The sequence below is a fragment of the Chiloscyllium plagiosum genome, unplaced genomic scaffold, assembly GCF_037043375.1.
Source record: "Chiloscyllium plagiosum isolate Xiang-an unplaced genomic scaffold, Cpla_swu_hap1 HiC_scaffold_7, whole genome shotgun sequence".
Classification (NCBI taxonomy): Eukaryota; Metazoa; Chordata; class Chondrichthyes; order Orectolobiformes; family Hemiscylliidae; genus Chiloscyllium; species Chiloscyllium plagiosum.
This window is the reverse complement of record NW_028270145.1, coordinates 36186914-36475271: the sequence shown is the minus strand read 5'-3', so window position 1 is coordinate 36475271 and position 288358 is coordinate 36186914. Positions and strand designations below refer to the sequence as shown.

The following is a 288358-nucleotide window of genomic DNA, read 5'->3' as shown; positions in this document are numbered from 1 at the left end:
ATTCAAAAGGATATTGAACTCATGCTCCAAGATGACATAATCAAAGTGAGTTACAGTGACTGGAGCTCACCCATCTTAAAGGTACCAAAACCAGATAGTACACAATGGTTATTCAGTTACAAAGACTGATGCATATTTGATTCTGCGTTTGGAAGACTATATTGAGAAGGTGGGAGCAGCAAGTCATACTTCTAAGTTGGACTTGCTCAGAGGATATTGGCAGGTACCTTTGTCCGAAAGAGCGAAAACAATTTTGGGCTTTCGTAATACTGAATGGACTGTGTCAGTTTTAATGCATGCTGTTTGGTATGGAAAATGCGCCAGCCACATTTCAGAGACTAACCAATAAGACCATTGCTGGATTACACAATTGACCTGGTGTTGACCTGGTGATGTTTAGTCACACATGGAAGGAACATTTGTGACATTTATCAGACTGGTTTGAACATCTTCGGAAGGCAGGCTTGGTGATAAACCTAGCCAAAGTCCAAGTCATCTTCCTGATCCATGTTATTGGATGTGGACAAATTGCCCATGGGATGCAAAAATAAAGATAATTGGGGAGTTTCCATACCATCGACAAAAAGAGCAGTACTACAGTTCCTGGGATTGAGTGGATTTTATCGAAAATTTGTACGAAATTTTGGCAGTGTAGCTGTTCCACTAAACTGAATTGCTAAAGAAAGGCAAAACATTTCAGTGGATATTGGACTGTGAGAAGGCATTTGACAGCCTACAAGCAGTGTAAACCATTGCCCTAGCATTAACCACACCTAATTACTCAAAGCCATTCAAGGTGGCTATCAATGCAAGTGATGTGGGCATCGTTGCTGCGCTGTTGCAGGAAGATGACGAGAAGACAGAAAGACCTATCAGATATTTCTCCAGGAAATTGAACATTCATCAGCAGAAGTATTCAACAGTTGAGAAGGAGACTTCGAGCTTGCTGTTGGCATGACAGCATTTTGATGTTTACGCAACCAGTAATGTATCTCAGACAATCATATACACTGATCATAACCAAGGACAAAAATTCCAGATTGTTGAGATGGAGCTTGTTGTTATAGTCAATCAATTTGAAAATTGCACATGTGGCAAGACGAGAAAATGTGATTGCTGACGTATTGTCGAGACTTGAATGAAACACAGAGGCATTTGGTGGCAGGAGTAAAACAGACTGGAAGAAAATGTAGTAGTGCATGTTTGCATAATTATTGTCTATGTAATGTATATGTGTGTTGTAGAGTACAGAGGAACCTCATTTATCCAAATTTCAGATTATATGAAGATGATCTCAAGGTCCTGTAAAATCCTTACATCAAATAGGGAAGTAAATTCAGATTACCTGTACTGAAGAACACGTGAAAATGCTGGAAAAATCAAAGAAACAGAAGCACCTCAAGCAACAATGCCTGGATATTCTTTACTTGAGGGTTAGTTACACAGCCCTTTGCAAAAGTAAGTGCTTTAATTCCTGTCACTTTACCGGGCTGTTCGTTAAAAAAATGGCAGAGAAAGTAAACACATGTGCAAGGTGGTGCTTTTGCCTTTCTATATCGAGACTGAGTTCACAGAAACTGACAAATGCTCTTGTGATTGTAGAAGCTGTTCGGGACCTTGCTTAATGTTGGGATTTCATATATCAGTATGATGGCAAGGGCTTAGTCCTTCTCAGTTTAACCTGCAATTTGCAGAATGCAAAGATTAGTTTGTTTAAATAGCAGAATTATAGATTTAAACAAACTCTCCGGTAGAGCACAGGGTTAGATCAGTATGGCTTCCCTTGTTTAAGGTCAAATCAGTTATCCAAATATTTAATTATCTGAATGAAATTAGATTCATTCTGCCCATCTTGTTCGGATAATCAAGGTTCCTCTGCACTAACAATTTAAGATTAAGAGGTTTCAAAACAAAGCCATCTTTGGATATTGATGTTCCTTTTACTGTAAGGGGAGAGGTGTGATGATGCTGCTCCTTTAACAAGGTTACATTATTGATGGTTCCTATTCAGGAGGCTGTAAAAAGACAGTTTCTGAAAAGTCTGAACTTGGATGGGTTTTAGGACGAGTTTGATTACAGCTAATAGATACTGCATCAGGAAAAAGGCTTTCAAGTTTTACAAAAACTTGTACAATGAAAGGGGAGTGGCCTGTTCTCTCAGCTCAGCTTTTATCTGGTTTGATTTGATATTTGACAATCTGGCTATTCACTAAAAGCAGTCAGGCAGTTGAAAAGGCTGCTGGACCCAAAGAAGCAGGTCAATGCTGATCCTTCTCTTTCTTAGACATCTCTCCTATAAAAGCCTGTGTTTGATTTTACCATTTGTGCCAAGGGGTGTTTATGGGGATTGCTGCAAGTATTGAAACAGCATCATTAAATTGGAATAATCTGTTGGGTTTTCGGACAGGTTAAGTTATTCTGTATTCTGTTCTCTTTTGTTTGTGTTTCATTCGGAAATCTTGTAAATAAATTCTGTTCTGTTTAAAACTAAGTAGTTTGACCATTTGCATCCCTTTTGGAATGCCCGCATTACACCCTGCTTAAAACAACTGGCAAGTAGGCTCTGTGCTACTTTCTTGAAATGTTTTGAGATGGCCTGACTGGTCCTTATCAGTAAAGTGAGGATGCTTTTATTTCTGCTTAAAATCTAGGTTCTGGAAAGTGAGAAGACCTGTCTCTCTTTAAAAAAAAGACAAACTGCTTTTAGATTTAAAAATATAAGAAATTAAAGATTTCTTACAGCTTAAATATATAGCCCTCCAGTGCTTCTAAAACACTTGGAAATGGTTTTCTAAACTCAGAAAGCTTACCTATGTGCAGAGCTCAGTTGGTTCCACTATCTTGTTTCTCCACTTCAGCATCGGAGTAGAGTTCTTCCTGTGTGCTAGCATCATTCCTATTCTGTAACAGAGATGGTTTACTGCATCAACCCAAAAGCCATCCGGCTTTTCTTCACATTTGCAAAGCATGTGGCACCAAGGTATGGAGGGCACCCAGGTGCAGAAAATCTGGTCTCAAGAGTCAAGCTAGATCCCAGGTCAAATCACAGGTGACCAGCAAGATGGTTAACACCACAATCATGGCAGCAAACAAATTGTTAAGAACTTACACAAATGCAAACACATCACAAAGTTCCAGAACCCAAACAAGTGAAAGGCAGAACTCAGAAAACATGAAGTTTTCTACATTGTTAATCTCAAACACTATTCCCAGAGTGTTTATGTCCATTTGCATTGCTTTAAAGTCAGTTTATCAATGGAGTAAATGATGTGCCATCATTTAAGAAGGGCTATAAAGGAAAGCCTGGGAACTATAGACCAGTAAACTTAACATCTGTGGTGAGTAAGTTACTTGAGAAGATTTTGAGAGACAAGGTATACATGCATTTGGAAAGATAGGGTTTGATTAGGAGTAGTCAGCATGGCTTTGTGAGTAGGAAATCATGCTTCAAATATTTGTCAGAGTTCTTTGATGAAGTGACCAGGAAGGTTGGCGAGGGCAGGGCAGCAAACGTAGTTTATGTGGATTTCAGTAAGGCCTTTGATAAGATTCCACATGATAAGCTGCTGTGGAAGGTTAGATTGCATGAAATCCACACCGAGCTGGCAAACTGGATACAAAATCGGCTTGATGGTGGGAAATAGAGGGTAATAGTGGAAGGATGCTTGTCAGATTGGAGGCCTATGACCAGTGTAGTGCCTTAGGGGTCAGTGCTGGGCACATTACTGTTTGTTATCTACATCAATGATTAAGATGAGAATGTCCAAGGTATGATTAGCAAGTTTGCTGATGACATTAAAATAGGCAGTATCATGGACAGTGAGGAAGGTTTTCAGAAACTGCAGCAGGATCTTGATCAGCTGGAGAAGTGGGCTAAGAAATGGCAAAAGGAATTTAATATAGATATGTGTGAGGTCTTACATTTTGGAAAGTCAAGGGAGGAGTTTCATGTGGGGCCTTATGGAGTGTAGTGGAACAGAGACACCTTGGAGTTCAGGTTCATAGTTCTCTGAAAGTGGAGTCACAGGTAGACAGAACAGTGAAGAAGGCTGGGTGTCCAGGGCACAATTTCAATTTGCAGATGACACGAGACTTGGGAGGATTGCGAACTGTCAAAGGAAGATATTGATTAATTTCAAAAACCCACCAAGATTGGTGGAATTAGAGTCACATGGTAAATGTAATAGTCCCAAAAAATATTAAACCTTGGGCAGCAAAAGTTTGTTAGGTAGTTGCAGAAAACATGGGAAGTGTTAGTGCAACAGCTTGTGAGCCAACGTTTGTGTGTACAGCTACTTGAGTGTGGACTGTAAGAATTAAATTTGATATAAAAACCAAAATTAATAGCTTTACCAAATTTAACACACAGAGAAAAGAGTGCGATGAGAAAAATTATTTTCTTTTACAAAAAAAAGACAACTTATAGAGCTATTAGTAAGTTTGTGAAAGAAGACAATGCTATCAGAAAGAAAAACAAAAAAAAAGTCATGTTATTCAAGAGGTGGTATCTGTATCTGAAATGAAGATGCAGATAGAGTCATGGAGTCATACAGTATAGAAAGTGACCCTTCGGTCCAAATCGTCCAATTTGACCAAGTTTCCCAAGTTAAACTAGTTCCACTTATTTGCATTTGGTCCATATCCCTCTAATTTTTTCTTATTCATGTACCTGTCCAAATGTCTTTTAAATGTTGTAGCTCCAGCACTTTGCTTTTGTTTCAGATTTCCAACATCCACAGTTCTTTGTTCTGTCCTCCTGAACTAAATGCCGCCATGTAACTACCTCACCATCCTCATTGCTGAAGTGCTTTGCAAATATCCACTAGATTGAGAACCATGATATGGAATACATTGAAGAATGCATGATTAAGCTATAGCAAATAGACTGCTTTGTCATGGATGGTGTTCAGCTTCTTGAGTATTCTTGAGGTTGTACCTATCCAGGCAAGTGGGGAATATTCTATCACATTCATGACTGTGCCTAGTAAACAGTGGACAAGCATTGGACAGGCAATGAAATAAGTTATTAACCATAGAATTCCTTGCTTCTGACTTACACTTGTAGCTACAGTATTCCTATGGCTGGTTCTGTTCAATTTCTGATCAATGGTTGCCCCCAAAACATTGGGAGAGGAAAACTCAGCAATGGTAATACCACTGGATGTAAAGGGCTAATGGTTATCTGGGCCAATGTTTGTTGAATGAATATGGTTATTAGTACTATATGTGTGCCATGTAATGTCACCTGCATGTTGCCCAGGTGCTGCTGTATATGGATGCATATTGCTTGAAGATATGAGGAGACATGAATAGCGCTGAACACTCTGTAATCATCAGGGAGCATTTCCAATTCTGAGCAATGGAAGCAAAGAAATTGATGAAGCAGAGCTGAAGATTGTTGGGCCTCGGGCAATAGCTGAAGAACTGATAGGGCTTTTGTCGTGTAGTAGTAGTGTTGCTACCTTTGCGCTAGAAAGCCCAGGTTCAAGTCTTATCTGCTCCAGAGATGTGTAATAATGTCCCTCAAGCGATTGATGAGAAAAATATATCTGGGCTCTTGTGGTGCACATGTCCCTACTTCTGGACTAGGAGATCTTGGTTAAACACTTACCTGTTCCTGAATGTGTAGTAACAGGTTAACTAGAAAATATTGCTTCTGAGAATCTTCTGCAGTGATTTCCTGGACTGAGATGATTGATCCCCAATAGCTACAATCACCAGTGGAGAATTATCCTCCCGATTCGCATTGACTCTCATTTTACAAAACCTTGTTAATGTCAGATGCTGCCGAATGTTCCCTTGATGTCAAGTGTAGCCACTCTCAGCTTTTCTCTGGAATTCAGCTTTTTTTTCCTCTGGACAAAGGCTAAAATGAGGCCAGGACCTGAATGATCTTGACTGAACCCAAATACAGCATCAATGAGCAGGTTATTGTAATTGTTGAGTAATTGCAACTTGATAGCACTGTTGACCACTCATTCCATTACTTTGCTGATGAAGAGTAAACCAATAGTGTGAATATTGACCAGGTTGGATTTGTCCTGTTTTTTGTGGACACAACATACCTGAGCAACTTTCCACATTGTTGGGTAGATGCAACTATTGTAGCTCTATTTGCATAACATAGCTACAGGTGCAAATAGTTCTGGAATACAAGACTTTAGTATTAAAGCTAGAATGTTGTCAGTGTCCACAGTCTTTAAAGTATCCAACATCTTCGGTTGTTTATTGATATCACATGGAGTGAATTAAATTGCCCAAGGACTCATGTTGGGGATGCAGAAGGCCAAGATGTAGCATCAACTCAACAATTCTAACTGTAGGCGTGAATACTTTGGTTCAGAGTGGTGCTGGAAAAGCACAGCAGGTCAGGCAGCGTCCGAGGAGCACGAAAATCGATGTTTCAGGCAAAAGCCCTTTATCAGATGTCATCTTTTGCATTGATGTGCTGGACCCCTGCCTGAAACTTAACCCTCCGCTAATGGCTTGCAGTAATTGACAGAACAATTTCAAATTGTGAGATTTAAACAAAGAGCAATACAGTACAGGGACAGTTCCTTTAGCCCTCCAAACCTGCACAAACACGTTTCCCTTCCATACTAAAACTGCCTTCACCACCAGGATTCCTATTCCTCTACTCCCTTCCTGTTCATATCTTCGTCCAGGTGCTTCTTCAATGCTGCTATTGTGTCTGTTTCCACCACCTCCTCCAGCAGCACATTTCAGGCACTCACCACTCTTTGAATGAAAAACATGCCTCGCATATCTCTTTAAAACTTCTCCTGCTCCACTCCCCTCTCTGAACCACGTTACACACCGTGAACCTGTGTTCCCTAGTAATTGACTCCTCCACCCTGAGAAACAAAATCCTTATCCACTCTATTCATGCCATTCACAATCTTATAAACACTATCAAGTCACCCCTCAACCTTCTGCATTCCAGTGAAAACAAACCTAGTTTATCCAACCTTTATTCATAGCTAGAACCCTTCATTCCAGGCAACATCCTGGTAACCCTTTTCTGTACCCTTGTCAAGGCATCTACATCTTCTGGTAATGTGGTGACCAGAACTGTACACAATATTCCAAGTGTGGCCTAACTAAAGTTCTATAAACTGCAGCATAACCTGCCTACCCTTATATTCAATGTCCTTTCCAATGAAGGCAAAAACATCATTAGCCTCTTTTACTATCTTATCTACCTGTGCCAACACCTTCATTGATCTGTGGACCTCCATACCCAAAACCCTCTGCATATCAATACTTCTAAGGTTTCTGTCACTGTACAATTTTCACCTGTATTTGACCTTCCAAAATGCATCACCTCACAGTTGACCAGATTAAAATCCATCTGCCATTTTTCTGCCTATGCCTCCAACTGATCTAAATCTTGCTGTATCGTGACAATCATCCTCACTATCTGCAACTACACCAATCTTTATATTGTCCACAAACTTATGAATTAGACCAGCCACATTTTCCTGGTCTAATTTATGCAGGAAATTTATGCAGACCACAAACAGTAGAGGTCACAACACTGATCCCTGTGGAACACCGCTAGTCACAACCTTCCACCACTACCCTCTGTCTCCTATGACTAAGCCAATTCTTTATCCAACTTGCAGCTCACCTGATACTATGTGACTTCACCTTTTGCACTAGTCTGCCATGAGGGACCTTGTCAAGGCTTCACAGAAGTCAATATAGACAACATCAACTGTTTTTCCCTCAACAAACATCTTCATCACCTCCTCAAAAAACTCGATCAAGTTAGTGAGACACAACCTCCCCTGCACAAAACCGTGTTGTCTATCACTAAGTCTATTTGCTTCTAAAATGCATATAGATCTTGCCTTGGAGAATATTTTCCAATAATTTCCTGACCACTGACTTAAGGCTCACAGGCTAGTAATTTCCTGGATTATCCCTACTACTCTTCTTAAACAATTGGTTATTCTCCAGTCCTTTGAGACCTCAGCTTGTGGCCAAAGAAGGTACAAAGATGTCGGTCAATGCTCAAGCAATTTGCTCTCTTGCCTCCCTCAATATTCTGGGATTGATCTCATCAGGACCCAGGGAGTTAGCTACCTTAATACTTTTTAACTATCATGTGGTTCAAGGTCTTTCCCATTCAATACTGTGGTAGGCATTCATAATGAGGGCATCAGACAAAATGGATACATCTATTCACCCTGATTTGTTGACCCAATTGAGAGATGCAATTTCATTATGAATGCATGTCTGAGCTCCAAGCACCAGTAATAGAGTTAGAGTATCTCAGCATGAGATACTGACAGAGCTGAGGGGATTGTGCTTTGTTTGATAGTCTTAGAGCTGATGAGAACAGTATATCTTTGAATTGATGTTTGAACACAGTTTGTTTATTTTGAAAGATAAGGGGTACTTCAGATGACCTTTTTAGGGAGAATTTCAACGGTTGAGTTTGATTGATTGACAATTCTAAGGGATTCTAACAGGGTGATTATTTTAAGAGGAACTTGAATGCCTGCTGGTTATTTTTAACCCCCAAACATTACAAAGACTTTATGTATGATCTGTATGTGCTGGCATCTGGGTTAATGGGCATGGATAAATGGTGCAGATATGGGAGAATGGAGGGACTATGAGGCAGGTGGGACATGCAGGATATGATGAGGTGCAGAGCTTTAAAAACCATTAACTTGATTAGAAGTGGAACTATGTCCCAGCCTTCTAACCTGCTGGCCTTGGCATCCACCTACCTCTGTTCCAAAATGATTTTAATTGGGAGGTGGTAGCCCCACATTCAGATCATACACAACTCTTGAAGACTAAAATTCCACATGAAAGTGCTGCCATTCTGAAGTCAGGAACATATCATCAAGTGGTCAACTCACTTCTCAAACTAAAGGTAGAAATTAATTTCTGTGCCTCAATAAAACACATGATCCTACAGGCCTTTAAAGTTATTTTTCCAATCCACCCTGCCACTATCAATTAGTTCTACAAATACATATTGGCTTTCCTCATTCTTCCCACCAACATACAACACCTTACTGATAGTGTTAAAAATCACAATACCAGGTTACAGTCCGACACCTTTATTTGGAAGCACTAGCTTTTGAAGCGCTGCTTTTTCATCAGGTGATTGTCACAACCATAAACAACTATAACCTGGTGTTGTGTGACTTTTTAAACTTTGTCCACCCCAGTCCAACACTGGCTCCTCCATACCTTATTGATGAAAGCGATTATTTCATTGTTGCAATTATAAAAGTTGCAAATTACATTTTCAAGTAGAAGCAGAGGGATTTTGGTCAATTCTGAAATAACTTTTTTTTTGAAAAAGATCAGAAAGTCTTGTGGGCAGTGATTTAAATATATCATTGTGAGGATAACATGGGACTCCAATTAAGGGCCTGAGAGACCACTATACAGAGGAACCTCAATTATCTGAATATCAATTATCCGAGTATTGGATTATCTGAAGGGGATCTCAAGGTCCCGATAGAAACATTATGTCAAAGAACTGTTTCAACTCTGATCCCATCTTTTGTTTACAGGTACAATCATTAAAATGATTAAAAATGAACTTGGCTCACTGAAATGCTGCAGAGAACAGTCCTGGAAATTCCAGTCACCTCCCGCCCCACCTCTCTCTCTCTCCCCCCACACTTTCTCTGGAGTTCTACATAGGGGTGAACCCTTAACCCCTCTTCCCCAGATAATCTCTCCAACATTGTCCTATACAGAGCAGAGGTGGAACCAGTCAAAACGTTGTATCTCTGTGTGCGCGCACTATTTGGAGACTTACCCCACAATGGCAGCAGCAGTCTAACTGTTGGTGTATACAGTCTGGCTGCGCCGGAGCGGGGGGTCGGGGCTAGATAGGGGTGCATGGCTGGGGGTGAGCGGATGGATGTGGGTGGTATTTGGAGTGGGATGGGAGCGGATGGGTTTGGGGGTGGGGTCTCATGTGCAGTGTGCTGCTGCCTAGTCTCCTGAACGGGGAGCAGACCTCACGGAAAATTCCGAGCCCCAGAGGAAATCAATTAACTGAATAATCAATTATCCCAACGAAATAAAGCCCACCCATCTCATTCAGATAATTGAGGTTCTGCTGTATAGTGTTGAGTTAGTGACAGGTGCAGAAAACTGGTGGGCAGTGTTGGATTGGGGTGGACAAAGTTAAAAATCACACACCAGGTTATAGTCCAACAGGTTTATATTGTTGAGTTACTGACAGGTGGAGAAAAGGGGGGGGGGGGGAACATTAGATTTGCTTTTACTTTAGAATAAATGAATTAACTCATTCAGTTCAGGAGAAACAAGAGTTTAGTTCACTTAAGGGAAACCATTCATCGCAGCAGTGATTTTTCTCAGCTGTGGAGTTTCCAAACCTGCAAAGTTGCACAAAAGTCTTTAATATGTCAGAAATGAGGACATTTAAGGTTTCAGCATTGCGAAAAGTTTATGCTCACTGAATGCAAGGAATTATAAATCGGTCCAGGAGATATAAACTTGAAAGTTTAGGGGAAGTGATGGTATAATCACTGTACTGTTAATCTAGAGGCCAAGGACTTGTTCTGAGGACCAGGTTTGAATCCCACCATAGCAAATGATGAAATTTGAATTCATTAAAAATCTGCACCCTGAAACCATTGAATATTCTGGTTCACTAACATCCTTTAGGGGAGAAAACCGCAATCCTTACCTGAATCTGACTATACGTGATTCCAGACCCACAGTAATGTGGTTGACTCTCAACTCTCTTTTGCAATGGGCAATAAATGCCTGGCTTTCCAGCAAAGCCCTCACGAATGAAGAAAGAAAAAAAGTCAGTCAACTAAAAATGTAACTGTGCGATGGGAGAATTTTTCTGTGGACTTGACTCTTTAATGAACTTTTGGCAAATATGAAATTTTGTTTCACTGTTTATATTAAGATCTTTGAAATTATCTTCTATATTTATATCACATTATTTACTCTTTGAAATGCATTCCATTGAGGCTAACCACTATGTTATTGACCTGAAAGAAGAAAACTATCCAGCTGTTTTTCATTCTGGGATCTAACTTGGGAAGTTGTGGCTCACGGAGGTACCAGCAATATAGGTAGAAAGAGAAAATAGTTTCTGCTGAAGGAATATGAGCATCTAAGGGTTAACAAGTTATGGTAAGATTTGCAACTCAGGTTGAGGTTCTGGATATACGTTTGCTCGCTGAGCTGGAAGGTTCGGTTTTAGACATACTCATCACCATACTCGGTAACATCATCAGTGAGCCTCCAGATGAAGCACTGGTCGTATGGCTCACTTTTTAAATGTGTTTCCATTTCCTAGGGTTGGTGACATAATTTCTAGTGGTGATTTCATTTCCTGTTCATTTTCTCAGGGGGTGGTAAATGGGATCCGTCAATATGCTTGTTGATAGAGCTCCGGTTGGAATGCCATGCTTCTTGGAATTCTTGTACATCTTTGTTTGGGTTGTTCTAGGATGGATGTGCTGTCTCAGTCGAAGTGTATATAAAGACACTAGTGAGAGTGGGTCATATCTTTTTGTGGCTAGTTGTTGTTCATGAATCCTGGTGGCTAGTTTACTGCCTGTTTGTCCAATCTAGTGTTTGTTACAGTTCTTGCAAAGTATTTTGTAAATGACATTAGTTTTGTCCTCTGTATGGGGTCCTTCAAGTTCATTAGCCGCTGTTTTAGTGTGTTGGTGGGCTACCCTGATGCCAAGAGGTCTGAATAGTCTGGCGTCATTTCTGAGATGTCTTTGATGTAGGGGAGAGTAGCTTGGGTTTCTGGAAAAGTTCTGTCTGCTTGTTTGGGTTTGTTGCTGACAACCTCTCTCCCAACTGCCAGACTATTCAGACCTCTTGGCATTCCAACCGGAACGCTATCTCGCTGAGAAAAGGAACAGGAAATGACATCACTTCAGGAAATGACATCACCAACCCAAGGGAACCTAAACACAAATAAAAAACAGGCCATACCACCTGTGCTTCAGCTGGAGGCTCACTGATGATGTTATCTAGTATGGTGATGAAAAGTCTGAAATTGAACCTTCCAGCAAACCTGCATCCAAATCGAAGGGTTAAATTAAAAGAGCAGAACAGAAGTTAATAATCTGCAGATTAAACCATGAGCAAATTGGCCCAGGTTTCAAATTCAGACATTGGCACCCATACTGGGGAAGGATAGAGCTGTTCTCATGGCATTGGCTCCACCTGAATCATATAGAGATGAGAGTCCTGGTAAATCACATAGCCAGGACTGTGGATAGGACTTTCAACTAAACAGGGGAAGGAGGCTTCAAAATTGCATGGAAAGTTGTGGAAAAGTCAAGGGAGAAGGGTCTCGTTCAAGGTTTTTAAAGTTTCCAAAACAAGTCATAGGACTGAGAGTTTGAAAAGGGCCATAGATCTAACTTCAGCCACAGCAGATGAGAATAATGTACACAACATATGAAACAAGACAAATAAACTTGTAGAACAGATTGAAATTGCCAGGTATGATGCTGTGATCATACATAGATAATCACAAAGATGTGATTATAACAGGATCAGGGTTGGGAAATAAATATCCAAAGATATGCATCCTGTCAAAAGGACAAGCAGATAGGAAGAGGAAGATGGGGTTGTCTTGAAGAAAGACCTTTCAATGGTAAGAATAGCATTAAATACAGGAAATGATAGAGTTGAGAAACTACAACAGAAAAAAAGACAGTGGTGAGAGCTCTGTACAGGCCTCCTAGCATTAGTTAGGATGTGGGGAAGAAAATAAATCAGATGATAGAAAAGGCATGTAAAGGAAGGCACTACAATAATCATGGGAAATTTCAATGTGCGTGTGGACTTGAGACAAGGAATTCATGGAATGTCTAGAAGATGGGTTTTTGGAGGAACTTATGGTACAGCCCACCATGGATCAGGCAATTCTGGAGTTGGCGATTTGTAATGAGGCAGAGTTAATTAGGAGCATAAAAGGGAAAGAACCACAATGAGGCATAATATAATTCACCTGCAGTTTAAGGGGCAGAAGTTGGAATTAGACGTCAAGGTATTATAATTGCGTAATGCTCAAAGACTTCGGGGCTATGCAGAGTTGATTAGAAGGGGAGCCCCTCCCCTTAGAGGAAAGACAATGGAGCAGCAATGGGAGTTTCTGGGGGCAATTCGAGAGGCACAGCAGGAATTCATCCCAAGGAAGAAACATAGTAAAGGGAGGACAAGGCAATTGTGGCCGATAAGGGAAGTCAGGGACAGCATAATAGCAAAAGGAAAAGCATGCAATGTGATGAAGATTAGTGTGAAGCCAGAGGATTTTGAAAATCAGCCAAAGATAGCTTTAAAAAAAAAGAGGCAGACGATGAACTGACAGTAAGCTATCGAGTAATATAAAAGATTATAAGTTTTTTTTGGTATCTAAAAGATGAGAGAGACAACAGTAGGCATTTCACCACTGGAAAAAGCAGCAGGAATGGGAAACAAAGAAATGGTAGAGGAACTAAATAGGTGCATTGCCTCAGTCTTCACAGTGGAAGACACCAGCAGCATACCATGACTTCAACAGATTCAGGAGGTAAAAGTGAATGTAGTGGCCATCACTAAGGTGGTGCTGGGGAAGCTGAAAGGTCTGAAGCTGGATAAATCAATTGAACTGGGTGGACTACACCCTAGAGTTCTGAAGGTGCCTGAGGAGACTGGTGGTGATCCTTCAGGAATCACGGGAGTGGGGGGGGAGGGGTCGCAAGACAGTTTGAAAATGACTAAAGTAACACCCCTCTTTAATGAAGGGAGGCAGATGACAGGAAACTATAGGCCAGTTAGCTGTACCTTGGTCAGATTTTAGACTCCATTATTAAGGAGTACTTGCAAATGCTTGGTAAAATATGGCTGAGTCAGCATGGCTTCCTCATGGAATAACACGCTTGACAAATCTGTTTGAATTCTTTGAAGAGGTAACAAATAAGCTGGAGAAAGGAGAGAGCCAGTGATCTATTTGGATTTTCAGAACATCTTTGACAAGGTGCCACACAGGAGGCTACTAAATGAAATATGAGCCCATGGTGTTAGTCACATGGTACTGGTTGACTGACAGAAGTCAGACAGTAGGGATAAAGAGATCTTTCTCCAATGGCAGCTGGTGACTAGTGGAGTTCACAGGGGTCAGTGTTGTGACAATATTAACAATCTAGGTGAAGCAACTGAGGACATTGTTGCTACGTTTGCAGATGACATGACAGATAGAGGGACAGTTAGTGTTGAGTAAGCAGGAAGGATGCAGAAGGACTTATACAGGCTTGGGCAGTGAGCAAAGAAGTGGCAAATGGAATATTATGTGGCAAAGTGAGAGGTTATGGCATGTTGGTAAGAAACAATAGTAATAGACTATTTTCTAAATAGGGAAAAACACAAAATCTCGAGCACTAAGGTATTTGGGAGTCCTAGTTCCAGATTCTGTTGAGGTTAACATGTAGGTGCAGTTAGGTAAGGTTGACATGTAGATGCATCCTGCTCGTCGGATGCTGCCTGACCCTCTGTGTTTTTCCAGACTCATGTAGGTGCAGGTGGCAGTTACAAAGGCAAATGCAATCTTAGCATTCATTTAAAGAACGTTAGAATATAAAAGCAGAAACATACTGCTGAGGCTATACAAAGCTCTGGTCAGACCACATTTGTAATATGGTGTGTGTTTTCGGGTCCCATATCTAAAGAAGGATGTGCTGACATTGGTTGGAGTTCAGATGAAGTTTACAAGAATAATCCTGGGGATGAAGGGCTTGTAATATGAGGAGTGGTTGAAGACTCTGGGTCCGTACTCAATGTTGAGAAGGACAAAGGTGAGATCTCATTGAAACTTACAGATCTTCAACAGACCTGCATACAGTAGATATAGAGATGTTTCCACTAATAGCACAGTCTCAGAGTGAAGGATGCACCTTTACAAGTGAGGTGAAATAGAGTTGCTTCAAGCAGAGGTGGTGAATCTGTGGAACTCTGCTGCAGAAAGCTGTGGAGGTCAAGTCAGAGTGTATTTAAAACAGAGAAAGCTTATTGAGTGGTAAGTGGATCAAGGATTATGGCAAGAAGGCAGGAGAATGGCAATGAGAAACATATCAGCCATGATCGAATGGCAGAACAGACTCATGGGCTGAATGACCTAATTCTGCTCCGATGTCTTTTGGTCTTTTTTCGTCTTCTGGTACCATTCTCGAGATCTAAGGGGGATTGGAAGATTATTGGGGTGGCACAGTGGTTAGCACTGCAGCCTCACAGCACCAGCGACCTGGGTTTGATTCCAATCTCAGGTGACTGTGTGGTGTTTGCACATTTTCCCTGTGCCTGCATGGGTTTCCTCTGGGTGCTCCGGTTTCCTCCCACAATCCAAATGTGTGCAGGGTAGGTGAACTGGCCATGCTAAATTGCCCATAGTATTCAGGGATATATAGATTAAGTGCATTAGTCAGGGGTAAACATAGGATAATTGGGTAGGGGAATGGATCTGGGTGCGTTACTCTTCGGAGGGTCAGTGTGGACTCGTTGGGCTGAAGGGTCTGTTTCCACACTGCAGGGATTCTATGGATTATGACCAGTACTTCTCCCATTTTCCTCTTACAGTCCTCAGAAATCTTCCAGGAATTGAACCTGACCCCTGATGACTTATCAATGTTAAATACAACCAGCCTTTCTAATGTGACTATTTTAACAATTTTTAATCCCTTGCAATACTCTACTCTCTCTATGATTTGACAGTATTTTCTCATTGGCAAAGGAAGGTGCACAACACACATTTCGTATCTCAGTATTTACCTCTGAATCAATACACAGATCCCTTTTTGGTCCTTAATTAGTTCCAACCCTCCTTTTATTATCTTTAAATAATCATCTTCTATTTTCTCATGTAGGGTCACTGTACTTGAAATGTTAACTGTTTTCTCTCCATAGATGTTGCCAGAACTGTTAAGTTTCTCCGGTAATTTCATTTTGTTCTCTTCAGATCACCAGCATCCACAGTTTATTTTATTCCTCAATACTTTATATAAAACATGTTTATTAAAGGAAGTCATAACAATATTCCAATAGTGCCATTTTAAACTCCCTAACATTCCAATAAAACAAATACTATTGACCAGAAATGTAATACTCATGCATTCTTAACCCAGCAGATCATTATTCCAGGAACATTTACTATTTCATCCAAATAACATTTTGAGATTGAGAAGTACACACCTCCAAGATCTTTGTGTACACTTAAATTTTGTGCTTTGTAGGAGTAATAAATTTAAACACCCTACAGAATGGGCTTCTATCAAAAATGGAAAGATCGAAGAAAACTGACAGCTCTGAAGACAGAGCATGATGAACAGCTCTGCAAAAAAACCCATAAAAGCTATGGGCAAGGTGACTAATTTAGAGTATTTGCATCATGGAAACAGATTATTCAGCATAACAGGGTTATGCTCCAGATAAGCTTCCTCTCACTTTTTTTCATCTCACGCTGTCAATATACCTCGTTCTCATATTTTTGTCTAACTTCTCCTTGAAGTGCATCTATGCTATTCACCTCACGTACTCCAAGTACTAAGTTCAATTTGGGGAGGATGATGACCTAGCATTTCTTTCCAATAATTTTTTGTCCAATTACAATGTTAGCAACTGTACAGTGACCTGGTTCACTAGTATCTACGCAATAATTAAGTTATTACGTTTTCCCATTATACTAGGCTATGATTAATATAGCTATGCATATAAAAGATTAACACAAACTACTGAAGGTATTCTGTTACATTTATTTAATTGTTCACCACACTATCCACTTCACCTCAGCATCCTACGGTCCTGAAGGCATTGATCCTTGTTGAGATAGTTTATTAGACGTCAAGCATACATAGTGTAGTATCTTAGACAAGCACCATTCTTCATGCAAAAATATTTATGCTACTGAGGATCAACTAGTTTGATGTACTTACAAATTCACATTTTTGAATGCAAGTTAAAACATACAATATCACTGCCTTCCCAATTCATATATTTCAGCAGACCTGAGAGAGGAAAGGCTTCTCATCAATTTATTTAATTTTTTCACAAAACAGAAGCTCAAAGTTTAACAAATGCAATGAATTGGCAGGTTGAAAGTGCCCTGTGTAATAAATGCAGCATTGCAGCAACAGACGTTCTTGTCCATTACTCAATAAGTAACAGATTTACTGCAAAATGAAATGAAATAAGCAAATATCTCATGCTTGAAAGAAGTCTGGAATGGGTTTCCAAAAACATTTCTGTAGGTTGTCCTCTTCTCCAAATACTGAAAAACAGATCAAAATAGACATTCAAGTACCACTAACTTTTATCCAAATGCATTACTAACATTTCATTTCTCATAAAAATTAACAATGTAACAGAGTTCTCCTTGCAACCTACGGGACTGTAGTAACTGGAAAGGATGGATATTTATTCAGTAAACTTCCAAATAAATTCTTAATGTGTCATGAACTAACTGACCTTAGTCAGGAACTTGTAATGGACCTGGGCACACCTGGACTAGTTGAGGAAACATGCATGGTGACTGCGAGAAAGGACATGATCAAAAATGGTTTGGATATTTTCTCTGCAGGCTGATTCATATAGAACAGCACATAGGGATAGGAATGGAGAGCACTCATTATATGTAGTGCTTATATGTATTAAGAATAACTAACATATTACCTTAAAAGGTAGCTGGGAGGAAAACTGGCAAACAAAACATATGCAACATAAGAATAATAAACAGCTTATCCAACTTAGCTGAAATTGCAGTAGCTACTGGAAAGTACATAATAGATAAAATCATTCATTTTTATTATTTCTTGGTTAAGAAACTATTACTCTATCAAATGTGGAATAAACTGCTCATCCCCAGTGAGGTTTCTTCTTAAACCACTGCACTGTATGGAGAAAATACTTCTACAGTTACTAAATCAAAATTCTACAATTTTAAATGAGTACCAGGAAAAGGTGGCCAAATTAAAATGATGCGCAATTTGGAACGGAATTTGGGAGGACATGGTGGTGAGGTCACACTTAAGGAATTAAAGATCCCTTGTAGATAGAACACAGACTAAGGATGGGACAGTGATGGAGACAGTGAATCTTTGATCTGGTTGACAGGTTGCCAATGAAGTGGACTGCTTTATCTTGGATAGTACTGAACTAAAAATATTTTTGCAGCTGCAATCATTCAGGAAAAGGAGAGCATTCCGTTACAAACATAACCAATGGAGCTTGCACTGGTGGTGAAGTTTTCATGATACAAGATGTGAGCTACTCAATGTTGAATATTAAAGTTGGCTAGTTCCATTGATTTTCTGGTCACTGATGACCTGAGAATGTTGAGATTCTGTGAAGGCAATATCATTAATTGTCATGGATATGGTTGGAGCTATTACTTGACATTTTGATACATGAATCATACTTGGTACTTACAGTCCCAAATCAGAATATTGACTAGATCTTGCTGTATGTTTTAGTACCTGAGGAATTGTGAATGGAGCTGAGCACAGGCATTCAACTAACAGTCACACTTGAGATTATAAGTGAGGGAACGTCATCAAATAACTAGCTTACTGTGTGGAGTTTGCACGTTCTCCCCGTGTCTGCGTGGGTTTCCTCCGGGTGCTCCGGTTTCCTCCCACAGTCCAAAGATGTGCAGGTCAGGTGAATTGGCCATGCTAAATTGCCCGTAGTGTTAGGTAAGGGGTAAATGTAGGGCTATGGGTGGGTTGCGCTTCGGCGGGTCGGTGTGGACTTGTTGGGCCGAAGGGCCTGTTTCCACACTGTAAGTAATCTAATCTAATCTAATCTTACTACAGTTCAGCCTAGGACACTTCCCATAATGGTCATGCAGCATACTAATTTCCGTTGCCAGCCTCAGCTGTGTAGTCACTCCCCTGGTAAATGTTACATACACTGCCCTTAATAACAATTGGATGCAATTTTTCTCATTGACAGTATTACACGAGTGCAGTCTCTTCCCCTCATCAACTGTATGCAGGTGAAGTCCCTAATCTCGTCTGTGGCATGCGGTCATCCTTTTTTTATTGTAACTCCAATGGAAATGATTCATTTGTCCATTATATGCCAATGCTGTCTAATCCTGTTCAGTCTCACCTTATTAACCTAAAATTTGTACTGCCATTTCTACCCTGCAAAAAAGACTCAGACTATCCACGTCTCTCATAATTTTGTCAACTTCTATCAGGTCACCCCCTCAGCCTTCAACGTTCAAGTTAAAACAAACCAAGTTTGTCAAGTCTTTCCTCATTAGTAGACATGCAGGAGGCTGGAAGGACATTGCATCAGGAGGTGGAGAAGTTGACATTTCAGGTATAACCCGTCTTAAGGACTGGGTATAGGTGTCGGTGGAGCTGCAGATAAAGTGGGAGGTGGGGGCAGGGAGTTGGTAAATGGGAAGAATTAATCTGGTTGGTGGCAGGGTGCAGTTGGGGAGCTGGGAAGGGAAGTGTTTTGAAACTGGAGAACTCAATGTTGAATTGTCCGGGCTGTAGGGTGCCCAGGTGAAAGATGAGGTGTTGTTCCCCCAATTTGCATTGTGGTTCGTTGTGGCAATGGAAAAGGCCAAGGAGGTCACGTCGGAAAGGGAGTGAGAAGGGGAATTAAAATAGGCAGTGACTGGGAGGTCCGGTCGGCTGCTGCGGGCCTGGCTGTGATGCTCAGCGAACTGTTCCTTAAGTTTATGTTTGGTCTCCCCATCGGGAGCACGTGATGCAGTAAACTAGGTTGGAAGAGAGGTAAGTGAATCTCTATCTCACCTGGAAGAACTGTTTGGGGCCCTGGATAGAGATGAAGGGAGTGATGTACCAGCTGGTTTTGCACCTTTTCCGGTTGCAGGGGAAGGCACCTGTGTGTTCGGGGCAGTCAGTGGGGAGAGTGGAGTAAACCAAGGACCGAAGGTACTGGTTCTTGCAGAAGACAGAGAGGGGTGGGGAGGGGAAGATGTTCTTGGTGGTGGGTTCTAGTTGGAGTTGGCAGAAGTGTTTAAGGATGATGTGTTGGATGCGGAGACTGGTGGGGTGTTAAGTGAAGACAAGGGGGATTTCTCCCTCCAAACCAGGAAGCATCCTGGTAAACTTTTTCTATACCAGCTCCAAAGCCTCCAATACCCTTCTGATATTGTGGCAAACAGAAATGTGCGGAATATTCCAAATGCAGCCGAACTAAAGTTCTATACAACTGCAACGCAACTTGCCAATTTTTATATTCTTTGCTCTGACTGAAGGCATGCGGTCATCCTTTTTTTATTGTAACTCCAATGGAAATGATTCATTTGTCCATATATGCCAATGCATGAAGGCAAGCATGCCATGTGCCTTCTTGACCACCTTACCTTATAACACACAATTATTTTTTTTACACACATTCCCCCAGACACTGATCCATTCAGTCCTCCACATTTTTCAGCATCAATTTCAGCAATACATGCTCCCTAATTGGATTGAGATTATACTGGTCAAGAAAATTTCCTGAACAATTTGCACCTTATCCTTTCCCTTTACTTTAGCGATATCCTAGTTGATACTTAGGTGAGTAAAGTCCATTAAAATCACCACTCTATCATTCCTGAGCATATCTTCATGCTCCTTAATTGCAATCTATTTTAATTTATTCCCATCTAATGTATTACTATTTCCTGTCTTTAGTACCATCAAACTTTCATTCCTTTAGCAACTTATTAACCTTTCCTGCTTCTTTGCACTGACACCCAGCCATCGAAAGAGTTGAAATCACTCCTTAATCTTCCATACTAGAAGTAGTGTAAAATGGTCACTGCAACCTAGTTTCATAATAAATACTTAGCCGAACTATCCTGACTGTGAATCAGTGTCGTACACTCTCCCAAGCCAATCTTTGTTGCTGTGATGTGGTGCTTGAGAACTTGCTACATCTCGAGCCAAGCTGTTCCAATATAGCTATCACACCAGCACACAACAATATGTAAAAGTGGCCATAAATAGAAAGGCAAATTCAAATCAGCAGATTACCATCCTATCAATCTACTCTCTCAATCAGAAAAGCAGTAGATGTTACTGATAGTATGGACAAATTACACTTACTCATCCATAACCAGCTCACTGATCCCCAATTGGGTTCCATCAGGATCACAACTACAGACAGTGTGGCATCAAACTACCCTAGTAAAACTGAAGTCAACAGGAATCTCAACAAAACTCACGAGTTGGCTGGAGTCATGAGCACAAAGAAGTTGTAGTCAAATCATCTCAGTCCTAAAACATCACTCTAGGAGATACTTAGGGCAGCAGAAAGGCCCAAACAATTTCAACTGTTCATCAATGATTTTTCTTCTATCAAAATCCAATATTCACTGATGATTATAATGTTTGGCTCCATTCACAACATCACAGACAATGCAGCAAGACCTAGACAATGTTCAGGTTTGGGATAATTAATGTTGATAGCAATCAAGAGCCAACAATGACCATCCTAACAAAAGAGAATCCAATCATCATTTCTTGACAATTAATGACATTGCCATAATTGATTCTCTTACCAGCATTATCATGAAGATTAACTACCAATCACAAAATTACTTAGACAAGGTACAATAAAAATATTTTGAACAGCAAGTCAGAGACCAGGCATTCTGTGGCGCACACACTCATTTTCTGAATTCCAACAGCCTGTCCACTATCTACAAATCATACATGATGAATGAAGTAGAAAACTCCCCCCATTTACCAGGATGAGTGCAGCTCTATTAACACTGAAGGTAGCCAATGCCATCAAAGGCAAAACAGACCTGCTAATTGGCACCAATGCACAATGTTAAGTATTCATTCCCTCATCCACTGGAGCACCATGTGTAGTAATAACTCTTAACCTATCTACATCCTAGGGTGCTACCACCGAACAGAAACAAAACCGGGCTTGTGATTAAAACATACTGCCACAAAAGCAGGACAGGGGAAAGGAACTTTGCATTGAGTAACTCATCTCCTGACTCCTCAAAGTCTACCCACCATCCACAAGGCGCAAGTCATAGAGTCATAGGGATGTACAGCATGGAAAAAGACCTTCGGTCCAACTTGTCCATGCCGACCAGATATCCTAACCAAATCTAATTCAGTTTGCCAGCACTTGGCCCATATCCCTCAAGTCAGCACTGTGTCAGAACTTTCTCCAATTGATTGGATGACAACAGCTCCAATAATACTGAAACAGCTTGTCAGCATCCACGACAAAACAGTTTGTTTGATTGGCATCAAAGCCACAAACTTTTACCAATGCTCAGTAGCAGCAGTGTGTACCATTTACAAGCGCTGCAGAAATTTACTATGGGCTCCTCAGGCTTCGACCAAAAGTATGACTACTATTTCTAGAAAAGACAAATGCATCAGATACATGGAATCATAACCCCTTGCAAGTTCCCCTCCAAATAATTCACCATTTTTGACTTGGAAATATATTGCGGTTTCTTCAATGTCACTGGGTAAAATCCTGGGTTATCCTTTCAAAAGATCTTATGGAATGCTGGAGAATTCAGTATGTCCGGCAACATCTATGGAGAGAAACAGAGTTAATGTTTTGAGTCTGGTCTGGCTCTTCAGAACTGAAAAGTTTTTTTATACTTTTGAGAGAGGCAAAAAAACCCTATTTTACAACATCTTTCAGTTCTGAATAACAGTCAAACAATTCTCAGAAAATTAACTATTTCTTTTTACAGATGATGTCAAATCTGCTGAGTTTCTCCAGCATTTTGTTTGTTTCATATTTTCAGCATCCACAATAATTTGCGTTTATAGGCATAGTGAGTCTACCTACACCAATTGGTTTACAGTAGTTCAAGAAGGTAGTTCATTCCCATTTTCTCAAGGGCAACTGGAGATGGGTAATAAATACTGGCCCTGCTTTCAATTCCTCATTCTACAAATGAATAAAGAAATGCACTCCAGAAAGTTGCAAAATTTTCTTCAGCAGCACATTCTAAACTTATGATCTCTAGCACTACGACGAACAAAGGTAGTAGGGAACATCATTATTTACAAGTCATGCATTATGTTGACTCAGAAATATATGGCCAAGCCTTCATTGCTGGGTCAAAATCTTGGAACGCTAATTAACAGCTCCTCCGATGTACCAACATTACAAAGATTGCAGCTATTCAACTTTCTCAAGGGGCAATAAATGCTGGCCTATCAGAGATGCTTACAGCTCATGTACAAAATAAAGAAAATATAACAGGTTACCAGTTAAAAATTAAACTTATCTTTCAATACAATCTGTTCTTGTATAATTCGATAGTTCCGTTCCCGTGTGACCCTGCTTTACAAAATAATCGTGCAAAAACAGCACTGTGTAAACCAATAGGACCGGAATCGTGCTATAGTCAATACAGATAAGGAAAGTTTGTATTGTACAAATGGTGGTTTAATTTCTTCAATTGATTTATGGCCAATTCACATTGAAGAAACAAGTGTTATAGCAGAATTGACCGCAGATTAAATTAGTAGGGCAACAGTACTAAAATCGCTTGCGGCGATTAGGTTTGTACAAACTACCTTAAGCAGGAAAAAGTAATTTGGACAATTCAGTATTAACTTCGCCTTATTCACATTTGTCTATAGTTTGGATTAGTGGCACAGACGTAATGGCTGCACAACTCTTATGTTACATAATTCTGTGACTGATTTGATTTGATTTAATTTATTGTTGTCACATGCACCTTAGTACAGTGAAAAGTTTTGTTTTGAGAGCAGTACAGGTCAATCCTAACATACAAGGTCGTACAGATCATAGGGTGTTTAGTCAGAGCGAGACATACTGGGTTACAGCTGTAAGAAGATGCATGAAAGCAAGTTCAACATTAGATTTCAAATTATTATTTGAGATTAACAGGGCTCGGGGCCAAGAGAGTCTGGTTATATTCTGTTTCTTGAAGTCAAAATGAACAATACAACAAGAAAGTTCATGTCCACAGTAAGCTGGATCTAACAATGGCTATTAGAAATTAGATTTGGCCTAAAATGGGAATTAAGATAGTGGTGGTTAGATTTCTGGGATAGAATCTGATCAAAAAGGAAGTAGACAGTGTGAATATTTCAGTTTTGTTATTTGTCACAGTAACGAGAAAAACTATTCTGGAATTTCTGTAATTGTTCAGTCACGAGAATTTGCTAAACTGATTTGTAACTGGTTTTACTTTGCCAGAGCTCTCAGTACCTACAGTAGTCAATGACTTGAGAAGCTCGAGACATAAACTCATATGACAAGAGAAAGATACCTTATTAAATCCCTTGTCTTACACTACTCTGTAAGTGTAGGTACTGGCAGATAATTTAATGATAGCTTCATGCAGTCTCGGACACAATCCATCAGCTGGACAGCTACGACCAGAATGCCTGACTCTGGATACTCGTTACTCTGGAGAAGCAACTTCCATTCAACAATTATTGGAGAAAGCCAAGTCAATGTCTTCTTCCCAGAGGTCAAGGAGGTGATTCGGTTTTGGTAAATAGAAGAGGCTTTTAAAGCACCAAACCACATTTGGATCACTGATCAGTGCTAAAACATGTAGACAGTTAACGTAATTATATATGACAAACAGGGATGAAATGAATCTACACCAACAGTGTAAAATGGGATCATGACAGCAGCCTGTTTTACACTACAATTCACTTTTCATTGAAGGTCTCCAGTAAGTCCATTTTGCACTTGACATAAATAGGTTTCACACCAACCTCAGGATTAAAGGCATAACATATGTATATAATATATTCAATGTATCTTATATTATTTCAATTTAACATCAATGGTAAGATACAATGATAACATACTCTTTATTCTTTGTTATTTGCAGACAAGTGCCTTTTCAAGATAGCAGAAGCCAGTTGTACAATTGTGTTTAGAGCCAGGCCACTCAGAAATCCCTTGTTATTTGATTTCACTTCCTTCAGTGCTTGAACAATATCATTCCTAAACACAATTCAAAACACAAATTATAACAATGAAATAACATGAAAATACTCAATTAAACTATAATCTCAGATGAATGCACTGTTGAAATAATGTACTACATTCCATCCTAATAAAGTATGATGTGGAGGTGCTGGTGTTGGAAAGATGAAGGGGTTGCTCTCCGAAAGCTTGTGTGATTTCAAATAAACCTGTTGGACTATAACCTAGTGTTGTGTGACTTCTGACTTTGACCCTATAATATAGGCTGCATTTTGTTTCCCTTAAACGTTCAAGTACTAAGGTCAATGTGCGCTTAAGGCATTCAAATCAGAAGGTTACAGGCCAATGTGTGCTGTGTTGGCTCACCTCAGCTATAACCTAAGAGTACAATGTACTAGAGGAGGGGAAAATTAAGCCAGGGATCCCATTTCTGGACACCAGACTGTGATTCACCTGGGCATCAAACAAGAACTGAACTAGATGTGGCAGTGATGACACCAAAGTTAAACAGCCTGACCAAACTATGCCTTTTAGGCTCACCTGATAAGTTTGATGATCCTAAGCGCACTGTCATTCCTGTACAGTGGAACCACTGAAAACTAGTAACTTCAAGGGGGATGGGGGAATTTGGAATGTTTTGTCTTATCATTTTTAAATTAAAACCAGTGCTAAGAACATTGAAGAACCCAGTTTTTTTTTTGCATGGAAATATTAAACATAAAGCAGGACACCAAATAATTCTATCACATATCTATACAAATTAAGCATAATTCATTAATGAAATAACATGTTCAAAGTACCACTTAAAAGTATAACTGAGGGTAATTTTTTATGAAATAATATGAGCCCTGCAAAGGAGAATCACTTCAGATGAGCAGATTTTGTAGGTATTTATGAATGCACTGCAGACAACTTGCTCCTGATTAGATATTTAATTACAAGAAAAACTTATTCATTTTTTTCTGACCTGTTTGCTTCAGGATGCATTTCCAAGAGAGTCTTCATCAGTTTGTTAAAGCTACTTAAATTAGCAGAATTTGCAGGAATGAATGTCCCTATTGCTGAGGGAATGTCCTGTACACACTGCATCTGTTTGTATTTCCTTCTGTTAATCTGGTAACACACGCAAAGTAGATTAGGGATTTTCTACGACAGCTAAGTAATATGCTATTATGAAAATGACATATCCTGAGGTAATATTTTTCTTTTGACATTTTGGTATGCTTTTGGCATGTCTAGCAAAACTGGATGATCTAAGGGATACTTAGCATTTAAAGATATGCTTGGTTGTGATATACCAAAGGATTAAAACACAATACTAAAAAGGAACACATATTATCTGATATATTAAGGACTAGAATTATAGAGATCTACAACGCAGCAAAAGGCCCTTCAGGCCACCTCATCAATGGCAGTCCAAAATAGCCACTAACTTTCCAATCCCATTGTCCAGCCTTGAATAAAGACTCAAAATTGCAATGACAACACACATGCCCTTAAGGATTCTAGGGTCATTAATTACTAGTAGTCTGATCCCTCTCCGTGCCCATCTTTTAAATACTTAGATTTGCTCCCAGAGGTGTTGGAATCCTAGGTCAGGGTGACCAACTCTCGGAGAGAAAATTAGGGCCGCTTCTCCATGAGAGGTTTGGGCGGGGAGTTGTTGCCAAACTGTTGGAGGAAAGGGGACAGTCCTCCTCATGTCTTCCTGGGATTCATGCTATTGGCAATCCAAATAAGGAGGTCAATGCAAAAAGAAATTCCACAGGCCATCTCGTGGATATGACCTAAATGGTTAAAGCAGCTTTGCATCCACCTGTTAAAAAAATATTTGTTCAGATGGTTATGAGCCTTTGATGGATCTGTGCAGTCTGAAGTCACAATTTGATACTTCAGCTTGCCTTACTATCCAAGCTTATAATTATTTCCCTAGATTGCTCCATTATTTAAACATGATTACTAAATTAAAGGTTTGTTGTCCAGTAGCATTCTTTCCAATGTTCACATGCCCTTCACCATGAAAGTGTACATGCACAGATATAAAACTGAATTCACTTAATCTTTAACATGGTTATCTATTATAGCATAACAGCAAATTTCTGCTTTCAATACCTTATGAGAGGCTGCGTTAAGAACTCTTGTTGATAATGGAGGAGTACAAGGCTCAGACTGACTTTTTCCTTTGATGTTGGTGTCCTTTATAACATGGTCTTTTAGTGTGCGCACATTTAACGATGGTTGTGAATGATTTTTAAGTACAGATAACATATGATCTCCTGAGATTTTTGCCAGATGGACTTTAATTGGCTTCCCATGATATTCTTTTCCATTCATTTCATCCACTGCCAGCTTGGCATAATTGGGAGATGCAACTCTTAGAACTCCGCACCTAGCAAAGCAGAATTACAACTTGTAAGTTCAGAAATGGTTTGAATTAAAACAAATAATGCTAACAAAAGGACACAAGTAAAATATATTCAAAAGGCATTAATTATGTTAGCTCTTGCACCTTGTCAGCTCAAAACATACGTGCCCACTAAATTGCTTTGGCTTAAAATGGGACAAGCAAGAAAATTGAGACCTGACTGAACATAGCAACCAAGAGGGTGGAAAATTGATAATGGAGTATAAGGAAATGGCAGATAACTTAAACCAATATTTTGCATCATCCTTCATGTTGGAAGACACTACAAACATTTTGGTGGTAACAGATAAGCAAGGTGCTAATGGGAGGAAAGATCTTGAAATAGTCTCTGTCACAACAATAAATTATTTTACAAATCAACAGGATAAAAGGCAGACAACATACATGACCCCAAGGCATTGTCTTTAAAGGAAATGGCTGCAGAAATAGTAGAGGTATTGGTCGAAACATTCCAGACCTAACTGGATACCTTGAGGGTTCCAGTGGATTAGAGAACAGAACACGTGATGCCCTTGTTCAATAGGAGGAGACAGGGAGCAGACACCTACAGGCCTGTTAGCCTAACATGTCATAGGAATAGTGTTAGGAGTCTTATCAAAGAAAAACACAGCAAGATATTTAGCAAAGCTTAATGCAACTGAACATAAACATTTTGTTATGGGAATTCTTGTTTGACAAAGTGCTAGAGTTCTATGAGGATAGGACAAGCAGGATGATAAAGGGGAATTGTAAATGTATTGTGTTTGGATTTCCAAAGGGAACTGGATAAGGTGCCACATGACAGTGGTACAAGGTAGATGCTCATGGCATTGGGGGTAATGTATTAGCATGGATGACGACTGGTTAATGTACAGAAGGCAGAGTTTGGATTAATGGGCCTTTTTCAGGTTGGAGAGGTGGAACTTACGGAATGCCACAAAGATCAGTCCTAGGGCTTACTATCTATAGAGTCTTGGAGGAAAGGGCACAATATTCAAATTTGCTGGTGATATAAAATAGGTGGGAGGACATGTTGCAATATGGAAATCTGCAAGGGGATAAAATAAGTTGAGAGTGGGTAAAATCTTGGCAGAGGGAGTTTAATGTAGAAATGCAAATAAAGGGATTTGGAAGATCTTATGCACGAAGCACAAAGGGTTACTGTGCAGGTGTAACAAGTAATTAAGAAAGAAAAAGGAATTTATTACTAGGGCATGTGTATTTTGTACTCATGAAGTCTTGTTACAATTGTATAGGGTGTTGTTAGGCCATAATTGGTGTTTTCTGTGTGGTGTTGATTCTGCATTTAAAAAAAAGGATTTACTAACATTGGAGACTGTTCAAGAGAGATGTACTGAGCTAATTCCTGGGATGAAACGGTGAGCTTATCAATAATGGCTAAACACATCTTTATTCATTAGGTATCTGGAAGAATGAGGGGTGATCTTAATGAAAAATTCAAGATTCTGAGGAGGTTTGACCGGGTAGATGTTGAGAAGATGTTTCCATTAAACAGGAAATCTCAAAATAATGACAGAATAAGGGGACTCTCATTTAAAACCAAGATATTAAGGTACATCTTCTCCCATAAGGTAGTGAATGTGGAGTTGTGGAGTCTTTAAAGAGGACGTAGGTAGATTTTGAAACATCAGGGTGTTGACAGCTATGCTGAGCTGGTCTGAAAGGGTAGGTGAGACAGGGCACAGATAAGCCACGATCCTGTTGAATGGTTTGGCAGGCTTGTCATATTTGACCTGGATTATCTTCCAATTACAGATCTCGCTAACACCAAGACCACCTTTGCAAAATCTCCTGTTTTTGCACTTAACTCAGCTTGTGCTTCTGAAACCCTTGTACATTCCATGGTACACCTTCTATAGCTCGAGGCCAATCAAATCTCTGCTGCTGCTTCCTAACTTTCAGTAAATCATCTTCATTCATCTTTAATATACTGTACTCACTGTTCTTTTGTGACTTCTGCTTTGTTGAATGTTTAGAGTCTATTTCTATTTAGTCTCTCAAAGTAGTTTTCTTAGATTCCACAAACTCCAAGGCAAGAAGTCTGAATTTACAGCTCAACTGATATACATTCTCTTCACACTAGGTTAGAACTTTTGTATTTTTCCAATGCAACTCAGACATTATCATTGTAAATCATACATACGCCATGATATTAATCCTACCACTTTACGTTTCACCACAGCTTTTTATTCATCCCTTATGTAGAGATTTTGGACATTCTTGTCCCTCAGCACAGCCAATCCCTCACATTTGCTGTGGTCCTGTTTGATTCTTGCCCTTCAATGCTCTACATATCAGTTTTCTTATTCTTTTTCTCCCCCTTGTTTCCCTCTCTTCTGTCCCAATCTCCCTGCCCTCTGGTTTAAACCTCCCTAACTACTCTAGTAAGTTCCCACCTCCAGGACATCAATTTCAGTCCTGTCAGGTGTAACTCATTCAACTTATTTTGATCCCACCTCACCCAGAACCATTCCCAAAGTTCCAGGAATCTGGAACCATCGCTCTTACCCTCTCTCTTTAGCCATCTATTCATCTGATATATCCTGCTATTTCTACTCTGACCAGCATGTGGTACTAGCAGTAATCTTGAGACTACTACCTTCGATGTTTTACTTTTCAACTGACTACCTACCTATCTCCCTAAATGCTGCTTTCATGACTCCATCCTTTTTAAAAAAACCTATATTATTGGTACTGATTAGTACAACAATCAATGATTGTTCACCCTCCCTCTCCAAATGTCCTGTAGCTGGCTCCTGGTATTCTTGACCCTAGCATCAGGGAGCAACAAATCATCTTGAAGTCTTGTTTGCTGCCACAGAAACACCTATCTATTCCCCTTCCTATTGAATCCACTATAATTACTGTATTCACACACTTTCTATCAAGCTTGAAGGGGTTCAAAAAAGATTTACCAGGAATGTAAAGTTTCAGTTACAGGGAGAGGTTGGGACTTTTTTCACTGGAGCTTGGGAGATTGACTGGTGACTTTATGGCACGGTGGCACAGTGGTTAGCACAGCTGCCTCACAGAGCCAGAGACCCGGGTTCAATTCCCGCCTCAGGCGACTGTCTGTGTGGAGTTTGCACATTCTCCCAGTGTCTCCGTGGGTTTCCTCCGGGTGCTTCGGTTTCCTCCCACAGTCCAAAAATGTGCAGGTTAGGTGAATTCGCCATACTAAATTGCCTGTAGTGTTAGGGGCAGAGGTAAATGTAGGGGGATGGGTCTGGGTGGGTTACGCTTCGGCGGGTCAGTATTGGGCTGAAGGGCCGGTTTCCACACTGTAAGTAATCTAATCTAAACAGTATTCAAAGCAGTACAGAGGAACCTCGATTATTTGAAGGAGATCTTGAGGTCCTGACAGAAACATTACATCAAAAACATATTTACAACACCAATTGCGTCTTCTGTTTACAGTGATTAAAAGTGAACTTGGCTTACTGAAATGCTGCTGAGAACAGTCCTGGACAGCCCTAGGCACTGTCTCCAAATGACTGACCTCCAGCCCTCTCTACCCACATTCTCTCCAACATTGCCCTGTACAGGGCAAAGGTGGAACTTGTCAAAATGTTGCAGTAAAAGGTGTGCGTGCGTGTACTATGGAGCAGCAGCAGCAGCCTTGTTAGTGTCCAGTCTGGCTGTACCAGAGAGAGGGCGGCAGCACACGGGTAGGGGCAGATGGGGGGTGGTGTTGAATGGTTTTGGGTGGGTGGGGGGGGTGAACTGGTTTGGCTACTGGGGGTGGACGGGGAAAGCGCTGTTAGATGGGTTTGGGGGCGGAGTTGGACAGGGCAGGCAGGGGTGGTGTTGGACAGGTTTGTGGGGGGGGGGGCGGTGTTGGACGGGTTTTGGGGGGGCGGTGTTGGACGGGTTTGGAGGGCAGTGTTGGACTGGGTTGACGGGGCAGGTCAGGGAAGGTGGTGTTGGACAGGGTAGGGTTGGGGGGGGGGGGGGGGCTCGTGCGGTGTGCTGCTGCCTCATCTCCTGAACAGGGAGCGGACTTAACAGAAAACTCTGAGCCCCAGAGGTAAGGCACTGAACCAATTAAACGAATAATCGATTATTCAAACGAAATACTGCCCACCCATCTCGTTCAGATAATAGAGGTTCCTCTGTATATCTGTTTTTCAAGTGAATGGCCACAGATGACTCCATTCCCTTTCTGCTTGTGAAGTTTTACATTACAGAGTGACCATTCTGTATATGCTATCTACAATACTCAGCCTCATAGAGCCTCCAGTGTAACTCCGCTGCTGCTCCAATTCCAAAACTCATCTCCAGGAGTTGCAGCTGGAGACACCTACACATATTCTGGCACTGAAACTTTGTCCATCTTCCCAAACAGAGCAGGAATAGTATATCACAGCCTTGAGCTTTTGTTCAGTGACTTACTCCTTCAAATTAAACGCTTGGATTGCCCTTAAAATTAAATACTAATATTAATTATATTAGGGCCCTTCCTCTTTTGACCTCTGTACAAATGCCCTTACAAATTATCATTTCTCTACTAACACAGAATTGCCTTTCACTAAATCCAGTGTGCCCCATCGCTTATGATATGTTATTTGTGCCTTCCTTTGTGAAGACTGAAACAAAGTAGGAGTTTAGTTTGTTGGCCATTTCTTTGTTCCCCATTATAAATTACCCCATTTCTGACCGTTAGAATTTTCACCATACCTTTTTCTCCTCCATATTTATAGAAGCTTCTCCAGTTCAGTTCTTTTGTTCCCCACAATATAACACTCATTTTATTTTTTTCCCTTCTTAAACAATCCCTAGGTCCTCCTTTGGTGACTTCGACACTGTTAACAATTCTCAGGTGTTTTTTGTATTTGCCAAATTCTATGCCTTTTTTTGCACCTAATATCAGTTTTATCAGACTTGAAATATTAACTTTGTTTCCCTCTCTAAAGTTTGTCAAACTTGAAGGAGGTTGGTGGAGGGTGGAGATTGCTTAGGCCTCCTTTGAAGAAAGCAAATATCCTTCAGCCCATCCTGATCGGAAAATGGACACGCAGAGGGATTGTAAATCCACAGTAAAGATATGCTATTGGGGTCAGAAAACTGGAAATTGTGAAATTAGTGCAAAGCATTAGAACAATCACTAATGTAAGAGGGAAGAAACTGGACGAGTGGAGAAAAAAAGTGTCAAGATAGGAGAAATACATTCAGTATACATTTAGAAACTGGCTGAAACAATGAGTCTGCCAGGACAGTTCTATTTGTGGATTTTGGGAACAAGACAGAAATGGCGACAGTGTTGTGGTACTACGAGGTTGAAAGCTGTGGAGGAGATATATTCAAAGAGAAGATATTCAGAAGGAGGAAAGTCAGTGACATTGCTGAAAACAACAACTTAATCCTCTGTGTTGGAATCATAGTTCATACAGAGATAGTGTTTGAGTGTTAAAAGCTGGCATGCTAGACAACAGAATTTGTTATCAAAACTGCTAACGAAGATAAGAGTTATGCAAAGTCAGGGTGTTTTCTCTTTTCCTGTATTTTTAAATTGTAAACCAAAATGGAAAAAGAACTTTGAAAAATCTGAGGATTACTGAACCTCTTTAAAGCAAATAACCTGATACTCATTATAAGTGTTGCCTACTTATTATTCAAGCAGTAGCAGTATTTGCAGAGGAACTAGAGCCAAGGGATATGAACAAATGGTACTCTGGCTGGCCACAGGTGGCTGATGGGTTACTGGACTAGTGGCCTATTATCAAAACACCTCCTGCTTGCCAACAACTGAGAGATTGGCTTTTGGTAACTGAACAGCTTGAGGGTGTCAATGAGACAGCCCAAAGCAACTGGATCTCCGCAAAAGCAGGATTTATCTCTGTTCTCTGCAGTAAAGAGCATCTCAAGACTGAAGACAGCCAGTTGCTTCTTAATTGATAACTCAAAGACCTTTATAAGTGGGTGTCGGTAACACTGTGCACATTTGCTCAAGGAAGATCCAGAAGCAGTGTTCTGATCAGTAAAATAATCATTTCAGCAAATCCTGCCTTCCCAGTCTGTCTTTCCATCCACAAATACCCACATTTTATCTGTGTCTGCCTCTGGGTGTAGGTAGAGAGAAGGTTAAAAGGGGTTAGAGATTTAACTAGTAGAGTTATACGGCAATGAGTCAGAATTTTTTATCCACAGTTAGAATTTATTTATATTTCATGAATTATCACTATCACCAACACATCTCCTGCCCTACCAGACGACTGAACACTCTGGACCACTGCTACACAATCAAAGACTTCATTCCCTGCCCACACTTTGGAAAATCAGATCACAGCACTGTGTTCATCCTACCAGCTTACAAGCAGAAGCTGAAATGGGAGGACCCTTTACAAAAGAAAGTACAATGCTGTACCAAGGCTGTGGAAGACTGTCTCCAGGTCTGCTTGGAATTGGCGGGCTGTATTGTGTTCAAGTACTCAGTGGAAAACCTAGATGAGTATGCCACCACCGTCATGGACTTCATTAGCAGATGTGTGGAGGACTGTATACCAAAGATGTCAATCCGTGTGTTCCCCAACTGTAAACCTTGAATGAACGAGGAGATCCACTCATTACTGAAGACCAGACGTACAGCATTCAAGCTGGATGACCCAGACCAATACGGGAAATCCAAATAGGACTTCTGCAAACCCATCGAGAATGCCAAGAGGCAGGATCAGACCAAGTTAGAAGCCCAAACCCACCAAGCAGACTCCCGTCACCTATGGCAAGCCTAAACAACATTACGGGATACAAAATCAAGTACAGCAACAATACATCCCTCCCTGATATGCTCAATGCTATCTATACTCTATTTGAGCAGAATGCCAGCGACGCGGAGACACCTGCCCTGACAGCCTCAGACAAATCTGTTCCCTCGGTCACTGCTGCAGATGTCAGACTGGTCTTCCTGGGAGTCATCCTAAGGAAAGCGACAGGCCCAGGCCATGTTCCCGGTCGAGCACTCAGATCCTGTGTAGACCAGCTGGCGGAGATATTCATTGACATCTTCAGCATCTCCCTCCTACAAACCAAAGTCGCCACCTGCTTCAAGACCACCATCATGCCTGTATCTAAGGAAGCACATGCAATGTGCCTTAGTGAGGGGTGCCCAGTGGCTCTGACCTCAATAATCATTAAGTGCTTCAAAAGGCTGGTCATGGCCTACATCAACTCCAGTCTCCCAGCTTGCCTCGATCCCCTACAATTTGCTTACCAATGTCCACAGTGAATGCCATATCCCCAGCACTGCACTCATTCTTGGAATATCTGGACAACAAGGACACCTATGTCAGACTCCTGCTCATTGACTATAGCCATTATCCTCTCTAGACTGATCTCAAAACTCAATGACCTTGGTCTCTCCTCCATCCTCTGTGACTGGATCCTCAGCTTTCTGACTCACAGACTGCGATCAGTAAAGGCAGGTAAGTGCACCTCCTCTACAGTAACACATTCAACACTAGAGAACCTCCTCCACCAAGGATGTGTCCCATACTTACTCCCTGTACACCCATGACTGTCACCAAAATCCAAACGAACACTATCTACAAGTTCACTGATGACACCACAGCAATAGGATAGATATCTTAACAATGACAAGTCAAAATACAAGAGAGAGATAGAGAGGCTTGGTGACATGGTGCAATGAGAACAACCTCTCTATTAACATCGGCAAAACTAAAGAACTGATCACTGACTTCAGAAAGAAAGGAGGAGAACAGAGCCCCATCTACAGCAAAGGGACAGAGATTAAGAGGGTGGACAGCGTCAAGTTCATTGGAGCAATGATAACCGACAACCTGTCCTGGACTTCACATGTAGATATGGTGGTCAAGAAGGCACAAGAATGCCTCTTCTTGCTCAGGCAGCTCAGGAAATTTGGCATGTCCATAACGACTCTCATCAATGTCTACAGATGCACCACTGAAAACATATTGTCCATGTGTGCAACTGCTCTGCCCAACACTGTAAGAAACCAGAGAAGGTGGTGTGCACAGTGCAGACCATCAAGGAAGTCAATCTTCCATCCGTGGACTCCATTTACACAGCTCGCTGCCATGGAAATGCTGCTATCATCATCAGAAATGCATCACACCCTGGTAACATCTCCTACAACCTTTTGGTGCACCATATTTGTAAGGAAGTCAAGGGGAATACATTCCATGATTATTCTGTGCCAATTCGAAAGTCCAGGGGGCCCTCAGCCACACAGTTTACCAAAATATTTTTCCTTGCACAGAAAGAAATAATCTCTTCCCGTGCATATCCAAAGAGGGTAAGTTCAAAAATCCCAAAAGGAGAGATACAGGATCCACTCAAATTTCCATTCCTAAGATTTCTGTCAGAGCACTTGCAACTTTAGTCCAATATCGACGGATCTTATGACAGGTCCATAAGCAACGTACAACAGTGTCCACCTCTATTTTACATTTGGGACACATTGGAGATGCTCCTGCCTTAAATTTTGCCAAGTGGTCCGGTGCTGTATGGGCCCTATGAAGTACCTTCAACTGAATGGCCTGAGTTCTGTTGCAAACGGAGATTCTTCTGGCATTTTCCAAATGTCATTCCACATTTCTATAGAGATTTCCAGTCCCAAATCGTGATCCCATGTTTTAAGCAGATTGTCCATATCTCCCGATACTTCATCATGTAATAAATGATAAACAGTGCTGACCAAAGATACTCCCATTGGCCATAACACTCTACGTTCTCTATCTGATTTATAAAGACTATCTAATAGCGTAGTCTTCTTCTGTATGTAATCTCGAATTTGGAAGTATCGAAAGAGGTCTCCATTAGGTAATCCAAATTTCTGATGCAGCTGTTCAAAAGACATCAGGACCCCTTCTTTAAACAGATGTCCTAAACGGGAGATACCCCTGGATCTCCAGAGTTTGAAAGTGGCATCTGTAAGCCCCGGTTGAAATCCCCATGCTCCCACTATCGGAGCATAGGGGGATGTTTTATGTGAGTTGCCCTCATTTTGCTGCATTATATTCCAAGCTTTAACTGTATTTAGTATAATGGGGTTTTTACATTGATCCGTGATGATTTTCCTCTTGGCTGAAAACAAGAGGTTAATAAGTGGGCATTTTACTTGAGAAGCCTCGATGTCCAACCAGATTGATTGCGGGTCAGACAAGACCCAATCGGCTATGTAGCTTAATAGGGAACTTAACTGATATTTCCAATCTTCCCCTTGCCTGTGGAAGCTGTAGCTTCTTCAGCTTAATGAGGGGCTGTCTTTGATTCCAGATAAAGGAACCCAACCAGCCATATAATTTACGTAGTGCTAGCCTCGGCAGCATCACCGGAAGCATTCTCATAGGGTATAGGAGACGGGGCAGGACATTCATTTTAATTAGTGCTATTCTACCTAACCAGGAAATTGGAAGGTCTCCCCATCGCTGGAGGTCCTGCCTTATCCTTTCCAGTAAATGCAATAAGTTAGCCTTGTATAACTGACCAAATACTGGGGTGATAAAAATGCCTAAATATAAGAAACCCTCCAGGGACCACCGAAAGGGAAAGTAGGATCCGTCCAATAAATGGGATATACTAGCAAGGCCGCCCATTGGCATAGTCTCCGAATTTGAAAAATTAATTTTATAGCCTGAAAATACAGTAAATGTATTAATAACTTGGATTAAGCGAGGCACGGACGTCAGAGGATTACTGAGAAATAGAAGAACATCGTCTGCATAAAGGGTAGTTTTATGTTTACATGTACCAATCCTCGGGGCCGTTATATTAGGGTCAGCCCGTATAGCTTCTGCTAATGGCTCAATTATTAGCGTAAATAGCAATGGCGAAAGAGGACTTCCCTGACGGCAGCCCCTATCCACACTGAAGCTATCCGAGCCTAATCCATTGGTAATCACAACTGCTTTGGGATCATTATACAGTGTTGAGACCCATTTGGTAAACACCTTTCCAATGCCAAACCTTTCCAATGTGTAAAACAAATATGACCATTCAACCCTGTCGAATGCCTTTTCCTCGTCAAATGAGACTACTACTCCTGGTATCTTTTCCTGATGGCAGGCTTGAATCATATTCAAAACCCTAACATTATTGGATGATCTATGGCCCTTAATAAACCCCGTCTGATCCTCCTTTATGATAGGTGGCAATACCCTTTCTAGCCTCAATGCTAACGTTTTAGAAAGGATTTTAAAATCTACATTTAGCAAGGATATTGGTCTGTATGACACGCAATCTTCTGGGTCCTTTCCTTTTTTGAGAATAAGAGAGATATTCACTTCTTTCAGTGAAGGCGGGAGACAGCCCTGATTGTAAGAGTAGTTATACATGTCCATTAGTGGACCAGCCAATATTCCTTTACATTATTTATAGAATTCAGCTTGAAAGCCATCTGGGCCAGGTGCCTTATCATTCTGAAGTTGCCTGATTGCGTCAAGTATTTCTTGGCTTGTTAAAGGAACATTCAGGACTGATATATGTTCCGGAATTAGGTCAGGTTTTTAAAAAATGACTGCATCCTCCGAGTTCTGTCTTTGCAATCCTGTGATTTATATAAATCAGAATAAAATTTTCTAAACATTGCGTTAGTCCTTTTATGATCATGAGTCAGAATACCTGTACTTCCCTTGATAGACGTGATAGTTTGAGGGGCCTTGTTTTTCTTTGCGAGAAATGCTAAGTATCTACCAGGTTTATTGCCAAATTCGTATAACCTTTGTTTTGCAAATTATATTTCCCTCTTAGCCGTTTGGGTAAGCATGGTGTTTAGAGCTGTCCTAAGGGCCGTAATCCTTTGTAATTTGATAATAGAAGGTCTGTCAGCGTTTGCTGTTTCAGTTGCTTTTAAGCGAGTTTCGAGCAGACGCTGTTGTTCTCCCTTTAATTTTTTCTGAGTCGCTGAGTATGAGATGATCAAACCTCGCGCATAAGCTTTGATGGTCTCCCACATCATTGATGGGATGCTAGCTATACTTGAGTTAATTTCTAAAAAAGTTTTAAATTCTTGAGAGAAGTACTTTACAAATCTACTATCTTTCATCAGGAAGGGGTCCATACGCCAATGCTCATTGTTCTTCGCCTTGATTTCCATATACACAGCAGCATGATCAGAAATTGCTATACTGCCTATTTACAGGATGATATGGAATTTAAAAAAATTGAGGGGGCAAAAAACATATCAATTCTGGCATGACATTTATGTGGATTGGAGTAAAAAGAAAAATCTCTGCCCTGTGGGTGAAGGCATCTCCATACATCTACTAGTCCTAATTCTTTGTTCAAATCCACCAATTGTCTAGATCTGGGAGATACTCCTGCAGTACTCTTGGGAATCCTATTTATTTCCAGATCCATAATACATTTAAAATCTCCCCCTATAATTGTATGACGAGCACCGAGAGCCATCAATTTTGAGAAGGCTTCTGTTATAAATTTAAAAGGCTGTGCCGGGGTGCAATACAGATTTAAAATCTCATATCCCTCTCCATTTATAAGGGCTTTAATCAGAATATATCGTCCAGATTTGTCTTTTATCTGATTTAGGATTTTGAAAGGAAAATTCTTCCGAATAAGAATAACAATTCCCCTAATTTTTGAGCTGAAGGAAGAAAAGAAGGCCTGATCAAATCCACCCTGTTGTAATTTCAAGAGTTCTTTATCCAATAAGTGTGTCTCCTGTAGGAGAGCTGTATCAACCCTTTCTTTCTTGAGGTTTGATAATATTTTCTTCCTTTTGACTGGTGAATTACTCCCCATGACATTCCAGGTGTACCATTTAACCAACTGATTAACCACAATCGTCCGGGCAAGTCCGAGACCCCTCGGGAGGGGAAACCCTATCCAGGGCATCCCGAGCATGGAGTATATAAAATTCACAAAAATAAAGGCTCTTTAATACACTCACATCAATATAATAAAAAACTATTTCTAAATTAAAAAAAATATAAAATGTATTTAAATTGAGATTTCCCCCCTTGTTCCCAGGGGGTATCACTTCCTTTCCAAAAGTCCATCGTATCCTCTCCCAACCAGTGCCCCAACCTTGATCCAGGCACCCCACGATAGGATGAAGAAAATTCAAATATACTACAGAGCTAGAGTTAACAGTGAGCACCCTACCCCCGCGCCCCCCGCCCCCCATTCCACCCTTACCTGGCCTGATCCAGCCTCCAGATTTAAAAGCTGTGGAAGCCACTGTTCGAGAAACGCTGTAAGCTGGCCTTCCTCTTCCCATTCGGGAAGGCCCAGCAAGCTAATATTTTTTCGACGACCTCGAGAATCGAGGTCGTCGATGTGATTCTCTAAGGTCCGGACTCGCTGTTCAAGAGTCTCGGTCGTGCTTTTGTAGTGAGGCCGAGAGTGAATCCCATCGGCTCCGCGACTCTTCGATGAAGTCGATTATTATTTGGAGATTATTTCCACGAGGCTCACCACCGTAGTTAAGTCCCCCGGAGCAGCTGCGGATGCCTCAGCTGCAGCTGGGAGGGTGGGGGAGGGGTTCCTGCCTGCTGAGAACTGCTCCCTTCCCTTTTAGTCATTTTTACAGGAGATTAGATTGTTTAAATTCAGTACTGAGCAACTAACTGCAGTAAGTAAAAACTATTTGAAATGATTTGGTGAGTGTGGTGGAGGCGGGTGGCCCACTTTGCCCAAGTCTTGGGAGGAGCACTATAGACTCAGACTTGCTGGGTCGCTGCCATCTTGGATCCCCGCAGAGTTTCTTCTTAAGGCATTGAATGAGAATGGAACTGGGAATCAGGACAGCTTACAGATCCTGAGTGTCAGTGCTGATGGAGAGAGCTCCATAAGACATAGCAGCAGAAGTGGGCCATTCAGCCAGAGTCTGCTCAGCTATTCAATGAGATCATGGCTAATCTGACACTCCACTTTCCTGTCTTTACTCCGAAACCCTTGATTCTCTTACTGATTAAGAATCTGTCTATCTCAACCTTGAATTTACTTAATAACCCAGCCTCAACAGTCCTCTATGGCACAGAATTCCACAGACTTCCTACCCTCAGGAGAAATTCCTTATCTGACTTAAATTTGTGATCTCTTATTTAATGATTATACTCTTTGGCTCTCATTCACAAGGGGAAACAAAGCATATGGATATGCATGGCACTGAGTACCCTTCACAGAATGCAGAGGAGACAGTTGTCTGAACAGCACTGTTGGCTATTACATACATATAATCTTGGTAGATTCGGAACATGAAGAATGGAATTTCAACTGAAATTCACATGGTAAATCCAAGCTAAAGACAGTCACTGAAGGAGGAGGTATGGCTGTGCAAATGTGTCTTGGCAAATTCCTTATCAAACACTAAGTTCTTATCCTGGTTTCATTTGGAGGTCTAGAATGTTCTCACGTCACTTTGTCATGAGTGCTTAGATTAGATTAGATTACTTACAGTGTGGAAACAGGCCCTTCGGCCCAACAAGTCCACACCGACCCGCCGAGGCACATCCCACCCAGACCCATTCCCCTACATTTACCCCTGCACCTAACACTACGGGCAATTTAGCATGGCCAATTCACCTGACCTGCACATTTTTGGACTGTGGGAGGAAACCGGAGCACCCAGAGGAAACCCACGCAGACACGGGGAGAATGTGCAAACTCCACACAGTCAGTCGCCTGAGGTGGGAATTGAACCCGGGTCTCTGGTGCTGAGGCAACAGTGCTAACCACTGTGCCACCGTGCCGCCCAGTGGAGGGCTGGAAACTGGAGGGCTCATGCAATATGGGTAGAGCTCAAAAATAAGATGGGTGCAACCACTCTGATGGATTAAACTATAGACTCCCCAACAGCTATCAAGATATTGAGGAACAAATATGAAGGCAGATTATAGAAAGGTGCAATATAACAGAGGCTAATCCCAAACTAAAACTAGTCCCATCTGCCCACTGCAGGCCCATTTTGCTCCAAACCTTTCCTATTCTTGTACTCATCTAAGTGTCTTTTAAACATCTTTTAAATTGTGCCCACATCCATCACTTCCTTACAGCAAGAAGCTTAGGTGGGGCAGAAGTGGTTGGATGCATTCAACAGGGTTTCTTGAAACAGTGTGTGGACAGTCCAACTAGAGAAGGGACCATACTGAACCTTGTATAGGCTAATGAGCCTGGTCAAATGGGAGAGCATTTTGGGAACAGTGATCACAAATCCTTAGGTTTTAAGACAGCTATGATAAAGGACAAGTCAGATCTTGCAGCAAAGTACTAAAATGGGGGAGAGCACTTTACATCAGAATTAGGCATGACCAGCGGTTATTGGGCAAGTCCATATTTGATATGTAGGAGTTGTTGAAAGATCTACTGATCAGAGTTCAGGACAGGCATGTTCCAGTATGGAGGAAGGACAAGGATGGCAAGATCAGGGACTCTTGGATAATGAGGGAGACTGTCAATTTAGTCAAAAGAAGAAGAAAAGTATATGTAAGGTTTAGGAAGCTAAAATCGTACAGGGCCGGTGAGGAATATACAGAAAGCAGGTAAGACCTCAAGCAGGGAATTAGGAGAGCAAGCTGGAGCCATGAAATAACCTTGCAAATAGGGTTAAAGAGAATTCCAAGGCATTCTATACAGACTCAGAACGGAAACCGATCTTTTGGTCCAACCAGTCCATGCCAAACAGAATCCCAAGCTAAACTAGTCCTAACCGCAAGCTCCTGGTCCATATCCCTTCAAGCTTCTCTTCATGTACTTATCCAAATGTCTTTTAAAAATTGTAGTTGTACCCACATCCACCATTTCGTTTGGAGGTTCATTCCACACATCAATCACCCTTTAAAATATTTTCTCATGTCTTTTTTAAAATCTATCTCGTCTCATCTTAAAAATGCGCCCCCTAATCTTGAAACTCTCCCATCCGAGAGAAAAGGCAACTACCATTACCTCGATCTATACCCCTCATTATTTTATATACATCCGTAAGATCATCTCTCAACCTACAAGAGGAAAACTAGAGAAGAGAAAGGACCATTCAAGGATAAAGGAGTGAATTTGCGCTTAGAGGCAGAGAATATAGGCAAGATCCTAACTGGGTACTCTGCATTGGTATTCACCCAAGAGAAGGTCATGGAGGATATTGAGCTTAATGTGGAGCATGCTAGTATCCTAGGGCGGCTTGAGATCAAGAAAGAACTGGTGTTGGAGCATCAAGATGGGAAGTCCACAGGGTCCGATTGCATCTACTCCAGGTTATTTTAGAGAGACAAGAGAAGAGATTGATAAGATCTTGACCAAGGTCTTTTTATCCTCACTAGCCACCAGAGAGGTCCTGCAGGACTGGAAAGTAGCTAATATCGTTCCTCTGTTCAAGGAGGGAAATAATGATAATCTACTATACTACTGACCCGTGAGTCTCACATCCATGGTAGGGAAGCTATTCGAGAGAATTCGGAGGGATAATATTTACTTGCATTTGGAAAAGCATGGTCTAATTCGGGACAATCAGCATGGCTGTGTGTATGGCAGGTCATGTCTGACTAACTTGACTAAATGTTTTGAGATGGTGATAAAGGTGATCCATGAGTGTAGAGCAGTGGATGTTGTCTGTACGGATTTTAATAAGGTTTTTGACAAGGTCCCCAATGGTGGGCTCATTCAAAAGATTAAGATCCATGGGATCCATGATGATGTGGCCACTAGGATACAGAATAGGCTTGCCCATGGAAGGCAGAAGATAGTAGTGGATATTTTGGATGAAAATGAAGATGGGTAGGTTAGTAAGTTTGCAAACAGCACAAAGATTGGAGGAGTTGTGCATAGTATGGAAGGCTTTCAAAGCACAGAGTGGGATATAGATCAGGAGGAAATTGAGGACTGCAGATGCTGGAGATCAGAGTCAGAAAGTGTGGAGATGGAAAAGCACAACCAGTCGGGCAGCATCCGAGGAGCAGGAGAATCGATGTTTCGAGCATAAGTTTTTCTTCAAGAATGGGCTCTCCCTGACGAAGAACTTATGGTTTCAAACGGCGACTCTCCTGCTCCTTGGATGCTGCCTGACTGGCTGCACTTTTCCAGCACCACACTTTTTGATTGGGATATCGATCAATTGCAGATATTAGTGAAGAAATGGCAGATGGAGTTTGATCCAGGCAAGTGTGAGGTGTTGCACTTTAAGAGATCAAATGTTAAGGAAAAGTCTAGTTAATGGAAGGACCTTGAAAAGCACTGATGTACAGAGGGAATTTGGGGTTCAAGTCCCTACTAGCTTCCCCAAATGTGGCCGCATAAGTAGATAGGATGGTAAAGAAGGCGTATGGCATACTGGCCATTATTGGTAAGTGCAATGAGTACAAGAGTCAGAATGTCATGTTGCAGCTTTATATGACTTTGGTTAGGCCACACAAAGAACAATACAGCACAGGAACAGACCCTTCAGCTTTCCAAGTCCGCGCCGACTGGGATGGGACCATTTGCCATAGCAGATTCGCCGCCGACGATTAGCCACTGCCCTTTGACTGCCGAGGACACTTTGTCACCGCCCACTGAAGGCGATTCACTACCGCAAGTAAGTTGTATATTTTGAAGCACTTGCAGATTTTTGCCTCGAGAACTACAACCAATACTAGATTGGTGTGAATTTAATTATATTGGACTCTACAATACACGTGGCAGTAGCCGAAGGGCACCTTTGTTTCCCCATGATATGTGGTCAGTCGATGAGACAACAATAAACGAAGATCGCACAAATAATCACGCTGAAGCTGCTCATAGGAGAATTGCTTCTGTACTCAGAGCTCACCACTCAATGATATGGAAATTTATTGGAATGTTAATGAAAGTGCAAAAAGGGCAAGATTTATATCTGGAACAGCTGATAGCGGGTTACCCACCACTAATAAAGCTAAAAAAAATCGAGACGCAGACGATAGAATAAAAAAAAATTGTTCTTGAATACGGTGAAAAAGATTGTTTGGAATATCTTAGATAAATAGTACATAACTTACAAATGACCTGAAATTTCATTGTTTAATATTAATGAGAGATTTTACTGCCATTATAAAGATTTTTAAAATATATTTCCTTTTTCTGGTTAAAGTTTGTAACTCATTTTTATATATAAACCAATTAAATGACATTTATTTTACCTTTTTTTTTAATCAATATGTTGTATGTAGTTGTATAAATAAAAGGGACTGAGAAGTATGAAAGAACAGGTGGGAGGGAAAACAATCAGTACATATATATATTTCTGATGGCGAATAGTCTCCAGAGGTCAAACGACCCCAGTGGAGAAACGCTGGTGGAGAACTGGCAGTGGCTAATCATCAGCAATGAATCTGCCGTGGCGAATCGTCACCAACCTGTGTCGACACATTTTGCCCTTCCACACTAAAGCTGTCTTCATTTACAGGATTTCTATCTCATTATTCCCTTCATAGTCACGTATTCATCCAGGTCCTTCTTGGATGCTGCTATGGGCACAGTGGTTAGCACTGCTGCCTCACAGCGCCAGAGACTCGGGTTCAATTCCCGCCTCAGGCGACTGACTGTGTGGAGTTTGCACGTTCTCCCCGAGTCTGTGTGGGTTTCCTCCGGGTGCTCTGGTTTCCTCCCACAGTCCAAAGATGTGCAGGTCAGGTGAATTGGCCATGCTAAATTGCCCGTAGTGTTAGGTAAGGGGTAAGTGTAGGGGTATGGATGGGTTGCGCTTCGGCGGAGCGGTGTGGACTTGTTGGGCCGAAGGGCCTGTTTCCACACTGTAAGTAATCTAATCTAATCTATCATGTCAGCTTCCATTACCTCCGTTGGCAATGCATTCCAGGCACTCACCATTCTTTGTGTGAAAAACCTGCCTTGCACATCTCTTTTAAACCCTCCCACCCCACCACCTTGAACTTGCATCCCCTAGTAATTCAATCGATATATAACTGATCTATATGCTGCTGCATCCTCCGACAATCTTCCTTACTATGCGCAACTCCACCAATCTTTGTATCATCCACAAACTTAATTAGCCCAGCTATATTTTCCTCCAAAACATTTATGTAGATCACGAACAGCTGAGGTCACACCACTGATCCCTGTGGGACACCATCAGTCACAACCCTCCTTTCCAAAAAGCATCATTCCACCACTATCCTCTGACTCTTATGTCTAAGCCAGTTTTGCAATAATCTTGCGAGTTCATCCTGATAGCACATGACTTCATCTTTTATACCAGTCAGCTATGAGGGATCTTGTCAAAGGCTTTACTGAAATCCATGTAGACAACATCAACCACTTCTCCCTCAATCATCTTGGTCACCTCCTCAAAAAACTCGATCAAGTTAGTGAGGCACGAACTCCCTCGCTCAAAACACGCTGTCCATCGCTAATAAGTCCACTTATTTCTAAATGCTTATAGATTTCATAGAATCTGTACAGAGTGAAACAGACCATTTGAACCACACCAACTCTCCAAACAGCATCTCACCCAGACCCGGTCTGTTACCCTATCCCTGTAACCTTGCATTTCCCATGGTTAATCCATCTAGCTGGCACATCCCCAGAGACTATGGGCAATTTAGCATAGCCAATCCACGTAACTTGCATATCTCTGGACTGTGGGAGGAAACTGAAGCACCCGGTGGAAACCCACAGGTAGAATGTGCAAACAAACCATAGATAGTTGCCCAAGGGCGGAATCGAACTCCGGTTGCTGTGCTGTGAGGCAGTGGTGCTAACCACCGTGCCACCATGCCACAGTGATCCTGTCCCTGAAAATGTTTTCCAATAATATCCCTACCACTGATGTTAGGCTCACAGGCCTGATTTCCTGGTTTATCCCTGCTACCCTTCTTATGGGAAAACATTGGCTTTTCTCCAGTCCTCTGAGAACTCACCTGTGGCCAAAGAGGATACAAATACGTTGGTCAATGCTCCAGCAATTGGCTCTCTTATCTCCCTCAATATTTTGGGATAGATCCCATCTGGACCTGGGGTCTTATCTACCTTACTACTTTTTAAAACACACAACACCTCTTCCTTTTCAATAGTAACCTGACTTAGAAATTCAACACACTCTTCCCTGAGACCATTCTCCACCAATTCCTTTTTTTTGGGTGAATACCATGTGGAAATAAAATTTGACACACTTTATATGGCAACCACTTTGTCACAAAACTAGTCTCTCAATTGTTGATATGTTATTTCGGAGAATTGCTGCCATACCTGTTTTGTTAAAATAACCTTTCAATTGCCAAAGATTTCGCGCTTCCCCCCCAGATGCCAGTTTATTCTGCTTTCACAATTATATAAATTCAATCACATTATGATCACTGGCTTCTAAGGGTTCCTTCACCTTAAGCTTCCTTATCAAGTCTGCCTCATCACACAACACTAAAACCAGTATTGCCTGTTTCCTAGTGGGTTCCACCACAAGGTGCTCCAAAAATTCCACAAATTCCATTCCACTACCAACCTGATTTTCCTAGTCTACCTGCATATTGAAATCCCTCATGGTCACTGTAACTTTGCCTTTCTTACACACCTTTTCTATTTCCTGGTGTATCTTGTGCCACAGTTCCTGAATACTGTTTGGAAGCTTGTACAGAACTCCTATTATGAGTTTTTAAACTTTTGCGGTTCCTCAATTCAACCCACACAGATTCCACACCATCTGATCCTTCTTTGTATCTTACTATTGATTTAATTTAATTTTTTATTAATAAAGCAACCGCACCCTCTGTCCATCTGCCTATCTTTATTCAGCTCCCAATCCTGATGTCCTTGCAGCACCATCTGTGATGCCCACCAAGTCATACCTGCCAATTTCTATGTGCACCACAAGTTCACTTACTTTATTTCTTATTCAGTGTGCATTCAGCTTAATACCTTCAGCCTCGTTTTAAGAATTCCTCTTCTCATGTTCATTCACTTTGCCAGTGCATGTGAAGTTTGATCACTAACCCTTTCTAATATCCCAAAAGTGGCCCAACAAGGGTTTTATACAGCTGCAACATGGTTTGCCAACTCTTGTACTCCATGCACCAGCTGACATATGCTTTCTTAAATGACCTCTGCCACCTGTGTTGTCACATTTAGGGAAGTGTGGACCTGCACGCCCAGATCCATCTATATAGAGTCATAGAGATGTACAGCATGGAAACAGACCCTTCGGTCCAACCCGTCCATGCCGACCAGATATCCCAAACCCAATCTAGTCCCACCTGCCAGCACCCGGCCCATATCCCTCCAAACCCTTCCTATTCATATACCCGTCCAAATGCCTCTTAAATGTTGCAATTGTACCAACCTCCACCACTTCTCTGGCAGCTCATTCCATACACATACCACCCTCTGTGTGAAAAGGTTGCCCCGAGGTCTCTTTTATATCTTTCCCCTCTCACCCTAAACCTATGCCCTCTCGTTCTGGACTCCCCCACCCCAGGGAAAAGACTTTGCCGATTTACCCTATCCATGCGTCTCATAATTTTGTAAATCTCTGGAAGGTCACCCCTCAGCCTCCGACGCTCCAGGGAAAACAGCCCCAGCCTGTTCAGCCTCTCCCTATAGCTCAAATCCTCCAACCCTGGAAACATCCTTGTAAATTTTCTCTGAACCCTTTCAAGTTTCACAACATCTTTCCGACAGGAAGGAGACCAGAACTGCACGCAATATTCTAACAGTGGCCTACCCAATGTCCTGTACAGCCGCAACATGACCTCCCAACTCCTGTACTCAATACTCTGACCAATAAAGGAAAGCATACCAAACACCCTCTTCACTATCCTATCTAACTGCGACTCTACTTTTAAGGAGCTATGAACCTGCACTCTAAAGTCTCTTTGTTCAACAACACTCCCTAGGGCCTTACCATTAAGTGTATAAATCCTGCTAGGATTTGCTTTCCCAAAATGTAGCATCTCGCATTTATCTGAATTAAACTGCCATCTGCCACTTCTCAGCCCATTGGCCAATCTGGTTCAGATCCTGTTGTAATCTGAGGTCGCTAATCTCTTCGCTGTCCACTACACCTCCAATTTTGGTGTCATCTACAAACTTACTAACTGTACCTCTTATGCTCACATACAAATCATTTATATAAATGACAAAAAGTAGAGGACGCAGCACCGATCCTTGTGGCAATCCACTGGTCACAAGCCTCCAGTCTGAAAAACAACCCTCCACCACCACCCTCTGTCTTCTACCTTTGAGCCAGTTCTGTATCCAAATGGCTAGTTCTCCCTGTAATTCCATGAGATCTAACCTTGCTAATCAGTCTCCCATGGGGAACCTTGTCGAATGCCTTACTGAAGTCCATATAGATCACATCTACTGCTCTGCCCTCATCAATCTTCTTTGTTACTTCTTCAAAAAACTCAATCAAGTTTGTGAGACATGATTTCCCACGCACAAAGCCATGTTGACTATCCCAAATCAGTCCTTGCCTTTCCAAATACACGTACATCCTGTCCCTCAGGATTCCCTCCAACAACTTGCCCATCACCGAGGTCAGGCTCACCGGTCTATAGTTCCCTGGTTTGTCTTTACCATCCTTCTTAAACAGTGGCAACATGTTAGCCAACTTTCAGTCTTCTGGCACCTCACCTGTGACTATCGATGATACAAATATCTCAGCAAGAGGCCCAGCAATCACTTCTCTAGCTTCCCATAGATTTCGAGGGTACACCTGATCAGGTCGTGGGGATTTATCCACCTTTACCCGTTTCAAGACATCCAGCACTTACTCCTCTGTAATCTGGACATTTTGCATGGACGAGTTGAACAAAAGTATCTGTTTTACTGGTGTACATCTCGATGACTTTAAAGCTAATCACAGACAGTGAAGTAACTTTGAAGAGTAGTCATTTTTACAACATTTGCTGCCAATGTGTAAAGAATAAGGTCCTGAAAACAGCAGGTAAACAATCAGCTACGTTGTTAAAACTGGTTCTTTATCAGAGTGTGATTGTGACACTAACTAATAGCATCACATCCCAAAAGAATCACTCACTACCAACTGGGTCAATACATAGTAATATTCACAAGCTTCTTATATGGTTGGGGAATAAGAATAGCTCTCCATTTCTGGCCCTTTCACAGTCAAGATTAAATAAGAAATGAGTTAACTAAAATTACAGAGTTAAACACCAGGCAACTTTAAGTGGAATTCATGATTTGGATAAATCAAGTCATGAGGAAATAGAAAAAATCCAAACTTCTCACTGGTCAACTGGAAACAATAGGAGAAAAGTTTTAAAAATGCTACTGGAATTGCGTGCATTCCAGTCTTAAACAAAGAAGTCTGGCCCCTTTAATATACAACAAATGTACAGCTTTAACTGCAAAAGTGAAAAGAAAACTCCTTCATGTAACCTGAACTTGGGGAATCCCAATTTTAAGTGTACCTCAGCTGTGGTGATTCATGACCTAAAGCATAGGTCTGGTTAATACATTATTGTTCTGCAGACCACCACCATCTTGCCTTAAGATTCAACAAAATGCAGTGATGAAGCAAAGCTTTCAGATAGTTTCAGATTACCTGTATTCACCATGCAAAGTGCAAAGCCAAATTCCAGACACCTGGTACTTCTGAAAAAGGTTTCTTAATTCAATCTAGGAAGGTTAGAAAAAAAATCCTGTTACATGAATACTATGATCACCCACATAACAGAAATGACATCAGCAATGTTTTCTTGAGAGTGTTCAATATATCCAGATTACTCCACAATCTTTAATGTACACTTATTTTACTTCACATGGATTAATATCTAAATTGAAACTGCACAGAAGAACTTGGCATGGATGTGCTAAATTCTATTAACAAAACCATCATTTCTAGCTGTTAATCTTAAAAGATGAAAGATATTAAACTGTAATTAAAATTAAAATCACTAAGATATGCAGCACCTCTGTTACTGTTCCAGGTAACCCATCCATGTAAATATAACATGTTTGAGCAGTCTCCTTGTCAATATGTGTAACTGAGAAAAGAAAGGAAAAGAACTTATTAAAACATTTCTCAAAGACACAGGACTAGTTTTCACCTCACAGATCAGTGTAGCATTACAATAAGTCATCTGAATTCAGCATAGTATGCAATGATATTGACTATCAAACCTAAACATCACAGTTGCTGAAAAAGTGTCTTTTTTTTAAGCAACACCCACCCACACTGAAAACCATCATTAGGAAGCAAGTTGAAAAAGAAGTGGAACAGAAAAAGAATGGCGAGGAATGCAGGATAACAGCTGTAGCATTATGAACACATCTTTCAACTGTACAGCATTAATGCAATAACAAGGCTATTAGATATCCCAGTCCAACTAACTTAAGAAAGCCTCATATTGAGGAGGTTAAAAGCACCCAACTGAACATATCTTCAAGCTCACGCCAATATTCAAATACTCTCATCACACTTTATTCAACAAACCATTTCAGAATCATGTGCAACTCTTTCCTTACTATTTAAGCTTTATATCTTTAATCAAATAATTGGAGTGTGTGCTCCATACTGAGAAGAACCTGGACTAACACTAGCAAAAAATCTGCTTGATTAGTTGAAGGACGGATGGGCATCAGATTACGAAAGGTAGCTATAACTTCTCAGGAAATAATAATGACTTGTTTGAACAGTTGACAGGGTTAAGTCTACAGGTTATTTTCTATATCAATTCTAAAAAGGTATTTTTAGTCTTGACATTTTCTCTTACATGCATCATTGCTTGTTCTATCGTCTTCAGTTGTCGTGGTTCCACCTTTGTTAGCTTTCATTCCCATGACATTGAAGCCAATAGCAGTGAAATTCTCTTCTGCATCAAACCAATCATCAGTCACTTCAGGATCCTTTGCTACATAAACAAAACGATTAGCAATATTTTTCCAGAGGCTAAGCATATAAAGAGCATAAATGCTAAATTATCAAACAAATAAGATGTTCATTACTGTGGTGAAAAAATGATTCTAAGTAGATTGATATAAGGGAGCAAATGACTGCAGATACTGGAATCTGTACTGCAAATAAAAAACGCTGGACATCACAGCGGGTCAGGCAGCATCTTTAGAGAGAGAGCAAGTTAACACCTCAAGTCTAGAGGACTCTTCATCAGAGCTCTGGAGGTGATATAAGAAAGGGAGTTTTGCACCACAGTGAAGAGTACAATCAGTGTGAAGGAATGAGACAAAGTATGAATGAGTGAAATGGGAATTTTGGATTGAAGTGGAATTTAATGTAAAGGGTCAAATGTGCTTTAACTAAGGTTGACTGGAAGAAGTAAATGCTCTGAAGCAAGCAGTGAATGAGACAACTCAGGAGGCTCAGATTGAAATCAGCAGCAGAGAGAAGTTACAAACCCTAGCATGATGCGAGTGCAGAAAAAGCATAAGACATAAGACATAGGAGTGGAAGTAAGGCCATTCGGCCCATCGAGCAGCCTCATTGGTGACTAGGACAAGGGAATATTTCTAGGCATTAAAGTAAAAATAACGGGTTGAGTTTGTTTTTAGATCTCGTGTATTTTTTCTCTCTTTCTTCAAAAGTGGCTGGTTAAGTATAAGATTGATATGACTTTTGTTTTCAACAAAGTAAAACTACAGAAAAGTACAATGAGCAGGGAATCTGGGAGCAATAAATTAAATACAATAGCAAAAGGAATGATGTTTTGCTGGATGGACACAAAGGTTATCCAGAGCGAATACATCTGCAGTAAATGTTTGCAACTTGAAGAACTTCAGATTCAAGTTGAAGAGCTGGATTCTGAGTTGCAGCCATTGCATTACATCAGGGATGGGAATTACCTGATCTTTTCACCAGGCAGCAGTCACACACCTCAAAGTAATGCAGGGAAATTAAGTAGGTTAAACCTGTACTCACTAGAGTTTAGAAGAACAAAAGGTGATCTTATTGTTGATTGTGGTCATGGGTTTGGAAGGTGCTGTCTAAGCAGTCTTTGGTACACACCATATCTACTGAGCATTTGTGTTGAAGGGAATGAATGTTCAATAATGGGGAACCAATCAAGGGGGCTGCTTTGTCTTGGAAGGTATCAAGTTTCTTCATTGAAGCTGCACTGATTCAAGTAAGAGAGTATTTCATCACATTCCCGACTTGTGTTTTCATGATGAACAGATCTTAGGATGTCAGAATGTGAATTACTTGTTGCAAGATTCCTAATGTCTGACGAACTCTCATATCCAGTTCAATTTCTGGTCATTGGTAACCTCCAGAACGTAGGTATCGGGAGATTCTGAGATGGTGACGCCATTGATGCTGGGGGCGATTATTGGATTCTATGTTGTTGGAGATGGTCTTTGCCTGACAAAAATGTGGTGTGAATGGAACCTGTCAGTCCAAGCCTGTAAATTTTTGCTATAAAGTCTGTGTGTTAAGATTGAGCCCTCCACTACCACCTGATGAAGGAGCGATTCTCCGAAAGCTAGTGTGCTTCCAATTAAACCTGTTGGACTATAACCTGGTGTTGTGAGATTTTAACTTTGTACACCCCAGTCCAACACCAGCATCTACAAATCAGTCTAAGCCTGGATATTATCCAGGTTCTCCTTGATATGCTGTTTTTTTTTCAGGTTTCTTTTCAGTATCTGCAGTATTTTACTTTTAACACATTGGGATGTCTTGAAGATGCGAACGTGTGACGATACCTTGGCTTTAAAAGGTGTATTTTGTCCTGGTATTTTTTTTTAAATTAAAAAAAGGTTGAGACAAAGGACAAAGTCTGTTCAAAACCAATGATTAAATAGCTGGTTTTGTTCTTTTTAATTTTGAAAAATAGAAGCAGCCTGAAGGGTGGGGTCAAGCTCAAGGTTTTAGTTTTCTGCAGTTGCTGGTGTCTTGGAGCTGGATGCGGAAGCTTTTATCCCTGTTACAGCTGAAAGCTGGGGATTTCCTGTTCCTAGTCTCGCATGCAAATCTATCTGTTTTATTGAATTTGCCTTTGTCAAGAATGTGTTTATGGAAAGTTATTTTATTGGAATAGTTAATTAACCATAGTTAGTATATTTTATTATTTTGTTAAGCTTTTCAATAGAGTTACAAGTAAGCTAATTCTTTTCTTTTTATTTTGTCTATGTTTTAAGGTTAGTTCTTATGGAATACAGGGAGAACTAGCCATTTAGATACACAACTGGCTCAAAGGTAGAAGACAGAGGGTGGTGGTGGAGGGTCCTTTTTCAGACTGCGGCCTGTGACCAACGGAGTGCCACAAGGATCGGTGCTGGGTCCACTACTTTTCATCATTTATATAAATGATTTGTATGTGAACATAAGAGGTACAGTTAGTAAGTTTGCTGATGACACCAAAACTGCAGGTGTAGTGGACAGCGAAGAAAGTTACCTCAGATTACAACAGGATCTTGATCAGATGGGCCAATGGGCTGAGGAATGGCAGATGGAGTTTAATTTAGATAAACGTGAGGTGCTGCATTTTGGGAAAGCAAATCTTAGCCGGACTTATACACTTAATGGTAGGGTCCTTGGTAGTATTCTTTGAGGAGAAAGTGAGGTCTGCAGATGCTGGAGATCAGAGTTGGAAATGTGTTGTTGGAAAAGGGCAGCAGGTCAGGCAGCATCCAGGGAACAGGAGAATCGACGTTTCGGGCATAAGCCCTTCTTCAGGAAGGGCTTGGTAGTATTGCTGAACAAAGAGACTTTGGAGTGCAGGTTCATAGCTCCTTGAAAGTAGAATCACAGGTAGGATAGTGAAGGCGGCGTTTGGTAAGCTTTTCTTTATTGGTCAGAGTACGGAGTATAGGAGTTTTGGGGGGGGGGGGGGGGGGGGGGCGGTCATGTTGTGGCTGTACAAGACATTGGTTAGGTCACTTTTGGAATATTGCATACAATCATGGTCTCCTTCCTATCAGGAGGGTGTTATGAAACTTGAAAGGGTTCAGAAAAGATTTACAAAGATGTTCCCAGGGTTGTAAGATTTGAGCATGGGAGAGGTTGAATAGGTTGGTGCTGTTTTTCCTGGAGCGTTGGAGGCTGAGGGGTGACCTTTATAGAGGTTTATAAAATCATGAAGGGCATGTATAGGATAAACAGACAAGGTTTTTTTTTCTTGGGGTGGGGAGTCCAGAACTAGAGGGCATCGATTTTGGGTGAGAGGGGAAAGATATAAAAGGGACCTAAGGGGTAACCTTTTCACACAGAGGGTGGTGTGTGTATGGAATGACCTGCCAGAGGAAGTGGTGGAAACTGGTACAATTGCAACATTTAAAAGGTATCTGGATGGGTATATGAATACGAAGGAATTAGTGGGATATGGGCCTATTGCTGGCAAATGGGACTAGATTGGGTTTGGATATTTGGTCGGCCTGGAGAAGTTGGACCGAAGAGTCTGTTTCTGTGCAGTACATCTCTATGACTTGCTGCAGTTGAACATGGATTTCTTCAGTATCTGAGAGGTTGTGAATAATGCTGAATAGTGTGCAGTTATCAATAAACCTCAGGATTGAATTAAGATTGTTGAAACAGCTAAAGATGAATAGGCCAAGAACATCACCATGAAAATCACCTGCAGAAATGTCCTGGAGCTGAGATGAACCATTTCAACCATCTTCCTTTGCACATATATGACTCCAACCAAACTGACTGAAGACTGACATTTAATATGCTGGCACTCTTGAGGACAGCAAGATTCAGACACACTGGCTGAAGAATGTCAGGTTTATCATTTGCACTGATGTTCTGGGTTCCACTGGAGATATTGTTGGAACATACTCCACCAGTGCGTTGTTTAAGTGCCCACTACCATTCATTACAAGATGTGACAGGATTGCAGAGCTTAGATTTGATCAATTGGTTGTAGAGTTACTTAGGTTTGTCCATTACTTTCTACTTGTTATTTAGAATACAATTAGTCCTGTTATATTGCTTCATCAGGCTGTTCCATCTCCTCTAGATATGACTGGTACTCCAGGCATCCCTTATGCATTCTGCATTGAACGGAGGTTGATCTGCTGGGTTGATGGTTGGATTGGGGTTGGGGTGGGGGGTATATGCTGGGCCATGAGGCTGCAGATTGCCTTGGGTCGACAGTTTAGCTGCTAGACAGCCAACAGTGTCGCATGGAAGCCCAATCGAGTTGTTAGATCTGTGCGAAGTCTATTGCATTTAGCATGATGATAGTGCCACACAACAGGATGGAGGTTATTCTCAATGAGAACATTAGATTTTACCTCCATAAGGACTGTGTAGTGGCTATTTTTACAGATAGCGTAATGGACAAATGCAGCTGCAGCAGGAAGAGTAGTGGGAATGGAGGGTCAAGTATGTTTTTAATTGTGCAGGCTGAATGCATTGAAGACAGACAGTTAAGATAAGGTGGGATTATTTTTCAGGACAGCAACCTGGTATGCTCCAGAGACTAGTTCTAGAGTCACAGTTGCTGACAATATATGTTTATACCTTGGATGAGAGAAGTGAATGTACTATGGCCAAATTTGTAGGTAACAAAATAATAGGTGGAAAGGCAAGAGGGTGAGGATGACACAAAGTCTGCAGATGGATATAGACAGGCTAAGTTAGTGTACAAAACCCTGGCAGATGGGATATAATGTGAGAGAATGAGGGGACATGGAGTTGGTGGGAAGAACAGAGGAGTTGAAAATTATTTAAATACTGAAAGACTGCACAAAGTTGAAGCACAGAGGGTTGAGTGTCCTTATACATAAATCACAAAGGGCAAGCATCCAAGCAGAAGATAATAGCTTAAGCAAATGAAATTTTGGCTTTTATTTCAAAGTGTATGCAATATAAAAGTAGAGAAATACTGCTAAAACTACACAAGGTAGTATTTAGACTACAGCTGGAATACTTTGAGCAGTTTTGGTCTCCCTATCTAAGGAAAGATATATTGGCATTTGAAGCAGCCCAGAAAAGGATCATTACCTTGATTTCAGGTATGGACGAATTGTTTTATGAGGAGAGAGATTGAGTATGTTGGAGTTATACCCATTGGAGTTTAGAAAGAAGAACTGAAACAAAATCAATTGACAGATTAGACACTGAGGGGTTATGAGGACATAATCTCAGACGAGCAGGATAGTCAACATGGCTTTGTGCGTGGGAAATCATGTCTCGCAAATTTGATTGAGTTTTATTTTGAAGAAGTAACAAAGAGGACTAATGAGGGCAGAGTGGTAGATGTGATCTATATGGAAATCAGTAAGGTGTTTGACAAGGTTCACCATGGGAGACTGGTTATCAAGGTTAAATCTTACGGAACACTGAGAACTAGTCATTTAGATACAGAACTGGCTCAAAGATAGAAGACAGAGGGTTTGGTGGAGTGTTGTTTTTCCGACTGGAGGCCTGTGACCAGTGGAGTGCACAGGATCGGTGCTGGATCCTCTACTTTTCGTCATTTACAAAAATTATTTGGATGCGAGCATAAAAGGTATAGTTAGTAAGTTTGCAGATGACACCAAAATTGGTGGTGTAGTGGACAGAGAAGGTTATCTCAGATTACAACAGGATCTTGATCAGATGGGTAAATGTGCTGAGAAGTAGCAGATAGGAGTTTAATTCAGATAAATGCGAGGTGCTGCATTTTGGGAAAGCAAATCTTAGCAGGACTTATACACTTAATGGGTAAAAACAATGACTGCAGATGCTGGAAACCAGATTCTGGATTAGTGGTGCTGGAAGAGCACAGCAGTTCAGGGCAGCATCCGAGGAGCAGTAAAATCGACGTTTCGGGCAAAAGCCCTTCATCAGGAATACAGGCAGAGAGCCTGAAGGGTTGAGAGATAAGTGACAGGAAGGTGGGGTGGGGAGAAAGTATAATAGGTGAGTGGGGGAGGGGATGAAGGTGTTAGGTTGTGGGGGGGGGGGGGGGGGGAGGGTGGAGTGAATTGGTGGAAAAGAAGATAGGCAGGTAGGACAAGTCATGGGGACAGTGCTGAGCTGGAAGTTTGGAACTGGTGTGAGGTGGAAATGAGGAAATGAGGAAACTGTTGAAGTCCACATTGATGCCCTGGAGTTGAAGTGTTCCGAGGCGGAAGATGAGGCGATTTTCCTCCAGGCGTCTGGTGGTGAGGGAGCGGCGGTGAAGGAGGCAGAGTGGAAGGGAGAGTTGAAATGTTGGGCCACAGGGCAGTGTGGTTGATTGGTGCGGGTGTCCCGGAGATGTTCCCTAAAGCGCTCTGCCAGAAGGCGTCCAGTCTCCCCAATGTAGAGGAGACCGCATCGGGAGCAATGGATACAATAAATGATATTGGTGGATGTGCAGGTAAAACTTTGATGGATGTGGAAGGTTCCTTTAGGGCCTTGGATGGAGGTGAGGGAGGAGGTGTGGGCGCAGGTTTTGTAATTCCTGCGGTGGCAGAGGAAGGTGCCAGGATGGGAGGGTGGGTTGAAGGGGGGGGGGGTGGCGTGGACCTGACCAGGTAGTCACGGAGGGAACGGTCTTTGCGGAAGGCGGAAAGGGATGGGGAGGGAAATATATCCCTGGTGGTGGGGCCCGTTTGGAGGTGGCGGAAATGTCGGCGGATGATTTGGTTTGTGCGAAGGGTGGTAGGGTGGAAGGTGAGCACCGGGGCGGTCCTTGTTACGGTTGGAGGAGTGGGGTCTGAGGGCGGAGGTGCGGGATGTGGACGAGATGCATTGGAGGGCATCTTTAACCACGTGGGAAGGGAAATTGCGGTCTCTAAAGAAGGAGGCCATCTGGTGTGTTCTGTGGTGGAATTGGTCCTCCTAGGAGCAGATACGGCGGAGCTGGAGGAATTGGGAATATGGGATGGCATTTTTAAGGCCCTTGGGAGTGTTGTTGAATAAAGAGACCTTGGAGAGCAAGATCATAGCTCCTTGAAAGTGGAGTCTCGGGTAGATAGGATAGTGAAGGTGGCGTTTGGTTTGCTTTCCTTTATTGGTCAGAGTTGGAAGGTCATGTTGCGGCCGTATAGGATATTGATTAGGCCACTGTTGGAATACTGCATGCAATTTTGGTCTCCTTCCTATCGGAAAGATGCTGTGAAACTTGAAAGGGTTCAGAAAAGATTTACAAGGATGTTTCCAGGGTTGGAGGATTTGAGCTATAAGGAGAGGCTGAACAGACTGGGGCTGTTTTTCGCTGGAGCGTCGGAGGCTGAGGGGTGACCTTATAGAGGTTTGCAAAATTATAATGGGCATGGATAGGATAAACAGACAAAGTCTTTCCCCTGGTTTGGCAGAGTCCAGAACTAGAGGCCATAGATTTAAGGTGAGAGGGGAAAGACATAAAAAGGACCTAAGGGGCAACTTTTTCACGCAGAGGTACGTGTATGGAATGAGCTGCCAGAGGAAGTGGTAGGGGCTGACACAATTGCAACATTTAAAAAGCATTTGGATGGGTATATGAATAGGAAGGGTTTGGAGGGATATGGGCAGGGTGCTGGCAGGTGGGATGAGATTGGGTTGGGATAACTGGTCGGCACGGACGGGTTTGACCGAAGGGTCTGTTTCCATGCTGTACATCTCTATGACTCCAAAAAAAGTACAGCATAAAAGATATTTGTGTGTTATTTTGCACGAAACATAAAAAGCACTAGATGGAGCAAGTAACTAAGGTGGCAAGTGTAATTTTGACCTTTATTGCTGAGGGTTGAAATTTAAAAATAGTGAGGCCTTGTTACAACTTTGTCTGTCATTGTGAAAGTAGCACAGCTTATATCTTAATTAACTTTAGTTCACACTACTCGATCAACCTTTATCAGTCGATGCCAAACTGGTGCCTTGGACACCATTTGGACAGGGTTAGTTTTCTATGCCGTCAACTGGTTGATACAGCTGAGGAACGGGTCACTTAACTTTACAAGTTGTGGAGGCTTGACGAGAATGAAGCCAGCTCAGATATTCAGGCACATGTGTATGGTGATCCAGCTAGAAGTGGAGATCCAAGTGAAACAAATAACCCCACAGTTAAAAGGGAGGTTTGTTCAGTAAATAGTCCAGAGGCCAAAGCCTGCATTAGAAGTGTGAAGAAGTTAATCTGATTTCCATGAGGTTGGTGCTGTGTAAGGTCTGAATGTTGTTAATCACCTGCAGTCTTTAGCTATTTGTCAGACGTGCTATTAAAAGCTGTTAACTTACAAGTTATCAAGATTAGTTACAAAACAGTCTCACCAATCTACATCCTCACTTCAGTCATACAGGTTTTAAGTAACTGTTCATTCATGATTTGCTACTCAAACTAATAATCTGGGAGCTCCAGATTTTGACTGCAAGACAATGAATGAAAGGTGATTTAGTTTGAAATTTACTAAATTCCCCCAACAAAATAAGCTAAGGATTTCCAATGTTCATATTTTAATGACTGATAGAACTGGATAAATCATGACAAGCCTTGGTTAGCTGCTGATATGGACTGTGGCCTCACGACTCACTCCAGGAGCTGAATAGATAATCTAAGCTAACCATTTAATGTGGTACTACAAAATTGGAAAGCCTTAGCAATTTTAGCTGGGGGAGAAAAGAATAAATTATGACAATTGCTTCAGCCGGTATTACATTTGATGGCGACAGCCTGTTTCACACATAAGACAGTGACAAGAGGGAAATAAGGCTAGAGTATACAAAAATCTGTAGGATCAAAGATAATAGCTTTTCCATGGTCCAGGTGGATATTAAAAATTCTTCATCACAATTTTGAGGACTGCTATTAACATTAATGCAAGCTTAGGTAATTTATGAAATTACCATTAGTTGAATCCAGGCAGAATGACTGCTAGCATAACAAATTGCAATTAAACAACACAAGTGTATGAAGCACTTTATTGCAGGAGGATGCAAAAACAGCCTGAGATCAATCAACACCTCAAATTAGCATTATCACTAAATTTATATCAAGATTACCCGGTTCTAATTTTCAGCCCAAATATCTAATTTTGGTACAGTCACAATGGGTTGAATGGTTATGTCATTGAAGGTAGCCATTCTAAGCTAAAGTGGCAAACTGCTGAAAATTACATGGAAGTCTGCAAGTCAGGAACTTTATTCTGCTGCAGCACACGTATACAAACATATAACTTCTAAATAAAAAACAATGCAACTTGTATTTAACCATGATCATTTGATGGAATAATGACATAATTGCATTCGCTTTCTATCCATTCTCCCTCACCTTCACTCTTGATGGCATTAACTCCATTCTACAAAATGCTCACCATTTCACCTATTAGTCCCTCTTCACATGTGACAAATTAAGCCTTTTGTCAAGAGTTTCAGCAGTAGTTCGTATATAAAAAAATACGATTCTGTGGAGTCACCTCTGGTCATCAAGTAGCATAGTACTTTCTTTAAAAGGGATGCAGAGTTCACAGAAGGAGCAGGTTTGATTGAAAATGTTCTCTCATGTTTTATCTTCTAGATTTTACCTTTCTAGATTTCACATGCTTTCATACGTATCAAAGGTATATACAACTTACCCTGTTTTACAATATTTTCACAATCGGTTTCTCCTTTAACGCTATGGCCAACATTCCGATAATGACTGTTCTGTAGCTGTAACAAAATCAGAGCTTTTTTTTAAAAAAAAACTTTTTGAATTTGGTGCCTTGTTTTCAAATATGTAGCACCAATGGAAAAAATATTCATTTCTTTCTGTTGGGTATAGATTTTTCAAATAAGTCAGAGAGAGGACCAGATCCAGTTACCTATTTCTCTCTCCACTGATGTTGGAAAAACTCAGCAGGTCTGACAACAATTTCTGTTTTTATTTCAGATTTCCAGCATCTACAGTATTTTACTTTTATTTTAATTGTGGCTAGCTGTTTTTTGCAAGTTGGAGAAAATTTACATTACAGTCCAAAAGTAGTAAAGGAAACGATTAAGTTTTAAATTAATGATCTGAAGCAATGTCAGAGATGGAGGAAGAAGTAGACACTATGTAATTAGAAGCATATTTCAGGGTAAAACAAGACTCAGGATTGCAAATGGTCTGGGTCAACCTCAGAAAGTGACCAGTGACAGCAATGCAGCCAGTAGTTGGTAACATGATTTGTCGTAGGGAGCAAAGGTGATAGCTTCCCTCTTATCAATATTCGAATTGGTGAAAGTTTCTGCTTTTACAACTCTATATCACATATTCATTCATGTTCCTGGCAAGATAAGTTTTTATGATCCTGCCTAATTTCTCTTAAGATGGCCTTGGTAAACTAATGCCTTAAGCCACTTTTTTTTTGTGGTGAAGGTGCCATATCAGAATCATTTTCTTTGTTGCACTTGGTGCCTTCAGCCATTTCTTGAAGCCATGAGAAGTAAATTAAATTGATTTGATCAAAAAGACACATAACCACCAGAATCTCCAGTCTCTCAATTTAAAGAGGGCCTTACTGCTGATGAAGAGGCACTGCAACTGCAGCCCTCAAAATGGATTACAAATCCTTCACCCTCCCTATTCTAAACATCAAATATTCAAAACATCCTACAAAATACAATATATTGACAAGATAACAGTAAATCTCTGCACAAGTAAACAGAAAACAGGTTAGCAAGTTGATGTCCAACCCTCTAAATATTTCTAAAGGAGAGCTCCCGTGCTGCTGAATGCTTATCCAGGAAATAGACCCTTCGGTCCAACTCATCTATTGCTGACCAGACATCCTAAACTAATCTAGTCACATTTACCAGCATTTGGCCAATATTCCTTGAAACCCTTCCATCCAAATGCCTTTTAAATGTTGTAAGGTTTTAACACTTCCTCTGGCAGCTCAATCTGTACACACACCACCCTGTGTGAAAAAGTTGACTCTTGGTCTCTTTAAAGTCTTTCCCCTCTCACCTGAAACTTATGCCCTCGGGTTTTGGACTTGCCTACCTCAGGGAAAAGACCTCAGCTACTCACCCTATCCATGCCCTCATGATTTTATAAACCTCTATAAAAGTTACTCCTCAGCTTCCGACACTCCAGGGAAAATAACTCCAGGCTATTCAGCCTCTCCCTACAGCTCAAACCAACCAACCCTAGCAGCATCCTTGTAAATCTTTTCTGAATCCTTTTAGGTTTCACAACATCCTTTCTGTAGCAGGGAGACCAGATTGGCACGCAGTATTCCAAAAGTGGCCTAACAAATGTCCTGTACAGCCGCAACATGACCTCCCAACTCCTATACTCAATGCACTGACCAATAAAGACAAACATACCAAATGTCTTTATCACTATCCTGTCTACTTGTGACTCCACTTTCAAGGAGCTATGAACCTGTATTTCAAGGTCTCTTTGTTCAACAATATTCCCCAGGATCTTACCATTAGGTGTAAAAGTTCTGCCCTCATTTGCCTTTCCAAAATGCTGGACCTCACACTTATCCAAATTAAACTCAATCTGCCACTCCTTGGCCCATATGATCAAGGTCCCATTGTACTCTGATGTCCCATTGTCCCCAACACCTCCAATTTTGGTATCATCTGCAAACTTACAAGCCATACCTCTCATGTTCACATCCAAATCATTTATGTAAATGACAAAAGGCAGTGGACCCAGTACCGATCCTTGTGGAATACTGCTGGTCACAGGCCTCCAGTCTGAAAAGCAACCCTCCACCAACAACCCTCCGTCTTCTACCTACAAGCCAGTTCTGTATCCAAATGGCTAGCTAATCCCAACACACTCTGGAGTTATTCTGCCATTGCCTTGACTCCACATTTTCTGGATGCAGTCATGGTCAACCATGCAGGACTTTATCAAAGGCTTTTGGAAATCCAATACAGGGTGACCCCGTATCCATTGGTCCTGTTTCTGCGGTTGTAGTTACTAGTAGTTTACTGCGGCCCAAACGTATTGGAGGGAACATTCCAGAACTAGGTACCAGGAGGCTGCTGGGAAGGTACGTTTCCCATTCAAATGAATGGGTTTGCACATATCCACAGTTTGGGGCTTCCACGGCAGGTCTTGGAACGTATCCCCCGCAGGTACGGGGCGACTAGTGTACATAACTATCGACCATATATTGTTACACATGTATATTTTTTCTGCTACAAAGAAACCAACAGTGGTTAAATCTATACCTTGATTTTGGAATGTGACTTCAATGTATTTTCAGTTTCTACAGTTTTTAATGAACGATCTTGAGTCAAATTCCATTTTGTTTTGGATTATTTAGGTACATAATTTGCTGGGATTGTTCTAGCTTAGGAATTGCTTTAGTACAATATTTAATTTTTATTATTTAGCTGTATATTTACCTCACCACTTGGAACATCAGTTTCATCTTGATCTCCAACAGGAATTTCTTGAGATGGTTCCTTTTCCAATGCAAACCATTCTCTAGACAGAACAAGAAGATCCACTTGAATTTCTATGGCCAAGCCAAATTATCAAACAGTATGTGTAAAACTCATATTTCACTTTTTTTTTGAAAAACAAATGTTGTCATTTTGTTATGAATGATTAACAAACAATGCATGTTACAAAATAAAACGAGGTAGCCTTCCTAATCTATTTCTCAGCTCATGTTTTTGTGTTACTAAACAGTGAGAAAGAGAGAACATTGGAAAAATGCCTGTATGAATTTTCATACATTCTGTAAATGGGGTTCTTGTTTTCTTTAATTTATATAACAATCAAAAGAATTCACCTAAGCTGTTTATTCTAACGTTTGTGGAAATCTCCCCCGATCCATACTTTCCTCCTTGTGCATACTGGCCAAAGCAATAGTCACAATAACAGCAATATGGTACAAGTTCAAGGGTCTTGGTGCTAAGTTCTTTGCCTAGCATCCATCCTGTATATTTTACAGAAAATGTCAACGACCAGTGATCAAAACACGAGTTCTGACCAATTATTTCCTTCCTAACTGAGGAAGTGCTAAGGTTGTCTATATTCATGGATTTTTGACAATTGCTAATTCAATAGTAAACTTGGGACCTTCTATTCAATCAGCATGTAAGTTCACAACCAACAATGAAACCTTAACTTTTTTTTATATTCATTAGTGGGACCTGGGCATCACTGGCTGGCCAGCATTGATAGCTCATCCCTATTTGCCCTTGAGAAGGTGGTGGTGAGCTGCCTTCTTGAATCACTGCAGTCCACATGCTGTGAGTTGATCCACAATGCCAGCAGGGAGGGAATTCCAGGATTTTGACCCAATGACTGTGAAGGATTGGCAGTATATTTCCAAGTCAGGGTGGTGGGAGGCTTGGAGGGAAACTTGCAGGTGGTGGTGTTCCCATGCATCTGCAGCCCTTGTCCTTCCAGATGGAATTGATCGTCACGTGTACCAAGGCACAGTGAAAAGCTTTGTCTTGCGAGCAAGACAGGCAGATCACAAAGTTAAGTAGAATAATAGTAAATAATAGGTAAACAGCAGCAAAAACAAAAACACAGATACAGGAGAATGTTAAGAGTTTGAGTGTCCACTCAGTATTCTAACAACAGTAGGGTAGAAACTGTTGCAAAACTAGCTGGTGCATGTGTTCAGGCTTCTGTACCTTCTCCCTGATAGTAGAGGTTGTAGAAAAACATTGCCAGGGTAGGATGGATCTTTAAGAATGCTGGCGGCCTTTCCTTGACAGCAGGCCTAGTAGATGGATTCTATAGATGGGAGGTTGGCCTTTGTGATTGTCCGGGCCGTCTCCGATCTTGAATGATAGTTGCTATACCAGGTACTGATGCATCCAGCCAGAATGCTCTCGATGGCGCACCTATAACAGTTGGCCATGCCAAATTTTCTCAGCTACCTGAGGAAGAAGAGATGTTGTTGGGCCTTTGTAACTAGTGCATCCACATGAAGAGTCCAAGAAAGCTTGCTGTGGATGACTCCTCCTAGGAGCTTGACACTTTCCACCCGTTCCACCTCTGCTGTTAATGTGAAGAGGGGCTTAAGTAACATCCCGCCAAAAGTCCATAAGTTCTTGGTTTTGCTGGCATTGAGAGCTACTTTGTTCTCAGTGCACTATTTTTCCAGGGCTTCTACCTCCCATCTGTAGTGTTTCATCGTCATCTGAGATTCGACCGACTATGGTGTCATCAGCGAACTTGTAAATGGCATTAGTCTGATATTTGGCCATGCAGTCATGGGTATACAGTGAGTATAGTAGGGAGCTGAGTACATACCCCTGTGGGGCTCCAGTGTTGAGTGTTAGTGACAATGAAATATTGCCCCCAGTCTTCACTGATTGAGGCCTATGGGTCAGGAAACGGAGGATCCAGTTGCAGAGAGTGGGGCTTAGTCCGAGATCACCAAGTTTAGTAATCAGTCTCGAGGGGATAACAGTGTTGAAGGCTGAACTGTAGTCAATGTGTAGGATTCTTATGTAGCTGCTCTTGGTGTCAAGATGTACTAGGGAGGAGTGAAGGGCAAGTGATATGGCATCTGACATGGATCTGTTGGTCTGATAGACAAATTGGAGTGGGTCAAGAGTAGTGGGGAGGCTGGAGTTGATTAATGCCAATGACCAGCCTTTCAAAGCACTTCATGATCACCAAAGTTAGGGCCACTGGGCGGTAGTCATTGAGACATGCTGCATGAGCCTTCTTAGGCACAGGGACAATGTTGGCCCTCTTGAACAGGCAGGGAGAGGGAGAGGATGAAGACCTCTGCCAGTTGATCTGCGCATGCTCTGAGTGCACAGCCTGGTACTCCGTCTCGTCCCATTGCTTTCCTTGGATTCACACGAAGGAAAACTGATCTGACCTCTGATGCAGTGACTGTTGGGATAGGTTCGTCAGAATAGATGTTACCTCTCTGCCAAAATTCTGCTCAAAGCGAGCATAGAAGACATTGAGACAATCTGGGAGGAATATGTCATCGTCTGTTCTCTTGCATTGTCTCTTTTTAGAACCTGTGATGTCATTCAGTCCTTGCCATAGTCGCTAGGTGTCTGTCTAGGCCTCTAGTTTGGATTGGTATTGATCCTTGGCCGTCTTAATGGCTCAGCAAAGGTCATACTTGGATTCCTTATATTTGAGTGGGTCTCCTGATCTGAAGGCCTCATACCTGGTTTTTAGCTGGTTCTGTATGTCCTGATTCATCCAGGATTTCCTGTTGGGGAACACCCGGATCGACTTCCTCGATATGCAGCCCTCCACACACTTGCTGATAAATCTGTGACGGTAGTGGCGTACTCGTCCAAGATATCTGCGGATTGTTTGAACATAGCCCAATCAGCCGATTCCAGACAGTACCAGAGTTGATCCTCTGCCTCCTCTGACCAGCACTGGACCTGTATTTGCGAGGGGGTCTCCTGCTTGAGTTTTTGCCTGTAAGCCGGGAGAAGCAGCACAGCATTGTGGTTGGAATTCCTGAAATGAGAGCAGGGGATGGAGCAGTAAGGCATCCTTCACAGTGGTGTCGCAGTGGTCTAAAATGTTCGGGCCTCTGGTGGGGCAGGTAATGTTCTGGTGGTACTTGGGCAACACCTTCCTCAGATTGAAGTTGCCAGTCACAATAAACAGGGCCTCGGGGTGTTCCGTCTCCAGGGTATTAGTGGTGGAGTACAGCACACCCAGAGCTTCCTCAGCCTTTGCTTGTGGAGGTATGTACTTAGAAGTTAGTATAGCAGCGGTAAATTCCCGTGGTAGATAGAAGGGGCAGCATTTGATGGTGAGGAGTTCAAGGTTTGGGGAACAATGGCTGCCCAGGGTCGCAAAGTCCATACATCACAAGTTGTTGATTAAAAAGCAAACCCCTCCACCCTTTGTCTTACTTGAGGATGCTATGCGGTCCATACGATGGATAGAATAACCATCAGCCTGAAGTGCGCAGTTGGAAATGGATGGGTTGAGCCAGGCCTTTGTGAAGCAGAGCACACAGCAGTCCCGCAGTTCACACCGGAAGCTGAGCCGTGATCTGAGTTCGTCCATCTTGTTCTCCAGAGATTGTACATTTGCTCGGAGTAAGCTAGGAAGGGGGTTCTTGAAACCACGCAGTCTCAGTCTTACTAGCAGGCCGGCACACTTATCCCGCTTTCTCATTGGTTTCTTACATTTGAATGGTCCAGTGGTCGGGTGGAGTGGATTTTGACTGCTTCCAGTTAAGTGATCCATCCTAGGACCCTGTGGAGCAGGTTGGTTGCAGTTTGGTGTATTTTTGCAGAGGGTCTGCTTAGGAGCCAGTGTAGCAGGTAGCTTACTGAGTTTTTTTTTAAACCGGAGGGAGTGTGCTTAGGACCCAGTAGAGAAGGTAAGTTCTCGTAGGTTGTAGTCTTGGGTTTGGAAGGTGCTGTCTAAGAATCTTTGGTGAATTTCTGTAGTGCACCTTGTGGATAGTACACCCTATTGTTACTGAGTGCCGGTGGTGGAGGGATTGAATGTCTGTATATGTGGTGCCAATCAAATGGGTTGTTTGTACTGGATGGTGTCAAGCTTCTTGAGTATTGTTGGAGCTGCACCCATTCAGGCAAATGGGGAGTATTCTATCACACTCCTGACTTCTGTGTGTTAAATCCTACAGTATCTCCAATTTTTAGGAGAAATTTGTCAAAGAGAGCAGATTTCCAAATTGGGGAAGGTAGACAAGCAAACAATGAATTAAAACAGAAACTTTCTGCTACAAGTAGTAGTGCCCTAACACACTTTTCTCCTGTGGTGTGTGACCCACAATACTTTCAGTTTTCCCAGTTAAAAATCACACAACACCAGGTTATAGTCCAACAGGTTTAACTGGAAGCACATTAGCCGTCGCTCCGAAAGCTAGTGTGCTTCCTATTAAACCTGTTGGACTATAACCTGGTATTGTGTGATTTTTAACTTTGTACACCCCAGTCCAACACCGGCATCTCCAAATCATTCAGTTTTCCCTGTAGTGACATCTCTACATCAATCACTATTTATATATTAAATTTTGTTAATGTTTTGTCCAATTTGAATACCCTCGAATTGTGTTTTCTTCAGTCAAAGTCATACGTACAGTACAGATACAGATCCTTCGCCCCAACTCGTTTAGGTTTCCTAAACTGAACTAGTCCCACTTGCCTGCATTTGGCCCAAATCCCTCTATTGTCTAGATCCACCTCAAATATGTTAAAAAAACTCCAAAGAGAATGTAATGAGTGAATTTGCCCAAGTATCCCTCAATATCAAAGCAGTCAAATCGCTACAAAAACAAGCCGGAACCAATGCAAAACAGTCCCATCAGAACATCATTTGGAACAATGAACATGTTGTTGTAGTTGCACTTCAACAAGCTAAAGAGATCTTTTCCAAGAACACATAGAACTTAAACTAAATAACTCAACAAGCTACCTGGTGAGAAAACTGCTACTTATTAATGATTGACAATTTGTGATCCAGAGAGACAACAAAAGGGGTCACCAACAAAATTGAACTCAGAAGAAAAGATCCATCCTGGCAGAAGGACACTTCAATTGTGGATGTCTCCAGATCATCAGAACTGGAAAGAAACTGGAAGCTGTTTTAGCAGTCTCAAAGTGGTGAGTCCATCTGTGTATCTCAGTCAGAAACATGAAAAATTAAAAAACAGGGTTACTGTACAGAAAGCTGCCACAAGGGAATGTTCATGGCCTCGTTAGTTCAGTAAAAAATTATAAAATAAAGATAGTAGCGAAATTTCACTTGGTTTGTGTGTTCATCAGACCCTAATAATGAAATGTCACTAATGTCACAACAGCTAATGTTAACTGACTGGATCTATAGTCTCTTGGCTTCTCCCTCCATTCTGCAATAAATAATGGAAAGATATTTATAGTTTTCCAATTCAAAAGATACAATTCCCAAAACTAGATAGCTTTGGAAGATTATGATAAATGCATTTAAATTTCACCATCTTTTTCTTTTAATATCCTAAGGTGGAATCTGTCAGGTCCTAGATATTTGATTTAATTGCCATTATTTTCTCCATGCTTTGGTCTGTAAATACTAATATTAAATCCACTCAGCTTGCAAAAGGTTCTGCTGTATCAGTATCTTTTGTATTTTTCATCTTCTTGTTATCCATTATAGCCTCATTTGCATTTTAACAGGCTCAGATTCCCTTCACAATTTTTATCTGCATAAGAGAAAAATAATTCATCTGAAGTGCTTGTACTGACTCAGTTCTTAAGTCTGAAGCTGTACTGAGTTGGTGGACCTCAAATAAGATAGCAATATGCATAAATGTTCTAAATATAGTCTTATCGCTACTTAGTAAATCCTGTAACATGGTTGGAATCTGGGTTGAGATCTATTTGGTTTAGTTTTGCTATTTTAAAATTCCTGATATCTAACATGATACATGAAAAATGACTGCCAGAGAGCAAAAAGTGTCCTTGTAACTGAATAAATGTCTTCTGAAGAAAACAGAAGGTAATTAGTACAGAGAATACATAAAAGAAAAAGGTTAAATTCAGTCAAAGGTGCTTATATTTTGAAGAACTAGCCAAACAACATTTTAAAAACATTTTTGGTAGTAATTTCTTACCTATAATTTGAAGTTTTCTGATATTGAGACATTGGTTGTTGATCACCCAACTGAAATAGGAAAAAAGGAAAAAAAAATTGTTCTGGCAACCAACTAAAACAAATGCAAAGTGTTAACATTTATCAGTTTTTCTTTAAAATTAATACTGCAGCTTTATCCGTACTTTAAAGTGACTCATACTCAAGAATTAGAGATGCTCAATTTGAATTCCACTTGGAGATGACTTCTGTCCTCACTCCAGCAATGGTGAAAACATGGACAGAAAAGCTGAATTCCAATGGTGACATGATACTGATTGCCACTGACATTAAAGCAGCATGGTATAAAGGAACTTTAGTAAAAGTGAATCACACCCAGCACAAAGGAAGCTGGATATCGCTTCGGAGGCCAATCACTGATTCCAATGGCCATTAATACATGATTTCATCTGGACAATGAAGCATCTTCAGCTTCTTTATCAATGACCTTTCCTCCCAGGTAAAAAGTGCAGTGTTCAATGCCATTTACAACTGTCTGATTACTAAAGCATTCCCTACCAACATGCAACCAGACCTGGCCAAATTCAGACTTGTGTACCATATTGCAAATAACACTTGCATCACTTATTATGAGGCAATGGCCATCTAATCATCCGCCTATGATATGGAAAAGCATTATCATTGTTGAAATCCCTACTATCATTAACATGGGAGTTATCATTGAATGGAATTTTAGCTGGACTAAAAACAAAAATACTGTGGTTACAAAATCAGTTTTGATGCTGTTAATTCTGTGTCAAGTACCTCATCTCATTTCCCATGCCTGTTCACCATCAACAAGGCACAGATTAGCAACATGATAGAATACTCCCCAGTAGCTTGGATGATTACAGTTCCAAAACCAGTTGGAAAGCATATCACCACTAGGAACAAAACAGCCAATTTAACTGCCACTAGATCAGTCACCTCAAACATTCAGTGATTACCAATGAAGCTGTGTTTGTACTGTGCGCCCATAAAACTGCAACTACCTGACTTGGCTATTTCAAATCTACTTTATTTCTCAAATCCAATACCTTACCGCCAAGTTGAACAAGGGTAGCAGACAAATGGACACACCAGCAGGAAGGTTACATGTGAGTTACATAGCATCTTGTATCAGAAGTGATCTATGGTTGCACCTAAATTTCATAGACTATAACAGTTCAGCAAGACAGCTCATTATCAATTCTCAAGGTTAATTAAGAATGGAAAGTAAGTGTTGATCTTGCCATTAATACCCATATACACAAATACTGTATATACTCATTATAGATCAATCTCATGAATAAGTAGACCTCTTGTTTTGGCCAAAAAATCTGGTATTTTTCACATACCTTGCATATAAGTCGACCATAGTTTTTCAGGGTCTCTTTTGTTGTTTATTACTTTATATAGAGATCTGGTTTTTGTTTGTCCATTTTTTGACTCATGCCAAGCATGAATTTCATCTCCTCAAAAACAATACCTCATGTATAAGTCGATACCCTAATTTCAGCTTAAAAAAAAAGTCTTCAAAACTTGACCTATACACAAGTATACCCAGTAACAACACTGCTTTAAGCCAGCATGCAGCATAGTTGTAATTAATGAAGTTCTGATAAAAAAAAACTGAGCACACATTTGGTGATCGTGAAGTATGGGCCTTCCAGTATGCACTCCAAACCTATGAACTGAAATGGAATACAATCCTAAAGGAATGTGTATATCAAGCAAAGAGAATTTCCACATATACACATTGATCAGGAGAATTTTAAAGATGGTTATACTTTTCAGTCATTATAGAGATCAGGCTAATCTAAAAGGAAAATTATTTAGAGAATATGGACATGATCCTGGCTAATATCAAATATACAAGTAATTATTCAAGCATACCATAGCAGGAACAAATGGAGAATATGACAGTCCTTGTAGCTCAACAGACAATGAAGGGAGATTGTCCAAAGTCATTCCTTCCAGCACTTTCTGCATTGTACTCTGATAGTTTATTTTAAGCTCCTGTAAAGCAGATGATATAGCTATGCCATACTCAGTGCCAACTTCCAAACATGACAACCTATTCAAGAGAAAGAAATATTAATACTCAAACAGGACAGTTGGACACAAATGGATCAAACAAAAAAAAAACGTAAATATCAGGCACCTGAAATATAACAATGTCATGTTTTAATATGGAGAAAGATTATTTTGGACAAGACTATTCACCAAATTCTCTCTGATGAAGGATCTCATCAATAAGTTATGACAGAGAACATCTGAACAATTAGTGGTACACCCTGCTGAAGACCAACATTTTCAAATGAAAATTTTGCACTAATCTACTGATTTAATATCACAGCCTAATCAATGTGTGTTTAACTATTAGGCTTGAAAAATAGGGTCAATTTCTGTTCCAAAAATAGTTAAGAAACAATATATCAAAATATTTCAAAAGCCCATGCAATTATAATAATGCCAAGATTATTTAATATGAATGATAAACTGCTGATGATATAATCAAAGTAATAATATGACAGATGTGATACCAGGTGAACATGCTGAAAATGTGGAGTCTCAACGGTAGCTTACAGAATTGGAGGAGAGTTTCTCTGCATGCATAAAAGAACAAGAGAAATGGAAGTAAAATATTTAGTCCCTTGTACGTGCTATTCAATAAAATTACATCTTGCCATAATCTATGATTGTTATGGCATGTCTGCTTAATCTGTTGGGTTACTTTGTGGAGAGTGAAGATTGCAGAAACTATAATGTTGCTACACACAGTGAATTCCAAATTAGATCTTCATCCACGAAATTGGCAGTTAGGAAACTTGCATTTCAATAATAGGTGCTAGAATTATAATGGGTGCTAAAATTATAACAGGCATATTTTGAGGAAGTAGTATGTTTATTTCTCAAACAATATTGAGGCAATCTGGCACAACATTTGTATTTTCAATTTGTGGGAAAACAGTTCCACAAGACCAGATCTTTGTCAAAAATTGTATTTTTACTTCTCAGACACTTTTACACACCTGCCTGTAATTTTACATGGGACAGGTGATGCCTATGGTGACTCACTCATCTATATCCCAACAGGCCAATTATCCGTCCATGCAAAGATCACTTCCTGCCTTGCTCCATTTCAAGGCTGGTGAGAGGAGTTGAATGATGGGGCAAGACTGGAATCCACACTGCTCAGGTCTTAAACAGGAAGGGCTACATGAGAGAAGTGGGAGAACTGCCTTTAAGGCCAACACAAAGCTCAGATCCCATAAATGTTTCCTTCCCCCAGCCATTCCAGGAGGTTTATCATGATCATCCTCTCCTTCTAATGTCCCAATCCTCACCTCTAATCCACATAGTGAGATCCTCTGCATGCATCTGTTCCTTGACTCTGAGGATGGCTGATGTCCAGTCCTTCTTTTCATTGATGTCACTGACACTGAAAGGACTGCACAGCTCCCAACTATCAGATTGAGGGACAAAAATCCAGTTTTTGGCAAATTGGCACTCCTCAATATGGGCGACCTTTAATCAGCAGAGGGACTATCACGATTGGCATAGGCATGGCATGAAACCCCAATATTAGTGTTACGATCCACTCGGGAAGGTGCACTGCTTCTCAACATACAGTACTCCCACAGTCACTACAAAATGTTATGAGCTAATCAAAGTTTGCAAAGATTTATGTCTGTTGGAATCAAGTCAACAGAAAACACTGACAAGGTTCCTGCACTTAAGAAACAAATATTCTTTTAAAATAATTAATTTTTAGCTATGAATTATTAACACAGATCTCGAAGAGTTAAAACTCTAACCCAGTTTTAAAACCCCTGCATACATACACTGATAGATTGATAAATAAAACACTGGCGTTTATGGTTTAGGCAAAATAAAACTGGAACCACCGTTCAATTGCATTAGTCCATTGGGTTCATTGAGTTGACCTTTTTACTTTTCAATTTTCTTTCTCCAGATTGTTTTGACTATTCTGCAGAAAACACATGGTGATTGGTATACTGTACTAAATACAAAGACTTTTTGTTATTTGGTAAAGGCCTAGTTCACAGCACCTGATGAGAAAAAAGATTAATTCCTTCAGGCTCTTTAATGAGCGAGGGAGCAGACAGTGAGTGAGTGAGTGAGTGAGAGAGAGAGAGAGAGAGCAAGAGAGAAATCGCACAAGAGAGAGGTAGAGCGACATAGAGATCGCACATGCAAGCTGCTCCACTGCCAAGGAACCATCCTCAACTGTCTCAATTAGAGTCATAGAGATGTACAGTATGGAAATAGACACTTTGGTCCAGTCCGACCATGCTGACCAGATTGGACCAAAGGGTCTGTTCCCATGCTGTACATCTCTATGACACTATAACTCTAAATGAGACCAGTTGAGGATGGTTCCTCGGCAGTGGAGCAGCTTGCATGTGTGATCTCTATTTCTCTCTACCTCTCTCGTGCGCTCTCTCTCTCTCTCACTGTCAGCTCCCTTGCTCGTTAAACAGCCTGAAGGGATTACCAATCAGTTACTTGTTGCCAGCCAAATCTCTGTACATATTTCCTGCTGTGTACAATCTAAAAACAGGTTCTCTCAATGCCTGAACAAAGCAGAAATCTAAACATCACATACAAGTTTCAGTAACTTGTTTATAAAACAGTAACATTTTTAAAATGGTCCTCTGTCGCCCCCATCCTCTGTAAGCAACAATCAAAACTTCAGAAAATAACATTTTACATCTGAAAATCCCAGCCCCTACTGCTTCGAATGGATTACTGTTCATTCTTCTAAACCTTAAGGCAACTAGACTGAATCTAATAAATCAATGAATCAGGTAAATCTTTATTGCGCTCCTTCTAGTTCAAGAGTATCCTTCCTTTAGGAAGGAGGTCAAAACTGTATGCAATCCTCTAGGTGTCCTCTCATTAATGCTATGTACAATGATGATAAAATGTCTTCACCATTATATGCCAACAGCTTTGTAATAAAGGTTAACTTGTGATTTGTTTTGCTAATTGATTCCTAATTGTACCTTTATGATAGTGTTGTGGTACAAGGATACCCAGAACCCTCCAACTGCCACCATTTCTCAATCTCACCATTTAAAATATTTTCCACTTTTCTATTTTTCCTACCCGAGAGTAGATTGCTTCAAATCTTCCTATGTAGCACTCTATTTCCAACATGCATGTTTACTCATTTAGCCTGCATAAATCCCTTTGCATTTTCTCTCTCTCTCTCTATCTTCCTCACAGCTTACATCTTCACTTAACTTTGCAATATTAGTAAACTGGTATATTCTTTTCTCATGCTTGGTATATCCTCTTCAATACAGAAAACAAAGCAAATGCACAGTACTCCAAGTGTGGTGTCAGCAATGCTCTATAAAATTGTAGCAAAATATTCCCACTTCTACACTCCACTCCCCTTCCAACAAACATCACTTCATTTGTCTACTTTATCATTTGCACTATCTGCTTATTAACTTTTGATTGATGTCCAAGGACACCCAGATCCTTCTGCATGTCAAAGGTCTGCAATCTGTTTAAATAATATGCTGCTTTCTATTCTTCCTGCCAAAGTGGACAAGGTCATACTTTAGGTTATATTTGAACTGACACGTTTGTCCATTTGTATAACCTATTGTTATCTCTTTGTAGATTTATGTCCTCTTCTCAACATATTTTTCTACCGAACATCTGGTCTACCACTATTTTTTGCAGCATTGTACACATTTTCTTTCAATTTAATAGTATTCTTAACTTCCTTAGTTGACCACAAATGGTGCTTCCACCTCAATATACCAAATATCTCATTAAATGTCTGCTCTTGCATCTTACCTTTTAAGATATTTTCCCAAAATACTGTAGCCAACTGTTTTCACAATTTTGTAATTTTCTTTATTCGAAGACAGGATTTCAAACTTAGGTTCTTCACCCTAAAACTGAATGTGATGGTAGGATCACTCTTTGCCCATAGGAACCTTTGCTTGTACAGTCTTTATTGCATGACTCTCCAAGACACTGGTACCAGCAAAATTCAATTTTTAAAATGATTACTCATGGGGGGTGGACAACGTTGGCTAGACCAACATTTTATTACTACTTCCTAATTGCCCAGACAGCAGTTAAGGGTCAACCATATTACTGAGACTGTGTCTCAACTGAATAATGAGCGGGCGAGATAAGGATAGTAGACTCTCTTAAAAGACACCTTAAAGGGAAATCAGGAGGGCAAAAAGGGGACATGAGATAGCTTTGGTAAATAAGGTTGAGGAGAATCCATAGAGATTCTACAACTATATTAGGGGCAAAAGAGCAAATGAGAGAGAATAGGGACCCTTAAAGATTAACAAGGCCATTTAAGTGTGGAACTACAGCAGATGGGTGAGATACTAAATGAAAATTTCAGCTCAGTATTTATTGTAAAATACATGGAAGCTAGGGAAACTGAAAAATAGATATCAATGTCTTGACAATAGGTCATACAACGCATATAGGTCATACGTTCCTAAAAATCAGGTGGAACCCAGAACTTTGTGGGAAGCTAGGGAAGAGACTGCAGGGCCTCTTTCAGAGGTAATTGTATCATCGACAACCACAAGTGAGGTTCTGGAACATTGGAGCATTGTGTAAGAAAGGCTGCAAGGAATTATAGATTGGAGAGTCTGACATCAATGGGGGGTAAGTTGTTGAAGGGGATTCTGAGAGATAGGATTTGCATGTATTTGGAAAGACAAGGACCAATTAAGGATAGCCAGCATAGCTTTGTGAGTGGGAAATTATGTCTTATGAATTTCATTGAGTCTTTTTTAAAAGAGATCACCAAGACAGATTAAGGCAGAGCAACATATGTTGTCAATATGGATTTTAACAAGGCCTTCAACAGGTTCCACATGGTAGAGTATTTAGTAAAATTAGATCACACAGGATCCAATTGGATACAAAATTGTCTTGAAGAGACAGATGTGAGCGGTAGAGGGTTGCTTTTTGGACTGGAGGCCTGTGACCAGCAGTGTGCAGTAAGGATTGATGTTGGGTCCACTGTTGTTCATCATTTATATTAATGATTTGGATGAGAATATAGGATGTTTCATTAGTAAATTTGCAGATGACACCAAAATTGGTAATATAGTGTACAGTGAATAAGGTTATCTAAAAAACACAATAATATCTTGATCAGGTCAGCCAATGGGTCAAGACGTGTCAGAATAAGTTTAATTTAGATAAGTGTGAAGTGTTGCATTTTGATAAGGCAAACCAGAGTAGGACATACACAGCTAATGGTAGGGCCCTGGGTAGTGTTGCTGAAGGACTATGGGTGCAGGTTCATAGTTCCTTGAAAGTGATGTTGCAGGTAGACAGGGTGATGGTAAAGGTGTTAGGCACACTTGCCTTCATTGATCAGAGTACTGAATATAGGTTGGGACATCATGTTGCAGCTGTACAAGACATCAGTGAGGCCACTTTTCGAATACTGTATACAATTCTGGTCGCCCTGCTATATGAAGGGAGTTGTTCGATTAGAAAGGATACAGAAAAAAAAATTATAAGGAAAATACTGGAACTGGAGGGTTTGTGTTATAAGGAGGAGTTGGATAAGCTGGCACCACTTTTCCCCAAAGTATCACAGGTTGAGGGATGACTTTATAGGAGGTTTATGTTGAAGAGTTAAATCTTTGTTAATTGATGTTATAAAAAGTGAGGACCAGTTCAGTCTTGTTGTATACTTAGTAGGGATTGTCATTAAATTTTTTTTCTTGTTATTCTTCTAAGTTTTGTTTAAACTTTGTCCAGAGCGGTGGTGACATCAGTGGAGGGCCATAGCAGAACTGGCTGGAGGCCTGAGTGGAATGGAGATGGCCAGCATTCCCTGAGCAGAGTGGGGACGTCTAGCACACTGGTGGCCCAAACCGAATGGAGATGGCCAGCGGACTGGATGCCTGAGCAGAGTGGGGATGACCAGCGGAATGGAGTAGGGATGGTTGTTGGACTGGGGACCAGAGCGAGCAGTCAGCAGCTTGCAAGCCCAGTCAGACCACGTGTGGAAGCCCCCTGCACTGATCTGGGCCCTTTATGAAAGAACTGTAATGATTACCTTTTTTAATTTTAGTTCTTTTTTTTCTTAATTATACTATGAATAACTAAGGTAATGTAATCTTGCTTTTGGGGCAGCAGGGTGGCTCAGTGGTTAGCATTGCTATCTCAGTCACAGGGACCCATGTTTGATTCCAGCTTCGGGTGACCGTCTGTGTGAAGTTTGCACATTCTCCCAGTGTCTGCGTGGGTTTCCTCCGGGTGCTCCGGTTTCCTCCCACAGTCCAAAGATGTGCAGGTCAGGTGAATTTGCCACCCTAAATTGCCCATAGCATTAGGTGCATTAGTCAGAATGAAATGGGTCTGGACAGGTTACTCTTCGGAGGGTCAGTGTGAAGTTTTGGGGCCGAAGGGCCTGTTTCCACACTGTAGGGAATCCAATCGAATCTTTCTTTATCTCTCTATTTTATATCTAAGATTTGAACCTAGGTACTTTGTTTCGAAGGTACTGCCATGTGGGGCGACACTGCAAACTTTTCACTGTACTCCACGACACACAACAATAAACCTAATTCTGATTCTAAAATCATGAGGAGCACGGACAGGATGAATAACCAAGATCTTTTTTCAAGGGAAGGGGAGTCTAAAACTGGATGGCATGGGTTTAAGATGAGAGGGGAAAGATTTAAAACGGTCTGAAGGGCAGCTTTTTTATGCAGAGGGTGGTGCATGTATGGAATGAGCTGTTACGTTGCAGATGTGGGTTCAATTACAACACTAAAAAGACTTTCGGACAAGTACATGAATAGGAAAGGTTTAGAGGGATATGGGCCAAATAGAGGCAAAAGGGACTAGTTCAGTCAAAGGTACCTGGTTGGCATGTATGAATCTGACCGAAGGATCTGTTTTTGTGCTGTACGACTCTTATCACTCTGAGTAAACCACAAGACTTTTACGACAATCAACAGTGGTTATGTGGTTGCCAGTAGATTAGATATTTATTCCAGACTTTTACTGAATTCTGGTTTCATCATCACCATAATGGGAATTGCACAAAAACTAGGAGCAGGAGTCGACCATTTGGCCCTTTGAGCACACTCCACCATTCAATAAGATCATGACTGATCTTACAGTGACCTCAACTCCACTTACCTGCCCTCTCACCATAACCCTTAATTCCTTTATGGTCCAAAAATAATCTTAGCTTTAAAAACTTTCTGAGGAATCACAACCCTCTGGGTGAAGAAGTTCCTTCTCAATTCAGTCCTAAATCTGCTTCCCCTAATTTTGAGGATATGCCCTCTTATCCTAGTTTTAACCGCCAGTGGAAATATTCTCTCTACTTCATTCCATCTATTCCCTCCATAATTTTATATTTTTCTATAAGATTCCCCTTCAATCTTCTAAATTCCAATGAATATAATCCCAATCTATACAGACTCTCTCATAAGCCAACCCCTCTCAACTCTGCAATTAACCTAGTGAACCTCCTCTGCATCCCTTCTAATGCCAGCACATCCTTTCTCCAGTAAGGAGACCACAACTGCACGCAGTACTCAAGTTGTGGCCTCACCAACACCCTATACAACTAAAGCATAACCTCTCTGTTTTTAAACTGAACCCCTTCAGCAATGGAGAACAAAATTCAATTTGCCTTCAATTCAACTACCTGTTGCACCTGCAGACCAAAGCTCTGTGATTCATGCCAGGTTCCTCTGCACAGCAGCATGCTGCAATTTTTTACTATTCAACTAATAGTCCTTTCTACTGTTATTCCTACCAAAATGGATGACTTTACATTTATTAACATTGTACTCCCTCTTGCAGACCTTTGCCCGCTCACTTAAACTATCGATGACCCTTTGCAAAGTTTCATAGTCCTCTGCACACTTTGCTATACCACTCATCTTAGTGTCATGTGCAAACTATGACACACTATACATGGTCTCCCTCTCCAAATCACCCATGTAAATTGTGGATAATTGCACACTGATCCCTGAGGCACATCACTAGTTACTGATCGCAAACCAGAAAAGCACTCTTTTATCCCCACTCTTTGCTTCCTGTTAGTTAACCAATCTTCTATCCATGCTAATATATTGCCTTTAACTGTTTGCTTCTTTATCTGATGCAGCAGCCTTTTGTGCGGTACCTTGTCGAACACCTTTTGAAAATCTAGACACACTACATCCACTGGGTCCCTACTGTCCAACGTACTCATAATGTCTTCACAGAATTCCAGTAATTAGTTAAGCATGACCCACCCTTCATGAACCATGCTGCAGGACAATTTCTAACTAAATGACTTCCTATTTCTTCCTTGATAATTGACTCAAGCATTTTCTCTATTACAGAAGTTAAGCTAACCGGTCTATAATTCTCCATCTTTTGTCTACCTTTTTTAAAGTTTGGAATCATATTTGCTGTTTTCCAATCTGCTGGAACTGCCCCAGAGTCCAGTGAATTTTGGAAATTTACCACAAGTACATTTGCTATTTCTCCCAAAATTTCTTTTAGTACCCTGGGATGCATTCCATCCATTTGAACCCATTTCTTCAGAATATTAGGTTGGGACTCTGGATTACTGGTCCAGTGGCATTACACCATGCTACTGCTGCCTCCAATGAAGTGATCACAATAACAGAATTCCCAAAACAGGTGCGTGTGGTTCTCAAATTGAAAGTTACCTCACCTACATCAATCTTGGAGCCACATATCCAGCTGTCTGTTCTCAGGCACCTTATGCAAATGTTCTATCATTTAGTTATTCATATCGAAATTACCATCTTTATTATTATCTTGCTTTTTAATGCAGGTTTTCACTACCGGCTCATATCCCCACAGAAAAAACATCTTTCTTAGCCCTTTTGTTATCAGCACCAACGTGGACAATGACAACTGGTCCTTCATTAACTCCTCACCGCCCAAACAAATCCTCAAGACCAGATACCAAACAAACAGTCAACAAAGCCTTTGTAATTTCTGGTCATGGCCATAGAGAACACTATCTATCTTCCTGACTAGACTATATTATACTGCTACCGTACTCTTTTTCACTTCCTCCTTGAATGGCTTCCCATACCATGGCACCACAGACAATTTATCCATCTAACTTGTAGGCTATTCCTCATCTACTCAGGTAGCAAAAATCAAAGACTTCTTCCAGCACTGCACTTAGGATCTACTTACTTACCTAAGTCATAGTCACATCCTCCAGTTCTTGAAAATTAACTCGATCTATATCACAATCTAGCCTAAGGGAGAATACGCATCCTAATTCAAAATCTCCAGGTAACTCCTTCCTCCCTGATGCTCTACAATTTTTGTATGTCAGACCCCACTTCAACAAGAGAGTTGAAGCTCTTCCTAATGGAAAAATATTTAATCTGCTCCTTAACTTAATGCCTTTAAGAGAGTTTTGTTTTCTCGTTTTGACTATTTCCTCAATTTTACACATTTCTTTAGATGACACAGTTCAAAGTTATATAATCAAAATTTGAGTAAAGCTGGGTAAAGGATGAAAAAGCAGAAAAGGTAAATAAAATTTAAGCAACATATTAAAGATCATACTCAGGGACTTCAAGAATTTCTGCTTGGAAAGTAAAATGTGTCAAGGATGCCAAGGTGCTTTCCACAGATGAAGAGATGATCATACTCAAAAACAAATGGGTCACGAGGTGGCGTAGTGAACAGCTGCTGGTGTGCATGCAAACATGCCCCAATAGAAGATGTTGCTCTTGGGAGGTAAAGGTTCTTTTGACTGTTCTCTTAAATCAAATAATTCTGAGTATACCATCATTTTAATCTTTCACCTAAAGTTCCCTTGGTGCCTTTGGAACACCTTGCATATTGATGCAGCTAGTTTCCAGCATAATTACAGAAACTGAAATTTGTAATGGAAAAAAGTGTGAAATAACAAAGTAGTCAGCAATAAATTTTTGAATGGATAATGTTATTTCAAGAGTTCAATGTTCAGTCCTGTGAACCTACATGAATAGTTTTTTTTTTAAACCGGCATGGACATGATGGACTTTTCTGTGCTATAGGTTTCTGACTTTATTCAGAACCCATCATATGCTGCACTCAGAAGTTTAAACTTTTTAGTTTTCTTTCATGGAGACTTTGAAGCAACAATTCAAATTAAATTGGTTTGCTTCTACCCATTTCCCATACTACAAATTTAGAAGATGGATTCAGACCTGTCAAGATCAAGGAAATATTAGGAGTGAGATTTATGATCAAAAAGCTGCAAATCTATGGCAAGTCATTTACTTTGGAAATCATTAGATAGCACATTTCAACCAAACTGCCTGAGACTGCACCAATGCAATACATACTTAAAACAGAGCATAGACATTTTACATAATCAGCATAATACACTTACCCCAGGTCTATAAAGCCTCTTTCCTCGACAGCCATGTTGTAAACTCTCCAACAATGCTGTTGACACATCCAATATTGCATTTTCAAAAGCTGTAACTCTGCCTTTATAGCTCTCTGCTTCATACTGCTGCAACAATCTGATGAATGATTTCCATCTTCAGTGACAGACAGGTAAAGAGAATTCTGCTGTTGCAGTTCTGTACTTTAAATAAATTGTAAAAAAAAATGTTTAGGAGCACATTTCATATTTGCTCCTAAAGACACCAATGGCTTTATAGTCAATTGATATACTTTTTGTGTGCACAGTATTTACTGTCATTGCATAAACCTAGAGAGCAGAATTTTCCTTATGAAGTCTACTGTGGACTCTTGTAAATATAAACCTGAAATTACATATGCATGCGCAAGGAGAACAAAAAGCTTGTGTGGCGGGTAAAATGGAAGTTCTCAATTCAGCTACTGCTACTATACAGGCTCATTGGCCCAGCTATCATATTTAATGGGGTAGCTGGACAGCCATTCATTTATTGCATGCCAAGAGGTTCAGTCAGCCCATGCTGGTTGTGCCAATACCTCCACCTAGAGATGTCACAAACTAGCAAGAGGCTCCATCGTTCAGTGATACCTTCCTGCATGTTCTCCTATAGGTTGCCCATGAAAAATCCTCGGCCCTGAGCTCCAGTAATGGTAAAAATAGGCTCTCGCATTTGATTTGATTTATTTATTGTCACATGTACTTTGTTCCAAAATACAGTGAAGAGAGTGAATAGTTGCCATTCTCTGGCCCCATTTTAAAGCAGAGAAAAATAAACCAGAACATAGAATATAAAGGCAGAAAAGTGAACAAATAAAGAAATTGTTCAACTTTACAATCCTTCTAGTTAAGTGTTTTATCATAGGCCATGGGCCTTTGCCGCACCATTGAATAAAGATCGCCACTCTTTTAAACCACCTTGCCTCCACAGACACTCTCACCTCTATGAGTACTCTATGGACCTTGCCAATGCAGACACTACCGATACTGCTGGGTACTGCACCGGCCCAAACTCAACTCTGCTGCCGCCTCGGGCCTACTTTGGGCTCATCTTGCCAATGCAACTGCTGCTGATGCTACGATAAATCCCATCTGGCCCAGGGGACTTACCTATTTTCACATTTTCCAGAATTGTTAACACCTCCTCCTCGTGAACCTCAATCCCATCTAGTCTAGTAGCCTGTATCTCAGTAATCTCTCCGACAACATTGCCTTTTTCCTGTGTGAATACTGATGAAAAATATTCATTTAGCGCTTCCCCTATCTCCTTGGACTCAATGCACAACTTCCCATTACTACCCTTGATTGGCACTAATTTTTATCTTGTCATTCTTTTATTCCTGATATACCTATAGAAGGCTTTAGGGCTTTCCTTGATCCTACCTGCCAACGACTACTCATGACCCCTCCTGGCTCTTCTTAGCTCTGTCTTCATGTCTTTCCTGGTTAACTTTTAACTCTCAAACACCCTAACAGAGCCTTCACATCTCACCGTAACATAATTTGGAGATGCCGGTGTTAAGACTGGGGTGTACAAAGTTAAAAATCACACAACACAATTGGAAGCACACTCGCTTTCGGAGCACTATCTAACATAAGCCTTCTTCTTCCTCATGACAAGAGATTTAACTTCTTTAGTAAACCACAGCTCCCTCACTTAACCATTTCCTCCCTACCTGACAGGTACATACTTATCAAGGACACACAGTAGCTGTTCCTTGGATAAGCTCCATATTTCAATTGTGCCCCTCCCCTGCAGTTTCCTTCCCCATCCTATGAATCCTAAATCCGGCCTAATCACATCATAATTGCCTTTCCCCCAGCAATAACTCTTGCACTGCAGTATATACCTATCCCTTTCCATCGCTAAAATAAACATAACTGAATTGTGGTCGCTATCAACAAATTGCTTACCCACCTCCAAATCTAACATCCGGCCAGGTTCATTATCCAGTACCAAATCGTCTCATTGGCATGTCTGCATATTGTGTCAGGAAACCATCCTGCACACATTGGACAAATACTAACAAGTATTTCCAGTCAATATTTGGAAAGTTAAAGTCTCCCATAACAACTACCCTGTTATTCTCACTCCTATCCAGAATTATCTTTGCTAGCCTTACTTCTAAATCTCTGGAACTATTTGGAGGCCTATAGAAAAGTCCCAAACAGGGTGACCTCTCCTCTCCTGTTTCTCACCTCAGCCCATACTAGCTCAGTAGACGAGTCCTCAAACGTCCTTTCTGCCACTGTAATATTGTCCTTGACTAACAATGCTATACCTTCCCCTCTTTTACCATCTGATCTGTTCTTACTGATACATGTATATCCCGGAACCTGCAACAACCATTCCTGTCCCTATTCTATCCATGTCTCTGAAATGGTCACAACATCGAAGTCCCAGGTACCAACCCACGCTGCAAGTTCATCCACCTTACTCTGGATGCCCCTGGCGTTGAAGTAGACACATTTTCTGCTTGTTGGTGAACTCTTGCGACCTCACTACTCTCAACCTTCTGGACACTGGAACTACAATTTAGGTTCCCATCCCCCTGCTCAATTATTTTAAACCCTCCTGAAGAACATTAGCAAATATCCCCCCCCAGGATATTGGTACCCCTCTGTTTCAGGTGTAGACCATCCTGTTTGTCGAGGTCCCACCTACCCCAGAATGAGTGCCAATTATCCAGGAATCCGAAACCCTCCCTCTTGCACCATTCCTGCAACCATGTGTTCAACGCCTCTCTCTCCCTATTCCTCATCTTGCTAGCATGTGGCCCCGGCAACAAACCAGAGATAATACTCCGTTTGTTCTACCATTAAGCTTCCACCCTAGACCTGAATGTCTGCTTTAAATCCCCATCCCTTTTCCTACCTATGTCATTAGTACCTATGTGGATCATAATTTGGGGCAGCTTCCCCTCCCCTCAAGGATTCCGAAAACATGATCCGAGACATCACGATCCCTGGCACCTGGGAGGCAACACACCAAGCGTGAGTCTCTCTCGTTCTTGCAGAACCTCCTATTTGTCCCCCTAATTATGGAGTCCCAATGACTAATGCTCTATTCATCTCCCCCCCCTTCCCTTCCAAGCAACAAGGACAGATTCTGCGCCAGAGACCTGTACTCCATGGCTTACCCCTGATAAGTCATCCCTTCCAACATTATCCAAAACGGTATTCTTCTTATGGAGGGAAGCGGCCACAGGGGATTCCTGCACTGTCTGCCTGTTCCCTTTCCGTCCCTTGACAGTAATCCATCTGCTTCTTTCTTGCACCCGAGGTGTGACTACTTGTTCCTCGACCAACAAAGACAAGCATGCTATACGCCTTCTTCACCACTCTAGTGGCCCTGCAAGCAAATTTCAGGGAGCTATGGACTTGAACCCCCAAGATCTTGAGGTGACAAGAGTGCACCCATGCTGCAGTAAGATAGTACTTGTGCTTGTCTGATTAGGCCCATAACTATTATTCCATCCAGGATCTTGAGAGCAAGGGACTAGAGTGTTGTGCTGGTATGTAGTGTGCAATAGGCACAAAGGCTAGGCCTTTGCAAACTGACTTGTGTATGCAAGGGATCATACTATGAACAGAGCCAATGTAAAACAGGGTGTTTTCTTTGAGGGAGTAAAGACTAATGTAAATGAACTCAATGATGTTCGTTCCAAATAGAAAATGGTGGGCATTCCAGCCAGCAATATTTTAAAATTTTATAAAATTCAAATATAATTAGATCACTTAGCCTGGAAACTATAGAGTTGCCAAAGTTTTGTCTGCCTCTTTTCACTATTGCCCTGAGTTCTTCCTGTCCACCTACAATAGCCTGCAATTTCAAATCTCCCACCACCCCAATCAGCACCACTGCCTGTTTTCACTGAAGGGGACATCTCAGTCTTTCACCACTTCCTTTCCGAGGACTTTTTCCATCCCTCCTGCCTTTTGAATTAAGTTTGTGGAAGACATAATCTGTCACGATGATACAGGACACTTTATGGGAAATAGTCAAATGCTCTGCATCAGCAGTCCAAACACCTGAATTTAATGTTCAGCAAGCCCATTGTGTGTTTAGTGGTAGCCTTACAGAAGCATATATGGCTTTCCTTACTGATATGTCAGCTAAGTCTTCTGGAAATCTCAGTCTCGGGAACAACACAGTATAAAGATATCTATGTACTCTGATTTCTCCACCATTATTGTTCATGATTCTGCTGTTAATATTTTGTACAATCTTCAAACCCAGCATTACTTTTAAGATAATTATGCACTTCTAGCCCCCTGCCCAATATGAGACTATCTTTAACTTCCTCAGTTAGCAATGGATGCTAAGACCATAAGACATGGGAACAGAAGGAGATCATTCATCCTACTGAGTAGTAGGAGAGATATTGCTGATCAGGAAGTCCCCAACTCCACTTTCCTGTCTTTATTCCCTTGCTGAATAAAAACCTGCCATTGTAGCCTTAATATTCTAAAAGGACACAGCTTCAATAGCTCTGTGCAGTGAATAATTCCACATATTTAATGTACTCTGGGAGAAGAAATTTCTCTTCTCAGTCTTAAATGAATGATCCCTTACTTGGAGATTTGCTTTTTACTCCTAAAATCTCTTGAGATTCAAGGAAAACAGCCTCTCAATATTTACTCTGCCCCCTACGTGTCAAGTATTTCAATAAGGTTGCCACATTCTTCTAAACTCCAAGGTGTAGAAGGTCAAACTACTCATCTCCTAAGAAAATCCCTCCATATTGGGGTCAACCTACTGAATCGTCTCTGGACTGCCAGTATGTCTTTCCTTCTGTAAAGGAACCAAAATATTTCCAGTACGCTAGATGTAGTCTGATTAGTGCCTTGTCTAGTTTTAGCAAAACCACTTTTCGCTTTGAAATAAAGCCCATCATTCCACAAACCTTCCACATTCCCTACAAAATTTGTAGTTTTGTGATTCATGCACAAGAACCTCCAAATCCCTCTGTATTGCAGCTAGTATACAAATGGGTGCTTTCTCATGAGAGAGACAACTGCTGATCATTTAACAGGAGGGTCATTGGGGAGGGGAGAGGTTGAGGTAATCTTTATGGTAACCTCAGCTAGTGCAGGAATTGAAAGAAACCAAACTGTTGGCATTACTCTATCATAAACCTGATGTTCAACTATCTGCAGGTCTTTCAGCATTTAAACAAAAGTGAGTAGCTCGATTCTTCCTGGCAAATTGCATAAGTTCACATTTTTCCACATTATAATCTAGAGGCAGGTTTCTGCCCACTCACCAAACTTGTCAAGACTTTCTATTCATCAGCCTCCTTTCTCTATTTTCTTTTCACTTCTTGAGGCACAAGGTCTTCAGTACACTAATTACAAAGTCGTTTAGTTATTGATTAAAGACCACAGCTTAGAGCAATTGGTGGGAGAAACACCTGACTTTCTTCAGGCTTCAGATATTTTTACTGCAGGGGGGGGCACATCACATGCCCTTCTAGCAGTCTGAATACTTCTCATTCAATCATTCATACCTTAAAGCTGTTCAGCTGCCTAGGAACCAAACAGTTGTCATGAAGCTGATGATCTTTAGAATCCACATCAAGTCACAACTGCACAGCCTACTTTCCCATTGGCTTGATAGCTTGCTGCTCCAACAAAATGCCCTGAAAACACTTTGAACTCATCTTCTTGGCTACCTTTGCCAATTTTACATATCCAATTTGTCTGTAGGTTACAATCATTCATGATTTTTGTAGCAGTTTTCTTACAGCACCCATTACTTCTTCCTATATTTGCCACCCTGCAGTGCGGTTACTGTCAGATAGCCTATTACCTACTATCAAAAAGGAGTCCTTACTTTCACTATTTCTTACTTTTACCTGAACTGATTATACATTTTGATCTTCAGAACTAAGCCCCTGAATGTTCCACCCTCTCTCAACTTGTAGCAATGTTACACTACAACTATCAAATCATACATATTTGAGTTTTCAAGTCATCTATTTTGTTACGAATGCTAGAGAATCAGAAGCAGAGACTTAAGCTCTGTCTTTTTACTATTTTCACAACCTCTAACCTTATTTGTTGGTACACTAAGGTTTCAATGTTCTGCCTCTGTCACACTCTGACTGTTGTGTCCCGTATTGCTATCTTGCTTTCTTGTCTCTCTTGAACTGATCAAATTTTCCTTCACTTGATTCCACATCTACATTATTTAGTTTAAAACCATCTCAACCACCCAATTTGTACAACTCTTCAAGACACTGGTACCAGCATGGTGCAGGTGAAAACTATCCCAAAAGTGCAGGTGACACTTCTCACAATATTGGTGTCAGTGCCCCATGAATTGAAATCAATTTCTCATCCACCAATTATTAGGCCACACATTTGACTCTTTAATCTTATTTACCCTTCATAAATCTGCATGTTACATTTGCCTTTAAAATAAGAAAAAGTTAGGGTCCAGGCTACCTTCTTAAAACATCAGTATCCACACCATTTTTTGGAATTAAATGGAGACATCATGTGAAACTAGAATAATACTAAGGTTTGATTAAGAGGATATTTGCAAAGATTTGTAATTAAATGGGATAAAATCTCAAAACGGTAGCTGCTCAATGTGTGCTAAATGATTCAAATAATTCACCAGCAAAGAAAATTTGCAAAATCCAAGGCGTTGATGCCACTGAATACTGGGCTGGTAGGGATGAAGTATTATAGGGGTGAGCTTGATTAGTGAATGAGCTCTTCCTAATCTTTGAAAATTTTCTCCTTGTTCTTGCGTACATGGAGGGAGAATACAAGCAAAGAATAAGGCCACTGTCTAGTCTTCTCACTTGAAATGATTTTTCTCCCCCACTCAAGCTAACAATGTTGTTAACATCTGTTTCTTTGTATTCAGCTATACCACTAGACACTCCCAAGTTATATAAACAATCAAATTCTTTTCTATACACGCAGCAAAGTACTTAAGTCTAAAAATACAAGAATAGAAATACATTTCTATTTATGCCATCGTGCACAAACCAATTGCTTAATGCCATATCTTGTGGAAAACTCATCAATTAAAAAAAACAACAATCTTTTCTAAATTCATTTTTGGGCATAGGATGCGGTCTGGCCAGTATTTTATTGCTAGGCCCTAGACCTTCCAAGTCAGGATGGCAAGCAGCTTGAAGCGATGGAGCTCCCCTGTATAGTGTTTACTTTGCATTTCCCTGCCCTCGTCTTTCTTGACACAACTGGCTGCAGAATTGGAAGGTGCTGATAAGGATCTTTGGATGATATAAGCAGAGTATTTTGTAGATAAAACACACTGCTGCTACTGAGTATTGGTGGTAGAGGGAATGGATGTTTGTGAATGTGGTAACAATCAAGTGAACTGCTTTGTCCTAGAAGGTGTCAAGCTTCTTGTTGTTAGGGCTACACTCATTAGGCAAGTGGAGAGTATTTCATCACACTCCTAACTTGTACTTTGTAGATATGTAATAGAGTTCAGGGAGTCAGGTGGTGAGTTACTTGCTGCAGTTGAGTTAGATTGCTGCACTTCATGCAATCTAGTCTACTGCATTCGCTGCTGGTAATGTGGTCTCCTATACATTATTTCCTCAATGATTTGGAGGTTCTGATGTTGGACTGGGATGGATGAAGTTAAAATCACACAACACCAGGTTATAGTCCAACAGGTTTATTTGGAAGCACTAGCTTTCGAGGTGCTGCCTCTTCATCAGGTGTTGTGTGATTTTTAACTTTGAGGAAACAAAGCATAGACTGGGTGACCACTTCACAGAACACCTACATTCTGTCAGCAAAAAAAAGACTCTAGCTTCCAGATGCCTACACTTTAACACAGCACCCTGTTCCTTGGCCAATGTCTATCTCAGGAGAAAGCAAGGACTGCAGGTGCTAGGGATCAGAGTTGAGCGTGGTGCTGGAAAAACACAGCAAGTCAGACAGCATCCAAGGAGCAGGAGAATCAACGTTTCCTGATGAAGGGCTTATGCCCGAAATGTCCATTCACTATTTGCCTCTAACCGTGTCCATTAATAGCTATTCACACAGCCCACTATTTGCCACTAACAGTCTCCATTAATAGTCATCCACTTTTTTTTCTGCCTAATTGTTCTTCACTCTCTTTAGGCTCTATCCCACTTATGATTTACCCACACTCTACCTTCTGCATATAAACTGACATTTTCCGAGCTACCATCAATTCTGAGTAAGGGTCACTTGACCCAAAATGTTAACTAATTTCTCTCCACTAATGCTGCCAGGCCTGCTAAATTTTTCCGTCAACTTTTACTTTTGTTTCAAATTAGATTGTTATTGGAGAAGATGACTGCCTGGCACTTTTGTGGCATGAATGTTACTTGCCTACTTTAGCCCAGGTCTTGTTGCATTTGAACATGGACTGCTTCAGTATCTTCTGATCTTATGACAAAGGAAAGGTAAATTTATCAAATACTTCTCAGTTATATTTTTTATAGCCACAGCTGAAGGTATTTCACCTCATTAACTTTTGATTTCATTTATTTATTGTCACGCATGTTTGTTACATAATACAGTAAAAAGTATTGCATTTAAAATATCAATTCATTTATAGATTTCTAATTACAGTTAGCAATACCTTTTACACTTTTTCTTCAGCTCTTCAAGTTCATCAAGAACTTTCCTCAATTTGGTTTTGCACTGGTTGGGACCCATTTCCTGCATGTAGCAATAAAGCATAGTTAATCAATTTTATTTTAGGTACAGTGAGAATTCCTCATAGCAACTGGCAGGCATTGCTTAACGTAGATAAATCTATACAGGGACCTTAAGAAAGGGCATTAAGCAATGGAAGCATAAACTGAATGATGAAATACTACTAACATTCACACAAGGGACAAATTGTCTTTAACAAAACTGTGCAAGAATTCTGAAATCAGAAGTCTCATCCCTGAATCTAGCATCCACCGTTTTTTGCCAGGATGGGTTGTACTTTACACACTCATGGTTCACAAAGGCTGCTGCACATATAAAACTGCATTTGCCTTCAAACAGATACAATTTTCATTTGTGAGACACCCAAAACACAACTTCTGAGCTTTAGACACTTGAGCCAAGGGTCAAAATTTGCAGGAGTTATTTGGAGAGATGTGTAACCCTTTTGGAGAGATCCAGGTGTCCCTTTCAGATAGGCAGCAGGCCTCCTGGGAGAAGTTTGATGTTGTTTAAAATTATTAAAGGTGGACATGAATGCATACTATAGAATGGGGTTTTGCCAGCATTGGCTGATTGGGTAGAGTTTGCATACTGCTTGCTGCGAACTCTGAAGGGGCCATTTAATATGCTCCGCTTGTTTTTGGAGTGAATGATCTACAGGGTAGTCACTACCTTGCAGATTCTTTTTCTGCATCAAGCTTACATATTAGAAAATGTCTTGGGTCTTAATTATAAAATTGTTGACTAGGTCAATCTTATAACATGCAGAACAGTAGGAATCCTAATGTATACCAAGAAAGGTGGGCACACAGTAGATGGTAGAGGATTCTTGGCTGATTTGGGTACTAAGATGCCAAACAAAGGATCTCATTTAACTGCTTCATTTCAAAGGTGCATTTGAATGCAGGATGAATTCATTGAGACATACAAAGAAACATACATGAAGTTGTGGGTTAAATTCGAGCAAATCTATCATCCACATCTTGGAAATATGCAAAGGGTAGGAGTCAAGGTGCTATTCCGTTGAAGACAAGTGGAATCCAACAAAGATGTTTTTAACAACTGAACATACAGGGGATTCCATGGCAGCATTATCCGTGGCACATATGGTGTCAATATAACTGAGATCAATTGGCACAACAATGGCAGGTTTAATTGCTATGGCATTGTGCTGCAGACAAAATGTCAATGGCTTCCTGGAATGGCACATTGATGAATAGGTTAAGCAATGTCAAGTACGGACAAAGGGATGCTACTGCCATCAATTAGCAAACATGGCATGGTCTTCCCAAATGTGAAGGGATCTTTCACTGTCTATATGGAAAATTAGATGGATGCCCTTGTCTTATCAAAACATCTATGTTAACAAGTGCAGTCCACCCAAAAGGGTGGATGGAGACTTGATTTAATGTCTCATCCAGAAGTCAGTACCAGCAGTGCAAGTTCTCCAAAATACTTCATCAAAAGGTTCCCAGTTTTGGATAAGACATTAAAACAGACTCAAATACTAAACTCTTTTTGCAATCAATAGCCTTGTTATTGATTTTAGTCATTTGAAGTTGATTACTACTGGTTCTTCAATTCTGTTTATGGACAAAATAAATTAAGCTTAAATCTGAAAGCTGCAAATTCAGATCAGATGGTCGTGCATAATACTCTTTGTAAAAACATGATGCAAAGTACGTGGCTTCACATCAATACTACAGTTACAGCATTAAGATCAGACCTTAAATAAGCTCAACCTAATTTTAGACTGAAACAGGAAGCAGCATGCATAAGGTTTAGCTCCACTTGAATCAGGCTTGAATGCCAGCTTCACATAAAATTGAGAGATTAGTTAACACCAACAGTAAATTTGATGTATAATTGGATCCGAGGAAACACAAGATGTTACAACACTGATGACAGTGTTCCTTATTGGTTGTAGAGTGCTTTGAAATTGACTAAGGTTGCTAAAGATATTGTAAAAACATAAGCTTGTTGATTCTTTCTTACATGCTTTTCTTGGTGAAAATTCTGAAATGGGATATATGTTTCAATTTCAAGAGCACCATCTTAACCTGTGCAGTGCAAACCAAAAGCAAATATCCAATTGATAAAAATAAGAATCGTACCTTTGCAGCTGAATTAAAATCTGTTGTCTGTAAGACTGTATTGATGGATTTCTCCTCTGTGGGGATCTTAGCTGTCTGTGTGCTTTGTTGTTTCACAGTAGATTCAATAGCAGTCCACTTTGAATTACATACAATATTTCCATACTTTGTTTGTCCCAGCGTTGGTCTATTTTTGCTCATCAAAGTTATGTCTGTGTTGTCAGCTCGGTCAATAACAGGGATGACAACTGTAGTGTCTTTATCCATGGTGTAATCAGTCCTGAAATCAGTGCAGGCATCAATATATTGATCTATCTTCATAATTAAACCTTTTGAGCCCTTGTTGAAACAGTTGTCACATTTCACCTGGTTTTGAGCACAAGTTCCTTCAAGCAAAGTACAACCTCCAGGAGCAGTCAAGTCTGATGTCTGTGTGACACAGTTGATAAATTGATTGCCTTCAGTTATCTCTACATCATTCACTTGGCTCACACCACAGTAATGGTCTTCCACTGCTACATTTGCAATAATGCTATCCCCAGCAGCTGACACGAACGAATCATCATAAAACTTCTGTTCATCTAAATCTGCTGACATTTCAGAACTAACTGCAGTTGGTTCACAGGACACTCTCCACCCTGGATGATCTGGACTTTCACATGCACACTCTGCATTGTTGTTCTGCTTACCTTGTAATGTGTCTTCAACTTTTGAAATAATAGCAGTAGAAGCTACAGTTCCAATCATGTTAAATGGCACCAATGGTACCAGACTTTCTTTTTCAATGTCCACTGATGTGCTACGGGTAGATTGGTCGTTGGCAAATTGTTCGTTTAGATAAGGGAAGCATTCTTCTCTGAGATTAACACTCTCTAACAGTACATTAGTTGGAAGGACATGGTTATGTGAACCAACTTGTTCTAACATGCTCCCACTAGGAAGTATGTTGTTGCCATCATTGAATACGCTCTCAACATTTTCTGAGATCCCAGCAGATTTACATTCTACAAGGTCGGCTTCAGTTGACCTCTCTGCACATTCACAAATAGCTATTTCTTTATTCTCATGTATGAATGATCTCTGTGTTGAAGTGACTGCAGAAATAAAAGAGGTCTCATCTATTTCTTCAACTGAAGGAGATAAACGTGCAAATTGATCAGATTCTACAGGATTCTGAGCATCTGGACAGACTGCTAGGGTTTGTTTTTCAGGAAAACTCTCTCCACAGCTCAAATAATCAGTGAAGTCAGCAAAACCATGGCTTTCTGTGCTGCGCATGGTGCAATAATCAGGAAATGGCTCATTATTTAATCTCCCCAAATCCTTATGTTCGGGAATGTATTGATGCAACATTTCTCTTTTACCCTCCTGAAAATAATCACTGGCAGGTTGCTCCAAGGTCATTTCATTCAGTTTCCTGTACATTTCAAATTCCGTGTCCAAAGATAGGGTAGATTCATTTCCATATTTTTTCATCAATACTAATTTCTGGTTGTGTTTTTCTTGCTCAATAGCCAACACTAAATCAGTTTCCTTCGTCAGATCCTCAACAACTGAACTTCCATTAGGGGAGTTAGTTTCATATACTGGTTCCAAAGTGTCAGAAAATTGAGATTTTGCCTCTGCAAATTCTTCAGCACGTTGAGTCATTAATCCCCTATCAAAGGTGTAAGGTTTCATTCCAGAGTCAAACTGTGGATTAATAGATTTATCACAGATGCCTTCATTTGTTTTCAGCTGTCCAGGATTAGGACTAACAGCTCTGAAGCACAGGAATGCTTTCTCAGCAGTGGAAAAAGACGCAAGGATTCTCTGGTTGTGTGCAAGTAGCATATTTTTATCTATAAAATTTGTAATAATGAGTAATTAAAATGAAAGAACTCTATAAAATGCTCTCTCTGTAGTCTAATGGAAAATTGAACAGCAGTCAATACTTGGAAAACCACATATTCACTGCATTATTCCTCTATTTAAATCAACCAGAACTATGGTAAGAGTTGAAGCACTGTAGTGGGCCTTAGTATGCTGGAATTGGGTAGCTTAAAAAAATTGCCAAAACAGTCTCAAAAGTATGACTAATGACTGTAAAATTAAAGCATATGGGAATCGGGGATAGTGTATTGATTCAGATAGAGAATTGGATAGCAGGCAAAAAAACCCAAGAGTAGGTGGACCCAGAGTGGACTCGACAGCTGCGGAAAAGATTTGGGCCAGTCCGCGACCCAGCAGCATTGGTGGCAGCTGCATTGGTGATTGACAATGAGATAAATCAAATCAAAATTTCTGAGTGTTAGCCAGTGATTGGTGAAGCATCACAGGGATCAGTACTTGGACTCCAGTTATTCACAGTATATGTTAATTTTAATAAGGGATCTACATGTAACATCGCCATGTTTGAGAATGCAGAGATGCAACGCGATGCTCAATATGTGAAGAGAACATGGTTATGATAATAAATGTAGGTCTCTTACAATCAGAAACAGAGGACGTTAATAGATAAAATAAGTGTTGCAATCAGTATATTCCAAACTTCAGGTTTACATGCTGAGGGATACATTAAGGTATGGGGCGGCTGCTGCAAAGATATAGTGGGGAAAAGTCGCTGTCTTTAAGCCACAATGGATTGGAATTCAATACCACAAGCTGTGCGCCTCACAAAAAGATGCACAACGCAAATCACTTGTTGAGAAGGCATTAAGCCACTCTAATAAAAAAAAATGTTGTATACAGAACTTAATATTGGTTTCAAATTACAAGCTACAGAAACTACAATGTTTTGCCTTCTGGCTGCATGCACAATTTGGAATGCATTGCTAAATATGAAGACTGTTACAATTTTGCACAGTGAATTTGTTTCAAAACTTCTGTAAGACTAAAAACTGAAATAATTCAAGGAGGGTGGCACGTGTAATCCCACTGCTTAAAAAAAAGAGAAAACCAGAAATTTTAGACTGGTTAACCCATGAGCACATCCTTCATAATAGATTTTATAACAGGACACAAAACAATACCAATGGTATTTCACAAAGTCAACATGGATTTATGAAAGGACAATAATGTTTGGCAAAGCTTCTGGATTTTTTTGATAATCTAATATTCATACCTTCCAAATACAGAGTCTGTTCTCCATCTTTCACTGGTTCACTGCAGTTCCTACATTTTTGCGTACTTAAGGTATTGCAGTAATTGCACTTTTTACAAGGCCAAATGCAGTAAAATGTGGGCATTCTGGATGAAAAAATAAACCCAATTAACTCATAGCAGCTAACATTTTCGCTCATTCTCATTGTTTAAAAAAAACATTTTATGCACTAGCCAAGCACTTAAAAAGTACATATTTGACTTATCAAGTGCCTTATCACATCTAAGATACACTGAAGCTATTGCTGAATGAATTGCTCAGAAGTACAGGTTTCTCTGGAGATAAACGAACTTACAGATTTCTTTTGGTCCCTTTTCAAGTATGTCCTCGGTTAAATAGACCTAATAATTTTAAGTTGGGGGTTGGGAGAATATCTCTGGAACAAAAATTGTTCAGTGCTTGGATTTTTTGTAATTTTAAGCAACTATCTTATACTTTACAGAGACTCATGCACCAATCACAACTCAGTTTCACAGAAATCATCTGTACTGTATTGCAGACAGCAACATGGAAAAACTGGAGTGAAATTCAACGCTCCTTTGGGAGAATACAACTAGGATTTATACATTCAATAGTCATTAATAAATTCAATATCAAATTCAAGACAAACTTCTTTATCCAGAGTATAACTTACAAATATACAAATTAGGAGCGGAAGGAGGCCATCTGGCTTCTTGAGTCTGCTCTACCATATAATATCATGATTTATCAGGTCATTCTACATTCTCACATATCCTTTTAACCTCTTACTTCTTTGCTTATCAAGAATCTATTTCACCTTAGCACAAAAATATTCTAAACTCTGCTTCCACTCCTTTTCAGCAAAAGGATTCCAAAGACTCATGACTTTCTGGAAGAAACAAAATTCTGCTCGTCTTAAATGGGGAATTCTTTATTTGTTGAATAATTCTACATTCTCTCATAAAATGGAACATTCTTTCTATATATACACTGCCAAGACTCCTCAGGATTTTATATTTGATTAGAATTCAAATTCAATTAGGATGGTCAGAATGTGGAACTTAACCACTACAAGCAGTTGTTGAGGCAAATGGCACAGATATGTTTTAACAGGAAACTAGATAAACATGCAGGAGAAAGGAATAAGATATATTCTAGGAATAAGGTGAAGCAGGAGACAGGAATCATCTGTGGAACATGACCATGGTCATGGACCAGCGGGGATTTGTTTCTGGATTGTGTATTTTATGTAATTAATATTCAAAGCATTTCAGGTCAAGCAGGTAGTAAAGATAGTCTTGGTTTGGTACAAGTTATTGAGTACAGAACAGAAAAAGGAGTATCAGATCATAAAAATCCTGAAAGCATGGAGCTGCCTTTGCTATCAGCTCACTAAACGACAGATAGTATCAGATTGGAGTTCAAGCTTTGCAAGCTGGACCAGCGCATAACAAACTGGCAGATCGCCCATTTATTGACACAAACGCGAGACCGAAACATCAATGCAACATATAGCAACCTGTCTATCACTTAACTGCTCATAATCTTGTCAAGCTGCCTAGCTTTGTGCCAGCACTAAACAGCAAAGCAGTACGGCAAAACAATTGAGCCGTTAAGCTCTGACTGAGGGTTGAAGCACCAAATGGCTGTGAGCACCCAGGTAGGTGTTAAGAAAGCAATGATGCAACCTGGTCCAATCTGTGACCTGGTGTGTCTCTGTGTGCAGTATCTAGCAGTAGCATTACAATATTAGCTGCTAGTGCACTCAAAAGTAAAACTTTAAAGTGCAGGAGTGTCTTGCAAATGGACTGGAGAAGTTCTGAGAGGTAATATCCATGGATAAGTTTACAGATGGTGTGTTGAGGGTGATGGCTTTGTGCATATAAAAGTTCCGTTATTTTGAAAACAAATCAATATCTTATGCTAGTTATCTTGTGCCAATTTAAATAGTGGTATTTAGTATATTAGTATTTTCTTTTTATGTCTTGTTTTAATTTTAGTGAAGGTTTGATCATCAGAGATATCTGAATATTCTAATTCTGTTTGTGAGACCCATATATCAATACCAATATTGAATTGAATTTATTGTCACGTGTCACAGTGAAAAGCGTTGTCTTGCGAGCAATACAGGCAGATCACATAACTAGGTAGCATAGATAAGTAAATATAGCAGTATTGTTATTAAGTGACTGCATCACCTAATAGATAACTTTATGAAAATGATAAGAGTCCCTGATAATCAAAGCAGCAGCTCTCCAGAAATCTGAGGATTCATTATTTTGGCCATCAAGCTCACTGACACCTTCTCAAGGGTAACTGGGATGGTCAATAAATTGTACATTCGCCTATATCTCGTTAACAAATGGGAGATCTGACAGTTTGTTATACAGTGATCCAGCTTGCAAAATTTGAACTCCAGTATGATGTATATATAGCAAAATCACTGCATATGCTTCAAGCACACAGCCACGTCTCAAAGTCTTAGAGGAACAGTCCTCACTTGTGCATCAGGGGCCCCGGTTCAACAAGGTGAGGGAAGCCTCCGATATTAGTTCAGGCATTCAATCTGTCACAAACAGGGATCCTTATCTGTACAATCTGGGGAGTGGGTCATGGGCAGCCTTGTGGGTGCAGTGCAGTCAGTCTGTAGTGTCATGGAAACAAAGCACAACACACAGAGCTGTATCATCTCTGAAGGAGGATGTCTGCAACTTATAGCTATGTGGGGCCTTCAAAAGGTAGAGATTCATACACTGAAGGTGAAACACATTTGTGACCTTTACACAATAGCCTACCGTGTACAATCAATCAAATCAGTTTCTTGATCCAATCCCTCCTGACCATTTTGTACAGCTGATGACTGAAGTCAATTCCAAAAACCAAAACAACTGCAGATGCTGGAAGTTTGAAACAAAACAGAAATTGCTGGAAAATCTCAGCAAATCTGGTAGCATCTATGGAGAGAAACTAGTAAATTGTTCTACTACTTCATCAGCACGAATTGGCTATAGTACGATTGACGAATTGTGGATATTGTTTGAATATTTTAATGGTGACTGGTAGACATGTGGATGAAAATGGAATAGCATAGGATAGATATGTTTCAGATTGGTTCCACAGGTTGGCGCAACATCAACGGCCAAATGGTCTGTTTTGTGCTGAAATGTTCTTTGTTCAAACTTTCGACTGAACAGGTATCGTAATTTTCTATTAGCGATCCTCTACAGCACGATTTTGTATTGCAGTTTTCCATAGTACAATTTTATACATCGCAGGGTTGCAGAGGAACACAACTGTCGCATTACAGCAGAATGACCTGTAGCTGCAGTCCACTAATGTCTGTGTTGCAATAGCAATGTTTGCGCTCTTGGAAAGATGGAGCTTATTTGCAAAGATCACAGACATCTGCATTCCACCCATTGCCTGCTTTTGGCACAGCAGCTACTGATTTCATATATTAGTACATGAGATTTCCTACAGTGTGGAAACAGGCCCTTCGGCCCAACCAGTCCACACTGACCCTCCGAAGAGTAACCCACCCAGACCCATTTCCCTCTTACTAATGCACCTAACACTTTGGGCAACTTAGTATGGCCAATTCACCTGACCTGCACATCTTTGGATTGTGGGAGGAAATCAGAACCCCCGGAGGAAACCCAGGCAGACATGGGGAGAATGCGTAAATCCACATAGACAGTTGCCCAAGGCTGGAATCGAACCTGGGACCCTGGTGCTGTGAGGTAGCAGTGCTAACCACTGAGCCACCATGCTGCCCCAAAGATGTGCAGTTTCAGATGAACTGGCGATGCTAAATTGCCCATAGTATTAGGTGCATTAGTGAGGGGGAAATGGGTCTGGGTAGGTTACTCTGCAGAGGGTTGGTGTGGACTTGTTGGGCCGAAGGACCTGTTTCCACACTGTAGGGAATCTAATCTAATCTACATGGAACATCGTCTAGGGATAAGGATGGATGGCATCAGTACCTTCAAAGTTTCATTGCAGCACACGGATATCCACAAATAGATGTCAGATATATTTACAAATTATGAAAAACTAATTTGCAATGACGTGTCACTTATGCTACAAATATATATCCTCCATGACACTTGACAAATGGCACTTTTTCAAAATATGCTAAGATTCAGCTCATGGTAAAAATTCCTATAAATATTTTTTGAAGAAGTTAACAATATTACTTACATAAAAGCAATACTGCAGATACTAGAAATTCAAAATACAGAAATAAATACTGGAAAAACTTAGCAGGTCTGACAGCATCTGTAAAGAGAAAAATAAAATTGTAAACTTTCAGTTTTTCTTTCGAGACCTGTTGAGTTTCTCTAGCACTTTCTGTTTTCCTTTGAAAGTCAGTATTGGTCCAATAGAGAGTGAGTAGAGGCAAATAAGGAGATGGCAGATTAATTCAACAGGATTTTTGCAATGATCTTCATTTTGGAAGATGCAAACGTCATCCCAGAATAACTGAAATGTTAGGGAAAAACTTCAAAATTAGAATCTCCAGAGAAGTAGTAAGTCCTTGAGACCTGATGAACTTTACCTTAGGATCTTCAAAGAAATGCTTATTGAGATTTTCTGATGCATTTACTTTAATGTTACAAAATTTTCTTGATTTGGGGGACATTTCATTACATTGAAAAATAGTAAATATAACTCCTTTATTCAAAAAGGGAGTGAGACAGAAAGCAGGAAACCACAGGCCTATTTGCTCAACATCATCGTCTAATAAGCTATTGTTAAAAATGTTATAGCAAGTTATTTGGAAACGTTCAAGGTAAAATCATTGTGATCCTATGAAACAAAATCAGGTTTAACCAAATTGTTGGAGTTCTCAGAGTGAATAACAAAAGCTACGAATAAAGGGTTGGTGGATGTATTGTACTTGGACTTACAGAAAGTATATTCAATAAGGTGCCCCATCAAAGATTCAGCAGAAAATAAAAGTTCATGGTGAAGTGGGTAAAATATTAGTTAGGTAAAAACAATGACTGCAGATGCTGGAAACCAGATTCTGGATTAGTGGTGCTGGAAGAGCTTTTATTCCTGATGAAGGGCTTTTGCCCGAAACGTCGATTTTGCCTGTCCTCAGATGCTGCCTGAATTGCTGTGCTCTTCCAGCATCCTAAAATATTAGTTATCCAATCTTCTGTCCATGCTAACAGGAAACAGAGGCAAAATGGGATATCTTCTGACCCATTGAGCACTGTGCAAAAGACTTGACTGATGGTGATTGAATACACAACAACAACAGAAATTGCTGGGAAAGTTCAGAAGGTCTGGCAGCATCTGTGGACAGAAAGTAGAGTTAATAATTCAGGTTCAGTGACCCTTCCTCAGAACTGATTTCTCTCCACAGAAGCTGCCAGACCTGCTGAGCTTTTCTAGCAATTTCTGTTTTTGCTTCTGATTTCCAGCATCTACAGTTTTCATTTTTATTTGAATATACAACATATTGTTCTGCTGTGCTGCCACTCTTTGGTGCCATCACGCCTCTATTGACGTCACCACGAGTCTGCACTAGGTCAACTTCGGCAATGCAACCACCACTGAAGTTGATGGGTCCTGCACCAGGCACAGGTTTGCCTCCCTCCGCCACTGCGGAAACACACATTCACCTCCCTCTGCCCTAACAGTGAACACCAACACACCTCCCTCTGCCACCGCCACAGGGAACACAACCTTGCCTCCAACGCGCTACACGCTCTCCCAACACAGTAAGATTAAAAGGGTAATGAAAAACGAGAAAGAAGAAAATGTAGGTGGAGCAGATGAGCCCCAGACTCCTGAGCTTAAAAGCCCAAACGCTGCGCTGTTTACTCTGCTGCCATCTTGACCAGAAGTTAAGTCAATTAAAGGCAGTGCAAATGCGAATAGTGGGTCCAGAAGCTCGGTTCAGACGCGTGATTCAAAAAAATGACATACTGAAGAAAGAGCTTCCAACAGTACAGGAGGAAGATTTCAGAACTGGATGCATTAGACACAAAAGCAAGGAGCACTATAGCTATATTACAAGATGAAATAATAGTCATAGAACAAGAACCATGACTATGAAGCTTTGGTGGCAGTCAGAAAACAAGAGAACCAAACCAAATGGGATCGATGACTGCAGAGTTTTGAGTTTATTCTGTGAAAACAGAAAAGGTTCTTAGTCACAAAGTGCTTGCAAATTAGACAAATAAGGCTAGAAGCTAGAGGTTTTGAAGACCGAGTGGGTGATACAGATCTTAGTGCAGAAAAGTAATTGTGTTCTTTCTTAAAACCATTTTTGGCCACACATTTATCAACTGATATAAAGGTCTTCCCCCTTCCAAGTCATTAACATCTGCTATCTGGAAGGACAAGGGCAGCAAATACATAGGAATGCCAACACCTACAAGTTCCCATCCAGCCATACTCTATCCAGACTTAAAACAAGATCACCATTCCTTTACTGTGGTTGTGTCAAAATCCTGGTTCAGGAAGCCTGGTAAATTGCTGCAGTACATCTTTGGATGACATATACTACTACAGCTGTGCGTCTGTGGTGAAGGGATCTAATGATGAAGGTGGTGGATGAGGTGCCAATCAAGTCAGTTGCTTTCTCCTGCATGGTTTCAAGCTTCTTGTGTGTGTACCTATTCAGGCAAGTGGCAGGTATTCCAACACACTCCTAATCTGTACCTTACAATTGAGGACAGGAGAAAGTGAGGACTGCAGATGCTGGAGATCAGAGCTGCAAATGTGTTGCTGGAAAAACGCAGCATGTCAGGCAGCATCGAAGGAACAGGAGAATCGACGTTTCGGGCATAGGCACTGGAGAGTCTGGAGGTGAGGTATACAGTACAGAATTCCTACTCTCTGGCCTGCTCTGTCACCATCATTCACCTCACTGGTCCAATTTGGTTTCTGGTCAATGATAGCCTCCAGGATCAGAGTAGGGCATTCAGCTAGTGTAATGACATTAAATGTCCAAGGGAGATGGTTAAATTCGCTCTTGTTGGAGATGCTATTGCCTGATACTTACAGTAACACAGATATCACTTGCCACTTAGTAGCCCAAGCCTGGCTGTCTTCTGAGTCTTGCTGTATATAGACATGGACTGCTTTAATATTTAAGAGCTGTAAATTGCACTGAACATCAGAAACATTACCTCTGCTTTGTCTCCATAGATGCTGCTCGGCCTGCTGAGTTTTCCCCAGTAATTTCAGTTGTAATTCCAAGCATGTTTCCGGATTGGAATCACACCTAGCACAAAGGAAGAATTTTTTCCACGGATCCCACTTGGTTCAGTTTTGCCTGGGATCTTTGTGTCATACTTGATAAAATGCTACAATGATGTCAAGGGGATCACTCTCACCTCTTAACTACAGAGTGGACATATTGGGAGACTTCAATTATCGAAGTGCTGATCGGGATGATATCATAAGAAAATTCTGAAATGCGATCCTGAGAACCTGCTTGATTAATACCTTCTCATTCCAACTAGGAAGTAGGCATTACTGGATCTATAACTGCAGAATGAAGCCAGGCAGCCGTCCAAGTAAAAATGATAATTGTAATTGTAATGATAAGTGTTTGGATTAGTACAACAAAAAAGCGTAGAATAAACAGAAAGTCTGAATTGAAAGAAGGCTAATTTCTATGGAATGAGAATGGATCAAGCCAGAATAGATTGGAAGCAAAAATCAAAGATGAATTGGGAAAGCAGTAACAGAACAATTGACGATCTTTAAGGAGAAGATGCTTCAGATTGAAGATAAGCAAAGGCGAGAAGAAAGGGAACCAAAGGCTAGGTTTCTTGGGTAACAAGGGAGGTAGAGAATATGACAAAACAAAAAGGTGAGGATGCATGACAAGAACCATGGAGGTTGTTTAGGAACCACACTAAGGTTTATCCCACTGAGGCAAGGAACAGATGAAGGAACCTTGGGTGACAAGGGATGCACAACATCAAATCAAGAAAGGGAAGCTCACTTAAGGTTGAACAAGGAGAAAGTAAGGACTGCAGATACTGGAGATCAGAGTCGAGACTGTGGTGCTGGAAAAGCACAGCAGGTCAAGCAGCATCAGAGGAGCAGAAGAATCAACATTTTGGGCATAAGACATGTCTCCAATTCTTATTGTTGATTCTCCTGCTCCTCGGATGCTGCCTGACCTGCTGTGCTTTTCCAGGACTACACTCTTGACTCTTAAGGTTGAGGAAGCAAGGATCAGATAATGCTCTACAGGATTACAAGGTAGCCAGGAAGAAACTGAAAAATGGACTTAGGAGAGCTAAAAGGGGGCATGAACAAGCCTTGGCAGGTAGGATTAAGGAAAATCCCTAGGCATTCTACACGTGAGGAACCACATGATGGCCAGGGTGAGGGAACTTGTGCCTGGAGTCAGAGGAGGTGGGGAGGTCCTCAGTGAATACTTTGCTTCAGCATTCACTAGTGAGGGACCTTGTCATTTGTGAAAAAGGCTGATATACTTGAAAAGGTTGATGTTAAGAAGGAGGATGTGCTGAAAAGTTTGAAAAACATGAGGATACACAAGTCCCTGGTCCTGACAGGATATACCCAAGGCTATCACGGGAAGCTAGGGAAGAGATTGCAGCTCCTTTGGTAATGATCTTTGCATCCTCACTGTCTACTGGAATAGTACCAGATAATTGGAGGGTGGCAAATGTTATTCCCTTGTTCAAGAAAGGGAATAGGGACAACCCTGGGAATTACAGACCAGTCAATCTTACATCTGTGATGGGCAAATTATTTGAGGGGATTCTGAGAGAGAGAGAGGACTTATGATTATTTGGAAAAGCATAGCTTGATTAGAGATAGTCAGCATGGCTTTGTAAGGGCAGGTCATGCCTCACAACAGCCTTACTGAATTATTTGAGTATGTGAGAAAACACATTGAAGATAGAGCAATGGATGTGGTGTACACAGATTTTTAGCAAGGCATGTGATAAGGAAGTAAGGAGGCATGGGATACAGGGAAATTTGGCTATTTGGATACAGAATTGGCTTGACTTTGGAAAGATTTCACAACAATCGAGGGGTGTTAAATATATCATTTTACTTTCATGACACTGTAATCTTTTGCTATATATTGTGTCTTATGCTTCTCCTGCTTCACAACCACCTGAAGGAGAATGGTGCTCCGAAGGTAGTGCTTCCAAATAAACCTGTTGGACTGGTGCTGTGTGATTTTTAACTTTGTAGTGTGGCTCACCTCTTTGTCAACAATGCTATCATTCTGTTTGCTCATCCCATATTTTCTGAACATCTTGTAACCAGGTCAGTTGAACTCTTCCTTAATCCATATCTCTGTTACTGTCACATCATAAATTTCAATGACAACATGTACTTGTGCAGGTCTTATTAGTTATGTGCCATGCATTTGCATACATGGAACATAACTCTGATTTCGAATTCCATTTACTCTGACTTCATCTTAGAAGAATAGAATATTTATAGTGTGGGAACAGGCTATTTGGCCTGACAAGTCCACACCGACCCTCCGAACAGTAACCCCACCCATTCCCCAATCCTACCACTAACTAATGCAAATAATCTATACATCCCTGAACACTATGGGCAAGTGAGCACGGCATATTCACCCAACCCGCACATCTTTGGACCGTGGGATGAAACCAGAGGACACCCACGCAGACACAGGGAGAATGCGCAAACTCCACACAGACAGCCACCCAAGGACGGAATTGAACTGGATCCCCGGTGCTGTGAAGCAGCAATGCCAACCACCGAGCCACTGTGCCGCCCTTTTGTGATATTAATTGAGGAGTATGTATTGACCAGGTCATTCTAACTCTCCTGAAACACGATCTATTCCATTGACTCGAGAGGATAAAACAGGGCCCTGATTAAATCTGTTAACTTAGTATTCATAATTCTAGAGTCATTTGTCTACCCAGCATTTTATACATGATGGTGATTCTTCATGTTTTCACCTGGTTCCTACATCCTGCTGAGTTATATTAAACCTTCCCTAAGAGCATGAGAAAAATGCCTGTAAGGAACTCAGTTCCAGCACTGTTCAAGTGCAACCCATTCATTTTGAGCACGTGCCAACATCACCTTCATTCCAAAGCTCTAGAAACATAAAATGTGCTTTCCTGCATTATCTTTCCAGCCATGCATTCACCCTACCTACTTCTGTACTGACTGGGAGTAGTCATAATATTACTATTTTTGAAGTCTTATCTATTCATTTTCCATTTATCCCTCAAAATTCTCATTGCATGGCTGCATCCCTTCTTTTACCTACATGTTTGATTAAAACATTAGGATGATATGTTATCTCCCTGAGTCATGTTGACAGCTGTAGAAATGCCTAAAGAATGACCTCATCACTTCTGCCCTGCCAATTATCTTTTGTCCATTCTATACGGCTGGGCCACCCTTGGTGCAACTGACTTGGCTTTTGCTACAATGCTTCATGGAACCAATAGCCTCACTAGTATCCAGAACTGGAAACCAATTATTGAGCAAAATTTCCAAGGATTCCTCCACCACATGCTTATTTCTCTCTGGCTGCCTGGTAGTTCATTCCCATTTGCCTCTTTGTTCTTAACTTGTGGTGTGACCATTTCCCTAAACATGGTGTCTGCCTAGTTCTCTGCCGCTAGATATACTTTAGTGACTCTCGCTGCCATTCAAGCTTCAAAATATGTCGCTCCAGCTTGTGTAGCTACTGATTTTCTCCAAACATGGATTCATCTGGATCACATGAAGAAGTGTCTTTGATTCTCCAAATACTATAGGATGGGCATTCTTTTGGTCAAACAACCCTGCTAAATGTTACACTTTCTTTTTCTTTATTTAACTACACTAATAACCAGTTTAGCGAAATGCAAAAAGTAGAAATTCCTTACCCCTACCACAAATCAGTTCCTTCCAATCTGCCCATAAACCTGCACCTTCCCTGTGCTAGTTTAGAAACAATCTCTAATAGCAGTTGTTCACACTGTTCCTGTGATGTCACATTGCTATGTTTCTTTGCTACTGTATCATGGTCTGGAGGTTCCATCCTGCTCTCTCTCTGCTCCAAAAACAAATACCTGCATTTTCCTCTCAAGCAGGATCAGGCACTGCAGTCCCTGAACTGCTTCAGAAGCTGTTCAAATGGATGGGGTGCAATTTGCAAGGTCAGTGGTCCTAGAAAGGCTTGCTATGCTTTGAATGAATAAGTGATTAGTCTGAAAGGAGCTTGGTTGGAGATAGTAGAAGGTGCGAAGTAGAATGCATAAAGGCATATCAGGAGGGGGACTGAGCACACCTAAAAATGAGGTATCAAGCTGGTGAAGTTATCAAACAGGACCACTTGCCTGCCAAACAGCATAAGTGACAGAAAGTGACACAGCCATGTGAGCCCACAATAAACAGATCAGGTCTTAGCTCTGCAGTCTTGCATATTCAGCTGTGAATGGTAATGGTCAATTAAACAACTCACTGGGAGGAGACGGTTCCACAAATATCCCCATCCTCAATAATGGGAGAGATTAGCATAGTAATGCAAAAGAGAAGGCTGAAGCACTCACAGCAAAATTCAGCTAGAAATGCCAAATGGATTATCAATCTTGGCCTCCTCCAGAAATGCCAGTCTTCAGCCAATTTGATTCATTCCACATGATGTAAAGAAATGGTTGGAGGTATTGGATACTGCAAAGGCTTTGGGCCCTAACAACATTCTGACAAGAGTACTAAGGACCCTGAATTTGTTGTGCCCCAAGCAATCCAACAATGCTCAGATATATTCTTTATTATATAAAGTGCAGGAGAAATCCAACCTGATCAATTACCACCCCATCAGTCTACTCTCCATATCAATAAAGTGATGGAAAGTGTCAGAGTAGTGCCATCGAAGCAGCTCCTGCTCAGCAACAACATGCTCACTGATGCCCAGTTTGTGCTCTGACAGGTCCACACAGCTCCTGACCTTATTACAACCTTGGCTCAAACATGGACAAAAGAGCGAATTCCAGAGGTCAGGTGGGAGTGACTGCCCTTGACATTAAGGCTGCAATTGAACAGAGTGTGACATTGAAGAGCCCCAGCAAAACTGGAATCAATAGGAACTAGGGAAAACACTCTGCTGATGGAGTAAAAATTAGTACATAGGAAGATGGCTATGGCCTGTTGGCGGGATCAGTGGTGCTGGAAGAGCACAGCAATTCAGGCAGCATCCGAGGAGCTGCTGTGCTCTTCCAGCACCACTGATCCAGAATCTGGTTTCCAGCATCTGCAGTTATTGTTTTTACCTTATGGCCTGTTGGCGGTCAGCTCTAGAAATCTCTGCAGGATGTTGTTCAGGATTGTGCCCAAAGCTCAACCATCTTCAGCTGGTTCATCAATAACCTTCGCTCCATCACAAAGTCAGAAATGGCAATGCTTGTTGATGACTACACAATGTTCAGCACCATTTGCAACTCCTCAGATACTAAAGCAGTCGGTGTTCAAATGCAACAACATCTGGACAACATCCAGACTTGGGCTGAAAACTGGCAAGTTCTACAAGGCACAAGTCATGGAATGTGAGATGGAATACTCTCCACTTGCCTGGATGGGTGCAGCTCCAACTATACAAAAAGCTTGACACAATCCAGGACAAGGCATCACATCCGCAGCCTCCATCATGGATGCTCAGTAGCAGCAGTGTGTAATATCCACAAGATAGCTACTGTAGTAATTCAAAGAACCTTAGACATTACCTTCCAAATCCGTCACAACTTCCACCAAAAGGAGGAGGGCAGATACATGGGAACACCACCACCCGCAAATTCTCCTCTAGGTCAGACCATTCCTTTACTGTAACTAGGTCAAAACCTTAGAATTCCCTCCTTAACAGCATTGTGGGTGTACCTAAAATTCATGGACAGGAGTGGTTAAAAAAAGGTAGCTCAACACAACCTTCTCAAGGGCATTGAGGGCCAGGTAATAGTCCTGAAGAAGGGCTTATGCCCGAAATGTCGATTCTCCTGTTCCCTGGATGCTGCCTGACCTGCTGCGCTTTTCCAGCAACACATTTTCAGGTCAGGTAATAAATGCTGGACCAGCCAGCGACGGTCTGTTCCAACAAGTGAGTAAAAAAGGTTTCCCATGATTTTTCTCAGTTATGGAATAAAGGACAGTTCGAGCAACTATGGTCTAGTTTATGCAACATCAAGTGGTGGGCAAAGTTTTAGAAAAGTTTCTAAAATAGGCACATGGATTTTGAGTTAATAAATGAAACAGCATGAATTTCTAAAAGACAAATGATACTTGACCAACAGTTTCATTTTTTGATTAAGTAACAGGTTAACGAAGAGAATGCAATATGGATTTTAAGAAAGCATTTGACAAGTTGATGGACAATGATCTGGTTAACACATTGAAAGGTCAATGACAAGGTCTGATAAAAAGGACAGTGAATTGTGATGAATGGATAATTCTCATGCTGGAGAATGGGAGACACTGGTCCAAGAGTCAGGGCTAAGACCACTCATTTATTTGTTATATTTCAAATTACTTGGATATTAGAATACAGAATTAAAATTAAACAAAAAAGTTGTGATACCAAACTTGGAATGGCAAACAATCAGCATGAAACTTAATCAACTGCAACAGGACATGTACAGATCAGAATTAAAAAAAAATCTTTTGTGGCATGTTGGCATTGCAGCTGGGCAAACATTCATTGTCCATCACTAATTGCACTTGACAAGGTGGTGGTGAACAGCCTTCTTGAACCCCTACAGTCCATTTCATACTGCTAAGACCACAATGTTGCTCAGGACGGAATTCCAGGCCATTGACCCAGTGACACTGAAGGAATTCTACAAGATGATTAGGGGTTTAGATAGAATTGACCATGAGAACCTTTTTCCATGTATGGAATCAGCTATTACGAGGGGGCACAGCTTTAAATTAAGGGGTGGTAGGTATAGGACAGATGTTAGGGGTAGATTCTTTACTCAGCGAGTTGTGAGTTCATGGAATGCCCTGCCAGTAGCAGTGGTGGACTCTCCCTCTTTATGGGCATTTAAACGGGCATTGGATAGGCATATGGAGGATAGTGGGCTAGGATCGACGCAACATCGAGGGCCAAAGGGCCTGTACTGCGCTGTATTTTTCTATGTTTTCTATGTCTATGTTCTATGAATAGTGATCTATTTCCAAATCAAAATAGCGAGTGGCTTCAAGGAAACTTGCCACAGGCGCTGTTCGCATCTATCTGCTACCCTGCTACCCAATTCCTTCTAGATAGAAGTGGTTGGTGATTTGGAAGGCGTTGACTGAATTTTCTCATCCAATTTCAGCAGGGAATCTTCTAGAAGTACACGTGACAATGCTGTCACTTAAAAATAACCACTGACAAAATAGCCTTGTTCAAGACAGGTCATAAAGACAGAGGTGTTGAAATGTCTGGAAAGACAAGAGTTTAACAATGGCAGGGAAGTGGCCAGTTCTCCTAATTCAGGTTTATTTCCGGTTTGTTTCAAAAGGCAGTCAGACGCTCTGCAGTGCAGAAAAGTTCTATCCTTCAGCAGATGATCCCTGCTGACTTTTCTCTCTGAAATCTCCCCTTCCTGTAAGAACCTATGTGTGAATTAACCTTTTGTCAAAGGATGCATTTGTAGGATGTTATGGGAATTGGAACTGCTTCTCAGTTAAGTTGCTGTATAAAGTCGGTTGAGTTTGCAAATAGTTAACTTATTCTAAATTCTGTTTTCTTTTGCTTGTGTTCGACAGTAGTGTTTAAATAAATTGTTTTGCTTAAAACTTGACGAGCTGCATTATTCCTGGGATATCCACTTCACATCTGCCTTTAATTAAGAAAATGTTAGGGTCTCGGCTACCTTCTTAAAATATTGTGAGGGGTCTGGCCTGGTCCATAACATACATTTTGCTGCCACGGAGCATCAGTGGTGCATGGAGTAAATACTTGTGGACGCAGTACGAATCAAATGGGCTGCTTTGTTTGAAATGGTGTCAAGATTCTTGGGTATTGCTAGAGCAGCATGCATCCAGGCAAGTGGAGAGTATTCTATCATACTCATGACTTGTTCCTTGTCTAGGAGAAAGTGAGGACTGCAGATGCTGGAGATCAGAGCTGAAAATGTGTTGCTGGAAAAGCGCAGCAGGTCAGGCAGCATCCAAGGAGCAGAAGAATCGACGTTTCGGGCATGAGCCCTTCTTGTTCCTTGTCTACTAAGGTAAGGAAGCATGGCATTAGGGGTAAAGCATTAGCATGGGTAGAAGACTGCTTGACTAACAGGAAGCAAAGAGTGGGGATACAGGAATTCAGTTCTGGCCTGGCAATTAGTGACTAGTGGTGTGCCTCAGGGGTCAGTGATGGAACCGCAATTTATATTGATGATTTGGAGTTGGGGACCATGTGTAGGGTGTCATTGGCAGAGCAAAGTGTGCAAAGGACTGTGAAACTTTGCAGAGGAACATAGATACATTGGGTGATGGGCAAAGGTCTGGCAGATGGAATACAATGTTAATAAATGTGAAGTCATACATGTTGGTAGTAGTAACAGTAAAAAGGATTATTACTTGAATGGTAAAAAGTACCAGCATGCTGCTATACAGAAGGACTTGGGTATCCTTGCACATGAATCACAGTAGGTTGATCAGTAGGTACAACAAGTAATTAGGAAGGCAAATGAAATGCTGTCCTTCATTGCTAAAGGGATTGACTTTAAAAACAGAGAGGTTTTGTTGCAGCTGTACAAGGTGAGGCCACACCTGGAGTATTGTGTGCAGTTTTGATCTCCTCACTTGAGAAAGGATGTATTGGCACTGGAGGGGGTGCAGAGGAGGTTCAAGAAGTTGATTCTGGAGTTGGGTGTGTTGGCTTATGAGAAGAGACGGAGTAGACTGGGATTATATTCAGTGGAATTCAAAAGAACGGAGGGAGGGGAATCTTATAGAAAACTTATGAAGGGAATAGATAAGATTGAAGTAGAGAGCATGTTTCCACTGACAGGTGAAGATAGGACAAGAGGGCATAGCCTCAAAATCAGGGGAAGCAGATTGAGGACTGAATTAAAGAAGGAATTCTTCATCCAGAGGATTATTAAACAATAGAATTCCTTGCCCAGTGAAGTAGTTGACGCTACTTCAGTAAATACTTTTAAAGCTAAGGTAAATTTTTTTTGAACAATAACAGGTTTAAGGAAACGGTGAGAGCACAGGTAAGTGGATCTGAGTCAGTGAAAAGATCAGTCATGTTCTTAGTGAATGGTGGAGTAGGCTTGAGGGGCCAGAAGGCCCACTCCTGCTCCTAGTTCTTATGTACTATCTACAGGCTTTGGATAGTTAGGCGATGAGTTATTCACTGCAGAATTCTCAGCCTCTGTCCTTCTTTTGTAGCTGCAGTTTTTATGTGGCTAATCCAGTTCACTTTCTGGTCAATGGCAATCCCCAAAATGTTGACAGATGTGAATTCAGCAACGATAATACCATTGGATGCTCTCATATAATGATTAGATTCTCCCTTGTTTGATGCTGTCATTGCTTGGTACTTGCAACGTGAACATCATTTGCAACTTACTAGTCTAAATTGAGATACTGCCTGCACCTTGCTACAATTGGACATGGACTATTTCAGTACTTGGAAGCAGAAATGGTGCTAAATCAGTGAACATTCCCACTTTTGACCATACGACGGAGGGAAGGTCATGGATGAAACAGCTGAAGATGATGAGTGAACCTTGGACATCAAAATTTCAAAGAACTCCTGCAGAAATGCCCTGGAGCCAAGATGACTGACTTCCAACAACCACAATCATCACCTTTGCTCCAAGGGAAATAATGTCAATTTCTCAAAGTGTGACTCCAACTAGAGTGGTTTTCCCCGATTCCCATCGAGTGCAATTAATTTAGGGGTCCTTAATACTACAGTGGTTAAATGTAAAGCGAAGGACAGTCACTTTTACCTCAGCTCATGAATTTGGCTGTTTTGTCCATGTTTTAAACAAGGCTGTCGTGGGGTCAGGAGTGAGTAGCCCTGACAGAACTCAAACTGAACATCAGCGAACAGGCATTTAATAAGCATATGCTGCTTGGTAGTATCATTGGTGACACCTTCCGTCATAGACAGCTAAATGGAAATCGAGATGCAATACAGAGAAGTGTGTGGTGATGTATTTTGGCAAATGGAATAGGGAGATGCACACCATATTGTCAATTTTCTGAAGGGTCCACAGAGAGGCATAGATACCTGGGGTCTATGCCCAGAAATTTGAGAGATTGAATGGTAAGATATACAGCGCCTTGGGCTTTAAAAGCTGTAGATATTATGTACAAAAGCAGGGAAGTTATACTGAACATGTAAAACGCTTTGATTAAGTCACAACAAGAGCACAACACCCCATTCTGAATATGATAACTTAGGAATTCCAGAAAATGAAACCCGATGGGACCAACACCCCATTCTACGGACGACCAAATATCCATAAACCAGGAGACCCCTCAGACCCATAGTCTCACTACCCGGAACACCAACTTACAGACTGGCCAAAGAACTACACGCAAGACTGAAATACCTAGTAGAAGAGTCACAGCACTCCATCCACTCCACCCAGGAATTCCTAAAAATCATCAAAAACACCAAAATAGAGGAGGACAAAGCAATGATCTCGTTCTCATTCGGAATCCTAGTAGCACACAAACCCATTAGCACTCTCAAACAAAAACTAACAAACTTAAAAGACCCAGTACAACCCATGGACAAAACCAACGTCATCTACAAATTTACATGCAAGGACTGCCACAAATACTATGTAGGACAAACAGGAAGAAAGTTAGCCACCAGGATACACGAACACCAGCTAGCCACAAAAAGACACAACAGTGGGCGGCACGGTGGTTAGCACTGCTGCCTCACAGCGCCCGAGAACCGGGTTCAATTCCCGCCTCAGGCGACTGACTGTGTGGAGTTTGCACGTTCTCCCAGTGTCTGCGTGGGTTACCTCCGGGTGCTTCGGTTTCCTCCCACAGTCCAAAGGTGTGCAGATCAGGTGAATTGGCCATGCTAAATTGCCTGTAGTGTTAGGTAAGGGGTAAATGTAGGGGTATGGATGGGTTGCGCTTCGCCGGGTCAGTGTGGACTTGTTGGGCCGAAGGGCCTGTTTCCACACTGTAATGTAATCTAATCTCTCTCCCTCGTAGCCCTACACACGGATGAACTGCAGTGGTTGCCATGACAAGGTTGTATGGTGTGGTGATCAATGTTGCCATGAAGACTGGGTGGTTTGCTGTTAACAAAGGTCTGTTTAAGGTTCGGTGGTCGTTTAAAGGTGAGAAATGGAGGCATTGGGAAGGTCTTGGTGAGGTGCTCATCCTCATCGATAATGTGTTGCAGGCTGTGAAGAACACGGCATTGTTTCTCCCCTATAGGAAGTACTGGACAACGAAGGGAACCCTATCGGCTGCATCCAGAGTCTGTCTCCAGAGGAGGTAATTATGGTTTCTCGTTGTGGCATGTCAGAACTGATGATTGAAGAGTTCAGCATCATACCCTGTTCTTATGAGGGCCTCGTTCAACATATTCAGGTGTCCATCACATTCCTCATCTGAACAGATCCTGTGTATGCATAGGGCTTGTCCTTAGGGGATGGCTGTTTGAAGATGTTTAGAGTGGAAGCTAGAAAAGTGCAGCCTCGTGATTGATCAAGACTTTTAATCAAGTCCTACAGGGTTCCCTCTGCACTCTCACGTACTTCACACATAGGGGACTTCTGAAGATGCACAACGCCAACACCTGGCTATCCCATTGTGTCAGGCAACAGAACCCTGTGTGTGAGAACCTCTCTGGCTATGTCGAGGGCATCTTGAAACCCATTGTACAAGGGAACCTCAGCTTCTGTTGCAAGACTACAGATTTCTTTCAGAAACTCAGCACCCACAGACTAGTCAAACCGGGAATGTTCCTCATCACAATGGACGTTTTGGCACTCCACACCAGCATATCCACATGGTGATGGCATAGCTGCAGCAGCATCAGTATTCAATTCCAACAACTGCCAATCTCCAACTCATCTGCTTCATCCTTGACCACAACCTTTGACAACCAGTTCTCCATCCACACACACAGAACAGCCATGGGGACCAAATCTGCAACCCAATATGCCAACATCTTCATGCACAAGTTCGAACAAGACTTCTTTGCTGCACCAGATCTCCAACCAGCACTATACAGCAGATATATTGATGACATTTTCTTCCTCTGGACCCATGGCAAGGAGTCACTGAAACAACTGCACGTGATATCAATAAGTTTCATCCCACCATCTGACTTACCACGGACTACTCTTTAGTACCTGTCTCATTCTCAGACACATGCATCTCCATCAAGAATGGTCACCTCAGTACCTCACTCTGCTGCAAACCCACAGATAACCTCACAATGCTGCATATCTCTAGTGTTCACCCTAAACATATTAAAATAGCCATCTCCTATGGACAAGCCCTACACGACACAGAATCTGTTCAGCGGAGGAGGAACGCAACAGACATCTGAAGGTGCTGAAGGACATCCGCATAAAAATAGGGTATGATGCTCAACTCATCCATCACCAGTTTGGATGTGCCACAGTGAGAAACCGTAATGACTTCCTCAGGAGACAGACATGTGATCTGACTAATAGGGTAGCCATCGTTGTGCAGTATTTCCTGGGAGCGGAGAAAGTACGCCATGTTCTTCGCAGCCTGCAATACATTATTGATGAAGATAAGCACCTCGCTAAGACCTTCACTATACTCCACTTCATGCCTTTAAACAACCACCGAGCTGAGATGTCACTTTTTAAAAAATAAAACCTTTAGTTATCTTGAGAATGCAACTTGAAAGAAGTTCTATATATTAATGAACCAAAACCTGCAATCCATTCTAAAAGATGAAAGACCAACAGCAATCTAGGTTTGTTCAATATATCATTTCAGTTGCATGACACTGTAATCTTTTGCAATAAATTCTGTATCTGGTAAGCAGCGAAAAATCAGAATGGTGTGTGGCTTCCCTGGTGTCAGAATCAAGGATGTCTCAGAGAGTGTGCAGAATGTTCTCAAGGGGGAGAAGGGCCAGCAGGAGGTCATTGTACACTTTGGAACCAACGACATAGAAAGGGAAAAGGTTGAGATTCTGAAGGGAGATTACAGAGAGTTAGGCAGAAATTTAAAAAGGAGGTCCTTGACAGTAGTAATATGGGCATTACTCCCAGTGCTATGAGCTAGTGAGGGCAGAAATAGGAAGAGAGAGCAGACAAATGCATGGCTGAGAAGCTGGTGTATGGGAGAAAGATTCACATTTTTGGATCATTGGAAGCTGTTTTGGGATAGAAGTGACTTGTACAAGAAGGAAGGATTGCATCTAAATTGGAAGAGGACTAAAATACTGGCAGGGAGATTTGCTAGAGCTGCTCTGGAGGATTTAAACTAGTAAGGTGGGTGGGTGGAACCCACGGAAATAGTGAGGAAAGATTTCAATCTGAGACTGTACAGTTGAGCACAAAGGCGAGTCAAATAGTCAGGGCAGGCAGGGACAAAGCAGAGAACAAGGTCGGACTGATAAAGTAAACTGCATTTATTTCAATGCAAGAGGTGTATCAGGGAAGGTAGATGAACTCAGACATGGTTACGAACATGGGACGAGGATATCATAGCAATTACAGAAACGTGGCTCAGGGATGGACAAGCTTAACGTTCCAGGATACAAATGTTACAGGAAAGATAGAAAGGGAGGCAAGAGAGGCATTTCTGATAATGGATATCACTATAACTGTACTGAGGGAGGATATTCCCAGAAATACATCCAGGGAAGTTATTTGGGTGGAACTGAGAAAGAAGAAAGGGATGATAACCTTATTGGGATTGTATTATCCCTTAATACTCAGAGGGAAATTGAGAAACAGATTTGTCAGGAGATCTCAGTTATCTCTAAGAATAATAGGGTGGTTATGGTACGGGATTTTAACTTTCCAAACATAGGCTGGGACTGCCATTGTGTTAAGGGCTTAGATGGAGAGGAATTTGTTAAGTGTGTACAAGAAAATGTTCTGATTCAATATGTGGATGTACTTACTAGAGAAGGTGCAAAACTCTACCTACTCTTGGGAAATAAGGCAGGGCAGGTAACTGAGGTGTCAGTAGGGGAGCACTTTGGGGCTAGCGGCCATAATTCAATTACTTCTAAAATAGTGATGGAAAAGGATAGACGAGATCTAAAGGTTGAAGTTCTAAATTGGAGGAAGGCCAACTTTGATGGTATTAGGCAAGAACTTTCAAAAGCTGATTGGCGCAGATGTTCGCAGTTAAAGGGATGGCTGGAAAATGGGAAGCCTTCAGAAATGAGATAATGAGAGTCCTGAGAAAGTATATTCCTGTTAGGGTGAAAGGAAGGGCTGGTACGTATAGGGAATGCTGAATGACTAAAGAAATTGAGGGTTTGGTTAAGAAAAAGAAGGAAGCATATAATCAGGTATAGACAGGATAGATTGAGTGAATCCTTAGAAGAACATAAAGGCTGTAGGAGTATACTTAAGAGAGAAATCAGGAGGGCAAAAAGGGGATATGAGATAGCTTTGGCCAATAGAATTAAGGAGAATCCAAAGGGTTTTTACAAATACATCGAGAACAAAAGAGTAACTAGGGAGCGAATAGGGCCCTCAAAGATCAGCAAGGTGGCCTTTGTGTGGAGCCACAGGAGATGGGGCAGATACTAAACGAGTACTTTGCATCAGTATTTACTGTGGAAAAGGACATGGAAGATATAGACTGTAGGGAAATAGATGATGACATTTTGAAAAATGCCCATTTTATAGAGGAGCAAGTGTTGAATGTCTTGAAACACACAAAAGTGGATAAGTCCCCAGGACCTGATCATGTGTATTCGAGAACACTGTGGGAAGCTGGGGAAGTGATTGCTGGGCCTCTTACTGAGATATTTGTATCATCGAAAGTCACAGGTGAGGTGCTGGAAGACTGGAGGCTGGCTAACATGGTGCCACTGTGTAAGAAAGGTGGTAAGGACAAGCCAGGGAACTATAGAACAGTGAGCCTGACGTCAGTGGTGGGCAAGTTGTTGGAGGGAATCCTGAGGGACAGGATGTAAATGTAAGGCAAGGACTGATTAGGGATAGTCAAGATGACTTTATGCATGGGAAATCAGGAAATCATGTCTCACAAACTTGATTGAGTTTTTGAAGAAGTAACAAACAGGATTGATGCGGGCAGAGTGGTAAATGTGATCTATATTGATTTTAGTATGGCATTCGACAAGGTTCCCCATGGGAGATTGGTGAGCAAGCTTAGATCTCATGGAATACAGGGAGAACTTGCCGTTTGGATACAGAACTGGCCCAAAGGTAGAAAACAGAGGGTAGTGGTGGAGGGTTGTTTTTCAGACTGGAGGCCTGTGACCAGTGGAGTGCCACAAGGATCGGTACTGGGTCCTTTACTTTTCGTCATTTATATCAATGGATGTGAGCATAAGAAGTATAGTTAGTAAATTTGCTGATCACACCAAAATTGGAGGTGTTGTGGACAGCGAAGAAGGTTACCTCAGATTACAACGGGAGCTTGATCAGATGGGACAACCAGCTGAGAAGTGGCAGATGAAGTTTAATTTAGATAAATGTGAGCAGTTGCATTTTGGGAAAGCAAATCATAGTAGGACTTATATACCTAATGGTAAAGTCCTAAGGAGTGTTGCTGAGCAAAGAGACCTTGGAGTGCAGGATCATAGCTCCTTGAAAGTGGAGTCGCAGATAGATAGGATAGTGAAGGCAGCGTTTGGTATGCTTTCCTTTATTGGTCAGAATATTGAGTACAGGAGTTGGGAGGTCATATTGCGGCTGTACAGGACATTGGTTAGGCCACTGTTGGAATATTGCATGCAATTCTGGTCTCCCAGATGTTGTGAAACTTGAAAGGGTTCAGAAAAGATTCACAAGGATGTTGTCAGAGTTGGAGGATTTGACCTATGGGGAGAGGTTGAACAGGCTAGGGGCTGTTCTCCCTGAAGCGTCAGAGGCTGAGGGGTGACCTTATAGAGGTTTTTAGAATCATGAGGGACTTGGATAGGACAAATACACAAAGTCTTTTCCCTGGGGTGTGGGAATCCAGAAGTAGACGGCATAGGTTTAGTCACCCTATGGGGAATGATATAAAAGAGACCTAAGGGGCAACTTTTTCCACACAGAGAATGGTACGTGTATGGAATGAGCTGCCAAAGGAAGTGGTGGAGGTTCATACAATTACAGCATTTAAAAGACATCTGGATGGGTATATGAATGGGAAGGGCTTGGAGAGATATGGGCCAGGTGCTGGCAGGTGGGACTAGATAGAGTTGGGATATCTGGTCAGCATGGATGAATTGGACAAAGGGTCTGTTTCCATGCTGTACATCTCTAAGACTCTATCTTGGTCCACAGCTACCTGATGAAGGAGCAGCGCTCTGAAAGCTAGTACTTCCAAATAAACCTGTTGGACTATAACCAGGTGTTGTGTGATCTTTAACTTTTCCCTCTGAGTAAGGGAGAGCAAGGGATATTCATAGAACAGAGAACATTACAGTGCAGTACAGGCCTTTCAGCACTCGATGTTGCGCCAACCTGTGGAACCAATCTGAAGAATATCAATGCTACACTATTCCACTCTCATCCATATGTTTATGAATAACCACTTAAATGCCCTTAAAGTTGGCGAGTTGCAGGCAGGGCATTTCACGCCCTTACTACTCTGAGTAAAGAAACTACCTCTGACATCTATATCTATCACCCCTCAATTTAAAGCTATGTACCCTCGTGCATGCCACCACCATCCTAAGAAAAAGGCTCTCACTGTCCACTCTATCTAACCCTCTGATTATCTTGTATATCTCCATTAAGTCACTCTCAACCTTCTTCTCTAACGAAAACAGCCTCAAGTCCCTCAGCCTTTCCTCATAAGACCTTCCCTCCATACCAGGCAACATCTTAGTAAATCTCCTCTGCACCCTTTCTAAAGTTTCCACATCCTTCCTAAAATGTGGTGACCAGAACTGTCTGCAATACTACAAGTGCGGCCACACCAGAGTTTTGTACAGCTGCAGCATGACCTTGTGGCTCCAAAACTCAATCATTCTACCAATAAAAACTAACACACTGTATGTCTTATTAACAACCCTATCAGTCTGGGTGGCAACTTTCAGGGATCTATGGACATGGACACTGAGATCTCTCTGCTCATCTACATTTCAATGAACCTGAAGAATATTGCAAGAGGAAAAGGGGAATATCCTTGAATCTAAGATAGCAATTGATCAAGTGTGGCATCAAGGAACCCTAATAAAACTGAAGTCAGTAGGAATAAGTGGAACGTTTGCCTCTTACCTCGTGCAAAAGATGATAGTTGCGGTTGTTGAAGGTTATTCATCTCAGCCCACAACATCACTGCATCTCTACTGACCTATTCCTAAAATAGTTTCCTAACAAGCCAGCTCTGTCTTTGTATCCTCATGAATGCAAAATGCCTGTTAGGCAAGTTTAATACGTTTAGTTATAGAGTCATTCAGTACAGAAACAGATGGTTCCGTCCAACCAGCCTATGCTGAACATAATCCCAAACGAAACTAGTCCCACATGTCTGCTCCTGGCCCATATCCCTCCCAACCTTACCTATTCATTTTCACATGTTTAACTTCCTTAATCTTTTTTTATAGATATTTTATTAGAAATTTAACATTTTTACAAGTTTATAAAAATAGACAAAACTCTCAAATATAAACATTGATATACAATTAAACCAAATATACAATAGCCAAAATTTAACAAAAGAATAAAAAAAACGAAAAAGAAAAAAAAACAAAACTCAACTATCTACTAATCTAACCTACAACTAACCAGAGTGTATATTTAAGTCTCTTACATGCTCGGAATGTGTTAACATCAGATGTAATAAAACCCGTATTCGTGCGGGATTCCTCTCCTAAGGGGTCGCGGACCAGCCAGGTTTGTAATCTCAATTAAATAAAAGCCCTTGTTAGGATAGCCGAAATATCTGTATTTATGTAATTCAAGAAGGGCTGCCATATTTTATAAAATAATTTGGTCTTTCGGTGCACCATAATTGTAAGGAAGTCAAGGGGAATACATTCCATAATTAATCTGTGCCAATTTGAAAGTCCAGGGGGGCCCTCAGCCACCCAGTTCACCAAAATATTTTTCCTTGCACAGAAAGAAAGAATAGAAAATAGTCTCTTCCCGTACATGTCCTGGGAGGGAAAGGTCGAAAAGCCCTAAAGGAGAGATACAGGGTCCACTTTAATTTCCGTTCCTAAAATTTCTGTCAGGGTACTTGCTACTTCAGTCCAATATCTACGGATCTTATGACAGGTCCATAGGCAATGTACAAGAGTGCCCACCTCTATTTTGCATTTGGGACACATTGAAGATGCTCCTGCCTTAAATTTTGCCAGTCGAACCGGTGCTATATGGACCCTATGAAGTATCTTCAGCTGGATAGCCTGGGTTCTGTTACAGATAGTAATTCTTCTAGCGTTTTCCCAAATATCATTCCATGTTTCTATAGAGATTTCTAGTCCCAAATCCTGATCCCATGTTTTAAGCAGATTATCCATATCTCCCGATACTTCATCATGTAGTAAATGATAAATAGTACTGACGGAAGATACCCCCACTGGTAGTAGGACACTACATTCTCTATCTGATTTATAAAGACTATCTAATAACGTAGTCTTCTTCCGTATATAATCACGAATTTGGAAATGTCGAAAGAGGTCTCCATTAGGTAATCCGAATTTCTGACGTTCAAAAGACATTAGGACCCCATCCTTAAATAGGTCCCCTAAACACGAGATACCCCTGGATCTCCAGAGTTTAAAAGTGGCATCTGTAAACCCCGGTTGGAATCCCCATGCTCCCACTATTGGTGCATAGGGGGATGTTTTATGTGAGTTGTCCTCATTTTGCCGCATTATATTCAAAGCCTTAATTGTGTTTAGTATTGTAGGATTTTTACAGTGATCTGTAATGATTTTCCTCTTGTCTGAAAATAAAAGGTTAATAAGTGGGTATTTTACTTGAGAGGCCTCGATGTCCAACCAGATTGATTGTGGATCAGACAAGACCCAATCAGCTATGTAACTTAATAGGGAACTTAACTGATATTTCCTAAAATTTGGCAAGTCCAATACTCCCCTTGTCTGTGGAAGCTGTAGCTTCTTCAGCTTAATGACGGGCCGTCTATGATTCCAGATAAAGGAACCCAGCCAGCCATATAATTTACTAGAGCCGTCCTCGGCAGCATCACCGGAAGCATTCTCGTAGGATATAGGAGACGGGACAGGACATTCATTTTGATTAGCGCTATTCTACCCAACCAGGAAATTGGAAGGTCTCCCCATCGCTGGAGGTCCTGCCTTATCCTTTCCAGTAAATGCACAAAATTAGCCTTATACAACTGACCAAATACTGGAATAATAAAAATGCCTAAATATAAGAAGCCCTCCAGGGACCAAGGAAAGGGAAAAAGGGATCCGTCCACTAAGTGGGGTGTCATAGCAAGGCCGCCCATTGGCATAGCCTCCGATTTTGAAAAATTAATTTTATAGCCTGAGAATGCGCTAAATGTATTAATAACTTGGATTAGGCGAGGTACGGACATCAGAGGATTACTGAGGAATAGAAGAACATCATCTGCATAAAGGGTAATTTTATGTTTACCTGTACCAATCCTCGGGGTCGTTATATTAGGATCAGCTCGTATACCTTCTGCTAGTGGTTCAATTATTAGCGTAAATAACAATGGCGAGAGGGGACATCCCTGACGGCAGCCCCTACCCACACTGAAGCTATCCGAACCTAATCCATTGGTAACCACAACTGCTTTGGGATCATTATACAATGTTGAGACCCATTTGGTAAATACCTGTCCAACGCCAAACCTTTCCAATGTGTAAAACAAATATGACTATTCAACCCTATCAAATGCCTTTTCCGCATCTAATGAAACTACTACTCCTGGTATTTTTCCCTGATGACGGGCTTGAATCATATTCAAAACCCTTCTAATATTATTGGATGATCTACGGCCCTTAATAAACCCCGTCTGATCCTCCTTTATAATATGTGGCAGTACCCTTTCTAGTCTCAGTGCTAACGTTTTAAAAAGGATTTTAAAATCTACATTTAGCAAGGATATTGGTCTATATGATGTACAATCTTCTGGATCCTTTCCCTTTTTAAGTATAAGAGAAATATTTGCCTCTTTCAGCGAAGGCGGGAGACAGCCCTGACTATATGCATAATTATACATGTCCATAAGTGGACCAGCCAATATTTCTGTAAATTCTTTATAGAATTCAGCTTGAAAACCATCTGGGCCCGGTGCCTTACCACTCTGAAGTTGCCTAGTTGCATCAAGTATTTCTTGGACTGTTAGAGGAGCATTTGACCGATACCTGTTCCAGAGTTAGGCCTGGAAAAGTCAAATTTTTAAAAAATGACTGCATCCTCCTCGTCCTATCTTCACAATCCTGTGATTTATATAACTCAGAATAAAATTCTCTAAAGATCGCATTAATCTTTTTATGATCATGAGTCAAAATACCTGTACTTTCCTTGATAGACGTAATAGTCTGAGGGGCCTTTATTTTCTTTGCAAGAAATGCTAAGTATCTACCCGGTTTGTCGCCATATTCATATAACCTTTGTTTTGCAAATAATATTTCCCTCTTAGCCGTTTGAGTAAGTGTAGTGTTTAGAGCTGTCCTAAGAGCCGTAATCCTTTGCAATTTAATAATAGAAGGTCTGTCAGTGTATGCTGTTTCAGCTGCTTTTAAACGAGCTTCAAGCAGATGCTGTTGTTCTCCCTTCAATTTCTTCTGGGTCGCTGAGTAGGAGATGATCAAACCTCGCGTGTAAGCTTTGATGGTCTCCCACATCATTGACGGGTTGCTAGCTGTACCTGAATTAATTTCTAAAAAAGTTTTAAATTCTTGAGAGAAGTACTTTACAAATTTACTATCTTTCATTAGGAAGGGGTCCATACGCCAATGTCGAGGGGATGTCCCATTGTTCTTCGCCTTAGTTTCCATATATACAGCAGCGTGGTCGGAAATTGCTATACTACCTATTTTACAGGATGAAATGGAATTTAAAAAAATCGAGGGGGCAAAAAACATATCAATTCTGGTATGACATTTATGTGGATTGGAGTAGAAAGAAAAATCTCTGCCCTGTGGATGAAGACATCTCCATACATCTACTAATCCTAATTCTTTGTTCAGATCCATCAGTTGTCTAGATCTGGGAGATACTCCTGCATTACTCTTGGGAATCCTATCTATTTCCGGATCCATAATACAATTAAAGTCTCCCCCTATGATTGTATGACGGGCACCAAAAGCCATCAATTTTGAAAAGGCTTCCGTTATAAATTTAAAGGGGTGTGCCGGGGGGCAGTACAAATGTAAAATCCCATATTCCTCTCCATTTATGAGGGCTTTAATCAAAATATATCATCCAGGTTCGTCTTTTATTTGCTTTAGGATTTTGAAAGGGAAATTCTTCCCAACAAGAATAACAACTCCCCTGCTTTTTGAGTTAAAAGAAGAAAAAAAGGCCTGATCAAATTTCAAGTGTCGTAATTTCAAGTGTTCTTTATCCGACAGGTGTGTCTCCTGTAGGAGAGCTATATCAACTCCTTCCTTCTTAAGATTTGATAATATTTTCTTCCTTTTGACTGGCGAATTACTCCCCCTGACATTCCAGGTGCACCACTTAACCGACTGATCAACCATAATCATCTGGGCAAATCAAAGACCCTTCGGGAGGGGAAACCCTATCCAGAACATCCCCAGCATAAAGCATATAAAATTTACAAAAATAAAGCCTCTCTAATACACTCACAACAATACAATAAAAAACTATTTCTAAATAAAAAAAATATAAAACGTATCTAAGTGGAGATTTTCCCCCTTGTTCCCAGGGGGTGTCACTTCCTCTCCAAAAGTCCATCATATCCTCTCCCAACCAATGCCCCACCCTTGACCCCAGGAGCTCCTCAATAAAATGAGGAGAATTCAGATATAATACAAAGCTAGAGTTAACAGTGAGCATCCTACCCCCACCCATACCAACACCTGGATATATTTGGTAATGTTAATACCATATATAAACATATAACTATAAAATTACAACCTCAACAAATAATAATTAAATATAAATATAGTAATACAAAATAACAAGGGAGAAACAACCCCGCTCCTAAAGACAGAGGTAAAATTGAATAAGGTAACCACCTCCCCCCACCAACATTAACCAAACCCCCCAGCTTATATATATATACACAAGGCGGGGGAGAAAATCAAATCCCTCTCCCCACCCCCCATGATCATATTAAACAGTAAGATAAGAGAAAATAAAGGGGAGGATATAAACCAAAGCGGGGGGAAAGGCAAACCAACATCCATTATGTCTTACAGTTTATCTAAGAGAGTCCAAGAATTCCTTAGCCTTTTCTGGCAATCCGAAGTTATATACGGATCCTTCATGGTTAAAGCGTAGCGTCGCTGGGTAGCGTAAGGAGTACTGAATATTTAAGTCCCTTAAACGCTTCTTGGCCTCGTCGAATGCCTTCCTCTTTCGGACCAAAGCTGGGGAAAAGTCCTGGAATAACATGATCTTGGATCCTTTATAGATTATAGCTTGGGGGTCTTTTCCAAGATTTCTAGAGGCTTCTAGGAGTATCTGCTTCTCCTTGCAGCTCTGCAGCTGGAACAGGACCAGGCGTGGGTGCTGGTTCAAGCCGGGCCTGCTTATTGCGACCCGGTGGGCCCATTCTACCCTTACCTGGCCTGATCCAGCTTCCAGATTTAAAAGCTGTGGCAGCCACTTCTCGAGGAACGCTGTAAGCTGGCCTTCCTCTTCCCGTTCGGGAAGGCCCAGCAAACGAATATTTTTTCGGCAACCTCGATTATCGAGGTCGTCAATGTGATTCTCTAAGGTCCGAACTCGCTGTTCGAGAGTCCGGACCTGATCCACGGCCGATTGAGCTGTAGTTTCGGAGGTCGCGGCCTTTAACTCCCCCCCCCCCCCCCCCCCTCCGACTCGGCGCTCGATTTCTTGGATGTCTCGGTCGTGCTTCTGCAGCGCAGCCGAGAGTGAGTCCCATCGATTTCGGGATTCTTCGATGAAATCATCGATCTTCGCGCCCAGTTTGGAGATCATGTCCACGAGGCTTGTCACCGTAGGTAAGTCCCCCGGGGCGGCTGTGGACGCCTCAGCTGCAGTTGGAGAGGGTGGGGGAGGGGTTCCTGCTTGTTGAGAGCTGCGGGCTCCCTTCCCTTTAGTCATTTTTACTAAAGATTAGATTGTTTAAATTTGATATTAAACAACTAATTAAATTAAACAGCTATTATAAATGATTTGGTAAGTGTGGTGGGGGTGGGTGACCCACTTTACCCAAGTCTTGGGAGGAGCACTGTAGACTCAGACTTGCTGGGTCGCCGCCATCTTGGATCTCTCCAACTTCCGTAATCTTTTTCTCAGAACTTAAATCAGCATTGCATCTCATACAAAAACATATGCGCAAAACACTATCTAACCTAGGAACACTGGCATTTTGAAAAGAATATGCCTTGACTATCCTACATGGGATGATTAATATGCACCATTTTAAAAAAAAACTGTGAATAATGCATGTAAAGTCGAAAAACTGCAGATGTGAATATGAATTACAAATTGAAAATGATGGAAATCTAAGCAATATTTGTTCAGATAAATAATTAACATTAAGGTCAGTGACCTCACTCATAATTCCTTGCTCGTTAAAAATTCTCCTAATGAGTTTTAAACATCTTCCTGGATATAACTAAAGCTAAACGCTGTCTCAAGTATGGAATGACCCCATAGCTGGCAGTTATTCATACTTAATTTGCAACCTAGTCTGTACACAGCCACTGGTGCAACACTGGTTGCATAAGACTTGACCATAGGTTCAGATGAGATACTAAACTGGTACTTACTCGTTTAGTTCTGAAGACATTTTGGGGTCCTGTAAATCTTCCATAGGTTCAGACTGCATTCTGTTGTTAGAAAGCTATATTTTCAAATCAAAAACATTTCAGAACTCTTAGGTTTTCAAAGATTACCAGCTTACTAGTTTACACAGAACTTATCAACTTATATGTAAGACCATATCAATAAACATGACACTAACAATTAATGCAACATTGTCAACTTTGATGCCACAGGAAGACAGGACAGGAGAAAGAACATTGAAGAAATTACATCTCCACATATGCAACAATATTTGACTATGGTCCCTCTCATTGCCTTAAAAGTACAAAACAATTATACAGAGAAAATTAGCTAACTTAAAACAAAAACAAAGGAACGATTTTCTGCATTTGAACCATGGCTTTGAAGTGGTAGGAAATCTGTCCAGGACCCAGAGTGCAGGATGTCACTTATTTTAAACTCCCCATATTTTCCAATGAAATACTTTGGAAGCAGATACACAAAACATGGACAAATATATCCAGATTTGGCGGTGATAAATGAATTACATTGTAGGTTTTTCCATCAATTTCCACTTTGTAACAAGAAATGCATACAATGGAAATTGCTGGATAAATTCAGCAGATCTGGCAGCATCTGTGGAGAGAAAGCAGAGTTAATGCTTCGTGTCCAGTGATCTGTCTTCAGAATCGTTCTGAATAAAGGTTGGTGTGTTTATGATTAAGGTACTGAGGAGGCCAGCGGTCAAAAGAGGCAAGGGCTGCAGGGAAAGGAGAGGGCGAGGGATCCAGATGGCAAGAAAATGCCGTAGGCAAGGAATGAAACAGAAGTAATTGATGGTGAGGGGTGACTGGAAAGGGGCTGATGATGAGACGGGAAAAGGGTTGGGTCCAATGGTTCAGAGGCAAAAGAGCAACAGTGAGAGAACGAGCCAATAGCAAGGGAGTAATAAGGGAGGGGCTGATGGCAAGGAAGTGAGAGGGAAGAGCAGGGGGCCAACAGTGCGGGGTAAGGGGCCAATGTAACAACTTTTGTTTAAAAGGGGAAGGAGATAAAACAGGTAACTATAGGACAGTTAGGCTAATGCCTGTTATAGGGAAAATGTTAGAGTTTATTGTAAATTATGTAATAGCAGTGCATTTCGAAATATATAGTATGATTAGAGCCAGCATGATGTAACAAGCTGGTTAGATGAAGAGAAACCAGTAGACAGGCATAGCGTCAGTGTCCTGCAGTGGAGACAGACCCAAACTGGCCAATGCCGACTAAAATATCCATCCACGCTAACCCCATTTCCCTGTACTTCTAAACCTTTCCTCTCCACGTATTTGTCCAAATGGCTTTTAAATGTTGTTAATGTAACTGCCTTAACTATTTCCGCTTGCAGCTCATTTCATATTTGAACCACCCTCTGTGTAAAAACATTGTCCCTCAGGTCCCATTTTATTCTTTCCCTCTCAGCTGAAACTTCTAGTCCTTGATTCCCCAACTCTCAGAAAAAGACTGAATACTTTCACCCTATCCATGTCTCTCATGATCTTATGCACTTCTATAAAGATCCCCTCTCAGTCCCCTATGCTCTAAAGAAAAAAGTTCTAGCTTGTCCAACCTCTTCCTATTAACTCGGTCCTGGCAACGCTCTTGTAAATTTCTTCTGCATTCCTCCCAGTTTAATAACATCCTTAATATAGCAAGGTGGTCAAAACCGAACACAATATTTCAAGTGCAGCCTCAACAACGTCCTGCATAACTGGAATATAACTTCCCAACTTCGATATTCAAAGCCCTGACTGAAGGCAAAGCCATCTTCACTGTGCTGTCTACCGATTACTCCATTTTCTGAGAACCATGAACTTGAACTCCAAGGTTCCTCTGTTCCACTACACTCCTTAAAATTTTCACCATGACACTCCTGCCTTTGTTTGATTTTCCAAAATGGAACACCTCTTTCTTGTTTATATTAAACTTCACTTGCCATTTCTCAGCCCACTTCCCCAGCTGATCAAGGTTCTGCTGCAATTTCTGAGAATCTTCCTCACTGTCGACGAAACCGCCTAATTTAGTGTCACCCGCAAACATGAAACATGCCTCGTACATTCTCATCCAAAGGAGAAAGTTAGGACTGCAGATCAGAGTTTAGAGTGTGGTGCTGGAAAAGCACAGCAGGCCAGGCAGCATCCGAGGAGCAGGAGAATCAACGTGAAGGGCTTATGCCCAAAACATCGATTCTCCTGCTCTTGGATGCTGCCTGGCCGCTGTGCTTTGCCAGCACCATTCTCATCCAAATCACAGTTATGGATAACAAACTGCAATGAACCCAGCACCAACTTGAGGTACATCACCAGTCACAGGCCTCCAGTCCAACAAGCATCGTTCCACTATTAACCTCTTCTTCCTACCATCAAACCAATTGCATATCCAAGTTGCAGCTCTCCCTGAATTGCATGCGATCTAACCTTCCAGAGCAGTTTACCATGGGGAACTTTCTCAAAGGCCATATTGAAATCCACATAGACTACATTTACCGCCCTGTCCTCATCAACCTTCCTAGTCATTTCAAAGAACTCTGACAAATTTGTGAGGCATGATCTCCCATACACAAAGCCAGGCTGACTACTTCTAATCAAGCCCTGTCTTTCCAAATGCATGTACATCTTATCTCTCAATCTTCTCAATTAACTCCCCGACCACAGATGTTAAGCTTACTAGTCTATAGTTCCCAGGTTTTTCTTCGCAGCTTTTCTTGAATAAGAGCACAACATTCGCTACCCTCCAGTCTTCCGGGATCTCACCCATGGCTGATAGTGATGTACAAATACCAGCTAGGGACCCCACAATTTTTTTCCCTAGCCAGTTGCAGGGTTCTCAGGTATATCTGGTCAGGACCAGGAGATTTATCCACCTTCATACATTCTAATATGTCCAACACCTCCTCTACTGCAATATGGACAATCCCCAAGATATCACCACAAACTTCCCCAAGTTCCCAAGTCTTCATGTCTTTCTCCATAGTAAAGACAGAGGAGAAATATTCATTGAGGACCTCGCCCTTCTCCTGCAGTTCCACGCATACATGTACACTACAGTCCTTGAGGGGTCCTATTCTACCTCTAGTTATTTTTCTTCCTTCAATATATTTAAAGAACCTCTTTAGTTTCACCCTATCTTCTGAGCAAAGGTTATTTCGTGCCCCCTTTTCATTCTCCTGGTTTCCTTCTTCAGTAAACTCATGTATCCCCTACATACCTCCAGGGATTCCCTGGAACCCAACTGTCTGAGCCATGTCTCCTCCCTTTTTTCTGATCAAAACCTTAACATCTTCCGTCATCCAGGGTTCCCTATTCCTGCCGACCTTGCCCTTTGCCCTCACAAAAACATTAGACCTCGAACTCCAGCTATCTCACTTTTAAAGGCCTCAGACTTACTTGAGGTCCCTTTGCCTGCAAACAAACAACTCCAATCAAGCCCTGCAAGCTCCTGCCCAATTCCATCAAAATTCGCCTTGCCTCAACTTAGAATTTGAACCTGTGGACCAGTTTTGTTCCTCTCCATAACTATTTTAAAATTAACAGAACTACGGTCACTGGTCCCAAAATGCTCCCAGACTGTCACCTATCCTACCTTTTTTGCAGGCGTAGGTAGAGTTTTGCCCCTTTCTGAGTAGGACCCTCAAAATACTGCTTGAGGAAACTTTCCTGAACACACTTAACAAATTGCACTCTATTTGAACCGCTCTCAGGTATTACACCTCTTGTCCTGCAATAGGGAATTTTCTCTTCAATTGAGAACCCACCGCAGTACAAGTCCAACTTTTATGCAACCTAGGTGAATCGACACCTGGGACTGGGTAAGAATATCATCTAGGTAAAAACAATGACTGCAGATGCTGGAAACCAGATTCTGGATTAGTGGTGCTGGAAGAGCACAGCAGTTCAGGCAGCATCCAAGCAGCAGCGAAATCGACGTTTCAGGCAAAAGCCCTTCATCAGGAATAAAGGCAGTGAGCCTGAAGCGTGGAGAGATAAGCTAGAGGAGGGTGGGAGTGGGGAGAAAGTAGCATAGAGTACAATGGGTGAGTGGGGGAGGGGATGAAGGTGATAGGTCATGGAGGAGAGGGTGGAGTGGATAGGTGGAAAAGGAGATAGGCAGGGAGGACAGGTCCGGACAAGTCATGGGGACAGTGCTGAGCTGGAAGTTTGGAACATCTGTTTACCAGGTACCAAGCACACATGGTTACAGATTTTGATAAAAGTCCCTTTACCTTAACTGCTTCTCCCATTCTCAGTTGGGCAAGAAAATTCTAGCCCTCATAGTTGACACACAGCATGCTGGATAATTCTTTATCTTTCTACTTGAATCAAAAATACATTAAGGACAAATAGGGCCCCTCAAAGATCAGCAAGGCAGCCTATGTTTTGAACCGCAGGAGATAGGGGAAAATACTAAACAGGTATTGTGCATTAGTATTTACTGTGGAGAAGGACATGGGAGATACAGGATGTGGGGAAATTGATGCTGACATCTTGAAAAATGTTCATATTAGGGAGGTGGTGCTGCTGGATGTCTTAAAATACATAAAGCAGGATGAATCCCCAGGACCTGAGCAGGAGTACCCTAGCACTCTGTGGAAAGCTAGGGAAGTGATTGTTGGGTCCCTTGCAGATATATTTGTATCAATGACAGTCACAGGTGAGTTGTCAGAAGACTCTAGGTTTGCTAACATGGTGCCACTATTTAAGAAAGGTGGTAAGGAAAAGCCAGGGAACTACAGACCAGTGAGCCTGACCTTGGTGATGGGTAAGTTGTTGGAGGGAAGCCTGAGGGACAGGATTTACATGTATTTCAAAAGGCGAGGGATTAGGGATACTCAACACAGCTTTGGGAAATTATCTTAACTTGACTGAATTCTTTGAAGAAGTATAGGAGCGAGATTAATATGGTAATTGTTATGGGAACTTTAACTTTCCAAATATTGACTGTAAATACGATAGTTCAAGTACTTTAGATGGTCAGTTTTTGTCCAATGTATGCAGGATGGTTTCCTGACACAATATGGAGACAAGCCAACAAGGGACAAGGCCACATTGGATTTGGTACTGGGTAATGAACCTGCCTAGGTGTTAGATTTGGAGGTGGGTGAGCACTTTAGTGACAGTGACCACATTTGGGTTATGTTAACTTTAGCGATGGAAAGGGATAGGTAGAGTTATTGCTGGGGGAAAGGCAATTATGATGTGATTAGACAAGATAAGATGCACATGATGGAGAAGGAAACTGCAGGGGATGGACACAACTGAAATGTGGAGCTTATTCAAGGAACAGCTACTGCGTGTCCTTGATAAGTATGCACCTGTCAGGTAGGGAGGAAGTGGCCAAGCGAGGGAGCCATGGTTTATTAAAGAAGTCGAATCTCTTGTCAAGAGGAAGAAGGTGGCTTATGTTAGGATGAGACGTGAAGGCTCAGTTAGGGAACTGGAGTTATAAGTTAGCCAGGAAAGACCTAAAGAGAGAGCTAAGAAAAGCCAGGAGGGGACATGAGAAATTGTTGGCAGCTAGGATCAAGGAAAACCCTCAAGCTTTCTTCTTTCTATAGAAGAATGAATAGAGAAAGAGTAGGGCCAATCAAGGATATTAGTGGAAAGTTGTGCGTGGAGTCCGAGGAGATAGGGGAAGCACTAAATCAATATTTCTTGTCAATATTCACACTGGAAAAAGACAATGTTGTTGAGGAGAATACCGAGATGCAGGTTACTAGACAGGATTGAGGTTCACAAGGTGTTAACAATTCTGGAATGTGTGAAAATAGGCAAGTACTTTGGGCTGGATGGAATGTATCCTAGGATTCTCTGGGAAGCCAAGGAGTAGATTGCAGAGCCTTTGGCTTGGATCTTTATGTCATAATTGTCTACAGGAAGTGCCAGACAACTGGAAGATAGCAAATGGTGTCCCCTTGCTCAAGGAGGAGAGTAGAGAAAACCCTGGTAATTATAGACCAGTAAGCCTTATTTCAGTTGTGGATAAAGTGTTGCAAAAGGTTATAAGAGATAGGATTTATAATCGTCTAGACAGGTATGAGTTGATTAGGGATAGTCAACACAGTTTTGTGAAAGGTATGCCATGCCTCACAAACCTTATTGAGTTCTTTGAGATGGTGACCAAACAGGTAGATGAGGGTAAAGCGGTTGATGTGGTATGTATGGATTTTAGTAAGGCTTTTGATAAGGTTTCCCACAGTAGGATATTGCAGAAAATATGGAGGCATGGGATTGAGGGTTATTTAGCGGTTTGGATCAAAAATTGGATAACTGAAAGAAGACAAGGGTGATGGTTGATGGGAAATGTTCATCCTGGAGTTCAGTTACCAGTGGTGTATGGCAAGGACCTGTTTTGGGGCCACTTCTGTTTGTCCTTCCTTCTATGCCCTCATCTAGGTCATTTTTTTTTAGATTCTTAGATTCCACACTGTAGGGAATCTAAGAATCTAAAAAAAAGACCTAGATGAGGACCTAGAAGGGTGGGTTAGTAAATTTGTGGATAACACTAAGGTTGGTGGTGCTGTGGATAGGGAAGAATATTGCAGGTTACAGAGGGACATAGATAAGCTGCAGAGCTGGGCTGAGAGGTGGCAAATGAAATTTAATGTGGAAAAGTATGAGGTGATTCACTTTGGAAGGAGCAAGTGGAATAAAGAGTACTAGGCTAATGGGGTGATTCTTGGAGGTGTAGATGAGCAGAGAGAAATCGGTATCCATTTACACAGACCCCTGAAAGGTGCCACCCAGGTAGATAGAGTTGTTAAGACGACATACAGTGTGATTGCTTTTATTGGTAGAAGGATTGAGTTTTGGAGCCACGAGGACATGCTGCAGCTATACAAAACTCTGGTGCGGCTGCACTTGGAATGAGAAGGATGTGGAAGCTTTGGAAAAGGGGAGGAGGGGATTTACTAGGATGTTGCCTGGTATGGAAGGAAGGTCTTATGAGGAAAGGCTGAAGGACAAGAGGCTGTTTTCATTAGAGAGAAGGTTAAGAGGTGACTTAATTGAGATATAAAAGACAATCAGAGGGTTAGATAGGTTGGACAGTGAGAGCCTTTTTCTTTGGATGGAGATGGCTAGCACAAAGGGACATAGCTTTAAATTGAGGGGTGATAGATATAGGACATATGTCAGAGGTAGTTTCTTTACTCAGAGTAGTGGGGGGGAACTCACTGCCTGCAACTTTAGTAGACTTGCTAAATTTAGGGGCATTTAAATGGTTACTGGATAAACATATGGATGAAAATGGAATAGTGTAGGATATTTACGCTTCAGATTGGTTCCACAGGTTGGCTCAACATCGAGGGCTGAAGGGCCTGTACTGCGCTGTAATGTTCTATGCTCTAAGTAACGAAGAGGACTGATGCGGGCATGCGCGATCTATATGGACTGACTGGATAGCAAAATTAGATCATATGGAATACAGGGAGAACTTGCCATTTGGGTACAGAACTGGCTTGAAGGTAGAAGACAGTGGTTGGTGGTGGAGGATTGCTTTTCAGGCTGGAGGCCTGTGACCAGTTGTATGCCACAACAATTGGCGCTGGGTCCACTGCTTTTCATCATTTATATAAATGATTTGGTCATGAAGGTATAGTTTGCAGATGACACCAAAACAGGTGGTGTAGTGGACAATGAAGAAGGTTACCTCAGACCACACAGGATCTTGATTGGATAGACCAATGGGCCGAGGAGTGGCAAATGGAGTTTAATTTACATAAATGTGAGGTGCTGCATTTTGGAAAAGCAAATCAGGACAGGACTTATACACCTAATAGTAAGGTCCTAGGGAGTGTTGCTGAACAAAGCGTCCTTGGAGTGCAGGCTAATAGATTAGATTCCACTACAGTGTTTTAACAGACCCTTCAGCCCAACAAGTCCACACCGACCCTCCAAAGAGTAACCCACCCAGACCCATTCACCTACTCCTTACAAATGCACCTATCACTATAGGCAATTTAGCATGGCCAACTCACCTGGCCTGCACATCTTTGGATTGTGGGAGGAAACCTGAGCACCCGGAAGAAACCCACGCAGACACAGGGAGAATGTGCAAACTCCACGAAGACATTTGCCCAAGGCTGGAATCGAACCCGGGTCCCTGGCACTGTGAGGCAGCAGTGCTAACCATTGAGCCACTGTGTCATCAATAGTTCCTTGAAAGTGGAGTCGTAAGTAAATAGGATAGTGAAGGTGGTGTTTGGTATGCTTGCCTTTATTGGACAGAGCATTCAGTATAGGAGTTGGGAGATCATGTTGCGGCTTTGCCCAAAACATTGATTTTCCTGCTCCTCGGATGCTGCCTGATCTGCTGTGCTTTTCCAGCACCACACTCTCGACTCTAATCTCCAGCATCTGCAGTCCTCACTTCCACCTAAGTCATGTTGTGGTTATATGGGACGTTGATTAGACCACCTTTGGAATATTGTGTGCAATTCTAATCTCCCTCCTATAGAAAGAATATTGTGAAACTCGAAAGGGTTCAGAAAAGATTTCCAAGGATGTTAGCAGGGTTGGAGGGTTTGTGCTATAGGGAGGGGCTTAATAGGCTGATGTGGTTTTTCCTGGAGCATCACAGGCTGAGGGGTGACCTTATAGAGGTTTATAAAATCATGAAGGCCATGCATAAGGTAAATAGACAAGGTCTTTTACCTAGGGTGAGGGAGTCCAGAAGTAGAGGGCATAGGTTTAGGATGAGGGGAAAAATTTAAGCAGAATCTAAGGGGCAAGTTTTTCATACAGCGAATGGTGTGCGTATGGAATGAGCTGCCAGAGGAAGTGGTGGAGGCTGGGACTAGATTAGTTTAGGGTATCTCGTCAGCATGGACAAGATGGACCAAAGGGTCTGTTTCTGTGCTGTACATCTCTATCTAAGCCTTTAATGCTCTGGCAGTTCCAGTATGAAAATTAAAATCCCCTATAACAACCTTATTGTTCCTGTAAGTCTCCTCAATCTCCCTGCATATTTGTTCCTCTAATTTCCATTGACTATTTGGGGAACCTATAGTACAACTAATAATGTCACCATCCTCTTCTTATTTCTTCGCTTCACCCACAAAGCCTCACTGCATGATCCTTCTGTTATTTCATCTCTGATTACTCCTGTGATACTTGCCTTAATCAGAAATGCAACCCCACCTCCCCTCTTTCTACCATCTCTGTCCCTCCTAAAACACCTGTACCCTGGCACGTTAAACTGCCTATCCTGTCCCTCCTTGAGCCATGGAATGTAGTATATTTGGATTTTCAGAAAGCGTTTGATGAAGTGCCAAGTATTAGATTACTTAAGAACTCATGGTGCTGGAGGTATTATATTAGCATGGATAGAGGTGTGGATAACAAATAGAAAAGAGTATTTGGAGAAGGGGGAGCATTTTCAGGATGGCAACTTGTAGCTGGAGAGTCACAGTGATCAATGCCGGGGGCACAATTATTTGTAGATTTATGACTTGTTTGAGGAAAGAGTACGAAGTATAGCCAAGTTTGGAGGCGACACACAAATAGGTAGGAAGACATATGCTGAGCATGACCCAAAAAGTTTGCACAGGGACACAGACAGGTTAAGCAAGTGGGCAATGACTTAGCAGATAGAATATAGTGTGGGAACATGAGAGGCTGGATGAAGAAAAACGGATTATTATTTAAATGCAGAAAAACTACAGCAATCTACAGAACATAGGGATTTGGGAGTCTTTGTGCACAAATCACAAAAAAAGTTAGCACTTAAGTTCAGCAAGTAATAGGAAAGGAAAAAAGTAATGACATTCTTTATTTCAATGGAAATGGAATATATGAGTAGGGAGGCTTCGAAAAAAAAACTAAACAAGGCACTACTGAGACGACAGTTGGAATATGGTGAACAGGTTTGAATCCAGAATCGAAAGAAAGATATACTGGCATTGGAGGCAGTCCAGAGAGGTTTCACTGAGCTGATACCAGGTATTGATGCACTGTCTTATGAGGGGTGATTGAATGATTGGGCCTCATGGCATCGGAATATAGAAGAATGAGAGATGACTTTAATAAAACAAGCTGCTGAATTCTGACAAATTGGATAACTTGGGATAGAAAAACTAAATTGTGATTGGATGGAGGTTGGGGGGAGGTTCAGTTGCATGTAAAATTAGAAACATCAAAGATAAAGGACAGAATTACTGGGTTCGTAATGGGGTTGATATTTACCAAAAAACAAAAGGAAGGGGCAGAATATGTGAATGTCATATTGTACCAAGGAACTTTAAAAATGTCGACAAACCCAATAATAGGACAAACTTAAAAGCTTTGTGTTTTAATGCACAAAACATTCAGAATAAAGGCAGATGAACTGAGGCGCAAACTTAGGTAAATAAATATCTCAACGCTATTACAGAAACATGATTACAAGGAGATCAAAACTGGGAACATAACATGAATATTTGACCTTTCAGTGAGAGAGGATGGAGGAAAAGGTGATGCAGTAGCACTGTTAGGAAAAAATAAAATGAGGAGAGTTGACAGAGATGATCTTGGTTCATGTGATGTTGACTCCATTTGGGCAGAGGGAAAAAAACATTTCAGATAGGAACACATTGGGAGCAGTGTACAGACCCCTTAACAGTAACTTCTCAGTGGGAAAGGCTATAATCAAGAAATAATAGGTGCATGTAAAAAGAATAGAGCAATCATTATGGGTGACTTTAATCTTCACTTTGATTATGTTAATCAAATTGGAAAGGATAGCTACACCATGAAATTCAGAGTGCATTATGGATAGCTTCATAGAGCAATATGTCATGGAGCAGGCCCTCTTGAATTCGGTAATGGGTAATGAGACAGGTTTAATAAATTACCTTGAGTAAAAGATCCCCTTGGAAGTAGTAATCACAACATGATTAAATTTAATGTTCAGTTTGATAGTAAGAAACTTGGGTCATAAACAATTGCAATTTCCTTCATTTATCTGAATCAACAAAATGAGGAGTGTTAGCTAAAGTGAAATGAGTGGCTCGATTAGCAGGAATAACACTGTGGTAGGAATTTAAGGAAGCAATTAGTGACTCTCAGCAAAAATATTTCCCAATAAGAAGGAAGGATACTAAGAGAGGGATAAACCAACTAGGGTAACCAAGGAAGATAGGAGAGTATTAGGTTGAAAGAAAAGCATAGAGCACAGGAGTATAAAGTCGGTGATAACCCTGATAGGGAAAATAAATGATGGGGACAAACCAATAAGAAATACAAAATCCAATAGTAAGACCTTATACAGAATATACAAAAAGGAATACAGACAAGTCAAGGTGAATGTGGACACCTCAAAATAAATCTGGGCAACAGTTTTAGGAACAAAGAAATAGCAGAGAATTAAAGATATTTTGCATCACTCTTTATGGTGGAAGATATTTTGAATATTCCAATAATACCAAAGAATACAGGCGAGGAATTAAATAGCATTACCATAATTAAAGTAGCAGTGTTAGACAAACTAATGACCCTGATTGCTTCCATCCTAAAAAAGAAGCAGCTACAGAGATACTGGATGCATTGGTTGTAATTATCAAAAAAAAATCGCAGGATTCTGGAGAAATACTAGAAAACTACCAGAAAAAATAATAGAAAACTATTATTACGACACCTATTCAAAAAGGAAGGGGAGCAAAAAAAAAGTAACAATAGGTCAATCACCCTAACATCTATCGTTGGGAGAGTTTTGCAATCAATTATGAAGAAAGTAATTGCAGAACATTTGGAAAAATAATCTAATCAAGCAGAGTCACATTACCAAAGGGATGTGGATGCTTTGGAGAGGGTGAAGAGGAAGTTGCCTAGTGTGGAGGGCACTAGATTAGGATTATTTTCATGAGAAAGATGGAGTGGTGTGTATGTGTTGGGGGGGGGGGTAGTTCAAGATTGAAGTTAACAAACTCATGAGGAGCTATAGACAGGGCAGATAGCAAGAAGCTTTTTCCGCAGTGTGGGGGACTAAATTACTAGGGGTCACGAGCAGAAGGCGAGAAGGGAAAAGTTTAAGGGAGATATGCGTGGAAAGTTCTTTACATAGAGGGTGGTGGGTACCTGCAACATGTTGCCAGTAGGGGTGATAGACACAGGCACAATAGTGTCATTTAAAATCTATCTGGACAGACACATACATGAATGGGCAGGGAGCAGAAGGATACAGCCCTTTACAAAATAGGTGTCAGGTTTAGATAAAGGATCTGTCCAAGTGCAGGCTTGGACGGCCGAAGTGCCTGTTCCTGTCCTGTAATTTTCTTTGTTAAAAGTGGGAAATTGTGTCTGACTAATTAATTAGAACTTTGCTGAGGAAGGCGAGGAACAAGAGGATGGCCAGAGTGAGGGTAGGGGCAATCAGAGATAGTGGAAGGAATTTATGCCTGGAGTTGGCCGAGGTAGGGGAGGTCCTTAATGAATATTTTGCTTCAGTATTCACTACTGAGAGACCTTGACGTTTGTGAGGACAGCATGAAACAGACTGATATGCTCGAACAGGTTGATGTTAAGGAGTACAAAGTTAAAAATCACACAACACCAGGTTATAGTCCAACAGGTTTAATAGGAAGCACACTAGCTCCAAAAGGCAGAGTGATTTTTAACTTTGTACACCCCAGTCCAACACCGGCATCTCCAAATCATAATGTTAAGGAGGAGGATGTGCTGAATATTTTGAAAAATGTAAGTTCCCTAGACCAGCCGGGTTATACCCAAGATTACAATGAAAAGCAAGGGATGAAATTGCTGCGCCTTTGGCGATGATCTTTGCGTCCTCAATGTCCACTGAAGTTCTGCCAGATGATTGAAGGATGGCAAATGCTATTCCCTTGTTCAAGAAAGGGAGTAGGGATAATCCTGGGCATTACAGACCAGTCAGTCTTATGTCTGTGGTAGGCAAATTATTGACAAGGATTCTGAGAGAGAGGACTCATGATTACTTGGAAAACCATAGTTTGGTTAGATAGTCAGCATGGCTTTGTGAGGGGTAGGTCATGCCTCACAAGCCTTACTGAATTCTTTAAATATGTGACAAAACACATTGATGAAGGTTGAGCAGTGGATGGGATGTACATAGATTTTAGGAAGGTGTTTGATAAGGTTCCCCACAGTAGGGTCATTCAGAAAATAAGGAGGAATGGGATAGAGAGAAATTTGGCTGTCTGGATACAGAATTAGCTGGCCTTTGGAAAACGGAGGGTGGTAATAGGTGAAAAGTATTCAGCATGGAGCTCAGTGACCAGTGGTATTCCACAGGGATCTGTTCAGGAACCTTTTTTTTATGATTTTTATAAATGACCTGGATGAGGAATTGGAAGGATGGGTTAGTATATTTGCTGATAAAATGAAGATCGATGGAGCTGTGGATAGCGTGGAGGGCTGTTGCAAGTTGCAACAGAACACTGACAAGATGCAGAACTGGGCTGATAAATGACAGATGGCGTTCAATCTGTAAAAGTGTGAAGTGATTCATTTTGGAAAGTAGAATTTGAATGCAGAATACAGAGTTAAAGGCAGGATTCTTAGCAGTGTGGAGGAACAGAGGGATCTTGAGGTCCATGTCCATAGAACCCTCAAAGTTCCCACCCAAGTTGATAGGATTGTTAAGAACGCATAAAATAAGGAGGTTTCATTAAAAGGGAGTTGGGTTTAAGAGCCGCGAGGTTATGCTGCAGCTCTACAGAGCCCTTGTTGGACCACACTTGGAATGTTGTGTCCAGTCCTGGTCGCCTCATTATAGGAAGGACGTGGAAGCTTTGGAGAAGGTACTGAAGGGATTTACCAGGATGTTGCTTGGACTGGAGGGGATGCCTTATGAAGAAAAGTTGAAGGAGTTAGGGCTTTTTTCACTGGAGCAAAGAAGGATGAGACGTGACTTGATGGAGGTGTACAAGATGGAAAGGCATAGATAGATTGGATAGTCAAAGACTTTTACTCAGGGAGGAAATGCTATCATGAGGGAGCATAATTTTAAGATGATTAGAGGAAGGTTTAAGGGAGATGTCAGAGGTAGATTCTTTACACAGAGTGGTGGGTTTGTGGAATGTATTGCCAGCAGTGGTAATAAAGTCAAATACGTAATGGACATTTAAATGACTCTTGGATAGGCACAGGGATGATAGTAAAATCAAGAATATGTAGGTTAGTTTGATCTTAGAGTATGATAAAAGGTCAGCACAACATCGAGGGCCGAAGAGCCTATGTTGTCACAAAAGATTAAATCATTAGAGTCCACCATGTGGGAAGTAGTATATTGGTATAGATAAAGAATTGGCTCGGGAGCAGGAAACCGAGCATGAGGATAAGGTTTCTTTTTCAGGGTGGGAACCAATGACCAGCGGAATTCCACAGTGCTGGTACAATATATACTAATAACTTGGAGAAAGGAAGGAAATTTACTGTAGCCAAATTTTCAGATGACACTAAAATAGATGCAAAGACAGGTTGTGAGAGGGGTACAAAAGTTTACAGGGAGATAATGATCAGTTAAGCAAGTGAGCAAAAAATTGGTATATGGAGAATAATGTGAGAAAAAGCGAAGCTGTTCAGTTTGGAACGAAGAACAAAAAAAATGTTATTTAAATGGAGAAAAACTGCAGAAAGTGTAGCACAAAAGGACTTGGGGATACTTGTACATGAAAGACAAAGCTAGCACATAGCTGCAGTTAGTAATCAGGAAGGCAAATGGAATGCTGACCTTTATTTCAAGGAGGTTGAAGGGTAAGAGTTGGGAAATTTTACTGCAACTGTACAAGATGCTGGTATGACCAAATCTAGAGTACTGTGAGCACTTTTGGTCCCCTTAAGGCAAGATAATGTTTCATTGGAGGTAGTTCAGAGAGGATGACTAGAACAATCCTAGAATGGAGGGATCATCTTATGAAGAAAGGCTAAACCGATTGGGACTCCACTCACTGGATTTTAGAAGAATGAGAGGTCACCTCATAGAAGCTTATAGGATTTTTAAAGGGGCTTGACAGAATAAATGCTGAGGGAATGTTTCTCCTGTTGGGAGAGTTTAAGACCAGACAGCATGGTCTCAGAGTAAAGGAGTGCCAATTTAAAACTGAGATTAAGAGTGCAGGGGTGGCCTGTACCTGCACATACCAAAACGACCCATGCCTACTTACATGAAATTGCCTAGAAATAAGCAAAGCTGAAAATGTGTTGCTGGAAAAGCGCAGCAGGTCAGGCAGCATCCAAGGAAATGGAGAATCGATGTTTTGGGCATAAGCCTGAAGAAGGGCTTATGCCCGAAACGTCGATTCTCCTGTTCCTTGGATGCTGCCTGACCTGCTGCGCTTTTCCAGCAACACATTTTTCAGCTCTGATCTCCAGCATCTGCAGCCCTCACTTTCTCCTAAAAATAAGCAAAACTATGCTTGCTTACACAGATCGGAGAAAACTGATACAGTAATTAGGAAAGGCAAATTTAGCAAAGGTGGCGCTTTCTTTTCCTCTAAAAAATGTAACATTTATTTTCTTGCAGGAACAGCAGTGACGGATGATATAGTTACATGCAAGAGTTTATCCCACCCTCTTTAGAATCTGTGGGTCATCAATACTTATTAAGTTTGAAGTGGACTGGATCGATACTTCCTTTATAAATTTTGAGTCTATATGATTGTTATCTTACTGGGTGAAGTAATCTATGGATACAGTACTGGAGGAGAGCAGAGAGGAAACAATTACACAGATAGTGCTGCAAAAGCAATGTTAGAATAGGAAGTGATGATAGCAGCAGTGAAACAGCAAGAAGCCAAAGATGATTAATGGAACTTTTTAAATTTACAAGCAGCACTAGCTCTGAGGAAAGAACAGAATGGATTAAAAATGGAGCAGCATTAGGAACAGATGATACTTGGAGAAAGGTAAGGTGGTAGTTCCCACATTGCGTCAACAGACCTGATGCAATGTTTACCATGGATTAGCATATGTAGGCAGGGATAAAATGATACAGCTAATATCTAATTGCTGGTGGTGCAAAGGAATGGTAAGAGACATAGCTAAATTTTGCCAGAGGTGTACTGCATATGCACAGACAGAATCAGGACAGGGAATTAAAATTAAAGTGAGCTATCAACCCGTCCATGAGGACCATGGGAACACATTCAAATGGACTTTATAGGTCCACTCCCACAGTCATAGTAAGAAATTCTGTCTCGTCATAGTCGACCAGTTTACCAAACGGGTATAAGTTTTCCCCGCAAAGGACTGGGAGCAAAAATACTGGCAGCTGAAATATCACCCAGATGGGGGTGCCCCTACAACTAGACTCAGACTAAGGGACCCACTTCACAGGCATGTATCTGAAGGAAGCATGTAAACTCTTGGGAATAACACAAAAGTATCATATCTCCCCCCCACCATCCACAGAGCTCAGATATGGTAGAGAGAATGAACAGAACACCAAAAACTGCTCTCACCAAGACAATGATCGAAGAAAGGTTTAGATAGACCCTTTCCCTACCAGCCATTCTGATGGCCCAGTTGGCAACGCCCATGAGGCCCAGTGGACTAACACACTTTGTTCTCACGACAGGACAGGGAATAACACTCCCCCAGGATCTAATCACAGGATGGAAGATGGCAAACTATTAGCAAAGGATACGTCTGGAGTTCCACGAAACCCTTCTGTAAGCATTTACACATACTTCACAGACAGGAACAAGACCAACAAGCTTGAAAAGGATCAGGAGTCTGAGGGACACCCAGGACAAACAGGAATGCCAGCCCCAGGATCAAAGGTCCTGGTGAAAATAATCCCAAGCAAGGGTGCCTTGTCCCCTTGATGAGATGGATCTCTTGAGTTAATATTATCAGCAGGATCAGGATCCTTGACCCCAGGATGGCAAGCGGAATAGATTAAGGTGACATGAATATATGTAGCACAATTGCACAGTGAAGACTGTACTTAAGAATATTGCTGAAATTAGCATGAGTATTAAAAATCCTAATCCTCTGTGGGGTCCTCTTAATGTTGATTCCATCGGAGGCTAATAGGTAAGTGGAGACGAGAGATTTGAATGTGATCATGTCTTTGTGCATGTCGGATGTGCATGCAAGAAGACAATGTCTCTCATTGCTGGGCCTGCACACACATCCCCATACAGTCTAGGGGAGGGATATCCCTGTGATGCATCCTATTTGAGGTTCCAGAATTTGTTAAATATAGCTTAAGGCATGGAGATAGAGAAGGGCAGCCTATCAAGGGGAGGAGGTACCTAGTAAAAGCTGACCGGGATACAGCACAATGGAAATCAGCAGGGTACAACCTGACCATCTTTGCAGGGTGTTACCAGCCTAACGACAAGACCTCACAACAGCCTCCATTTGTCACACTGACTAACACTTCAGGAATAGGAAAGCCATCAGAATGATTTTGCTTAGAAATAACAGGTCCTAAAGGGCTGGAACTGGGAATTAGTAACTGTATTCACACATACCGGTTGACCTTCAGGAAACTCTTGTGTAAAGGAACGTTACTAAAACACTGATACCCAGAGTTTATTGCCCATACAATGACACCTACTTTGTGTGTGGACACAGAGCCTATGCGTGGCTGCCACCATCCTGGACAGGGTCATGTTATCTGGGCTATGTGGTACCATTCATGCATCACGCATCAGCCCTCCTGAAGGGAGCACCTAGTCAGCACAAACTTGCAATTTTAGAAAAAGAAAGGTTCTTTGTCACAATGATATCTGGGCATGGTACAGCCAAGCTATCAATATCTGGGATCTCTGGGGATGTTCACTGTCCACGGAATAGTAAGTATTGTTATAGTATGTCTGTGTTATGTAGTTTATGGTTTCATCAATTATTTCATCACCACAACAATGAAGATGACCGCTGAAAAGCTACGGACCAAGAAGGTGGCCTTACTACGCACCACCAAACCAACAGATTATTCGTGGAACGATGATTAGAAATAACTAGCTCACTGAATGACAAGAAGAGGATCATGGATGCGAGGACACTGAAGCAAGACTATTCTTGTATTTTGATTTGGACTCTTTAACTCTGGTTTGAATTCATGGGCTCTGATTTAGACCATTTTAGATTTCGATTTAATCTGGCCTAGCATCATAGCAGTCTTTGATGTAATGTTTCTATCGGGACCTCGAGATCTCCTTTGGATATTCCAATTTTCGGATAATTGGTATTCGGATAATCAAGGTTCCTCTGTATACCAAAATGGTCAATTAAAAATAAGCAAGACTAAACGGCCTATTTACAAAGTGAAACATAATGGCAGCTTTGAACAGGATTACTTCAAGGTCAGCAAGGGGGCCCTATGAGAAACCATCCAAAACAGTCTTGATAAGAGGATGCGTAAAGATAAAGAAGTGATTAAAGAGGTTGCGATCAATGAAAGGACGATTGTCCCAGTAAATGAATAACACCAGGTGAGAGTCTCAGCCCAAGAACCGATCAGCTCGACTCCCTAAGCAGCTGCAAAGACAATAGCTAAAGTTATTTTGTAGTAAACAGTTGTTTCTTTGAAATTACTTGCAATATTAAGAAATAGGTTCTAGTTAAAGGTTCTTCAGATAATCACAGAAGTAATCTTCAACATAAAGGATAAATACACTCATCATTGATTTGGTGTCTCTTACGACTGGGTATACGGTATAAGAGGGAAGGACATAGCGGCCATTGTATATGATTACTGTATCACAATGTATAAAAAAATGCTGTACTCATTGTAAAAACCAATGTCCCATTGATCTCTCTTCCAGTCTGAGCCAAATATTAAGAGAAAAATTGCTTTCTCACATTGAGGCCAGATTCAGGGAAGATCCTTTGGCCCTTTCCCTGGATAAACCTGTTTATGCTTGAATAAAAGTCTACCACTTGCCTAAATCCTGCCTGCCTCCTGAGTCTTCATCCCTGGTCAGGGGTTGTGGTCCTACAAGGAGGAATTTCTTCTCTAGAAGATTAAGTGTCTTTGGTACTCCTTACCACAGAGAGCTGAGGGCATTGCCCTTGTATTTATGGAAGGCTGAGGTAGACGGATTCTTGATTAATCAAGGGAATCAAGGTTTTAGGGTAAAAGGCAAAGTGGATGCGAGGAATGTTGGACCAGTTATGATGCAATTAACTGTCAAAGCAGGCTCAAGGGGCCTACTTCTGTTCCTTTTGCATGGTCTATACCACCATTTCTTTACTGTCCCTACTCAAAATCCTGGACATTCCTTCCCAATAGCACTGAGTGTATCTATGCATATGGTCTGTAACAATTTAAGAAGGTAGCGCACCAACACGTTCTCAATGGCAATTAGAGAAGAGTAACAAATTCTTGCCTCACCAGCTTCAACCACAACCATAAGAAAATTAGAAAATCTGCCTAAAAAGGTGTTTTATCTCCATCCGGACTGCTGTATATAGTTATGGCCACCATGCTTTGGGAATAATAGAATAATAGTTTGAAGATTAATGAGAATTGTTCCAGGAATGAGGAACTTCAGTTCTGTTGACAGGTTGGAAATATTCTTTTTAAAGAAAAAATTGAAGATTCTTAAATATCTCTATCAAATCCATAGTGGGGTAGAATAATTGGGAAGAAACCATTCTTACTGGTGTAAGGATAGAAAACCACAAGACACAGATTTAAGGCTCGCATAATGTTAATATGAGGAAAGCTTATGCAGAAAATAGTTAGTACAGAGGAACCTCAACTATCCAAATTTCAGATTATCTGAAGATGATTTCAAGGTCCCGCAAAACATTATATCAAACACGCAAGTATATTTGATTTAGTTGTACTGAAGAACATGTGAAAACGCTGGCAAAAGCAAAGAAACACAGGCAGCTCAAGCATCAGCGGCTGGATTTTTTTTAGGTAAGGGTTGTTACACCGACATTTGCAAAAATGAGTGTTTTACAGTACTCCCGTCACTTTAACCATGCCATTTATAGAAACAAATGTCCAAGAACGTTAATGCATGCGCGAGGCGATGTTCCTGTCTTTCTATCGTGAGACTGAGCTTCCTGAAACTGACAAACGCTTTTGCGATTGTAGAAGCTGTTTGGGAGCTCATTTAATGCTGTCTTCACCACTCTTTGCCAAATGCTAACTACTGCAGTTTTAAAAAGTTTTCTTGTGTTATCATTGCTTTATTTTGTTCATCACATGAAATTTGTGTCCTGTTGCACTCAAGACATTAAAATTATAGATTTAAACAAATTCTCTGGTAGAGCACAGCGTTAGATCAGCACAACTTCCCTTGTTTAAGGTAAAATCCATTATCCGAATAAAATAGTGCCCGCCCATCTCATTCAGATAATCAAGGTTCCTCTGTATCTGGAATACACTGCCACATAGTGTGGTGGAGGCAGGTTTAATTGAGGCATTCAAAAGGGAGTGGGTTACTATCTCAAAAGGATGAATGGTCAGTTATGAAAAGGTGGTTGAGTGGCATTAAATGAATTGCTCTTCCAAATAGCATGCAAAAAAATGAAAGGTTAAATGGCATTTTTTTGTATTGTAACCATTCTAAAAAGTACACAAATCTGTATGGGAATATGCATGTTCAAAGAATGGCCGAAGCTGACCCATGTTCAAAGTTAGTAGCACCATGTTCCTGTGGTTTCTTCTTCTTTCAATGTCATTTGTTTGCATTCTAACAGAATAGATGCCTTACAATATATTACCATGCAAGTATGATGAAGCCAGAAGTCAGACTTTCAATACATGCAACATTTCTACACTGTGACTCCAACGATCAAGCACATTGCAGCACTTGCAAGATACTTTTTCGCTATAATATAGCAGTACACAGTTTGATCCCAAAGAGATTTATATTGAGCTTGAGGAAGCACCTGATGAATCACTGAGCATGAATGAGAAGAAATAAGTGGAAGGAAAAGAAAGAATCCAATAAGAGACAGTGATACTTTTTTGAAGTCTCAAACCTGTTCAGAGCCTGAATAAACCCTTCTTTAATTAGAGTCCACTGAATTAAGTCTAAAGGATTTGGTTACAAAATAGGCTTTATAAAATGATAATTTTCATATACAGAGCAATTTTAAGACCATCAGAAGCATCCCACAAGATCTAGCAATAACTCAAAGGTTCACTGCCTCATCTATATGGTTCGTGAAGTTCATTGGCCTCGAAAAATTTGATGACAGTATTGATGTTTTTGTCATAATCCGTAAGATTCCAATACATTGGGACTACTTTACTCCAACGTTCATACTCCTAATGGAGGCGCCTTGGACTTAGCAGTTGATGCTGGGCAGGTGTCAAGATGGAGGAGAATCAGATAGAAAGTGATGACAAAGGAATCACCAACCACACCATTACATTCAGTTCTATTTCATGCAGGTAGAGACATTGCAACAAGAGACATGAAGCTTTCAAGTCAATGCCATTTTCAATCCAATTAATCATTTTCTCAATGTCATGCAATGTGCAGAACTATCAAATTACAGGGGTAGAAATGGTGGGAATTACATAGGGGTCCTCTTATGATCCAGTACAACTAAATATTATGCAATTTCAGTCCAAGCAGGTCCCTCAAAATAAGTGGTCCTCACCACTTGGCAGTGAAAAGAACCCATAACCACATGCTCTCTGTTCCTTCCCTACATACTTTTGCTTGTTACTACAAAAACTTATAATGATGATTATTCATGACATGCATTAAGCAGATGGTCCAATTCTGTGATGCCATGTGAAAGTTTGGGATGAGGGAGCTGCCCCTATTCTCTCACGTGGCTTTTGCATGACATTGCACATCAATAGCCTCTTGCATTTTGGAACACATGGCAATACTCGAGAAACACTATTCATAACCAAATAAAAAAGGGTGAGGATCCGTCAATAACTGAATGCATTGTAGTGATTAAGACATGCTAATCTACAGACCTCAGACAGAAATGCGTTTGATATAATTCATTTTATTCCTTACTCTAGATCTATCATTGATGGCATATACACTGAATTGACAGATTTTTAAAAAAAGAGCAAATTTAGTAGTTCATGAGGCAGACGACCATGGATGTAGGTTTGCTCGCTGAGCTGGAAGGTTCATTTTCAGATGCTTTGTCACCATACTAGGTAACATCTTCAGTGAGCCTCCAGTTGAAGCAGATAACCACATTTACAATGTCCTTGAATGTTCAGTTAACTGGACATCTCTTCTACAAGAATCTGTTGTAATCACAGTCCAGGCTGCCATCCTATTTCACCAGCTACAAAATCCAGACCACTGACAGGTTATCCAGAGATATTTTCTCACCAGCACCTTCAGAGAGGTTAATACATGCCTCCGGAGCAGGTGTAACTTGAACCTGGGCCTCCTGGCTCAGACACCTACCAATGCACAAGAACCCGTGAGTATCCTGACCCTTGGCCCCTCAGAAACCTCCCGCTCCATTAAGCATCTCTGAAACATCAAAACTGAGAACTATGCAGAAGAAAACAATGATCCTGGAGATGATGGCTTAATATCTATTAAGCCAGTTTGTTCACCCTTCCTAAACCCAACCAATATATTTATTTAATCAGAAATCATGATAAGATGATCGGATGGGGGGGCGGGGTTGAGAGACACAAAGAACACATGCTTCACATCAACACAGCATTATTAAATCCAAACTGCGTACATCACCGCATAAAGATCTAGGGGATCCAAATACTCGACAGAAAATCACAACAGTTCCTGTTAAAATTGAAAACCGTTCTGCACGGTTGTTCAGTGGTTGGCACTGCTGCCTGACAGCGCCAGAAACCTGGGTTCAAGTCCAGCCTTGGGTGAGTGTGTGGAGTTTGCACACTCTTCCCGTGTCTGCATGGGCTCCCTCCTACAATGCAAAAGATGTGCAGGTTAGGTGAACTGGCCATGCTAAATCGCCCAGTGCTCAGGGATAAGTATAGAGTAGGTTTGGGTGGGATACGCTTCGGAGGTTCAGCGTGGACTTGTTAGGCCGAAAGGCCTGATCAACAATTTTCGAGAAGCTTGTACCAAAAATAGTCCCTGTTAAACTCCCGGGGCAAAACTTCTAGTTTTCGCTTGCCTTTTTCTTTCATCTAGAAAGACTGCTCTCAACTCACCGTCCAACGGCTATTTCTCCAAACACCACTTTGCCGTCACGACCACTCGACCGTTAACCGCCAAACACCCCACCACGCGCCAGCCGCTTGGAGACAAGCAACACCTGCAACTTTCACACCCCATTGGCTCAGCGACAAGGCGAGCCGTACGTCCATTGGCCCAGAGTGCCGTCACTCCAAATACGTCGCCTGATGTTCCCGCCATCTCTACGCAGAGTGAGCCACATATTTCCCTTCCCCTCCCCGAGGGACGAGGCTCGAGACAGTAGTGAGTCGTGCGCATGAGTAATGAAGGCTCGGACAGGATCGGCACCAAGGGTGGATGCACATCGTATGGTTAGATGTATAACATTAGAGGGCAATGGCCCGGAACACAATAAACAAATAGTAAAAAACATAACGGTAACATGCTAAACTCAAATCCATTTGCAAAACATACAGAGCATAATGGCATATGTACAGCATGTTGAAGGAAATGGACATGTGCATAACTTAAAGAGGTAAGAGTGTGTGTGGACCATGAAGAAGGAAGTTGGAAAAGAAACAACTGAGAAATAATCTGAAGTACAACGCACAGAAATGGGCTGCTGTAAAACATACAAAGAGAAGATATCAGTGTGGTATATCTAGATGAACAAAAAGTGAAAAAAAAATCAGAGGGAAAAGAGAACATGGACAGTACGTTGGAGGAAACTGGAAGATTGGAAAAGGTGGTAAAGAAACCGTTTTATGATGAAGATGCTAACAGACTGGATTGATTTAACCTGGATTTTGAATTCATTAAAGTGAGTCACAGAGTGACAGTAACAAAATAAGGAATGACAGTATGATCCATATCCAAGCCTGCCATTCCATGGATCCAGTTAAGCAGGAATAAAGCATAAACCTTCCTCTCCAGTAATGCTTCACTCAAGTATCAACTTGAGTTAACAGAGTGAATCTGGTAGACAAAAGAGATGTAACCCAATAAATTTGAACCCAGGTTTGAAAGATGGCTGGACAACATTGTTAAAGGTAAATGATCTGTAGAGAAACCAAAGTGTACTAAAATTATATCAATGATACAATTAGCAACATCAATCTATCAGTGAAAAATGGTATAATCGCTAAATCTCTCTAAAGCATTTTATTAGCTTAAGAATGTAGTGTCACCTTAAATACATTGGTGTCTTTTTGTAACCACTGATTAGCACATCAGATTAGCAGATCTCCCAATAGTTTCAATCCCCAAACAGAACACTCTAAACACATCCTCTTAAAGCTGAGACTGCAACAGGGGTTCAAGAAAAGAAAAAGAGACCAGTTTGCTGCCTGAGCTGGACTCTGTCCTGGAGAACAAAAAAAGGCTCATGTACAACATGTGAAAAATAATTAAAAGCTATAGTATGTACAGTTTTCTTTATATAATTCCCTGGACTGGCTTCCGGATTTCCTGATTTAACATCTTATTGTTGCAGTTTTCCATTACGAAGAAACAATTTTCACTTGTTGAAGCACTTCCCGTTGATTAATGTGTACAAAATAATTTAGTTCCTGGAGCATAAATACATTCTAATAATGTTCTGAGGCAGGAAGTGCTTGCATTTTTTAAAAACACAGCAGAAAACCTTTACAAAATGCTGCTGGCCCTTCAAGCGTGAGGAGAGAGAGAGAGAATTCCAAACTCTTTTGGAAAAGAACAGAAATCCATCACTTTATATCTGAAAGATCAACCTCACTACCCTCCATAACCCTCCTATCGTTTGCTGGTGATTTTCAGCCAAACCCCACAACTTCTCCATATCCTGCTTTGAAAATCATTGAGTACTGGATAAATTTAATTACCGCTAATGTCACAGCATCAATGGAAGTTGTCTTCTTTCACACAATATTCCCTTCTTTTCTCTATCACACCAAAAATTCGACTTCGCTCACAACATTACAAATGGCGTCATCAAAAACTGGAATACAGCTGTCTCCTCCTCTCCCCACTAGTTTTGTGCTTATCAAGTTAAAAAGTAAGAACCATTAACCATTTTGTTTTGTTTCACAAGACAAATCCAAGTAATCATGTGGCAGAATTGAAAAAGAAACATAATCAATAAAAGTCAGCATCATTTGAACTCATTGACTCTCAATTAGTGCACTTTTTTATTCATTGATGGGATGTGGGTTATTGCCCAACCCTAATTGCCCACAGGGCAATTAAGAATCAGCCACATATCTTTGGGCGCCTGGTATGGAGGAGGGAGGGCAGGTCTGAAGATCTCCTTGTGGGTCTGCTCCTGGGCCTGGCCAAACTGGCCATAAATAGGTCCAGGCAGCGGGCCGTGGAGGGGGTCGTTAGGGCCGACTGCCTGCCCCTCTTCCGCGGTTACGTTAGAGCCTGGGTGTCTCTGGAGAAGGAGCACGTGGTGGCCACCAACACCCTAGAGTTTTTCAGGGAGAGGTGGGCGCTGCAGGGAGTGGAGTGCATTATTTCTCCCTGCAACTCTATTTGATTTAATCCCTGCCCTCCTCTTCACTGTTTGATCACACAGCATTGCCCACAGTGTGGAAACAGGCCCTTCGGCCCAACAAGTCCACACCTATCCGCCGAAGCGTACCCATCCAGACCCATTCCCCTACATTTACCCCTGCACCTAACACTACGGGCAATTTTGCATGGCCGATTCACCTAACCTGCACATTTTTGGATTGTGGGAGGAAACCGGAGCACCCGGAGGAAACCCTCGCAGACGCGGGGAGAATGTGCAAACTCCACACATTCAGTTGCCTGAGGCGGGAATTGAACCCGGGTTTCTGGCGCTGTGAGGCAGCAGTACTAACCACTGTGCCACCGTGCCGCCCACAATGTGAAGGGCATCGCTTGTCACTGGCCACTCGGGTGTTTCCTTTCTTCCTGGTGGTGGAAACCGAATAAAGGTTCGTGCACCTTGTGTCTTTCACTGTGTCTCACACCTGCACACACACATGGGTGCTGGGGAAAAAAAAGCACTACCGCAGTTAGGCGGTAGTGTGGGGGACAAAAAACAAAAAAAATCAGCCACATAGCTGTATGTCTAGAGTCACATGTAGGCTGAACCAGGTAAGGATGGCAGATTTCCTTCTCTAAAGGACACTACTGAACCAGATAGTGTTTCCTGACAATTGGCAATGGTTTCATGGTTATCATTAGATTCTTATTTTCAAGTTATTATTGAATTCAAATTCCACTATCTGCTGTGGCAAGATTTGAACCCAGGTCCCCAGAACATTACCTGAATGTCTGGATTAATACTTTAGCAATAATAGCAAAAGGCTATTGCCTACCCCTATATTTTATTTAAAGTGAGCTTTAATACTGTTGTGGTATATTCAGAATTCAGATGGTCGATTTAGCCCAGCAACCCTCTCCATCCTCACTGCCACATTCTGGCATGCATTCCCAAGATCTGATTTGATTAGTCTTTGAGACAGTGCGATTTACTCTACACCTTCTTCCCCTCAACTGTATTTTGTGGTGACCTTGAGACAGAAATAATTGGCAACGTAAAGCTAAAATATTAATATAAAAATAAACACTGTGGGTTTTGAGAATACACTGTGGTTAGCACAACCCCTGAGTGTGTTTGCTCCTCGTTGACCTTTTATCGCTCCTGACTAATAAATATTTAGTGACAACAGCAACAGCGATGAACAAAGGTATTCAATGCAATCCTCATACGTCCATTTTGTCTTGGATTATTTCTTTGGATTCTGGTAAGGCTGGCATTTATTTCCTCTTTCCAGTTGCACTAAGAAGGAAGTGGTATCTGAGAGGATTGCTAAGCCATTTCATGAGATAGAGAAGCATCAAACCACATTGTTGTGGGACTGGAGTTATATATAAACTGCTCAACAAATTTTCTTGTCTAAACTGACTCAATCAGTTGGATTTCTACAACAATCCCACAGTTTCATGATCGCTTGTTCTCGGATCAGGTTTTTATTTCCAGATATTTTAAATGGAATCCAAATTCTCAAACTGCCATGGTGGATAGTGATCTCCTGTTCCTGAATTTCTTCTATTCGTAAATATAACCATCACACAAATCATACACTTGAAACCAAATCCCTTGTTAAAGCAAAGCTATTGTTTGCTAATGGAATCATACATTGTAGAAATGAGATAGTACGTAGACCATTTGGCCTATCGTGCCTGTGCTGGAAGTGTTGAACTGAAAGCCATCTAAAGAAATCAGCATAAGTGGTGAGTCAGAAACATGTGCAATTTTTTTCCCTTCTCAGCAGTGTGTATGTGGTAACAGTGAAGCGTCTCTTTGATAACTTTAAAAAAAAGCAAGTTCCCATACTAGGCAGCCAGACCCAAGGCTTGGAAGTGGGCCCTCTACTGCTGTGATAACAGGGCACTCCGGTTGGCTTTCATCTTCTCCAGCCTTTTTGTTAGATGACTGTTACTCATTTCCAGCTCCTCAATTTTATCCTGTGCCGAGCGGACCTGTGAGGGGGGCAATATTGTCACAGATTCATATGTGAGCAGCTTCTAAGTTGTTCACAGCTCCAAAACTTAAGCTTTTTACCCTAACTTGCATGAATCAAAACTAAAAAAAGTCTAGTATGGCACAAAGACCGATCATAAAATTACCCTATCCACTTCTTCCCAGAACCATAATAGGATTTCCCTTGTCCTTACCTTCTGCCCCATCAGTCTCCACATTCAACATATCAAGCACCAACATTTATGTTACTTCAAGTGTGTTGCTACCAGCAAATATGTCTTTCCTTTCCTCTTCAGTATTCTAAGGAGCTGTTTCCTCATGACACTCTGGTTTTCTCATCAATCACCCCAAAACCTCCCATTCTGAGGCACCTTCGAATGCAGGTGCAGGTGCAACACCTGTTTTTTCACACTTGCTCCTCTCTATTGTCTAGGGTCATAAACTCTTCTTACACGTTACATGTGATTTAACTCTACTTTTTAAAATTTGATGTACCATATTTATTGCTCACAACGGGAGCCTTTGCAATAGGGAAACTGATTGCAGACTGAGAATAGCATTGATGAACATTTCTGTTCAATCTCCAAATGTAATCCTGCATTTACAATCATTTGTAATTTTAGTTCTTTGTTCCACCTTGACCTTGCTCTCCTACACTGTTAATGAAGCTCAAGAAATAGCACCTCATTCTTAATGAAGCACTTGATAGCCTTTCGGACTGAGCATCGAATATAACAATTTCTGATTGTAACCTCCACTTGTTATAGCTATTGGCAGCAATACTTCTACTTCCATTTACACCATTAGTTCTACTCTGATTTCTTTACCTATTCCCCATCACCAATACCTTTGCAGTGCCATTACTTTTATCATTTAATGTCTTCTGCCCATCATGCCTTTCATTTTCTGCTTTCACTCTTCCCATTTGCTTACTTAAAACCTACTATATTTCAAACTTGATTTACAATGGCATTAGCATCAGTGAGTCCTCCACCACAATCAACATCCTGGGGGTTACCATTGAAACCAAACTGGATGGTCACATTTAAAACTATAGTTACAAGAGCAAGTTACAGACTAGGAATTCTACAGGGAATAACTCACTTCATCTCCCCAAACCCTATCTCTACCACCTGCGAAAACATAAGCCAGCAAAACACAAGCCAGGAGTGTAATGGAATACTCCCCAAATCCCACTTGCTTGGCACCCCAGCCACCGCCTTCACCATCTACAAAATGCACTGCAACATCATCATTGTAGCATCACCAAAGCTCCTTCAACAACACCTCCAAGAATGTAGCCTCTTCCATCTAGAAGGACGCAGGCAGCAGCTACTTAGACAAGTCAGCACTATTTATTCTCCTAGTCACACACCATCCTGACTTAAAATGGTATCGCAATTCCTTCACTGTCACTAGTTCAAAATTCTGGTGTGCTCTTCCATTTACACTCAATGGGCTGCAGTAGTTCAAGAGGCACTGTCCACCACCTATTAAAGAGCAGGTACAAATGAGGAGGAAATGCTGGCCTACCCAGCAACACCCACAACTCACAAAAGAACTAAAGGAAACATCTGTCAGTTCAAATTAAAGGTTAAGGATCTGAAGCATTATCTCTATACCTCTCTCCACAGATGCTGCCTGAAGTGCTGTTAACTTTCTGCACTTCTTTTGTTTTAATTTCATAAAGTCACAGTTTGTTGCAGTACAGAACAGATGGTCAACATCTTTTAACATCCCCAGATCTAATTCCACTGTTTTGTTCGCTTCCCATACCTTTCCATATTTATTTTGGATTTTAGCAGATAACCGCATGTTTGAATAGAAATTATGGGCTGTGCTTCTTCACAGTTTGTGGAGACATTTCTGTATTTTCACCTAACTCTGCTAAAGTAAAATTATCCAAAGCTCTTGTTCATTTTCTGTGATTTTTCTTAATGCATAATCTTTCATTTCTATTTCATCCCACATTGGAAACCACCTCTAGCTCTTTACCTTAGAGTAACCTTTAAACACTTTGCAAATCTTTACAAGTCATCTTTTAAGCTTCTCAACTCTGACAAAGGAAAAAGTCCTAATTTTTCAAACGTTTCTCTATCAATCTAAACTCCTTTTTCTTGTTAAATATCCAGTGTATCTATTTCACATTGCCTTTAGAAATATCATACATAAAAGAGTTCTCAAAATTCCCAACAATACCCTAAGGCCTTGTAGGGACTGAACAAGATCTCCTTGCTTTCTGTAAGTATAAAGTAAGTTTGATCTCTTTTGCTGGGAGTACAGCAGGTGTTGGCAGCTGCTGGTTCCTCACTCAAGAATTCATTGAACTCTGGAGAGGGCAGACAGAGGGTCTACCTTGTCTTCGCCCAACACTCATGCACACATGACTTTTCAGGAGGAGGTGTAAATAGCAGTCGGGCTGTTTGCAGACTCCCTAACTTTTCATATCTCATGCTAACTGTACCATCAACTCCATGTCCTTGCATCCTCAAGAGCCAACACAGTACATCCTGCAAGTCTAACCAGAACATTTCTTGTCTGTGTGACAGTGTCATCTGGTGAGGCACTGGAGAATTTGTAATAAGTTACAAAATTCCAGATTTCACTGGGAGTCAACTTAATAAACAAAAAAAATCAACAAATTAGTTGATTTATTTTAAAGTTCAGAATGAACTACAGACAGCAGAAGAACTTTGTAGTCATTTACATTTTGTAATTAAGCTCACTTAAGCCTCAGTCAACCACTTCACCTTACCTCTCTTTGGAGCTTGCGCTTCTCAGCTTTAAGTTCATCTTCCACTTTTTCTGCATTTTCTGCTGCTGTCTTGTAACGTAATACCTGGCTTTCAAGTCGCATAATCTGAAATATTGCCCACCCACCCCCAAGAAATGACAACACATTAAAAATGTTTCCAAAGAAAGGGTGGAAAACTCGAAGTTAAAATAGCACAAAGTGGATATACTCATTGTCACAGAGCACGGAAACAGACTGTTCGGTCCAACGAGTCCATGCTGACCATAATTCCAAATTAAACGAGTCTTACCTGCTTGCCCCTGGCCCATATATCTTCAAACCCTTCCTGTTCATGGACCTATCCAAATGTATTTTGAATGTTGTAATTGTACCCACATCCACCACTTCCTCAGGATGTTCATTCCACACACAAACCACCTTCTGTGTAAAAAAATTTGCCCTCATATCTTTTTTAAACCTCTCACCTTAAAAATTTGCCCCTAGTCTTGAAAACCCCATCCTAGGGAAAAGACAACTACAATTAACTCTATCCGTACCTGTCGTTATTGACAATCACATTGCATAGTGACAACTGTCTCTCAGAGTGCTATGTAACAAGTTACTTGGCAGGGGTTAGGCCACTGTTGCCTGGCCAAACGCAGCAACAGCTGGCATGAGTAATGAGGTAAATTGGTGAGCTAATTCATTTCAGGTGCTGAGAAGTGTGGGCGAATGGCAGCACCCTGCAAGGCTGTTTCCAGAAACAATGCCATAGGATGTTTAAACATCTACCTGAATCATAGGCAAATGTAGTATCTCCTATGTAAAAAAGGAAACTGCTATGTGGCATTTCAACAACACAGTATCATTGGGATTTTACATTTAGGTCCTCAGGTGAGGCCTGAACCACAATCCTATCTTACACAAATTAGGAAATAAGTCATCCTTCCACAATAGTTTCAGAAACCAGGACTCAGCCCATCTCAAAAACAATTGCACACCTTTCAGTTTAAGAGTTAAGATTAAAGCATTGTTGCATCACATAGAAACATTGGATTTAGGAGCAGTACAAGAATATTTGGCCTGCCAAACCTGTTTTTCCATTAAATAGGATCATTGGTGATGTGGTTGCAGTTTTAAATGCATTTTCCTATCTGCCCATATAATCATAGAGATGTACAGCACGGAAACAGACGCTTCGTCCATGCCGATTGCCAGCACTTGGCCCATATCCCTCTGAACCCTTTCTATTCATGTACCCATCCAGTTGCTTTTTAAATTGGAAGGGGACTAATATACTGGCAGGGAAATTAGCGAGAACTGCTTGGGAGGATTTAAACTAGTAAGGTTGGGGGGGGTGGGGGAGTGGGACCCAGGACCCAGGGAGATAGTGAGGAAAGAGATCAATCTGAGACGGGTACAGCTGAAAACAGAAGTGAGTCAAACAGTCAGGGAAGGCTACAAAGTAGGACTAATGAATTAAACTTTATTTATTTCAATGCAAGGGGCCTAACAGGGAAGGCAGATGAACTCAGGGCATGGTTAGGAACATGGGACTGGGATATCATAGCAATTACGGAAACATGGCTCAGGGATGGTCAGGACTGGCAGCTGATTGTTCCAGGATACAAATGCTACAGGAAGGATAGAAAGGGAGACAAAAGAGGAGTGGGAGTGGCATTTTTGATAAGGGATAGCATTACAGCTGTGCTAAGGGAGGATATTCCCGGAAATACATGCAGGGACGTTATTTGGGTGGAACTGAGAAATAAGAAAGGGATGATCACCTTATTGGGATTGTATTATAGACCCCCCAATAGTCAGAGGGAAATTGAGAAGCAAACTTGTAAGGAGATCTCAGCTATCTGTAAGAATAATAGGGTGGTTATGGTAGGGGATTTTAACTTTCCAAACTTTGACTGGGACTGCCATAGTGTTAAAGGTTTAGATGGAGAGGAATTTCTTAAGTGTGTACAAGACAATTTTCTGATTCAGTATGTGGATGTACCTACTAGAGAAGGTGCAAAACTTGACCTACTTTTGGGAAATAAGGCAGGGCAGGTGACCGAGGTGTCAGTGGGGGAGCACTTTGGGGCCAGCGACCATAATTCAATTCATTTTAAAATAGTGATGGAAAAGGATAGACCAGATCTAAAAGTTGAAGCTCTAAATTGGAGAAAGGTCAATTTTGACAGTATTAGGCAAGAACTTTTGAAAGCAGATTGGATGCAGATGTTCGCAGGTAAAGGGATGGCGGGAAAATGGGAAGCCTTCAGAAATGAGATAACAAGAATCCAGAGAAAGTATATTCCTATCAGGGTGAAAGGGAAGGCTGATAGCTATAGGGAATGCTGGATGACTAAAGAAATTGAGGGTTTGGTTAAGAAAAAGAAGGAAGCATATGTCAGGTACAGATAGGATAGATCGAGTGAATCCATAGAAGAGTATAAAGAAAGTAGGAGTAAACTTAAGAGGGAAATCAGGAGGGCAAAACGGTGACATGAGATAGCTTTGGCAAATAGAATTAAGGAGAATCCAAAGGGGTTTTACAAATATATTAAGGACAAAAGGGTAACTAGGGGGAGAATAGGGCCCCTCAAAGATCAGCAAGGCGGCCTTTGTGTGGAGCCACAGAAAATGGGGGAGATACTAAATGAATATTTGGCATCAGTATTTACTGTGGAAAAGGATATGGAAGGTATAGGCTGTAGGGAAATAGATGGTGACATCTTGCAAAATGTCCATATTACAGAGGAGAAAGTGCTGGATGTCTTGAAATGTTTAAAGGTGGATAAATCCCCAGGACCTGATCAGGGTACCGTCGAAGTCTGTGGAAGGCTAGAGAAGTGAATGCTGGGTCTCTTGCTGAGATATTTATCTCATCGGTAGTCACAGGTGAGGTGCCGGAAGACTGGAGGTTGGCAAACGTGGTGCCACTGTTTAAGAAGGATGGTAAGGACAAGCCAGGGAACTATAGACCAGTGAGCCTGACCTCGGTGGTGGGCAAGTTGTTGGAGGGACTCCTGTGGGACAGGATGTACATGTATTTGGAAAGGCAAGGACTGATTTGGGATAGTCAACATGGCTTTGTGCGTGGGAAATCATGTCTCACAAACTTGATTGAGTTTTTTGAAGAAGTAACAAAGAAGATTGATGAGGGCTGAGCAGTAGATGTGATCTATTTGGACTTCAGTAAGGCGTTCGACAAGGTTCCCCATGGGAGACTGATTAGCAAGATTAGATCTCATGAAATACAGGGAGAACTAGCCATTTGGATACAGAACTGGCTCAAAGGTAGAAGACAGAGGGTGGTGGTGGAGGGTTGTTTTTCCAGACTGGAGGCCTGTGACCAGCGGAGTGCCACAAGGATCGGTGCTGGACCCTCTACTTTTTGTCATTTACATAAATGATTTGGATGTGAGCATAAGAGGTACAGTTAGTAAAATTGCAGATGACACCAAAATTGGAGGTATAGTGGACAGCGAAGAGGATTACCTCAGATTACAACAGGATCTGGACCAGATGGGCCAATGGGCTGAGATGTGGCAGATGGAGTTTAATTCAGATAAATGCAAGGTGCTGCATTTTGGGAAAGCAAATCTTAGCAGGACTTATACACTTAATGGTAAGGTCCTAGGGAGTGTTGCTGAACAAAGAGACCTTGGAGTGCAGGTTCATAGCTCCTTGAAAGTGGATTCGCAGGTAGATAGGATAGTGAAGAAGGTGTTTGGTATGCTTTCCTTTATTGGTCAGAGTACTGAGTACAGGAATTGGGAGGTCATGTTGCGGCTGTACAGGACATTGGTTAGGCCATTGTTGGAATATTGCATGCAATTCTGGTCTCCTTCCTATCAGAAAGATGTTGTGAAACTTGAAAGGGTTCAAAAAAGATTTACAAGGATGTTGCCAGGATTGGAGGATCTAAGCTACAGGGAAAGGCTGAACAGGCTGGGGCTGTTTTCCCTGGAGCATCGGAGGCTGAGGGGTGACCTTATAGAGGTTTACAAAATTATGAGGGGCATGGATAGGATAAATAAGCAAAATTTTTTCCTGGGGACGGAGAGTCCAGTACTAGAGGGCAGAGGTTTAGGGTGAGAGGGGAAAGATATTAAAAAAAGAGACCTAATGGGCAACTTTTTCACGCAGAGGGTGGTATGTGTATGGAATGAGCTGCCAGAGGATGTGGTGGAGGCTGGTACAATTGCAACATTTAAGAGGCATTTGGATGGGTATATGAATAGGAAGGGTTTGGAGGGATATGGGCTGGGTGCTGGCAGGTGGGACTAGATTGGGTTGGGATATCTGGTCGACATGGACGGGTTGGACCGAAGGGTCTGTTTCCATGCTGTACATCTCTATGACTCTATGACTCTAAATGTTGTAATTGTACCAGCCTCCTTAGTTCCTTTTCAAATTTTTTCCCCTCTTACCCTAAACCTATGCCCTCTAGTTATGCACTCCCCCAACCAAGGGAAAAGACCTTTTCTAATTATTCTATCCATGCTCCTCATAATTTTATAAACCTCTGTTTGAATCCTTGACAATTAGAAGTCTATCTAACCCAGCCTTATATAATTTCAATGACACGACCTCCGCTATTTTCCAAACACAACTCCAAAATTCAACTAAAAGATCACAAAGCACATTGGCTCAGAAAGGCCAATTCGGAAGGGGATTAAATATGTGGGTAGAGAGAGTCCAAGATGAAAGAGAATGTGCACAAAGGAGGACACTAAATAAGCAGACAGATTTTATGATTCACAGTAAATTTGGGCTGTAAAAAAGCATGAAATAGATGGTAGGTTTGTCAATAGAGAGGTGTGTGCAACAGTAAATGAGTAGAGAGAGATCTTACTTAGCAAAATTTACATTTGCTTTGGAAGGAGTAGGACAAACAGCTGAGTAGCTTTTTCTCCATTCTGTACTTTCTAAAGCACTCTGTTGTATTATTAAATACTTACATTTTGTTCCAGCGCAGTTATTTCCTGTTCAGTTTTAGTGAGTTTAAACTTGTATTCACTGATTTGTCTGTTAGCATCTCCTTTAAAGAAAAACACATAAGAGTTACAATAATCCAAGGCTGGAGTCAACCTTTAGGTGGCAGAGTCCTGAAGGGACTAAAAACAAAGTGCTGGAGAAACTGAGCAAATCGGCAGCAACTGTGGAGAGAGGAAAAGTTAATGTTTTGAGTCCAGAAATAAGTTCAAAATTTATTTCAGATCACCAGCATCCAAAGTATTTTTATTTTATTTTAAAGGAGGCAGAAACTTTCTAGTCCTCATCCTCATCAATCTTCCTGCTGCAGAAGCAGCTGTCCATCAAAGAGCTGATAGAAAGTGACCATTGCACAGTCCTTGTCAAGACTGCCACCTTCACATTGAGCCACCTCCAACATGTGCAGAGGCATTACAATTACGTTAAATGGAACAGGTTGAGAACAGATCAAGGAATTCAAAATTGGGCATATGAGGTTTGTGGGTCAGCAGCGATACCAGATTTACCTTCAGCCACAATCTTCACAGGCTGATAAATCTTTTCCATTAACATTACCAAAAAGACAGGGAATATACTCTGGTTCAGTCAAAAGGGCAGGAGGATATGCTAGGAGAAGTACCAGGCATACCGAAAAATGAGGTGTCAAGCTGGCAAAGCCACAACACAAAATAATTTGCTTGCCAGATTTTGGTAGCAGCTTGAGACAGTCTTGCCATATCTAGCTATGAATACTACTGGACAATCAACATCCCCCAGCTGAAGCATAAAGATAGATGGTTGGGTACGTTAGATGTCAATCATCCCTGTCCTAGGACATTGTTGCAGAGGGAGGCAATAGTCTTGTGGTATCATTGCTAAACTATTAATTCAAAAACTCATGATTCACGGCAAGGGTTTAAAACCTGGTATGGCAAATGGAGGAATTTAAACTCAATAAGTATCTGGAATTAAAAATCTAATTATAATCATGAACCCATCTGATTTACTAATGTTCTCCAGGGAAGGATATCTGACATTCCTCACCTGTTTTGGCCTACATATGACTCCAGAATGACAGCAGTGTAAGTTGACTCTCAACTGCCCTCTGAAATGGCCACTCAGGTGTAACGATCACTGCAAGGTCTCAGCAAATTACTTAAACTAGATGGACTACTGGCATTGACTTGGCACTGGAAATGACAGCAGCCAAAATTGGGAAAAGCTGTCTCACAGACTAGTCAAGCAACATTGTCATACTCATAAAATCTGAGACTGGTACAGTTGAGAACAGAAGCGAGTCAAACAGGGCAGGCAGGGACAAGGTAGGACTAATAAATTAAACTACATTTATTTCAATGCAAGGGGCCTAACTGGGAAGGCAGATGAACACAGGGCATGGTTAGGAACATGGGACTGGGATATCATAGCAATTACGGAAACATGGCTCAGGGATGGGCAGGACTGGCAGCTTCATGTTCCAGGATACAAATGCTACAGAAAGGATAGAAAGGGAGGCAAGAGGGGAGGGAGAGTGGCATTTTTGATAGGGGATAGTATTACAGCTGTGCTGAGGGAGGATATTCCCAGAAATACATCCAGGCAAGTTATTTGGGTGGAACTGAGAAATAAGAAAGGGATGATAACCTTATTGGGATTGTATTATAGACCCCCCAATAGTCAGAGGGAAATTGAGAAGCAAACTTGTAAGGAGATCTCAGCTATCTGTAAGAATAATAGGGTGGTTATGGTAGGGGACTTTAACTTTCCAAACTTTGACTGGGACTGCCATAGTGTTAAAGGTTTAGATGGAGAGGAATTTCTTAAGTGTGTACAAGACAATTTTCTGATTCAGTATGTGGATGTACCTACTAGAGAAGGTGCAAAACTTGACCTACTTTTGGGAAATAAGGCAGGGCAGGTGACCGAGGTGTCAGTGGGGGAGCACTTTGGGGCCAGCGACCATAATTCAATTCGTTTTAAAATAGTGATGGAAAAGGATAGACCAGATCTAAAAGTTGAAGCTCTAAATTGGAGAAAGGTCAGTTTTGACAGTATTAGGCAAGAACTTTCAAAAGCTGATTGGGGGCAGATGTTTGCAGGTAAAGGGACGGCTGGAAAATGGAAAGCCTTCAGAAATGAGAATCCAGAGAAAGTGTATTCCTGTCAGGGTGAAAGGAAAGGCTGGTAGGTAGAGGGAATGGATGACTAAAGAAATTGCGGGTTTGGTTAAGAAAAAGAAGGAAGCATATGTAAGGTATAGACAGGATAGATCGAGTGAATCCTTAGAAGAGTATAAAGGAAGTAAGTGTATACTTAAGAGGGAAATCAGGAGGGCAAAAAGGGGACATGAGATAGCTTTGGCAAATAGAATTAAGGAGAATCCAAAGGGGTTTTACAAATATATTAAGGACAAAAGGGTAACTAGGGAGAGAATAAGGCCCCACAAAGATCAGCAAGGCGGCCTTTGTGTGGAGCCACAGAAAATGGAGGAGATACTAAATGAGTATTTTGCATCAGTATTTACTGTGGAAAAGGAAATGGAAGATATAGACTGTAGGGAAATAGATGGTGACATCTTGCAAAATGTCCATATCACAGAGGAGAAAGTGCTGGATGTCTTGAAATGGTTAAAGGTGGATAAATCCCCAGGACCTGATCAGGTGTACCCTTGAACTCTGTGGGAAGCTAGAGAAGTGATTGCTGGGCCTCTTGCTGAGATATTTGTATCATCGATAGTTACAGGTGAGGTGCCGGAAGACTGGAGGCTGGCTGACATGGTGTCACTGTTTAAGAAGGATGGTAAGGACAAGCCAGGGAACTATAGACCAGTGAGCCTGACCTCGGTGGTGGGCAAGTTGTTGGAGGAACTCCTGTGGGACAGGATGTACATGTATTTGGAAAGGCAAGGACTGATTCGGGATAGTCAACATGGCTTTGTGCGTGGGAAATCATGTCTCACAAGCTTGATTGAGTTTTTTGAAGAAGTAACAAAGAAGATTGATGAGGGCAGAGCAGTAGATGTGATCTATATGGACTTCAATAAGGCATTCGACAAGGTTCCCCATGGGAGACTGATTAGCAAGGTTAGATCTCATGGAATTACAGGGAGAACTAGCCATTTGGATACAGAACTGGCTCAAAGGTAGAAGACAGAGGGTGGTGGTGGAGGGTTGTTTTTCAGACTGGAGGCCTGTGACCAGTGGAGTGCCACAAGGATCGGTGCTGGACCCTCTACTTTTTGTCATTTACATAAATGATTTGGATGTGAGCATAAGAGGTACAGTTAGTAAGTTTGCAGATGACACCAAAATTGGAGGTGTAGTGGACAGCAAAGAGGACTACCTCAGATCACAACAGGATCTGGACCAGATGGACCAATAGGCTGAGATGTGGCAGATGGAGTTTAAATCGGATAAATGCGAGGTGCTGCATTTTGGGAAAGCAAATCTTAGCAGGACTTATACACTTAATGGTAAGGTCCTAAGGAGTGTTGCTGAACAAAGAGACCTTCTAGTACAGGTTCATAGCTCCTTGAAAGTGGAGTCGCAGGTATATAGGATAGTGAAGAAGGCGTTTGTTATGCTTTCCTTTATTGGTCATAATATTGAGTACAGGAGTTGGGAGGTCATGTTGCGGCTGTACAGGACATTGGTTAGGCCACTGTTGGAATATTGCGTGCATTTCTGGTCTCCTTCCTATCAGAAAGATGTTGTGAAACTTGAAAGGGTTGAGAAAAGATTTACAAGCATGTTGCCAGGGTTGGAGGATTTGAGCTAATAGGAGAGGCTGAACAGGCTGTGGCTGTTTTCCCTGGAGCGTCGGAGTCTGAGGGGTAACCTTATAGAGGTTTACAAAATGATGAGGACATGGGTAGGGTAAATAAGCAGTCCTTTCCCTGGGGTGGGGGAGTCCAGAACGAGAGGGCATGGGTTTAGGGTGAGAGGCGAAAGATATAAAAGAGACCTTTTCACACAGAGGGTGGTACATATTTGGGATGAGCTGCCGGAGGAAGTGGTGGAGGCTGGTACAATTGCAACATTTAAGAGGCATTTCGATGGGTGTATGAATAGGAAGGATCTGGAGGGATATGGGCCAGGTGCTGGCAGATGGGACTAGATTGGGTTGGGATATCTTGTCGGCATGGACGGGTGGAACCGAAGGGTCTGTTTCCATGCTGTACATCTCTATGACACTATAATTTACAGACAATATCCCAGACATCACCACCATCATCCTTGGATATGTCCTGCCCATCAGCAAGACAGACCCAGCAGAGATGAAGGCACAGTGCTATACAACTGGGATAGAGTTACCTTGGGAGTTAATATTGACTCCAGATCCCACTCTATCAGTTTAAATAAGGGCAAGAAAACTTCCTGCTGATTACCATGTACCTTCCTCCCTCAACCAATGAATGAGTACATTGAACAATTATCCATGTTGAACAACACTTGGAATAAACACTAAACGTGGCAAGGGTGCAAAATGCCCTCTGGCTGAGCAATTTCACTATTCATCACCAAGAGTGGCTCATGCTGATCATGTCCTAAATATTATAGCTGTTAGACCGTATCTTTAGCAGATGGTGAGGGAACTAACAAGAGGGAAAAACATACTTGACCTCATCCTTACCAATTTTCTGACTGCAGATGCATCTGCTCATGACAGCATCAGTAAGAGTGAAGTTCTATGGAAATGAGGTTCTGCCTTCAAAATGAGAATATCCTCCATTGTATTATGTGCCATTATCACCACACTAAATGGGACAGACTTTGAACAGACCTAGCAACTCAAGACTAGGCATCCAGGAAATGTTATTGGCTATGAACAGCAGCAGAATCCTAGTCCAGCACAATCTTCAGCATTATGGCCTGGCAAATGCCCCCACTCAGTCATTACCATCAAGCAAGGTCATCAACCCTGGTTCAATGGGGAGTGCAGGAGAGCTGCTCAAAGCAGCAACAGTCTTACCTAAAATGAGGTGTCACCAGATAGGAATGTTTGTGTGCCAAGTGATAGAGAGATCCTACCACAAAGAGCAGACCTAAGCTCTGTAGTCTTATCACATTCACTCATGAATAATGATGAATGACAGTGGAAAATTAAACAACTCACTGGAGGAGGTGGCTTCACAAATATCCCCATCCTCACTGATGGGAGAGCCCAGCACATCTGTGCAGAAGATAAGATTGATTCATTTCCAATAACTTTCAGCCAGAAATGCCAAGTGGATGATCTATCTTGGCCTTCTCCTAAGGTGTTCAGCATCACAAATGCTTGTTTTCAGTCATAGAGATGTATCAAAAAATGATTGGAGGCACTGAACACCACAAAAACAACATTCTGGTGATACTATTGAAGACCTGTGCTCCAGAATTTGCCGCACTTGTAGCCAAGTTGTCCCAGTATAGCTACAACACAGAAATCAACGCAACAATATGGAAAATTGCCCAGCTATGTCCTATGCACAAAAAGCAGGAGAAACTCAGCTTAGCAATTTAATTTGTCAGTAAACTGACGGAAGATGTCATCAACAGTGCTATCAAGCAGCACCTGCTAAGCAACAAACAGCTCACTGGTGCCCAGTTTGTAATAGAGTCATAGAGATGTACAGCACGGAAACAGACCCTTCAGACCAACTCATCCATGCTGACCAGATATCCTAAATTAATCTAGTCCCATCTGCCAGTATTTGACCCATATCCCTCTAACCCTTTCCTATTCATCTACCCATCCAGATACCTTTTAAATGTTGTAATTGTACTAGCCTCCACCACTTCCTCTGGTAGTTCATTCCATACATGCACCACCCTTTGCATGAAAACATTGCCCTTAGGTCTCTTTTAAATCTTCCCCCTCTCACCATAAACCTATGCCTTCTAGTTCTGGACTCCCCCACCCCACCCTTGTCTATTTACCCCATCCATGCCCCTCAAAATTTTATAAACCTCTATAACATCATCCCTCAGCCTCCAATGCACCAGGAAAGACAGCCCCACCCTATTCAGCCTCTCCCTACAGCTTAAACACTCTAACCCTGGCAACATACTTTAAATCTTCTCTGAACCCTTTTAAGTTTCACAACATTCTTCCTATAAGAGGAAGACCAGAATTGCACACAATATTCCAAAAGTGTTTGTGTTCTGCTAGGGTCTTTCAACTCCTGACCTTGGTTCAAACATGGACAAAAATACTGAATTTCAGAGGCGAGGTAAGACTGACACCCATTGACATCAAAGCCACATTTGATTGAGTGTGGCATCAAGGAGCCCTAGCATGCCTGGGATCAGTGAGAAGCAGGAGATAAACTATCTGAAGATGGTTGTGGTTATTGATGGTCAGTCATCTCAGGATAGTATTGTGGACCAACCCATCTTCAGCTGCTTCATCAATGACTTTCCCTTCATCCAAGATCAGAATGTGTATATGTATGTATTCAGCACCATTCTTGGCTCCTCAGATACTGAAATAGTCCATGTTCAAATGCAACAAAGACCTGAACAATATCCAGGCTTGGGCTGACAAGTGGAAAGTAATATACATGCCAAACAAATGTCAGGCAATGACGATAACCAATGAGATATGATCTAACCACTGCCCCTTGACTTCAATAGTGTTACCATCACTGAATCCCATACCATCTACATCTTCTGGCTTACCATTGACCAGAAACTCACTGAGCTCACCATATGAATACAGTGGCTACAAGACCAGATCAGAGGCTAGGCATGCCACAGCAAATAACTCACTCCCCAAACCTGTTAACCATCTACAAGACACATGTCAGGAGTGTGATAGAGTACTCCTCACTTTTCTGGATGGATGGAGCTTCAACAACACCTAAGCTTGACTCCATTAAGGACAAAGCAGCCCACTTAATTTGCACCACTTCTACAAGCAACCACTTTTTCCACCGCCAACAGTCAATACCAGCAGTATATATCATCTATAAGATGAACTGTAAAAATGCAGAAAGGCTTCTTAGATAGCACTTTCCAAGCCCATGACCATTACCATCAACCAGGACAGCAGATATATAGGAACACTATCATTTGCAAGTTCCCCTCCAAGCCACTCACCAACCTAAGTTGGAAACATAACACTATTCCTTCAATGTCACTGGGTCAGAATCTTGAATTCCCTTCCTAACAGCATTGTAGGTCTGTCTATAGCACATGGACTGCAACAGTTTGAGAATGCACGGTGGCTCAGTGGTTAGCACTGCTGCCTCACAGCACCAGGGTCCCAGGTTTGATTCCAGCCTCAGGTGACTGTGTGGAGTTTGCATATTCTCCCTGTGTCTGCATGGGTTTCCTCTGGATGCTCCAGTTTCCTCCCACAGTCCAAAGATGTGCAGGTCAGGTGGATTGGCCATGCTCAATTGCCCATAGTGGTAGGTGCATTAGTCAGAGTTAAGTGGGTCTGGGTGGGTTATTCTTCGGAGGGTCGGTGTGGACTGGTTGGGCCGAAGGGCCTGTTTCCACACTGTAGGGAATCTAATCTAATTAAAATGTAATTCACCACCACCTTCTGGAGGTCAATAGGGATGAGCAGTAAATGCTGGAAAGCTAGCAAAGCTCAGGTCCCATGAGAGCATTTTTAAATTCCTTAGGCCCGTCCATCATCTTCAGTTCCATCAATGACCTTCAGCTCATAATAAGATCAAATATGGGCATATTTGCTGCTGATTATACAATGTTCAGTTCTGATTATCACTACTGAGACATCCAGATGCACCAACATCTGGATGACATCCATGCTTGGGCTGTTAAATGGCAAGTAACCTGTATCACAGAAGGCCCAGGCAATGATCATCTCTCACAACTATGTTATTGTTGCTATCACTGGATTCCCCACATCCTAAGAGTTAACTTGACTGGAAACTGAACTGCACCAGCCATTTAGAGCAGATTAGAGGCTAGGATTCATTGGTGAGTAAGTCACGTTTTGACTCTCCATTGCCTGGCCATTATTTATGCAGAATAAATCAGGATTGTGATGGCCTGGGTGAGCGCAGCTCCAAAAATAGTCAAGAAGCTTGACATCAGCCAGAGCACAACAGCCCACTTGGCATCTCATCCACCAGCTTCAACAGTCAATCCGTCCATCGCCAATGTATAGTGGCAGCTATAAAATGCACTATAGTAACTCAAATAGCCTCCTTCAACATGTCCTTCCAAATTGGTAATCTCTACAAAACTAGGACATGGGCAGCAAATGCATAGGACCACCACCACCAACATGTTCACCTCAAAGTCACACACTATTCTTAGTTGGAACTAATTACAGTACCTTCATTGTTGCTGGGTCAGAATCCTAGAACTCTTTTCCTAACAGCACTGTGATGTACCTACACCTCAAAGACTCCAACCTTTCAATAACGTGGTTCATTGCCACCTTTTCAAAAGCAATTAGGTTGACAACTAAATTCTGTAATTTTAGAAGATCCAATACAGGAGAGAAATATACAGTAAATGACAGAACCCTCAGTAGTATCAACATAGAGGGATCAAGTCCACAATTCCTTGAAAGTGGCCATAAGTTGATAAGGTGCTCAATATGCCATATGGCATGATTGCCTACATCGGTCGGGGCATAGAGTATAAAAGTCATGTTACCACTGTACACAACTTTAGTTAGGCGACAAAAACAGAAATTGCTTTAAAAGCTCAGCAGGCCTGGCAGCACCTGTGGAGGGAAATCAACGTTAACGTTTCGGGTCCAATGAACCTTCCTCAAAACTGATGGTAGTTAACCAATTTTTTCCTAGCCTCAATCTGGAATGCACTGTCTGGGAAAGTAGTGGAGGCTAGAAACCTTATAACCTTCAAAATATATTTGGATGCGTACTTCAAACATCATTACATTCATGGATATAAGACAAGTACAGGAACAAAAGAGCACTTTTAGTAGTTATGTCAACGCAGGCTTGATAGGCAAAGGGCCCTTTGCTGAATTGAGCAGACACGGGTCTTAAATGCCAGAAATCTGGTGTCTCTCTTATGATTAGCCATAGCAAGGAGGAGCCAACAGAGTTCAGTGGACTGGAACGATTGTGCAGTCATGGGAGGAATTATTGATAAAATGAACACTACATACATAGACATACATATACATGATAGGAAATTGAAGCTTACTTTGCATTTCAATCACTTGTACATCTGTCCCATTTTCCAAAATGGTGTCACTGGACTCTGCCTTTTCCACTGTTCCATTCTTGGTTCTCTCATCCAGTTGTGCTTTTAATTTTTTAATCTGATGTGGAAAAGACTGATTCAGTACAGGAGGAAATGAAAACTGCACAGGTTGGATCTGAACACAGAGAAACACAAAACAGCTATCTGCATCAGAGCTCTGGCTGCTTCTGTCCCAACCTTAGCAGTCATTTTCTCCTCCCTAAAATGTAACATTTTGCTGCCTTCTTCATTGTTGGTTGACTGGCAATACTTTCATCTTCACAGGCAGGACACTCACAGCTGCATTCATTTTGTCATCTCAGACTCTATTTGAAAACAAGCTCTAGGGATGCATTTGATCCATCATACTACCCAGTATATGGGAATGGAAGAACATCCAGCACTGCAAGAAAACCTTCCTTTACCTTCTTTTACCCTCCTCTAGCTCAGCCAACTTCTCCTTCTACATCATTCCTACTTTTCTGATCTCCTCCATCTCTTCTTAACTGCCGATCCTTCCTCCATCAAAAAGTCACCCTTCTCCCTCTGTTCTCCCTCTCCTTTCCATTTACTAACCTCCCTCTATTTCTTGCATCCCTCACTCTACCAACTTGGCCCCTCTCCCCTAATCAACTTGCTCTCACTCTTCTCCAATCTGCATCTATGCCCTCTATCCTTTAAAGTCTCAGCAGCCTGCAAATTCTCTCCTCTCTCCCCACTTGCTTCCCAACGCATTCCTCTCCAAGCTGTCTCTGCTCCCCCTCCAGCCTGCCTCACTTGCTGCCACTTATCTGCATTCTCTGCTCCCAACAAACACACACACACGCTCCCAACAAACAAACAAACTAACACACACACACAAAATCCTTACCTGCTCTAATAAGGCTTCTTTTTCATCTATTAACATTTTTGTCCTAAAATCTGGAGAAGGAGAAAACAAACAAAGCATTTTGTGAAAAAGTCTAAAGTGAAATTTATTCAAGTTTAACAATAAACACAAGACTAAAGAGAATGAAGAAATGCTAAAGTTAGTGTAGAAAGTTGAATGAGTTATTCACATACCACAAGGCACGGCAAGGGTCAGCCTAGGTTTAGTTCAACGTCAGTGTGATTGCTGGAACCTCGGACTGCGTGCAAACAGTCTAATCTTCCATTTTGTTTAGCATGCAAATTCTCTACGGTCAAACAGAACTGGAACACAAAATCTCATTATCCTTTTAACTTGGGGTTACATCAAACATTATAACACACCAGAGAGAGTGAAAACAAGCAAAACAGAGAGAGGATGTGAGAAAGAGGCAGAAATGGACTGAGTGATTGTGAAGGAAACACAAATTGAGAGAAAGAGAAAACAAATAGAAAAATGGAGACCAAGTTAGAAAGTGAGAGATAACGGAGAGAAAGAATGAGAGCCACAAGGCAAGATTGAGACAGAGACACAGAAGCAATGAAAGAAAGATGAAAAAATAGTAACAGAGTAAAAGACAAAGTAAGAGAAAGTTACAGAGAAAAGGAGAGGAAATCATGTAGTAGACTCATGTCAGCCTCAAGCACTGACACAGTCCAGTGAGCATCATTGCCCACCAAACCCAGGCACATTTGATGTTTAGTGATGTCACTGTGCCTGGTTACAAACCTTTGAGCTGTGACTGGCTGGTATCAGATTGTGAGATGAGGGTATTCCCTTGGTGTGTTATAACTAGATTAGTGAACTGTTTGCAGCTTGCAAAGTTTTTTTTTTAACAAGAGAAATGTACACAATTATATTTAAAAGCAACATTACTAGTACAGTTAGTGAATGAGCACACAGCATATGAAATGACAAGCATGAAGTAATTGGGAGACATTTGTTACACCAGAAAGGAGTTACTGAAAATTGCCACAAAAAGAATTTTGCCTTCCACAGTTCACACCTCTAAATGTTTTGTTGCGGCCAGATTCGCTGACAGTATATTAACATAATGCTTCTCTGAGGAATGGTGCCATACACAATGATGGGACAGGAATCTGTACTTTCTCATTCCCACATCACGCCGAGCAAGCCCACCTCCCTTCAAGTGATCTTCCTTCAGCCCTCCTCTATTTGATGCTTCTTAGCAACCTGAAAATACAGCCTCAGTTTTCGAATGTGCATGGACAGCACCAAGCTCTACATCAACACGCTCGTCTTGACCCCGCTCCACTATCTCTGAATTTCCTGATTGCTTGTCCGGTGTCCTTTGTGTAACTGAAGTTGTTGTCTTAGATCCCTGCTGCAAACTCTACTTCTCCACTGTGAGGCTGAATCAGCCTGTTTGCAATCCCAGTCACGTTTGTGTGTGTTCACAAGACTACTCATTTCCAACTCTCTAATATCACCTCTCTCTAACTCTGCTTCAGCTCTGCTGTTTCTTCATTTATGCTTTTGTTACCTGTACATTTGACTATTCTAACCTACTTCTTGTCCTCCTTCATTATGTATATTCTGTAAATGTGAGCTCATCCAAAACTCTGCTATATTTCTTGTTATTTCCATTAAGTCTGGGTTTTTTTCACCACCCACCCTTGTGCTTACTGATCTAGCTTGACGCTCAATTTAGCAACACCTCTATAATTAAACACTTTCAACCTTGCTTTCAAAACTGTCCATTCCTCATCCCTTCCTATCCCTGCAATCTCCATTAGCCTTACAATTCACCAAAATATGAATTACAATTCATCAGGGTATGTCTAATTCCCTTTACCTGAATATCCCCACTTACATGTTAATAATTATTGGTGGACATGTCTTCAGCCTCCAAAGTCCTAAGTTCTAAATCTCTCTGCCCCATTACCTTTTGCTCCTTTAAGATAACTATTTGAACCTACCTCTTTGACATTTTGCTTTGCAGTGGTTCTGTTTGCATCTTCAATTGTCTTACCATATCAAAGGTACTAATTAAATTCAATGTGTTGTTGTTAACTGTCCCTACTCAGTAACTGGATGGGGTTCTGTGTCCCTGGTATCTCATACACCCAGTGTTGAGGAATATTCAAATTCAGAGAGCTTTGTTCTACTGTGAATCCACAATGAACACGACCAAGGGAGTACTTAAAAGAGTAAATGAAGTCAGAAAAGTGTTGAAAATCTAAAGCCAGCTGACTGTGGCAAGGACTCCTTTCTGATGAAGCTGGTAGACAAATAGAAACATTTAGCTATGTTCAGGAACAGAATGTGCAGGCACTGAAGTGTCAAATCCATCTACAGTGTGAGGCATTGAACAAGTGGGAATAAATTCACTACTTGCTCTAACCATGATCTTCCTGAAGTGGAGGCTTAACCCTCCAGTGAGGTCAGTGAAAGCATTGTTAAAAGATGAGCAGCATGCAGATTTTTGCAGATGATAACTGTGATCTCAGGCATCATATTGAGCATATTGTCAAACTGCACAGTATTCAACATGCCAGGACATAGTAGCTTCCCTTCAATTTTCCTCTGATATCTCAATTACCTGCTAAATGCCAATTTTCTAACTGCCACCTGGAGAAGGATTGGCAATTAAACATATACACCATGTTCCCCCTACACCTTTTCCCGTCCTAGGCTGCAGTTCCATGGTTGTTGGTTGCTTTCCAATACAAATTCTCACATGCCCATTTATTGTGTGAGAGTCAGTGGAAGGATCGAACTGTGGACTATGTGATAGATGTATCACAGCCAACCACAAACCTTTCCTCAACCAGTATGAATGCAAACACACACTTTTCAGCATTGGTTGCTCATCAGGGCAGGAAGCTCAAGCAAGAAACAGTGCCCTTAGCAATAATAGTGACACAAGAGCAGAGTTTGAGACTGAGCTAAGCTTACAGGAACAGCACTTGTTAGTCAGAGTGCTTCTCAGAATAAGGAAGGGCTGGAGACACTGAGGAGAATGAAGACTAAACTCTCTCAGGTCAGGGATATTACACATGATGGAAAATGGGATATTGCATATGATGGAAAATAGCAGATTGCTGCCATCTGCTGGAATGGGGTAAGAGGTGACAATGACTTTGGTCAAAGATTGTTACGTGGGAGTTTGTTGGAACCCTAATTTTAACATGGGGACATGAATGACAATACTCACAAGAGACAATTAACTTTTAATCCCAGGCCACGTTGGAGGTGCTAACACAAATTGTTGTTGTTGACTGTTATATGCCGACACAGTAACAGGTAGAGTTCTGTGGACCCCCAACATAACTGGATTGGTTTCTGTGTCTGTAAATTCTCCCATAGTAAGGGGTTAGGGTTCTGTGTCCCTGGTATCTCATACATCAATGTTGAGGAATATTTGAATTAAGAGGATGCCCAAGGTTGCCAGGAGTGGCATTCTCCACTGCTGGGGAGCAGTTGTAAGGAGAAAAGGTGCATATACACCCACAGAGACACATACATACATAAACACTTGAACAGATACATTCACAAATGAGTGCACATACACCTTCTCATACTTGCATGGCACAAATGCACCGACTGTCAGAAACTCACATCTTCAACATACTAAGACCTACCTCACATAACCTCACACATAACACCAGTGTGCACACACTTCCACATATACAACTGTTGACAGTTAAAGCTGCGCCACCTACATTGATATCAATGTGCATTCAACCTTTCTCCCACATATACAAAGATACTCACCTGCACACACATGCTCACACGTACATTCATACACACTTGTACACATATGCATATACATCAACATAAACAGTCATACTTTGCCACAAACTGTCATACATGTACCATTGTCTCTTTGAACACACCTGCACCCATGCATACATTTGCAACTAACTTCTCACAGCTGCACATACCTGCACACAGATGCAGGTACACATACCTCTGTGCACATGTACCTAGACATATGTACACGCTGTGTACATGTACCTAAACAAACTATCAAATGCACATATCAGAAAGCCTCTACAGATATGAATCAGTAATCAAAAACCTAGGCTGACTTTTTTCTTCCCAGCCACGAAGACATTGAAACTTCCTGTATGACCCCAACTCCTGTTCTGGCTGAGACTCGCTAACTGATCGCAGACTAGCTTCCTAAGCTAGATGGTTCAGCAGCCCTTTGGCCAGTTACTAGCTCAGCCACTGGTAGAACAGCATTGTTTTGTATGTTGAATATGAAAAACTAGACCCATATAAACAAGAGTAAGAGCCCTTCCAAACCCACTAAACATACAAATAACTGTTTTACAGATATATTCACAAATTGATTGTGTTGTAATTTAATGTAAAGCACGGGTACAGAATGACTCCAAGCTTGAAATAATTTGATTAAAATCAAAACATGACCCTTTTATTCAGATTGTAACTCAGTGATGCATTAGCATGTCATGTTTACAGTGCAGTTGTTTTCAAAGATAGTTTGAGGCACTCAATCCATTTGAAAGCTGTAACATGATGTTAAACACAGTCACCCATGGTATGGTTTGTCAACTGTCTCAATATCTAAACACAAGGCACATCGCCAAGAATTGAATGATTTCACTTACAACCTGAACCACCTGAAATCACAGGTCTTTCATCATGATTTACAGCATCTTGAAGAACCACATAACCCTGTCCCTGTCACACCTCACATAAACTTATACTGAGCTGATATTCTAAATGCAATGGCCATACATGAACATACCATAGAATAGCAATTACAGCTTGGAAATACAGTCAGCAGTGGCATAAACATACATCATATTTAGTCTGCAGTCAGGCATATCATAATATGCAATAAGTGCAGCAAGTGGTAATATACTGTTCAGTCAAAAACAGATATGCAATGTATCATTATATATATCTGCGCCAGGTTAGGACATGAATCATGCAGCACATAGTTTGCAAAGGGACAGGGTACATAATTTACCGTCTGCGCAGGTACACAGAGTACACAAGATGCACATTACCCTTGCTCCTCTGCTGTTCTGAAAGTATATACTGTATTCTCATGGGGGAACAGGTTACATTGCTATGAGCAAGTGTTCTCATACCTGAGTACAATGCACTGTTTGAGCTTAGTCAGTGTCAGTAGATTACCCAACAAGGACTGCATACAGCTCGAGTTCAATCTCACTGTCACCTGTTATCCCTAATATGGAGGAGCTGGTGTTGGACAGGGTGGGCAAAGTTAAAAATCACACAACACCAGGTTATAGTCCAACAGCTACCTAATGAAGGAGCAGCTCTCTGAAAGCTACTGCTTCCAAATAAACCTGTTGGACTATAACCTGGTGTTGTGTGATTTTTAATCTATTATCCCACACAACTACACTGTGCAGCTAAACCCTACCTGATTCTCTTTTCTCGAACAGAGGAGTCACTGGACAGGGACCAGGAGCAGAAACACAAATTACTTTTTCCCTTTCTCTAACACATAGCCTACTAGACAGGGATCAGAGAAAGAACACTTGCTGATTTTCCCTCTCACAAACACAGGATTCATTGGACAGGGGTCAAGAATGGGCATGTATGCTAATTTTCTCTCTAAGTGATAATGGACTCACTGGACAGGGGCCGGGAGTAAGAACACAAACTAATTTTCTCTCAATCTGAACACAAGACTTATTGGACAAGGATCAAGAGAACCTTAGCTGGTTTTTCTATTTCTCTAACCTTGGGCAAACTAGACTGTGATTAAAAATATGGATGGGATGTGGTCAATGGTTCTGCCTTAAAATGGTTCTGGTGCTGTGAGGCAGCAGTACTAACCACTGAGCCAATGTCCCTGATGACTATCTGAGGCTGAACCAGGCTGTAGCAATCTTGGTGTTATACTTGAGCCAGAAATGAGCTTCCAACAACATATCTGCACTATTGCTTATTTCCAGCACTGTAATGTTGCTCGATTTTTTTTCCTCTTCTCTACTTAAACCTGCCAAAATTCTTACTTCATGCCTATGTTACCTATGCGATTCTTCCAATGCACTCACAACTGGTCTCCCATATTCTGCCTTTATAAATAGACAACATCCAAAATTCTGCTGTCCATGTTCTTACTTAGCTCAAGTCCCATTCCTGTATCTCCTGTGCTTGCTTATCAATGTGCACTGCCAGTCAAGCAACACCTCAATATTAGGGTTCCCATTCTTATTTCAGGTCACTACATGCTCTCATCCTCCCTACCTCTGTAACTTTCTCTGACCCCTCAAATGCCATGTGTTGTGGAATTAACAACCTAAACATCTCCACCTCCCTTACCTCTTCTTAAATGCACCTTAAAACCTAAGCTTTTGGCCAGCTAACCTTATAGCAGTTTTTGTGGACTGTATTTCACTTCATTACAAACCCATGAAACAGTTTAGGAGGTTTTAGAATGTTACAGGAGCTATATAAAAACATTTCGTTGTTGGACCTGGTGAATTTTCTATCCCTGTACAATCCAGGAGTCTCTGAAGTAGGTTGAGGATTAGCATTCCTAGTTGAATACAAACCTGTGTCCCATGCTGACTTTTCTTGCCTAACCCAGGATGTTGGGCAATGGAAGCACCCTTACTATTATTCTATTGTGCATTATTACTCTTTGCACAAGACAGGAAGTGATCTCAGGGCCCTCCAATCTTCAATTCCACACTGGCCAATTTTATCCATCAAGAAATTAGGAGACACACTGTGCATCGATTGTGCAATGGAGTTAATGCCCAAAGCATCTCCTGAAACAATATGTGAAGTATTCAGTGCATCAAAGAATGTGGTTCATTAAACTTAAGGCACAGAAAATGGTAAGTGTTGGAATAAACTACCATGGCTTCAAGCTTCTATCTAATGCTCTGTCAAACAGCAATCACATGGCATTATGTGGATCAACATAAAATCAGCTGCCAATGGCAAGCTACGAGAGACATGGAAAGAAGAATTTGAATACTCTTTAATTGTGCTCTTCCTGAAAAACTAAAGAACAAACATAATCTGCAGTTGGGGGGCAGACGACTGAAGATAGGATTTGGTAAAGTAGGACCAAGTGTAGCTCAAATTCTAGTGCAAATATCAGCTTATGACCAAATCCAAATCTTATCAATGACAAACAGATTTCTTTATATTAAAATAGCAGTTCTGACACAGTGCAGTGTACAGTTTGAATTCCATAGTGCTATTTACTGATTGTAATTTGGTCTCATGATAGCAAACAGTCATCTTTGGTTTTGCTTTTTCTCTTACTATCCTTTCCTGCTTCAGCCATTTCTGGGTTTTGTTCCATTTCTTTGTCGTCCCACATGCTCATGTCAGACTTAATACTCTGCTCGCTGTCCTGTGGTGACTCCCCACTATGTTTGGATTGTTGGTCGTTGCTGATTGTACACTCGTTTCTCTGCCCGCCTTGCTCTCCCTCCTGCTTATGTTGTATTGGCATTCTAGCCCCAGTGTTGTCTACAGTGGGTTTTATTTGCTCATTGGGCTCTGTACTCATAATGGGCTTAGGCCCTGTCTCACTTCCAGAATCCACTTCTCCCCTTTCCACTTCAACTTCAAGCACCTCCTTCCGATCCTGAGTTTCATCTCCTAATATCTTGTTCATTGCTTCATTACACTCAAACCTATCTCCTTTCTCATCATCTTGCTCCTTCTCCACACCAGTTTGAGAGACTGGTGAATTATCAGCCCCACCTTTGGTTGACTTACAGCCTGGTGTCTTGTGTTGTGGTTTCATGCCACTCACAGACATATCCCTTTCCTCATTTACAATGTCTTCTCTCTTTTTGTCTTGTATTTCTGTCCTGTCCTCTTTGGCAGCATCCCCCTCAAATTCTTGGGAACCTTTGACTTCACCCTCTTCTTCAATTAGACCTTCAACCTTTCCTTCCTCTTCACCACATACCATGCGTTCATTTGCACTGGAGCTTTGGGTCTCACCTTGGTCTATAACATTATCCAAAACCATTGTATTCTTTAGAGAATCTTGTTTCACATTCCCTTGTGCTACTTCCTCTGACTTTTCATTCAATTTGTGCCTTTCTCTTTCATTGTTTTCTACAAGATCACTTTCAAACCCTTCTGACAGCTGAGTATCTCCCTCAAATTCTTTATTGCTACTGTACTCTTTCACTTGCCTCACCTCTTCCTCATTACTCACTGACAGACTCTCCTTAGCTGTTACCTCTTCTGTTATTGTAGCTTCTTCTTTTATGGGTGTTCCTTGGTCGTCTTTGCTGTCTATTACTTCATAAACACCTTCAGTATTAGTTTCTGATTTGCCCTTGTTAGTTTCTTCTTCGTTTTGTGTTTGGTTCCCTTGGTCAATCTCTTGGACTACAGCACTTAAATCACACTCAGTTTGTTGAAATCCCATCTTTTCCTCCATTTCATCCCTCTCTTTTTTTGTTGTTCCCAAATTAGGAAATACTCCTTTTGACTCTTCACCTCGGCTGACCTCCTTCCCCATTTCTTGCACAGTTCCCTTAAGGTTTGTGCAAAGTAGTTTCTCACCTTTCAGTTCACACTGGACCTCATCCTCGTCTTCTCTGACACTGACCACCCCCACCACTTCTATGGCATCTTTGGCTTTCTCCACTTCTTTGGGCAATATGACCTCATCCATCATCCCCTCATTGGGATGTTTGGTCTTCTCCTCTCTGGGATCTTTGACCCCGTCCTCTACCTCTTCAAGGGGACCTTTGAACTCATCCTTTCTGGTGGCTTGGACATTATTCTCCTCTGCTTTGGTACAAGTGATCTCAACCTCCTTACATTCTTGGTGACTTTTCACCATCTCCTTTCTGAAGCCTTTGGCTTTATCCTCCTCTTCAGAGTGTTTGTCCACACTATCCTCCTCTCTGAGCCCTTTGGCATTATCTTCCTCTCTGATGTCTTTGAACTTGCTATTCTCTTCTTGGGGACCTTGAACCCTAACCCCATCCTCCTCAACAGGACCTCTGGCTTCACTGTCCTCCATTTCCTGGGGATCTTTGACCTCACGTCCTTCTTCAGTTAGACCTTTGACCTCACCCTCTTCTTCAATCGGAACTTTGACCTCACTCTCCTCTTCACCAGATTCCCTAGCACTGGAGCTTTCACTTTCACCTCTCTTTTCCCTGAACTCACTATTAACTATCCCAGGAACTGGCACCACCTCTTCACAATCTTCAATCTCATTTTGACCTGCACTGTCATCAGTTTCATCCTCTTTCTCTCCTTGACTCCTGATCTCATTGCACTTGATGCCTTTGATCTCATCCTCATAATTCCTCGGACTTTCCACCTCCCTGTCTTTCCCCTGTTCAATCTCCTCTTCTTTATCCCCTTCGTGACCTTTGCCCTCATCAGGACTAAGACCTTTGATTTCCCTTTCATCATCCTGGTTTTTGATGATCATATCCTCATTCTTTCTCTGACTCCTGGCTTCACCAGTGTCTTGGATATTTTCCTCATCTTCTTCATGCCACTTTACCTCATCCCCTTGGTAATTCTTGTCATCACCAAAGGCCTGATTCCCAACCTCAATTGCTGCTTTATTTTCCTCTCCAATCAGTGTCATTTCCTGAAGACAACTGGCTTCCAAATTACCTTCTACCTTTCCTTGGAGCACTGCCTGACTGGTTCTGTCAACTTCCTCTACACCTGGATTTGACTTGACTTCATCAATGATTGGTTCCTCCTCTGATCCCAGGTCCTTCACTTCTCGTTCCTGTAAATCACCTTCCGCCTTGCCTGTCACAGTTGGTTCACCTTTCCATTCTTCATTATGGCTAAAAGGCTGTTTTACTTCATCATCTACTATTGGACTTCTTGCTCCAATCAGATGGCAAGTGACCTTTTCACCTAACTCCACCTCCTGTTGGTCTGTCTGCGTTAGTGAATAATTTCCAATCTCAGTTTTTTCTGCAATTTCCTCCACTTCTTTCTCTAGCTGTACAAAGGTTGTGCCCACTAACTGCTCCCTTCCTTCTCCATTTTTAACTTTGTCCTGTATTGAGCTAACCATGAGATCCATGTCCCCTCCACCGGACTTAGACTTTTCATTCTGACCAATTGCAATATCCAGCACACACCCTGTTTCTCCACTCACTGTGCCTAACTCATTGTTAAGATTCCCTGTGCAGATTTCACTCTCGTTTGTTGTAGGATGGAACCCAATGTCCCTCATGGCCACCCGCTCCTCACCCATCTCTTTGTTCATTGTCTCATCTAATTCCTTCTCTCTGACATGAACAACTTCAGCAGACTGCTCCTGCATCCCAGTCAAGTCATCCTCTCTCATCTGAATTGATCCTACTCCCTCTTGGGTGACCTTTTTTTCCTCATTCCTCAACTCTTCCTGTAAATCACACCCACACATGTCCTGCTGCAGAGTTTCTATCGCATTTTCCAGCACTTGTTGCACGACTTTTTGAGTTTCCTCCACAATGGTTCGATTGTCAGCTACTGCCTCGGCACTGTCATTACACAGGACATCTATGTCATTTCTAAATTCTGGATAATTTTCCTTCCTCATCCCTCCATGAGATCTCGGGTCTCCAACTTCAGTCTGGCTTCTCTCATTATGATCAAGCTTCTGTTTGACATTTTCCTGCATATGTTTCTCATTCACTCCAAGGTCACTCTCACTCTCACTCTCCTCCATGCTACCACAGCATTGGATTCCTCCTCCAGATCCCAGGGCATGCCATATTTCCTCAGATACCTCTTTACCTCCAAGACTTTGTGTGTCACATGCACTTTGTTTTCCATCATCAAGATTAGCTGCAGCACGTTCTACCTGGTCGGCATCTCCGTTATCTCTTACAGTCACTGCTGGTGCCTCACCCTCAGTCAGTTCGTCATACTCCTCATTTATGTCCTTTTCTTGAACATTATTCATTAACATCTCCCGATTCCCAGTCTCCTCCATCTGTTCATCAATTCCAGTATTCTGCAAGACTCCTCTTTGCCCAACAGTCTCCAAAATCTCATTCCTCATTTGCAGTACGTGGCCTTCTCCTATAAGGACCATTGGAAGAGGTGAAGACATTATGTCCCCAAGTGAACCATTCAAAATTATGAATTTCCTTGACAATATTCCAATTTGCCAAACATTTATAATATCCCCATTTTTTTCAGTTGTCATTTTTATAATACATGGTACAAAAAATAATACCCCTGTAGTCTTCAAAAGGGACTTCAGTGCTCTGTTTGAAATTGAATATTGTCAGAGAAATTAATTTGCTCCAATTTTTAAAAAATGATCACGTTGTAAACAGACCAAAACCAGCCAAATTACCTTTAGTTCAGGAAAGGAGGGACAGAACCAGTAAATCACTTTCAAAGTCTACAGAGGCCTTAACCCACTTTGATACCTCTTCGCAAAAAGAAGATATTGAGTTATCTCCACATACAAAGCTGGGTTGAATCACATTGAGCGATAACCACCCCTTCCCTCTTGCCACTACCATCCACCCTCACCTCGATTTCAGTGAAAACTTGCCACAAGGTGAACTCCGCCCCCCACCCCACAAAATGAACGGAGAGAGTTGACTTTGAATGTTACATCCTTCTTAGAACACCTTGTCAAAGTTCCCTTCAAATTGATGCACATGGCAAAATTTATTTGTTTTGAATGGTAGATTTATATTTCCACCTCAGAACAGCAGTCTGCAATACTGTGACTGCAAGCCACCAGCCAGCCTAGGCTAGAAGGCCCTGTGTCCCCGTACCCATACCAGATAGCTATGCCAATCCTACTGTCTACTCACCGACACCTGCTTCTCTGTATCTTTTCTGCACCCATCACAGGCACACCCATTTCTGACAATGTGTTTGCAGTTCCAGAGTCCCTATTCTGGATGTTTAAAGCCACAGCTGAACAACCATGACTCTAGGTGTTTATCAGGGCCCCATGAAGATTAGGTGGAGGCAGATGTATATCCCTTGTGCCATTTGGGTAAATGTTCAGTCATAGAGGTCTACAGCAAAGGCCCATTGGCCCATCCAGTCTGCGTCAGTCAAAAGCTGCCACCTAACTATCCTAATCCCATTTTCCAACACTTGGCCCATAACCTTGTATACCTTGGTAGTGCAACTATACATTTGCCATTGATCAGCCCATCTGACCTAGCTGCGTGTCTATATCCTCCTTGATCTAAGCATATCCTCCTCATTACAGAGCAACCTCGATTATCCAGCATTCAATTATCTGGATTTTGGATTATCTGACAAGATTGCAAGGTCTCAATGCTTGACTAAACTATTTAATCCAGCATTTGATTATCCAGCATTCGATTAACCGAACAAAATACTCCCTGCCCATGTCCTTTGGATAATCAAGGTTCCTCTGTATTTACCACCACACCAATTTTCTGATCAAGAATTTTCTGATTAACTATCCTCCATTCAATTTAAATCATTTATATATCAAACAAACAGTAGGGTCCCAATTGCGATCCATGCTGAACCCCACTGGACACAGACTTCCAGTCAGAACAGCATCCCTGAACAGTCACCCTCTGCTTCCTGTCACTCAGCCAAATCAGGTTCTAAACTGCCATATTTTCTTAGATCCCATAGGCTCTTACCTAACTGTCAGCCTTCCAGCGGGACCTTATCAACGTTCTTGTTGAAGTCCAAGCAGATTACATCAAATGCATTGCCTCATCTACAGCATCTGCAGTCCTCACTATCTCATCTACACATCTGGTTACATCTTAGAAAAATTCAACCAAGTTGGTCAGGCATGATCTGCCTTAACAAAGGCCAAATTGCCGGCTAAGTAACAAACAATGTGGATCAGGCTGTGCCAGTCTGATAACTGGAAGAATCAACTGGCAGCATGTATATATGTAACAAACTGGCCGTTTATTATGACTATTATTAATTGACCTTGACAGCTTTGATGGAGACAATGTAGAAGGCATTGTACTCTGTATCAAACCATGTGCTGTACCTGTCCTGAGTGCATTTGATGGTTAGTGTAGGTGGAGCTTTAATCTGTATCTGACCCTTCCCTGTACTTGCCTTGGGAATGCTTGAGGGAGACAAGATAAATGGAGCTTTACTCTGTATCCAACCACTTGCAGTCTGTCCTGGAAGAATTTAATGGGGACAGTTTCGAGAGCACGTTACTCTGTATTTGAACCTGTGCTAAACTTGTCCTAGGACAATTTGATACAGACAGTATAGAGGAAGTTTTACACTGCTGTATCTGTCCTGGGCAGTTCAATGGAACAACATAGAGGGATTTTACTCTGTATTTAATGACTTGCTGTTGGAGGGTTTGATGGAAGAGAGTAGATAGAGCTTTAATCTGTACCCTGTAGTATAACTGCATTGGAATTGTTTGATGGGGCTTTAGGGACAGTTTTACCCTGCATCAAATGCTATGCTATACCTATCCTGGGACCGTTTGGTACAGACTACGTATAAGGAGCTTTGCTCTTTATCTAACCCTGCACAGTACCTGCATTACTCTATCAGTTCCGCAGGTCGAAGAACATCACAGAATTAGTTCCCCAGGCCAGCTGTATCACCGAATCATTTCAGCCATTGTACATATTGTGGTCCTTCTTTCTATTAGATCCCCAACATATAGACCCACCTGTGGGATTAGTAGATCCTAAAAGAAAGGGTTAAAGTGCACATTTGTAAAACCCTGTTAGCCCAAAATGTGTGATAATCTTGTTTCACACCAACGTTCTGCTTGAGTCTCACCAAATCCCTCCCCTATCTCTTCCTTTTGCTTTTCTTATTCCTTTGCCCAGAGTTCATTCGCTTGCTGAGATGACGAATGAACTGGGTACGCTCTACTTACCTAGTGGTCCATCACTTGAGCTCTGTAGCTGGGTTGCAGCCTGCGGACCTGTTTCAGCAGGTTCCATGTATGTATTGCCATCCTTTCTCACAGGTTCAGCCTCACCATTTGTCAACAATCCATAGGCCTGGTGTAGAGAATAAACCATGGTTAGAAGGTAACAAGAACAAGCCCCAATCCTTCCAGGCTCCCATTGCAAACAAGGTAAGAAATAATATTGAGCTTACCGGCTCATCCGGCACCCATATCACGGCCTCCACCAAGTGACTGCGAGGTGTGGAATAGGCCCCAGATGTCATTCCTGGACTATGTGAACCAACTGAACTAAGCTAGGAGAACTAGAGAAGTCTAATAACTGACTTCAAGTTCTGCTGTGTTCGAGAGGAGTGACATGAAGATTTGTCATGGCTAATAATCCAGTGAATGTTGCCTTAGGTAGGCTCTTAACTGCCCTCTGAAATGGCATAGTAAGCCACTCAACTCGAGGGCAAAACATGCTGGCCTTGTCTATCATGGAAGAATAAATAAAAACAAAGCCACATACATTGCTCAAGGAAAGCCTATACCCAAAACATTAAAACTTTGTTGGCATCATTGTATGAAGAATTAAAACAGCTTTAAATGGAGCAGCTGCTAGGAAGGTGGAGTGGATCCATTGAAAGACAGGGTAGCACCTTGGTGAAGGGGCAGCCCTCAGGGATGTACCATTACCAGGAATTAGTATTTTGCCTCACATGGGAACTTATTCCTCTAGGTAATAACTTTGCTAAGCTTTACTTGTAGAAATAAATCTGCCCAACCCAAAATGAATGAGTAGGTATGCAGCCCTTCCCACCCCAAAATATTGCTCCATTTCTCACCTTGTCATGCTTTTGGATTGTATATGTTTTCATAGATGTTGATTTCCTCCACCACCTCACCATCCAGTCCAGTTTAAAATGCTGTTGGGCTGCTCAAACACACACACTGCTGAGCGTGCCTGTATCCTCATCTCCTGGTACTGCAAAGCGGTTGGCAATCAGAAACTAGTTTGCCTCCCTCTCCCTGCCACTGAGGCCAATAGTATCACAACCCTGACTGCTGATTGACAAATTAAGTCAATTAAAGTAGATGCACTCTTGCACCTTCAAAAATCTTCCATCATCTGAATCTCATCCCAGTGCATGAAGCCAATCCCAAATTCCTGTTAACACTTCACCGCTTAGTTCTGTAGGCGGATACCTTAGGCCCTGACCTAGGACAGATCCCTAATGCTGAGTCCATACCTTCAGTCTTTCCTTGAGCATGGCAACCTCCTCCCTGAGCTCATCCCGATCAATCCTGATGGCATCAGAGTATTCCTTCTGTCTTTCTAACGCCTAAAGGTTCAGTGATAGGAAGCCGATGAGATAAAAGAAGAAAGGAACAATACGAGTAGAAAATTCAAAGAGGAAACAGAACTTGTGCATACAGAATCCTAACAGGAGTAACACAGGTAAGGTTCAGAAGTTGGTTAAATAAAAAATTAAATTTGACTGATAACAGCATACAGGGTCTCATTGTTATCCCTTCATGAGCTTTCAACACCTCCAAGTGACTCAGTTTGACCAATTCTTGCCTCAGTACTTCCAGGTTTGACCAGTAGAGAGGGAAAGAGGCTGCTTGTCTCCAGGAGGAGTTAAGTGTGTGTCGTCGAGAATATCTTACTACAATTGTGCAACCAACATGGTTCAGTGAAAGGAAGATCGAATTTGATAAACTTTTAAGAGTTTTTTGAAAGTGTAATGAGTGTACCCAACAAGCATTGTGTTTGGATTTCCAAAAGACATTTGATAAGGTGCCACAGAAAAGGTTACCAAAGAAGCTAAGTGCTTATAATGCTGGGATTTATCACCGTGGATAGAGAATTGGTGAATTGACAAGAAACAGAGAGTCAGGGAAACTGGGTATTTTCAGGTTGGCAAACTAACTAACGGAGTGCTACAGAGATCACTGCAGGGTCTTCAACTATTTACAATTTATATTAGTGATTTGGCTCAAGGGAGAGAACGTACTGTGGCCAAATCCAACATCCATAGTGTTAACAGCTGAGTGAACTGTGGGTTACTGTGATCCCACACCCTGAGCAATGTTGAAAATCGGGGTCCCCTGAAAACTGAATGTTCCTCGTATTTACTGAGTAGCATGAGATTTTATTTAATAACTACAGCAGGAGTTAAATCTCAAAATTCCAGCAGGGGAAAATAAATGGGAAGAATTATGAGAAACATGGAGGGCATAATGCAAGTGGAACTAGACAACAATTTATCTGCTGCCAAATGTATCTTCTAATTAATGCAATGTGTTTGAAAATAAACAGGTTTAGTTCTTTAGAGAGGATGAAAACCACCCTTCAAAATGGAGGTAAACAAGACGACAATGATACTTGTCCCATGGCCATTGATCAAGAGAGTTCAGACAATTGATTGACACAGTGTTAGCTACCTACCCCTAGAAATATGTTATAATGATAGGTCCTTGGGGCAGAGGGATGTTCTCATCAGTGAGTTCTCAGCAGGCAATCCTCAAATAAGCTGTTTTCAGGTAGATGATGTACCAGAAGAAGAGAAGGAAGACCTAGGAAAGAGTTCCCTAACACTTGGACTAAATCGCAGAATGCTGCCCCCAAAATCTCAACAAGGGCACACATTCTGTGCCAACAGCTTGTGTGTTCTCTGGCATCAGTGAACTATTTCCAATTGACATGGTTGTATATCTATTTACCGAATTAAATAATGTGGATGGAGACCAGTGCTTGGAGGCAGCATGGCCTTGTGTTCTGAAGCCTGACGGGCTCAGACTCATGTTGGAAAAGGACTATAAGCACTTTAACTTGAGTACTTTATAGACACTTTTTATTCTCATTCTGGAGTTTCAACTCTATTTCCAAGCTAATCTGTTTTATTACTATTTCAATTCTGCAACAACACTTAAAATATCTGTATCTAGGTACCATGTACCTTAGATGGCACCGAGCGCCGATTACAAACTTTTCACTGGGCTCATTCAAGTGCACATGATAATAAAGGCTATTCATTCATTCTTATATCAACTGTTGCTTCCTAAACTCAATAAATTATCAGAAAATTGGTTCAAGGCATCAATTGCCTATATGAGGTAGCTGAGATTGCAATTTCCCTAAAATTAACACTGTTAACAACTGAGTGAACAATGGGTGTCTAATCCCACATGCTGAGCATTAAGAACAGAGTGTACAGTGGGCGACTGCAAATTCAAACTCAGAATGCTCAGGCTTTCCTACCCCAATTTTCTTGTCCTTCCATTCCACCGTCTCCTGGAGGTCAGAGATCTCTTGAGTGGAGGAAATCAGCTTCTGGTTCAACCCTTTGATCTCCTAACACCAGTCCCGATCCAAGGAAGATGAAGGGTGGCAAAGGGGATAAAGCAAGAGAGGGAGAAAGAGAACAAGTAAAAGGAAACTGGAAAGAGCAAAGATTAGTAAAAGTAGCATTAAAAAAAGGTAGACAAGAGAAGCCCTTTGTATGCATTTACATTGAAACATTGTCTCAGATCAGTTAAAACATCCTTAGCTATTGCATATAATTCAGCATAATCTTTGTATGGCAGGAATATAATGATGAAGTCCACCTTCTAAACCTTACTATAATACACTGACCTGACCTTAGGTTGGGTGAATAGATGTGGAATAACAATTGATTCCAGTACCTTTGGGGCCGAGTCTAGACTGTGTTGCACTCAGTGGCCCAAACAGGCTGTCGATGCTCATGTGGCAAGAACGACTTTTCAGGTAAACATGAATCAGTGCAGTTGTTTAATCTGGAGAGGATAAGACTGGGGACACTGACATGGCGAGTGTGGTGGTAGCCTGGGAAAAGTCAGACTGAGGTGGTGTAAATCAAGCCTTTCAAGTCCGGTCACTGAGTCAGCATTTCGTCTAGCTGGTGCTCTGAGGGCTTATTAGCCATGCATATCTCCAAGCAAACAGCCTTCATCTTTCAACCTGATGCCATTAGATGATCTCGGCCCGTCCTTGCACAATTCACAATCTTTCTAACAAACATTGAGTAACCACTAATAACATCCCTTCCATTAACCATGAGCAAGCAGTTTACAAAGGAAGATTGATGGACCCAAAAGGTTGGCTTTGGAAACGCAGTGGCTCTTTTCCACATCACAGGCCTCAAAGAGGTGATATCCTTTGGCCCTGACAACACCCAACATCTTATTGCCGAATGGGCGTGCATGGTTAATCATATGACATGAACAATAGCATTACACTTACCGTTAACATCTCTTCCCTCTCTTTAAGAGTCTCCTTCATTGTCTCAAATTGATGCTGCAGGATGCTGTAGGCATGTTTCTGTCTGTCCAATTCCTAGCAACAGAGAGTCAGAGATTTAAATTCCAACTCCCAGGTAGTCAAACGATGCACTATCTACAATACAGGTTGCATCTTTGTCCAGGGCCTTCTAGATGGCGGTGGTAGTGGGATTGTAAGGTGCCACGTAAGGATTTCAATGCAGTGCATCTTGTAGATAGCAAACACTGCTGCTACTGAGCAGGTTTGTTGGAGTGATTGCATGTTTGTGGATGTTGGGCCAAGCATCCTGGATGGTGTCAAGCTTCTTGAGTGTTAATTGAGCTGCATTCATCCAGGCAAGTGGACAGTATTCCATCGATTCCTGCCTTTGGCTTGTGGACAAACTTTGGAGAGTCAGGAGAGGAATTACTCACTAGGGAGGCAAAGTGAGGAAGGCTAATATTTCTAGCCTCTGACCTGCTCTCGTAGCCACTCTATTTCTGTGACTAGCCCAGTTCAGTCAGTGTTCAGTGGTGACTCAATTGATGTTAATCTGTGATGGTAACACCATTGAAATCAAGGGGCAGTGGTTACACTGTCTCCTTATGGAGATGGTCAGTGTCTGGCCTTGTGTTATTTGCCATTTTTCAGCTCAAGCCTGAATATTGTCCAGCTGTTGCTACATTTGAACATGGATTCAGTCACTAAGGAGTTGCAGATGGTGCTGAACATTTTTCAGCCATCAGCAAACATCTTCAATTCTGAATATATGTTGGAGGGCAAGTCATTGATGAAGCAGCTGAAGATGGTTGGGCCTAGGACACTATCCTGAGGAACTCCAGCAATGGAAAGATTAGATTAGATTAGATTCCCTACAGAGTGGAAACAGGCCCTTAGCCCAATAAGTCCACACCGACCATCTGAAGAATAACCCACCCAGACCTATTTCCCTCTGACTAATGCAGCTAACACTATGGGCAATTTAGCATGGCCAATTCACCTGACCTGCACATCTTTGGACTGTGAGAGGAAACTGGAGCACCTGGAGGAAACCCACGCAGACATGGGGAGAACGTGCAAACTCCACACAGACAGTCACCCAAGGCTGGAATCGAACCTGGGACCCTGGTGCTGCGAGGCAGCAGTGCTAACCACTGAGCCACAGTTGTGAAACTTGAAAGGGTTCAGAAAAGATTTACAAGGGTGTTGCCAGGGTTGGAGGATTTGAGTTATAGGGAGAGGCTGAATAGGCTGGGGCTGTTTTCCCTGGAGCGTCGGAGGCTGAGGGGTGACCTTATAGAGGTTTATAAAATCATGAGGGGCATGGATAAGATAAATAGACAAAGTCTCTTCCCTGGGGTGGGGGAGTCCAGAACTAGAGGGCACAGGTTTAGAGTGAGAGGGGAAAACATAAAAGAGATTTAAGGGGCAACGTTTTCACGCAGAGGGTGGTGCGTGTATGGAATGAGCTGCCAGTGGAAGTGATGGAGGCTGGTACAATTGCAACATTTAAAAGGCATCTAGATGGGTATATGAACAGGAAAGGTTTGGAGGGATATGGGCCGGGTGCTGGCAAGTGGGACTAGATTGGGTTGGGATATCTGTTGGCATAGACAAGTTGGACCAAAGGGTCTGTTTCCATGCTGTACATCTCTATGACTATATCATGGAACAGAGGTGACTTACCTCCAATAAACACAGCCATCTTTCTTCAGAATGTGCTATAATGTGAACTTTGCAGCACCCCCATGCACAACACTGGGGATGATAAATGTCTAACCAGCAGAAAAAAACATGACCATGAAGTCTAACAAGCATCACCTGCTCTCAGTCAACTCTGGAGTTGTTCTGTTTAACTCTTAAAGTGTTTGAATTGAGATCACTTCTCATTCTTTTCAATCTGTCTAATCTTTTTTCAGAGGACAATTCACCCAAGGGCAACTCAGGATGGACAATAAATGCTGGCCAGCCAGCGACGCCCACACCCCACAAATGGATAAAACAAAATGCCACCAACTCAGGAATTAGTCTGCTACTCACTTAGTTCAAACTGCAGATTGCCATCAGTTAAATGTTAAACCCTCTGAGGCAGTTCAAAGTAGGTGCTACTTTACCAAGGCAGCTACTAATTACACTAACCCAGGGAACTCAGAGAATGGTTAAAAACTAAAGTCCTGTAGGTGAAACTGTGAAATTTCTTCATCCAGCATGTGCCCAGGAAACCATCATTACTGACACTGTTAGAACCTAGCAAAATATTTGATTATAAAGGAAATTAAACTAAGAAAATAAAGAAACTGATGTCTCCTTAGTGAAGCAATCTGATTAACTGTAGTATCTAGTGACTAGTATCTAACCACTTAAATCTGGAGATTTCTTTCTTCTCCAACATCTGCTTTAAAATATCCTATATCCATCCTAAGCCTTTTTTCACTTGCAACTTTTGTAGAATGTACATTGTCCATGTAATGTTCCTTTGGTCCCTGTTACATATCTTGCCCTAATCTTAGACAAAGGGATCTCCATGTCAACAGTGTCAAGAAGCACCTGTTTCAGTGGCTCATGTGCACTTCATCATTCCTAATAATTTCCTCCTCCTCCAATCCACATGGCACCATACCCCCATCTGTCGCTGCCTCAAGCCAAGGGGTGACATTTCCAATTTTCTCCCACAAGGAGTATCACAAATCCTCCTGTATTGCAAAATCAATCACCATGATTTACATACAAAGCGCCACTAAAAATGATTAACATCTTATTATTGGGATCACCCAAGCTGAGAACTTCAGTATACACTCGCCAGGACCTTATCATTAAGTCTGTAAGTCCAGCTCTGATTGAGATTACTTCTCATATTCTTCACAATTAGTACATGCATCAGGCTGTATTTCTTGAGTTATACGTACTACCTGTCTGTCCAAATTATAGAATTCATGGAAATGCAAAGTATATGGTGTTTTATCACCAAATTCATCTCCCAAGTTCTCAAGAGTTCAGGAATTCATAAGTCACATCCATTATTTATGAAGAGTTCACCTTTATAGTCTGATTCCCATGTTGTATGTTGAAAGTTTTCTCATCATGTCCATTAACTTTTCCAAATGCTTTATATTTCCTGTGTTCTCTCTAACAGAGAGATAGTGATGTAATGGCAGAATAATTACCTTGAATGTAAGGCCCTGTCTACTCACTGTGAGAGTTTAGTCTGCTGCCACTGGTTCAGATTACCCTTGAAACCCAACACTAGCCCCACTCACCTTAGTCTTCTCCTCATGCATCCTGTGTGTCTCTGCTAACTGTTCCTCCAGCTCCAGCAAACTTTCCCTTAGCGTGTCTACCTGGTACATGAGGTTGGTTTTCTCATTGTCCAGCTGTGCATTCGATACCATTGCCTTTTTGTACTTCTCTTCTACTTCGGCCAGCGAGTCCTAGATCAGAAGAAAGGCAATCATAGGAACACAAACACTGACATTGCAAGACCAAAATTGAATGGACTAACACAACAGGTAGGAAGAGGCTGAATCCGTCTGCAGCCAAGACAGAGTCTACCCCAAACAAAATTCCCAGCCTTTAGTACCAGGAAATGTTAACCTGGCCATTTGGGATTTGAATTGGGCAGAGTTTGACCAATCGACCAGGCCTCCATGCCGATGCGTGATCCACTTCACCTGCAGCAAGGACATTTGTGCATCAATACTCACCCCTTCCACATCCCTTCAGTTGATAGTTTCCAACTCCTCACAATCCCTCAGTTCATAATTTTACCTCTGATTCCTTGGTTGGTAGATTCCACACAGCTCCCTGCAAGCTTTGAAAGAAAGAGTCCAACAGTCCCCCCAACCTCCAATCCCTCCACTGGTGGATTCCCCACCCAACTCCTCAGTTCATATTTTCTACCTAGTGCCCCAGTTCTAATCCAGCTCAGCCAACCCAATTGTCAGATTGTCCAACCTCACAGTATTACTATGGACACTGTGTAATATATAATTTTAATATCACTTACTGTAAGTTTGAATTGTCGAGTCAGTAATATGTGGGATTTCTGTGAATCTGAAGTTAATTCATTTGTATTATTTTTATAGCCACCATGATTTATTTTAAAACAGTTTCTTGAGGCCTAGCTTTTTGTGCACAACATTTTGTTTACCTTAGACTATTTTGTGAGCCTCCTCAAGGTAAATAATGGAGCCCAAAGTATTTGGGGATTTGTAGAATTTGATTTTTATAAGCTTAAGGTAAACACCCATAGCTCAGAGGGAGAGATTTTGTTTTCACTTTTACTTTGAGATTTGAGTAGTCCTGTGAAGACCTAGGATGAAGACATATTAAGTGATTTAAACGTACAGAGGTGTTAGACCATAAGATAAGGTCTAGGCCTTTCACCCCTCAAGCTTGCTGTTCCATTCAATAGAATCATGGCTAATCTGACATTCTTTATGTCCACTTTCCTGCCCTTTCCCCATACCTCTTGATTCCTCTACTGATCAAGAATCTACCTATCTATCTCAGCCTTAAATATACGCAATGAATCTACCCCACAGCTTTCTGTGGCAAGGAGTTCCAAAGACTCATAATTCAGAAATGAAATCCTCCACATCTCAGTCTCAAATTGGCATCCCTTTATTCTGACACTATACTCTCTGGTCCTAGATTCATGGGAGCATGAGGAGAAACATCATCTCAACATCTACTCTGTAAAACCCCTTAACAGTTCTATATCACTTCTCATACTTCTAAATACCAGTAAGTAGAGTCCCAACTTGTTCAATCTTTGCTCATAAGACAGTCTGTCAATACAAGGGATCATCTTAGTGAACCTTCTCTGAACTGCCTCCGATGAAATAATATCTTTCCTGCTCACATAACTCCAGATGTGGTCTCACCAGCAATTTGTATACTTGGAGCAATGTTTTCTTATCCATATACTTCAACCCCCTTGAAATAAGGGCCAACATTCCGTTCACATTCCTGATTACCTGATGGACATACATCCCAGCTTTCTGTGTTTCTTTATTTCCATCCTGCCCATCTGCCAATTTTCTATCCATGCTAATATTATGCCTTCCCCGGACTTTTATGATTTAATCTTTTGTGAGGTAATTCGGTGAATGCCTCCTAGAAGTCCAAATGCAACACGTCTACTTGTTCAGCTCTATCCACTCAGGTTGAGATTTCTTCAAAAACCTCTATTAAATTACTCGGACACAATTTCTCTTTCATGAAGCCACGCCACCTCTGCTTGATTAGATTATGAGTTTCCAAATGTGCTATTACTTTCATAATAATTGATTCCAACATTAGAGACAGGAACACTGGTGTGAGATATGCACTACAGGTTTAACATGTTTTTGAATATGTGTTATAAGTAGATAATTTAGTTTTTTGTATTTTATTGTTATTGCATGTTTATGTTTCTGCGAGTGGCCATTTTGATAAAACTAAAACAAATCAAAGTATGATCTATCAAGCCAGATTTCAAACTGGGATCTGACTTGCTCAGAAATAATACCATTTGGAATCATAATAGTATGCAGGGCGAACTAAGGGGTAGTTAGACTGTTACACAGATGGTGCAAGTAGAAATAATTTCAGTACAGGCCATGGAAGAAGAAATTCCAATCTGGAAGTAGACCCTTCACCAAAAATTCTGCTTGGCATCGGCAGAAAGAAAAGAATAGTGTTGCAGTTCCGAAGTTTTTTATTCATTCAGGGAATGTGGGTGTCGCTGGTTGGGCCAGCCCTTGAGATGGTGGTAGTGATCTACCAGCTTGAACTGCTGCAGTCCATTGGCAAGAATGCATCCTCAAAGTCATTAAAAAGGTCATTCCAGGAATTTGATCCAGCAAAGAAATTATGAAATATTTCCAAGTCAGAATCTTAACTTCTAGATTGGTTAGTTATTGAGAGTTTGGAAAGTACTATTTAAGAAGCCTTGGTAAACTCTGTCATGTATTCAGTAGATAGTACACATTGCTACTGATCTGTACCAGTGATGGAGTAAGTAAATCTTTGTGTATGTGGTGCCAGCCAAGTGGTCTATTTTGCCCTGGATGGTGTCAAGTTTCTTGAGTATTGCTAGAGCTGCACTCATCCAGGCAACTTGAAATATTGCATTTTTCGGTTCTCCTGCTTCTTTTAATGCTGCCTGACCTGCTGTGCTTTTCCAGCACCATACTCTCGACTCTGATCTCCAGCATCTGCAGTCCTCACTTTCTGCAAGTATTCCATATAATCCTGACTCGTTGATGGTGGACAGCTTTGGGGAGTCAGATAGTGAGTTCGTTGTCACCAATCACTTGCTAACAAGTGTGATTGTCCACCTAGGAAATTCCGTGCCCCTGGTTATGGGTTCTGTGGGTCATGGGTTTGGTTGATGAGACCAAATCCAGAGCTGCTTCTCTGACCACACATTTGGCAGGTGTTTCCAGGGCGTGGAATTGGTCCTTAGTCTCGAGATCACTGGCATTCCTTTCTCTGGTTCCTTTTCCATCTTTCCTCTTGCCAACAGGTGTTCTCACACAATCGTATTCCTTCGTACAGGCATTTCCTCCAAGTCAGTTTCTTCTGGTCGAGGGTGTCCCATGTAGTGACATCTATGTTGCATTTCTTGAGTGAAGTCTTTAGGGAGCCTTTGAAAGTTTGTCCTCCTCTCATTCGAGTTCCCTCCTTGAGGTGGATGAAGAAGATTTGCTTTGGTAATCAGAACTCAGGCATCCTAAACAGAATTCGGAGATGCCGGTGTTGGACTGGGGTGTACAAAGTTAAAAATCACACAACACCAGGTTATAGTCCAACAGGTTTGTCCAAGCTAGTGTGCTTCCAATTAAACCTGTTGGACTATAACCTGGTGTTGTGTGATTTTTAACATCCTAAACAGAGTTAGTTTAAGATGCTGGCCCTGATCTTGGTGCCGTTAACTGCTTCAAGGATGCTGATGTTGTATGTTTGTTTTCCCTGCTGTTGTGGAGAATCTATCTTAAACAATGTTGATGGTACTCCTCCTGGGTCTTGAAGTGATACCTGTATGTAGTCCAAGTTTCATAGCCACATAGAAGAGTCAGAAGGATGACTGCTTTGTACAGAAGGATCTTGGTATCACAGCATGGATGTCACAGTCATCCTTAGGTATTCGAAGGTGGCGCTCACACGTGGTGACTTATTTTCTTCAGGATTCCAAGCCTCTAACCTGTTCTTATAGCCACTCTATTTTTATGGCTTGTACAGTTCAAATTCTCTTCAATGATAATCCCCAGGATGTTGATAACAGATGATTCAGCGATCATGACACCTTCCATCACTTTACTGATGATCAGGAGTAGACTGATGAGGCAGTAATTAGCCAGTTTTGATTTCTTATGCTTTTCTGTGTGTAGGACATACCCGGACCTGTGTTGTAGTGGAAAACTTTGAGACTGTAATACACCTGAAAATGTGTTGCTGGAAAAGCGCAGCAGGTCAGGCAGCATCCAAGGAACAGGAGAATCAACGTTTCGGGCATAAGCCCTTCTTCAGGAATGAGGAAAGTGTGTCCAGCAGGCTAAGATAAAAGGTAGGGAGGAGGGACTTTGGAAATGCGATAGGTGGAGGGAGGTCAAGGTGAGGGTGATAGGCCGGAGTGGGGTGGGGGCGGAGAGGTCAGGAAGATGACTGCAGGTTAGGAAGGCGGTGCTGAGTTCGAGGGATTTGACTGAGACAAGGTGGGGGGAGGGGAAATGAAGAAACTGGAGAAATCTGAGTTCAATACACCTGTAATACACCTACAACATGGGTCATTGTTTTCAGTAAGAAAGCTACACATTGCACATGTTCAGGGTTCCACTCTCAGCTCTGCACGTTTTCACTCATCAGAAACAAGTACAACTTTGGAAGGAAGAGACTGTAATTGGCTGAGAGGGGAAAAATGGAATAATATCAGTCATGGAGTCGCAGAGACGGTGTAGGGGACAAGATTACAGAACAGTTGTGGAGCCTGTCACAGTCAAACCAGGACGTCTGATGTCTGGCCAACAAGGCAATCAAAATACAAGATGGCTTCAAGAGGCTAGTCAACCAGGATTCATTGTGAAATAATCAGGATGATTGGAGAATGTGAATGTGTGGGAGAGGGAGGGAATGTTGAAACAATGGGAGAAAATGCAAGCAGAGGAACTGAAAGCAAGAGAGAAGAGAGAAAAAACAAAGAATTATAAAACATGTTTCCAGGTGAAGGCTGGTGAGAACACTGGAAGAACTAGTTTAAGTTTAGCTTCTGCCAGAGTAACTAAAACCTTGAATAGGTTCAGTGCAATCCATGCTGTTAATAACAGACGTGTCAGGGGGAAATATGGGCCCCTGCTGGTTAATACCAAGATGATGCACAGGCAGCTCAGGCAAGGTCACTAGGGGGAGAAATTCACACTCATTCCCAAACTGGATACCTTCAACTCCTTCAGCCCTTCCATGTATTTTCCTTCTACATCCTGTATCTGATCCTTTAGCTCAAAGATTTCCTGGGAGAGAATCAAACAGCAATGTGAAATGAAAGAAAGAGGGAGGAAGGGAATGATATACAGAGAAACAGAGACAGAAATAAAGAAACAGGGAGATAAATGACAGAAAAGAAAAAAAGCGAGGAAGGTGAAGAAAAATATTTAGTCAGAAAGAGAAACTGAGCCATTAAAAAGAGTGGAAAGATGATAAGATAGAAAAGGTGATGTTAGACAGAGCTAGTGACAGAGGCAGACCCATAGTCAGTGATAGAGAGAGACTTTTTTTATTGTTAGTTATTCATGTGATGTGACCATCACTGGTCAAGCCAGTAGTGGTTTCCCATCCCTAGTTGCTCTTGAACTGAGTTCCATACTAGGTCATTTCAGAGGGCAGTTAAGAATAAATCACACTGCTGTGGGTTTGGAGCTTTATGTAGACCAAACTAGGTAAGGACAGCAGATTATAAGCTCAGTTTTTACAACCATTGATGAGTGGGTCATCATTCAACCTTTTCTTTTTAAATTCCCGATTGTTTCTTTGAATTCAAATTACAGCACCTGCCATGGTGAATTCTAAACCAAGATTCCTGGGACATTACCTGGGTTTCTGGATTTTAATCCAAAAACAATTCCAGTCTGCCATTATCTCCCCCACAGAGTAACAGACAGAAACATACCAATACAGTCATGATTTGGAGATGCCGGTATTGGACTGGGGTGTACAAAGTTAAAAATCACACAACACCAGGTTATAGTCCAACAGGTGGTTGTGGAATATAAGATTGTAAGATACAGAAAAGTCTCTCATCTTTTAGAATGACCATGTTGGTTTCAGTTCTTTCATATGTAAGAGACTTAACAGACCACCCAGGTCTTTTTCAATATATAATTTCAGTTACATAACACTGTAAATTTTTGCTATAAATTCTGTGCTGAAAATGTGTTGTTGGAAAAGCGCAGCAGGTCAGGCAGCATCCAGGGAACAGGAGAATCGACGTTTCGGGCATAAGCCCTTCTTCAGGAAGATTTTTTCCCGCTATAAATTCTGTGTCTTACAATCTTATACTCCACAACCACCTGATGATGGAGGAGCTGCACTCCGAAAGCTAGTGCTTCCAAATAAACCTGTTGATCTATAACCTGGTGTTGTGTGATTTTTAACTTTTTACCAACACAGCATAGCACAAAGACAGACCAAAATGGAGCAGAGCAGAGTGGACTGAAGGCATGGGGACGGTTGTTAGACTGGAGATTGATGTGGGCGGTCAGCAGCTTGCCAGCCCAGTTAGATAATGTGTGATAGCCCCTTAATCAGATCAACTGCAATGTAATGTTTATCTATAATCCATTTATCTGACTGTAATGATTTTCCTTTAAAATTTATTTCTTCATTTTTTAACTTTTACTGGTGAATTACTGTAAGGTAATGTAACTTCTTTTTCTTTATTTCTCTTCTTGTACCTAAGATCTGTACTGAGGCACTTTTGTACCTAAGAAGGTGCTGTGAGAGGTGACATTGTAAACTTTTCACTGGACTTCTGTACTTGAGTAAACATGACAATAAATCTAATTCTAAAAAGTGTGACTGGACTGGAGCCAGAATGTGAAGAGAACTGTGATTGCATCAGAGCTTCCGGGGAACCAGAACTGAGGTATAGTGTGAGGGGTCTGGACTTTGCCAGAATATGAGGACTAGGACCAAGCCAGAGCAGGAAGAGTTAAACAAATATAGAATGTAAGCTGGAGATAGGAAAAGAGATACGTGAAGAGAGGAATTGAGGAAGAGATGGAAGGAGACAAAAATCTGAAAACCCAATGGGAGTGAGACAAAAAAAAAAGATGTTGGGAGTCACAGAGTGAGGCAAAAAGAGAAGAGAGGTGGTTAGAATCAGACCAATACAAAACACAGAAAAATCAAGAGAGGGAAAGACAACAAGGCTTCATGGGTAAGAAGACAGAGTCGGGGGCTAAGGAGGAGCAGACAATCAAACTAAATCTGGGGAAAATGAAGACAGAGGGAATAGAGAGAGACGAACAAGCAGACACAGACATAAAGTAAGAGACAGAAATAGAGAAACACTGAAAGAGACAGCCCTGTGAGGAAATCAGAATGGTGCAAGATAAATTTTACCCACACACATCTCTTGTCCAAGCTCCATGAGCAATGTGAGTAGACAAAAACTCAACTTTACTAGCCTGGTATGTGAAATGTCCACATTAGGATCACAATCTTTGAAATTACATCGCCTCATACCTTGATCTCTCGAATTGATCCTTCAGTGTCCATTGAGGTGGTGGTCTCTCCACTGCCTCTCCTTGATGAAGTGCCTCCCAAGGAGGCAAGGGTAGCAGCAGAGAGGCTTGAAGCTGCCCGGGAACTCTGAAACAGAAAATATGCTAATCAGCCACAAAGCGATCATGGCTATGGTTGGACACTGAGTCCATGTCCATTAGAGTTTTGAAAAATCTGAGACAATTTAATTGAAACACACAAGATTCTGAGGGGACTTTGCTAAGTTTGATATTGAAAGGATGTGTCCCAGTATATGTGAGACTAAGGTGAAAATGAGGAGAAATCTTTTCTGCACGCGGACCATAATTTGTGGAACTCTCTTCCCCAGAGAATGTTGTGGATGAAAATCACCGAATATTTCTTTAAAGCAAAAATAGATAGAATCTTGACTAACAATAGAGTCAAAAGGTTATCGGGTAGGCGGGAAGGTAGGTTGAGGGCTAAATCAGATCATCCAGTGTTTAGCAATGTTGCATCACAGCGTCAGGGACCTGGGTTCGATTCCAGCCTGTATACATGTTCACCCCATGTCAATGTGGGATTCTGTTGGGTGCTCTGATTTCCTCCCACCATCCAAGGATATGCAGCTTAGGTGGATTGGCCTAGCTAACCTGTCCACTGTGATTAGGGATGTGCAGGGTAGGTGGCTTAGCCATGGTAAACGAGGCATTATGGGGAAAGGGTAGAGGAGCAGATCTGGGCAGGATGTTCCCAGGGCCTTTCCTCGGCTTGTTAACATTCACTGCCAACCCACCCAGATCTTGTGGCTCCTGAACTTTGGTTTTCAGCAACTATCGACAACATGCACAGGAACAATTGGAGAGGCCCAACCAGAATCAATCTATTGGGATAGCAAATCAATGTTGAATATAATATGTAGGCACAATGTACATTAAAGATGGAAGCTGGAGATAAATGGTCATTCATAACCCGTGATCATCACTCACTGTCTCTATCCCTGCACTTAATCAGCCATTCTAACCACAGTGGTAGATAAACTATAGGAAGCATAGAACGTAGAACAGTACAACACAGTACAGGCCCTTTGGCCCTCGATGTTGTGCTGACCTTTTATCCTATACTAAGATCAAACTAACCTGCATACCCTTCATTTTACTATCATCCATGTGCCTTTCCAAGAATCTTTTAAATGTCCCTAATGTATTTGACTCTACTACCACTGCTGGCAGTGCATTCCATGTACCCACAACTCTCTGTGTAAAGAACTTACCTCTGACATCTCCCGTAAACCTTCCTCCAATCACCTTAAAATTACACACCATTGTGAGCAAAATTAGGGCGCATGGTATTGGGGGCAAAGTACTAACTTGGATTGAAAGTTGGTTGGCTGATTGGAAACAAATGAATAATAAACGGCTCCATTTCGGAATGGCAGGCAGTGACCAGTGGGGTACCGCAGGGATCAGTACTGGGACCACAGCTTTTTACAATATATGTTAATGATATAGAAGATGGTATTAGTAATAACATTAGCAAATTTGCTGATGATACTAAGCTGGTTGGCAGGGTGAAATGTGATGAGGATGTTAGGAGATTACAGGGTGACCTGGACAAGTTAGGTGAGTGGTCAGATGCATGGCAGATGCAGTTTAATGTGGATAAATGTATGGTTATCCACTTTGGTGGCAAGAACAGGAAGGCAGATTACTACCTAAATGGAATCAATTTAGGTAAAGGGCAGTACAGAGAGATCTGGGTGTTCTTGTACAGCAGTCAATGAAGGTAAGCATGCAGGTGCAGCAGGTAGTGAAGAAGGCCAATAGCATGCTGGCCTTCATAACAAGAGGGATTGAGTATAGAAGCAAAGAGGTTCTTCTGCAGCTGTACTGGGCCCTGGTGAGACCACACCTGGAGTACTGTGTGCAGTTCTGGTCTCCAAATTTGAGGAAAGACATTCTGGCAATTGAGGGAGTGCAGCGTAGGTTCACGAGGTCAATTTCTGGAATGGCGGGATTACCTTACACTGAAAGACTGGAGCGACTGGGCTTGAATATCCTTGAGTTTAGAAGACTGAGAGGGTATCTGATTGAGACATATAAGATTATTAAAGGATTGGACACTCTGGAGGCAGGAAACATGTTTCCGCTGATGGGTGAGTGCCAAACCAGAGGACACAGCTTAAAAATACGGGATAGACCATTTAGGACAGAGATGAGGAGAAACTTCTTCACCCAGAGAGTGGTGGCTGTGTGGAATGCTCTGCCCCAGAGGGCAGTGGAGGCCCAGTCTCTGGATTCATTTAAGAAAGAGTTGGATAGAGCTCTCAAGGATTGTGGAATCAAGGGTTATGGAGATAAGGCAGGAACAGGATACTGATTAAGGATGATCAGCCATGATCATATTGAATGGTGGTGCAGGCTCGAAGGGCAGAATGGCCTACTCCTGCACCTATTGTCTATTGTCTATTGCCATCTCCACCCTGGGAAAAAGTCTCTGGCTATCCACTCTAGCTATGCCTCTTATCAACTTGTACACCTCTAACAAGTCACCTCACTTCTTTCTTTGCTCCAATGATAAAAGCCCTAGCTCCCTCAACCTTTCTTCACAAGACATGCCCTCCAGTCCAGGCAGCATTCTGGTAAATCTCCACTGCACCCTCTCAAACATTTCCACATCCTTCCTATAATATAGCGACCAGAACTGAACACAATATTCCAAGTATAGTATAACCAGGGCATTATACAGCAGCAGCATAACTTCATGGCTCTTAAACTCAATCCCCCCTGCTAATGAAAGCCAACACACCATACGCCTTCTTAACAACTCTATCAACTTGGGTGACAACTTTGAGGGATCTAGGGATGTGAACCCCAAGATCCCTCTATTCTTCCATACTGCCAAGAATCCTGCTTTTAACCCTGTATTCTGCATTCAAATTCGACCTTCCAAAGTGAATCACTTCATATTTTTCCAGGTTGAACTCCATCTGCCACTTCTCAGCCCAGTTCTGTATACTGTCAATGTCCCGTTGCAACCTACAACAGCCCTCCACACTATCCACAACTCCACCAACCTTTGTGTCATCAGCAAACTTACTAACCCACCCTTCCGCTTCTTCATCCAAGTCATTTATAAAAATCACAAAGAGAAGAGGTCCCAGAACAGATACCTGCGGAACACCGCTGGTCACCGAACTCCAGGCTAAATATTTTCCAGCTGCTACCGCTCTCTGTCTTCTATGGGCCAGCCATTTCTGTATCCAGACAGCCAAATTTCCCTGTATCCCATACCTCCTTACTTTCTGAATGAGCCTACCATGGGGAACCTTAATCAAATGCCTTGGTAAAATCCACATATACCACATCAACTGCTCCAGCTACATCAATGTGTTTTGTCACATCCTCAAAGAGTTCAATTAGGGTTGAGAGGCATGATCTACCCTTTGCAAAGCCATGCTATCAAGCTACGCTTTTCCAAATAATCATAAATCCTGTCTCTCAGAATCCTCTCCAATAATGTGCCCACTAGTGACATAAGACTGACTGGTCTGTAATTCCCAGGGTTGTCCCTATTCCCTTTCTTGAACAAGGGAAAAACATTTGTCACCCTCCAATCATCTGGTACTATTCCAGTCGACAGTGAGGACACAAAGATCATTGCCAAAGGCGCAGCAATCTTTGTATATCCCGTCTGGCCCAGGGGACTTATCTGTCCTCACATATTTCAAAATTTCTAGCAAATCCTCCTTCTTAACCTCCCCTACCTCCTCCGACTCCAGACACAAGTTCCCTCCACTAATCCTGATTGGCCCTAGCCTCACTCTGGCCATCCCCTTGTTCCTCACGTAAGTCTAGAATGCCTTGGGATTTTCCTTAATCCTACCCGCCGAGGCATTTTCATGCCCCGGTCTAGTTCTCCTCAGTCCTTCTTCAGTTCATTCCTGGCTCCCTTGTAACCCTCTAGAGTCTTGTCTGATCCTTGTTTCCTCAATCTTAAGTAATCTTCCTTCTTCCATCTTGACTAGATATTCCACATCTCTTGTCACCCAAGGTTCCTTCACCCTACATTCCTTCCTTGCCTCAGTGGGACAAACCTATCCAGCACTCACAGCAAGTGCTCCCCAAACAACCCCCACATTTCTGGCATGCATTTCCCTGAGAATATCCGTACCTAATTTATGCTCCACAGTTCCTGCCTAATAGCATTGTAATTCCCCTACCCCCAACTAAATACTTTCCAATTCCGTCTGCTCCTATACCTCTCCATGATTATAGTATAGGTTAGGGAGTTGTCATTACTATCACCAAAATACTCTCTTACCAAGAGATCTGATGCCCGACCTGCTTCGTTGCCAAGCACCAAATCCAATGTGGCCTCCCCTCTAGTCAGCCTATCTACGTTCTGAGGAGAAAGTGAGGACTGCAGATGCTTGAGATCAGAGTTTAAAAATGTGTTACTGGAAAAGCGCAGCAGGTCAGGCAGCATCAAAGGAACAGGAGAATCGACGTTTCGGGCATAAGCCCTTCTACATTCTGATTCTGGATTAGTGGTGCTGAAAGAGCACAGCAGTTCAGGCAGCATCTAAGGTGCAGCGAAATCGACGTTTTGGGCAAAAGCCCGTCATCAGGAATAAAGGCAGTGAGCCTGAAGCGTGGAGAGATAAGCTAGAGGAGGGTGGGGGTGGGGAGAAAGTAGCATAGAGTACAATGGGTGAGTGGGGGAGGGGATGAAGGTGACAGGTCAGGGAGGAGAGGATGGAGTGGATAGGTGGAAAAGGAGATAGGCAGGTAGTACAAGTCCGGACAAGTCATGGGGAAAGTGCTGAGCTGGAAGTTTGGAACTAGGGTGAGGTGGGGGAAGAGGAAATGAGGAAACTGTTGAAGTCCACATTGATGCCCTGGGGTTGAAGTGTTCCGAGGCGGAAGATGAGGCGTTATTCCTCCAGCCATCTGGTGGTGAGGGAGCGGCGGTGAAGGAGCCTGATCTGCAGCCCATCGCATCCACAATATGGATGCGATGGGCTGAATGCGCATGAGAGTTCAGACCCAGCACCCGAGGGAAAGCATAACAGATAACTTGTCATCCAGCTGTCCGGAGTATTCCAGTGTTATCAAGCAGCCTACCAATCCCAACACCTGGAATTGCAAGTGATCTGTGGGGAGACTCTGATTGTAAGTGAATGCTTCTAATGTCTAGGAGATGGCAGGCACACAAGAGTAATCTTTACTTTGTTAGTTACTTATGGGGAGATTCTTACCTTCTCTGTAAAATCCTTCTCCAGCCTTTCTTCCACCTATAAAGGAAATAGAGAAAGAGAAAGTAGTATTCCTTCCTCATATGCCAAGTCTCCATGGATAACCCAACAAGGATCAGTGCACTTGGAATTGTATCCAGCGAGAGTCAGTAGTTAGTGGTTGACATCAACCAGTTAGAATTAGTTGCCATGAGAAAATAAACCAGTGTCGATCACTATCCAATAGAACAGACCTCAGTACTGTGAGACTGTCAGAAGTACAAAACACTGCAAATATAACTCTGAATTCATACGGAATGTGGTCACTGACACTAAGGAACATAATGCTTTCAAAACAAATAAATAAGCTGCACCAAATTCAACATAATCCATGCTCATCTCATATACATGTGACAGACCTGTATTCAACAATACTGTATTTCTGTGGTATACAGTGAGACACCTGCCCCCATCAGTACTGTACCCCATTGTTATACATGGCTTTCTGTCTCAACCAATACTGTATATAAGTAACAGATCTGTACCCAGCAGTTTTGAATCCTATTGTTATACAATGACAGACCCATACTAATCTGTCCTGTACCCCAGTATTATTCAAGATCAGACCCGTCCCCACCTGTACTGCCCTTGTGCCCAACATACTGGACCAGTATTATACATTGACAGACATGTTTCCACCAGTACACTACCTCAGTGTTATCTCAGGAGAGACCTGATCCCACCAGCACTGCGCCCATTTTATACAGTACCAAACCCATCCAGTGTATCTGTGATGTGCAGTGACAAACTGGTAAATCTCCACCCCCCCCCCCCCCCTCCGCTGAGATTATACAGTTATATATTACAATTATATATTACTGACCTGTACCCATCAGTACGCCATCCATGTTTGATTGCACAGCCCTGAACCCACCAGTACTGTACACGTATTATACAGTGTTAAACCTATATTTATCAGTATTATATCTCAATATTATTGAGTGACAGGCCCATACCATCAGTACTATACCCCACTGTTGGACAGTGTACGACCTGTCCCCACCAATACTGTGCCCATGTTATATGGTGACAGTCTCATTTCCACCAATACTGTACCAATGTTATACAGTGTTAAACCTATCTTTATCAGTGTTATAGCTCAATATTATATAGACCCATACCATCAGTATTGTACCCCACTATTAAATAGTGTACCTGTCACTACCAACACTGTACCCATGTTATATAGTGACAGTCTCATTTCCACCAGTACTGTACTGTAGGGATAAAGAAGAATGAGAGGGAGAGGAAGAGGTGGATGGAAAAGGGGTGAGGAAGGTCTCATGGGGAAATGAAAGGGGAGTAAGAGGAAGGAGAGGGAAAAAGTGACAAGCAGAAGAATGAAAAATCAGAATTGTTTGTTTTGCAAACATGTACAGAACAAGTTATGAATTCCTCACCACTGGACTAGCACGAGCTGAGCTCGCACGAGATGATGTGCGGGAGCCAGAGCCAAGAAAGCAGTTATGTTCTGAAAGCTTGATGAGCAAAGAAAGGAAGAGAGATAGAGAAAGTGTACATTAGACTGGCAGTGTTTAGAAACAGCTTATTACAGTTCAGTAAAAGATAATAATATGTTATTGAGTATACAGCATGCAACGTCGTTCAATTATTGTTGCTTTAATGAAGGGAGCTTCATAAGGTAGTGTCTTGGAGCCATCACTTCCTCAACCCCCTTCACCATAAACCTGCTGCTCTCTCAGGCCCCAGTTTGGGGTTGGCCTAACCTCAGCAGGACAATCAGGTGAGCTGTGTGTTAGAACACTTGGGTTTAGTGGTCCTGGATACCCAAACACAAACAATTCTGACCTGTTCCCAACCAGAGCCCCCAGCCTCTTCAATAACCATTTACAAAACCTTTGTTGGCAGAGAGGTTTTGGGAGAGAAATCAATAACTGAGGGATCAAGCAGCTGAAAACACAGCCATCAGTGATGGAGTGATTAAAATCTAGGATCTACGAGAATTGCCTGAGCACACAGCTGTCAGACGACTGGATGACTGGACAAGGTTACAGAGATAGGGAGGGATGAGGACACAGGCAGAATTTGAAGCAAAGCTCCTGCTGTATTGATGACTGTCCAGTATTGGTTGTTTGAAATGCTTTGCACTCAAACTGGTGAGGGGTGGGGATCAGGTTGACATATACCAATGAAGCAAACTCTCAAGTCGGAACTGGGTTTCTGCCAGCTCTCTGCTGTGCAGATTAACCAGCCTGGCTTTAGGAATATACTGACATCATGTTAGGAACTGAGTTTGCAAGAGACAGTGACTGTGAGAGGGGACTGGCAGAGGGTGAGACAGAGACTGGGCCTTACTGCATGAGAGCTGGAGCTACTGTACCGGCGGCTGCAACTCCCATCGTAGGCAGATACCTGGAAGAATGAAATGAGAGAGAAGAGAGATAAAGCCAAGCACCAGCACACGGGGCTAACCTGGCACATCAAAGACATTGTTGAATAATGGGCAGTATTGTAACCAGGCAGAATCTGATCAGAGAGAAAGACTCAAGACAGAGGCAGGGATATAGTGTATACAGATCAGTTCACAATGTCCATGACAGTCAACAAATGCAAGGAGATGAGTCATCAACTGTTTGGACCAAGAAAAATTAATTCTTTTTATTCAATTATGGGATGTGAGCATCGCTAGCTAGTTAATATTCATTGCCCATCCATAGTTGTCTTTGACAAAGTTGTGGTGACTTGCCTTCTGAACAGCTGCAGTCCCACAATGCCCCTAAGGAAGGAATCCTGGGAGTTTGATCCAGGGACAGTGAAGGAACAGTGATATATTTCCAAATCAGGATGGTGAGTGGCCTGGAGGGGAACTTGCAGATGGTGGTGTTCCCATGTATCTGCTATCCTTGTCCTTTTAAATGGACATAATGGTGCCTAAGGAGCCTTGGTGAATTTCTACAGTGCATCTTGTAGATCGTTTGCACTGCTGCTACTGCATGTCAGTGTTGGGAGGAAGTGGATGCTTGTGGATGTATTGCCAATCACAATATTTTCTAAATGATGAGAAGCTAGGAACTGTAAAGAAACTAAAATACTCAGAAGGACTGATAAAACACATGTTTAGAATAAAAAGGGTGAATGTTAACACTTCCATGGATCATATTGATCAGATTCAATCCGGAGTGCTATGTTTAGTTCTGTACCTCAGAAAGGTCATGCAGTGCAGATTCATAGCATTACCATGTTGTTGAGAGGGTTAAGCAACTGACTATATCATTGACTGAACTCCTTTGTATATGATTACAAAAGAATAAGCCAAGAGCTGATTAAGGTATTTAAAATATTGAAATTATGTGATCGAATAAATCTGTAATATCTATTTCCTCCACAGGGGAAGTTTTAAAATTAGGGAAATAATTTTAGAATTCAAGCAAGGATATTTACAAGGACAAAATCAGGAAGCACTTCTTAACAGAAAGTATAGTGAAAATCAGAGCTGCCCTCAAAAGTTGTGATCCTGGAGAACAATTGGCGCTTTCAAAATGGAAATAGCTCAGTTTTAATAGGGTATAGCTCTGAAGGGCTAAGGACCAAAGTTGAGAAAAATGAGGATACAAATCAGCTGCAATCATAACTGACTGATGGAATAGGGCTTGAAGGGCCAAGTGACTTAAACATACTTTTACATAAATAAACCCATTTTTTAATTGTAACAAGAGTCTGTGATCAGCTCTGGGAGGGTCTGACTCCAGCCTTTCATAAGCCTTTGCAATCCCTCTTTTACACCAAGCTTCCCACCCTTTCTCTATGCCCTTTTTTCCCCTTGAGGCAGTACCAAGATGTGGTTTAAACACCTTAATACATCCAGCAGCTGTCTGTGTCAGTTTGTCAGTGTCATTCAAATTGTCATTGTATCATTGTCATGTATCATGCAAACGCAAATGCAGTTCCCTTTCTTTCCGGATATAGGAGTGCAGGTAATTTGAAATCTGACATTTGGCTTGTAAGGCATATGGTAAGCAAAAGTAATTTTGTACCTATGCTTCCCAAGATTCTCTACCATGGGTAGGTTTCTGCGTACATTGTGACTGACTAATGTAAAGGGACTGTTTTGATTGCTCAGTTATTCCATTCTCAGTGTCTCATATGACTCTTCTTCCCAGGCACTTTCTTGAGATGGATTGCGTGACTTGCTTCCACTCTGATTCTGGGAGTTCTGATTTGTTCATTAACGCCAGTGCACATTCTACAGACTGCCAGATGTGGGCAGGTTGTGTTTGAAGGGTCAGGCAGAAGAATTATCCAGAGGTTTGGGCATATCTCTAACATCTTGATCTCACTTCTGTGTTTCCCAATGATGGCTCTCAGTATATTCAGTGCCTACCTGAATGAACTTTCTCCATTTTAGGTGGGCATAGGCCAGGTTCACTCATGAGTCAGCAAGAATGTTTGGCCATTTCAGGGATGCTTTGAGGACAGTCCTGAAGCACTTTCTCTGTCCTCATTGGAATTTCCTGCTGTGAGCGAAGCAGTTTGGTGTCAAGCATACTGAGGATCTGGGTCTGAATGATTAATGCCTCTGAGCACACTGCCTAGGGAGAGGACATTGCTAGTGGACCACTTTTCATGCTACCAGAGTTGGAGTATTTTGCAAAGGCACCAATGCTGGTACTTGTCCGGTGTTTAATGTGCCTAGCGTAGATTATCCAAGTGACTGAAATATATAGGAGCGTAGGCTTGGAGGTGTACTTACACCAAATGGACTTTATCTGCTGCTTACCGCCATCTTCTCGAGGATAATTAGAGATGAGAAAAAACAGCCACATCTTCTGAATGAATTAATCAAAATGTTAAGAGGAATTAAGGGGATTTAGATAGGTGGACTATGATGTGGAAATTGGACAGAAATATGAGAAAATGCCAAATTGTCAGTTTGGTGGGTAAAATAAAAAAGTATTAATTAAATGATTGGAGATTACAGAGCCCCAAAAGGCAGAAGAATCTGAGTGCTCTGGTGCATGATGGGTGAAAGTTTATTGTGCAGGTTCAATAAATGATTGAGAAATCTATTAGAAAATTATCGTTTATTGTGAAGGGAATTGAATACAAAGTCAGCAGGTGATGTGTCAGTTCTACAGGGCTACAGCTAGAGTACATGTACTGTATTGATTTCCTTGTTTAAGGAAGGAATGCATTGGAAGCAGTTCAGAAGAGATTTGCTGGTCGACCTAGAATGGGAGGATTTTCTTTTGATGAAAATTTGGTCAGGCTGTAATTTGCAGACAACACCAAGATAGTCTTCTAAGATTACAAAGGGATTCTTGATCAAATGGGTCAATGGGCTGAAAATGGCATGTGTGTTCAATTTAGACATATGTGACGTATTGCATTTTGGTATAACGAACAGGGGCAGAATTTGATACAAATAATGGTAGGGCCCTGGGTAGAGTTGGAGGACAGAGGAACCTAGGGGTTCAGCTAAATAATTCTTTGAAGTTTATGTTGCATATAGACAGGGTGGTTAAAAAAGGAATTTAGCCTGCTTGCCTTCATTGCTCAGTTCTTTGAATTCAGGAGTTGGGAAGTCATGTTGAGGTTGTACAGAACAGTGATGAGTCCTCTTCTAGAGTACTGTGTCCAGTTCTAGTCACCCTGTTATAGGAAGGATATTATTAAGCGAGAGAGTTCAGAAGAGATTTACCAGGATGTGGCTGGGTATGGAAGGCTCGAGTTCTAAAGTAAGGCTGGGACATTTTTCACTGGAGCATAGGAGGTGTAGAAGTTCATAAAATCATAATGCCTATAAATAGAGTTAATGATAGGTGTCTTTTCCCTAGGATGGCAGATTTCAAGACTTAGGGAGCATTTATTTTTAAGGTGAGAAGAGAGAGGTTTAAAAAGACACAAGTCAAATATTTTTACACAGAGGTGGTTTCTATGTGGAACGCACCTCCTGAGGAAATGGTGTATGCGGGCACAGTTACAAGACACTTGGATAAGTCTTGATTAGGAAAGCTTTGGAGGGATAAGGGGCCAGGAGAAGGCAGGTGGGACTCGTTTAGTTTGGCATGTTTGGCATGGACTAGTTGGACCAAGGGGTCAGTTGCTGTGCTGACTCTATGACAAAGACATAATTTGATTGAAACACATGAGACCCTGAATCACCTTGACAGGATGGATGCGGAGAGAATGTTTCCTCTCATGTGAGATTCTAGAACTATGGAGTTACTAGGACTTAGGAGTTGCCATTTAAGATGAGGATGAGGGCAGTTCTTTTTGCAGAGGTTTGAGTCTTTGGAACACTCCTCTTCAAAAGGCAGGGAAGCAGTAGACAGTGGAGATGGATAAATAAGGAGGCGAAAGGTTTATCAGTGTTAGGTGGAAATATGGAATAATCAGATCAGTCACAATTTTATTAAGTGCCACAGCAATGTCAAGAGGCCAAGTGGCCTACTGATAATTTGTGCATTAATATGCATTGCCATAGGCATGTATATCTGGGCTCCATTCAGGGAAGGAAACAAAGACCAAATGAAAACTTAGAGAGAAACAGTCATAACAACATACACATAATGATAAACACTAGGACACATAGACATACAGAGATAGGTATGAATCCTGACAAAAACTCGCACGACAAAATAAAGAAATGGCAGCAGAGAAACAGACCCGAGTTCCATTCTGCGATGCCGTATGGGACTTGGAGCTGGGTCCAGTGCTGTACAGAGGGAGGTCAGAGTAGCAGCTTCCCTGAGAAAAGAGAAACACACCTGGACTTTAGCAAATGGAGTGAAAGGAGCACAGTGAGGGAGAAGGACAAAATAAATAATGTGCAAGATTGGGTAGGTGGGAGATGAGTACAGGAAAGCTTCGAGGGAGGAGAGAATGGGGTGTGCTTGAGAGAATGGAGGCAAATACGAGGGAAAGAGAATGAAAAGGATAGAGACTGCATGAGGGGTACAGGGACTGGGCTCTTCGAGGGGGGAGACAGGAATATGAGCTGCCAAGGTAGGGAGTTGTGAGGGTCAGGGGAATGCAGGGGCTGAGAGGGGCTCAAGGAGAGTGGGAGCAATGGGGACTTTGAGAGCAATGAGGAGTGTAGGAGGGAGGGGCTTGCTGGAGAACCGGAGGAGATAATAGGGAATGGCCGGGGTGTGGGAAGGTAATCGTGAAAAGGTAGGAGGTGGCCAGGAGAAGGCAATGACAGTGAAAGTGCTAATGGAACTGATGGAACACAGCAACGCAAGTTGTTTTCATGTAAATCAGAAGAGGATTTGTATGAAGAACCCAATTGTTCCCCACACAATGAACCTGGCGGGAGAATGAAAACACACAATTCGCTGTCGACTTCCCACGCCATTGCTTTGCTGATCTCAAACTGTCGTCTCTGCACCGAGAGCTCAGTGTGATCCCAGCAAGTGGGAGAAATATAACAAAACACACCACACAGTTCAAGCTGCAGCACTCAGTGACCATATGACCAACAGAATACTGTATTGAATCACGCATAAATAGGCCGTACTAACCCTACTGGACTGTTTACTAGGCCCAGATCCGCATGACAGCTCATCAAAGCCATTTGCCTGTCAGGAGAGAAGAAGTGTCCATAAAGATCAATTGAGGCACAGGGCAGAATGTTGCATTGACTTGGCCTTGTTTGGCCTTATCTTGTCTTGGCAAAAGTGAGGACTGCAAATGCTGGAGATTAGAGTCAAGAGTGTGGTGCTGGAAAAGCACAGTGTGTCAGGCAGCATCCGAGGAGCAGGAAAATTCGACGTTTCGGGCAAAAGCCCTTCATCACCAATGAGGCTGGGAGCCTCAGGGACAGAGACATTAATGAGGGCGGTGGGGTGAGGCTGGGGGGGTTAGCGGAGAATGCGGTAGGTGGATAGAGGTGTGGGTAATGGTGATAGGTCGTAGGGGTGGGTGGAGCGGATAGATGGGAAGGAAGATGGACAGGTGGGACAGGTCATGAGGACGGGTGCAACAGATACAATAAATGACGTGTGCAAGTGCAGGTGAAACTTTGATGAGATAATGTGGGGGGAGGGGAAATGAGGAAACTGGTGAAATCCACATTGATGCCATGGGGTTGGAGGGTCCAGAGGCAGAATATGAGGCGTTCCTCCTCCTGGTGTCAGGTGTTAAGGGAGTGACGGTGGAGGAGATCCAGGACCTGCATGTCCTCGGTGGAGTGGGAAGGTGAGTTGAATTAAAAACAATGACTGCAGATGCTGGAAACAAGATTCTGGATCAGTGGTGCTGGAAGAGCACAGCAGTTCAGGCAGCATCCAACGAGCAGCGAAATCGACGAGAAGCAAAAGCACTTCACCAGGAATAAAGGCAGTGAACCTGAAGCGTGGAGAGATAAGCTAGGGGAGGGTGGGGGTGGGGAGAGAGTAGCATAGAGTACAATAGGTGAGTGGGGGAGGGGATGAAGGTGATAGGTCAGGGAGGAGAGGGTGGAGTGGATAGGTGGAAAAGGAGCTAGGCAGGTCGGACAAGTCCGGACAAGTCATGGGGACAGTGCTGAGCTGAAGTTTGAAACTAGGATGAGGTGGGGGAAGGGGAAATGAGGAAGCTGTTGAAGTCCACATTGATGCCCTGGGGTTGAAGTGTTCTGAGGCGGAAGATGAGGCGTTCTTCCTCCAGGTGTCTGGTGGTGAGGGAGCGGCGGTGAAGGAGGCCCAGGACCTCCATGTCCTCGGCAGAGTGGGAGGGGGAGTTGAAATGTTGGGCCACGGGGCGGTGTGGTTGATTGGTGCGGCTGTCTCGGAGATGTTTCCTAAAGCGCTCTGCTAGGAGGCGCCCAGTCTCCCCAATGTAGAGGAGACCGCATCGGGAGCAACAGATACAATAAATGATATTAGTGGATGTGCAGTTAAAACTTTGATGGATGTGGAAGGCTCCTTTAGGGCCTTGGATAGAGGTGAGGGAGGAGGTGTGGGCACAGGTTTTACAGTTCCTGCGGTGGCAGGGGAAAGTGCCAGGATGGGAGGGTGGGTTGTAGGGGGGCGTGGACCTGACCAGGTGGTCACGGAGGGAACGGTCTTTGCGGAAGGCAGAAAGGGGTGGGGAGGGAAATATATCCCTGGTGGTGGGGTCTTTTTGGAGGTGGCGGAAATGTCGGCGGATGATTTGGTTTATGCGAAGGTTTGTAGGGTGGAAGGTGAGCACCAGGGGCGTTCTGTCCTTGTTACGGTTGGAGGGGTGGGGTCTGAGGGCGGAGGTGCGGGATGTGGATGAGTTGCGTTGGAGGGCATCTTTAACCACGTGGGAAGGGAAATTGCGGTCTCTAAAGAAGGAGGCCATCTGGTGTGTTCTATGGTGGAACTGGTCCTCCTGGGAGCAGATACAGCAGAGGCGGAGGAATTGGGAATACGGGATGGCATTTTTGCAAGAGATAGGGTGGGAAGGTAGCTGTGGGAGTCGGTGGGTTTGTAAAAAATGTCAATGTCAAGTCGGTCGTCACTAATGGAGATGGAGAGGTCCAGGAAGGGGAGGGAGGTGTCAGAGATGGTCCAGGTAAATTTAAGATCAGGGTGGAGTGTGTTGGTGAAGTTGATGAATTGCTCAACCTCCTCGTGGGAGCACGAGGTGGCGCCAATGCAGTCATCAATGTAGCAGAGGAAGAAGTGGGGAGTGGTGCTGGTGTAATTACGGAAGATCAACTGTTCTACGTAGCCAACAAAGAGACAGGCATAGCTGGGGCCCATATGTGTGCCCATGGCTACCCCTTTGGTCTGGAGGAAGTGGGAGGATTCAGAGGAGAAATTGTTAAGGGTGAGGACCAGTTCGGCCAAACGAATGAGAGTGTTGGTGGAAGGGTACGGTTGGGGACATCTGGAGAGGAAAAAACGGAGGGCTTGGAGGCCCTGGTCATGGCGGATGGAGATGTAGAGGGATTGGATATCCATGGTTGAAGTGTTCAGCCACGGAGCGATGGGGTTGGTTGTTGCGGGTGTCCCATAGATGTTCTCTGAAGCACTCTGCTAAGTAGGCGTCCTGGCTCCCCGTTGTAGAGGTGACCGCATCGGGAGCAACAGATACAGTAAATGACATGTGCAAGTTCAGGTGAAACTTTGATGGATGTGGAAGACTCCTTTGGAGCCTTGGAGGAAGGTGACGGGGTAGGTGTGTTCTCTGCTAGCTCTTTGGCAGCACTATCCAATTAGATCACATTCCACCATTTATTACCTGCATCCCCACAAATTTTGCCTTTACCATTTCCAGGATTGTTAAAATTCAAGAGGGCTTTAGACAGAATATATAGAGAGGAACTGTTCCCTTTGGTGGAGGGGTGGAGAACTAGAGGACACCAATTTATAGTGATTTGCTGAAGAACTGGAAACAACATGAAAATACACCTTTTTCTTGGCTGAATCTGGAATGCACTGCCTGACAATGCAATGGAAGAAGGTTCAATTATAGTTTTCAAAAGAGAATTGGATTAAAGAGAAGACTAAAAATCTGTAGGGCTATGGTATTAGAGCAGGAAAGTAGAAGTAGCTGTGTCGCTCCTACAGAAAGCCAGCACATTGATTCTACCGTTCTTTGCTGATTACCTTCAATCCGTCTCTCTGATCACTGGGTCAAAATCCAAGAACTCCCCCCCTAACAGCTCTGAGAGTACACTTCAATGCCTCAAGAAGCCAACTCATGATTATCTTAGTGGAAATCAGGAAGGGACATCAAACTTTGGCCTAACCAGTGCTAATCACAACCCAACACAGAATGTAAAAAGAATCTTGGTCCAGCAAAAGTAGTTTCTTTACTCCACCAAAACTCTTCATAATCTTGAACGCCTTGACTTTGAATTTTCGTTTAAGCCTTCCCTGCTCTCGGAGCAGCCACAGGTACTCTGAAATAAGGTTCCCTACAACCTCTCTAAGGCATTGATATCTTTACTAAAAAGTGCAAGAATTAGACATGATCTGCCATGTGGAGTCTGACTCGTAATCTTAGTACCCGCACGTTTGTTCTCTCTGCCTCTACATATAAAGCCAAGGATCCTGTCAACTTGACCTTGCCACCTCGAAAGACTTATCTCTGGCCTGAGAGGCAAAAGGCCCCCACTGAACTCACCACACCTCTTTAAATGCAGACTCTCCCAATACGATAATAAATAATGTCACTACATGGACCAAATTTAGATTGTTCAGGTCACTTCAGTCCAGCTAGGCTCAGACTGAGAACTGTTCCCATCGCACAATGCACTGTTGCAGCCACTCTTTATTTTTAAACAAGACTTACTTATTATTAGCTCTGCTCAAAATAGATCTTTTCATCAAGTGAGGAATTCACAGGCTAAATTCCCATTGGTCTCTTGGTATCTGTGGGGATCTCAGAACCTTTCAGGCAGAGGGTAAATGTAGTTTTAGACTGTGCCCCATGGAGACAAAATCCAGCACAAAAGGACGAGATTAAAGCCTCCTTTGTGAGTAATGAGTGATGGGAGGTTGTGTCATCTCAAACCAATACTCAGATGTGACTCTGCACCAAGTAGGCAGTAACTCAGTACTGCCACAACTGAAACATCGAGAAACAAATACAGCATCAAGATATGGAGGGAGATTTCTGAACTAGGGATTTGGACACAAGGAGCTTAACTCTGATGTAACCCTGTGCTGAACCAGTCCTGAAAATGTTTGGTTGGGAGGGTGTAGAAACTGTTTTACTTTGTATCTAATCCCATGCTGAATCTGCGTTGGGAGTGTTTGCGGAGGGGTTTTAATATACTGGGTCCACAGGCATAAATCTTTGCTCATGTGTGAAGCAGAGAGCTAGGAACATTCCTAACACTACACATCTGAGTCGGGACAAAGTGTTTCAGATAATCCAGCTTGCCACCTGTATAATAAGGAAGTGGGGCAGGCAGCAGAAATAGGATGCAGAAACAGTGCAGAGACAGGGCTAGGGGATGTTGGGTGAGGAAATAGGCTGTTTGAAAGTCTGTCCTTGGTGTTCGAGAAATTGTATGGTAAAGAATAAAACAGTTCTCTCGTCCTCATCCCTCACACTCCCTTGTCCTCCACACAGTCTCCATGGCCCTCATTTATTCCCGGTCAACCTTTGCCCATGACTCCACTTTTCATAGCTCCTCAGAACCTCCAGGCCATTCTATACTTCCCAGCCATCTACCTATGGCCCTTTGTAGTCCCTATGCCAATCCATGCAGCTCCCACACAGTAGTCAAGCTTTCCGCCCACTATGTTCACTCATCCAGTAATCACATGGAAATGAAATACAATAAAGGTCCAAGTTTCTATTGAAGAACTTACTATGTTAAAAATCATCGTCCTGTATCAAAACTTCTAGTCACTTGAATCTGTCAATCAACCAAAGGACTCTTTTTTATAGAATCCCTACCGTGTAGAAACAGGCCCTTTGAACCAACAAGTCCACACCGACCCTCCGAAGGGTAATCCATCCAGACCCATTCCCCTAACCTATTATCCTATTCACTTTGCCCCTAACCAATGGGCAATTTAGCATGGCCATTTCACCTAAATTTGCACACCTTTGGACTCTGGGAGGAAACCGGAGCACCCGGAGGAAACCCACGCAGACATAGGGAGATTGTGCAAACATCACACAGACAGTCGCCCGAGACTGGAATCAAACCCGGGTCCCTGGTGCTGTGCCAAATTGATAGGCACCCCTTTCTGATAATGTTATGCAGCACCAACCCTATAAGGATAATCATATGAACAGGATTAGGCCATTTAGCCCCACCACTCAATGAGATCATGCTTGATCTGTGGCCTAACTCTGTATACCTGCCTTGGTTCATATCCCTTAATATCTTTGCTTAATAAAAATGTAACAATTTTAAATCTGAAATAAACAGCTGATCCAGCATACACTGCTGTTTGTGGAAGAGAGTTCCAAACTTCTCCCATCCTTTGTGTGTACAAATACTGCCCAACATCTCTCCTGCATGGTTTGGGGTATGGGTGGGTTTCGCTTCGGCGGGTCGGTGTGGACTTGTTGGGCCGAAGGGCCTGTTTCCACACTGTAATCTAATCTAATCTAATCTAATCTAATCTCTCCTGCATGGTTTGGCCTTAGTTCTCACACTATGCCATCTAATTCTATAATGCCCAACCAGTGGAAATACTCCTGTGGCTTAAGTCAACAGAGTTACAGTGTGAACATTGATTAGGTCTCTTTCCAAGCAGACTTTTCAAAAAAATATTAAATGCCTAGGCTGCTACAGTTCCAATTAGCTAATCCATGCTTAATGCAGAATCAAATCTACTTTTAACAATCCCAAAGGGCACTTAACCTCTCCCAAAAGGTGTGCATATACCTGACAAAAAGTGTACCTCATAAAAATTCCAAAGAGTTCCAGTAAATTTAGATCTCTTCCTGACAACTGATTCTCTATGTCCTGTGCCATACCACCCACACCCTCTACATTTGCTGTGACCCATGCCATAACCCCAAAATCCACAAGTGGCCACTGTCCCCGATACCTGACCTTAAGCAACTGATGGACAGTGCAAGTGAGACAACTCCAGTGGAAGGATTCGTAGCCATTCTTCCATATATAAAACCAAGACAGACACTGGATTTCGCACTCTGCATTCATCCAAGAGCAACCCCTCTCCCCGCATCCCTGGCTTAATTCACCATAGGGGCTTATCGTAAGAAGAGGGATTGGGAGCACTACTCCTGGCACGTTTAACTATGATGCTCTGATCAATGATGATGATTCAGACTCAGGGTAAGAGGGGATTGAGGCACGCCTCCCCTATGTCCCCATCACACCCTCAAGATTGGGACAGGTGACGAAAACACATGTACACGGGGTTACACCCCAACCCCCAGCGCCAAATTGCTGCTTGCTACATACGGCCTTCAGTTTCTTCTTCTTCTTTCGACTCTTCTCAGCAACCTGTTTCACACAGAGCAACAACAAAGTGAGGGAAAGTTCCAGAACACCGAGTGGAGAGGAATGGGTGTTATATCAGCATGCAAGGAGAGAAGGAGCACATCACACGGTAACTGCAACACACACACACACACACACACACACACACACACACACACACACACACACACACACACACACAAACACACACAAACACCCACCCTTGAAGAGACTGGCCACTGTCGTGGCACTAACTCATTAATCCAGGGAGGGGAGGATGAATTACATAGGACTCAGGATTGGTGATACTGGGGACACTGGTAAAAATTTCAAGCTTCAGAAATATTGCTTAAAGTTCGCAGACAGAGTACACTTTGAGTATAGGAATGTGATCCAAAGAACAGATATTCAATTCACAAGGCATCAATTTAAGATTTCAATTATTAAATTTCATTAATATATTTGGACATTAAAAAAAATGCTTTTTTCAGGAAACATGGCTGTGAAACTTTGAGATTATCCTTACAAACCTAACTGGTGATTTAAGATGATTTTAAGAAAGAAATCTGCCCTCCTTACCTGGTCCAATATGGAGAAGTAAAGTCATCATAGTCTGACCAGACCATTGGCCTGATCTCTCATTAGTGAGAAACGACTGGTAGTGGTTTAGCCTGAGGATCACTATACCTCAGGTGAGGGGAGAGATTGAGGAGAGTACTTCATGGTAACCTGGTATGGATGAGACTACAGTCATGTGGTTGGTTTTTCACTCGCTATTGAAAGAAGCTGAGTAAGTCATTCACTTGTATCAAACTGCCTGCAGCAGCTGATGGCCCACCAAGATCTTCTCAGTGCAAGAAAGGATTGACAATAAATAATCACCTTGTCAGTATATAACAATTAGGACTACTTTGTCTCTCGTCCCTAAACCAGGAGTTGTGAGCAATAGCAATTCCAACTATACTCACCCACAAACATGGGGGCTGGGTAATCAACATGGAGAGACATGTAGACTTAGTCTGGTATCTTAAACATGAATCAGTAAGTCAAGGACAACCCATCCCCATGTCATAACCCAAATTCCCTCATATTCCCATTCGAGGACTCACCCCAATGATTTACAGGCACTGTCCTTTACCTTCCAACTTCTCCACCTGCAGCTAAAAGACAGTGCCTCTTTCACGGGTGCAGACAACAACTACCTATAGCAACTAAGAGGCCATACTTCATTTGCCTGGGTTGATGGAGAATGTTGGGAGGCTAGTGAACTTTGCTGCCCAATGCTCTTTTACATACACACACATTCAATTTTAACAAACACCACACAAACACCAACAGTCCTTAGACACCACCAGTTAAAGAAGGCAGCTCACTACCACCTTTTCAAGAGTAGCTAGGGATAGCCAATAAGTGCTGGTATCTACATGCTTTAAGTGAATTTAAAAAACACATGCATAATTTCATTTACATATCTACACATGCAAATGTATACTTTCTAGGATAGCAATAGTCAGGGACTAGAAGGGTTGATTTGCGCTCTTCCCACTCAGGGACCTTTGCACCCTGCCCAGATTGATCCAAAACCCAACTGTTGATCAGAGAACTGCTCAGGGCCCTGACTGCTCCAAGTGGACAATACTTGCAGTCTATGGAGGGAAGTCATTGCCCTTAGGCTAGGAGCTGCAGTATATCAGCTCAATCATAACTGATTTGCTCTGATTTTAATCTCTAGAACTTCCTGCATCTCATGCAAAGCCTCTGGCTTTTTTTCTTTGTTTTCAAACATATAGTTAGCAAACAGAAGGCTCGCACTAATAGAGAGGGTGTGGTATTTGCCAGCTCAAAACAAGGCACAGTTTGAAAGGAGATGATTGCAGAGGAGCCCAGGCAAAAGGCTTTCCAATCTCCATCAATTAGCAGATCAATTAGACCCCAGCCTCAGTAACTTAGCCTCATAAAGTTGTGGTTACATTAGAAGACTAGCCATCCTAGTTCTTGGCTAATTCTGCAAAGTAAGTTAATGTAATTTAAAGTGAATTCAATGTCCACTTGAATTCTGTTATAAAATCTGAAAGAAAATAACTGGGATCAGAAAAATGGTTCTAAAGCTCCAACTTGTCGTCCCTTAACAAGGTGGTTAACTGCCCTCAGATAGGATAAGCAAACCGTGACAAAGAATGAGAAGACCCATCCCACCTTCTCAAGGCAACCATAATGGGCAGTACAAGTCAGCAATGCCCACATTTTGAGTAAATGGAACAAACCAAGTAGCAGCACAACGATTAGTCCAGTTAGTGAGAGTCACTAGCTGAGCAGGCAATCAGTGTGTTCATGATCTTACCACTCCACAGGCACCAATACTCTCGTAACCTGTCTGTTGGGTGAAAGAAGAAAATCAACTTGTCAGCACACAGGAGAGGATTATAATTGGGATGGGTCTGGTGTCACACTGGTTGCTTTGAATGTAAATAGACATGTTTGAAGAATGTTTGAAGAGCAGAGAGATTTGAGAGCATCATACTTTAAAAGCGTCACGTAAAGATATGTGTGCTGTGAGGCAGCAGTGGTTAGCACTGCTGCCTCACAGCGCCAGAGACCCGGGTTCAATTCCCGCCTCAGGCGACTGTCTGTGTGGAGTTTGCACATTCTCCCTGTGTCTGTGTGGGTTTCCTCCGGGTGCTCCGGTTTCCTCCCACAGTTCAAAAATGTGCAGGTTAGGTGAATTGGCCATGCTAAATTGCCCGTAGAGTTAGGTGAAGGGGTAAATGTAGGGGAATGGGTCTGTATAGGTTGCGCTTTGGCAGGTCGGTGTGGACTTGTTGGGCTGAAGGGCCTGTTTCCACACCGTAAGTAATCTAATCTAAGTAATAATCAAGCAGAGTTTGCTCCTTCACAAAAGTTAAAGTCGTCATCATCCCAGAGGGATGCTTTCTCATTGTGGGTGGCACGGTGGCACAGTGGTTAGCACTGCTGCCTCACAGCGCCAGAGACCCGGGTTCAATTCCCGCCTCAGGTGACTGTGTGTGGAGTTTGCACATTCTCCCCGTGTCTGCGTGGGTTTCCTCCGGGTGCTCCGGTTTCCTCCCACAGTCCAAAGATGTGCAGGTCAGGTGAATTGGCGATGGTAAATTGCCCGTAGTGTTAGGTAAGGGGTAAATGTAGGGGTATGGGTGGGTTGTGCTTCGGCGGGTCGGTGTGGACTTGTTGGGCCGAAGGGCCTGTTTCCACATTGTAATGTAATCTAATCTAATACTCTGGGGTCAGGTCTGTCACTGCACAACACTTCACCGGGATACAGATTTGTTACTCTAACATTAATATATTTTTAGATATATTACTGGTGGTAACAGGTCCGTCACTGTATAGCACTGGGTTACTTCACTACAGTCACTGTATAACACGCAGGGGTACCATTATGGTGGAGACAGGTCTGTTACTAATCATGGGAACAAATCGGAGATAATTAACTTATAGGAACAGGTGTAAACCCTTTAATCTAACTCTGCTACTACCTCATTCATGGAGATCATGGTTGACCTGTAACTTAACTCCTTTGTCCCAAATGTCTGAAAACCTTAGTAAACAAAAATTTAACAATCTTAGTTTTAAGACGAGCATTTGTTCCAATATTGAGTGCCATTTCAGAAAAGAGTTCCAGTGTAGATGTGTACCCTATTCTAAACTGCCCGACCAGCTGAAAGGTTTTTGTACTTTTCCTACTGTACACCTCATGAGCAAAGGCTAAATGGGCTGGGACCTGTCTCACTGAGTTTAGAAGAATGAGAGGTGATCTCATTGAAACATATAGAGTTCTTAAAGGGCTCGACAGGTAAATCTGAAAGGATGTCTCCCCTCATGGGAGAGTCCAGGACCAGAAGACACAGTTTTGGAATAAAGAGATGCCAATTTAAGATCGAGATGAGGAGGATTTTATTTCTCCCAGAGGGGTGGAATCTTTGGAACTCTTTCCCACGGACAGCTGTGGGGGCAGAGTCCTTGTGCATACTTAAAGCTGAGATCGAACAGTTGAAGAATCAAGGGTTATGGAGAAAAGTCAGGAAAATGGATATGAACAATGTTGGATCAGCCATGATTCTATTGAATGGTAAAGCATGTTCGAGAGGCTGAATGGCCTACTCCTGTTTCTATTTCTTATAGTCATGTGGTCTTATGGTTTATTACAGTATGCACAATTTTACAATCTAAAGTAATAATCTAAAAATGCTCTTATAAACTTGTTAGGCGAGATTCCTGGGGATACATCACTTTTCAGCAAAAAGAATTCTTACATTTCTGTTGACTCCCTCAAATTAATTCCATAATTTGTTTTTGTCTGTGAATCAATCTGTGATCCCTTTTGATTTCCAAGTTACTGACCACTTGTTGTACCATAAAAACAGATGACAAGTAATTATTTAGCAAGGTAACAATTCTTAATGGGGACCTTTCTTCTTAATGGCCAATCTTTCCACTACGATTATTAATGTGTTGGATTTTGCAGCAGATCTTCATAGACATCATTTAAAATTAGATTAGATTAGATTTCTTACAATGTGGAAACAGGCTCTTCGGCCCAACCAGTCCACACCGACCCTCCGAAGAGTAAGCCATCCAGACCCATTTCCCTCTGACCTAACACTACAGGCAATTTAGCATGGCCAATTCACCTGACCTGCACATCTTTGGACTGTGGGAGGAAACGGAGTACCCGGACGAAACCCACACAGACATGGGGAGAATGTGCAAACTCCACACAGACAGTCGCCCTCAGCTGGAATCAAACCTGGGACCCTGGTGCTGTGAGGCAGCAGTGCTAACCACTGAGCCACCATGCCGCCCTCAGCTGAAGTATATTAACATTCACACAGACAATGGAATAGTTATTCCAAGTATGAAGGTTTGATTGAGTCTGAAATTCAATGAGACTCCATTTACCCAAGTGTCACGTTTGGCTTGGGCTCTGGATCCACACTTCATTTACAATGCTTTTTGCTATGAACCAAACTCACATAGATATTCCTGGTATAATCTGAGCAGAACCCAAGAGTTGTGACACAATACCATTCACCAGCACCCCACACCATGGGCATGGTAGTTGCAACCTTCGAAGTAGCTTGAACATCCACATGAGAAAGTGAGCACAAACTTAAATTGGGTAGACAATCCAAATATTGGTTCCCAAAACAGATGGCACAACCAACCAACTCAAATCAAATTATGTATCTGTCCACAGTCATCACAAATCAAACTGCTTTATCTGTCCACACTGCCCTCAAAAGAAACTGTTTCTGCCAACACTACCCAAATCAAACCGGATAAACAACCACTAAGTTCCCAATAGAAACAATGCAAATGTCCACATGGTCTCCAAATCAAACTGTAAATGATCACACAGACCCCAAATCAAATGTTCACACAGACCCCAAATCAAACTGTAGATGATCATACAGACCCCAAATTAAATTGTATCCAAACCAGAAAGCCAAATAACATTGTGCGTGTGATCACACAGATCCCAAATCAAATTGTGTATCTGAACACACAGAATCCAAATCAAACTGTTGCTGCTTAAATACAGTCAATAGCTTTCAGTTGGGGGAGCTTTTCTGGGCCCCATCTGCTTAACACCTAAGAAAATCAGGAAAGCCAAAACATTTCATGGCCCTGCACTAGGCCCAGACATTCTAATTAAATGTTGCTTAAATGCTAAAATAGCACAATGACTATTTGCTCAGCACTTGACATCATAACAGTTGTGAAATTAGAATCTACCATTTGCAGTGAATCTGGTTAAAGAGAGATTTGTGGGAATGACCTGAGAACATCCCATTCCATCCCCTGTGCCAGAGAAAGCCCGCATATTCACATAGGCTGACAGAAATCCACATTTCCAGACTGGAACTTGCCAGGGAACCAAACCGCAAACCAAGGTCCCCAAAAATCATTGTCATAGGAATAAAATGGCACTAACCCGGGTACTACCACGACTCCCCACTGAGGTCCAGTCATCTTCATCAGATACCTGCACAAGAAACAAGAGTTTGAACAAATAAATAGTACCTTCTGAGCATCTGGAAATCGAAGGAACAGAGCAAGTGAATGAGGGGAGATTGACACACACCACACAGTGAGTGAGATAGGGAGAAACACATTTACAGAGATGGAGAGAATGACAAAGAGAGCGTGTGTGAGAGAGACAGAGAGAATAGTAGGAGGAGAGAGACACACACACACACACACACACACACACACACACACACACACACACACACACACACACACACACACACACACACACACACACACACACACACACACACACACACACACACACACACGTAGCCAGAGAGGCAGTGAGAGAAAAAGGGACATGATGACACGGAGAAGAAAGCAACACAGAAAAAAAAAGAGTGGAAGGAGCAAAGAGGGACAGGGAAAAGATGGAGATACAGAAACAAAAATAAAAAAGGAACAAACTATCAGAGCAAACTAGTGCAGAATATAAAAACTGACAGTGAGGACTTCTTTAAATGTATTAGAAGGAAGAAAAAGGTCAAAATGAATTGAGGGAGACAATTATGGGTAATAAGGAATTGGCAGTAAAGTTAAACAGATCTTTTGCATCAGTCTTTATGGTGGAAGACATTTTGAACATCCCATTAACTCTAAAGAATATGAGGAAGAATTAAATACCATCACCACATTATTAGGGAATAGTAATAAACAAACTAATGGGGCTAAAGGCAGGTAACTCCCTTGGTCCAGATGGTTTGCATCCTGGGATCTTAAAAGAAGTAGCTACAGAGATATTGGATGCATTGGTTGTTTTTTGCCAGAACTCCTTAGACTCCGGAGAACTGCCAGTGTGACACCACTACTCAAGATGGGAAGGAAGCAAAAAGCAGGTAACTATAGGCCGATTAGCCTAACATCTATTATTGAAAAGATATTGGAATTAATTATCAAGTAATAGCAGCACATTTGGAAAATCAGCATTTAATCCAGCAGAGTCAGCATGGCTTCACGAAAGGGAAATTTATTAAAGTTCTGAACCAGAGAGGATAGAGGGGAACTAGTAGATGTGTTGGACTACAGAGAAGGCATTTGACAAGCTGCATTAGTTGAAAGGTGTTGGAAATAGTATATTGGCATGGACTGTGAATTAGCTAATGAGCAAGATAGGGGATTCTTTTTCAGGTTGCTGATCTGTAGTCATTGGGGTTTCACAAGAATCAATACAAGGCCTGCAATTGTTTACATTTACATTGGAGGAAGGAAACAAATGTACTGCAGCCAAGTTTTCAGATGACATAAAAATAGTTGTAAAGGCCAGTTACAAGAGAAATACCAATGGTTTACAGCGAGACATTGATAGGTTAAGTAGGTGGCAAAAAAAGTTGGCAAATGGAGTATAATGTGGAGCTGTTCATTTGGAAGGGAGAACAAAACAACAAAATATTTAAATGGAGAAAATCTGCAGAAACCTGCAACACAAAGGGACTTGGAGGTACCTGTGCAGAAACATGGAAAGCGAGCACACAGGTGCAGCAATAACCAAGAAGGCTAATAGAATATTGTCCCTTATTTCAAGGAGGTTGGAGTATAAGAGTGAGGAAGTCTTACTGCAACTGTACAAGGTGCTGGTGACCCATATAATTTGGCATAATGTGAGCAGTTTTGGTCCACTTATTTAAGGAAAGATATCATCTCATTAGAGACAATTCAGAAATGCTTTATTGGGATGATCCCTGATATGACGGTATTATGACCAAAAGTTGAACAGGTTGGAAATCTACTTATTGGCATTTGGAAGAGTGAGAGGATTCTTAAGGGGCTTGATAGGGTAAATTCTGAGATCTTTTTTCCTCATGGAAGAGTCTACGGTCAGGGGGCATTGTCTCAGAATAATGTGGTACCAATTTAAGTCCGAGATCAGGAGGAATTTCATATCTTTGTGGGTTGAGTGCCTTTGGAACTCCTTGCCTCAGAGAGCTATGGGGGCAGATTTATTGTGTTTATTTAGGATTGAGACACAGATTTTTGAGTAGGGTTAAAGAGAAAATGCAGCAAGTGGACTTGAGGAATGTTGGATCAGCCATGACCCTATTGAATGGCGGAGCAGGCTCAAGGAGCTGAACAGCCTTCCCCTGTTCCTGTTTCTTATGGTCTTAGGGGAAGTGATAGCCTAGTGGCATTATTGCTAGACTATTAATCCAGAGATCCAGGTAATGTTCAAATTGGAATTTGAATTCAATTTTTTAAAAGTCTGGAATTCAAAATCTAATGATGACCATGAAACCACTGTCAAATGTCAGAAAAAAACATCTCGGTTACTAACGTCTGTGTGGAGTTTGCACATTCTCTGTGGGTTTCTTCTTGATGCTCCAGTTTCATCCCACAGTCCAAAGATGCGCAAGTTGGGGTGGATTGGCCACGCTAAATTTCCCATACTGTCCAGGGATGTGCAGGCTAAGTGGCTGAGCCATAGGGAATGCAGGGTTACAGAGATAGGGTAGGGGTGAGGGCCTGGGTGGGATGCTCTTTCAAGGGTCAGTGTGAATTCAATGAACCGAATGGCCTGCTTCCTCACTGTAGGGATTTGATGAAATTGCTGTCTTTACCTGGTCTGGTGTACATGTGACTCCTGACCCACAGCAAAGTGTTTGACTCTCAACTGCCTTTTGGGTAGATGGACAATAAATGCTGGTGTAGCTATTGATCCCTGAATCAATAACATTAAAAAAAGGAGGGAGGATCCTTGACTGAAGCACTGATGCGGGACCAGAAAGAGAAGCCACAGTAGGTAATTTTCAGAACAGGCATATATGGTTAAGATTCAAACTGGGTGTGAGCAATCTTAGGAAATAATTATGTGGTCAGACTGTCAAAGGCTTCTAATAGGTTACAAAAGACAATGAGGAACAGGCTACTGTGTCACTGTCACACAATGTCGCAGGAAGTTGACAAGAAATTGAGAAAGAGCAAGAGAAGGAGAGAAATATCAGAACTAAAACTTATAAAAGCAGAGAGATAGTGTGAAAAGCAGAGAGAGGAGGAGAGAAAGAGACAGAATGAGAGGAGGGAAGAAAGTGACAGACAGAGAGAAGGAAGGAAAGAGGGGATCACAGAGAGAGAGAGAGAGATACAAACCGAAGTGTGTCTTCTGAACCTGCGAGAATATTTTTCACTGTCTTCCTGTAGAGCCAGGAGAAGAAAAATGCAGGAGTTTGTGAACAGTTCGATCAAGGGTACAGCAACAATTAGTCAGGAATATCTCACAAACTGAAAGGATGATAGCTCATAAAGGATGCATGCTACTGAAAATGTGAAAGATCAAGGGTGTGGAGAGATGTGGGCTGGAGGATTCATCACTCCCTGTAGAAGGAAGTCAGAGATGGAACCCGAAACCACACCATTTTCTAAATAGTACCTTTTTATGACTAAGATGGATGAGAGACTGATGGCACTGGGGACGGAGTGGGTGGAAGTGGCTAGAGAGAGAGAAAAGGGGTGGAGTGGGGGCATGGACATAGGAGCAACTGGAAATAGTCTAGAGGCCTTTGCAACATGAGGCAACCCCCGGAGGCCTGACAGCAGGAAAGGACACTTTTGTTACTTAACACCCTGAAAAAGGTGCCAGCAAGGGAATACCGTTAACATGGTAACTCACACCCGGGTTACAGCAAAGACACAATGGACACCAAGAAATTCCAGATGGTACAGTGATGCCCTTTGTGGTTTTCTATTTTAAATCATGTAACATATACCACAGAGAAGAAGGTTGTTCTTGAGACCAATATCGTGAAGTTTATTTGCAACATTAACTATTTATAAGTCTACGATATCATAGGTTTACATAGCTTGTCGGCATTCTGCTCTTACTAATGTTATTGTCATTATACATACAGAGAGAGATGGGATATCATACTTTGTGAGGCCACATGACTGTCTTATTGGTCCAGTCTTGTCTGGTCTGGAATCTATGTCATAATACATCATGAACACAGAAGTATCTGGAGATGCAAAGAGTTTGCAGAGGTATATGAAGGGTGGACCCTGTCACGGTGGACGCTGCAAAACGTGTCAGATTGTGGACATAGATACCACTATTACGCGTGGGAACACCTCCCACCATGTACATGGCAGGTACTCATGTTTCTCAGCCAACATTGTCTATCTTATACGTTGCCCGGAGGCATGGTACATTGGGGAAACCGAGCAAAGGCTACGACAACGGATGAATGGGCACCGCACAACAATCAGCAGACAGGAGGGTTCCCTCCCAGTTGGGGAACACTTCAGTGGTCCAGGACATTCAGCCTCGGACCTTCGGGTGAACATCCTCCAAGGTGGACTTCGGGACAGGCAGCAGAGGAAAGTGGCCGAGCAGAGGCTGATAGCTAAGTTCGGTACCCATAGGGAGGGCCTCAACTGGGACCTTGAGTTCATGTCACATTACAGGTGACCACCATTGCACTACACACACACATACACACACACACACACACACATATTCCTACACACACACACTCTCACATACACACGGACACAGATACACACGGACACAGATACACACAGACGCGCACACCAGACACCCACACACAGACTCCCACACATGCACCCCCTCACAGACTTAAGACACTCTGTACTCACTACATACACACACACACTCACAACCCCCACCCCAGACAGACACACACACAGACAGACAGACAAAGACCCACATGCATACACATATTTTGTCTGGTGAATTTGTTTGGTACTTTCAGAGTTACATTGCACTTTGCTCAAAAACCACATACATTCATGTAGAACTCTGAGCTCAAAAACTGCATGAATTTATGTAAAACTCTGTTATCTCACTTTTTAGATTGGAATCAATCTAAACATCATGGCATAGACAGAGAACACAGGAGGATAACACCTTCAACATATTGTCTCGCTATCACCATTGTTAACAGCTAACCCGAGAATGCAACTTTAAAAAAAGGGTTTTGTGATTTAGACATGAAAGAAGTGAAATTATCACTGTATTCTAACAGATGAAAGGCTTAACAGACAATCAATTCTTCAATGTATAATTTCAGTTACATCACACTGCAAATTTTTGCTATAAATTCTGTGTTACGATCGAGCCCTCCACAATCACCTGATGAAGAGGCGTCACTCCGAAAGCTAGTGTGCTTCCAATTAATCCTGTTGGACTATAACCTGGTGTTGTGTGATTTTTAACTTTATCCTAGCTATGCCATTCATGATTTTATAAACCTCTATAAGGGCACTAAACAGCCCCAGCCTATTCAGCCTCTCCCTATAACTCCAACCCTCGCAACATCCTTGTAAATCTTTTCTGAACCCTTTCAAGTTTCACAACATCTTTCCTATAGGAAGGAGACCAGAATTACTCGCAGTATTCCAAAAGTGGCCTAACTAATGTTCTGTACAGCCACAACATGACCTCCCAATGCCTGTACTCAATATTCTGATCAATAAAGTAGGACTGTCATACAATCCTACAGCATGGAGACACGTCGCTCAGCCCAAACCAGTCCATGCCGACCAAATATCCAACCATGCTAGCCCCATGTCCTTCTAAACTTTTCCTATTTATATTTTAGCCAAATGCCTTTTAAATGTTGTTAATGTATCCACCTCAACCATGTCTAGTGGCAGTTAATTCCATTTGCATACCATCCTCTGTGTAAAAAAGTTGCCCCTCAGGTTCCCTTTTACTCTTTCCCCTCTAACCCTAAACTGATGTCTTGTCCTCGATTCCCCAACCCTGGGAAAAAGACTAAGTGCATTCACCCTATCCATGCCTCTCATGATCTTATACACTTCCATAAGATCCCCCCTCAGTCTCCTATGCTGTAAACAAAAAAAGTCCTAGCTTGTCTAACCTCTCCCTATAATTGAGGCCATTGAGTCCCGACAACATCCTTGTAAATTTCTTTTGCACTCTTTCCAGTTCAATAACATCGTTCCTAGAGCAAGTTGATCAAAACTGAACACAATACTCCAAGTGCGGCCTCACCAAGGTCCTGTACAACTACAACAGAACTTCCCAACTTCTATGCTCAACACCCTGACCAATCAACGCCAGTGTGCCAAAACCCTCTTTTACTACCCTGTCTACGAGTGTCTCCAATTTCAGAAAACTGTGCACCTGAACTCCAAGGTCTCTCCGTTCCACTACACTCCTTAAGGCCCTACCATTCACCATGAAACCCCTACCTTGATTTAACTTGCCAAAAAGCAAGACATCATATTTATCTATATTGAATTCCACTTGCCATTTCTCGGTCCACTTCCTCAGCTGATCAAGATCCTGTTGCAATTTCTGAGAACTTTCCTCACTGTCCACATTACCATTTATTTTAGCGTTATCTGCAAACGTACTAATCATACCTTGTACATTCTCATCCAAATCATTGAAAGAGATAACAAATAGCAATGGTCCCAGCAACAACCGCTGAGGTACACCACTAGTCACAGGTCTCCAGTCCGAGAAGCATCCTTCCACTATTACTCTCTGCTTCCTACCATCAAGCCAATTGTGGATCCAATTTGCTAGCTCCCCCTGGATTTCATACAATCTAACCTTCCAAAGCAGCCTACCATGTGGAACATATCAGTGGCCTTACTGGAATCTACATAGACTATGTCCCATCGCCCTGCCCTCATAAACTTTCCTGGTCACTTCAAAGAACCGTGGGCGGCACGGTGGCACAGTGGTTAGCACTGCTGCCTCACAGCGCCAGAGACCCTGGTTCAATTCCCGCCTCAGGCGACTGACTGTGTGGAGTTTGCACGTTCTCCCCGTGTCTGCGTGGGTTTCCTCCGGGTGCTCCGGTTTCCTCCCACAGTCCAAAGATGTGCAAGTCAGGTGAATTGGCCATGCTAAATTGCCCGTAGCCTTAGGTAAGGGGTAAACGTATGGGTGGGTTGTGCTTCGGCGGGTCGGTGTGGACTTGTTGGGCCGAAGGGCCTGTTTCCACACTGTAATGTAATCTAATCTAAAAAACTCTCTTTAAATTTGTGAAACATGATCTCCCACGCACAAAACCATGCTGACTACTCCTAATCAAACCCTGTCTTTCCAAATGCACGTATATCTTAGCTCTCAGAATCTTTTCAAGTAAGCTACCACAGATGTTAAGTTTACTGGTCTATAGGTCCCTGGTTTTTCTTTGCAGCCCTTCTCCAATAAGGACACAACATTCACTAGCTCCAGTCTTCCAGGACCTCAACAGTGGCTAACGATGATGCAAAAATATTAGCCAGGGCCCTCGCAATTTCTTCTCTAGCCTATTGCAGTGTTCTTGGAGTCATCTGGTCAGGACCAGGAGATTTATCCATCTTCACACATTGTAATACATCCAGCACTTCCCCTACTGTGATATGGACTGACTCCAAGATATCACCACTAACTTCCCCAAGTCCCCAAGTCATCATGTCTTTCTCCATAGTAAACACAGAAGAAAAATATTCACTGTGGACCTCATTCATCTCCTACAGTTCCAAACATGCATGTCCACTATAGTCCTTGAGTGGACTCATTTTCTCTCATTATTCTTTTTCCTTTAATATAATTAAAGACCTCATTGGATTCACCCTAATCTTTTCAGTAAAGGTTATCTCATTCGCTTTCCTATTTCTTTCTTCAGTAAACTCCTGTATGTCTTGTGTATCTCTAGGGATTCCCTTGATACCAGCTGCTGGTAACTGAGCAGTGCCTCCTTTTTCTTGGCCAAAGCCTCAATATCTCTTGATTTGGAGATGCTGGTGTTGGACTGGGGTGTACAAAGTTAAAAATCACACAACACCAGGTTATACTCCAACATGGTTTAATTGGAAGCACTAGCTTTCGGAGCACTGCTCCTTCATGATGAAGGAGCTGCCTTCCTGATGAAGGAGCGGCACTCCGAAAGCTAGTGCTTCCAATTAAACCTATTGGAGTATAACCTGGTGTTTGTGTGATTTTTAACTCAGTATCTCTTATCAGAGTGAGGCCAAATGGAAAATGGAGGAACAACACTTTATATTTTGCTGGGTTGCCCTAACCGTCCTCCTTGCCTCCTTGACCTGTTCTAACCTGTCCATCTTCCTGCTCATCTATCCGCTCCACCCTTACCAATCATAATAACCCCCTACCTGCATCCACCTATCACCCAACCACCCTTGCCCCAGCGTCACCCCCTTCTTCCATCTACTGATGAACCCCTCCCCCTCCCCAGTCCTGATGAAAGGTTTCGGTCTTAAACGTTGACTTTCCTGCTCCTCGGATGCTGAGTGACCTGCTGTGCTCTTCCAGTTTCACATCTATTGACTTGTGTATAGTATAGGTACAGTGAATAAACAGAGGTTTATGGAGTTAGTCTAGTACGTATATTAGGTAAAATGGCAGTACACAGTTACACAGGGGTGTCATGTGTACGATACAGTGCATAGGCTGAAGCATGTGGCAGTATAGTACGTACAGAGGTAACAATTCATACAGAAGTGCAGCACACACAGAAACACATGAAAGTATAGTGCAGACACAGAAATACATGGAAGTATAGTATCTGCCCAGAGGTACAGGTACTTGGAAGTAGTGTATATGCAGAGGTTATCAGTACAGAATATATACAGATGTACACAGGATGTACAGTGTGTACACAATAGTATACAGAGTTTTATGGAGGTACAGTGCGTGCACAGAGACACATGGAAGTCTGTACATAAAGGTATACCGTGCACACAGAGGTATAGTGCATACACATTGGTATAGTGCTTGTGCAGAGGTACATAGAAGTACAGTGTTTATTCAATTATAGTGTGTACACAGAGGTATAGTGTATCTAGATGTACACCAAAGTGTACATAACAATACCCTGAGACACTGGCGAACAATGTATACAGAGATACACACAATGGTACACCAAGGTTCAGTGTGAACAGAGGTACATGGAAGTACAATGTGCACAGACTATGTTAATTGAGGTACAGTGTGTGCATAGGGATACAACAGAGCTACAGTGCATACTGAAGTACACCAACATAGTGTGCATACACAGAAGCACATAAGGGTACATGGAGCTATAATGCGTACATCGAGGTTTACAGAGATACACTATGCACACTCAGGTACAGGGCATACATACAAGTATAGTGTACATTCAGGTGTACTGAGGTACATGAACGTACAGCTCACAACTGAATTCTGAATTGTTTTGTGTTTTGAAGACTCTGATCAGCCTCCCATCAGTCAGACCCTGTTTTCTGGTAGACCCTCCTGGACTTATTCCTGAATTTCAGTGAAGGGGAAATATTCAATGTAATGAGGAAATGGAAGAGTGATACTACCTCCTGGATAATGAGGGTATTTCGACCACCCAGGCTTCAAGTCTCACCAAAGTTCAAAGGAAATCAGATAATAAGACCTAGTCCACTTTACTGATAATTGGTGCATTTTCAGATAGTAGCTCATTCCGCATGATATCTGTCATGATTATGTCCAACAGAATCATTAGAGATACTTTGGGTATATTCACTGTTACCAATCCTTCTGAATGGTATTTGTTTAAGTTATTGATACCAAGTGCAGAGGATTCCCACATAGAGTCTTAGGCAGAAATGGGGTTCAGTCTTGATAAACAGAATAGGTGTTTTACAAAGTACTTTATAGCTAATTACATTAAGAGCGACATGAGAGTCCTTTGTAAGAACACAAGCTACACTTTCGAGTAAGTGCTTACAGAGGTAACAATATATACAGAGGTGCAGTACACACATGAAAGTATAGTATCTGCCCAGAGGTACGGTGGCACAGTGGTTAGCACTGCTGCCTCACAGCGCCAGAGACCCGGGTTCAATTCCCGCCTCAGGCGACTGACTGTGTGGAGTTTGCATGTTCTCCCCGTGTCTGCATGGGTTTCCTCCGGGTGCTCCGGTTTCCTCCCACAGTCCAAAAGATGTGCAGGTCAGGTGAATTGGCCATGCTAAATTGTCAGTAGTGTTAGGTAAGGTATAAATGTAGGGGTATGGGTGGGTTGCGCTTCGGCGGGGCGGTGTGGACTTATTGGGCCGAAGGGCCTGTTTCCACACTGAAAGTAATCTAATCTAATCTAATCTACAGTGCATATGTACAGGTACATGGAAGTAGTGTATAAGCAGAGGTTATCAGTACAGAATATATACAGATGTATACAGGATGTACAGCGTGTACACAATAGTATACGGAGTTTTATGGAGGTACAGTGCGTGCACAGAGACACATGGAAGTCTGTACATAAAGGTATACCGTGCACACAGAGGTATACTGCATACACATTGGTATGGTGCTTGTACAGAGGTACATAGAAGTACAGTGTTTATTCAATTATAGTGTGTACACAGAGGTATAGTGTATCTAGATGTACACAATATTGTTACCTTGCAAATTTGAACATGGTTATAGCTCCTCCCAGGAACAGGAGCCTGACATATCCTGATGGGTGGAGCTCATCACATGATGTCAGTTAACCCTTTCAGTTACTGTCTTATACAACAATAACCTCAAAAGATTACTTCTGAATAGGAGGGGTGGGAAAGTGAGGATTCTACAAATTGTGCAGACATTACCATCCACTGCTCGATGTCTCCAAATTTTGAATCCAGCCCATAATATTTCTAAGAACAGAAAAAGTAGAGTTTAGGAAAGGGGAGAGAGCGGGGAAGACAAGATTAATTATGAACATGGAGGTGGACTAATTATGTTAAAGATCGTGCAGCATTTCAGAATCACAAGCAATAGCAAGCAGCCTCATTCAACTTGTATTAATGAGCCAGGTGGGAGACATCAAATGCAGGCTTGAATGGACTGGGCTAAATTTCCCTGTGGGTTTGGGACCTTTAGGAAAGGACTAAACAGGAGTCCTCAAGAGCACAATATTTGAGAGGGCAGCCTCCAGATTTTTTTAACAGGCTGGCAAAGCTGAAGACCCATTCAGAGGACCTACAATTCTGCAGCCTTAGGAGTAGCACCCCTTTAACACAGCTCCCACCCTAGAGGGAGGTCAGCGAATGTATGGGATCATCATGGTTGTGCCCCACTAGTCAACACTGAAAGGCTTGGTTGAAAACTCCCAAGCTTGGCAGGTTTATGCACTAATGGAGCTATCGAGTGAGCAGCTTGTCCCTTCGATAACAGAAACATAAGGAAGCTATACTGACACGGGGTCCATCTAACTTCCCACTTCCCTTCCCTTAGACCCAACTCCACAGGCCAAAGGAAATTCAACACAGAGGCAGGGACATTGGCCCACAGAGACACAGCCCCATGCAGACAGACCCTGACAGGAACATGCGCCAACACAAAGACAGGAGGCCCACCCAGAGACAGACATGACAAAGATGCTCTCCCACAGTGATATCCCCATAGAAACTGAAAGAGGCATGCATCAAGAACCACACACAGCGCACTCTCAGGCCTACTCACTCGGAGACATTTCCAAAGACCAACCCAAACAGAGTCATGTCCACAAAGCGACAAAGACAAAACACCCCAGAGACAGACACATATCTTAGAATTATACAAAGTCTCAGACTGAAACTGCCAAAGAGACATCTCAGAAGTTTGATCCCTGACCCACATTCAAACATAGACACTTCTACTATTGCCAGCAAAAGCTAGAATGTGCAACTTATCAATAAAACTAGAGGCAGGATGGTCAGCAGTGAAATCAGAAAACATATTTTCACACAAGATGTTGCAGATGTTTGGAACACACAATTTCTCCAATGGCCGAGACTGCTAGGAGTGAACAGAGTTTGAAGATGATCAATAAATTTTTGCTCACTAAGAGAATGAGACAAAGTTTTGGATCGAAGTCAGGCAAATGATGTTAAGGTACATTGGCAAAATAGGCTGAATGGACTGAATGGCTTCCTCCTGTTCCACTGTTAGTGTACAGACTTAACTGAAACAGTTTTGGCCTGTTGACAAGTTGCAGACTAATGAAGCAGCTGGGCAGAGAGAAGATATCAGACAGCCAAGATTCTTGCTACTTAGGGTAGTCAGAGACCTCTGTGGACAACAGTCTAACACACTGGCACAGACCGATCTGTGTTGGAAACCAGATCGAAGTGTCAGTCTGGAGAAGACAAAATCTGGAAAAAATAACAAGGAGAACAAAAGAAAACCCAGGTTTGAGCAAACAGTTGGGTAGCTATGGATTTTTAACTTCGCTGCTGACTGGCCATGCCTCCAAACCAACACCATCATGGGGGAAGGTGCAAGTGACATTAGTGCATGCACTAAGGAGTGGTAAGATTAAACCATGAGACAAACATAACAGCGAGGAAGGCTCACCTTTTGAACCTGGTAAATCTGCCGAGTGGAGGAAATTTGAAGGAAAATAGCAAAAGACAGAAGTTAAATAGATTGAATACGCAGAGAGAGTTGCAGAGTTTCGTCAGAAAGAACAACTGGTCCCACATGAAGATTGAGATGTTTTATTTTGTATATCCTTCCTAACCACAGGATAAATTGGACCCAGTTTTTGTATTTCGGGACTCTGGCTTGTGACCCACAGGGCCAAGGCCCAGATAGAGACCATGATGGCATACAATCAAAAGCCAAACTCCAAACTGAATGCAAGATCCAAGAGACCCTTTTTGGTCCTGCTCACTCAGATCAAGAGAGTGCAGCTCAGACCTGCCTCTCTTTCGATCACACTCAGTATCTAATTAACCGACAGCCAAAACAACTGGAACGAAACTTAGATCACCATGGCAACAGTCCAGCAGTTTGAAGTGGTGATTCTTGGGCAACTGAGAATAGAGGACAACCAAATATGTAACATCCATTAACTACAAAGTCAATACAGCCAGTTCAGTGGATGTGATCAATGAAACATACATTGCTTCAGAGTACAGATGGCTCAAAGCTCCTTCAATTCTCTACAAAGCTCAGAAATCACACAAAGGAAGGCGGTAGTACAGAAGCCATCTGCAACCTGGAAAGTTCACAAAACTTTTCCAGAATACAATGCAGCCAGCAAGAACAACACTGTTGAGAAAGACATATATGGCAGCGATAGCACACAAGGATGCACTACAGCCGGGCATCAACTGGAATTACAGCTTGGTAACTAAAGGGAGCACAACTGGCTGTCTACAGTTGTAACCAGTTCTGGTTGGATGTCTGTGGGCATTACACCAGGGGTTCTATGGCAGTTAGATTTGCTCACTTACCACTGTTAAAAATGGGCTTCTGCTGGTGTAATGGGCAGGCCTCCACCTGGATTACTACCAGTCTTTGTAAAATGTGTGTTTGTCATTGGACATAGCTGGCAATGCTGGTATTTACTATCTGCCCCTCGTTGTTGTGCTGTAGTTACTGGTTCACTTTCTGAATGTTTTACCGTCTGTATGGTGAAGCTCCTTCTACGATGTTGCTCAGCACTTGGCCTTAAAAAGTTATGAATGTGGCCTCAAACTAATTTACATCCTCTTGAGTATTTGGAATTAAAATATGATCTGATCAAAGTGTTCAAAATATTCAAATGAAAAGGATTTCATCAGGTTAATACAGGGAAACTAAATCCAGGACATGAGAGCCTTCACTGTAAATAGGACAGTGTGAAATCAGGAGGGAGGTCATCAACACAAAAGAAAGGTGCAATTTAGAACACTTACAAAATGGGTTGTCATGTTGAGGAAATTGGTGCTTTCAAGGATGAAAGTTTTATTCTTTCTTTAGGTAAGGGCATGAAAGGATATTGAACGAAGGGGTGAGAGAATTGAAGATGTTGCAAAATTAACAATAATCCGATTTGATTAAGTCAACAGATTATTAGCTGAAAATGTGTTGCTGGAAAAGCGCAGCAGGTCAGGCAGCATCCAGGGAACAGCAGAATCGACGTTTCGGGCATAAGCCCTTCTTCAGGAATGAGGGCTGAAGAAGGGCTTATGCCCGAAACGTCGATTCTCCTGTTCCCTGGATGCTGCCTGACCTGCTGCGCTTTTCCAGCAACACATTTTCAGCTCTGATCTCCAGCATCTGCAGACCTCACTTTCTCCTCAACAGATTATTAGGCATAGGAGCAAAAGTAGGCCACTCAGCCCTTGGGAGTGCTTCACCATTCAATAAGATCATGACTGATTGGAGACTGATCTATTCCCCAAAACACCTGATGACCTTATTGATTAAATGCCTGTCCATCTCAACCTTGAATATACTTAAAAACCCAACCTCACCAGCCCTCTGTGGTAAAGAATTCTGCACAGTACCCCCAGAGGAGAAATTCTGTCCTCAATGGGTGTTGGTCGGTGCATTGAATTTAAGAGTTGGGATATTATATGGCAGCTCTACAGGATTGTGGTGAGACCACTTTTGGAATGCCACATTCAATTCTGGTCTCCCTGCTAATAGGGAAGATGCTGTTCAGGATCCAAAAAAGATTTACAAGAATGTTGCTGGGAATGAAAAGTTTGAGCTATGGGGAGAGATTGAATAGGCTGGGTTTTTTTCCCTGCAGTGTCAGAGGCTGAGGAGTGACCTAATAAAGGTTTATAAAATCATGAGGGGCATAGATAGATTAAATAACCAAGGTCTTTTCTCCCCCCGAGTAAGGCAGTCCAGAACTCGAAGACATAGGTTTAAGGTGAGAGGGGAAAGATTTTAAAAGGACCTGAGGGGTAACCTTTTCATGCAGAGGGTGGTGTGTGTGTGTGGAACGAGCTACCAGAGGAGGTGGTGGATGCAGGTGCAATTACAACATTTGAAAGGCATTAAAAATACATGAATAGGAAGGTTTTGAGGGATATGGGCCAAATGCTGGCAAATGGGACTAGATCAGTTTAGGATATCTGGTTGGTGTAGATAAGTTGGACTAAATGGACTGTTTCTGTGCTGTATGATTCTATGACAGCTTACTCTCAGATTTTCACTTCTGGTCCTAGACTCCCATAACAGAAAACAATCCCTACCAGTCCCCTAAGAATCTTGTATGTTTCAATAACGTTTCCTCTCATTCCTCTAAACTCCAGCTGCTCAACCATTCCTCTAGGATGGACCCTCTATACCCTGAATTGACCTCCTTCGACCGCCTCTAACGCCAGTATATCTTTCCTTAGAAAAGACCAAAACTGTTCACAGCATTCCAGGTATGATTAATTAGAGCCTTTAATTTGAGAAAGATGTCCCTAATTTTATACTCCATTGCCTACAAAATATGGGTTAACAGCCCATTTGCCTTCCTTATTACCTACTGATATTGGGATTTTGGGATTCTTGCATGAGGACCCCCAAATCCCTCTGCACTACAGTTTTCCATTGTTTCTGTTCATTTAATAATATTCAACTGGTAAAGTGTATAACATCACAATTTCCTATACCATGTTATGTCAAGTCTGCAAGCACACTCTCAATGTGGACCGTGCCATCCTCACTACTTACCTCATCACCTATCTTTATGTCTATCCGTAAATGGGTGACAGTACATTCACTTCTATTAATAAAGTAGCCTTATGTGCAGCATCTTATCGAATGCCATTTGGAAATTCAGACACATCACATCTATTGGTTTTCCTGCTTGTTACCTCCTCAAAAAGTTCTAATAAATTTGTTTGGCGTGCTTTCCCCTTTGTGAAGCCTTTTTCTTGATTAGTTTATATAAATGGGCTTGAGGGTCTGAACAGGTTACTTCTATTTCAAATAATCGGAGATGGGGAGTTCTTGGGTGATAATGTAAGAATTTAAAAGGTATGTTAAATTCCCCAGACTTTTTCCCAGGTTGATGGGACTGTCCTTTGGAGAGAGATTGGGAAAACTCCAGTATTCTCAAGCTTCAAAGAATGAGAGGTGATCTCACTTAAACCTACAAAAGATGTCGAGTTAGATAGGATAGATGCAGTTGATACACTCCTGGTGAGGAGTCTAGAACCGAAGAACACAATTTAAAATAAGGGAAATGCTATTAAATTGGAGGTGTAGTGGACAGCGAAGAAGGTTACCTCGGATTACAACAGGATCTTGATCAGATGAGCCAATGGGCTGAGGAATGGCAGATAGAGTTTAAATAAATGTGAGGTGCTGCATTTTGGGAAAGCAAATCTTAGTAGGACTTGTACACTTAATTGTAAGGTCCTAGGGAATGTTGCTGAACAAAGAGACCTTAGAGTTCAGGTTGATAGCTCCTTGAAAGGAGAGTCACAGGTAGATAGAACAGTGAAGAAGGCATTTGGTATGCTTTCCTTTGTTGGTCAGAATATTGAGTACAGGAGTTGGGAGGTCATGTTGCGGCTGTACAGGACATTGCTTAGGCCACTTTTGGAATACTGCATGCAATTCTGGTCTCCTTCCTATCGGAAGGATGTTGTGAAACTTGAAAGGGTTCAGAAAAGATTTACAAAGATGTTGCCAGAGTTGGAGGATTTGAGCTATAGGGAGAGGTTGAATAGGCTAGGGCTGTTTTCCCTAGAGAGTCAGAGGGTGAGGGGTGACCTTATAGAGGCTTATAAAATCAGAGGGGCATGGATAGGGTAAATAAACAAGGTCTTTTCCCTGGGGTGGGGTAGTCCAGAGCTAGAGGGCACAGGTTTAGGGGGAGAAGGGAAGAGACCTAAGGGGCAATCTTTTCACACAGAGGGTGATACGTGTATGGAATGTGCTGCCAGAGGAAGTGATGGAGGCTGGTACAATTGTCACATTTAAAAGGCATCTGAATGGGAATATGAATAGGAAGGGTTGGAGAGATATGGGCCAGGTGCTGGTAGGTGGGACTAGATTGGGTTGGGATATCTGGTCGGCATGAATGTGTTTGACCGAAGGGTCTGTTTCCATGCTGTACATCTCTATGACTCTATTTAGGACCGAGGTAAAGACAGGATTGTAAATCTTTTTTTTTGGTGAGTGGGGTGGGGTAGTGCAATGGGACTTCAGCCTTTCAGTATGTTTAAGGCATAGATTGACAAATTTCTGATTATCAGCAGCATATGGAGTTATGGGGATAGTTTAGTAAAAGTGTTTGATAAGCTATATTCATATTAAATGGCAGAACAGGCTGACCACTTATTCCTATGTTGCTATATCCAGGACGGAATAGTTGATGGTTGGAAAGAAACCTGCAGGTGATGCTGTTACAGAGTACGTCAGTCACTCCTTCCTGAAGCATTGTTAGATGATCTGGTGAATCAATCCAGAGAGTTCAGCCTTCTCAATCTAAAATGAGAAGTCCTCAGCCTTTCTCTCATGACTCAGCTCTGACCAGTACAATCTCAGCAATTGTCAATTACATAGCAGCACTGGGGGAAAAGTACCAAACATTGCCACCATGTGCCCAATTCCCCAACTCACCTCTTTCTGCTGTCTTTCTAGCTCTTTCATTCGGATCTCTCGTGCTTCAGCCCGTGCAGCCCGTTTCGCCGCCAATCTGGCCTCAGCCTGTCAAGGACAAAGAAAAATCATGAGAAAATCATGACAGGCCTGTCCCTACAAGTACTGTACCCAGTGTTTTATAGTGACAAACCTATAGCCATCAGTACTGTACCATATTATTAAACAGCAATAGACCTGTTCCTAACAACACTGCATCCCAGTGTTATTTAGTGACAAGTCTGTCCTGACCAGTACAGCCACGTTTCTTACATTACAACAGATTTTGCTTGAGTTGAGGCTTTGAAAGGTGCTAAATAAAAGCTAGTTCATTCCTGGTTAACTTACTATTCCTGTTGGACACTCTGCATCTCTACTTCTCAACAACCAGGGAGCCTTTTACAAAGAAACACCACTCCATTGGAAAACCCTGGAAAAACCGGTGGGGCATGCCACTGTGAACAACCTTTAGAAAAATTAGATATATTGGACAATAACTTGTGGAGGTTATGGGGATCAGGACTGCAGGCTATACAGCCATCACTTTGCAAGAAAGGACACTTCATCTTGTCCCATTCAATAGATCAAAAAGGAATGTTAGCCTTGGATTAAGGAACCCAGTGACTGAAGTTCTATCCACTGGGTCCATACCCTTGTGTTATATGGTGATACATATATTCCAACAAGTACTGTATTTGTGTTATATAGTGAGAAGCCTGTTCCACTAGAAATGTAACCCTGTATTATACAGTGACAGACCTGTCTCCAACAGTATCGTACCCAGATTATACAAAGATAGACCTATCCCCACCAGTACTGCACCTGTGTTTTACAATAACAGATGTATCCCAACAATACTGTATCCCAGTGTTATACAGTAACAGATCGGTCTGCACCATTAGAGATCCCCAATGTTATAGTGACTGATCTGTTTCCACCAGCCATGCTTCTTACAACAGATTTTGCATGTGTTGAGGTTGTGAAAGGTGCTATATAAATGATAGTTCGTTCCTACATAACTTTTCATTCCTGTTGTGCACACTGCATCACTACTTCTTAACAGATGTTTGCACATTCTCCCCGTGTCTGTGTGGGTTTCCTCCGGGTGCTCTGGTTTCCTCCCACAGTCCAAAGATGTGAAGGCTTGGTGGATTGGCCATGCTAAATTGCCCATAGTGTCCAGGGATCTCTGGGTTAGGTGGGTTAGCCACGGGATATATGGGGTTACAAGGACGGGGTGGATCTGAGTGGGATGCTTTTTGCAAGGTCTGTGTGGACTTGATGGGCCAAATGGCCTACTTCCATGCTGTAGGAATTCTGTGATTCTAACTGGGGAGCCCACTGTGTCGACTCTTGGAGAGTAAAACAAGATTCTAGTGCTGGGCCATAGCTATTTGCAACAATAACTAATTGGAAGCATTGTCAGTTTTGATATCAGCTGTCGACTTAGTCATAAATGACATCTCATCACCGTATAAATGCAACTGCTGTTTATGATGACCAAGTGACTTAGAGTCATACAGCATGGAAACAGACCCTTCGGTCCAACTCGTCTGGCCGACTAGACATCCTATTCTGACCTAGCATATTGCCCCCATCTCTCTAAACCCTTCCTATTCATATACCCACCCAGATGCCTTTTAAATGTCGCAATTGTACCTCACCCCACCACTTCCTCTGGCAGCTCGTACCATATGCGCATCACCCTCTGTGTGAAAAGGCTATCCCCTTGAGCACTTTTTAAATATTTCCCCTCTCACCTTAAACCTATTCTCTCTAGTTTTAGACTCCCCCATCCTAGAAAAAGACATTGGTTATTCACCATATCCATGCCTCTCATGATTTTATACAACTCTATCAGGTCATTCACAGAGTAACTGAAGAATACTACTCATATTTTGGCTATTGTGTCCTCTCTTATTCCCCATCTCAAATCCATCTCAATTGAATGCTGAAGTCTACAAAGCTCTCCAGACTACTGATACAAGACAAATGAGATCCAGGTTGAAATATAGCTCAACAAATTAAATTAAGAACAACATTAAAATAAAATGAGCAGGATTATCACTGAAACACAATGCTGCAGATTTGGGTGCTGAAGTTCAGAATAAAATTATGATGAAATCCACTTGTGTCAATATAATTCAAAATTTCATTTCTTGTCCAAGGCATGGGAAAATATAAAAAAACCCTTACTTTCCGTTCACTAGGAGCTGCTTTGATCTTGTCCTGCAGTGTGGCCCAGATAAGTCACTTTTGCTTTGGCAAATTCATTTTTAGCCCTATTTAAAATCAGATTGGCTTTCTGCAATCAGTCAAGCAGCTCTGTCAAGTGATGTAGATGTTCTTCCCAGATTTGGCTAAAAACAACCAAATTGTCACTATAAATCACACAATAACAGTCCTTCAAATGATTTTATTGGTTATTGTTAATAGCTGTGGAAGTAAGAGGCTGATTCTTGCTTTTCTACTCTCTGTCTCTACTTACAATGCCAAGCGTTTTATGCCTTTTTAACAGCTGTCTCAACATGTCCACCCTCACAAAGACATTTGGGGATGAGCAACCAGTGCTGACCTTGCCAGTGATACCCACATCCTGTGAAAAAATTTCCAAAAATTCCAACATTACCTTGAACATTTTGTAGCCAAGCTGTCTCTATTCCTGAAGCCCTGTCAAATTGTGACATTTAACATATGTCACTTCTTCTCATTCCTTCTTGGTAATTACTTCATACTACTGTGTTAAATTTAATCTGCCACATGTCCACCTATTTCACCTGTCTTGCTTTGCCTTGCTGGTATGTGTTCACCGTGATTCCAAGTTTTATAGCATCTGCACATCAAAGGATTCTGCCCATACACACCAGCCATAATGTTTATTAATGAGATTAATAGTCCTGACGCCAATTAAATGGGAGAACACCACTGGTTTCTCCTCACCAACCATAGCAACAGCAAGTCACCACCATGCTCTGCTTTCAATCCATTTTCCACACTACCACTGTAATTCCATGGACTTCAGTATTGTTCACAAGTTAATAATATGAAACTTTGTTAAAATTTCTTTTGAAAACACTTACATTCACATTGACTGCGATCAAGTTAGTCAATGACAAAACAAATCCGTGCTTTCATTTCTCAATCCATGATTCTTCAAACACAAATTAATTTTGCCTTGGGATTATTGCGTGTAAGCAATGACCTTTTACTGATGTTGGGCTGATTGGCATATTGTTGTCTATCCCTGTTTATGAGCAAACTGCATGCATCTCCTGCATGACTGGCTCACTTTCCTACTTCAAGTGCTGCCAGCTTTTTAAGTAAGTTTATTTATTTTTATCCAAACAAATATTCCTATCTCCTCCTTTACTGTCAAACCAGTTTGTTGCATACAACACAGGGGCTGAGAAAGTGTGGCATGGGAACAAATCATATGGGCAACTGTTCCTTGGCTCAATCATATTAAGTAGATTTCTTTCGCTGAAGGATATTACTAAACAAGATAAGTTTTTACAATCCAGTAGTTTCATGGTCAACATTACTGAGACTAAACCGATTTATCAATTAATCCAATTTAAATTCAACCCAATTGATCAGATGTGATTTGAACTCATATCATAGGTGCCTGTTTCAGTCATACTAGACACCATAATCCCAGAGGACCATAAGGCTGTACTCTCATTACAGTGAAAGAGAGAAAAAAGAGAGAGAAAAAAAGAGAGAGAGAGAGAAAAAGAAAGAGAGAGAGAGAGAGAGAGAGAGAGAGAGAGAGAGAGAGAGAGAGTGTGAGAGAGAGAGAGAGAGTGAGAGTGAGAGTGAGAGTGAGAGTGAGAGTGAGAGTGAGAGTGTGAGAGAGTGAGAGAGTGAGAGAGTGAGAGAGTGAGAGTGTGAGTGTGTGTGTGCGCTTGCGTGTGAGAGAGGGAGTGTGAAAGAGAGAGAGAAAATGAGTGAGAGTGAGTTGACTAGTGGTGAGTTTAACTTGAACGTCTTCACGCCTCAGGTGAGGGGCAAGGTCAAGAAGGCAGGATTCATATTGACTTCAGCCAGTATGGGAATTGAACCCTTGCACTTGGCAACACTCTGCCAATTGAGAGCATAGTCATTACACTACCTTTCCCAACCAGTCACCTTCTTGTCCATTGTCTAAATCCTTTTGAACCTCTTTGTGTGTGCCCTCACACAGCTAAGTTTCTCATGGAGTGCTGTATTATCAACAAACTTGCATTTGAGCCTTTCATCTAAATTGTTAATGTAGTCCTCAAATGTCTAAAGGCTCAGCACCCATCCTTGCAATACTCGACTAGTAACAGTTTGGCCATTTGAAAGTGATCCATTTATTCCTGCACTGTAATCAGATCTTTTGCGCCAATCATTTATCATGCTCCCAACTCTAGGAGCCCCTGTCATGTGCAAGAAATATTTTATGGCAACTTTATCGGGTGCCTTTTGAAAATCCATTTACACATCGACTGACTCCCATTTACTTACCTTATTGGTTACATCTTCAAGAGCCATAATAGATTTGACAAACATGATTTCCTTTTCAAAAACCATGTTGACTGTACGTCTAGTTATAATATGATTTTCCAAATACTCTGTAACCTTTTTCTTCATAATGGTTTCCAGATTTACAATCACTGATCCCCAGAGGATCCCTTATTATATTATTCCTAATTAGCCTTGTTTCATTACACAAGGCAGCATCTAAAATAGCCTGATCCCTGGTGTGTTCCACAACAATGTAGGAAATGGTATCAAATGTACTGCATGAACTTTGTTTCTGAACTATGTTACCCAATTTCATCTGTGAAGTCTATCTGAATATTCAAGTCATCTATGATTACTGCATTATTCTTGTTCCAGAATTTGCTTATTTCTTGAGTAATACCTTGTCCAATATGAGCCTTCTACTCATTGATAAACCCTTCAATGTTTTCTGCTTCATTAACTCCATCCATGCTGATAGCTTTCCTTGTCCTCCCCACCTCTGCCCTTTGCTACTGTTTATTATCTTATATTCAAAACCACCAGCTTAAACAATCATTCTGCATTGAATTAGAGAGTATATATGGTTGCCAAATTTGATGTTGACACAAAGATAGGTGAGGAGATAAGTTGTGGAGAGTACAAAAAGATAGATAAAGTGAGTGAATGAAGATGAAGATATGGCAAATGGAGTATAATGTGGGAAAATATGCAATTGTCCATTTTGGCAGGAAGAGTAAAAATAAGCTTATTATCTAAATAGTGAGTGATTGCACAGATCTGAGATGGAGAGAGTCTAGGTGTGCTCATGCATGAATTGCAAAAGGCTGGTATGCAGGTGCAACAAGTAATCAAGAAAACTAATAGAATGTCATCACTTACCACAGAGGAACTGAATACATAAAATTAGTTACACTTCAGTTATACACATAGGGCAATATTGAGATCACTGGAGCCCTATGTGCAGTATTGATTGCCTTATTTAAGGGAGGATGTAAATGAATCAGACAGTTTACAAAACTAATACCTGGATTGGAGAGACGGGTGGTACCTTATAAGGAAAGGTTTAACAGGCTAGGCCTATATCTGTTGGAGTTTAAAAGAGTAAGAGCTGACTTTGTTGAAACATACAAAATCCTCAGGAGTCTTGACACGATAAATTTGGAGTGGATGTGGAGAGGAAAATGTTAAGAGACCATGGTGAAATGGGCAAAATAGCAGAGCATTCAGGAATACATAATCTGGTCAAGCAGAGTGAGCATGGCTTCATGAAGAGGAAATCATGCCTGACAGATTTACTGGAATTCTTTGAGGAGGTAACAAGCAGAGGAGATAAAGAGGAACCAGAGGATTTTGGATTTTCTTTTGAAAAGTGTTCAATAAGGTGCTACACTTATGGCAATTTAAAAAGAGTCCATGTGTTGGAGATAGATTCAAAGGGATAAAGGATTGGTCATTTGATAGACGAGAGAGAGAATTATGATAAAGGGAGTTTATTCAGAATGAAAATGTGTTGCTGGAAAAGCGCAGCAGGTCAGGCAGCATCCAAGGAACAGGAGAATCGATGTTTCGGGCATAAGCCCTTCTTCAGGAATGGCAACATGTAACTAGTGGAGTACCCCAAATATCAGTACTGGATCACATTTATTTACAATATTTATTAATGACTTGGCTGACTGAAATAAATGTACTACTGCCAAGTATATGGATAACACAAAAATTGGTTGGAAGGCAAAAAGTGAGGTGGCACAAAGAATCTACACAGCGATAAAGACAGGTTAAGTGAGTGGGCAACAACTTGGCAGATGGAATATAACTTGAGGATATGCACTTTGGCTGGAAGATTAGAGGAGCTGAGATTTACTTAAAATGGAGATAGACTACAGAAATCCACAGCACAAAGGGATTTGGAGAGCCTCTTACATGAACCATGAAAAGCATCATCCCCTTCATTCAAGCTCAGCAAATAACAAGGAGAAAGTGAGGACTGCAGATGCTGGAGATCAGAGCTGAAAATGTGTTGCTGGAAAAGCGCAGCAGGTCAGGCAGCATCCAAGGAACAGGAGAATCGACGTTTCGGGCATAAGCCCTTCTTCAGGGGAAGAAGCGTCGATTCTCCTGTTCCTTGGATGCTGCCTGACCTGCTGCGCTTTTCCAGCAACACATTTTCACCTCAGCAAATAACAAGGCAAGTTCAGTAGGGAAATCTTGCTAAGAGTATACAAAGCACTATTCAGACTATGTCTGAAATACTGTGAATAGTTTTGGTACTCTTATCAATGAAAAGATGTACTAGCATTGGATGCAGTCCACAGAGGCCCAATAAGTTGATCTCCGATATGAAGAGGTTTCTTATGAGGAGAGACTGAGTAAAATTGGCCTCTATTCATTGGAGTTTAGGAGAATGAGACGAGACCATATTGAAAGTTATAAAATTATTCAGGGCCTTGACATGGAACATGATGCGTTAATTTAGGACCAGAGGATTTAATCTCACAATAATAAGTTACACCTTTAAGAGAGAGATGAGGAGGAATTTATTCTCTCGGAGGGTAGTGAATCTGTGGAATTCTTTACCACCTTGGTCTGTAGACACTGGCAGAAGATAGATTTTTAATCAATAAGGGGATCTAAGGTTATGGCGAAAAGGCCAGAATGTGGGGTTGATAATCAGATCTCCTACGATCTCATTGAATTGCAAACAGACTCAATCGGTAGGATGTTCATCTTGTGAGAGAACCAGAGGTTACTGTTTAATAATCAATGGCAACCCATTTAAAACAGAGAGGAGGCTAAATGTTTTTTTTTCCCCTTGAAGTGTTGTCAGTTTTGGAGTTTTCTTCGTGAAAAGGTGATCGATGCAGAGTCCTTGAACATTTCAAGACAGAGATAAATAGATTCTTGTTGAGCAAGCGATGAAAGGTTATCAGTGGTAGGTGGGATCAGATCAAACATAACTGAATAGCAGAGCAGACTCAAGAGGCTGAAATGGCTGGCTCCTGTGCCTGTCATAGGTTCGTATGGATGTAGTACGTGGTAAGTCACTAGCCAAGAGAAGGCCTGTGTCAGGTCAGGGAGAAAGGATAGCTAAGGTTCCAGCTGCCAGGAGGGCAAGATTAAATACAAATTCCACTGTGGAGAATGCAGATGAAGACTTCACTGTGGCAAACTGTATTGAAAATGCTGTCGAGGAGATGGGCAGGTCACCTTCAGTTGGTAGCCGGGAAATATGTTGGGCTCCATCCTGGAACAGGAGCTTCCTCCAGAGCTTGGAGCCCATCCTTTCCACCAAGGAAGTGGTGTGAATCTCCATGGCAACAATGCCAGGCCAATCCATGATGAAGCATCCACTAGCCCCTGCCTCACTCCAGGGTCAGGGCCCAGGCACAAAAGTGTAATTAGATTACTTTCAGTGTGGAAACAGGCCCTTTGAACCGACAAGTCCACACCAACCCTCCGAAGAGCAACCTACCCGGACCCATTCCTCAACATTTACTCCTTCACCTAACACTATGGGCAACTTAGCATGGCCAATTTGCCTGACCTGCACATTTTTGGACGGTGGGAGGAAACCCATGCAGACACGGGGAGAATGTGCAAACTCCACACAGACAGTTGCCTGAGGCTGGAATTGAACCCAGGTCTCTGGCGCTGTGAGGCAGCAGTGCTAACTACTGTGCCACCGTGCCACCCATCACAGGCAAACTGTAAGTTCATTGGTTGATAATGTTGTGGTAGTGTTGAGGAAGTGGGGAGGCTGCAGAAGGACTTGCACAGGATAGGAGAATGGTAGAATATAATGTGGAAAAATGAGAGGTTATGCACTTTCATAGGAAGAATAGAGGTGTAGACTATCTTATAATAGTACCTCAGATTTCCGAAGCCTAAGAGATTTAGGAGTACAAGTTTAGAATTCTCTGAAAGTTAACATGCAGGTTGAGGCAGTTAAGAAGGTAAACACTGTGTTTGCATTCATTAAAGAAGGCAAGAATACAGGAGCAGAGATGTAATGCTAAGACTCACAAATACTTCATAAGATTCTGATTAGAATCCATTTGGAATACTGTCAGCAGTTTTGGGCTCCATATCTAAGGAAAGATATGCATTGGATAGGGTACAGAGGAGGTTTAGAAGTATGATCCCAGGGATGAAAGGTTTGTCACATGTGGAGTGGTCTATACTTAATAGAGTTTAGAAAAATGAGGGTTGATCTCATTGCAACTTACAGATACTGAGATTCCTGGATAAAGCAGATGCAGAGAAGATGTTTCCACTTGTTGGAGAGACTAGAATCAGAGGGCACAGCCTCAGTGAAGAGACTTTAGAACTGAGATAAGGGGAAGCTTTTCATCCAAAGTGTGGTGAATCTGGGCACTCATTGCCGCAGAGGGCCGTGGAGGCCAAGTCATTGAGTGTCTTTAAGACTGGGCCAGATAGATCCTTGATTAGCAGTGGATCAAAGATTACAGGGAGAAGGCAGAAGGATGGGATTGAGAAACATATCAGCCATTATCAAATGGTGGAGTAGAGGAAATGGGCCGAATGGCCTAATTGTAATGAATCAGTGCACGGTGAGAGTAGTAGTCTTGGTGGTTGCTGCATCATTCCCCCTTAACATGTAAAGACAGGTATATGCACCCTGCACCATCAGTAATTCTAGTCTGCCTTAGGACGGCTCAGTGGTTAGAACTGCTGCCTTGCAGCGCCAGGGACCTGGGCTCGATTCCACCCTCAGGTGGTTGTCTGTGTGGTGTTTGCACATTCTCCCTGGGTCAGTGTGGATTGCTGCCAGGTGCTCTGATTTCCTCCGACAGTCCAAAGATGTGCAAGTTAAGTAGACTGGCCATGCTAAATTACCCTGTAATGTTCAGGGGCGTGTAGGTTAAGGTTCATTAGCCATTGGAAATTCAGGGTTATGGGTTAAGATATGGGAATGGGTGGGGTACTCTTCAGAGGGACTTGGGCTGAATGGCCTGTTTCCACACTATTGGGATTCTGTTTTAGTCAGACTTTTCATCTTGCTATCTCCCTCCTCAGGGATGCAGGATGGAGACCCCCGTCATTTCCTCAAGTGTAGCATCTGTGTGGCCTCCTTGCTGAAACTAACATAAGCAAATCCCACTGAACTCACCTGCTGTTACTGGCATAGAATCTTAGGCTAGTGGTGACGTTCACAGCCTGTCAATGTCAACCTCATGACATTTTGCAGTTCAGGTCAAAATGAGAGAGGAGCTACAATTTCCTCACCATTCACCAAGTCTAAACAATAGCCTCTTCTATTAGGTATCACTAACTTACCCTCTAATTCTTTTGGAGGATGTATGAGGGCAATTCCTTTGCAGTGCATGGGCCCTCTGAATGTTTTTGTGGTGCATGGTAAAGGACCTAAGTTGTGCTCAGCTTGCAAGGGGAATTTTCAGGTCTGCAGTCATGCTACTTAAGAGGATGGGGGGAGGGGAAGCACTGGTGGTGGTTGGAGGTGACTGCTTTTGACATCAAAGTGTCCAGATAACTGCACCCCTTTTCCAAAGCAAATGCAGCTATATTCCAGGTCACTGACTGAGCGGACGTTTCTCCAGTCACAGACATATACTAGTTAATGTGGATCTCCCACAAGCTGACAAGTAACATTGCGCCACACAAATGCCAGGCAATGACCATCACCAATAAGAGACACAGTCTAACCACCATGCCTTGACATTCAATGGTGTCACCATTACTGAATCCCCCATTATCAACACCTTGGGGTTATCACCAGAAATTCAACTGGACTTACCACATAAACACAATGTCTATAAGAGCAGGTCATGGGCTAGGATTCCTGCATTTAGTAATACACCTCCTGACACCCCCAAAACCTGTCCACCATCTACAAGGCACAAGTCAGGAGTGTGATGGAACAGTCCCTCTTCCTCTGGATGAGTGCAGCTCCAACAACACTCAAGAAGCTTGACACCACACAGGATGAAGCAGGCCACTGGATTGACACTACATCCACAAGCATCCACTCCTTCCACCACTGGCATTCAGTTGCAGCAGTGTGTACTGTCTACATGATGCACTGCAGATTTTCACCAAAGATCCTCAGACAACACCTTCCAAACCCATGACCACTTCCATTTAGGACAAGGACAGCAGATATATGTGAACACCACCACCAAGTTCCCCTCCAAGCTATTCACTATCTTGACTTGGAAATATATCACCGTTCCTTCACTTTGGCTGGGTCAAAATCCTGGAATTCCCTCCCTAATGGGATTGTAGGTCAACCTACAGCAAGAGGACTGCAGCAGTTCAAGAAGGCAGCTCATCACTACCTTCTCAAGGGCAACTAGGGACAGGCAATAAATGCTGACCAGCCAAGCAATGCCCACGTCCCACAAATGAATTTTAAAAAAGCTGCAGTTAATGACATTCTATCTGCCCCACGATCCTCTTCTCACCACATTTTATATGTTTTATTAATTTCAAGCTATAATCCATCCTTTTTTTAAGTTTTATTCATTTTAAATTTTTAGTTTTATCTAGATCACAATAGTTACTTAATAATGGATAGTACAGTGTCTATTGTCCATCAGTAAACATTCAAACCTGTACAGTGGTATGTATAATACTGTGGCACTCTATGTCACATGTCAGTTCCTGCTTTGATAGGAATCTTGTAAAATGATTTGATTATACAGTTTTCCTGTTTCCTGGTGCTTTTAGTTGTATTAGCTAGAACCCTCGGCAATCATCTGTTTCTTATTGATTTGCTGATTTTGAAATTTCCCATATATTCTATTCATTTGGAAAGGTCACAGAATGGAAAAAGGTCACAAGCAAATCTTTTCTCATCTCTTTGTGCTGCCTTTTTTTTCTGCGATGCTACTTTGTTATATAGTTCTAGTCTGGTTCACTCCCAGAAGATGGCGGAAGTGTCAGTGGAGACTGCAAATGGTGCACAGGTCAATTATAGGATGTTCTGGTATATTGCGACAGTTACGTTCCTCTGCAATCTCGCGCTATAGAAAAATCACACTGTAGGTGATCGCTATACCTGTTCAGTAGAACGTTCATGTTATCTAAACAACGACCACAATTTGTCAATCACATTATAGCCAATTCATGTTGAAGAAAAGTGCATTATACCAGAATGACCTGTATTATCATCATAGCTGAGGTTATCTAACAAGGGTAAGTCAAGTTCAGGCGTGACACCTTTTGAAAGGCTCACTACCAAAATGAGCAGTGTCTTATTCAACTGGTACAACAGAGAGGGAAGGAGGAGAGGGATGGAGGGAACAAGCAAAAGGGAGGAAGGAGGTGGCGAAGAGAATGGCTTGGTGGCTCAGTGGTTAGCATTGCTACCTCATAGCACCAGGGACCCAAGTTCGATTCCACCCTCGGGCGACTGTCTGTGTGAAGTCTGCACGTTCCTGTGCTTGCTTGGGTTTCCTGCAGATGCTCAGGTTTCCTGCCACAGTCCAAGTTCGACAGGTTAGATAGTTTTGCCATGCTAATTTGCCCATAGTGCCCAGGGATGTGCAAATTAGGTGGATTAGCCACAGGAAATGCGGGATTACAGGGATAAAGTAGGGAGGTGGGTCTGCGTGAGATGCTCTTCAGAGGGCCAAATGGCCTACTTCCATGCTGTAGGGATTCAGTGATTCTACGAGAGGAGACTTGTGGTACAGAAGGGAGAGAGGCAGGAACATACGGATGGGAAGGAGAGAAGAAGAGAAGAGAATGGAGGAATAGGGTGGAATGAAGGAAGAGGAAGGATGAACATGAGAGGGAGAAGGGAAGGAGATAGGGAGTCAATGGAAAACACACCAGATTTTACTGTCCTGTGGGCTAAAATTAGAAATTGCTTTTTTGAAGCTGGGATGTTTTGCCTTCATATAGCTCACCCAGTAATGCCTCACATACTTCTCTACGCAGACTAAAGAGACTGCAACCTTGAAACAGGTGAATCTATACGGGGACAAAGTGTCAGCATATAAACACCTCAACCCTCAGCTCAATTCTCACACAGACTGTCCTTAAACTAACTCCTGGCAGGAACAACCCCTGTGTGCACTTAAGGCTTTGAAGTTCTTTACAAGTTACATTGGCTTAACAATACCATCGAGAGGCAATTTAACTGCACAAACTCAACCGTTCAATCCACAGTCAGCAGAAAATCAAACACTGTCATAAAAACAATTGCAAGCTGGTACAGAGCACTGAAGATATTACCTGTTTTTGAGTAACTGGGCGAATTGAAAGGAACCAGAAATGAGAGATTTTTAGACAGACAATCTCTCAGTCCCGTCATCACACAGCTCAGTGAAACTGAAAGTAAACTCCACATCTACACCTCAATCCAAGAGGGCCCTGCCCACACCCATCCGTGTGTCACAGGTGATTGGCTTTTACCATGTCCATCACTGAACTTGCCTTTGGGTTGTCAGCTTTAAAAGGTAAAAGAGGCACAAACTTAATAGTGCTACAGTGATGACATTCAGTAATCCAAAGGACCAAGCTAATGCTCTGGGGGAATGGGTTCAGTTCTCATTGCAGGAGTTGATTGAATTTAAATTCAGTTTCTTCATTTTTGGAATCAAAAGATACTCTCACCTATGGGGACCATGAAACCATTGTCAATTGTTGAAAAACCTATCTGGTTCATTAATAAGGAAGAAAATCTGACATCCTTACTTAGTCTGGACTGCATGTGATTCCAGATCCACATCAATGTGGTTAACTCTCAATGACCTGTGAAGCCACCCATTTGTTAAAACCACTACAAAGTCAAACACAAAAGATTTAAACCATATGTACCTTCTGGCACCAACAGAGGGAATGGAAGCAACATTGCAGGTTTGACAGAGCTACATTTGGCAAAGACCTGTTTAATAACATCCCTGTTTGGGAATACCACCAAGCTCAATGTCCCTTCCAAGCTACTATTTGTCTTGATTCTGAAATATATTGTTGTTCTTTCAATGTCATGGTCAAATCCTGAAACACCTTTCCTAATAGCATTGTAGATCTACCTGCGCCACATGGCCTGCAGTGATTCAAGAGTCAGTTCACTACCACCTTACCCAGGGAAATTGTGGATAGACAATAAATACTGTCTCAACCAGCAAAGCCCACATCCATGAATATAAAAAATATACCTTTGTAATTCACCTGTTCTGAACCCACACACTTCCATTGAAATACAGTAAGAAAATACACAGACCCAAGGACCAGATATAAAAGTAATTCATCTCCAATGGTGCCAGGTGTTCCTTTAAAGAAACTGTCGTCTCATTATGTGCATTGGGATGTCTACTTGGTTCAATGAGCGACAGAAATACATGGTGTTGTTTTGCGTGTAACAAACAACAGTGCTGTAATGCCACAACAATACACTGTGCACCAAGACATCATCTGTTCTGATGAAGCAGCATTGTCCTTAAGGAACCCTTCAGGAGTGTTTGTGAAACAGACAACTCACAACCCTCGCATTATAATACACTCTCAGTCTCACAACCATTACAATCAGGAGCAGGATTTGTGTGACAGACATGTTGGGCAGGAGATAAACAGGACTGTCCTCTGCAAACACTCCTCAGGCTGAGGTGGAGCTTGTGATATTGTATTCAGATCATTCATCACACCATGCTGGATAGAGGCAACTGCTTCCCCTACAAACCACACCCACTCTCAGGGACCTTTTAAAATTGATATCTGCTTTCTGGGGAATCTCTGCAAGTGACACCAATTCCTGGGGACCCCTACAGATTACAGCTGATCCAAGAAACCCTGTAAATTCGACATGTTCCCAGACACCCCACTGCAAAGGCAGCTACAACCTGCAAATACCACCCATTCCTCAGACCCCTTGAAGCACCACACACTTTTAGGTAACACCCACAAAAACCCTCACCGCATACTCACAGAGAACATCTGTAAATACCACACACTGCTATGGATACCCGGCAAAGACAAGACATTCCCAGGGTTCTCAGGGGCACTTGGAAAATCACTACATCTAGGTTAGAAGGATGAAGTCCTTCTTACCCGTAATCTAGACTGATACAAGCAGTCTATCATTGAGAGAGTTCTGTACTGTCAGAGGTTTAGGATAATGATCAAGACTGAAGTGTACAGGAGGACATGAGTTCAGCATTTGCAGAAGTCACAAAACTCAGCTGTATTGTAACTGGGAGAAGGACAGTGATAAACTTCAAAAGAGCAGACAAGCTGGTTGAACAAGCAGACCGATGGCAGGTAGTATTTATCACAGAGAAGTGTGAAGTGATTAAGTCTGATCAAAAGAATGAGGAGTGACAACATAAAATAAGGGGTACTAATGGAAAGAGACTGCAGGAGGAGAAAGGTTTGCAGGTGTGTATTGGCACAAATAATTGAGAGTGACTGGACAGGTTGCAAAATCATTTCATAAAGCATCAGATTCTAGACTATGCGAAGCCTGAATAAAACACTGGTTCAACCTTAAGTGGAGAATTACATCCAGTTCTGGATACTATACTTTAGAAAAGATGTGAATGCATTACAGAGAGCAGAGAAAAGATTTAAAGAATGATTCCAGTGATGACAGACTTCAGTTACAGTTATGCATTGGAAAAACTGGAGCTATCCTTCTGAGAAAGAAGATTGAGAGGAGATGTGATTGAGTTGTTCTGAAGAATCGAGATGGCTAAATAGGGAGAAATTCATCAATTGGGGGAAGGACAACCAGAGTACCCTGCAAGTGTGCTAAGAACCAACAACAACTGGAGGGAAAAGGTTCTTATTCAGCGAGTGGTTAGGATCTGGAATGTACTGCCTCGGAGTGTTACGCGGCTGATTCAACTTTGGCTTTCAAAATGGAACTGGGTAGCTATCTGAAGAGAAAAGAATTGCAAGACCAAGGGTACAGGTGGGGCTGGCAGAGATCTTGGAGAGTGAGAACAGACAAGTTGGGCCCAAAGGCCACGTGTGTTGTGATCATTCAACTATTCTATAAGAACTGAAATCAAGGTGCCAGGTATCCATTCAGGTGTTCATCAAAAATCCCATGTCTCTAAAACATGAAGCACAAAAAGGATGTTTGATGACTTGGCTGCACTTAGACGTATTTTAAGATCACTGATTCTCTGTTTATTCATTCTGCCATCATTTTAAACCGCTCTAACAGTTCGTCCTTTAGTATCCTATATCCTGCAGTACTTGAGCAACAAAAAAAAAAGGACATTTCCAAGCCTTTCTTTGAAACTCTCGGCTGTTGCCAAGAGGTTTAAAGAATTTAAGCCCAGCGGTTAGGGTGAGGTCTTCCACAGCCGCATAGCCCCATCAATCACACTCCATATGACAGGCTGATAAACAGCAAATCAATTGGGAAAAGGCAGTTAAGTCATAAGTTGAGGCCGCCCTTACCTCAACTTATTCCCAAGTTCAAAAAGTCACTCAAGTATTTATAAATGCAAATCTAACCAGAGAAGAGAAACATTATCAATTCAAATTAATGTGGCCCTATACCCAACTGCAAGAACAAATTATAATAAGGTAACACTGTCACCTCCACTGACAAGTTGCTTGGCTCCATGATTGGAAGTGGTTTTACATTTCACACTGTCTCTTGCTGAGAGTATGAAATGCAATTACTGTTGGGATCAGTGGGGTGGGTGGGGTTGGGTGGTGCTGAGCTTGGCTAGACTTTCAGGATCAATGACAGTCACTCCAGGCCCATGCCCCTGCTCTATTCCATGCCAAGATCTGGGGAGCAGCTATTAGATACCATTTCCCATGAGTCCACACCCTGTCCACCATTCCAGTCATTCCTACAGCTATGGGCAAGCCTTCATTTCCTGGACACACACAGTCTTCTGGGCAAGGCCATGGCAGGACAGGGCTTGGGGAGCTAGAGCGGAGGCTGGGCTTTATTCTGCAATGATGATATATATCTAGACACAGGCCCTGTATGTACAAGTATGCCTGGATAAGAGAGATGGAGAGAGACAGACAGGAAATTTGAGAACAGCATAATGATGAAATGTTTCGAGACCATGGGCACCACAGGGGCTTGAATGCATCGTCACCCTCAACAATGTTATTTTGATCTAGTAAGTTTTTGTTCTCCTTTATGAGTTTCTGGTGAACATTAGTTTGTGTTTGTTACAGTATCCCATCAGGGATTATTAATTTTGGTTTAACAGAGTAGAAAAAGACAGAGACCGAGAGCTGAATTTTCACCTCCCATAAGCCAAGAGTATCAAAGGATAATATGGGATGCAATCAGACTCAGCAGGGGCATGAATAGGAGACGGTTATAGCAAAAGGCCCTGGTGAGGAAACCAAGAGGCACTGGGGAGTAAGGCACAAGTGAGAAAGGAGTGAGCGGGAAGCTAGAACACAGAGAAAGGGAGGGAGAAGCAAGAACAGTGAGAGAGGCGAGAATTGAAAGAAAAACTGAAAGAAAGAGAAAGAGAAGTCAGACACGAGGGAGAAGAGAGAATGTTAAGTGGAGAGAGATGGGGAGAGAGGTTAAGAGAAGACAGGGAAAGTGAGGGAGAGGGAGTGGAAGGAGATGGATAGTCAAAAAAGAGGACAGAAAGGAAAGAGTGATTGGTGAAAGGAAGAGTGAAAGTGTAAAAAAAAGAAAGGGGAAGTGAGAGACAGAGAGGCAGAGAGACAGAGAAGAATAAAGAGGGGGGGAGATGAGAATGCAGGAGTGTGCGCGTGAGTGAGAGAGAGAGAGAGTCTGTGTGTGTGTGTGTCTGTGTGTGGATGGGAGGGGGAAAGAGAGAGAGAGAGAAAGAGAGAGAAAGACAGACAGAGAGCAAGTTAAAGAAAGAGTGTCAGATCACAAGAATAAAAGAGACAGCAATAGAAGAATATTATCCCGAGTATGTGCAGATAAAAATTAACTTCTGAAATATTTGAGTAAATTTCCATTTACAGAGCAGATGTTATGAGATTAATCTGCAGCCAGATTATCTGCATCTTGGTACATTTCCTGAAAGTTAGGCTCCATGTTTCTGTGTTTAGTTTTAGAGTTACACCCCCATGGACAGCAGAGAGAACACAAGGGGGTGCAAAACCATGATTATCCAAAGAAATCCAGTGTGTCCCCCACATGACTTGCAGCCTGGTCAGAAGGAATTTCTTTCCAAATGCGTCACCAGAACAACAGCAATTGGCTTTAGCTGAACTCCTACAGCTCTTCGTCAAAGGCAGGAAATAAAAACGGTGGCATCTGTCCAAGTATTAACAGCGAGTGACATTTCCGATTTAACTGCTGCCAATAACATGGAGCAGATCCCAGAAGAAAATGCAAGTCAGAGCTTTCTCCTGGTCAAGGAACAGATTTCCAATCGTGAGCAAGAGGAGGGAGTGTGTCAGGGAAATGATGAGAGAGGCACTGACAAAGAGATGGAGTGTAAGAGGGACAGTGTGAGGAAAATGTGCAAGAGATCAGGGATAGAAAGATAAAGAGAAACAGCAACAGGTAAGGAGAGAAAGCGAATTTAACGGAGAAAAATAAGAACAGGGAGTGTCACAGAGAAAGACAGACAGGAAATTATAAAGAGGAAGAGGGATGTTGGGTGAGAACTACTGACTGCTCAGAGATGAGAGTGGGGGTGTTGAGAGCCAGAGCAAAGGAGTAAAGAGAAAGGGAGGAAATAAAGGCAAGCAGAGTGCAATACTTGACAGTGATCCAGTCAATGTTATCTTTTTACACTATCTCACATATCAGAAAGGTCTGTTTTATATTCCATCTTCCTCTGTGCAAATAACAGTCCCTCTAATTGAAAGGCTCACCTGCTCACAAAATTAGAACACAGACCATGGGAAGAGGTTTGGAAATCCAGGGGCAACTAGACTAGGTGATGGGGTTACCACCTTCAACTGATTAAATCTTCACATCTCCCAATCTTCAGCATTGCAGTACTCAATGATCCAATGCTTTCCCACAGAAATGTGCTGTGGGTTTGATGTTAAACCCCAAATTATCTGAGGGAGTTTCTGCGAAAGTCTGAATGGAGAGGACTAAGAGCACAAAGAGCCCAAACAAAATAAAATAGAAAGGATACAAACCACAGCTTAATCCTGAGCAACAGCACTGAGTATATTTAGACCCAGCAAAATAATGCAACAGTTACACAGGAAGTCTTTGATTGGGACACTGTACAAGGAGGTTCACTCTATATCTAACTCCGTGCTGTATCTGTCCTGGGGAGGTTTTGATCGGGTTAGTGTACAGGCAGCTTTAATAAGTAAATTGTTAGAGTTGCAGCCAATAAGTACCTGGGTTCTGATGGATTTCATCCTAAGATCTTACAATACGTCACTAGTGAGACAGTTAATGCACTGGTTTTAATTTTTCAAAACTCTCAATTTGGAGAGTCTCATTAAACTGGAAGATAGCAACTGTAAAACAATAAGACATAGGAACAAAAGTTGGCAACTTGGCCTATGGGTCTGCTCCACCATTCAATCAAGGCAGGCATGTTTCTCAACCCCATTTTCCTGTCTCCTACCCATAACCTTTGGTTCCCTTACTAATCAAGGACCTATCTATCTCTGTCTTAAATACGCTCAATGACTTGTCCTCCACAGCCTTCTGCGGCAATCTGTTCCACAGATTAACTGCCCTCTGGCTGAAGAAATTCCCCTCATCTCAATTCTGAATGGTCGTCCCTTCACTCTGTGGCTGTGCCCTCAGGTCCTAGACTCTCCTACTAATGGAAAAGTCTTCTCCACATCCACTCTACCCAAACCTCTCAATATTGTGTAAGTTTCAATCAGATCCCCCCCCCCCCAATCCTTCTAAACATTGCACAGATCCCCTAGGATGTTTCCTGGGATGGAAAAATTGAGCTACAGGGAGAGGCTAAATGGGCTTGGATTGTTTTCTTTAGAGCAGAGAAGACGGGGGGTCGGGAGGTGGAGACATGATTGAGGTATGGTCAAGGTGAATAGAGAGCAGCTGTTCCCCTTGGCTGAGGAGTCAATCATGAACTGGCTCAAAGGTAGAAGACAGAGGGTGGTGGTGGAGGGTCGTTTTTCAGATTGGAGGCCTGTGACCAGTGGAGTGCCACAAGGATCGGTGCTGGGCCCTCTACTTTTTGTCATTTACATAAATGATTTGGATGCGAGCACAAGAGGTACACAGTTAGTAACTTTGCAGATGACACCAAAATTGGAGGTGTCGTGGACAGCGAAAAGGGTTACCTCAGATTACAACAGGATCTGGGCCAGATGGGCCAATGGGCTGAGAAGTGGCAGATGGAGTTTAATTCAGATAAATGGGAGGTGCTGCGTTTTGGGAAAGCAAATCTTAGCAGGACTTATACACTTAATGATAAGGTCCTAGGAAGAGTTGTTGAACAAAGAGACCTTGGAGTTCATAGCTCCTTGAAAGTGGAGTCGTAGGTAGATAGGATAGTGAAGAAGGTGTTTGGTATGCTTTCCTTTATTGGTCAGAGTATTGAGCACAGAAGTTGGGAGATTATGTTGCGGCTGTACAGGACATTGGTTAGGCCACTGTTGGAATATTGCATGCAATTCTGGTCTCCTTCCTATCGGAAAGATGTTGTGAAACTTGAAAGGTTCAGAAAAGATTTACAAGGATGTTGCCAGGGTCGGAGGATTTGAGAGGTTGAACAGGCTGGGGCTATTTTCCCTGAAGCGTTGAGGCTGAGGGGTGACCTTATAGAGGTTTACAAAATTATGAGGTGCATGTATAGGATAAATAGACAAAGTCTTTTCCCTGGGGTCGGGGAGTCCAGAACTAGAGGTTTAGGGTGAGAGGGGAAAGAAATAAAAGAGACCTAAGTGGCAATGTTTTCACGCAGAGGGTGGTATGTGTCTGGAATGAGCTGTCAGAAAATGTGATGGAGGCTGGTACAATTGCAACATTTAAGAGGCATTTGGACGGGTATATGAATAGGAAGGGTTTGAAGGGATATGGGCCGGATGCTGGCAGGTGGGACTAGATTGGGTTGGGATATTTTGTCGGCATGGACAGGTTGGACCGAAGGGACTGTTTCTATGCTTTACATCTCTATGACTCTATGACTCTTTGCTTCAGATTTACGAAGGCTTTACCCATTTAGAAAGTAGTCCATGCCTCTGTCCTTCCTTCCAAAGTGCATAGCCTTACACAGTCCCACACTGTATTCCAACTGTCATTTATTTGCCCATTCTCCTAGCCTGTCCAACCCCTTCTGCAGCCACCTCACTTCCTCAACACTACCTATCCCTCCACCTATCTTTGTATCATCTGCAATGTTAGCAACAAATTCCTCAGTTCCTTAGTACAGAACATTATAATGTGAATATTTACAGTCCCAACATCTGTGGAACTCCATTAGTCACTGGCTGCCATCTGAATAAGTTCCCTATTCTCTTCTTCTGCCAGTCAGCCAATCCTCTATCCATACCAGTACTTTGCCCCGAACAACTGGGCTCATATCTTATTTAACAATCTCCTGTGTGGCACCTTGTCAAAGGCCTGCTGAAAACTCAAATAGATTACGTTCCTTGGCTCTCTTTAGTCTAAGTTGCTCATCACTTCCTCAAACAATTCTAACTGATTGATCAGGCATGACCTCTTCTTGCTGAAGCCATGCTGACTCAGCCCAATTTTACCATGCACTTCCAAGTACTCCACAATCTCATCCTTTATGATGGACTGTAGACTTTTATTCAAAGAGGGAGGTGGAAAGCAGAAAACTGCAGGCCAGTTAACATCTGTCAGATGGCAAGTGATGGAAGCTATTATTAAAGCTTTATAGCAGGACTCTTAGAGAAGTTCAAGATAATCCAGCAGAGTCCATATTGTTTTGTGAAAGGGAAATCATTGGCCACAAACAGCACCATCTTCACAGGGCTCCCTCTGTACTGATTCTTATGATGAGGCTCTCTCTCAGACCATTAGAATGTCAGTACAGAGGCAATGCCACACCATCAGAGGATCAGAATGGAGACAGCGCCGCAAGTTGAAGAGTCACTATGGAGGAAGCACTGCACCGCCAGAGGACAAAACATGAAGGCTGCTACACTGTTGAATGATCACTTTGGGAAGATTCTCCTGCAGTCAGCAACACAATGAAATCTGGCTTTTGCCGGAAACGTCAATTTTCCTGCTCCTCGGATGCTGCCTGACCTGCTGTGCTTTTCCAGCACCACTCTAATCTGAACACAATGAAGTTGTCTGGCAAGAGTGACCCTTGTTGAAGCACTCTGAGAAGAAGGTTCTGCAGTCAGTTCTTGTTGAAAATAAATGCAAGGGTGAAACAAGTTCTATGGCTTTTAAGAAGCTGCTGTTGGGGATTATCTGTAAATTGCTATAAATTGGAAAAGGGTACTATTAAGCACCAGAAGTGAAAGTCAGGTGCAATATGATAAAGTCTTATAAATGAGTCAAAGGGAAAGAAAGTAAAATTAACATAAAAAAAGTAAACTGAAGAGTGAGGCAAGCTGTGGCAGGGGACTTAGTCCCATGTATTACTTGACCTGCAGTATATGGGAAATCGGAGATGCTCCGAGCAGTCTGGATGACCACACCTGTCAAGGGATGCACAGTTTAGCAATAAACCAGGAAACTACAGGCTAGTGAGTCTAACATCTGTGGTGGATACTTGAAAAAACTTCTGAGGGACAGATTCAATCTCCACCTGGAGATTCAAGGATCAATCAAACGTAGTCAACTGTGCTTTGTAAGGGGCAATCATGTCTAACAAATTTAATTGCAATTTTCAGGGAGGTGATCAAATGAAGGTAGTGCAGTTGATGTAGCTTACATGGCCTTGAGGAAGGTTTTTGATAAGCTCTCACATGCCAGGCTGGCTAAAAAGGTAAGAGTCCATGAGATCCAGAGCAATTTGTCAAATTGGCTTAGTGGTAGGAAGTAGAAAGTGTTGGTCAAAGGTATGTTTCTGACTAGAAGCCTGTGTCCAGTGGCCACGAGGTTTGGTGCTGGATACTTTTTGGTTTGATTTTGTACATCAAAAAGCTAGACATGAATAAAGGGGTATGATCAGAAATTTTGCAGATGATGGAAAAATTAATAGGGTGGTAACTAGCAAGAAGGAAAGCTTTAGACTGAGGATGACATAGATGGGCTAAACAAGGGCAAATGAAATTTAATGCAGAAAAGTGTAAGGTTCTGCATTTTGGGAAGACTAACAACGCAAGGAAGTACATGTTGAATGGTAGGACCCAAGCCGTATGGAGGATCAGAGGGGCTATCAGAGGTATGCATGTTCATAAATCCTTGAAGGCAACAGGGCAGTAGATTAGGCAGCCTTTATTAATCAAGGCATTGAATACACGACCAAAGAGGTTATGATAGAGCTGTATTTAACTGTGGTTAGACCATGGCTGAAGTACTGTGTGCAGTTCTGGTACTACCAGGATGTGATTGCACTAGAGAGGGTGCAGAAGAGATTCACCAGGGTGTTGCCCAGGCTGAAGCGATTCAGGATTAAAGAACGACTAAATAAGCTGGGGTTGCATCCCTTGGAGCAAAGAAGGCTTGGGGTGGATCTGATTAAGGTCTACAAAGTTCTAAGGGACATCGACACCACAGACGGGAGAAACTTGCTTCTGAAGAGGGGGTCAGTAAACATGGGGAACAATTTTCAGATAAGGAGGTGTAGAAGAGATGTGAGGAAAATGTTTTTCACCCAGAAGGTTCAGAGTATGTAGAACTCAGTACCTGAAAGAGAGTGGTAAGGGTGGGGCTCTTAAGAGGCAAGGACTGACTAGGGATAGTCAACATGGCTTTGTGCGTGGGAAAGCAAGTCTCACAAACTTGACTGAAGAAGTAACAAAGAGGATTGATGAGGGAAGAGTGGCAGATGTGATCTATATGGACTTCAGTACGGCGTTCAACAAGGTTCCACATGGAATACAGGGAGAACTAGCCATTTGGATACAGAACTGGCTCAAAGGTAAAAGACAGATGGTGGTGGTGGTGGAGGGTTGTTTTTCAGATCGGAGGCCTGTGACCAGTGGAGTGCCACAAGGACCGATGCTGTGTCCACTACTTTTCGTCATTTATATAAATGATTTGGATGGAAGCATAAGAGGTACAGTTAGTAAGTAAGATGACACCAAAGGAGGGCTGGTGGACACGAAGGAGGTTACCTCGGACTACAAGAGGATCTTGATAAGATGGGCCAATGGGCTGAGAAGTGGCAGATGGAGTTTAATTTAGATAAATGTGAGGTGCCGCATTTTGGGACAGCAAATCTTGCAAGACTTATCCACTTAGTGGTCAGGTCCGAGGGAGTGTTGCTGAACAAAGAGACCTTGGAGTGCAGGTTCATAGCTCCTTGAAAGTGGAGTCACAGGTAGATAGGATAGTGAAGGCGGCGTTTCCTTTATTGCTCAGAGTATTGAGTACAGGAGTTGGGAGGTCATGTTGCGGCTGTACAGGGACATTGATTAAGCCACTTTTGGAATATTGCGTGCAATTCTAGTCTCGTTCATTGCTGAAGGATGTCGTGAAACTTTTGAAAGGGTTCAGTAAAGATTTACAAGCATGTTGCCAGGGTCGGAGGATTTGAGCTATAGGGAGAGGTTGAATAGGCTGGGGCTGTTTTCCCTGCTGCGTCAGAGGCTGAGGGGTGACCTTATAGAAGTTTACAAAATTATGAAGGGCGTGGATAGGGTAAATAGACAAGGTCTTTTCCCTGGGGTCGGGGAGTCTAGAATTAGACAGCATAGCTTTAGGGTGAGAGGGGAAAGATATAAGAGAGACCTAAATGGCAACATTTTCACACAGACAGTGGTATGTGTATGGAATGAGCTGCCAGAGGAAATGGTGGAGGCTAGTACAATTGCAACATCTAACAGGCATCTAGACTGGTATATGAATAGAAGGGTGGGTGTATGAATAGGGAGGGTTTGGAGGGATATGGGCCAGGTGCTGGCAGGTGGGACTAGGTTGGGTTGGGATATCTGGTCATCATGGACGGGTTGGATCGAAGAGTCTGTTCCATGGTGTACATCTCTATTACTCTATCTATTTAGATGAACATTTGAATATACAAAGTGTACATGGCTACGAGCCAAGTGCTGGAAAATGGGATTAGAATAAAGGCATGTTTGATGACTAGCACATACATGATAAGCCAAAGGGCCTCAATTTGTGCTATCAAAATGCTAAGACTCTATGACTACAGTACGAAAGGAGCATCAGACTGCTGGAGGGTCAGTGCGGAGGGAGTGCTACAGAGTCAAAAGGTCAGCTTCTGAATCAGATATTAAGCTGTGACCCACTCTGCCCTCTCAAGTTGGATCCAAAAACTCCAATGACTCTTTCAAAGAAGAGTTTCCTGGGCAATATTATCCTTCTGAGAACAGCTTTATATAGCTCTTTGGTTCACCACATTGCTATTTGTGGGATCTTGCTGGGCATAAATTGACTATCATGCTTCCCACATTACAACAGTGACTACAGTTCAAATGTGGTTTATTAACTGTAATGCAGATTGAGATGTCATGTGTGGTTATGAGTGGTACTACATATATGCAAGTCTGTCTGTCTTTCTTTTCAATGTTGGAGATGTAACCAGTCAACTCTGACTCTGAACATTCAATAATGACTCAGGTCAAAGATCAAATTCCAATTCATGCTGTGTTCAGTAACAGGGTTTTACTGTGCAGGTCACAATGAGATAAAGATGGAGAATACTCCAGGTAGCAGCCATACTGCAGCTTTGTCTGCCCAACAAAGTCACCCAGACACTGGTACCTTATCTACTGGTGAGCAACCACCACAATGTACTACCCTCACCCTTTACAAAGACATAATGACAGGGGAAGTCTCTTCACTAAGACAAAGCCCTGAACGTGGTCACTGCAGTCAACATTATCAAAGCCTAAACACTGCAGTCAGAGCCAAGGGCAATTGCCATATCAGATCCTGACCACTACTTCTGTTATGTGGTCAGAGCCCACAGGAATTGCTGGTGCCACTTAACATGTTGACTCAATCACAAACCGATCATCCTTCTCTCAGTGTAAACATACAGAATGATTACAACCTCGATTACGTTGATTTCCAACTCTGATGCACACTGAACTCCAAATAGTATATTCTCACGGTTTCTTGGCTACTATCCACGCCTATCAGTGTGCAGCCTGCCGCCCAGGCCTTAAATGCTGGAATTCTCTTCCTTTACCTGCCCACTACCTTCCTTAAAGGGGCTTCTTACCAATTTGACCAAGCCTTTGGTACCTGTCCAGAAGACTGTATTCAATACTTCAATGCTGCCTGTGGAAAGAGGGGTGCATGGTTGGGGTAGGGAGGTGGAGAGTAAGAGTGTCAGAGAGAGGGTGATGAAGAATTGATGTCTTCAGGGAGTGAAGTGTTCAGGATTTCAGGTGGGTGATGGTTCAGGTCTTTTAGATGAGCAGGCAGCTGAAGGCAGATCAAGACAGGTTATGTTTGTTGATCAATCCCAGGGACAGGTTCTCTCCTGTCTGTGCTTTTCTGGTTGTTTTCTCCACTTTAGGAACTTGGATCATTTTCTGGAATCAACAATAAGTGGTTCAGTTAACTGACTTCCTTTCACTACATAATGTACCAACTTCTAGTGCAGGAAATGACACTTCCTTTAGTTTCGGAAAGAAAGAGCGGTTTGGCCTGAGGCTGTGAGACTGAGGGAAAACAAGGCCCATTTCTCAGCAGCTGCCTGAGGTGGTGGGATGAATCATGATTAAAACAACGCAGCCCTCAACACTGCAGCGCCTCAGGCTGCTAAATATAGACAGATCAAGTAGGCCCTGCTGCTCTTTAACCTCAAAGCCTCCAAATGTTTTTATTTTCTAACTGCTTGCTCAGAGAAAAAAAAAGCTAACTCCTCACATTTCCTATTGTAGGGAACCTGGGTTAACACCCTTAAATGTACATCTCCCTCTCTGTCTCATCGTCAGTTTAACTCCAATTTTCCACATCCTTCTGCCTTTCCTTGTTTCAGTTACTCCCTTTCTTCCACCACAGTCCTCCCCTCTCACAGGCTTTCCCTCCCTCTGTCACTCTCTCCCTTCCTTTCAGTCTTTCTCTCTTTGTCTCTGTCTCTGTCTCGCCCCCTTTAATGGTTTCTAAGGGAACTGTTCAGAATGACTGTACTTTTTAGAGTGAATATCACAGGTTGTGAGGCAGTGAATGTGACCCACCACCGACACAACAAACAGTGTTGATGCAGCTAAAAGTACAGTTCAATACAGAGTAAAACTTCTCCTCACAGCTTTAAACACTTCTCAGCCAGAGAGTGCATCGGTTCAATACAGAGTCGCATTAATGTCAAACTAGGGTCAGGTTATGTAGTGGAATGACATTCAAGTGATGCTACCCTGTGGCTATACTGAACTCATTTCCCTCACAACTGGAAGCTTTAATTCCATTGGTCTGGGCTGAACTTTGGCCTGTGGCTCACAAGCTAACATTCTCTTATTCAGACAAGTCGCTGATCCAAAAATAGGCATGAGATCTTAGCAATGCAATGCCTGAGTTAACCAGGGTGTGACTGTGTTATTGAGAAAGCTGAATACTCTCAGCACAGCTACAGGAGCACCTCAACTCAACTTAGCTTAGACGTAGAGTTATAGTAGGACTTGGATAATAACTCCAGTAAAACGGCACTTACAGTAGCTACCCTGTGATCTGCCTCTAGTTAGTTCACTCTTAGTTATGATTTAAATTCACAGAGCAATGCCAGTTTCATAGAGCCCCAGGAAATGTGCATACTACACAGGAAAGATTTTATTACCAAAGAAAGAGTGCAATGAAGATTCACCAGATACGTTCCCAGGATGGCGACACAACCCTTGAAGAAAACCTGAGTTTTGAAGAATGAGAGGTCATCTCATTGAATCCTACAATATACTTGAATGGAGAGACAGGGTAGATGCAAGTAAAATATTTCCCCTGGATGGGGAGTCTAGAACTAGGAGGCAAAATTTAAAGTGAGAGAAATGTCATTTAGATGACAGAGATGAGATGTTTTCTTTTACTCAGAGGATGGGAAGGCTTTGAAATTCTCTATCCCAGAGAGCTGGGAAAGCTCAGTCTGACTATATTTAAAGTGGAGACTGATAGATGTTTAATTGACAATGGTATATAGGGTTATGGATATAGTGTGGATAAAAAGCATTGAAGTGTTCAATCAGCCATTCGTGTACGAAATGAAGAAATAACCATGATGGACTGAATGGCATCCTCCAATTCATACAACATGAAAGCTGCCCTCAGTCGAACTCATCCAGCTTCTTCAACCCCACCCAAGATGGCTGAATAAGCTCCCTCCTCTCCTGCTTTGTTCCTGGGACTCAGTTTGCATAGTCAGCCATCCTGTTAAGAGGCCCCCAACTTGCAAAGAATTTGGAGGTGCAAATTCAAATTCTTGTAAAAGAATGTTTGAAGATCAGGAATTGGAGTCGCTGATTTGGCATAATCAGCAATCTGGCACAAATCACATCTGAGATACTTTTTTATGATTTTCACACAAAAATATTAAAAAATCATTTTCCATGAACTAACACAATAAGGGAACATTTTAGAACATAATTCTGATTGCTATAAAAACACTCTTCAATATATCAAGAAAAGTTTGATGAACAGGTTAATCAAAAACTAAGCATTTTAAATCAGTGTTAATCAATTGCTTTTGAAATAGCCAGATTTTAAATTATAAAAAATGAGTTTTAAAAAGATGTAAAAGTGTTACTCAGATTGGTTTGGATCCTTACAAGTTGCTTAGTCAATATTTAAATGGATTTTGCTCAAAGCCATGTTGAAACTGCCTAAGCATATTTTGATTTGTTATGTGCCTCTCAAAATCTTTTTTCCACTCGGAGTATCTTCAAAAGCCTGGAACATTATGTAATCCTGAAGCTGATCCTTTCTCTGTGGAGGTATGACCTGTTAAGAGGGCAGTGCAAGCTGTCAATGAATCTAACTCATCAAATGACAAAACCTCATGCTGCATTGAGTGGAATTTGTGCTAAAACTTCAGCAAGCAGATGTGCCACTTACAGTATTATTAAGGGAATAGTCACAAAAAAAATCTGCCCAAATTAGCATGAACTCCAAAGCCAGAAATCAAACCTTGGTTCACTTGCCCCTACCCTGAACTCTGCCATGTCCTAATCTATCACACAGTGCAGTATTTAATTCCCTCCTATAATAAGCCAAACATTGAGACCCTAACTGTGTAAAGGAGACCATGGCTCCTACTTAGTTCTCCACACCTTCACTTACCATTACCATCTTGAGGCAAAAGTGAGGACTGCAGATACTGGAAACCAGAGTTTAGATTAGAGTGGTGCTGGAAAAGCACAGCAGGTCAGGCAGCATCCGTGGAGCAGGAAAAATCGACGTTTTGGGCAAAAGCCCTTCAGCAGGCTCCATTCCTGACCTGCTGTGCTTTTCCAGCACCACTCTAATCTAAACACTTACCATCTTGAGCAACTTCCCCCATTGCACTGGCTGCACTGACCTAGAGCTCTATTGATATGATTCATCTTTTTCTAACCTCACTTCTTCACCATCTCATCGCAAGCACCTTTCCTGCAAATGCTCCATCTGCTTCAAGCTTCACTGCGCATAACCTAACCTATATATCATTCTCCTTGATCACCAACTGCAATTTACAATTTCCATCTGTTTGTTGGACATTACCCATCCATTTTTCTTTAACCTCTTGTATAACATTGAAGAGTTCAAGTCACAATGAATATGCATTCCTTTAAGCATGGGAGAAGTGAATTCAACTGAATTTAAAGATTAGATTAGATAAAAAAAAGGAGAGTTGCCAAAAAGAACAGCAAACCTGAGGATTGGGAGTATTGGAATTTAAATGTGGGAGCGAATAACTAAGAAATTGATTTTGAAAAGAGAAAACAGGATATAAAGGAGGAAACTAATCAGAGACATAGAAACAGATCATCAAAAATTCTGTTCGTAAATAAAAAGACCTCAGCAAAAGTAAAGACGGGTCCCTTAGTTGCAGTACCAGGAAGGATTATAGCAAGGAATAAGAAATTGTCAAAAAAATTGACAATTGTTTTGTCTTCAGGGCAGAAAGCAGAAAAATAAACAAACATTCTGGAAATAGTGTTGAATTGAAAGTTTTGTGATATTAAGATATTTAAAGGAGATAAAACTAGTAACAAAAGAGCACTGGAGAAATTAATGAGATTATAAACTGAAGAATGCCTAGAATCGGATGACCTACATTCTCGAGTTTTAAAGAGGTGGCTACAGAAATTGTTCGCGCGTTGGTTTGGATCTTACAGAATTTATTTAAATTTGAATTATCCTCCTGTTGGAAGGTACAACATATAGTCAAAAAGGGAGGGAGGGAGGGAGAAAACAATGAAACAGCAGGCAAATTAACTTGACATAGTCAATGGGCAAATGGTACAATTTCTGATTATGAACATGATTAAGAGGCCATTTAGTAAACCATAATATGATTAGGCAGGTTCAACATGGTTTTATGAAAGGAAAATTATGTTTGGCAAACCTGTCAAAGAGTGGTTTGAGGTTACAACCAGAAGACATTATTACACAGAATTAGGACTCCTGGGATTGAAGACAATTTATTAGCACAGATTGAGAGGTAGTCAATGGACAGAAGACTGTAGGAGCAGGAATAATTGTGAGAAATATGCTGGGTGCTGTAAGGATCAGTAGTTAGGTCTGATTTATTCCCTAACTATATTAAGGATTTAGTCAAGGGAACTGAACATCATGTAACCAGTGTCTGGTAAGACAAAATTGGTTGAGATTGTAAGTAGACTGCAAAGTGGGTAACTAGGCAAGAATATGGCAAATGTAATATCAAATAGCGAATTGTGGGTTATCCACAATGGTTGGAAAAATGGATAAACAGAATACTTTGCAAATGGAGAGTGTTGGAGATGTGTGGTATTCAGGAGAGTCTGGGTTCCTTGTTCATGAGCCACAGCAAGTTAATGTGCAGCAGGGAGCAGGCAATCAGGAAAGTGAATGATATATTAGCTTTTATGACAAAGAGATTTGAATACAAGATTAAAAAGATCATGCTCAATTATTTGGGGACTGGGTGAAGCCACACCTAGCACAGTGTGTTAATTTTGGTGGTCTTCCCCAAGGATGTGTATTCATCTCTCATTTGGAAGTTTCACCAGACTAATTTCTGGGATGGTGAAACTGTCCCATGAAGAGAGATTGAGGAGACTGAATTTATATTCCTCAAAGTTTACAGGAATTAGAGGTGATTTCACTGAAACATGTAACATTCTCAAGAGTTTTAACAGGTTAGATGCTGAGGAAATGGTTCCCACAGCTGAGGAACACAGGGCCCCAGTCCCTGGGTGAGGGATCGGCCATTTAATACTGAGATGAGAAAAAATATTTTCACTCAAAAAGTTGTGAATCTTTAAACTTCTTCAAGGCAGAGAGTTCTGGATGCTCAATGTTTTGTACATGTAAGACAGAGGGGGATGTATTTTTGAAGACTGAGGAAATTAAGGAATATGGGAATACTCAGGAAGAAACAGTTCGCAGAGAAGCCATGATCGTACTGAATAGTGGAACAGGCTTGAAGGTTTGAATTATCTACTCCAGTACCTATCTCTTATGCTCACATGTTCAAATATATAATAAAAATGTTCAAAGAAAATGAAAAGAAAACAGTGTTTTTCTCTCTGATTGCTCACAGCAGTGCCCAGGAAACCAATTTTTAATTCCCAGAGACTCCAGGACATTTATAGAGAATTGGCAACCCTGGCTGCCCAGTCAGAGGGCTCGGTACATGTTGTTTACCATGCACCTCCCCCCTCACTTACAAACTGACACACACCCTGTTCGCACTCACTAGTATGAAGGCCAACTGAGATATAAAAATAGGCCTACTGCATTTTCTAAACTGACATGAGAGACAGAGAGAGAGACAGATAGATTCCATAGAGAGAAAGAGACAGGCAGTCAGAGATAGAGAGACAGCTAACCAGAGGGGTACAGATCCCACAATGAGCAATGCAACACATACTCCCACACTTTACTGCTTTCACCACAAGCACTCAGTGTTACAGTATTTACACTGGACTCTGTGAACACAATTAACAGCTCCACATGTGCAGCATGAGTGTTGCTGGGGCCAGTGAGGAGTAGGTAACATTCTGATTGCTGATCTGCCTCACAAGAGGGCAATCTAACTTTTTCCACCATGCCACCGATTCTAAACCATTGGCCTTCACTCGTGCAGTTGCATCATGAGTCACTGCAGTAGTTTGCAGCAAAGTTAAGTGAGGGACCTCACATCAAAGAATCCGAAAGGCATTTTGTAAACCCTTAAACTAATTCCTTGGCAATGTCTTCCTCAAGTTAAGTGAACAGCAACAGTTAATTGTTGCTGGAAGAATAAAATATACATGATACACAAAACAAGGGTGAATAATAGGCGTGGTACACCTGGTTTGGGGAATCATATACAAATGACACTCAAGAGCTAAGGGGAGTTCAAAATACAATTGAAGTATGTGTAACACTTGTCTTAGGGATTAAGATTTACCTGGCACACAGGGAATGTTAAAAAATGCCAGACCTCAGGCTGAGTCTGGTGAGGAAGCAGAGATTTCATGCCATGCAACAGTCAGTGCAGTGCTCCAATCTGTCAATATCAACCCTACCCCTGTCCAAAAGTCTACTCAAATTGATTAATTCCTGGAATCCTGAAACAGATCGTTGCAGGTCGCACTGTAAACCTGTTTCTTTCACCAGCAAGGTCCCAGCACTAAGCTGACACACACCATCTGTGGAATAAATTCCCATTTAACTCCCTTTACACACAACCACACAACATCCACCTCCACCAACACCCCCCCCCCCCCCCCCCCCCCAAGCCCTACCACCAAAATGTGCTAAAGTCATTTGAGCCAACTGATACTTGGGTACACTCCAACAGAAACTGCAAAGTGGACCAGCTATTCAACAATAGAATGGTTCAGTCAAATTCATTCAATTCTTATCAATCTTCCAAGGTTTTTGTACGTGAATCCCAGATCACTCAGACCCTACTTGTTAAAAATTATACCATTCAATTTCAGTTGCATTTTCTCAGTCCTCCTGCCAAAAGATAACACTTCATAATTCTCAGCATGAAATTTCATCAGACATATATATGCTAATTTATCCAATCCATCTGTGTCATCTGAAAAGTTTGCAATGGTGCCCTGAATACTCAAATGATGATCATTACTTTTCATCAAAAAGAGCAGTAGTCTCAATCCTGATCCCTGGAGAATATGTCTGAATACATCCTTCCAGTTGGAAGAACAGCCATTCACCAATGCACTCTGCTCTCTTCACCTTATACAATCTCATAGCCAGGTGGAGAACAAAGGGCTATTGACATAGTCAACAAGAGTGACATGGAAAAGTCCAGAAGGTCAGGCAGCATCTGAGGTGCAGGAGAGTCGACGTTTTAGGCATAAGTCTTTCATCAGGAATGTGAAAGGGGAAGGGGGATGAGAGATAATTACAGAGATGGGGGTGTGGCGGAGTGGAGGGAAGGTAGGTGAGAATCATAGAATCCCTACACAATGTGGAAAAAGGTGGTTCAGCCACACCAAGTCCACACCAAAGAGAATCACACCTAGACCTATTCCCCTACCCTATTATTCTACATTCCCCTGACTAATGCACATAACCTATACCTCCCTGAGCACTAAGGGCAATTTAGTATGGCCAATTCACCTAACCTGCACATCTTTGGACTGTAGGAGGAAACTGGAGCACCCGGAGGAAACCCATGCAGACACGGGGGAGAATGTGCAAACTCCACACAGACAGTCAGCCGAGGCTGGAATTGAACCAGGGACCCTGGTGCTGTGAGGCAGCAGTGCTAACCACTGAGCTACTGTGTTGCCCATGGGAAGGTGATAGTGGACGCAGGTGGGGAGTAATTGTGATAGTTCAGTGGGGAGGGTGGAGCAGATAGTTGGGAAGGAAGATGGACAGGTGGGACAGGTCAAGGAGGATGGTGCTCAGTTGAAGGGTTGGATCTGTAATGAGGTTGGGGGGTGGGGGTGGGGGGGTGTAGGAGGAGGAGATTTGGAAACTAGTGAAGTCAATGTTCCTGCAGTGGGATTGAGGGGATCCAAGGCGGAAGATGAGGCATTCTTCCTCCAGTTGATGGGTGGCTTTGCTTTGGCAGTGGAGGAAGTCCAGGACTTGCATGCCTTTGGGAGAGTGGGAGGGGGAGTTGAAGTGGTCAGTCACAGGGCGGTGGGTTGTTTGTTAAGTGTGTCCTAGAGATGTTGTCTCTAGTGTTCCATGAGTTGGCGTATTGTCTCCCCGATCTAGAGGAGACCACACTAAGAGCAATGGGCACAGTATCTGAGGTGTGTGGATGTGCAGGAAAATCTCTGCCGGATGCGAAAAGGCCCTTTGGGGCCATGGACGTAGTTGAGGGGGGAGGTGTGGGTGCAGGTTTTGCACCTCCTGGGGTGGCTAGGGAAGGTGCTGGGTGTGGAAGGTGGATTGGCGCGGTGCATGGATCTAACAAGTGAGTCGCTGAGGGAAAGGTCTCTGTGGAATGTAGATTGGGGTGGGGAGGGAAATATATCCTTGGTGGTGAGATCTCACTGAATATATTTCCTTCTCCACCCCTGCGTCCTGCAGAGACCATTCCCTCCCCGACTTCCTTGTTAGGTCCATGCCCCCAGCAACCCACCCTCCAAACCCAGTGCCTTCCCTTGCCACCGCAGGTGTATTGAAACCTACACCCACATCGAAGCCCTCATCTCCGTCAAAGGCGCCAAAGGATCTTTTCACATCGATAGAGATTTTCCTGCACATCCATTCACCTCATCTACCGTGTCCAAAGCTCTTGGTATGGTCTCCTCTACATTGGAGAGACAGGATGGCAACCCGGTGAGTGCTTCAGGGAACATCTCTGGGACACACACACCAAACAACTCCAATATCCAGTGGCCAACCACTTCAACTCCCCCAAGGACATACAGATCCTAGGCCTCCTCCACCGCAAAACCAAAGCCACTTGCCAACTGGACGAAGTACGCCTCATCTTCCACCCTGGGACTCTTCAACCCCATGGCATCAACATCGACCTCACTAGTTTCCAAATCTCCCCTCCCCCACCTCATCCCAGATCCAACCCTCCAACTCAGCATTACCGTCTTGACCTGTCCCACATGTCCACCTTCCTTCCCACCTATCCGCTCTACCCTCCACCAACCTATCACAATTACCTCCCACCTACCTTTCCCACAGCCTCACCCCCACCACTCTATTTATCTCTCATTCCTCTTCTCCCCTCCATGTTCCTGATGAAGGGCTTATTTCCGAAATGTCGACTTGCCTGTGCCTCGGACGCTGCCTGACCTGCTGTGCTTTTACAGCGCCACCCTTTTCGACTTTCTCTTTTGTTTGCATACACTTGTTAACAGAATTGAAGCCTATTATATGGTACATTAGGGGTCTTCTGAAATTTCACATAAATACACAAACTATCCTCATGACTGCTGCCATTTCATACATATCAGAAAAAGAAATTACAGCAATTACTCAAGATAGAGCAACATATTACAAAGGAACAGAGAGAAAGGAAGAAGAGCTGGGGATGGGTGGGAGGTGGCATATGCACAGAAAGGTACAAATGTGTGTGATAGGGAGGAAGAGGGATGGAGAGAGTGAAGGAGAGATAGTAGGCAGGGAAGAGGGATTGGGAGAGCATTCTGAGGTAAAAGAGAGGATGAAACTGGGAAGAGAGTGAGAAAGAGGCAGATGTGGGAGAGAAAACAGAGAGAATGATTCAGGTTGAGAGAGACAGAGCCAATTATAGATGCAGAAAGGAAGAGAACAAATATAGATGCGGGAAGAGAGAAAAATAGACAAGGAGACATTCTGGTAAGAGGAGTGATGCAGGTAGGGAGAAAGACAGAGTGAGCAAGTAAGGCAACGAGAGTAAGAGATAAAGTCAGGTAGCGTGGGGAGAAAGCATGAGAATGAGACAGGCAGCAAAAAAGAGAGAGGCAGACAGACACACCAAGTGAGAGAATGGGGTAGGAAGGAAGCAGTTGGAAAGAAACTGAGTGAGAGAGGCAGGGGAAGAGATAAAAAGGTAGACAGGGAAAGATGCAAGGGGAGCATGGTGAGGGAGAGACAGAGAGAGAGAGACAGAGAGAGAGAGAGAGAGAGAGACAGAGACAGAGAGAAAAAGAAAGAAACAAACAAAGGAGAGATTCAATCTATGTGATCAGAGTTATCTAATTATATTCCAGCCTTACCTCTCTGGCAATTAGATTTAGGGCATCATCTTCTGCAGACAGCCGTTCCCGGTTGGCAATCCTTTTCCTACCAGGTCCTTGAGTCCCCATTTCCTGATTATGTTAGAAATAAAACATTAAATTCGCATGCAAAATAAGCTAACATTACAGAGTTACAATTTACTAGCTGGATTTGAACCCGCCTCCTTGCCCTAACCCAGTGTGGAAGTCACCCTGCTCTGGGTTGGGTGTGTCTTCAGGCAGAGAAGTGGACACAAATCTTTGGTATTCACGATCTTTAGATTTTCCCTTTGGTACTTAGTGTGACAACAGTCCAGACGCCCCCTCTCTGATAATCCAAATCTCCCTCAATGAATTTGACTTTTTTGTCTGGATATCTCTGTCCTACATTTGTCCAGCTAATTCTCTGGATCCTTTTCTCCTTGATCGCAGTCCCTCCCTGCATATTTGAGGCATGTTGTCTCCTAATCTGACACATTGTTTTCATCCCTCATTTTGTTCCTTTATTTCTACATTTGATAACTCTCTCCTTTTGTGTGGTATGTTATCACACTGTCCCTTGCTTTGGTACACTGCTTGTTTATCAGTCTCTCTCATACTCCACCTCTCTCCACTTCTCCACATGGTACACAGATCTTCCCTCTATTTGGTACACTGTCACTCTTTCTTTTTCTCTCTCTCTCTCTCTCTGTCTCATTTCTATACTGTCATCCTCTCTCTGCCTCTTTGGCACACTCACTGTCTTTCTCTCTGGTACACTGTTTTTCTCTCTCACCTGTCTCTGTTGCTTTGGCACACTCTTTCTCCTATGGGGAGATTTGAGGAACCACAAAAGCAAATAGACCCTGATGAGAATAATGAACAGGCCTCCTTGCAGTAGTCAAGATATTGGGAAGAAAATAAATCAGGAGATAGAAAAGGCGTGTAAGAAAGGCATTATTACAATAATCATAGGGAACTTCAGTATGCAGGTGGACTGGGAAAATTGGGTTGGTAGTCGATCTCAATAAAAGGAATTTCTGGAGAATTTACAAGATGGGTTTTTGGAGTAGCTTGTAGTCAAGCCCACTAGGGAACAGGCAATTGTGGATCTGGTAGTGCATAATGAGGCAGACTTGATTAGGGAGCTTAAGGTGCAGGAACCCCGAGGAGACAGTGATGGAATTCACCCTGCAGTTTGAGAGGGAGAAGCTGGAATCAGATGCAACAGTATTACAACTGAATGAATATAACTAAAAAGACATGAGGGAGAAGCTGGCCAGAGTTGATTGTAAGGGGAGCCCAGCAGAGAAGACAGTGGAGCAGAAATGGCAGGAGTGTCTGGTTATAATTCGGGAGGCAGTGCAGAAATTCATCTTATGGAAGAAGGAACATACTTAGAGGAGGATGAGGCAACCATCTTTGACAAGGAGAATCAGGGACAGCATAAAAGAAAAGGCATCCAATATAGTGAAGATTAGTCAGAAGCAAAGTTAGTAGGATTGGCAAGCCTTTAAAAGCCAGCAGAGAATGAGTAAAGAAGCATTGGTTGGTGGGGGGGGGCAGGGGGCAGCTATAAATTTTGAAAGCAAGCCAGCTATTAATATAAAAGAAGACTACAGGAGATTTTTTGAGATATCTAAAAAGGTAAGAGAGAGGCAACAGTAGACATTGGGCCGCAGGAAAATGAGGTTGGAGAAGTAATAAAGAGAAGCCATGAAACGGTGAGGAACTGAATAGGTACTTTGCATTGTAAAACACCAGTAACACAGTGCTCAAGCAAAGTATATTCGGGTCAAAAACAAGGATACCCAGGGTAGGTACAGCCAGCCTCGGATAACCAAGAAAATAAAGGAAGGCATCCAATTAAAAGCTCAGGCTTACAAAGTAACCAAGAGTAGTGGGAAACAGGAAGATTGGGAAAACTTTGAAAAGCAACAAAGAACCATGAAGCAAGCAATAAAGAAAGGAAAGATAGATTAGAATATAAAAACAGGTAGGAAATGTTTTTATAAATATATATAACAGAAGAAGGGTGGCTAGTGGATGAGAAAGGGGAATTGATATTGGGTAATGCTGAAACGGCCAAGGCCTAGAATAACTATTTTGTGTCATTCTTCACAGTGGAAGATGTTTCTAATATTCTAATGTTAGAATACAATGGGAGGTGACGACCTCAGTTCAATTGTTTTCACTAATGGGGTAGTGTTGAGCAGACTTGAGGGTCTAAAGGTAGGTAAGTCCCCTGGTCTTGATGGAATGCATCCCAGGGTGCTGAAAGAAATGGCGGATGTTATAGTAGATGCGTTAGTGGTAATTTGCCAAAATTCATTGGACTCTAGGCAGGTCCTGGCAAACTGGAGACAGCGAATGTCACGCCGCTGTTTAAAAAAGGGTGAACTACAGTGCAGTTAGCTTAACATCTATAGTTGGGAAAATGGTAGAGGCTATAATTAAAGAATAAACTGTGAGACATCTGGATGGAAAGGGTTCCATCAGGCAGTTGCAGCTTGGATTCCGAAAGGGAAGGTTGTGTTTGATAAACTTACTGGAGTTCTTTGAGGATGAAACAAGTGCAGTAGAGGCAACTTCATTAAATATATTCAAGACACTGTTAGAAGGGGTCTTTGCATAGTAGGGGAACTAAGAGTTATGGGAGAATGCAGGTAGGTGGATGGATGGATCAGCCATGATCTTAATGAATGGCAGAACAGCCTCAACATGACAAATGGCATACTCCTGCTTCTATTACTATGAAACTATGAATGAAACTATATACCAGAACTTCAAAAGAGTCAGGATGCAGAGGTGAGTGTAATGGCCATCACAAAGGAGAAGGTGCATGGAATCTGAAAGGTGTGAAGGTTGAGAAATCATCCAGACCAGATGGACTTGTCAGCACAGTGGTCAGCACTCCTGCCTCACAACGCTAGGAACCCGAGTTCAGTTCCGGCCTTGCATGATTATATTGAGTTTGCACATTCTTCATATGTCTGCATGGTTTTCCACTGAGTGCTCCAGTTTCCTCCCAAAGTCCAAACTTTTGCAGGTAAGGTGGATTGGGCATGTTAAATTGGCCCATAGCATCCAGGAATGTGCTGGCTAGGTGGATTAGCCATGGGAAATGTGGGGTTATGGGATTGGGTAGGATAATCTCGGAGGGTCAGTGCAATTTTGATGGTCTGAATGGCCTTTTACTGCATTGTAGGGATTCAATGATTGCACCCTAGAATGTTGAGGAGATTGAAGAAGTGATCTTTCAGGAATCACTCGAATCAGGGAGGGTGCCAAATGACTGGAAACTGGCTCCAGTAATACTCCTGTTTAAGAAGGGAGAGAGGCAGAAGGCAGGAAAATATATGCTGGCTAGCCTGACCTTGGTTGTTGGTAAGATTTTAGAGTCCATTATTAACGATGAGATTGCAGAGCACTTGGAAGTTCATGACAAAATAGGGCTTCACCAAGCAGGGGTCACGCCTGACAAATCTGCTAGAATTATTTGGGGCAATAGCAAGTTAGACAAAGGAGATATTTGAATTTCCAGAAGGCCTTTGACAAGGTGCTGGACAGGAAACTGCTAAATAAGACAAGAACCTATTTGGTATTAGGAACAAGATATTGGCATGGATAGAGGATTGGCTGATTGGTGGAATGTAGAGAGTGGAGCTAAAGGTGTCTTTTTCAGGTTGGTTCCATAGTGGTCTGTGTTGGGACCACAACAATTCATGTTATACATGAACAATGTGGATAAAGGAACTGAGGGCCTTGTTGCTATGTTTGCAGATAATGCTGAGATAGGTGAAGGGATAGGTAATGTTGAGGTAATGAGAGGTTGCAGAAGGACTTGGACAGGCTAGGAGACTTGGGCAAAGAAGTGGCAGATGGCATACAATGTGGGAAAGTGAGGTCATGCATTTTAGTAGTAACATTATTCTAAATGGAAATGCATTGAATATCTGAAGCACAAAGGGATTTGGAGTCATAGTTTAGGATTTTCTAAAAGTTAACATGCATGTTCAGTTCACAATTAGGAAGGCAAATGCAATGTTGGCATTTATTTCAAGAGGGCCAGGATATAAACGCATAAACAAAAACAGAAATTGCTGGAAAAATTCAGCACATCTGGCAGCATATATGGTGAGAAAACAGAGCTAAAGTTTTGGGTCCAATGACCTTTTGACAAACAAAAGACCTTGAGGGTACAAGGTTCATGGTTCTTTTAAAGTGGAGTCACAGGTAGACAGGGTAGTGAAGGTGGCATTTGATTTACTTGCCTTTATTGGTCAGTTCATTGAGTATAGGAGTTGGGACGTTATGTTATGGCAGTACACATCATCTGGTTAGGTCACTTTTGGAATATTGTGTTCAATTCTGGCCTCCCTGCTACAGGAAAGATGTTGTTAAACGTGAAAGGGTTTGAAAAGATTTATAAGGATGTTGGTGGGGTTGGACGGTTTGAGCTACAGGGAGAGTCTTAGAGTCATAGAGTCCTATAGCACGGCGACAGACTCATTGGCCTAAACTGGTCTATGACAACCAAAACTGTCCACCTACATTAACCCCATTTCCCTGCACTTGGTGCTCCGGTTTCTTCCCACAGTCCAAAGATGTGCAGGTCAGGTGAATTGGCCATACTAAATTGCCCATAGCGTTAGGTAAAGGGGTAAATGTAGGGGAATGGGTGGGTTGCGCTTCGGCGGGTCGGTGTGGACTCGTTGGGCCGAAGGGCCTGTTTCCACACTGTAAGTAATCTAATCTAATCTAAAAATTGAACCCAATACTCCAAGTGCAGCATCAACAATGTCCTGTAGAACTACAACATAACTTCCCAACTTCTATACTCAGTGCCCTGACTGACGAAGGCCAGTATGCCAAAAGCCTCCTTCATTGCCTTGTCTACCTGTGACTCCACTTTCAGAGAACTGTGAACCTGAACTCCAAGATCCCTCTGTTCCACTACACTCCTTAATGCCCTTCCATTCACCGTGAAACTCCTAACTTAATTTGACTTTACAAAATGCAAGACCTCACACTTATCTATATTATACTCCATTTGCCATTTCTCAGCCCACTTCCCCAGCTGATCAAGGCCCTGCTGCAATTTCTGATAACCTTCTTCACTGTCCAAGATACCGCCTATTTTAGTGTTATCTGCAAACTTATGCATGTCTTGTACATTCTTATCCAAATCATTGATATAGATAACAAATGGCTATGGGCTCAGCACCGATTCCTCTGAAGAATCCGACTAACTTGTCCTGTTCTTGGCAGCATCCAAGGATTCTCCTGTTCCTTGGATGCTGCCTGACATGCTGCGCTTTTCCAGCAACACATTTTCAGCACTCTACTAGTCACAGGCCTCCAGTCTGACAAGCATCCTTCCAATATTACCCTCTGCTTCCTATCATCAAGCCAATTATGTATCCAATTTGCCACCTCGCCCTGGATTCCATGTGATCTTACCTTCCAGAGCAGCTTACCATATGGAACCATATCAAAGGCCTTACTGAAATCCATATAGACATCTCCACCCTGCCCTCATCAACCTTCCTGGTTACTTCAAATAACTCTCACAAATTCATGATCTCCCATGCACATAGCTGTGCCGACTGCTCCTAATCAAACTGTGTCTTTCCAAATGCATGCATTTCTTATCTCTCAGAATCTTCTCAAGTGATTTACCAACCACAGATGTTATGCACACTGGTCTATGGTTCTCAGGTTTATCTTTGCAGTCCTTCTTGAATAAGGGCACAACATTAACTACCATCCAGTCTTCTGGGACCTCACCCATAGCTAACGATGATGAAAAAGTCAGCCAAGGCCTACGCAATTTCTTCTCTAGCCTCGTGCAGTGTTCTTGCATATATCTGGTCAGCACCAGGAGATTCATCCACCTTCATACATTCTAACATGTCCAACACCTCCTCTACTGTAATATAGATTGTCCCCAAAACATGACCACTAACTTCCCCAAGTCTTCACGTCTTTCTCCACAGTAAACACAGAGGAAGTCTTTGAGGATCTCGCCTGTCTCCTGCAGTTCTACACACACATGCCCACTTTGGTCCTTGAAGGGTCGTATTTCCCTCTCCAGTTATTCTTTTCCTAAATAGATTGGGGCTATTTTCTTTGGAGTGTCAGAGGTGGAGGGATGACCTTATAGAGGCTTATAAAATCATGAGGGGCATGAATAGGGTAAATAATCAAACCTTTTTTTCAGGTTAGGGGAGTCCAATGCTAGAAGTCATAGCTTTAATGTGAGAGGGGAAAGATTTAGAAGGGACCTAAGGGGCACCTTTTTCACACAAGGGGTGGTGTGAGTATGGAATGAACTACCAGAGGAAGTGGTGGGAGTTGATATAATTACAATATTTAAAAGGCATCTGGATGGGTACGAGTAGCATGGACAAGTTAGTCGGAAGAGTCTGTTTTTGTGCAGAAATGAGCAGAAATGTACAGCTGAGGCTTTATGAGGTGCTAGTCAGACCACATTTGGAATATTGTGAACAGTTTTGGGCCCTGTGTCTAAGGAAGGATGTGCTGACATTGGAGGAGGTCCAGAGGAGGTTGACAAGAATGATCCCAGGGATGAAGGGATTGTCATATGAGGAACAGTTCAGGACTCTGGGCCTGCACTTGGTGGAGTTTAGAAGGATGAAGGGGATGTCATTGAAACTTACAGAATATTGAGAAGCCTGGATTGAGTGGATGTGGCAAAGATGTTTTCACTAGGGGAGATGAGGACCTCAGGGCACAGTCTCAAAGTGAGGGGATGTCTCTTTTAGAACTGGGATGAGGAGGAATTTCTTCAATCTGTAGAAGTCATTCCTGCAGAGGGCTGTGGAGGCCATTGAGTGTATTCAAGACACAAATTGTTCAATTCTTGACTGATAAGGAGATCAAAATTTATAGGGAGAAGGCAGGAGAGTGCAATTAAGAAATATATCAGCTATGATGAAATGGTGGAGCAGACTAGATGGGCCGGATGGCCTAAAATTGCTGCCAAATCCTGTGATCTATTTGATCCTCTCTCTCCCTTTGATCCTCTCTCTATATGTTCCTCTCTGTATATATGACAAACTATATCTCTATATGATCCCCACCTCTTGCTGTCAGTCTCTACTTGTTCCCCTTTCTCCTTGAACCCCTCTCACTACTTCTCTATTTGATTCTACCTCCCTCTCTATTTCATTCATACTCTCTTCCTCTATTTGACCCTCACTTTGACTCTCTTTCTGACCCCCTTTCTGCCATTTGATTGTCTGTTTCACTCTCTCCCTATTTGATTCTGTCTCACGATCCACACTCTCTTTGATCCTCTCTCTCTCCCTTTATTCAGTCCTCTCTCGTGATTCGACTCAATCTTTCTCTCTTTGACCCACTCTTTCTATTTGATCCCTTTCTCTATATGATCAACTCTCTCTCTTTCTATGGTCCACTTCTCACTGTGTGATCCTCTCCCTCCCTATTTGGTCCACTCTCTCCATATTCAAATCCCTCTATAAAAATACAATCAAATATCTCTCTAAGTAATCTGCTCTATGTTTGATCATCTCTATGAACCACTCTCCCTCTCTCTATATAAATACAATATTTTCTGAGTCTACTTGATGCTCTGTCTCTATTACTCTCTCTTTGTTTCAGTCTATTTCTCTATTTGATCACCCCTCTATACAAATATGATTCAGTCTACATATACATTTGATTCTCCCTCTCTATTTGGTCCATTGTCTCTATATATTTGAATGATCAACACACTCTCTTTTTGATTCTATCTTATATATTCTGTCTCTGTGATTGTCTCGACTAGATACAGTGTCTCTATTTCATCCTCTAGATCTCTCTACTTGGTACACCATCTCTCTTTCTCCCTCAAGATACATCACCTCTGTTTTTACTTGAAGCATAATTTCCATCTCTCCATTTATTTGATCTCTGTCTCCATTTGATCCTCTGCATTTCTCTATTGAATCCTATTATTTCTGTGTTTGATCATCTTTATTTGTAAGTCTCTCTCTCTATTTGATCATTGCTATTTGTAATATTGTATTTGTTACAGTGTCTCTATGTATTACTGTCTCTTCCTATTAGTGTCGATTTGATCCTCTATCTACTTCCATCTCCCGATGTTACATTGTATCACTATTTGGCCCTTTCAATTTGTTACAGTGTGTATTTCTATTTGATCCTCTCTACCCCATTTGTTACACTCTCTCTCTGTTATTACAGTATCTCTTTCTGATCTACCGTGTCTCTCTATTTTGGTCCCCTCTCTCGCTCTCCCTAATTCAATGTGCCTGATCTGACAGCTGTCTTCTTACCAGCGGCTGATGACTGCTCTGCTCCCCACGACTCTGTCCTCTCCCTCCTGCTGCTGCTGCTGCTGCTGCAGTTACCGCCGCAGCCGATCCCCGGGCCTGGCTCTGACTCTGACTCTGACTCCGGCTCCGGCTCCGGATGGAGTCCTCACCGCCGCCTGCAACATATTCCGGGGTCGGCCCAACTGCTTAAAGGCGCCGTCCCCGGACCGCAATACATGTCGGCCAGCAGTGAAAATCCCTTTAATTCTGACAGTTACTCAGAACCCACACCCCTCTCCCAAAGTAAATGAACTCAATCCCCAAATTAACAAGAATGAACTGATCCATGTCTATTATAATGCTCTAGCCCCTGCGTGTATGAAATTAACACCGTTATATAAAATTATCCCAGCCCTGAATTAAATTATCGCCAATTAAATTACTCTTGCCCCAGTACATATACTAACACATTACCCCAGCTCAAACACATAATTTTCCAACCTCAATATAAATTATGTATCAACTTACATATATTATCACCCTTATATATGTTAACCTGGTCCCATGTATATTAGATTATACTCGATTCATTTTTTATAATTATATTAGCCCCTTATATGTGAAAGGATCTCCACCCTACATAATAAATTATCTCACTTCATACATATTATCTCATCCCTATATATTTAA

General features: G+C 42.0%; 2 protein-coding genes across 24 annotated transcripts; both read right to left on the bottom strand.

Annotated features, from left to right (window-relative positions):
- Window positions 1–16487: 16487 nt before the first annotated feature.
- rbm44 (RNA binding motif protein 44) lies at window positions 16488–93798 on the bottom strand. The gene is made up of 14 exons (XM_087989455.1): window positions 92893–93798; window positions 90702–90781; window positions 82064–82264; window positions 71539–71719; window positions 69647–69696; window positions 63471–63552; window positions 60713–60788; window positions 51007–51144; window positions 50204–50277; window positions 49836–49909; window positions 27064–27340; window positions 25919–26064; window positions 24831–24969; window positions 16488–17287 (listed from the first exon to the last, which is right to left on the bottom strand). Exons 1-13 carry the CDS (start codon window positions 93796–93798, stop codon window positions 24834–24836), a joined length of 2421 nt encoding a protein of 806 aa, XP_087845581.1. The 3' UTR covers window positions 16488–17287; window positions 24831–24833.
- A 55105-nt stretch (window positions 93799–148903) lies between these two features.
- LOC122551917 (leucine-rich repeat flightless-interacting protein 2-like) lies at window positions 148904–287838 on the bottom strand. 23 transcript variants are annotated; one of them, XM_087988923.1, is made up of 27 exons: window positions 287690–287838; window positions 279387–279479; window positions 243612–243698; window positions 238623–238640; window positions 236894–236941; window positions 229439–229483; window positions 226260–226310; window positions 222630–222662; window positions 220271–220312; window positions 213939–213995; window positions 213082–213162; window positions 208771–208827; window positions 207855–207932; window positions 206419–206454; window positions 201162–201287; window positions 198857–198928; window positions 193697–193867; window positions 190422–190514; window positions 189420–189512; window positions 187405–187497; window positions 186140–186266; window positions 183049–183336; window positions 172291–172340; window positions 171381–171498; window positions 162231–162310; window positions 157291–157395; window positions 148904–154534 (listed from the first exon to the last, which is right to left on the bottom strand). In XM_087988923.1, the coding sequence occupies exons 2-27, from the start codon at window positions 279474–279476 to the stop codon at window positions 154424–154426; spliced, it is 2250 nt and encodes a 749-aa protein (XP_087845049.1). In that variant the 5' UTR covers window positions 279477–279479; window positions 287690–287838; the 3' UTR covers window positions 148904–154423. The 23 variants fall into 23 exon arrangements, with proteins under 23 accessions (XP_087845049.1, XP_087845050.1, XP_087845051.1 ...); XM_087988924.1 differs by having other exon boundaries at window positions 183163–183336; XM_087988925.1 differs by lacking the exon at window positions 183049–183336.
- Window positions 287839–288358: the final 520 nt, after the last annotated feature.

What these genes read in the sequence shown, in the direction of transcription:
- rbm44 (XM_087989455.1), bottom strand. Translation starts at nt 93,798, where the DNA reads ATGTTAGAACAAGTTGGTTCACATAACCATGTCCTTCCAACTAATGTA. An exon ending in AGAGGCTTTATAGACCTGGG is followed by an intron (nt 71,720 to 82,063) that starts GTAAGTGTATTA and finishes TCTCTTGAATAG; the next exon opens with GTTGTCATGTTTGGAAGTTG. An exon ending in CTGATGTTCCAAGTGGTGAG is followed by an intron (nt 60,789 to 63,470) that starts GTAAATATACAG and finishes ATTTTGTTACAG; the next exon opens with CTACAGAACAGTCATTATCG.
- LOC122551917 (XM_087988903.1), bottom strand. Translation starts at nt 279,476, where the DNA reads ATGGGGACTCAAGGACCTGGTAGGAAAAGGATTGCCAACCGGGAACGG. An exon ending in GGAGTCGTGGTAGTACCCGG is followed by an intron (nt 222,663 to 226,259) that starts GTTAGTGCCATT and finishes TTCACCCAACAG; the next exon opens with ACAGGTTACGAGAGTATTGG. An exon ending in GGAAGGACAAGAAAATTGGG is followed by an intron (nt 187,498 to 189,419) that starts GTAGGAAAGCCT and finishes CTGAACCTTTAG; the next exon opens with GCGTTAGAAAGACAGAAGGA.